The 251,196-nt window shown below is 39.9% G+C and overlaps 5 protein-coding genes across 25 annotated transcripts; 2 read left to right on the top strand and 3 right to left on the bottom strand.

Annotated features, from left to right (window-relative positions):
* Positions 1-48,349: 48,349 nt before the first annotated feature.
* LOC124859538 (protein FAM53B-like) lies at positions 48,350-81,057 on the bottom strand. Its single transcript, XM_047352386.1, has 5 exons — positions 80,902-81,057; positions 65,568-65,839; positions 62,488-62,542; positions 57,714-58,537; positions 48,350-49,477 (listed from the first exon to the last, which is right to left on the bottom strand). The coding sequence occupies exons 2-5, from the start codon at positions 65,646-65,648 to the stop codon at positions 49,139-49,141; spliced, it is 1,299 nt and encodes a 432-aa protein (XP_047208342.1). The 5' UTR covers positions 65,649-65,839; positions 80,902-81,057; the 3' UTR covers positions 48,350-49,138.
* A 7,988-nt stretch (positions 81,058-89,045) lies between these two features.
* Positions 89,046-97,991, bottom strand: eef1akmt2 (EEF1A lysine methyltransferase 2). Of its 3 annotated transcripts, none has more exons than XM_047351191.1 (6): positions 97,780-97,991; positions 97,265-97,355; positions 95,458-95,572; positions 94,559-94,666; positions 91,904-92,120; positions 89,046-89,539 (listed from the first exon to the last, which is right to left on the bottom strand). In XM_047351191.1, the coding sequence occupies exons 1-6, from the start codon at positions 97,988-97,990 to the stop codon at positions 89,442-89,444; spliced, it is 840 nt and encodes a 279-aa protein (XP_047207147.1). In that variant the 5' UTR covers position 97,991; the 3' UTR covers positions 89,046-89,441. The 3 variants fall into 3 exon arrangements, with proteins under 3 accessions (XP_047207147.1, XP_047207145.1, XP_047207146.1); XM_047351189.1 differs by having other exon boundaries at positions 97,265-97,330; positions 97,780-97,953; XM_047351190.1 differs by lacking the exon at positions 97,265-97,355 and having other exon boundaries at positions 97,780-97,914.
* Positions 97,918-115,982, top strand: abraxas2 (abraxas 2, BRISC complex subunit). Of its 2 annotated transcripts, none has more exons than XM_047351186.1 (9): positions 97,918-98,063; positions 104,184-104,274; positions 104,697-104,733; positions 105,077-105,143; positions 105,349-105,539; positions 107,297-107,419; positions 110,606-110,690; positions 110,790-110,907; positions 112,146-115,982. In XM_047351186.1, the coding sequence occupies exons 1-9, from the start codon at positions 97,992-97,994 to the stop codon at positions 112,718-112,720; spliced, it is 1,359 nt and encodes a 452-aa protein (XP_047207142.1). In that variant the 5' UTR covers positions 97,918-97,991; the 3' UTR covers positions 112,721-115,982. The 2 variants fall into 2 exon arrangements, with proteins under 2 accessions (XP_047207142.1, XP_047207144.1); XM_047351188.1 differs by having other exon boundaries at positions 107,300-107,419.
* A 6,036-nt stretch (positions 115,983-122,018) lies between these two features.
* On the top strand, positions 122,019-149,934 carry zranb1b (zinc finger, RAN-binding domain containing 1b). 2 transcript variants are annotated; one of them, XM_047351722.1, is made up of 10 exons: positions 122,020-122,438; positions 126,556-127,614; positions 134,067-134,254; positions 136,360-136,513; positions 137,614-137,685; positions 138,297-138,495; positions 139,989-140,109; positions 140,495-140,624; positions 144,080-144,309; positions 148,178-149,934. In XM_047351722.1, the coding sequence occupies exons 2-10, from the start codon at positions 126,642-126,644 to the stop codon at positions 148,394-148,396; spliced, it is 2,286 nt and encodes a 761-aa protein (XP_047207678.1). In that variant the 5' UTR covers positions 122,020-122,438; positions 126,556-126,641; the 3' UTR covers positions 148,397-149,934. The 2 variants fall into 2 exon arrangements, with proteins under 2 accessions (XP_047207679.1, XP_047207678.1); XM_047351723.1 differs by lacking the exon at positions 144,080-144,309 and having other exon boundaries at positions 122,019-122,438; positions 148,178-148,319.
* Positions 149,935-153,859: 3,925 nt separating this feature from the next.
* On the bottom strand, positions 153,860-241,362 carry LOC124858871 (C-terminal-binding protein 2-like). 17 transcript variants are annotated; one of them, XM_047351167.1, is made up of 11 exons: positions 241,142-241,362; positions 214,421-214,566; positions 176,058-176,138; positions 171,117-171,271; positions 165,760-165,904; positions 164,317-164,523; positions 161,739-161,953; positions 156,756-156,886; positions 156,525-156,652; positions 156,317-156,440; positions 153,860-155,386 (listed from the first exon to the last, which is right to left on the bottom strand). In XM_047351167.1, exons 2-11 carry the CDS (start codon positions 214,476-214,478, stop codon positions 155,203-155,205), a joined length of 1,428 nt encoding a protein of 475 aa, XP_047207123.1. In that variant the 5' UTR covers positions 214,479-214,566; positions 241,142-241,362; the 3' UTR covers positions 153,860-155,202. The 17 variants fall into 17 exon arrangements, with proteins under 17 accessions (XP_047207123.1, XP_047207121.1, XP_047207126.1 ...); XM_047351165.1 differs by having other exon boundaries at positions 176,049-176,138; XM_047351162.1 differs by lacking the exons at positions 214,421-214,566; positions 241,142-241,362 and adding exons at positions 156,027-156,104; positions 198,235-200,894 and having other exon boundaries at positions 155,251-155,386; positions 176,049-176,138.
* Between the last annotated feature and the right edge of the window lie 9,834 nt (positions 241,363-251,196).

Below are 251,196 nucleotides of genomic sequence, written 5' to 3' on the forward strand. Positions count from 1 at the left end.
TTTGAGGTGAGAAAATAAGATCTATTCATCCAGCCTAAATTGTAAAGTTTGTCAGTCAAAAAAATATCCCTTACTGTCACCGATCTTTATTCCTTAATATATTTTGTATTGCCTAGTTTAGGTCACATTCCTAGATGTGTCTTCAAATAATGATTTAATCTAGAGAAGGCTATCCGAACCTTGAAGACAGGTGTTTACATCTCTATGTACTCTCTTCTTTTTTATGATATGGACCAATGCTGTCTAAAATAAAGGTGAATAAACCAATATGGCCCTACGTGATAGAGCCAGAAACATAATAACTGGTTGTCCCAGCTTTGGTAGGAACAACTGTTATCAAGTCCAAGGCTATGGTACTCCAGCGAACCACAGTTGAAAGCCATTATCAGCTAATGGAGAAAATATTAAACTGTGATGAATCATCCTAGGAGTAGCCGTTCGAACTAAAACATAATTTCAGAAAAGGAACATCAGTCTGACAGGTGGTGCTAGTGTGATTGTATGGCGAAGCTTTGTTTCTTCAAGAGATGGACAACAATCTGTAATTGTTGGAGCCATGAAGTTTAAAGGAGAATGTTTGATCATCAGTTCATGATCTGAATGGCTCAATACCTAACATGAAGAGCGAAACGACTTTAAAGACAAGAACTGAGATCCAGTTGTTTATTAACCTCTTTTGGATTTACCATGTCCTTGGTAACTTGAGAATCTTCACCAGCTCTTTGATATTATGGATTGCTTGATAATCTGAAGGCTTTAAGAATGAAATCGAAGAAATCTCTAAAGGGTCAGACCCTTATTCCTAGCACTGTGAGAAAAAAAGGAGGATGGACACCTTCTCAGATTTTAAATATTTTTTTTTTACTAATTTTATTTATTTTTTTACTAATTTTTTACTAATTTAGGGTTATATGAGAGTATGCATAGAAGTATTCTGCTTCATCCGGGACTGGATCATGGGGGCAGCAGACTCAGTTGAGACACCCAGACGTCCCTCTCCCTAGACACCTCCTCCAGCTCCTCCTTGGGGAGCCCAAGGCGTTCCCAGGCCAGCCAAGAGACATAGTCCCTCCAGCGTGTCCTGGGCCATCCCCTGGGCCTCCTCCCTGTGGGACTTGCCTGGAACACCTCCCGAAGAAGGCGTCAAGGAGGCATCTGGTATAGATGCCCGAGCCACACAACTGGCTCCTCTCGATGTGGAGGAGCAGCGGCTCTACTTAGGGCTCCTCCTGGATGGCCAAGCTCCTCACTCTATCTCTAAGGGAGTGCCCGGCCACCTTACGGAGGAAGCTCATCTCAGCCGCTTGTATCCGGGATCTCGTTCTTTCTGTCATGACCCAAAGTTCATGGCCATAGGTGAGGGTAGGAATTTAGACCGACCAGTAAATCGAGAGCTTTGCTTTTCGGCTCAGCTCTCTCTTCACAACGGACCAGCTGAGCGTCCCCAGTACTGCGGCAGCCACACCAATCTGTCTTTCAATCTCCCACTCCATTCTCCACTCACTCGTGAACAAGACCCCAAGATACTTGAACTCCTCCACTAGAGGCAGGAACTCCAACCTAATAGTGGACAAGCCACCCTTTTTGGCCTCAGACTTGGAGGAGCTTATCTTCATCCCAGTCGTTTCACAGTAGGCTGCGAACCGCCCCAGTGCATGCTTTAGGTCTTGGCTAGAGGGTGCCAGCAGGACAACATCATCTGCAAAAAGAAGAGATGAAATCCACTGGTCCCCAGACCCTCTGTGGCCCTTGGCCGCACCTAGAAATCCTCTCCATAAAAGTTATGAACAGGACCGGTGACAAAGGGCAGCCCTGCCGGAGTCCAACATGCACTGGGAACAGGTCCGACTTAGTGCCGGCAATGCAGACCTAACTGCTGCTCTGCTTGCACAGAGACCAGATTGCCTCTAATAAAGGGCCCCCGAATGCCTTCTCCAGGTCCACAAAACACATGTGGACCGGTTGGGAAAACTCCCATAAACTCCCATATAGAGCTGGTCCAGTGTTCCACAGCTGGGTGAAAAACCAGACTACTCCTCCTAAAACCAAGGTTCGACTCGCTACTGGACTCTCCTCTCCAATACCATGGCGTAGGCCTTACCAGGGAGGCTGAGGAGTGTGATCCCCCTGTAGTTGGAACACACCCTCCGGTCACCCTTTTTATGAAGGGGGACCACCACCCCAGCCTGTCAGTCCAGGGGCACTGTCCCCGACCGCTACAAAATGTTGTGAGGCGTGTCAACCATGACAGCCCCACAACATTCAGAGACTTGAAGTACTCAGAGCGGATCTCATCCACCCCCAAAGGCCTGCCACCGTGGAGCTTTTTAACCACCTTGGTGACTTCAGCCTGGCTTATGAAAGAGTCTAACCCCAACTTCCCAGCCTCTGGTTCCACCAGGGAGTGCGTGACGGCAGGATTGAGGAGATCCTCGAAATACTCCTTCCACCGCCTGATAATGTGCCCAGTCGAGGTCAGCAACTCCCCACCACCAGTGTATACAGTGATGGCGAAGCACTGCTTCCCCCTCCTGAGGTGCAAGATGGTTTGCCAGAATCACTTCGAAGTTCTTCTCCATGGCCTCACCGAACTCCTCCCAGGCCCAGGTTTTTGCTTCTACCACAGCCTGGGCCGCGGCATGCGTGGCCTCATGGTACCCATCAGCTGCCTCAAGAGTCCCACAAGCCAACCACAGCCGATAGGACTCCAGCTTGACAGCGTCCCTTACTCCCGTTGTCCACCACCGGCTTCGGGATTGCCGCCGCGTCAGGCACTGCAGACCTTACGGCCAGAGCTACGGGCAGCAGCATCGACAATAGATACAGAGAACATGATCCACTCTGACTCTATGTCACGACCTCCCCCGGAATCTGGTCAAGGCTCTCCTGGAGGTGAGCCCCTGGGCAAGGGCTCCGCCAGATGTTCCGCAGCATATGACCCTCACTATGCGGTTGGGCCTGCCAAGCCTGTTTGGCTTTCTCCTCTTCCAGCGGATCCAATTCACCACCAGATGGTGAACAATGGACAGCCCCTCTCTTCACCTGAAAGTCCAAAACATGCGGCCGAAGGTCTGAAGACACGACAACAAAGTCGATCATCGACCTCCTGCCTAGGGAGTCCTGGTGCTAAGTGCATTGATGGACACCCTTAACAACCTTATTTGAACATGGTGTTTATTATGGACAATCTGTGACAAGCCCAGAGGTCCAATAATGAAGCACCACTCGGATTCAGACTGCACCCTGCTGGCAGTCAGACGCCTCTGAGTCTCTCCAGTCCTTGGTCCCCAGAAGCTATCACATTTTATATAACCCTGACTCTTAAAGAAACGACTCTCAAACTGTTTCTAACTTTTAGCACATTTAATCTAAATTAGCCAGAGGAATGATTACAGAGATCAGCACTGAGGGTCCTGTCTCGGACCGTCGCCGTCTATAGAAGGATGACGAAGAGCCTAGAAAGAATGTCACAAGTGGTTTTATATCTGGCACTCTGCAATGGATGTAGACTGTCACCATTGTGGTGTGTATCTGGTAGGTTGTGTAGTAGCGGGTGTCCATCCTTAATCTAAGTGTTGCTGTAGCCTTCTAAACAAACCATTTACTGTCTGTCCCATATCTAGGCCAAAACGCAGGCGCAGGGATGTGACTCTCTCATCTACTGGGGTAAACCCCAACATGAAACGGCTGAGCTGGGGGGCAACAAGCGAACCCACCCCAGCTCAATGCCTCTCCCCGTGGGCCACTCCAGAGTAGAAGAGAGTCCAGCCTCTCTCAAGGAGATGGGTTCCAGAGCCCATGCTGTGCGTGGAGGTGAGCCCAACTATTTCTAATCGATATCTCTTGACCTCCCGCACAAGCTCAGGCTTCTTCCTCCCCACCTAGGTGACATTCCATGTCCCTAGAGCCAGCCTAGGGATCCAGAGATCGGGTTGCCGAGGTCTCCACCTTCGCCCTATCCTTTTTGCACCGGTCCCTCATGGTTACCCCTGCAGGCGGTGGGCCCACTGGGGGATGGCCTCATGTCTCTCTTTCAGGTTTGGCCTGGCCGGGTCCCACGAGGAGAAATCCGGCCACCAGGCGCTCTCCAATGAGTTCTGACCCCAGGCCTGGCTCCAGGGTGGGTACCGGGCGACGTCACGTGCCTCGATTATGTGGTCCTCCTGAAGGTGTCTTGAACCACTCTTTGTCTGACCCATCACACAGAGCCTGTTTGCCATGGAAGACCCTACCAGGGGCATTTAAGCCTCAGACAACATAGCTTCTAGGACTATTCGAGCACTCAAACCTCTCCACCACGTTCGTTAAGGTGGCGGTTCAAGGAGGGGAGTATGCATAGCATGTTAGAAAAATAATGACATGGTGACTTCTGTGGCATGTGTTGTTTTCAACTATAGGATGCAATTAAATTAACCTGGTTACGAAACAATAGCCCCCCCCAATAACTGATCAAAGTGGATTGTAAATGTTTTAGTTTATCACAACCCCCCTCTTTGCTCTTAAAACAGCTGGGGTCCTCTGCTTCCCCCAGAGGTGGCTTTCGTAAGCCCCTTCACCCCACCCCTTTGTGTCTGCAGGGACCACTGCCCATGTGGAGCATCTAGCCATCAATGGACCAACTCTGGTGCATACTGGAAAAAAGCTATATTTAAAAAAATGTCATACATGAGTCTCTGAGCTGAATTCAGCTCTAACCCAAATTACTCGTGTTTTATGATGATTTCAAGAGCAACGTGAAAGATTCAAATTCAGGTTAAATACAATAAAGGCTGGCCCCTTATTTGACAGATTCAACCTTTTATACTGAAGATTACAGTTAAGGTCAGTTATTAAATGCTCTTAAGAATATATATGATGTGAAAATGTCTAAAAACAAGAAAAGAGCCACCACATGATATCATAATCCTCAATAAAATGACCTTTTTTAAACATTATAGATTAAAATACTTTAAAGTTTTAAATACCTGCAGATGACTGTTTTTTTTTTTCTAAAACAAAAGGCTAATACCGCTGTTACCAATAGATTTAGTGCAGCAGTGTCCCTCTGCCAATAATGAACACATTTTTGATTAATTTCTCCTGTATTAGGATTTATGAAACCTTTAGTGTTGTTGACTTAAAGGGGCTTTATTGAGAAAATTAGATCTATGCTGCCTAACAGCCGTGCTTCTCATCTGCTCAGTAAACTGCTGTAGATTGTGAGTTTTATTGACATATCCCATTTCTGCAGTCTTCACCTTTTATGACCATTTCCATAAATTTTACCTTGCACAATCTCCCCTTCCTGTTTGGCTGATATGAAGATCATCTCTGAATTGCAGTTTAATGCTTCAGCACCCTCTCAGAGCACGTTTACTCACCCACACACATATGTATGTATACTACAGGCCTAGTGTCTCACTCTCCTCCCTTACGATCAGACATGTCCCCCCGTTTGGTGATAGACATGATTCAGACACTCTCAGACGTCAAGAAAGAGGACAGGGAGTGTTGAATGAGTTCACACATGATGAGAGCCTTTCTCCAGGTCGTGTTGTATTTACAGCTCAATCACTTAACAGAGCAGGTCTCTCTATTAGACCTCGATCTATCTAGCTGGGTGACAGTCAGCTGCAAGCAGAATAGGGACAGGAAGGGCGACTGATAAGACCTCTGGGACACAGAAAGCACTCTCAGGGGGACTAACTCAATTTTCCTTCTATCCTCACTCTTTTATTTTTTGCTAAAATTAACATCAAATTACAGGACCATTACAGGTCATCCTCTTGATTAAAAATGAGGGCTAAATTGTTCATTATAAAAAGAGATTTTACCTAGAATTATATTTGTTTGCCAAATAACTGCTTAGTTGTAAAGTGATTTTAAAAATGATTGGTCCCTTACAAATTTATTTGTCTGTAAGGAAGCACTTTTTAAATAATGATTTCATTTGTTAAAGAAAAAAATCCATCCAAGCCGTCCTGGCCCCCTGTGAAAAATTATTACACCTCTTGGTAAATTATTAACTGTGATTTTTGGTTCAATTTCTCTAACCAAATTTTAGTAGGCTAAAACATCTTAAAAAGCAATGAAAAAAAAAAATCAATTACAAAGATATTGACAACCTTCAGTCTGGAAAGGGTTGCAAAGCTAATGGCTTTGGAGCTCCACAGTGAGTCAAGAAAACCTACCAAAAGCCAATGCAGACCGAAAGGAACCCAAAGGTCCATTTCAAATCTGCCAAAAAGAAATTGATGATCACCAAGAGAAAATGTTGTTTGGACTCTGAGTCTTCTGTGGGAGAAAAAATCATCCAACCATCAATGTCCAGAGAATGTCCAGTCCTCTAGATCATAAATGTTTATTTGATTACATGAGTTTATTTCTTATTCTTTTTCCTCAAACTATTTTTAACATCAATAACAATACAAAAACAACACATACATGTTATATAATTTCCTTAAAATTTAATTATAAATCCTCTGAACTGTATTATACTATATGAATAAATTAAAATCCAAAATCAATATTTTTTTTAAATGGCGTGCTAGTACTATTGGTACTGTGCATCTAGTGTCCTGGTTTTCACTAAAGATATAAAAACTTGTAATGAATTGCATTTACCAAAATTATCTATATGGTCTTTGGGTGTAATACATTAACTAGTACAATAGCAGCAATGGTAAATCTTGCAAATTATTGTCTATTTGAGATCTATATTACATTATGTCACAGGATCCCCTTTTGTTTATCTATTCATTTTTGTCTTGCTATTCCTCACTCTCTTATCCACAGCATTTGCCACAATGGCACCTTGTCCCTTATTTCACAATTCAATCCTAAGAAGGAAATGCATTTTTCCCTTTGAGTTACAGTCTTAGAAATAATCTATTCCAGAACTGACTGCATGTTCTTCCTTTACTTTTATCTCTCAACTGCAGTAAATATTTTTTAAGGTGACACAGATTTTTGTCCTAAATATGGTACATTTGTATGATTTATTTTATGTATTGTTCTTCCAGGGGAAGAACAATTCGAAGAGAATAATTTTTGCATTTGTACAGATACATATTTTACCATGGATTGACTTCAAATTTTAAGTAATGGATTTAATTTAAAAGTACTATATATAGAATTTAAAGAAACATAAAATAATCTTAAAAACAATATGTTGGTTCATTTAACATATTTACCTTGTGATGGACTGCTGACGTGTCCAGGGTGTACCCTGCCTCTCGTCCCATGCCCCCAACACCAAATTTTTGTATAGTAAACAACAAGTTATTGAAAGTATGCTTGTAAAATGTGATCTCCTTGGAGTCCTGCATCTGTTCCTGAAGAACAAATATTGCCATCGGTTCAGGCAATATTTGCATGTGTTTTTATGCTTCTCTAAATCTATGCAAATCACTGATATTAGTAACCTTTCAAAACTGCAGAACAAAATATTCATTCTCATCTGGAAAGTATTTAAATTCACAACGATGGTGGGAAATGCTGATTTGAAAAGTCTGCAGAAGGACTACATTTTCAAAAGTGAAATGGCACCATCTACTGGCCGTGTGCTTGTAATGAGACAGAAGGTAAGGCAGACATTCTGGAGGGTTATATTTCGCTCAATTACCAAATTTGTCTGTGTTTCAGTTCTTGAAATACATTTTTAAATGTGCTCTGCTGAAACAGCTGCTGTCCTACATGGAGGCCCGTAGGTGTGGGATATGTTTTGGGGCTGGCTGTGTTTTTAAGTGCAAGCATAGCTGGCAGCACAACCTGTTTCTTGGAGAGCATGTAGGTGTTGTGCAACAATCTGTGAAATGATTAGACTATTAGAAGATGAGCTAGGTCAGAATGAGGTTATCTAAAGATAAAAACACACATATATATTTACATGTGCACACCCTTCACTTGTGTTTGTTAAACATTAGCTGTGTTGTTCTGGGTCATGTCAGTTGGAAATTGCAGGAGGGTTAACTGCTTTATTGTTGCAAACAAACACACAGATACAGCTGGATATACATGTCCAGCGTCATCTATCAGCAACTACAAAGGCTGCGTCAGGTTCAAAGCCAAAGGAACCTTTTTGGCTGCATATCCATGACAGCTGCTTCTTCGTCTGTGTGTTAAATAATCACAACCAGGCTTATTGGGTTGGTTATAGCATCTCAAATTTCCTGTTCTTCTGCCAGATTGGTATCTTAATGACATTTTCCTGGAACATGGTGCAACAGAATGACATTTCAGGGCAGTGGACAGCATTATCTGTAAACACATTATGTTTCAGTGTAAAATTAACCTTGCACCTAAATGCTGGTCGTACATGTGTTTTATTGCTCCTAATACAAGAGCTATAAGCTGATCTAAATTTCCAAAACAGTTAGAGTTGAACGCTGATGCGCAGGCTTGCCGAGAAATAAAGGGGAGTTTTTCAAGCTGTGAAAAAGGACATCCTCCCACAGAGTTCTTCTGTTTTCATTTTTTATCACTTTTAAATGTTTCAGATTATCAAACAAATTAACTATTGATATCAGACAAAGATAAACTGTGTAAATACAAAAAGCTATTTTTAAATGATGATTATGTTTATCAAAGGAAAAAAGCTGTACAAAATAACCAGGCCCTATGTGAAATAAATAATTTTCCTATTAACCTAACAACTGGTTGGTGGAAACAACTGCATCATATCATTTGTCTTAACTAGCAATTAGTCTTTTATATCACTGTGGAGAAAATTGGGCCCACTCTTCTTTGTAGAATTGTTTTAATTCAGGCACACTGGAGAGTTTAAAGTCTGTTTAAAGTCATGCCCCAACATCTCAATCAAAACTAATTCCAGACTTTGAGTAGGCCACTGCGAAACCTGTTTTTGGCTATTTTGTGCCATTCTGAGGTAGATTTGTTGTTGTGCTTTGGATCATTGTCTGTCCAAATAACCCAAGTGTACATAAGTTTAAGGTCATGAAATGATGGTCATCCTGTTCCTGAAGGGATAGCATTTTTCATTTAAGAATTAAATAACTATTGGGAATCTGTTAAAGTGGTTCTCTGGTCACCTTTGTCTGATATTAAATCATGTTTTATAATCTGAACATTTAAGCATGACAAAAAAAGTGAAAACAGAAGAAATCTATATGAGGGCAAATGTGTTTCTACAGCACGCTATATGTTGTATTTATTCCCCTATCTCTCAAGATACAATAACCTGTATTGTAAGACCATATTGTGCTATTGCAAACATACTTCATGAATATTGGAACACGAGGTTTTTACAAAAATTAACCATTCGTGCTGAAAATCTTGCCTGTTCATATATGTTAACTACCTTTATGAAAAAATAAAGCCTTTCTCAGTTTCAATACTTCCTATGGATCTATTGAAATAAAATAAAGACCAGTTATAGTGATAGTAAGTAATCCACACATACAAAAAATGAAATAAGAAAAAAAAATTATGTGCTAAAAGGTACAAAACCTCAAGAAACCATCTGAAATCTGTCAGTATTTAAAAAGCATTCCTGCTGCTATGTGCAAAAACCTGCCAGTTTAGTTAAACTGCTAAGAAATATGCTACTGGCAATGGTTACAGCTGCATTTCTTCTGAATGTTTCAGTGAGCGCCTTTGGACCATAATCCAGAAGTGGAAACCACATAATTTGTCATAAACCAGCCACAGCCTCGTGTTCCTTATGAGGTTTCAGACAGAAGAGTCAAAAGAATAGTCAATACATGTCTAAGAACCAAGGAGCACTCGAAGAGAGAGTCAGAAAGAACGGGAAAGACATGGCAGGTACAGTTTTTCCTATAAAAACAATGATGCAATGGCCTCCATGCACATTCACTGCCAAAGAAAAATCCTGTTGAACCTTGCTTTGCTGCAGAAGATTTGAAAAAGCCAATGTTATACTGGGAGAATGTAGTGTGGTCAGATGATGGTCTTCCCATTTTTTTTACCCATGGTTTTATTTATGGACTTCTTTGCATTGATTTCTTGTATGTGTGATTACTTGCGTTGTTGCCAACATCTGGTGTGAATCTTCAGTACTTATTTTACCTGCTATATGTATCTGATTTTAATATGAAACTTTTATGTAATTAAATATTTATTTTAATAAAATATTTATATTAGTATGTTCATAAAAATTTGAAAATAAAAATATATAGGTTCATTATGTAGATAAACTATTCATATTAGGCCTTGTGCATAAACATATCAACAATAATCTTGTTACCCCTTAAGAAATAATTTATTCATCTTTTATTTTCTTTTTTTAACCGTGTCCTGTCCAGCAGAGAAGCACAGGAAAAAGCCCAACAGATTTACTTTCACTAGTGGAGCATTACAACTAACGCTTTAAAGCTCTGCTTGATATTCATAAAAAGAAACTTTAGTAGAAACTGCTTTGGGATTATTTCAATTGTTACGAACACAGAGACAGAAATGGAAAGGAAAAAAAAGAAGCACGAAAGAGAGAAAGGGGGTCAAAAAGGACAAGGGGAGAAAAGAAGAATAGAATGGAGGAAATAAAGTGATGTGATAGATAAACAAAAAACTATTGCTTAATTGTGAAGTCTAAGTAAAATGATCCATGCATTGCCTATACCTGCACATTGTTGCAGGGTTGCAGGGGGGCTAACTCCTGCGGTCAAATGGAGCTAGAGGCGGAGTACACCCTGAACATGTTGTCAGTCCACCACAGGGCAACGCAGAGACACAACAGGTCAAACAACCATGCACACATTCATACCTTAAGTAAGGGCAGAAAATTAAACATGGTTTTTAAGAACCTTTTGCACAGAAATATTTCTCTTGTGTGCGTTTGCATTTGTCTTTTCTTCGATACCCCTAAATACAGTCAATGCAACCAACTGCCTTCAGAAGTCACCTAATCAATGATCAGAGTCCACCTGCATGTAATTTAACCTCAGTGTAAATACAGCTGTTTTGTGAAGAGTGAAGAAGTCAGACGTTTGTTAGACAACATTTGTGAACAAACAGCATAATGAAGACAAAGAAACACAACAGAGACAGTAGGTAAGGGATACAGTTGTGGAGAAGTTTAAATCAGGGTAAGTCTATAAAACAGTTTACTCACAGAGCATTATTCACTCCATCATTGGAAAGTGTAAAGGGTTTGAAACAACTGCAAGAGCTGCAGAGATCCAGAGCTCAGTTGGGAGAATCTGTCAACAGGACCACACTGCCCAAATATAGCCTTAATAGTGGCACAGAGAAAGCTGTTTTGGAAAGTAAGCTAAATTGAGTCATTTGTAGTTTGCCACAAGCCATGTAGGTGGCACAACAAAAACAGGAAAAAGGTTGCACTAGTCAGATGAGATCAAAACTGAGCTATTTAGTCTGCATGCAAAACGCTGTGTAATGGATAAATACCATTGTTCATCACCCTGAACACACACTCCTCATGGTGGAAAAACATGGATGGCAGCATCATGAGTGGTTATGCTTTTCCTTGGCCTGGGCAGGGAGGCTGGTCAGAGCTGATTGGAAGACAAATGGATGGAGCTAAATACTGGGCAATCCTGGAAGAAAGCCTGTTAGAGTCATCAAAGGACTTGAAACTGAGGCAGAGATTTGTCTTCCAGCAGGATGACCCTAAACATACAGCTAAAGCGGCGACAATGGAATGGTTTTGACCAAACCATATTTATGCATTAGAATAGGTCAGTCAAAATTCAGACCTAAATCCAATTAAAAAATTTACTTAAAATTGCCTATTTCCATTCACCAGACTATATTTTGCTTAAAATGGGCAAACAATTTAGTCTCTAGATGTGCAAAGCTGATAGACATACCTCAAGGACTTGCAGCTATAATTGCAGCAAAAGGCAATTCTACAAAGTATTGACTCAGGGGAGCTCCATACAAATGTACATCACACTTTTCAGATTTTTTTTTGCAAGTAAAAAATTAAAAGAATGTGTCATTCAATCTTTACTTTACAATTGAGGATTACAATTGGTTCAGTGGTTTTTTTAACATTTGAGTGGCACTGTAGGACATAAATAGATGGTTTGCCTGTATTGTCAGTGTAAACCAATTTATAGGCAGGCAGGCAGGCAGGCAGGCAGGCAGGCAGGCAGGCGCGCGCAAATCTTGATTCTATAGCAATGGCTCTTGACAGCAGTTATGGGAGTCTGCCAAAGACGGAGCATGTGTGCACAGACTGCAAGGAAAACAGTTGCACAATCATTTATATTATACAGTACGTGGTACTTCACATACTTCTGCATTCTAGTTCTTGAGATGTTACCTTAGATATTAACTTGCGATGTGCACCTCTGTCAGTGTTTTTTTTTTCTTTGCTCTGAGAGACACCTAGATAACCCTAAAGGGAATTGTGAGCATTTGAGATCAGGATCCGTTCTTGAAAACACTCTAGTGGGGTTAAACAGAGGTGGCACCTATTGTTCCCTGTTCTCTCACAGCGTAACCCACACCTCTGACCCCTGCGACTCCGGGCTATAAACAACAATTTTTCTCCTCCAGTCACCCCTCCTCTTCAAGAGACCTTGACTCATGTACCCCCAGGGCCCACCAAATGTGAAAAGGCAGACACCCCACCCCTACATCGACTTGCCCATGACTGTGAGACCACAACAGGAACCACATTCTTTCCTTTGTAACCACTCTTTCATCCTTCTTCTCCAGCACAGCACCAGAAATAACCTGCAAGGAGTATTTTTTGGCCAAGAGGGGTATTTTGTCCAGGCCATCCCACTGTGCAGGCGAAAGCGTCATCGTTCTGACTCGTTTGAGTTTATGAATTAAATTCAAGAGCACATGATACACTGACATAAACTGAGCAGATGTCAGTTAGTGCATCTTTTTCTGCTGGTAGGAGCTATTTCCACAAAACTAGAAAACTCAGGTTTTGCTGAACACACCAAGGTTCATGTTCTTTTACTAATAACGCATCAGAGGATGCGTCACCATGATGGTGATGATCATTTTTTTGGGGGGTAAAACTTATTCAGACCAACCTGATCATACATGAAAAAGTATGTAAATCTACCCCCTCGGTAAAGTTTCACCTGTGACTAACCGCATTTTGTTTTGGTTTAATTTCACAGACTACACAAAGGTCTGTATACTATACTGCCAGGCCTGTAAGATTGCAAAAAAGCAACATATTATGTTCAAATTGAAAGAAAATCAAGAACAAATGATGTACAAACACTTAGCCTACGAAGGATATGAAAGCCATTGCTTAGGCACTGGAACCCAAGCAAACCACAGTGAGGGCTTCAATTCACAAATGTAGCTGTGAAGAACCATGCCAGGTGTGGAGAGCTACAAAACTCACTCCAAGAGCGTAGCGTAGCGCCAACTTATCCAGGAGGTCACAATAAAACATAACATAAAATCTAAAGCCCTCCAGCCCTTAAGTTCGCTAGATCAATTTACTGTTCATGAATACACAATAAGAAAGAGACTGGGCAAAAGGACATGCATGAGATAGTCCCAACACCAATAACCAAGCACCAAATGAGGACCAAAATGAGCACCAAGGCTCATCTAATTTTAGCAAAAAGCATCTTGATCTTCTTCTGAGGAACCTTTGGAAGATGTGCATCCTGTTACCTCTACTGTAAAAATAGCACAGCATTTCAATACAGAACATCATGTCTATTGTCAAACATGGTGGCAGTAGTGTGATGGTTGCTGCTAATTTATGCAACAATGAATTCTGCTCTCTACCAAATATATCCTTTTTCAACACCGACCTTAAGTTCAATCACACTTGGGTTGTGCAGCAGGACAATGATTTGAAGCACAAGCAAGTCCACTTTTGAATGGCTAAGAAAAGAAAATGGAGGTTTTGAGGTGGCCCAGTCAAAGTCTGACTGGATGTAAGACTCATTGGCAGTTCTCACAAATGCTGAGTTGCTACCATCAGGGAGTTGAATAACCAGTAATTATTTTTAGGGAAAAAAAACCTTTTACATGTGTGTTTCGGCCAGAATGTTTTGTCCTTATTAAATGAAATCATCACTGTTAACCTGTATTTTGTGTATCCTCATGTTAACTCTGGGAGGTGAGGGTACACCCATTTAAAAAGTCAGGAAAACGAAGCTGCTGCTGTTGTTGATATGAAGTCAGCCACAGTCAGGCTGATTCAGTGAGACAGGATCCGACAGGACAAGACAGTACAAGGTGTGGTGTGTTTATCTTTCACTAAGGCTTCCTTCATTATACACGCACTTCCTTCATTATATATAACCCTTTGGACATGCAGTAAACATTGCCCTATTTTTGTATTGTATATTTTTCTGCATGAAGAAGCACACCCTCTTTTATACTCAAGCTTGGCCTTATAGAGCTTTAATCATGGGGATTTGAAAAACTCACTAAGCACAGATTATCTAGCTCTGAAGCTGATCCAGTTATTTATTTTAAAAGTCGCAACTAGCTCCTTTTTATGATGTTAATTTAATAGTTAATTTTATCTTTGATCAGATAAAGTAATTGTGATTCTAAAGGACCCTATTTCTTGAAACGGTAAGTGAACAAATAAAATATGCTAGAAGACAAAGTTTTTATTCACACAAGTTATCAGGATTATTGAACATTTTGTCATGTGAAAACCGTAACCCTTTTTCGTATGTGACAAACCAACACAAAGTAGTGAATAACTGTGACGTTAAAAGAAAAACATGCTTGATTGTTCAAATTCCTTAAAAAATAAAATTTAAAAGTGTGGCGTGTGGTTGTAGTCTCCCCGAATCAGTACTTTGTAGATCCACCTTTCACTGTGGTTACAGCTGCAAGTCTTTTGTGGGGATAGGTTTACCAGCTTTGCATGTCCGGGGATTAAACATTTGCCCATTCTTCTCAGTAAAATAGCTCTAGCTCAGTCAGATTTGGTTGAAGAGCGTCTGTGAACATTATTTTTTCAGGTCCTGCCACAGATTGTCGATTCGGTTTAGGCCTACACTATGAAAAGACCACTCGTTCATAAAGGCCAGGTGTGTCCAGTGCACAACTTATAATTTTCCTGTCAATAGATATCTACAGCTCCTCCAGAGTTCCAACTCGTCTCTTGGCTGCTTCTCGGAATAATGCTCCTTTAATTTAATACTGCTTTAATTTTATCAATGTTTAAAGGAGGTTTGCAGTTTTGCAATGTGCTTCCCATTTTAAGATGATTGATTGAACACTGTTCTGTGAGATGTCCTTTAACCTATTCCTGTTTTAAACTACTTCACAGCTCTATCCCAGACCTGGGAGTTCCTTGACTTTGTAGATACTAGAACCTCTGAGGTCTTCACAGAATAGTTGCATATATTAGGATTATATAATACACAGGTGAAACATGTTCACTACTTTAAAAGCCATGTATCATTTTCCTTCTTCTTCAGCATAATGTGCTGCTTTGTGTTGGTCTATTATACCAAAACAGAGAAAATGGGCGTTTGTGATTGTAGCTCATAATGCTATGGATACCTTTGGTATATGCACTGTACATTATTTACAAAGTTTAAGAAAGAAAATGTTGAAAACCATGAAGAAAAACATTACATTATTTTGTTATTACAGTAAAATTCAGTATATTGGATGGAACAATAGATTTGTTTAAAAAAGTAAATCGATACTAACAAAAATGTATTTTTATGGTTGATCTGGGGTTTCTTTTGTTCTTTATAGAGATGTGGTTGTGAGTTATGTGGCATTTACACTATTTTCCTACTAGATTACTCACCTTCTCTTTACATTTAGTTTACAGACCAGTGCAGGTCATATTTAAGTGTTGGGCACCATTAGAGAGGGCATGCAGTCCTAGACGAGACTGAGGAAAAGAAGCCCAGTACCAGGCTGCATCCCAGATTCAGATCAGTTCAGGTCAGTTTATTTATAAAGTGTCAGCACGCAACAAAAATCATCTCAAGTTCACACAAAGGTCACATTCTGGTCTAGTTATATACAGGTCCTTCTCAAAATATTAGCATATTGTGATAAAGTTCATTATTTTCCATAATGTCATGATGAAAATTTAACATTCATATATTTTAGATTCATTGCACACTAACTGAAATATTTCAGGTCTTTTATTGTCTTAATATGGATGATTTTGGCATACAGCTCATGAAAACCCAAAATTCCTATCTCACAAAATTAGCATATCATTAAAAGGGTCTCTAAACGAGCTATGAACCTAATCATCTGAATCAACGAGTTAACTCTAAACACCTGCAAAAGATTCCTGAGGCCTTTAAAACTCCCAGCCTGGTTCATCACTCAAAACCCCAATCATGGGTAAGACTGCCGACCTGACTGCTGTCCAGAAGGCCACTATTGACACCCTCAAGCAAGAGGGTAAGACACAGAAAGAAATTTCTGAACGAATAGGCTGTTCCCAGAGTGCTGTATCAAGGCACCTCAGTGGGAAGTCTGTGGGAAGGAAAAAGTGTGGCAGAAAACGCTGCACAACGAGAAGAGGTGACCGGACCCTGAGGAAGATTGTGGAGAAGGGCCGATTCCAGACCTTGGGGGACCTGCGGAAGCAGTGGACTGAGTCTGGAGTAGAAACATCCAGAGCCACCGTGCACAGGCGTGTGCAGGAAATGGGCTACAGGTGCCGCATTCCCCAGGTCAAGCCACTTTTGAACCAGAAACGGCGGCAGAAGCGCCTGACCTGGGCTACAGAGAAGCAGCACTGGACTGTTGCTCAGTGGTCCAATGTACTTTTTTTGGATGAAAGCAAATTCTGCATGTCATTCGGAAATCAGGTGCCAGAGTCTGGAGGAAGACTGGGGAGAAGGAAATGCCAAAATGCCAGAAGTCCAGTGTCAAGTACCCACAGTCAGTGATGGTCTGGGGTGCCGTGTTAGCTGCTGGTGTTGGTCCACTGTGTTTTATCAAGGGCAGGGTCAATGCAGCTAGCTATCAGGAGATTTTGGAGCACTTCATGCTTCCATCTGCTGAAAAGCTTTATGGAGATGAAGATTTCATTTTTCAGCACGACCTGGTACCTGCTCACAGTGCCAAAACCACTGGTAAATGGTTTACTGACCATGGTATCACTGTGCTCAATTGGCCTGCCAACTCTCCTGACCTGAACCCCATAGAGAATCTGTGGGATATTGTGAAGAGAACGTTGAGAGACTCAAGACCCAACACTCTGGATGAGCTAAAGGCCGCTATTGAAGCATCCTGGGCCTCCATAAGACCTCAGCAGTGCCACAGGCTGATTGCCTCCATGCCACGCCGCATTGAAGCAGTCATTTCTGCCAAATGATTCCCGACCAAGTATTGAGTGCATAACTGTACATGATTATTTGAAGGTTGACGTTTTTTGTATTAAAAACACTTTTCTTTTATTGGTCGGATGAAATATGCTAATTTTGTGAGATAGGAATTTTGGGTTTTCATGAGCTGTATGCCAAAATCATCTGTATTAAGACAATAAAAGACCTGATATATTTCAGTTAGTGTGCAATGAATCTAAAATATATTAATGTTAAATTTTCATCATGACATTATGGAAAATAATGAACTTTATTACAATATGCTAATATTTTGAGAAGGACCTGTAGGTCCAGTTCAGTTCAAATGAACTCAAATCAATCCACCATATGGTCCAGTTCAGTCCAGTTCTAGTACACTACAGATGAAGTTGATCCAAAAATGTCTAACACTAAACCAGCGGGTTGCATCAAATCTTAACTTTGCAGCAATCCCTTAACCTGAGTAAGGGCAGAAAATAATCGGGCAATGTCCTCGATTTCATAGTTGAGCATACCAATTTCCTATATTTCTGATGACAAATTCCTACATTTTCCAAATTGTTTGCCATGGCGTCATCAGACGAGGAGCTAGAACTAATTTGCAGTGTTGCTTTGGAAAATCCAAAAGAAAAGAAGTTGGTGTTAAAGGCCATTAAACCACACTAAGGATGAAGAAGAGGAATACATCTGTCAGTGCGAGGCATAGAGTGGTTTTGACGTTTCGTGTACTTGTGACTGGCTGCTCGGAGCGGTTGATGTGGACACCTTTTCCCACTGAGCAGTTTGTTGTGTGGCACTGACCAGGATCTGAGGAAAAAAACTATGATGTGGTGGGATACCTTTTTTGCAATGTTGACGTATAGTACAATGTGTGGTATGCAGATCAAAAACATGGCTTAATGATACAGATTTTGTGAAACATCAAGTGCTGCCACATCTTTGAAGTACGTGCGTCGCTTTTTGTGCTCATAGTGTGATTAGTGTGTGTGTTGTGGTGGATAAATGGTGTGGAAATCACATCATGACTGTCAGGATGTGATATGTTACATGTGCCATGAAATCACTGTCTCATGGTGTTTTTCTTTCCATATTAAAGGATAAACTGACCATCTGGAAATCACATTTAAAAAGCTTTAATGGGTCAGACAATTATTAGGCAAAGTAATCAGAATGCCAATGTAATTATTGGGTAATTTGCATGCATGGTACAGTGTGCTGAATGTCACAGAGTTAAATGCATAGGAAGGTGATACTAAAGCACTTTCTACCTAAGACAGTATATCTTCCTACACTATGGAAACACAAAGCATATATGCAACAATGCGACAGGGGTGCAAAATTGGAAATTTAGCAATATTGGAAATTCTTTGTTACTCTGCTGTCTAGTGCTTACTTTTGATCGTCAACCTTTCCAGAGAAAGGGAACAATGGGCTTGAATTTACCCCGATGGGTACACTATCTGTCCATGCATTTGAAGAATAGATGTTGAAGCAGTAGCAGTCTTCTTAACTCTCCCCCCTGGAAAGAAATCTGTGTCTCCTTCAACTGTTTATTTAATGTTTCAAAGCCTTATAAGGAGTGATGGTGACTCATCTCATTGAAAACATGGAGCTCCACCATTCAAACAAATGTAAAGATGATCAGAGGTCACAAAATTACGAACAGGACCTTTCGATAATGCCCTTTTATTCAGAACTCTAAACAAATTATCCGATCGCAATGAAATCCTGGAGAATACATACTGCATGAGAAAATACTGTATCTGAAAACTAAGTTAAAGAGTGAGGATGCCTAATGTTCATAACAATCATAATAGTTTAAGTTAATAACCATCAAACAAAAGCTAACTTCTTAAATGTGTTTCTGATGATCAAGAATCAAATGTTTAACTGGTTTATTCTAACAAAGTTACAAGATTGTTTGTGTCAAATGCTTGTTGGTTTATAATGAACACAACTTTGAGACTCGGAAAAAAAGGAGGAAAAACACGCAGGCAAGCAGATGGAAACCATAAATCTTACACCAGTCTGTTGTTGAGGACAGTAGGACTGACATGTTCAGAAGTAGAAGGACAAGTCTGGTAGAAAGTGATTCAATCTGTTTACATAAATTTCCTCAATGCATAACTTGAGCATTTATCAGAATAGATAGGATATCCTCGAAATGGCTGTTTCACAGATATGTGACAGTTTAAACCAACAAAGCAAAGAAAACGGGTATTTCAGGATTCACCACTATGTTTGACCTGCATGTTTCAATTTTCCCTTTACAACAAACCACAAAAAAGGAATCTGGAACTAGGTGCAGTTGTACGACACCTCCAGAGGCACAAACGTCTTCAGGTATTCTGGCTTAACCTATTAAAATAGATGCTATATGCAGAAGCAACATCTTCTGCCTTTTTATGCTTATTACGTTTTTGCTCCATGTTGCTGATTGACTTGTTTACCTATATGTCATTGAAATGCTGCTTTTCTCTTATTTTGGAAACTGCAAAAAGGCTTTATTAGAGTACCTAAATGCAAATGATTTGGGGAAAATAGTAAAAAAATAAAAAAATAAACAAAAGGGCAAAAGCTCCCCGTTTTATGTAGTACCTTGTGCATATGTATGCCAACTTTGCCTATGCAGTAATCTGTCTATGCAAAAGATTCAGAAATGAAGGATGACTCAAGACGTTTACATAGTATGCACTTCAGAGCAAAGTATAATTAATGCATTTTATGGCTCACATCCCTGCAGGAACAAGAAGCAGTAATGTCAATGTCTGGCCTCTCTCCGAAATATGATGTATGGCAAGGATGTTTTTCATCTCCTGTGCATAAAACTCACTGAATTGGAGGCAACTTTTTCATAAATCGTTTGGCTCGGCTTAAATCGCAGATATAAAATGATCAAAAGGGAAAACAACAAAGTTTACGGGTCAGTCTGTCAAAACAAAAAGTGTTCATGCTTTGGTTGAACATCCGGTCTGATCCACCACTATGAACCACTGTAGCCACAGTTTTTAAAAATTCATGCAAAATAGGAACTTTGACACAGATTTAAAAGCACTTCTAAGTTGTTTTTGGCAGACTCATACAACCAGAATTGTTCTATATTTTACACCAGGTCAGGATATAAAGAAGCATTTTATTTTAAATGAACATCCTCTTTTTTTTTTCTTTTTTTTTTACAAAGATGGTTTCTGTGTGTATTCAGAGCTCTGCATGGCTCCTCTGGGCTTAGATTAGTGAATATGTTCTTTCCAAGAGATGACAATCAGGAAAAAGGGAAAAACAAATCTCAACATTTTACATTTCAAAAATAAGCCAATGTTTATAACTATTCAAAACGGATGTATGATGTTGAAACAGAACTTTCAAAGCATCACAATTCTAACTTATGAGATTTTACTCTGGAAACTGAGGTGTACAACAAGGGAAGATAAAATGGTTGTGGAAAATAGATGAAGCGTAGTAGGGTTGAAAACAGCCTTGAGCTTACTGCTCATAAAACTCCTTCCTTTTTTTCCTGACACCTAATCAATCTGTCCCTGGTATCCTGTTCTCTCTTCAGGTTCACCCACTGACACACACACTTTTTAATATGGTTTTGTTTTGTTCCACACAGGTTACACTTTGTTGTGACAGTGAGCCAAGGTGTTACCATTTGTTGTTGGCTGACAGGAAGTTCCAGTATCAACAGTGTACAGAGCATGTGAACTGTGAGATTGTGATTTCATGGCTGCATCTTTGGGATTGTTTATTCAGACATTTCTTTTTTATATTTTATAAACTAGTCTACAGACTTGAGTCATGTCACAGTGGCTTACAAAAGTCCCTCATACCACATTTTGTTGATATACACAGTTGATGATTTTCTAATTTGACTTCAACTGATTAATTTATAATATTTTTGAGTACGACAAACTTTTATTGTGTGTTTCTCACGGAATTTTCAGGAATTCATTTGGGAAAGAATACAAAAATGAAAAGTAAAGAAAAGTTCATTTTTTTCATTTCTAATTATTTAAATATAAAATTGTCACTTCGGCTGATTTTGACCATAATAATACTGTAATAAAAATAAAAATGAGTTTTTTTTCCTGAGGAAAGTATATTTGACCTACTTGTGTCGCTGTCAGTTCTGCTTCCTTCCTTTGTGCCTTTTCTTGAGGATTACCTGTTAATTTTAATTGTATTAAATATGTTTTTGCATCTGTATCTGAAGTCCAGTGCTTTACCAACAGTTTATATACTCGGACTAACTTTTTGGTTTTGCTCATGTAAAGACCACATGTTTACTGCCAGTTTTTGTGATTCTGTATACGCTTCATTAAAGTGCATTTTCCTTTAAATCTTTGCATTATTAGCTCCTCTGTGTGACATGGAAAATGTTCAAGTAATAATAAATCCTGGCCATAAATATAGCTGTGGGAACGGAGACTGAACATTACTCTGCAATGTAAGAAAAAAGCTTAAGTCATAATTTTATTCTTTTTGAAATGTTAACATGCATCTTCTGTAAATCACTGATGGGGCATAGCAATGTCTGTCTGTGCCAGTATTTGTGAAGGCCAGCTCTCGTTGCCAGTTTGCACTCTCTCCCTCAGTGTCTGGCAGTGGCAGCAGTAAATGAGCTGGTGACTTGTATCTCACGGCTCTTGCCAAGACATGTTTTTCCTCTGAACTGTTTCATCTCTCCTGCTTTATCACCATTAATTTTTTCAAAAAAATGTTTTTCTTTTCTTCACTTTGCCCGTGTTTTTCTCTTTCATGGCTTTGTTTACATTCACAGGGGATGGAAATCACAGACTCAGGAAGATGCAGCCAAGGAACGCCGTTCTTTCTTTTCTTTGTCTTTTCCTTCCCCCCTTCCCCGGCTGCTGTGCTTTGGGTTTCCAAACTAGCGTCTGTGTTGGGGGGGTCCCAGGAGAGTAACCCCACCATAATAGTCGGGTGGAGTGGGCTGGCAGACACAGGAGAGGGAAAATGAATAGTGTGCTGTGGGGCTTTCCAAAGCTTAACTCCTCAAGGCCTTTGTAGACAACATTGTTTCGAATTGTACTTGTTTTTATCTCAGCATGCACATCAAACATGTGATGAGGGACAAAGGTTGATAAATGCTTTGTGGCTGTCTGACACTCATGCATGGTTACAAAAATGTCCGTCTGTTGGTTGTAACATTGGAAGTTTCCAGAGAAGTTGTGTAAACATGGCTGTTTGTAAAGTTGTGGCCAAAGAGTCTAACAGAAATTTTGTGTTTAACAAACATTACTTCTTTAGTGCTCTGAGGTCTTTTTGTGAGATGTTTCTGTGGTATACTTAAGGTCAATAATGAGCATTTCCAAAGTTTCAAACACTCTTATTGAGCAATACATACAGTTTATGCAAAGTGTCGATTCCTTCTTCACACCGGGCCATTGTCCAAGGGGCCCAAGCTCACAATGTGTGTAGAAACACTCACAGTTGCCTGCTGCCATCCTGAGCAAGCTCTGCACTGGTGATAACCTAATCCCTTATTTGAATGTTCTTCTGGAGACAGTCCACAGATTGACAGATTTTCTTTGGTGCTATAAAACTTACTTCACAACGTTATTTGCTAATATTTCAGCTTTTAACTTTAAGTTATCTCTGTTTTTTTTCTTCATAGAAGCTACACCTTCCCTGGCTTTGTGTTTAGCGGTTGCACCTTCCTGGAAGAGGGTATCGGCCAAGCTACTGCTGCCAGCAACTTAGCGTTTTCCATGATACACTTGGCCCTGTCTTTCAGTATTTACCCCTGTTTCTCTTCAAGACGTAGCTATTAGCAGAACTTTCAGTATGACTAACTGTTGGACCACATGTTGTGCTGAATATTGGACCATTTGCACGTTGCTGGACACTACCAGGCCGTTTGGCGTCATCGGCCATTTTAGGATAGCCGCTACTACGAATCCCAGCGGCCACCGCGGCTGACATGACGGGGCGTCCCAAGTCTGATGTCACGGGAAAGCATAAATGAAGGTGGCCCCTTTAAAACCTTTGCTTTTCACGCTGGACCAGTAACTGAAGCGCATCTCTGGAGAAGAAGAGGTCCCACGTGGATTCTTCATTTATTCTCCTTCGTTGGCCAACGAAAAATTCATGAAAGAGGTTTCTGGAATGAGAAGGCCAGAAATTTCACTTTGCCGATCGAAGACGTGAGTTCAACACGTAACCAAAAACCACGGAGTTCAAGGAGACGCAACTTTCCTTCCTTGCTTGGTAGTAGTCGACTGCTGACGGTCAGATCATATTTTTCCAAGGACGCCAAAAGACGGAGATTGACCACTTTCTTGGAGTATCCACGGACGCGTGGAACTCTTCATCCCCCTTTTTTTTTTTCACTCGCTGCCCCAGAAGGAAGACTTCAACAAGTAAAATCCACCTTTTATTTTTATTGCTTTATTAGAAATAACTTGGGCAGGGTAGAGGAGATTTAGTGCGATGTAGAATCGCCACTTAGAGTCTAATGTGTTCTGAATTGTATGTGCATGCCATTGTTCTTTTGAAACGTGATTCCTGTTGTTTTCTGAGACCGCCGAGTCTCGCAAGATTGTGCTTTTACTGTGCGAACACCTGAGAGCAGGTGCGCTGTGAAACTGGACCGCTATAATAACCTTATGGTGAAAATCAACCATTTTCTTTGTCTTCAACTTCATATTTTATGAGTTGTCGCCAAAGGTTTTATAACCCTTTGTGTTCTGGGGGAAGGTTTATGACTGCCTGCATCTCACTGAGCTACACTTTCTGGCGGGCTGTGCTCCCAAAGCTTCGTTCAACACCATATTCCCTTGTCATATTGTCACTTTTGCCATAACTGCTGGTTTGATCTCATACACACCCACTGCTGTTTTGCTTTATTTTGTTTAGTTAGATATTTGACCCTTTTGTGTAGAACTTTGCATGTTTGAGTAGGTGAAGATTATTGGATCGAAGAGTTGATTGTATCAGGCGGTTGATTCAATAAAGGTTCACGTAGATAAAAAGAAGTCGTTTGTGTTATTTTGTGCAAGAGTGATTTGTCAGTCAAAATAAGGTTAAAGTTCACCACGTTTCGGCAGAAATGGTTGATTAAACAGTGACATCTCTGGTAATAGTTATCAATTATTACTGAGTATTTAACAGTTGTAATTATCAAAGGCGTTGAACCTCAATTACAACACCAGAAAACATCTCTGGATGTCAATTCGCATTGCGCATGCGCTGTCACACTTCTCACCGCCAGTAAGCGTAGTGCCGGAATGGGAGGTAATTCAGTCTAAAAGGAATATTAGGAACAGAGGGGAGATATGAGGGAAATTAAGACTATTATAAATAAAGCATTGTTCTTATTTTTATGAAATACAAAACTAAAACATAGAATATAGTGGATGGAGTTATACAATGATGTACAGTAGGTGGCAGTATGCACCTCTGAATTTGTTGCGAACCGCCAGCAGAAGAAGAGAAGAAGAAGAAAATAAATCGTATGCACAAACTGTTATAGCATATTGTATTCATAAAGAATAAACCACAACTGTAAACTTGAACTTTGTGTTTGTAATTTCTTGAAGCTGTAACATTTTATTTTATATTCTTACAGAGAAAATATACAATACCTCTTTTGGATTCTACTTATGCACAACTATTGACTAATATGCACACATTTCCGTCTTTACATATACATTGTTTTTGACAGCGTTCTTACCCCATACTACATGCTCGACCAGGAGGAGTGAATGCTGCAAGTCATTGACTCGATGCAATCTACTAGGTTTCCTTAGATAGAAAACATTTTATCCAATAATGAATAACTGAATAATAAACTGAATTTGACTGCATTGTTTAATAACCAGGATCAATTAGAATGTATTTACTTGACTTGAAATCTGTATGAATCAACTGAACTAAGACGACATGTGTTGTGAATTGGTGCTACATAGATGAACTGAACTGAATTGAATTAAAAGAGTTTCTTCTTTTCTCAGAGAAAATGTGCTCTTGGGCATTCAGCATGTGAAAGTGTGGATGCTTGTGTGCTTCGTTCCTCTTAGCAGCTCATGGATTCTCATGCAAAAGAGTAAGGCCTGCTACAGCTGTAAATCTTAACGGGAAGCTGATAAATTGGAGAAGCAGTGACAGGTCTACTTCCTCCTCTCAGAGTGGACTCTATTGCCTTGGGAAAGATGCGCCCCATGCTCCTCCTTCGAGGTCGGATCAGAGAGTGCACAGGAGACAAAAAAAGATGAAGGAGAGCCCACCCCAAACTCTACTCCCTCTTGACCCACCCCTTCATCTTGCTGATTATGAGGCTATGTCAAAGGAAGGGAGGAGCGAGTCAAAAGAACCAGAACAAGTGGAAACATCTAGATCTCAGACAGGCGTGAAGTGCATCAACTGACTCACTCAGCATGCTACACAAACAGTGAGTGCCTCCTACACAGGCGACTGCATTCTTTAATCGCTCAAAGGCATACGCAGACTATACACAAACAGTACAGGCACAGAGTGCACACTTGCAAAGCGCTCACTGTGCAAACACAGAAGGAGGCCTTTCTATTTTGTCATGGACATGCAAACCTATAGGGTGGCAGGAAAAACACACACCAGGCTCTGTCTGTGCTGTCCTATAGAGCTCCATTGTTCTTACTGTCTTTCTGATTTACTCATGTCTCTATGATGCCACATGTGTATTTTTAAGGCAGCAACTGTTTGCAGTCAATTGCTCTGATCTTTCACACAAAGCCTGACTTAGTTTCTGTTTGTCTGTCTGATACTGAGATTGAAGACGTAAAGTGAAGTGAAACATACAGTCTTAGAAAAGAAAGTTAAGGCCCACAACAGAATACAAAAACAAGGTGCAGACAGAGGAAAGCCTATTGTAAGCCTCCCTTTGTTACTTCCTCCATTAGTTACAGGTGTAACCCTTTCCTTCTTTAAAGCAGAGCTAAATCACTTCAGCCTTGAGGTTTTTGCATCGTAAAAATGTAAAATAAGAGGCACAGTGAGTGTGACACATGATGTACCGCTTCTTTTGAGATAATAGCAAGCTGCAGACTGTTTTACCAAGGATTTTTCTAAGCACTAATTTTCTTTCCCTCGAGCCAGATCAAACAGAACTATCTGTGTACATCCTTGACAGGGACCCACACCAAACAAGCAACATTGGCTCACACAGATTAGTAATCTGTCAGTATTTGGTGGGAATCTGAAGAACTGGAGCCGACCGCATCCAGAATATCCTCTCCCACAGGATTTGATGGCATTCCATAATCCTGTTTGCTCCTCCTCCCTGCAGAGTTTCAAAAACAAAATAACTAAATCCGTCCATCATGCTGATGGGGCTGCTAAAAGGTGTATTGCAGAGATGGATATGGGTATATCAAAACAAATATGGACTTAAAAGAGCAGTCTTTCTGATGAATCATACAAGTCAGTTTTGCAAGATAAACATGTTTCACAAGTTTGTGAATATTTATGTTGGAACACCTTTAAGTTACCCAAAGCCCATAGTTTTCTCATTTAAAAGGTCAATTAAGGTTTGAAAAACATTTTTATTGTCATTTCATAAACATTTAATTGGGTACACCTTGATAGTGCTGTATTGCACCCGCTGGCCTTCAGAGCTGCCTTAATTCTTTGTGGCATAGCTACAACAGGGTTTTGGTAACATTTATCCGAGATTCTGCTCCATATTGTTATAATAGCATTAAGCAGTTGCTGCAAATTTGTTGGTTCCCCATTCATGATGAGAATCTCTTACTCCACCACATCCCAAAGGTGCCCTGTAAGACTGATAATTGGTGACTGTAGAGGTCATTTGTTCACAAAACTAGTTTGAGATCATTTAAGCTTTGTGACATAGTTGTTTATCCTACTAAAGTAACCACAGAAAATCAGTACACTCTGGTCATAAAGGGAAGGACATGGTAAGCAACAATTCTCAGGAAGGCTGCATTTAATCGATTGTAACCTGCTGGGTTTCCTTGGATAGAAAACGTTTTAACCAGTTTGAACAACAAACTCAATTTGCATCCATTACTAATCTGTCAAGTCTCTGGACCATCTTCAGAAGAGCATTCAACTAAGGGATTGGGTGCAGTGCTGTACTGTGCTGTGCTGTGCTGTGCTGTGCTGTGCTGTGCTGTGCTGTGCTGTGCTGTGCTGTGCTGTGCTGTGCTGTGCTGTGCTGTGCTGTGCTGTGCTGTGCTGTGCCTATGCAGGATGGCACCGGCAACAGTGAGTGTTTCTACACACATTGTGAGTTTGGACCCCTTGGACAATGGCCGACATTTCTTGTGAATTAGCAGTATATAAATAAACTGAATTGAATTGACTTATTCCACATACCTTTGCTCTAATAAGAGGTTATTTGAGCTACTTTTGGCTTTCTGTCATGTTGAACCAGTCTGCTCATTCTCCTCTGATCTCTAACATCAACCAGATGTTCTGGCTGACGCCTTGGTCAGCAATGTTTCTCTACCAGCCTGTGCTCAGTCTTCATGGTAACCCACTGCTGTAGGCCTACTGGCTAGTGATAGCACCAAATACTTCCATTACTAATTCTGGTTTCAAATCAAACATTTACAATAGCATCAGGATATAGCATTGTTGTTTAAACAGAAGGATGTTAACTCACAGCACTGCTAGCATGCCTGTACTCAGACCTGTAGTTATAAAGATGTAATATACAAAAACACTGCAGTTTTTTACTTGCAGGTGTAAATGTTGTGTGTGTACTTGCCACAGTAAATAATCCATCATGATATCCAGGGGAAAAACATTAGCAGGAAAAATTTGCGGTGTAGTTGTTTCCTGTAGGTCAGCTCTAAGCTCGGCTAACGGCTCTGCTACTAAGCCTCCATATGCAATCAAACAGCATTCTATGCATCTTCACTCCAACAATCTGGCCAGTTGGGCCACCTGTTAATAGTCGCCAATGCAGCTCCTCCTTCACAACAAGCCTTTCACTATCCTTTATGTCCCACAAAAGAGATCATCCTTATTTCAAAAGAAAATTGAAAAAAAGCTCAATCATGGTTCATGAAGCCATAAAACATTTTCACATTTTTGCACCATCTCTTATGTTCTGGCTCTGTCAAGAGATGCTGCGGAAATCAATAATTCAGCATTTCCTCTTTAGGTGTTGTCTTTTTCATACACATGTGCATTGAAATTATAAGCTTTCCTATTTCACATTTTTCCTATTTGTCTAACATATGCGTAACTGACTTTGTAAACACATGAACATTTGCATTTCACTTTTTGTAATTCCCCTCCCCTCTCTCTTCCTTTTTTTTATAAACTTTGAAATGATTCATAATTGCACCACAGAAAATGCAATATCCTTTCAGATTTATACCAAAAACATTTGCTTACATGTACTACAGTAAAAAAAGAAATCCAACTGTTACAGCAAGGTCACATATCCTGCACAATCTTCACATGTTAGTACTGGTACTACTTTGACTGATGTACTATATACACACAGAACTTTGGTTTTCAAACACACAACATAGAAAAATATATTCTTGGCAACTGAGCTGCTGTTTTAGGTGTTTTAAACTTGCAAAACTACTCAGGGAACTCAGATGGGAGGAGTGTCCTTGAAGGTTTCATGCAGAAACTTCCTGAAATCCAATAAGGTGAATTGGGCAGTGTAACATCAAAGTTTCCTGTAAAAAACAAAACTAATTTGGTCTAGGCTTCACTGCAACGAGAATACAATAAATCAGAAGAAAATTATAAAAATCAAGGAATGATCTCCTTACAGTACATTATGAAAACAATAACAGCAAGAAATATGTTTTGGTTTCTGCAAGACCTCCCTACTGTTGCTGTACACCAGAAGTGGGGAGTTCAGTCTGCAACCTAAGGCCTTTGTAGACAGATTAACTAACCTCTTCACGCCCAGAAACAAAAGCACTAATATGCTGGTATGTATACTGTCAACTCAGAAGAAAAGAAGAACTGATTGGAAATTAAGTGATTTCTCACCATAAAGGCCAGTGAGTTTATTGTGCCCTCAAGATTCCTGGAAGATAAATTATGAAAGCAGATTTCCCTAAACTGTGTTTCTGAAAAACAGAAATTGTTGGCATTTTATTTCTTCTGCTCATAATTTGCTATGTAACTGGAAGATATTTTGAATGAGAGGTTTGTTGTTGGTGTCAGTGAACACAGTCAAATCAGTTATAAATGCTGGCTAGCAAAGGGATGTCCTGCAAGACCCTGTTGGGCAGGAACAGCTATGATAAAATTCACTCAGGTATTGTGCTAGACCGGACCGTAGAGTGTACTGCTGGGCGTCAAGCTTCAGTTGTATTTAAGCTGCAACAACAAACAATTGGGACTTCACTTAGACTTGTCACATTAACAGTATGCAATGTAATGTGTCTCCCCCTCATGCCTGAGAGCCTGCATTGATCATCTGGCTGTGTGAGGTTTCCAAGTGGTTCAAACGCTCCACAACTTTCGCTGTCTCCAAGAAACACACCATCATAGGGTTAAATGACTACAGGCCTCATGTCTGTGGTCATGAAATCCTTTGAGCGACTGGTCTTGAAGTATCTGAAGGACATCACAGGCCCCCAGCTGGACCCCCTGCAGTTTGCTTACTGGTCAAATCTGAATTTTCATCTTGCACAACTTCGAACAGGGATTTACGCCAGGATCCTGTTTGTGGACCTCAGCTTGGCCTTCAACACCATCAACGCAGACATCCTCCACCAGAAGCTCACCCAGTTTACAGTGCCAGCCTCTATGTTTCAGTGGATCACCATCTTCTTAACTGATAGGTAGTAGGAGATGAGACTGGAAAACATCTTCTACCGCACAAGAACCATCAGCACCAGCACCCCCCAGGGGTATGTTACCTCCCTACACCTCCTCTCCCTCTACACAAATGAATGCACCTCAGCGGACCCGTCTGTGAAACTCCTGAAGTTTGCAGATGACACCGATGTTATCGATCTGATCCAGGATAGTGAAGAGTCTGCATACAGACCGGAGGTGGATTGGATCCACTGGTGAAGTCAGAACCACGTGGAACTTAACCCACTCAAGTCGGTGGCGATGATGGTTGACATCCGGACTACATCCCCCACACTGCCTCCCTTCACCATCCTCAACTACACGGTGTCTACTGTGGATAACTTTCAGCTCCTAGGAACCACCTTTTCCTATTTTAATTCAGATTATGATGTTATAAAATGAAAGTAAGCCGATAACTGCAGTAAATGATTATTTTTGTCCTGTTTTAGTTACTGTAGTGTATACAAATTTCTGGTTTCAAAATTAGAGGCACTAGTTGGGTAAGAATTTGCTGTAAGGAAGCTTCAGACCAAATTCTTCTGTTAAAGGATGTGTTTGATTTATTAACCAGGGATGTTCTTGTGGCTACTAATGGGTCATGACTTCCACGATTCAGTGTTGCTGAGGACTCAACCGTAAATATTAGGACTTAAGGTTCTTGATGACAACCTTAATGACAACCTGTTTATGATTGGCTTGGCATTATACTATCTTGATATGCATAGAAATTTAATTATTAAAGCCTTTTAAAACTCAGTGTCTGACAATAAATCAAACTTTCCCATTTTAGGTCAGAGTTGCCTTTAAACTGTTAAACTGTGAACGCTCAGATGATGACGTCATGACTCTTTAAGCTTCTGATAGATCAATACAAAAGTTAAATGGAAGCAAATTTGTGGATCTATTTTAAGACAAAACCTTAAACACACCGTTTCATTGTGTGACATCATGGGAAAAACAAAGAAATGAACCAAGATACCAGGAATAGACTTATAAACCTCAACAAGTCAGGTTCATCATTGGATACAATTTCCAGATGCCTAAAAGTACCACTGTTTAATTGTATACAAATATAAACATCCACCATCAAGCCATCATATATAAGGAGAAGGAGATTCTCTGTCCCAAAGATTAACATGTTTTGGTACATAATGTGTGTGTCAACCTGGATCAAAAAAAAAAAAAAGTATGGGGATGGCGGCATTATGTGTGAATGTGTTGCTGCAGGAAGGAATGGGGTGCTTCCAAACATAGATAGCGTCATAAGGAAAGAGCACTATGTGGAAATACAGTGTTTGAAAATATCTGGTTTCAGCTGAATATGTGAACCATACATGGAGTTCCTAAATGCTAATTACTACAAATATTTCAGATATCAACTACTTGGAATATAAAAGTTTCTGTAACCCTGTCAAGAAAAAAGCTTAATAGAGCATATGTTGTTTCCACACAGGCCTAATCTGCCCCCGCAGTAAACTGTCCAGTAGATGCTTTTCTTGAATAGCCAGAATGACCCCAATTAGTTTATCCTGGGGACTTAATTTGAACCTAATTAGCATTTTCATGTTCATTTGTTATCTGCCCAGCAGCTAATGCCAGGACGATAAGATCATGGACTGCTGCCTACTCGTCTGCCCGTGTTTACAGATGTGAGTGCACGGCAGGCGCCTTTCCTGGACGCACCCATAGGACTCAACTGGAGGGTGGAAGAGCAGGCCTGATGAATATCACACTGATTATTCTCACTATTGCTTTCTTTATCTACACAACACAGTTGTGGAGACCCAAACATTTGGATTTCAAATCAAAGAGCAAATTCAGTCATTTTGTATGAGTGCATTTGGTATAATTAATCTGTGCTGTGGAGAGATTCTACCTTTAGAACATTAATCTGTAATTTAAACTGCAGATTACTAATTAGTAGATTACAATAGTATGCACTACTTCATGCATGCTATTGCATGTATTTGCAATACATCAAGGATTTCTGCAAACATCTATGAAGAGTCATTTAAGATACCCTGCCCTTCATACTACACCCCTGTAAAAGAAGCACAAAAAACCTTTAAATAAGTAAATCTTTCAATAGCTTAATCAACAGCTCAATCTCTATTATTTTTTTTTTATATAACCCTTAATTTAAATGAGAAATATTGGAAACTTAGAAGTCTGACATTTTGCACACACATGCAGACAATAGTCACTTGTTATCTTATTCAGAGCTCAATAAGCTTTTGAAATGAATACGTTATTGCTAGTTTCGTTTGAATTTTTTCCTTGAATTAGACTGTAGCTTTCAGCCACGGGGTGACTCAAATCTGTTTTCCTTAATGGTATCTAAATTGATGTGTCCAATGCTCCATCTTTTGCGTTCTAGTTGATTGTATTTTGGTTCGTCATCAGGACGCTTGGGGATGAGTTCCCAAATGCAATACCACCAGTAATCGTAGTAATCATTCTTGTCCTGTATACATACAAAAATGGAACCAATATTGATTTATTGAAATGGTAAACACTGGATACAGTGCCTTGCAAAAGTACTCGGCCCCCTTGAACTGGTCAACCTCGTGCCACATTTCAGGCTTCAAACATAAAGATAAATTAAAGCTGCAAGCAGCCTTGAAGGCCCTCGCACCTCAGCGCAACTCGGCCTATGCAGCCACCACGGGAGCCTGGCATCGCCGGCTGCATGCCACCAATGAGGACGCTGTTCAATTGCATATGTCGCCACTAAGGGGGACTGTGAGCGACATGTCCATCATTAACTCATGATCATGTATACTACATTTGAAGTGGATCTGATGATGTATGAGGGAGATAGAACAGTTGAAATTTCCTACGTGGCGCTGTTGATCCAAATTTTAATGTAATCCAATAGAACTCTGTGGGGGCTGACAAAGATCAACCATAATCAATTTGGAGTAAATCGGACATTCCTAATGGAAGCTGGACTCACTTGTTTGTTTGTGGGCGGGGCTATAATGATGTCATTAGTTGACTGTGTCAACATGTCCATCATCAACTCATGATCATGTATACTACATTTCAAGTGGATCCGATGATGTATGAGGGAGATATAGCCCTTGAAGAGTCCTATGGAGCGCTGTTGAATGAAATTCCAATGTAATCCAATAGAGGTGTTTGGGGACTGACAAAGATCAGCCATATTTATTTTGGAGTGAATCAGACCATCCATGTGTAATTTAGAGCCAAAACATATGGCCATGGCGTAACATCAGAACATCAGAATTCGCCACGGCATCATATCCACACCCTCCAGCTAAAGTAGTCAGTACTGGTGATTGTCTAAGACTATCATGTTATCTGTTACTTGGGACAGTTTTACATTGATTAGGTGAAGAACATCAAAAATTGACTCTCTAAAGGGAAACATGACACATCCTGTTCTCAGGGGGCGGGGCTTCAATGATGTCAGCATCTGATCAGTGAATATGGTTCAGGGCCAGAGGCAGATCAATCTCAGAAGGTTTCAGGTCTCTGTGACCTTCCTTGTAGGAGCTATGTCAATTGCATGTTTTATGGCGAGAAGTAAGATTTTGAGGCTTAGCCAAGCCCACATACTTTCATGTATCAAAAACGTTTTGATAACTTTTGATCCCCATTGCCTTAAGAGTATACTGAGTGCTTTTCAAGTCTCTAAGTCAAAAGTTGTAGGAGGATTTCGCTCAGATATGCGGGCTAGAAATGCCCAAAACAGGGACAAATGGCAACTTCAATCCAAAATGGCCGACTTCCTGTGGGGTTTGGACCAATGCTCCCAGATACTTTTTTGTAGGTCCTGACAAGTTACATATGTGTACCAAATTTCTGATTCCTCGGTCATAGCATGTCTTGAGGCTGATTTATTTTTATTTTCTAGAGGGCACTGTGGACGAATTAGGCCACGCCCACCAAATATGTCATCAGATCTCTGTTGGGGACTGGACTAGGATCAATCACATTGAATTTGCTGCAGATTGGATGATGTATGTGGAAATTAGAGCCAAACATATAGCCATGGCGTGACGTCCAACATCGCCGCACCACCACGGCCACGCCCTTTTATGAAAAGTTACTGTGCTTCAAACGAAGTTAGACCCACTAGTTATCAGTCACCTGACACACTGTCAAGTTGTTTGGGTCAAGTGGGTCAGAGAGGTATCTTTCCAAGTGAAAAACGATACTTCCTGTTCTCAGGAGGCGTGGCTTTGATGATGTCAGCATATGACCCCATAGGATCATCGGGAATCTGAAGGACCTCCATCATGCTAACTTTGGTGTGATTTGGCATTTCTTTGGGAAAGTTATTGCATTTTTTCACTTTGAGCAGGAACGCCAAGTTTGTGCCAAGGCCACGCCCCCTAAACATTGCCAAAAACTCACGATTTTGATCACTTTTAATCCCCCATGCCTTAACTGCATGTTGACCAAATATGAAGCGGATAGCTCAAAATCCCTAGGAGGATGAGTTAAAGTTTGAGGTGAGTAAAAGTGAAAAACGTCCAAAAATCGTCCTTTGACCCAAAATGGCTGACTTCCTGTGCGTTTTAGGGGATACCCCCAAGAGACTTTTTCCCTTGGTTTGAGGAGCTCTAACAGTGTGCCAAATTTCAGATCTCTATGACACACGGTTCGGCCTATCTCACGTTTTTGGGGGCGTGGCTAATAAGTTTGGTCACGCCCACTGACAATGACATTAAGGAAGAAGAATTTCACACAGGGGACAATTTTGGGTAAAATCTTACGCGTTTTGGTTCATGGCAAAGCCCCCATATTGCCTCGCAAAGAGGCAACGGAAAATACAAAGAATAATAATTCCTACAATTACAGGTCCTTCTCAAAATATTAGCATATTGTGATAAAGTTCATTATTTTCCATAATGTAATGATGAAAATTTAAAATTCATATATTTTAGATTCATTGCACACTAACTGAAATATTTCAGGTCTTTTATTGTCTTAATACGGATGATTTTGGCATACAGCTCATGAAAACCCAAAATTCCTATCTCACAAAATTAGCATATCATTAAAAGGGTCTCTAAACGAGCTATGAACCTAATCATCTGAATCAACGAGTTAACTCTAAACACCTGCAAAAGATTCCTGAGGCCTTTAAAACTCCCAGCCTGGTTCATCACTCAAAACCCCAATCATGGGTAAGACTGCCGACCTGACTGCTGTCCAGAAGGCCACTATTGACACCCTCAAGCAAGAGGGTAAGACACAGAAATAAATTTCTGAACGAATAGGCTGTTCCCAGAGTGCTGTATCAAGGCACCTCAGTGGGAAGTCTGTGGGAAGGAAAAAGTATGGCAGAAAACGCTGCACAACGAGAAGAGGTGACCGGACCCTGAGGAAGATTGTGGAGAAGGGCCGATTCCAGACCTTCGGGGACCAGCGGAAGCAGTGGACTGAGTCTAGAGTAGAAACATCCAGAGCCACCGTGCACAGGCTTGTGCAGGAAATGGGCTACAGGTGCCGCATTCCCCAGGTCAAGCCACTTTTGAACCAGAAACAGCGGCAGAAGCGCCTGACCTGGGCTACAGAGAAGCAGCACTGGACTGTTGCTCAGTGGTCCAAAGTACTTTTTTCGGATGAAAGCAAATTCTGCATGTCATTCGGAAATCAAGGTGCCAGAGTCTGGAGGAAGACTGGGGAGAAGGAAATGCCAAAATGCCAGAAGTCCAGTGTCAAGTACCCACAGTCAGTGATGGTCTGGGGTGCCGTGTCAGCTGCTGGTGTTGGTCCACTGTGTTTTATCAAGGGCAGGGTCAATGCAGCTAGCTATCAGGAGATTTTGGAGCACTTCATGCTTCCATCTGCTGAAAAGCTTTATGGAGATGAAGATTTCATTTTTCAGCACGACCTGGCACCTGCTCACAGTGCCAAAACCACTGGTAAATGGTTTACTGACCATGGTATCACTGTGCTCAATTGGCCTGCCAACTCTCCTGACCTGAACCCCATAGAGAATCTGTGGGATATTGTGAAGAGAACGTTGAGAGACTCAAGACCCAACACTCTGGATGAGCTAAAGGCCGCTATTGAAGCATCCTGGGCCTCCATAAGACCTCAGCAGTGCCACAGGCTGATTGCCTCCATGCCACGCCGCATTGAAGCAGTCATTTCTGCAAAAGGATTCCCGACCAAGTATTGAGTGCATAACTGTACATGATTATTTGAAGGTTGACGTTTTTTGTATTAAAAACACTTTTCTTTTATTGGTCGGATGAAATATGCTAATTTTGTGAGATAGGAATTTTGGGTTTTCATGAGCTGTATGTCAAAATCATCCGTATTAAGACAATAAAAGACCTGAAATATTTCAGTTAGTGTGCAATGAATCTAAAATATATGAATGTTAAATTTTCATCATTACATTATGGAAAATAATGAACTTTATCACAATATGCTAATATTTTGAGAAGGACCTGTACTTTGTAGCGCCACCCTTTGCAGCAATTACAGCTGCTAGTCGCTTGGGGTATGTCTCTATCAGTTTTGCACATCAAGAGACTGAAATTCTTGCCCATTCTTCCTTGCAAAACAGCTCAAGCTCAGTGAGGTTGGATGAAGAGCGTTCGTGAACAGCAGTCTTCAGCTCTTTCCACAGATTCTCGATTGGATTCAGGTCTGGACTTTGACTTGGCCATTCCAACACCTGGATACGTTTATTTGTGAACCATTCCATTGTAGATTGGGCTTTATGTTTTGGATCATTGACCACAGTCTCAGGTCTCTTGCAGACTCCAACAGGTTTTCTTCCAGAATGGTCCTGTATTTGGCCCCATTCATCTTCCCATCAATTGTGACCATCTTCCCTGTCCCTGCTGACGAAAAGCAGACCCAAACCATGATGCTGCCACCACCATGTTTGACAGTGGGGATGGTGTGTTCAGGGTGATGACCAAATGGCAAACAACAAAGGACAGAAATAGACATGTTTTTGCAGAGGCCGGTCTCCATCCAGCCATCTCACTGGAAACACTGGCGTAAACCGACACTACCTTATGGCCTCCCTCCGGAGCTCAAAGTGGCTAAGACGAAACATCAGCCATGTGCAGATTTCAACCCGTTGAACATCTTTAGTAAATAACCAGTGACAGAGAGATAAGAAAAGCAAAGTTCAATAACCAATCTGCTTTTTGAACAATATGGCACGGGTCTATCAACAATAAATAACGTTTTACACTCACACAACACTGTTGTTGCTAGTTGCAACTCAATTAAGCCTATTCCGTCAAAATGTAAAAAGCAGAGTAAGTTAAATCCCTGCATCACACAGGACTAGAGTACATAGACTTCTATCAATGCTGTGTAAAAGTTTAGATTTTTAATGTGGCTTCAGTTCCTCAGAGGCCACTGCCCTGTCAGTGTGACTCTCTGGTGTTTGTTTTTCTGGTTGCAGTTTGATGTATGATTGACCGAAACAGACAGGGTTGGCTCAGGACATCTGAGTCAGAATCAAACCTAAATCAGTGATTACTTAGAAGCAAATACTAAAAACAGCGTCCGGGTGAGAAAACATCCAAAGCATCAGAGGTCTTCCTGCTTACCTTTGACCTTTGCCATGGCAGTAGATACAGTGCCTTGCGAAAGTACTCGGCCCCCTTGAACTGGTCAACCTCTTACCACATTTCAGGCTTCAAACAGAAAGATATAAAATTTGAATTTTTTGTGAAGAATAAGCAACAAGTGGGACACAATCGTGAAGTGGAATGAAATTTATTGGATGTGTCAAACTTTTTTAACAAATAAAAAACTGAAAAGTGGGGTGTGCAATATTATTTGGCCCCTTTGCGTTAATACTTTGTAGCGCCATCGTTTGCTGCAATTACAGCTGCAAGTCGCTTGGGGTATGTTTCTATCAGTTTTGCACATCGAGACACTGAAATTCTTGCCCATTCTTCCTTGCAAAACAGCTGGAGCTCAGTGAGGTTGGATGGAGAGCGTTCGTGAACAGCAGTCTTCAGCTCTTTCCACAGATTCTCGATTGGATTCAGGTCTGGACTTTGACTTGGCCATTCCAACACCTGGATACGTTTATTTGTGAACCATTCCATTGTAGATTTGGCTTTATGTTTTGGATCATAGTCTTGTTGGAAAAATAAATCTCCGTCCCAGTCTCAGGTCTCTTGCAGACTCCAACAGGTTTTCTTCCAGAATGGTCCTGTATTTGGCTCCATCCATCTTCCCTGTCCCCGCTGATGAAAAGCAGGCCCAAACCATGATGCTGCCACCACCATGTTTGACAGTGGGGATGGTGTGTTCAGGGTGATGAGCTGTGTTGCTTTTACGGCAAACATATCGTTTTGCATTGTGGCCAAACAGTTCGAGTTTGGTTTCATCTGACCAGAGCACCTTCTTACACGTGTTTGGTGTGTCTCCCAGGTGGCTTGTGGCAAGCTTTAACCGAGACTTTTTATGGATATCTTTGAGAAATGGCTTTCTTCTTGCCACTCTTCCATAAAGGCCAGATTTGTGCAGCGTACGACTGATTGTTGTCCTATGGGCAGACTCTCCCACCTCAGCTGTAAATTTCTGCAGTTCATCCAGAGTGATCATGGGCCTCTTGGCTACATCTCTGATCAGTCTTCTCCTTGTTCGAGATGAAAGTTTAGAGGGACGGCCGGGTCTTGGTAGATTTGCAGTGGTCTGATACTACTTCCATTTCAATATGATTGCTTGCACAGTGCTCCTTGGGATGTTTAAAGCTCGGAAAATATTTTTGTTTTCTCCACAACAGTATCTCGGACCTGCCTGGTGTGTTCCTTGGTCTTCATGATGCTCTCTGCGCTTTGAACAGAACCCTGAGACTATCACAGAGCAGGTGCATTTATACGGAGACTTGATTACACACAGGTGGATTCTATTTATCATCATCAGTCATTTGGGACAACATTGGATCATTCAGAGATCCTCACTGAACTTCTGGAGTGAGTTTGCTGCACTGAAAGTAAAGGGGCCAAATAATATTGCATGCCCCACTTTTCAGTTTTTTATTTGTTAAAAACGTTTGACACATCCAATAAATTTCATTCCACTTCACAATTGTGTCCCACTTGTTGTTGATTCTTCACAAAAAATTTTAATGTTATATCTTTATGTTTGAAGCCTGAAATGTGGCAAAATGTTGACCAGTTCAAGGGGGCCGAATACTTTGTGTGTTATTGTAGTGGTCTTCCATTTGCAGTTACTGATGGAGGTCGAGCATTTGCTTTTACCACTTGATGTGATAAAATGACATCTGAGTTTCCAACATCATCAAGATAATACTTCTGTTTAAAATTTGGAGCAGCCTAGAATGTAGGTTCAAGTTTAAGTATTTATGTTTAGCCTGTTGGGTGATATTTATATCAATGCAGTAAAAAGTAAATCCACACATTGTTTTGTTCTTGTGAATGTCAAAATTAAATCTACTTGGACTGATATAAAACTGTACCCAACACATTTGAAAAAAAAGTCAACAGTAGAAGATACTTAATGTACTTTGGATTTCATGTGGACCACCCATTTCAGTTCTACATTTTGTTCCACATTTCTTAACTGTTTAGGTAATGTGGTTGCTTGTGCTGGCTAATTGACGTGGAGGTTTATATTCTGAGAACAATTATATAGCCCTTTGCTGTACTGACTGAAATATTAACCTTTGACCGTCTTGCAATGAACATTTGGGAGGTTCTTTCAAGCCTCTTTGGAAAACTATTTCAGGTGACCACCTCATGAAGCTGATGGAGAGAATACCAAGAGATCAAAGCAGTCATCAAAGCAAAGAGTGGCTATTTTGTAATATTCTAAAATATAAAAATGTTTTGTTACTTCACACTTTTTTTTTTACTACATAATAACCCTAACCCAGGTTTGTTGTCTCTGGTGAGAATCTATAAGTTAAATAGTCATGAAAATAAAGAGACCCATTACGTGAGAAAGCCGTTCTAAAACGTTTGACTAGTACTACATTGAAGGCTTTCCAAGAATCGCTGGGTTTATACTAAGATTAAATTACACACATACACAGGACAAGTGGACTTTATCTGCTAATTAGATGACTTCTGAAGGCAATACGTTTTGCTGAATTGCATTTAGGAGTATCAGAGTAAAAGAGGCTGAATACAGATTTTCACCACATTTTTCAAATTTTGGTTTGTAAAGAAATATTGAAAACCTTGAATCATTTCCTTTCACTTCACAGTTATGCTTAACTTGGTGTTTATGAATCACAGAAATCCCAATTAAATACATTGAATTGTGTGGTTGCAATGTGACAAATCTAAATAATATCAAGTTTTTGAATCCACAGAGAACATCAGGACCAGACTGTGGAACCCCTGGCTGAGCAGGACAAGAATATTAAAGAGAGATGTTTGTGTTTTTCAGGGTAAATCTCAGTCACACAATCAGCGAGCATTGTTCAGATAATGCCATGCTCTTTTCTATATCTATTTTACATTCGTATAACTGCCGATAAATATCCGATAGAATTTGGAGTTGAGGTTCATTCCAGAATTGAATTTAGAAAAAATAACAAAGGGTAAAAGATCTATTCAACAGAGATTTACTGGTACACTTTATATGGTTGTCATGCAACAGATCCAGTAATTATAGGTTTACAAGTGTTAAGCTGCACTCTGTTATCCCTGTGAGAAGAACTAGTCAATCAGTGACATGCGATACCATCTGTCCAAAAGGTGTCTGCTGATGCATGTAAGCACTCACTAGCAGCATATGTAGACAAAGACAAACACACCTGTCCAATACAGGACATATCGGTCGCCCTGCCTTAATCACAAAGTGTACTTCTTTCAAATACAAGGCGAGGTTTTCAGTAGTTTTTTTTTTTAAATGGACACAGATAGGCAAAGCAAACATAAGGGCCAATTTTGTATAATTAATACTTTATTAAGTAATCTTATGATCCAGTCACATTAAGCTTTCAACTACTCCAAGGTACTATGACAACGAGTTTTTGTGGAAAGTTCTCCAGCTCAGTGGACACCTTGTTGTGACTGGTCTAAATGCTGTCAGATTGCTGTAGTCACCTGAAGATAGCATGAAAGACAAACTCAAACACTCAACAACTAAAATACCGCTCTTTCAATCAGTACCTGCTAACAAAGGTTAAAAAGGACAACCAACAACTACACCAGAAAATAATTATCAGACCATCCAATCAAAACTAAAAATATAAAATGTGTGACTGATTAAATACAATCATGTCCACTAGTGTTTTATTAAGTCCACACCTATCCATCAATGTAATCTCACCTGTAAATTTTACAATAAAGCAGCCCCATACCATTACACTTCCATCAATGTGCTTCTTTGTTAAAATTTTACTTTACAGTTTCCCACACACACGCAACGATTTGTAAATTAACCTCTTTATTAATGTATTATCCCTCCAGGCTATTACCTGACAAAGGACAACAGAGATCACACTAAGGGAGCTAAAGACTAAGGGAGACGTGGGACTAGAGAAAGAAAAACAAGGAATACATGAAGTAGGAACATGAATATGAAAAAATCTGCAATAAATAAAACAGAAATCAATAATCCATGACCAACCAAATCAATACCCAAATCAATATTAGTTCTGTTGTTATAAATTAATTTTATTACCATGTTTATTTTGTTGGAAATCAAAAGTTTAATGACTGTTGTTTCAGTGATCAGAGGTTTTTTTCACCTCTATTGACTGTCGTGCACTAGAGGCAAAACATTTAAGATTGGGGCACAAAATTCAGCATCTACAGGTCCTTCTCAAAGTATTAGCATATTGTGATAAAGTTCATTATTTTCCATAATGTAATGATGAAAATTTAACATTCATATATTTTAGATTCATTGCACACTAACTGAAATATATCAGGTCTTTTATTGTCTTAATACGGATGATTTTGGCATACAGCTCATGAAAACCCAAAATTCCTATCTCGCAAAATTAGCATATTTCATCCAACCAATAAAAGAAAAGTGTTTTTAATACAAAAAACGTCAACCTTCAAATAATCATGTACAGTTATGCACTCAATACTTGGTCGGGAATCCTTTTGCAGAAATGACTGCTTCAATGCGGCGTGGCATGGAGGCAATCAGCCTGTGGCACTGCTGAGGTCTTATGGAGGCCCAGGATGCTTCAATAGCGGCCTTTAGCTCATCCAGAGTGTTGGGTCTTGAGTCTCTCAACGTTCTCTTCACAATATCCCACAGATTCTCTATGGGGTTCAGGTCAGGAGAGTTGGCAGGCCAATTGAGCACAGTGATACCATGGTCAGTAAACCATTTACCAGTGGTTTTGGCACTGTGAGCAGGTGCCAGGTCGTGCTGAAAAATGAAATCTTCATCTCCATAAAGCTTTTCAGCAGATGGAAGCATGAAGTGCTCCAAAATCTCCTGATAGCTAGCTGCATTGACCCTGCCCTTGATAAAACACAGTGGACCAACACCAGCAGCTGACACGGCACCCCAGACCATCACTGACTGTGGGTACTTGACACTGGACTTCTGGCATTTTGGCATTTCCTTCTCCCCAGTCTTCCTCCAGACTCTGGCACCTTGATTTCCGAATGACATGCAGAATTTGCTTTCATCCGAAAAAAGTACTTTGGACCACTGAGCAACAGTCCAGTGCTGCTTCTCTGTAGCCCAGGTCAGGCGCTTCTGCCGCTGTTTCTGGTTCAAAAGTGGCTTGACCTGGGGAATGCGGCACCTGTAGCCCATTTCCTGCACAAGCCTGTGCACGGTGGCTCTGGATGTTTCTACTCTAGACTCAGTCCACTGCTTCCGCAGGTCCCCCAAGGTCTGGAATCGGCCCTTCTCCACAATCTTCCTCAGGGTCCGGTCACCTCTTCTCGTTGTGCAGCGTTTTCTGCCACACTTTTTCCTTCCCACAGACTTCCCACTGAGGTGCTTTGATACAGCACTCTGGGAACAGCCTATTCGTTCAGAAATTTCTTTCTGTGTCTTACCCTCTTGCTTGAGGGTGTCAATAGTGGCCTTCTGGACAGCAGTCAGGTCGGCAGTCTTACCCATGATTGGGGTTTTGAGTGATGAACCAGGCTGGGAGTTTTAAAGGCCTCAGGAATCTTTTGCAGGTGTTTAGAGTTAACTCGTTGATTCAGATGATTAGGTTCATAGCTCGTTTAGAGACCCTTTTAATGATATGCTAATTTTGTGAGATAGGAATTTTGGGTTTTCATGAGCTGTATGCCAAAATCATCCGTATTAAGACAATAAAAGACCTGAAATATTTCAGTTAGTGTGCAATGAATCTAAAATATATGAATGTTAAATTTTCATCATTACATTATGGAAAATAATGAACTTTATCACAATATGCTAATATTTTGAGAAGGACCTGTAGATGTTCAAAGTTGGTAGAGATATACCACAAAAGATCTTCAGCTGTAATTGCAGCAGAATGTGATTCTGCAAAGTACCGAGCCATGTGAGCAAAGCAAATATGAGACTGAAATTACCCAATGTGTAAACAGTGCTAATAAAATTGTCATCTTGCCTTAAAAGGCTTGTACCCTTGTCTTTAATTTCTACTGCTTTGTTTTGGCCTATCACAATAAATCTCCCAAAAAATACATTGAAGTAAGTGGTTGTAACGTGATAAAAGAAAAAAGGTCCAACAAATTTAGTACTGTTTACACATAGCATATAGTGGTTTGTAAAAGTATTCATACCCCTTGAACCTTTCCACATATTGTCACATTAAAACCACAAACATAAATATATTTTGTTGTAATTTTATGTGAAAGACTAACACTTGTGAAGTGGAATGAAAATTATACATGTTTTTTTTTTTTTTACAAATAAAACACTGAAAAGGGCATTGTGCAAAAGTATTCAGCCCCCCTTTTATTCTGAGTGCAACCAATTGCCTTCAGAAGTTGCCTGATGATTGCTAATGACTGAATAGAGTTCACCTGTGTGAAATCTAATCTCAGTACAAATACAGCTGCTCTGTGATGGCCTCAGAGGTTGGTTAAGAGAATATTGGGGAGCAAACAGCATCAATAAAATATTTTTATGTTTGTGGTTGTAATGTGACAATATGTGGATGCCCGCGACTCTTATAAGCCACTGCAGTTAAATCAAAAGTTTAGGACATTTGGATGCCATGTATCCCAAACAATACAGGCCCAAAATACACACACATATACACATACAAGGTAAATATAGTCAGTGTTTCACTGAGCTTAAAGATTCATACATTATTATAATGTCATCAGTCTAGCTCCCATCAAGTGCTCACAGCAAAAGGTAAAATAAGTTTGCTAAGCCTTTTGCTGAAATAGTGTTTTCCCACATGTAATTGCGGTCGAGCAGTAAATATGTCTAACATAGCTTTTCCTGTCTCCCTCTCTCCATCCACATTTGCCAACTACAACTACAATGCCCCCTATTTATAGTGTTTATAACTCAGATATTAACTCTCTCCCCCAGTTTTTTTTCCTGGCACTTCCCTTGAGAGAGGAAGTGTGTGCATGGAATGTAGATCTAGAGGAGCAATGGGCAAAAACTTGTTTATAGCAACATCATGTTGTTTTTCCAGCACTTTTTCTCAAGTGAAAGAGGGAAGGCCTGAGCTAATGTCTGACCTGACTGACTTGCCAACTAGGAATAAAGTGACTTGCAGGGGGCCAGTTATGCATTTTAATGTTCTAGGTGAGAAGCTTTCTGCATGCAAAGGGTGATCACACTTTGAATTTATTTTCAGGGTCCTTTGAATGAGATTTCGTGGTGTACGTGTTTCGGTATGTCATTGTGTAAGCCAAAAGCCGAGTGCTGAGATCCCGGAGATCAACATAAGGGCCGGTGCTGGAGGAAAAGCTGCAACTAGTTGTAACATCCTGTTTTGAGCATAAACACTGTTCAGCAAGCCTGTGCTTTTATTCCGTGTTGGAAAAACAATCATTCCTCTCACTGTTTCAGTCTGCATCCCTGGTGTCCAATAATGATAATGATAAGAACCCTCACTGCAGCCTGGACACAGACATATGAGTGCGTGTTGTAGAGGCGGCAGGTGCTGTAAGTGTGTCTGGCCTGACATCAGACATGATAGGAAATCCCAGAGAGGAAAATCCTCGCCTGGCTGATGTGTCGGTCTGCCTGCTTTAGAAGTCCTGGGGTATTTTCTCCTGATGTCACCTCCTCTGGTCAATGCTGGGTTGCAAGCCAGGAATATTCCAAGTCTGGGCTTCCTGCCTTTTTCTTTCGGGGTCATGGGTAACCTCATAGGAAAGTCCAGACTCCAGTCACACTCGGATGAGTGAATAAGACAGTAGCTCTGAACAAGTAACTCTGTGTGAAACCGGATAAAAGTGGACAAGGTTTTTTCTCTAACGTTTGTCTATCATGCACCTGTGCACCATATGGTGGCTTGCTAAAGTATTCACACCCCTTTAAGTTTTCACATTTTATCTCATTTCAACCACAATCTGAGTACTTATTGTGCTCAATTGAGATTTCAGTTCGTGGTGCATTATTGTGTAGTAGAAAGAAAATCCTGCAGTTTTACAAATGTTTCGCAAATAAAATCTGGAAAGCGTGGCATGCATTTATATTCAGCCCCACCGAGTCTGTTTTTAGTAGAGCCATCTGTTGCTGTAATTACAGCTGCAAATTATGAATGTCTCTACCAGCTTTGCTTATCTAGATACTTAAAGTTTTTTTGTAAACATGACTGATTAAGTCTAGCCACAAATTCGCAGTTGGATTTACTTAGACTACCTTTTTGGCAGTCTCAAGCTTTTTGAAGCTTCTTAGCTCCATCCATCTTCCAGTCAACTCTGATCAGCATTCTTGCCTTTGCTGAAGTAAAGCATTCCCATGGCATCATGCTGCCACCACCATGCTTGACTGTGGGGATCATGTGTACAGAATCATGTGGAGTGTTAGTTTCCTGCCACACATATTTTGCATGAAGGTAAAAAAGTTTTTTTTCATCTAACCAGGGCACCTTCACCTTCTTTTGTGTCCCCCACACAGTTTATTGACATTTTGAACAAAACCTCTCATGAACTTCTTCTTGCTACACTTTTGTGTCAGTGTAGGTAAACGGTAGATTTATAATATACTTTCGTTTTTGGATCATGGATATTGTTTTTTAATCTAACCTAGCTTAAGTTTACTGAAAGCTTTATCCCTGACCTGTCTGGTGTTTTCCTTGGTCTTTATGAGGATGTACAGGTCCTTCTCAAAATATTAGCATATTGTGATAAAGTTCATTATTTTCCATAATGTAATGATGAAAATTTAACATTCATATATTTTAGATTCATTGCACACTAACTGAAATATTTCAGGTCTTTTATTGTCTTAATACGGATGATTTTGGCATACAGCTCATGAAAACCCAAAATTCCTATCTCACAAAATTAGCATATCATTAAAAGGGTCTCTAAACGAGCTATGAACCTAATCATCTGAATCAACGAGTTAACTCTAAACACCTGCAAAAGATTCCTGAGGCCTTTAAAACTCCCAGCCTGGTTCATCACTCAAAACCCCAATCATGGGTAAGACTGCCGACCTGACTGCTGTCCAGAAGGCCACTATTGACACCCTCAAGCAAGAGGGTAAGACACAGAAATAAATTTCTGAACGAATAGGCTGTTCCCAGAGTGCTGTATCAAGGCACCTCAGTGGGAAGTCTGTGGGAAGGAAAAAGTGTGGCAGAAAACGCTGCACAACGAGAAGAGGTGACCGGACCCTGAGGAAGATTGTGGAGAAGGGCCGATTCCAGACCTTGGGGGATCTGCGGAAGCAGTGGACTGAGTCTGGAGTAGAAACATCCAGAGCCACCGTGCACAGGCGTGTGCAGGAAATGGGCTACAGGTGCCGCATTCCCCAGGTCAAGCCACTTTTGAACCAGAAACAGCGGCAGAAGCGCCTGACCTGGGCTACAGAGAAGCAGCACTGGACTGTTGCTCAGTGGTCCAAAGTACTTTTTTCGGATGAAAGCAAATTCTGCATGTCATTCGGAAATCAAGGTGCCAGAGTCTGGAGGAAGACTGGGGAGAAGGAAATGCCAAAATGCCAGAAGTCCAGTGTCAAGTACCCACAGTCAGTGATGGTCTGGGGTGCCGTGTTAGCTGCTGGTGTTGGTCCACTGTGTTTTATCAAGGGCAGGGTCAATGCAGCTAGCTATCAGGAGATTTTGGAGCACTTCATGCTTCCATCTGCTGAAAAGCTTTATGGAGATGAAGATTTCATTTTTCAGCACAACCTGGCACCTGCTCACAGTGCCAAAACCACTGGTAAATGTTTTACTGACCATGGTATCACTGTGCTCAATTGGCCTGCCAACTCTCCTGACCTGAATCCCATAGAGAATCTGTGGGATATTGTGAAGAGAACGTTGAGAGACTCAAGACCCAACACTCTGGATGAGCTAAAGGCCGCTATTGAAGCATCCTGGGCCTCCATAAGACCTCAGCAGTGCCACAGGCTGATTGCCTCCATGCCACGCCGCATTGAAGCAGTCATTTCTGCAAAAGGATTCCCGAACAAGTATTGAGTGCATAACTGTACATGATTATTTGAAGGTTGAAGTTTTTTGTATTAAAAACACTTTTCTTTTATTGGTCGGATGAAATATGCTAATTTTGTGAGATAGGAATTTTGGGTTTTCATGAGCTGTATGCCAAAATCATCCGTATTAAGACAATAAAAGACCTGAAGTACCTGAAATATTTCAGTTAGTGTGCAATGAATCTAAAATATATGAATGTTAAATTTTCATCATTACATTATGGAAAATAATGAACTTTATCACAATATGCTAATATTTTGAGAAGGACCTGTATGTTTACTAATGTTCTCTAACAAACCCCTGAGACCTTCACACAACCGCTGTATTTACACAAATTAAATTAGACACCGTCTGACTCCATTTACTGATTAGGTCACGTCTAAAGGCGATCGATTTTATTTAGGGGCATCCGTCCCAAAATGCATGCCACACTTCTACAATTTTTTGTTAAACAAATCTGACTGCTATGTTGGTCTATCACATAAAATCCCAGTAAACTACAGTGACATTTGTGGTTGCCTTGTGACAACATTTGAAAAAAAAAAAACTGCAAGAGTTGTTTTACAAAGCACTGTAAATGAAACAAAAATCGAAATGAAATGAAAATGCAGCAGAGTCTTTATAAAGTGAGCTTCAAAAATAGTTCGGGAAAGTGATGCAGGAAGTGACTGTGGGGGAGTGGGTGCAGCTTCTAAAGAGCACCTGGAAACTCTGCTCATTTCCACTTTTGATCTAGAAATCTGTCTTGTGCACAAATGCAAGATACAAATAAATAGAGCAGACGTTATGAGTGCAGGTTGTGAATTTATTTTCATTCAGTTAGAAGAAAGGCCTTGAAATCTTGATCCTTCACAAACACATAACAACAACCCCCAAAAAACGTAGAAAAATACACGCTGCTGTTTGAACCCAAAAGGAGATTCAGTGTTTAATTCAAATATACACTTTGCATATAAACGTCAGAGACAGTGGCTTTAAGGTGAGGCATTTCCCGTTAAAGAGAACTATAAGAACAAGCACTCATAAGAAGGCACTCTTTTGATTTTCTTCAACTTTTCATAAAGCTTATGGAACATTCAAACATTAAAGGTTTATGTGTGCTCAAAAGATGAAGGAGAAAGACGAGACTAAATGTCTGAGAGAAGATGTCTTCCTCTCTTCTGTTTCACCCCCAACTTTCAGATTACTTTGAAAATAGCATATCTGAGCTGAATAAAGGTGAGCCCAGCTACCACTACAGGACTAAAACAACCTAAAGTGAGCCGACTTTGGAAGGAATATCAGGTTGGAAAGAGATTGACGGTTCGGAGATGGTTTTTAAGACAGAAACCCCCAAGTTTCCCTACCTGATGTAAGTCAAACAACCAACTCATAAAATAAATCATCGAAGGGTGCTGCTTTTTGGTTAAAGCAGAAAGAATGTTCGAGGCATATGTGAAATTCAAAAGCCAGCTTTAAGCAAAATACTTAATGTTTTGCTACTGATCTCCTTCTAAGTTCTTTTAACATCGTATCCCTTTCAAAATATCTCATTAGTCTCCTCTCAATACATTAAATGCAACCTTACTGTAAATCAGTTTCTTTCAATCTGCTCAAGATCCAGCTCCCCACCGAGCTGGAAAATGTCCCTCTGTTTTCCATGATCACCCTTCCAGAGGGTGCATTTACTGTCCACAATGCAGCACACAGGGGAACCGGGTCGTGAGTCCACACTGCAAGCAGAATCACTGTCCAGTTCCCCGTAGGATGAATCTTCTTCCTCGTCATCTGCCATCGCATCCGCCCGCAACTCCAGCCCCGGCTCAGACACAGCGGCGAAGCCCGTCTCCAACTGTCCGGCGGACAGGCTAGACTTGAAGCTGTCAGAGGATGAGAATCCAGGCCAGCTTAAGCTTTGAAAGGTTTGAAGTTTCTAGATGGAGTAAAGAATGGAGAAAAAATGTGACTTGACATCAGTGAAACTACAAAAATTAAAGAGTTCTGACAGTTTCAATTTAAAAACAAGTTTTTCCCAGAAAGCTAGGAGCAAATTGGGTTTCTGTTTAGGCAGCCAAAAGTTAGCTTTGCCTTGCATCAACAGCATGTGTACATGTAAACAAAAGCACACACAGAAGCCACTCAGGAACATGCACACGACTCTAACCCATCTGGGTTGACAGTGGGGAAAAAAAGCACGATGAGCTGCAAACCACAAAAAGGTATCTTTTGTTCAAGTGCGGTCTGGGCTTATTCATGGCTTGAGACATATCAAGTACAGTAAAGTATTTTTTTATTTGAGTCAATGTACATCTCAGGAATTTCAGATAAAATATATGCAAACAAAACGCTGAATTTTGCTTCCCAAACTAGGTGTTAAAAGAGACTCAAAGTAGTCTGCTTCTTCTCTGCAGCAAACAAAGGCAGTGGTGCAGTGCAGTGTAGGGGTTAATGATCTCTGGAGTGCCCTCAGGCAGCAGATGTTTGAGGCATGGTGGTGAATAGAAATGTTTGCTCCACAAATCCTAATCTCAAATGACAGACACCTGTAACGTTGTCTAACGTGTTCAGAAGTGGATTTTGCCATTAAGAGCTGGAACTCTGTGTTTTTTAGTGACGTAGCTGGACATAAAAGAAGATCGTAAGGCAGGACTTTTCTGTCTGGGTTTAAAGTTCTGCCTCCTTTTGTTGGATTAGCATACTTAGTCTGCAACCACTTGAGGTGATCATGTTAAAGTGGGAGGCATTTTTGCTCTAGTTACACCAGTGGAGTGGAAAAGGGGATTTCTAAGCTCTGGAGCTCTGCGTTCAGTCCCAGTATTACCCCACTACTAATTATCGCAGAGGAGGAGACGAGGGCAAAGAAAAGCAGAAAAGAGGGGGAGAAGTTTTGGCACAATATGCTTTCTATGAAATCTACTTAGGCAGACTGTGCTTTGAGTAGGTGTGGTGGTTGGATGGAGGAGCACAGTTAGATTACTTCTATAAAACAAGCTTGAAGATCCTATACATATCTTATGTAGAAGAATATGTACAGTGCTGTTGAAAGTCTCCCCCCCCTTAAAGATTTGTTGTCTTTTAGCTTTTTTTTAACCCTCGTAAACACAAAAATGCAGAGAGTAGTGGTAACAACTGCCATCAAGTGTTTGTGTTAACTTGCAATGAGTCTTTTAAAGTGTCGGGGAGCAATTTTGCCCCACTCTTCTTTGCAGAATTGTTTTAATTGAGCAGCAACGGCCTGTTTAGGACATGTCATAGTGGCAAACCCCAGGAACACTTGAGTTTAAGGTCAGAAACTGAAGACCAAGCATACTCCTGCAGGATTTTCGGGTAGCATGCAAAATTCATGGTTCCATCACCTATGGAAAGTCTTTTAGGTGCGCAGAAGAAGTATATAACTTTGAATACTTTATGGAGAACACATTTGCCAGCAGGCAAGGACTCTGTGACTGCTGTGCCTGCGTGGTTTAGCTGTCTTTGTAGGGATCCTTTTACTGATAATATGTATGCTTCCTCCCTCGCGTATAAACTTACCAATATGAGCTGAGGGCACATGCCTTAACCATCGAAATATATGGATTATGCTTAGTTGTTTCTGCACTCCAGTTCTGTTGCTATTGCATGCGAACCTGCTACAGGCAAGGTGGAAAGAAGCTGTGGGTTTGCAGGTACATCAGAAACAAGATTAGGAATAAAGCAGCAACTTAATGTTGTTTTTTTACAGCACAATTTTCATTCCAAAAAATCAGGAACGCATTGCTGAAATAACAGCACAGATGTTAAAGAGGAACAACAAGTTTGTGCTGCATTTAAATGGCCGCAGATAAAACTATATTCTTAAAGAGCTGCTTTTTAGTCAACAATGCAGACTCATTTTCCTTTCTAATAATTAAAGGTTTAAAATATTGAAATAAGACATTGTAACCAGATTAAAATACATTAAGTGATGCTAACTGGCACATGAATTTATTATATTTGTTTAACACTTTTTATCAATAATAACCTGATGCACAAGTTCATGTTCATATACTCGGGTATAGAGGATGACAGGCTTTGCAGTTATCTGTCAGACCTAAACTCAAGCAAAAATGCAATATCATCATATCCTTAGCTAATCTGTCAACAGAGTTTCATAGTCACCAAACACTGAAACATCCTAATCATATCTCATCACACTCTGAGTTAAGATGTTCCTGCTTTACAGACATGTTTGCAGAGAAAGCAGAAACAGACAATTCAGACACCTGCTATGCTGATGGCCTTTGGTGTTTCAGTTAAATTTAGCAACAACTGCACTCTCTGGTACAGAAGCAAGGAGATAGGTGGATAGTTAAGTTTGGTCCAGTCTGAAATTTTTCTGCCACATTACGTTAAATCCTAAAAACAATTACAAACTCGACACTCAAGAGATGTATTCTGTTTGGTATTTGATTTGATGTCTTGGGTAAGTGAGCGTTTCACTGAAAATATGCACATTACTCTATTTTTTTTAGGTTATTTAAATCCTCTGTGGAAAAATTGGTGTTATTTTAGAAATAGTGAAAGTAATCAGTTTCACAATACACATTTCTTCGATGCACAAGCTACTGGAGAACAGCCTTTAAATGTAAACATGCAATCTACAACACAGGATGGAAAGGCAGCTGCAGAAGCACCCGCCAAGACGTTAGGCAAATTTCCTCCTAATAATTCGGGCAAACAACAGCAGGGTAAGAGAAAGGAGAAAAAGTCCAGCATTGTAACTGAGAAGAGTCATGCATATTGAACACAGAAATAATCTAACCACAATTACGTTCAATCTGGAAGAAACTTTGAAGGATCATACTGTTGTTTAATTTAGTTCAGTGGTGAAATTAAATCCCACTCACACGATTTGATGACCCAAAACAGCAAACACCTTATAAAACAAAACTGTATAGATGTGGAAGCAAAGAATAAAACTTATTACTGACTGTTGAATTTATACTTCCACCTCTGCATCAGTTATTTTGGTTGTTGTCTGCGAGTGACTGCTTTTATCTGAGTGCTAATCTGGAATTTATTACAGAGACGCTAAATTACCTATAAGAACCTATAAGAGACAAAACAGATATCTTAAGATGGTAATATGCATGAGCCAGTATGAGGTTCTCACAGGATGATAACTTAGTATGACTGTATCGTGGTATTACGGTATTTACACAATCATCTATAACAAAAATTGCTTTTATATAAAAAAGACAAACAATAATTCCTACTGCTAATAAAATTCTCGTATCTATAAGATTCATTTTATTTTTACTTTGATCCCCTGACTGAATAAAAATCTACTAAATTTAGTAGTAGTTTTTAAGTAAATTTGCTGTTACATAAGATATTATATACTTTTGCTGTTGTGCTTTCAGTAGAGTAACACTAGGAGTATAACAATATATTACAACAGATTTTGGTTGGTTATTTAGCCTGCAGTCTGCTGCTGCTGAACAGAACGCATTGCTCTACAGCCAGAGAAAATTGGTCATTACTGAAACTAACTTCTAAAACCTTGGTGTACCCCATGTTGGTGTTGAAAACAAGTAAATTATATGTATGATATACCATATACAGTATTTCTGTGTGCTTGTATGCACATATATCACAAGCTGAAACATGTTGTTTTCACAGTAATGATGCACCCTGAGACACCTAACTTGGTTTTCCCACAAGCCTCCAGGGCTTATAAGTAAACAATGATCACCATGTCTGCAATCCCAGAAATGGAATGAGATGCAGGGAGAGGAGGGGACGAGAAGAGAGAACTTTGGCCAGCAAGAAGATATAAATAGAACAGTAAGTCTGCTGTCTTCTATGCAGGAATAATATTTTCTCATTTAATTTGGCAGATTTTTTCCCTGAGCAGCTCATAGAAATACAAACACGTGTAAAGTTTGCTCAACACATCCTGTTTTACCTGACCTGCTAAGACAGCAGCACCAAAGATTGCCTGTCATTGTTTGTCAGAGGTTTGCAATAACCCAACTGAAGTTATCAAGTATCCAGACTAACCCTGAAAAAGCTGTTTCCTGAATAGCAAAGTGTAAGCTGCATCAATAATCATTCAGCAACTGACCTACTATCAATAGATAACAATCTCCTTTTGACAGCTTGTAAAGCCCACCATTCTGTGGAAGAAACAGCATCGCGCCAAGGTGGAAGGGCAGCCAGGGATAAAATGACAGTGGATTGAGGGGTGGACTGACAGACGATGTTAGCAAGTGGGATATTCAAGGAATTCTGGTGGTGGCAGCATGCAAATCCCTACAGTGTTCGAGTTATGGCTAATTAGCACGACATGCATCTCCAGAATTCACACCCTCTTTCATTGACGTGTTCTGGGGAAGAGAGGCCAAATTACACCATGTTCAACTGGCAAAACACACAGGAGACTTGACCTGCCACAATCTTTCTCCCCAACCACAAACACACCTTCAAAAAAACATTAATAACCCTTCCAGTATACATGTTTGTTTTTCCTCTTCAGTGCCTCGTTACCCATCTGCACACCTACAAGTCTCCACCAATGTAGTAGGTGAAGCCTGAGAGGAAGTGAAGCCTCTTTATTGACAGCCTGAGACAGCGACTGACAGGGTACCATTTGTGTCTGACAGTTTGGTATCACACTTTTAAGAAGGAAGATAGGGAATGAAGATCTGAGCAACCAGAATGAATAGATGTCAATTCTGCTTTGGGCTTTTGTTTTAAAACAGACCAGGATGCATTAGGCAACTTACAGTATTATGTAATAGACAGGCATGGCTCGGTTACCAGAATCAAGGTATGATGAGGTTTCAAACACATATAGCTTCAAAAATGGGAAGACTCGTTTAATATCATTCTTGTTAGAGCTGGGCAATATTTCAAATTGTAGTCGTAAAAAGAATATTGATGCGTTTGATGTGCTTCGAGGAAAATGTGCCAGTATATTATATTTCAAGTGCCACGCATGCAAATTTTTATGCCAATATTGTATTAGATGTCTTATAAACTTTCACTGTTCACTTACCCACACCTGGTGTATATTTTTAGTGGCCAACATGCTGAAGCTAACAAAGATGGATGTGGACATAATAAGTAGGAAAAGCAAGGAAAGAGTCCAAATATGTTGGGTATTCATAATCATGACACCAATTCTAATGTGATAACACATTAGGACTTCATAAGGCCGCAGCACAACATTAAAAATGAACCCAAACTTTTTCTTTGCAGGGTGTTGCATTGCACACCCAGGTATCATAGTAGCTCATTACAATACAGATTAGTTCCTAAGTTTGACGTGAAGGAACCTGGTAGCAGAAGAGTTAGCGTATCCATAAGGTGTGGCCGGCATGCACGTGCTTGACTTGGTCATAACAGAATTTGTGGCATATAGGAGCTTGCTGGCCTTAAACAACTTCATCACGCCCACACCGGGTTGGCAGTGCTTCAAGTTACTGTAACATTCTTGGCAAGGTGGGTGGGATATGCATTGTATCCCGCCTCTGCCATGGCTGCCACTAACATGATGTCACCAAGCAGCAGAACTCAGTCTTTTTACACATAGACATCGGCATGTATCAGGCTCCACATGAAGCAAGAGTCTGTGCTTGAGAGATACGCAGTCAGTCAGTCAGTCATTTTCTACCGCTTATTCCATAGTGGGTCGCGGGGAGCTGGTGCCTATCTCCAGCAGTCTATGGGCGAGAGGCAGGGTACACCCTGGACAGGTCGCCAGTCCATCGCAGGGCAACACACAAACAACCACACACACACTCATTCATACACCTAAGGGCAATTTAGAGTTACCAATTAACCTAACAGGCATGTCTTTGGACTGTGGGAGGAAGCCGGAGTACCCGGTGAGAACCCACGCATGCACGGGGAGAACATGCAAACTCCATGCAGAAAGACCCCTGGCCGGGAATCGAACCCAGGACCTTCTTGCTGCAAGGCAACAGTGCTACCAATAGTGGCACTGTACATATAGGTTGATAGTTGGGAGACAAAAAACGTAGCAAACTTTCTAGGCTGCACTTGTTAAAGTTGTAAAATTTAAAGAAATTATAAACCTGATTGTTTAGTATACAAGAAACATTACTGATATATAGACACCAATCTCTTAGTAGCACTGGCATTGATTTACAGCTATTAAAATGATTACCCCCATGCTAATTACATTTCTTGTTCCAATTATGCATGTGGGTGAGGAAATTAAATAGATACACCAATCTTGTATCTGTTTATTGAAATGGCCCATCAAACCCTTGCTTCAACGATGCTGGTTTCAGCTACGCAAGTAGATGGATATGAATTGGCAAAACTGTCAAACTCTCAGAACACACAGTTCCTCCACAATAACTTGGAGTCAGCCAAGGTATTTAAAGCAGAGATAAAACCTACTCTGTGTGTGTGTGTGTGTGTGTGTGTGTGTGTGTGTGTGTGTGTGTATGCCTATGATGTGTGTATAGATATGTCATCGGTGTGCTTGTTTTTCCTCTTTTAGCAGCTGGCACGACTGGAGGAAACATGCCTTCTAGGCTCCATTACTGAGGCCTAGTTGATCCAGCTCTGGCTGAGTCCTGAGGGTGACTGGCTGGGAACACGGATGCTCGTGAAAAAGGAAGGGTGGGTAAGCGGATAAAATGATGATAGTTTCTAATCAGGGGACAGGAAAAGGACAAATTCCCCTGACAAGAAGTCTTATGGAAAGACATTTTAGACGATCATATGAAAGTTGTCCTCAAGAAAACTGAGTTAAAACATGTTAAGACATGTTCTGAAATCTAATAACCTAATGGCATTGTGGCATTGTTGCTACAGATTCAGTCCAGAATTTTAGTATTTTATTGAAAATAATAAACTGAATGATAAAGGACTAGTTCCTTAACAACTATCGGAGCAAGATTTAAAACAGTACATGTGATTAAACAACTTGTGCCATTCTATTTTGGGTTTGTCCAGGAGTCATTTAGACTGTTCCACCGCTTCCTCTGACCTTAGAAAAGAACAAACAAACTCGACATGAGGAAGGCAAGATGGAGACCGGCACATCCAGATATCCTAACAATTAATCACCCATTCCTTCTTTCACTGCCTTGACAATAGACAAAATACACTCAGTTTACCATAACAAGTTCACCCACTGGATGGATTATTTCCCTACAGAGTTAATTAAAACACAGCACAACTTGCACACATACAGCTACAACTAAAAAAACCTCAATGTCACTTAAAAGTTCATTTATTTCGGTAATTTGTCTAAATAAGTGGAACTCCTGCATTAGGTAGAGTCACTGTGCAAATTATGACTTTTTCAAGCCGTTTAGATAATATTGATGAATATATCATACAGCAAATGGAAATCCTAAATCCAATTTCTCAAACAAATTTGTATTGCATAAGACCAACAAAAATTTATTTTCATGAACGAAAAGTTATGTCCATGGCCTAAATAATCACAGAGAAGACTGCTGACTTGACAGCTGTTCAGCAGACAGCTACTGACACCATCCACAAGTAGGAAAGTTAAGCGGTAGGAAAACATGGTAGCGAAGTGATTTAATGCCTACCACACACAGATATATCTATGACATGATCTACAACTCTCGCAGTCCTTGTGTTAAACCACTCCTGGACCAAAGATGATGTGAAATGCATTTAACCTGGGCTAAGGAGGAGAAAGACTGGACTGTTGCTCAGAATGCAGATTGTTTGCTGAGAAATGTCCACATTCAATGATTATTTAGGAAGCCATGTCACTGCTGGTTTTGATCCACATCAAGTTCAAGAGAAGCGTAAATAGTTTTCCAGTTGGCCTACAGTGACGGAAATTAATATAAGGGCTTAACTTTTGATATAAATTACTGACAGATATTATATATCATAATTTGTTGAGCTATAGACCTAACCAATGTGACTGACCATAAGAAAATGCCATTTTCTGAAGGAAAACTTCATTTCATATCAGACATATTATTCCCTAATGTTTGATGATCATCTTAACATCCCTTTGATCAAAAACAAGAAAGCATAAAAAGGTATTAGAAGTAAACTAACATCAGTTTATGTTTAATCCCATAATAAAAGGATTGTTACTAAACCCTGAAACTCATCACTACTATGCAAATGAATGTGTGCTTGTGTGTTCTTGTCAGTCGGTATTCTCAATTCCAGCTCACCTGAGTCATCTTTGCCAAATCCAGGGAGGGACGCTGCTCCTGGGCATCCTCAGGTCTCCTGCGCTTCATAGCAATCTTTTTGTCGTTCAGCACACAGGGCTGGGACCTGCTCCGAGACAGACTCCCCTTTCCAGCACCTCTCCTTCCCAGCTCCGGGGTCGACTCTGGAGAGCTGGTCCCGGATGCCTCTTCTCGTTGAATCTCTGTCAGACTGATCTGCTCATGTGAAAGGGACAGAGGCCTGAGGAAGAACTGACTGTGGGAGTGGTGTGAGAAAGCAGAGCTAGGGGACATCGGGGAGGCAGTGAACTGAAGGTGAAGAGGTAATTGCTGGTTGAAGAGTGGCGGTTCCTGGCTCCCATCTGAGGGTGCGCTAGAGCATGAAGGCAAACTAAAACTAGAGCTGCGCTGCATGGGCGGAAAATGGCTTGCTCCTCCTCTGACACTCCCCCCACTGTGGTACCTGCGTTTTTCCACCGACGTCCACACTCGGGAGCCTTGGGGCCTCCAAGACAAGCGGAACCCACTGAATTCATCTGAGAACGACAAGGAGCGACACTGTCGTTTGCTTGGGGGAGCTGCAGGAGCTTGGGTGGCGGTTGTGAAATGTGTCGGGGTGGACGTCCCATGGGTGCTGATTGTGCCACTGTTACCTAGAGTGAGATCTCTTATCAGACTGGTAATAGCCGTGGCGCTGCCTGGTTGTTTGGCCCAGTGCAGGCCTCCAGGTTCTGGCACCACATCCCACAGGCTCTCCAAACTGGAATCTTGAGCTTTCTGCTGAATGGCACAGCTTCGTCCAATGTCCAACCATCTATCTGCCTCTGAAATGAATTAAAACAGACTCAGTCTAACTGGCATAAACAGAGATTTAACACAGAGAAAAAAACAAAGAAAGACTTGCATTACGTTAACAAGAGTATGATGACCTTCAGCTTATAAACAAGTACCGTCCTAAAGGATAGAAAGCCTGAAGCAAGAACAAGCTGTCTGGAGGAATAAGGAGAGAATATTGTCTGGTAACAGCTGTGGGGACTTCAAAGAAAAACACACAGCGAAGCAGAAATTCCAGCGGAAATTCATGAGGCCAACTACAAACTAACACTCATTCGTCTGAAAATTAATGATGGGATTATTGTTAAAGGAAAAACCCAAACAGCTCAACCATTCGGACCATTGTTGCTCATGTGTGAGAGCACTGAAATCTAAAACACAAACAATTCTGAATGCAAGATGAAAAGTGTTGAAAAAAATTACTTATAAAGAACATAATTGGCTAACATTCAGTGAACAATTTCAACAATTATCATGATACAGCTGCAAGTTCAGAAGTTGGTAGCACTGTTGCCTTGCAGCAAGAAGGTCCTGGGTTCAAATCCCGGCCGGGGTTCTTTCTGCATGGAGTTTGCATGTTCTCCCTGTGCATGCGTGGGTTCTCACCGGGTACTCCGGCTTCCTCCCACAGTCTAAAGACATGCCTGTTAGGTTAATTGGTCTCTCTAAATTACCCTTAGGTGTATGAATGAGTGTCCGCATGGTTGTTTGTGTGTTGCCCTGTGATGGACTGGCGACCTGTCCAGGGTGTACCCTGCCTCTCGCCCATAGACTGCTGGAGATAGGCACCAGCTCCCCGCGACCCACTATAGAATAAGCGGTAGAAAATGACTGACTGAGATTTGTTTTCCAAAATCATCATAAACAGAACACCCCCCTTGTAAAACTACATAAATTAACATTGTCTGTCTTATTAAATTTAAAGCCTACTTTTCATCAATTTTGTAATTTCTTTTAGTATTTTTATACCAGTTGGTGGATATGGGTGGAGGTTGCTCCCCCGTTTTATAACTTAAACAGGCGCCCATGCTTAAACATGTTACTGACATCCACTTTTCGTAAACAGGGACAACGCAGGATATATTCATGTGTTAGAATGGGTCAGTCAAAGTCCGGACATGAATCCAATTAGGCAAGATTTGAAAGTTAATGTTTACAGATGCTCTCCATCCAATCTGAATGAGCTTTTTTTATTTGCAAAATAGAAATACAACTTAATGTACTGATTTGGGGTGGAATCACTACAAATGCCCGGCACTCTTTCAGACTTTAATTAGTAAAACATTTTGATAACTATGTCTCCATTTCCTTCCACTTCACAAATGCGCGCTGCTTTGTGTTGGTCTATTACAGTCATGTCAAGCTCAAGGCCCGCGGGCCACATCTGGCTCACAACTGAATTTCATATACCTATTATTGATGGCCTGCCAGTAGGTTACATAGCATTCTTACCATTCACATTACATATTCAATATTGTACAGCTGTAGTTATTTGCAAGTAGAGAGAGGGGTGCACAAGCCGTGCTTGGGAACAGACTCAAAAGTTTCCATTTTACTCAAAAATTGAGCTTGATTAGCAATGACTTTAGAAGCCACTTTTTTTACTTTGACCTCCTACATTCATCCAGATTAATAGCTCCCACACAGCTTTCCCCTTAATCCACAAGACGCTTGATAGTACATATCCATCAAGATGGAATACAAAAGTTGTAGGTTCAATTCCAGCTTCCTCCTGTCACATGTCAATGTGTCCCCAAGGTACCTACCGTACTGTTTACGGGTGTATGAATGTGTGCGTGTTTGTGAATGCGATTGGATGAATGTGGTTCTAGAGTAAAGCGCTTTACAATTGACTTTCCACCACTCAGAATTTAATACCAAACATTAATGAACATCCTGGCCAGATACAATGCTAAGCAAACTCCTCAAACAAAATGGCACAAATACTGTAGTTATTGTTGTGTTACTGCATACAGTTTTAAAGATTTTCAATCTTACATAAACACAGAAGAAGTCTATGTTCCAAGTTTTGGCAGTTTCTTTGATGGGCTTTGACAACCCTGGTCTATCACATAAAAATCCAAACAAAATACATTGAAGCTTGTGGTTTGTAACATGACTAACTCTGAAAAGGTTAAGGGGGTATGACTACTTTTTGCAAGGGACTGTAAAACCTAGCATTTAATGACCAGAGCTTTAAGATTAGTGAGAAGTTTAAAAGGGTGGTCGTTTTAAGGAGGACTTTGGCAAAGAAGTGCTTATTAAAGCATGTCGTAAAGCAACCAATAGTATGACTCAGTGAGATCAGTGTTTATTTTGGATTACTTTACACATGGGCAGCTAGAATACAATCAGAAAACCCTCAGATCAAGTCTTGTCTTTATTCATTTTATGATTACAGATAAACAAATGTTCCCTAGGAAAAACTTCTGATTCACAATTACAGATAAATCTGTCTTCCTCAAAACAGAGCAGGCAGGATGGTGAACCAAATTTTTTAGGACATTTTGAGGAGTCAGAGGAAATCAGCAAATAGCAAACCCAACATTCCTGATTGTAAAATCAGACCACCTCTAATGCAGATTCCAAAGAGCTGGACAGAAATGTGCTTTGAAAGGCAGTAGGATTTGCCAGCTACCTTGTCAGCATGGAGGTCTAGCACACAGCTGCAGGATAATACACAGACAGTAAAGTGCCACAGTTGTTTAAGATCCTAAGCCAAATGAATCAACTGGGGCTTTTGTTAAAGAGATTTCAATCCTATCATCTTGGATACCGTTCTCAAGGATTGGCATACTTTATCACAGATTGAAACAACTGTTTTGGGTGGACTAACAGCGTACGGGGGCGTCAGTGGTAACCTCAAAGGAATGTTAGAAAATAACTCGACAAAGGGATATTTGAACTTAGTCCAAAATGGCACTTGTTGAGGGCAGGATGAAAAGTAGTTGCTGAATCAACTACACATGCTAATGGCACGATTAATAGTGGAAAGGTAGACCGCTCTAATACCTGTGACGTCAACACGTTTGTGCTAAAAAGAAAAGGAGTCATAGTGGAAGCTTGTGTTTACAGCAGTGTGTCTTTTAACACAGGGGGTAATTACTGCAACTCCAATAGAGCCTAAGGGAAATTGTTGATTTCAGAAACAGTGTATACAATTACAGTTCACTCCCATGAGAATGCTGTGCAACGTTGTATGGAGGCAGGTGCACTCTTATCATGAAAAGGGGATGAGTGACAGATGGAGAAAGGGAGAAGTGAGAGACTATGCTAAACAACAAGACATTTATAGTAAGGGTCACTGAACTTGATGGTTTGACGTGTCAAGGCATTAAAGAGGCAATATTTTAGACCAGCGGTTCTCAAGGTTTGTATTAACTGGTACCACCTCACAATATAAGACGTTTTCCAAGTACCACCATTTTGACATTAATTCTGAAACCGGATTGCAACAGGACTTGGATTTGTGTATGTTGTGGTGTCCCATAGAAAATATTTAAGGAAAATACTCTTATCAGAAGTCCAAGTTGAGAAGACAGAGGTTTGTTTTTATTTTACCAATCCCAACCTCAAAAATCTGCCTTGCATATAAATCATACTGTCAGCTATCCTAAAATTTGTTTCCTCATAATTTTAATAATCTTAATTTAATTTAATCTCTCAACTTTGACGTTTCTGAGTTTCAACTTCAATGTTAAATGGATCATTTCCAGTTTCTACCAAGAGATCTCCAAATGTTCCTCACTTACAGCTTGGCTGCTGGTGCTTATCATCTCTTCATTACAGTTGATTCAGTCGTATTTGCATTGCAAATAATTAAAATAGGAAACTAAGCAACACCACTAGTACTTGTACCACAGTTTGTAAACCATGTCATTAAACTATTATGTTTAGAACATATTTTAAACACCAAGAGGAAAAAACAAGAACAACTCACCCACGGTTCCACAGGAGAAGAGGGTGGTCCCTCTGCTCATGATGTGGAGATCACTCTATAGAAAACAAGAAAACAGTCAGCAAGATATAAAACAAACTACAATGCAGGAAAGAAAATCCCAGCAATGTTCCCCCTCAAGCAAATAAAAATATTATCATACATTCTACTCATTTAGTAGAAATAAAAATATAGTCTGTACATACCTCACCTACTTCTTATGTAAACGTCAATCTACCTGATGTTGGTTTATTTTCTGTAAAATTATTGTTTTAGTGCACAAGCCTTGTTCCCATCATTGTTGCATTTTATTTTTCAGAATGGGCAGATATTGTCAAGTTTTAAAAACATGAACTACTCAGATCCAAGCAGAAATGACAGAGGAAAGTAGTAGATGCTCAGATGACTGATCTTTGACCACTGGACCGTTTAGCAATTTAAAGAGACAGGCATTTCACTAAGGAAGGAGGCGAAGAAAGCAAAACTAAAAAAGAATAGATTTCATCAAGACCACTGAAACAAAGAAGCAAATTAAAACTACCCAGGGGTCAACAACCCAACTCAGCCTTTGTACAGTATTATTTAAATATAGTGGCTCGGTTTGAGTGAACTTGGTCTCCAATTTGTCCACACATGGCTCACTGTCAGTCTGGTTGGATGCGGCTGCATGGGTGATTTATAATTTGAAGGTGGGTTAAAGTTACACATCCTTAACAAAGAAAAATATGACTGATGTTAGTCTGCTGACCAAAACTCAAGCAACTTGGAAGTTCTAACTCTAATTCAAATATTACGAAGTATCCTAATCCACGTGTAGTCTCCAACAAATTAGGGCCAGTAGTGATGCTAACCTTAGCTTGCCAGCTAACACAGGAAAAATGATTAATAGATGGACATCAGCAATATGTTATGGCATTTTTTTAAATGATTGTTTGTGTAGAACAATATCCCCTGTGGTCCTCACACTCTCCTTGAGCACCCGGATTTCTGCATGTTACCTTTATTAAAGCTTTCTAGAGTAATACCATCAGAAATCATAGTTGTAAATCTTTGTAAATTACTTAAAAAACATGTTTAAAATGACCTGATATTGGAAGCCTACACTGTAAAAAGTTAATCCTTTGATCTAAATGTTTTTTTTTTTCATAAAAGATATTAGCAATATTGAGTTTGGAACCTTTTCTTGTTCCCTTGTGTATGTGTCTCTTGAGTGGAAAATACTTTGTTTGCAGACAATTCCTGAGGAACACCCAAAAGAAATTACTGGAAAATAGGAGTTTACCGAGATCTTATGTCATCACAGAATGACATATGCCACCTCTAACTGTAAAGTAAAGGTAATTGAAGCATTTTTGCAATTTATCCTTTACTCCAAGTTGATTAGACTGTCTAGGACTTACTAATTACTTATGCATGACTTTTAATTTCTCTGAGGTATAAACATAACTTGACACAGTGGCCAATTTTTTAATGTCAATTTTCAAAGAAAGCAGAACATGAGAAAAAGGCTACTCACTTAAACATGTCCATATCTACAGTCAGAACTATAATTAAAAAAGTGAAACAAAGGCGAACAACGCTGGACGAGGACCCAAGTTTATCTTCCCACCATGCACAGTAAGGAGTACGGTAAAAGAGACAAAAAAGTCTCCAAAGCTTACTGTCTGAAGATTTAAGCCATGATGATAGTAGAGACTGCGGTATATTTCTTAACTTATACATACTCTACAGTCTGCTAAACTATCCTTTAAAAATATGAAAATGTTTGCTGATGGAAAAAAAAAATACAGAAAACATATACCCTCAATTTTCACCACAAATGGTACAGTTTTTTTTTTCCAATAATAAAGAATACTTGGAAAGTATAGCAGCAATATTTTCACACAGTATACAGTATCTACAGTATACTGTATACTTCTACAGTATATTTTCTCAGAATTCACTTTGTGAGGACCAGCTGGTGGTGGCTTCACAAAGGATAAAACTAAAATGCCGCATTATGGTTCATTGCTTTCACTCACCTTGGTGATGTTACCACAACAGAAAGAAAAAAAAAGGTTTTCTAAGATACAAACAAATTTAAAAGAGTGGTTAATGTGTTGCCAAGAATGAATAAAGGGCAGAACGCCAGAGCTTAATAAAAATAGGGGAGTGAAACACTTTGTAATCTAAGCTAAATAGGTCAGATCACCAGCTTTTTTATATTTACAGATTTAGTTTGCGGCAGTAATCTACAGCAGCACAGCCCAGTGGCGCCCTTTTATTATGTCCTAAGGGATGGATATCATAACTAATGCGTCCAGAAGTCATTTTCTGTGTTAAGTACCCATTTGAGTGGTTGGGGAATTTTTGTGAAATAGACACTTTTTTTATTTTAGTTAAAGCTAGTCTCTTGTTCCTTGAGAAACGAGCAGTGTAATAAATAAAATGTAACACAAACGTACACATACCTTCCCACTAACGCACTTATACACAAATAATACAAATGGTTGGAAGTCATACAAACCCAGGTTCCTATTCCAGAAATGTAGCCTGTCTACTTTGAGGATAGATGCAGTCTTGATTAAATAAAGTCAATCGTGCAATTTGGATACCATCTTGAGATATCCTTTTTGTAGAGCAAATCTGCCCTGGCACATCTAGGCAACCAGATTCTCTACATGGTATGCCTCAAATGCCAAGACAGGACATGTTAAACAAACAAAACATTTTTATTTGAATAAAATTAAATGTTCTGTCACTGGCTTTTAGAACTCATACAAAACATCAGTCAGTTGCACACCAACACACAAAATAACACTATCATGTTATTTCAAATCCATGCTTTGTATGTTGGTATATTTAAGGTCTTAAATAAATATTTAAGGTATTTTTTGTGTGTACAATAAAATCTATATGCACATCACCTGACATTGGTAGGTTGCAGGATGTCAGTTTACATTTACTTCAGGTTACAACATTCTGGTCTGGAATACTCATTTTGATTGTGCAAGTATGTATATGCGACTGCCTCTGTGATGACGTCTGTGTCAAATGTGAATGAAGTTTATTTTCTGTGAACCTGAAGGTAAAGTTTCTCTTACCAGCTGTCTGTTGGAGCTCTTGGATGTTACATCATTGGCACCTTTCTTCTTTTCCAGTGTTTTTGAGAAAATGATCACCATGGTAGTGCGCAGCTCTGTTCCGGGGTGTTCAGGTGCAGAAAAAGGCCACGGGCGGCCATCTTTACACAAGGGCGGAATGCAGATAGTGCATTTGGGTGAAGCAGATCAGCAGTTTTTGACCCATCTGAAGAGACCAGTGCTGATGAAGCCAGTCGAGGTAGGAGGGTCTCTGTTAATACTTCAGCTGATCCCTGTGTTAAAAAAAAAAGGGATTTAAAAGGAAGAACATCAATACCGAACACGAAATGGTGTATTTTTTTAAATGTTTAAATAGTTGTGAAGTGGAATAATATATATTGGTAGTAAGTAAAGTTAACCTGTGTGATATTTAATCTCAGTATAAATCGAGCTGTTGTGTGAAGGCCTCAGAGGTTAGTTAGAAAACATTTGTGCATAAACACCATGTTTATGCACAAAACAAGACCAAGGAATATGCTAGAGAGCCCTGTTCTACCCATCATTCGAAAATGTGACACAACTGCAAACTAACCAAGAGGCAAGGAGAGCATTCATCAAAGAAGCAGCCAAGAGGTCTATGGTAGCTCTGGAGGAGCTGCAGAGATCCACAGTTCAAATGGAAGAATCTACACAACAACTATTAGTTGTGCACTCCACAAATCTGGCCTTTATGAAAGAGCAGCAAGAAGAATGTCATTGTTAAAAGAAAGCCATAAGAAATCCCATTTGAAGTCCTCCACAAGCCATATTGGGAAAACGGAAAACACATGGAAGAAGATTCTGCAGTCATATGAGACCAAAATTACACATTTGGCCAACAAGCAAATCGCTATTAGGTGAAAAACTAACTGCAGATTCTCCTGAACAAGCAATCTCCACGGTGACACATGGTGGTGGCGGCATCATGCTGTGGGTATATTTTTTTAGACAGGGACAACTAAGCTGACCACAATTGATGGAAAAATAGATGGAGCTAAATACAGGGACCTCCTAGAAGAAAACCTGTTGGAGCCATGTATCCATCTTCCTTCTGCTCACAATTATGCATATAAAATATATTGAAGTTTGTTTCTGTGACATGAAGAAATGTGAAAAGCTTTAAGAGGTAAGAAGGTTTTTGCAAGGCACCGTAAGAATTGCCGACAACAAAAGTGAATTGTGTAGGGCCCAGAAGCAGGTTGTAGTACATATAAACAGTAGAACATAATAAATAGAAACTCCATAAAGGCATACTATATAAGTCTGCATTTGCAAAAGTTGCATCTGTTAATCTACAGTCTAAAAATATATATTTCTACTCAACATTTAATACCTTAATACTTAAAAATGTTAAACCACCCAGAAGAACTTCCCGCCTATAGCGCTACTGTCCTGCTAAACAAAACAGCCTGCAGTGTGTTGAACTACTTCCTCACAGTTGTAAATACAGGAACATTTTGGACATGTGGAAATCCTAACACGCTGAAACAGAAGGCAGAGTTTAACCAATGCCAGAAAAAAAACAGGATTCGCGTCAAACGACTACAGATGTGGTGAGGATACCCGAGCAAAGGAGGAACATATATGAAGTTGCGGTTGCCTGCACCCACATTTGGCAAAGCTCGACTGCAGCAAACAACACTCTTAAAACCTGTGTAGGGCAGATGGAGAATATGCTCCTCTAATTTACTCAAATGGAAGAAAGCTCATTGATGCTTTTCTGAAGAGAAATGGCTACAGTGACTTGGGGCTTAAACCTAACTCCTTCGTCAACCAGCCACTAAGCGTACTGACAGCATCTAAATAGAGAATACCAACATAGCTCAGGTCAAATGTTGAGTAATGACAGCTTTCTAATGTGGAACAATATATGAAGTTAATGGCTCTTCCAGGCCTGCACTGTTACCCTGCCTGTGTAACATGTGGTTTAACGTTAAGTAAGGGTTGTTGCACTCAACATTCTCTGGTGTGAGGTTGTGCATGCAGTGCTGAATTAGCTTTGAGGGACAGCAAGTCTAGCAGAGAACATCCTAAAAGAAAACATATGAGGGAAATTGTTTACACAGGGACTGGATAAAACATTTTTGGACTGCCATAGTCATGTCGTATTACTTCACAATACCATCTTTGTCCATTGCTTTTTTTCTTAAGCCGCGTGACTACATAAAGGATATAAATGTTTCATGTAAGTTTGCCCCTTGGACCAACTGCTAGCATATGACTCCCATTATCTCCATTTACCCCAGAGAGTCAGTGGAGCACAACCGGCCTCGGAAGACGAGAGGCGCTTGTTCTGGTGGAGAGAGCTGGAGCAGAAGGAAAGGTTTCCTGGCTCAGTTTTTTTGTAGGCTGCTTTACTGATTAAAGTCGACACCAAAGTTTTGGGTGGAGCAGCATAGCAGGGTTTGTGTGTATATGAGCGGTAATCAGAACGAGGGCCGAGGCGCATTGCGGTCATGCATGAAGGTTGTAGCAGTGTGAGGTCAGGGTGCTTTGAGGATGTTTTCATAAAAGCTAAAACTGCAGTTTGTGCGCCTTTACATGCTGTCTGTTTATGCTAACCTGCACTTGTGTAGGGGACTGGCAAGTGGGGTCATGGGAGAGGGCAAGAGCGAGTGTGAATTCAACGCTGGAGCCAAGCTTACTTAATGAACCAACTTCTCAGAATGAGGAAACCAGAGCTTAGTGTAGCCATAGAGCACTTGTGTTGGACCTGAACTGATCAGATCAGGTTTTCACTGCTCTATTTCTTTGTTTTAAAGCCTTTTCTGTATTGCAGTACACCTGAAATTTGATGAATCACTTTTACAGTTATGGTTTCTCTCATGTAGTATGTGAAAAACGGCTTTATAAAGCCAATCTTAATCTTACAAGCTCAGCAGAATATCCCTTCACTAAAAACTGGAAGAGTCAATTATTCGCTCACTTTTTACAATACCACAGAAGGCTACACACATTTTAAATCATGCTTGCTGCTGCACCCCTTCATCTAATTACTGTGGCATTGTTAGGAGACCTACTATGCATTTCCGATTTTGAAACAAACTGCACAGTAACATTTACTTGCCTATGCTAGGCTCCAGATAGCAGATCCAACCCTTATAAACGTGACTCAGGAGGGCACAAGAAAAGGGCAGCTAAGATCACATGGATTTTTGCCCAGACAGTGCTTTGCACAGGCAGATTAATGGAAGCCCAATTGGGCCTCCAATTAAGTTCTGTAATGGGACGTTTGCTGTCTGTCACCCAATTGGCTCTGGCCGCTGCATACTTGTGCGGAGCGTCTGGTGTCAAGTCTTTGATCAGTGGCATTGGTTCAAATAAAAAGAAAATAATTCATTTCCCACCAAACTAGATTACGATAAGCAAACAAAGTGCTGGATGGGTGTCCAACATTATACTTCTCCCTTTTTTTGTTAAGATTGTTATTGTAGGTGCTGACTTTAGCCAGTCTTTTGTGATAGTCTGAATTGAGGATTGTTAATTCTAAGAAAACACAGAGCCACCCCTCTTCAAGATAATGTGCTTGAGGTTGTAAAAACGGTCCTAAGGGGGTCAAGACATACCACTGGCTCCTTTAGTGATCACCTTAGTAACCACTTGCGAAGGAAGACAGGCCAAAAACAGCCCACTATGACTCAGTACATCTTCACAAGTGCAAAAACAAAGCCGTGATCCGTCAATTAAACATTTTGTATTGTCCGTGTTAAAGTTCAGGGGCCAGACGTTTGCCAGTGGTTTTGTTTGTGCTATCTGTGCTTCTAGAAACAAAAACATCTTTTAAAACAGGTTCTTTTCGTCTGTCATGATGGATGGCTCAAACCCTGGCTTTACTACTCTACCTTGTTTTTTTGAACAAATATCTCCAATCATTGGATGCCCATAAACATATTTTTTATGGCTATTTTAAGGTTGGTTAGTCCTTGTTTTTATCTAGCCTAGTAATAAATACTGGACTTTTGTAACCCATTGGTCCTGTCCAAATTTTGCCTAAACAAGAAATTAAAAAAACAGGTTTGGTTAGCCAGTTTAAACCGCCTCAACCACATTTAGACATGAACTGTGCACATCTGTTAGCCTTTATTTTTAAACCTTTGTATTGCCACTAGGCGGTGATAATGTTGACATTAACAACATTCAACATTTTAAAGAAGGGAATCATGACCATGGCTAAAGCCGTGCTAAACTGTAGATACTCTAAAAACATTTGTAGCTCATATTTGTTTGGAACTGTTTAGCCTTTCTTCTCAGTCAATAACCTCTTCACCCTATGTTCAAAGTTGAACAGAATCAGATTAAGGGCACAGCAGGATAGAGGTGGAAAAATGGCCTAAAATCGGCGTCACTATGGTCAAGGTTTCTGGCACAAAAAACAATGGCAGGCATTGGTTCAGTGGGCTACACATCATCATTTTATGTTTTAATAATCTTTGCATATCCTATCCAGAAACAGAATTTCCCTTACCTTGCATGTTCATGTAAACAGAGTTTGCATGTTGAAGGGAAACACAGCAAAAACAAAAAAAAAAAAAACACCACCAGTTTGCAAAATTTCCATGTTAGGCTGGAGAGTGCTTTCAGCTCCATGTGGTAAAACTCCACTTTGTCTTTGTCGTTACTTTCATTCTCATGTTCATTTATTTCTAGTGGAAACTATGTGTCAAGTTTCAGGATGGATCACAACCTTTCATGGGTAATTGTGGAAATTTGTGAATTTGCATACAATTCCCCAATAACAGATTTACAATAAAACAATACATATGAATGGTTTTATTTCACCAAACTAAGAATCCATTCAGACATTTTTGCTGTTTGTGCGAACACAGGCTATAAAACTCAAGAGTTTTACAATCTCCTTTTGCAGATTCTGTTACTACTACTATGACTGTTATATTACTCATCACTCAGTCCAATACATCAAAACTTCTTCTGAACCTTTGCTCTGAAATACAAGCAGTTACGGATCTGCACAGCAAAATCAAAATTAACTTAACACCATTCCTCCTCTAAGATCTGCCATTTCTTAACAGTTATTCTTTGAGTGCAGTTCAGACCGGAATTCATCTTATTACAAAGCTGACACAAAGATACACTAACATAATTTGCAGATGTAAGCACACTGTGCAATGTATGAGCTCTACTTCCCTTGTGGTAAGACGGTGCTGCTGCTGAACTGGGTGTGGGGCACTGACTTTATTACCAAAGACGTGAAAAGAGAAATCCCCAAATGAACTCGACATACACTGCATGATATGTCACTTCTGCTTTGACAAAAAAAAGGACTCAGTGAATTTGGACAGCAAGTCCCAAATCCTGAGCATTACATTGAATTAAGATTTATTACAAATGACACTAATGTAGGAAAATTAGCTTCACTTCCACAGAGAAAGATAACAATACATATCAGTTTATATAAGCTAATGAACAAAAATAAGTAAAATTTAAACCATATGTCATTTCTTTGTACTTTGCTTAATTGATAATTCTCCAAGTTTTTTAAGTCGTTCTTTGAACTTTTGCAGTCTTTTCAGTTATTTCCTGTCAAGTTCTTGTAATTGGATCAGAGAAAAAGTATCAAAAACTTTCTATAACAGAATAATAGTATCTGAAACTCACATCAGGGTACAGGACCAAAAAGATGCATCAACCTTAAGTTGATTATCTAATATAATTTAAGACTATTATTAGTCTATCAAACCGTTTTATCTTTTGTATTTCTCATAGATTGGAAACAAATTGTGTCTTTGCTACATGCTGCTGGTAACAGTCTAAAGATCCCATTTAAAATCTGCTTTTTTTTTTGTTGACACACCACAGGCTCATCCCTTGGAGTTTGAAAGTTTTATAAGCCTGCATGTTTAAAGCATGAGAGCTTGGTGTCTTAACACAAAAATGTAAGTAAACATTCTCTGAAACTAATCAAAGTGAAAACCAGTAAATATCCAAAGAAAACCAGTTGAGAGACCTTAAGAAAGCCTGAAAACATTCCTATGAAATAATTTGAAAAGTTACAAGGTTTGGCACCTTGGGGGCGAAACACACAGAACTGAGGGCAGGTTAGACGGTTTTTGCAGAGTGATATAAGATGACACTTTTTTTCACCAACACTATTGTGTAAGAGTTCATTTTCACCCTAAATTTACAGAGTAATTTCTAGAAATTTTTAAAGATTAAGACTAGAGACAGATGCCGTGGACGTTTTTTGAAATTTTACATAATACTGTGTGGCATTTATTGTGACAACAATACTTCTGACAGTAAAAAGTATGACAAAAACCATTCATTTCGGCTACAAGTCCAACTTGCATTCACTCAGACCCTCACAAACACAAACAAATATTCCTCTAAAAATAAAACCTATAAATTTTCAAAAAGCCTAAATGAATAAACCAGTTACAATACATTCAGTCACATATTGAAACATTTGAGACTTTATGCTCTCATGGTACCAACAGTTGAAAAACAGTCGCAGTAGCAACAGCTAAGATAATATCAGTTTTGGGGTTTGATCATTTCCTTAATTAGAGTTAGCCGTTCTTATCACAGGAAACCTAGTTATTCTTCTCCTAATATCCGATTAAAAAATACAACATAGTTTGTTCCTGACAGATAAAATTATAAGCAAATTTTTTACCGCCCACATACACATTGTTTGTTAGATTTTTTTATTTGTTTAACTTGCTTTGAAATCATCCAACAATTTAAAAACAATTATTCCAAAATACGAACACTAACAACTGTTTTTTGGGATCACTATGTAAGCATTTGGTTGCTGACGCACAATAACAGCAACCAGTTTTCCAGTTCCAGCTACTTACCAAATCAGTTCTTTGTCATTTGGAATATTGTATTTCATATAGTGCCAAATATAGGAATGGGTCAATGATCTTAAATGAAAAAGGCAGGTTAAGAATTTTCTATTTGCAAGTGAATGAAGCATGATTCAAACAAAGGTTTGGAGGAGATAAAGACCAGTATTAGTTCTGCTTTAAGTTCCACTTACTGTCCTATTTAATGCTGTCAAGTTTAAATTAAAGTAATTCACAAGGACTATAAAATATATTGACATTTTTATTGGGTGTTTAACAACCCAATTGGTCACTCTACTATTTAGCTACAAATCACAATCTCATGCTGTTATTTTTACAATAGAACTATGTTATTTTCAGAAATGTATTTCAAAATTTTTTGGTTCTATTATCCTAAACTCCCAACTTGGAAACCGATCGATCAAAATCAGAATGAGCATATATATGTATAAAAACAAAAAACTTTGATCTCTTCACAAATATAAAAGGCAGTTTAAATGGTTTGCCAATCTGCTTCCTGTCTCCTGACATTGTATGCACTTTTAGGAGCATTGTTGCACTATAAAATAGTTGCTAAGTTAAACACTGTTTCGAGGAACTGAATGGGTAGCCATAGCAGCCATTCACAAACAGATGTCAACATTGACAACTGGTGATTTGGAGAAGGCAGACTTCACCAATCTTGTTAAAACTGATGTCTGAGCAGCTCATCAGTTCATTATCAGTGAGTGTGTTTGTTACAGGAAATTGCTCCAATGAGAAACACTAGTTTATTAAGGTAGGTGCAACCTGTTTACTGAAAGCTGTTAATTTTTTTTTTACTAGGGCAAGTCTGAAATGTATTCAGGTTCAACCCTTGTGTCTCAAAGCAGAAATTAGTAAACTGAAATCTTTAGAAGCTTGATAGGCATTGGATCAGGTGTTTCAGTTTAAGTAAAGAAAGGTATGAGGCCTCATGCCCCCTGGAGCAACCCCTGAATCCCTTGGCTACCCATACATCAGGTGGCCCACTAATTACACTGCTCCCTCCTAATCAATCCTTGCCATTCTCCTGGTGTTTTCTTCCATTATCCGCGAGTGCCTGGCTCTGCTCCGTCCTCTGCACACAAACTAAGGCCCTAATCCATCAGGGATACATTATATGGGAGCCTCCAGTGCTCCTGGCAATCCCTTGCAATTGTTCAGCTCAAAAAAGGGGGGACCACTCCTGTGTTGCAAAAGCAACTTATATTACACATCTTGTCACAACTGATCAGCCAATAAAATATATCTTTTGGTGTTACATAACACCATGTTTCCACCATGAAGCTGAGGGTAAGTTTCGGGTTTGTGTACAGACGGGAGTATGTCAGAATGAAAACTATGTAGCATTCCATTGGCCCATTCATTCATTCGTGACGGGACTCAGTTCACCACATGGTCCCCCTGACTGTTCAGCATACTGTGAAACAGGGGTGTTAAAAAAAACAAGATTTAAGAGCAAACTGAAGGTGTGAGACTTGGAATTATTTTTTTTTTTCCAAGAGCCTGTTTATAAAGCTATAAATAGGGGAAAAAGTAAAACAATTTCAGGGCATTTTACATTATGCAAAGCAAAACAGGAAAGATCGTGTCCACGATGTTGAAAATAGTATGAATTGGAATTTATTATTAACTGCAAGCCTGGAATTTACCAATACAGTATTTAGTAGTTTTTCCTTCCTCTTAAGGGCTCTTTTATGCTCATTAGAAAAATGCTACTTATTTAGAAGTGGATCAATCATTAACCAGCTCAAATCAGCTTGGTATACTTATACATCAAAAACAGTTTACTACAAATTTAAGCATATGTCTGCTTTAGTCTAGAACTGAACTAATAGGACCAGTTTTTTCAGACTGGAGGTCTGAAAAAACTGAAAAATTGGTTGAAAATTAATATAGAGGTATATAGGCTAGTGACCCATATCCAGGTAAACCGAGATTTAAAAAAGTTAAAGTTTCTAAATGTTTTAAATTTTTCGTTATATCATTTAAAGTAATTTTAATGAGATGCCAGGGGGAGTACAGAGGAACTCAGCACAAATTAACCAGCTAAACTCTGCTTAATATAGGGGCGTTACTATACAGAAATGTGTAATATTCAACACAATAAGTGCTTCAAAACGTCAAGCAAATTTAACAGGTGTTTGTTCTACATTATACGAAATTCTATATATCAAAGTTAAAATTATAAATGGTATATATATATATATATATTATAACATTATCACATATGTATGCATCAATGCATATGTAGGGCAGGCCCGGTTCTGTCAGTCTGCTCCAGGGCAGCTGTGGCTACATTGTAGCTCTCCACTGCCAGTGTGTGAACGTATGTATGAATGAGTGGATGACTGACTGTAGTGTAAAGCGCTTTGGGGTCATAGGACTAGATAAAGTGCTATCCAAGTGCAGGTCATTTACCATTTACCAAAGTATAAGTAAAAAAGTGTATAAAGTGTATATAAAAAAAAAGGGAATAATTTTTGTTGTTCTATCAGCAATTAAATTATACAGAACATTTGTGTTTAAAATTTTTGAGTCAATACTGTGAAACTGTATTACTTTTACTCAAAGTTAGAATACCATCAGAATCTGATTCTGACACATTAGCTTTGATTAGCTTTGGTCACAAAAACATTTGCGAAATTTCTGTCAAAATTTTATTTATTTCTTACGAGTATCCGACTTGCTGCCAGCTAGCTGATGGGTTGCAAATCAAGTCACTTGTGTTTTGTACTGTTGTTTGGAAAAAACTGCAGGTTCAAGTAAAATGTAATGTAAAACATGCAAACAGACTGAAACACAATATATTACAGAAGCAAAAAGACAGTATTGCACATCTCCATGAAAATTGGTCCTACTTGTAAGAGCAGGACTATCAGGTCACACTGGAGACAGTTTTGAAGGATGTAACACAAAGTGTCATGAACTGGAAAACCTTTAGAATCATACTTGAGGCCTTATTCCTAATGAAGGTTGCATCAAAACCACTGAGCTTTCCATTAGTTACGGAGAAGAAAAAAAAAAAAAAACAATTCAACCTAAATCCACAAAGATATGAAAAAGCTGTTTTGGCAATGAAACTTGTAATTCAGTGGAGATTATTTGCTCACACTCATGTTACTTCATGACCTGATCTCATCGCACAGATAATACAGTTTAAAGAACTAAATGCTTTACAGAGGGTGGTAATGCAAAAAAAGAAAATGTTTTCAAGAAAAACAATACAATCAAAGGCAAGGAATGATGTTTTGTGACATCAGAAAAAACAATGAAACCAATGCCAAAAAACATTTGGGCTGCATCTTCACTGGAAATCTGGTCCAACGTTAAATGTTACAGGTATTTCTTGTCCCTAGCATCAATGAACACTAATGGAAATATGACCCTAAAGCAGACTAAAATGCTGCTTTTGTTAAACATGGCTAAACCATCTTATGTGTCAGTGCTGTGAGACGGATTTGCAGAGTAGGACTTGTTTTAGCAATGTAGTCAAGAATAAGAATCAAGGCTGAAATTCGATTCGAGTACCTCAATTACTTAAATTCCTCAGGGCAAATTATTGCTTCATGGTTTCACAAAATTCTGTTTAACTATTTAGAGCACTGTGTTCTGGCAGGGTGGTTAGTGCTGCACAACGCCCTCGCTTGTGCTAATGATAGCCTATGCTACTGATGCATGGGTGCCAAGTCTGGTTATCAGCTCTCTAGGGAAATGCCGAGGGACAAAAAGAAGTGCAGAGAAAACAACTGATAGTGCCAAAAGTATGGGATCACTTTAACTTAACAGAAAAACAAAAAACAGCAACAAAAAACTGAATTAGCATTCCAAAATAGCACATCCTGAATGCTGCAACCCCCCCCGACTTAGTTGCATGTTTATAATCAACCCGTGGGATCATACCCCCCCCCCGACTTTGCATGTTTATAATCAACCCGTGGGATCATACCCCCCCACGACTTAGTTGCATGTTTATAATCAACCCGTGCTTTGACAGCGTATCAGAAAGGGTTAGGGATCACTCACTTGCGCGAGCGTCTTTTTTATCTGATTACTCGACAAATTGTCAGAATAATCTATAGAATACTCTATTACTCAAATAATTCTTAGCCGCAGCCCTAATAAGAATGTATTCTCTCACAAAATAATTTCAACCAATTTTCAGCCAATTTCTGTTTACAAAAAGCTTATTTATCCCATAATATAAGCAAATATTGTAATAGAACTTTAAAGCACAGGTTTAATCCATCAGATTTAAAAGGTTGTTTTAAGGAAAGGTCTAAATGTTTTGTTAATTCGCCCCAGTCTCATTTGTTTGTATAAGGCAAAGAGTATCCCTTAATCTTTAAAGGTTCCCAAATTAGTTCTTTGGTTCTGTCATAAGAATGGAAAACAGGCTCTGAAAATATACAAATTAAGACTGTGCCAAAAGCTAACTGAATCTTTCAGTTCTCTTTTTTTAAGCAGAGGCAAATTGGAGATGGTATCAGAAAAAGAGGGTTTATACAGAGACACTGGATCATTTAGACAGGACACGATGAGGTGAGCTTTAAAGGAAAACCAAGGGATAGCCAGGAAAATAAAGACAGGAATGTAAAACACTGCAAAACAAGAGTATACAATAACATAAAGAAGCAAAATGCAAAAATATCTGCTCACCTGAGTTTTTTTTTGCTGGGTTCTCCAGCAGAAAACAGTTTAAACACACACAAAGCTTGCAATAGCATCAGACACTGGATATGCAAAGGAACTAACAAACACTAAGCCCAGAGGGGACAGATCCTCATTTGAGAGTCAAAGAACTACGCTCTCTTTTTTTTTCTCAGGACTCAAGATGCTTCCTCTCGGTCACCATCTGTAAACACAGGAGTGAGATGTGTTGATGGGAACATTTATATTGCATCCCACAAAGCTTTTCATCTCAGGAGTCTGGTTTTTAGGGGGCAGGGAGAGTTCTTGTGTATGCAAGTCTGCCTCTTTTCTTTTCTACGCCATTCATTTCTTTTCCTTTCAGATGCAGGTCTTAGGCTCCGTGGGTGACAAGACGCCAGACTCTCAAATCTGTTATGTTAATGAGGAAGGAACGTGTTCAATGAACAATGGCAGAATTCATATAAATACAGAATTTGGAGTCAATATATGTTTCAGTATTTCTGGAGCAGGTCTGGACTGGACCACCGGTCACATAAAAGTAAATCTAACATGGAGGTGCAAACAGTCATGGCAAATAATCCTGTTGTGTTATCTTTGCAGGAATATCACAGTTCACTATAAAACATTAAGGGAAAAGAGAAAAAGCAAAAAAAATAAGCAAAGGGTGGAACTGAAATAATCACAATGGCAAAATAAATGAAAAACAAGAGGGTTGAAAGTGGCAGCATGTGCGTCAGCATGTAGACCAAGTTAGAGCTGTACACACAGACAATGAATGGGCCAGAGGCTTGCTCAACCACAGGCTCACAGCTGCCCACTGGCAGAATGGAGCTCTAATAGGACCTTTTGCCTGCAACACAAAGGCTTTGCAAATGTTAGCATCTTAGGGACACACTGCAGCGCAGAGTGATTCCCATTAAAAACGAAAAGAAAAAAAAAAATCACACCAGCCTTAGATTGCTGCCATAAATTGTCTCCAACACGTCCAAAACAAGCCCGTTGACTAACAGTGCCAGCGCTGTTGTTGAGTACAACTGCTGCAAGCCAAAGCTGCACTTCATTAAAAGCGACTGCTAGAAAACATGCACAATTATGCCAGGGTATCTGGCCACATTGAGTACAGCTCCAAAGCCTTCACAACACACAGCAGAAGAAAAGGAGCTTCTCTTAAACAGTTGATTGAATTTTCTTTACTTGGTAATTAGATACTTCAAGGGCTGAGTAAAATTCTGCTAATTTTAGACTAGAGACGTCACTCAAAATCTTGAATAACTGACTTGAGTTGAACAATAAATTCTCATTCTATTAATTTAATAAAAATGAATTGACCTTTAAAAGTAAACCAATTCTTTCACTTTGCATGTGATCCGAACCTTGCGCAGCATGTAAAAAAACAAAGTGCTGGACTGGGTCAAGGAGGGTAACCATCAGACATGCCACAAAAACAGGTTTATAGATTCACATGACAGGACTTGATAGATCTGGAGTGCTTGTTCTCTCCGAGCTTTGACTGCACATGAAATTCTCCTGGTGTGATGACCTTGATTAAAAATACCACAGTTTCACTGTATTTTGGTATGTAATAAATGTAAACATAAATGTTCAACATGATCTAATTGCCTTTATTTAATACAGAAAGGCAGTAATTTTTTTCTGCAGCTGTTAAAATACCACATTTATTATTATAGTTCTAACAATTTCATCCATACAATATTACTGTATATTATTTATATATTACCCTATTTTATTTTGTTATTCATATTGTTTTCAATACCTATGTACTACTTTTTTGTGTGTCTGCTCTGTTTTCTCAAACCTCAAGTAAGTCGCAACAGATATAAGGTATTGCTGCAAAGTCAACAACTTAATGCAATTGGCTGGGTTTCCTTATAGAAAACTTCTAACTAGTTGACATTATAAACTGGACCAGACTGCACCATATTATAACTAGGATCAGATGGGTATGTATGTAACAGAATTTGAATCCGTCTATACGATTGGATAGCTTCTCAAGTGTAGATTCTAAACAGTGCTACTTAGGGTTGCCTCCCACAGCATTATGCTGCCACTACCATTTTTGTTAAGTGTCCGCATCATGACTGTCCGTGTTTTTTGGAACTGGGAAATATTTTTTTTTTAAAGATTTGCATTTCTTGCAAGCAAGGCAAAAGTGTTAGTTTTCTTCAGCCAGCTGAACGGCAGTACAAAGCAGCAGTTGAAAGGGAGGGACAGTCGAAGACACTTCACTCACTTTTTTAGCTTCCACTTTGAAACGTACAAGGCAGTTTTGAAAGTGTACCTTTTTTGGGCCTTGGTATACCTTGACATAATATGGCTGATACCTAGCTGTGGCATTTCAGAAGCGGTTTATTTTGGAAATCAAAGCAGTGAGCAGCCATCAAAATTCTTTCACAAAGATAAGAAATGCACTGAGCAAGCTTTCTTCAAGGCAAACCAGTTCTTTTTTTTTTGTTTTGTTTTCTGTGAGGCACCCCTATCAATATCTCAAATGTAATTAGACACTAGAGTTGGCATGAGATTAAATCTTTTTCCACACTGTGCTTTGTGTCGACCTTAAACATTCAGCCACATTTTCTATTCATAAGGGCCATTCGCAGACCAGGATTTGCGAAAGAGCCTGTGACATTTCCTGTTTTGCTGACCAAATTTGTCCCTCTTCCTTGCACATTACAGCCAAATGGCTGCCGTGGAGGCATCAAAAGCGATTTTTCTAGGTATTTACGATTACGGTGCAAAAACCAGTTCTCTGTGCTGTTGTGTTTGTGGTGTCCACAAAACATCAACCAATAGTCATTAAAAGTTGAGCAAGTCAAAACATAAGTTAACATGCTTACTTCCTGAACCCAAAAAGAATGAAACTGCATTGACACATGAGCAGTTGAATGCTTTGCTGCCATATTGTGAGTGCCCTCATTTTGATTATGACCCGAGACTGCAATAAAAAGGTTGCAAAATGAGCCTGGTGTAGTCAGCATATTCAGCATAGCTGCAGATGATTTATTGTACTTACTATCTTATCATTTCTTTTTACAGTGGTTTCAGTTTCATATGTAATAACACAAGTTTATAGTATATGACTGTCATATAGTATAATCATAATGGAACAACAGTGTTCAAATAACATTTGTTATTTGACTCCAACTACCCTGCCATATTTACCTACTGATGAAACAGTAAAATCAGTGCAAAAAAAAAAAAAAAAGCAAAACACATTTTTAATGAACTATCCTCAGAAAACCTTTATAATTAGTAACAACAAATGTTTATCTGTAGAGGGGAAAAAACTTGCACCTGTGGTAGCGATTGGGTGAGAGATACGCAGCAAAGCTTCATGAGTCAAAGCACTCATGCCTCTCAATCTTTTCTAACAACTGTGGTGAGGTGCTGTTTGTCAAAACACGCCGCAAAACAACAGCACTGCCTCTCCACACACAGGTACAGTATCTGCAGCTTCAGTTTCATTGCTTTCAAAGTCAGATGAAAGGGTGTTTGCTGCCTAAAGGTGCTTTTGTGCATCAGTCCTACACATTTAAAGCTACATTAAGTTCATTAAGCCACAACTGGTTAAGTTTAAACTAGAGTCATTCACCGCAGCACTCTATATCCAGCAGTTGTGTGTCTCTAGTCTGGTTATGTTATAGCTGAATCAATAAAAAAAAATATACACAGACACACACAAGTTTCCTTTCTATTTCCACTAAGTATCCTGCCTTGTTTTCAGGGGAAACCCATCATGAGTAGTGTAAACTTCACAGACGTAAAGCAGAAACATAAAGATCCAGCTATCAGAACAACCACTGAGCAAATACTACCTGGTCAGCAGAGCCTTTTTTGAGCCTATGTCATCTTCAGTAAAGGTAGAGAAAAGGAGATTTTCTCGCGGTTGCAGCAGTCGGTTCAGCGTCCTCCACGCAGGACTGAGAACAACTGCGATGAACTGGGCTGTAGGCTTCAGACTCCGCTTGATCGTAATAATATCCGCGTCCCAACCAAGCAGGACGACGGAGGGGGAGCCCAGAGGGAACAAGGACAGAGAACAAATCTATATTAAAAACAAAGGGTAGCAGTTGACATATGAAGGGCTGTCTCTATTAATGACTGACCAATAATTACACAATGTTTCACTAAAAGGACAGAAACAGCTAATTTTGTTTGGTTTAAGTCAACGTTTTATATCCCTAGTTCCCCCTTTATGTTAGTATGTTCCATTCCGCTGAGGTTCTCCTCCCACAGGCATTTACTCATGTGTTGCTTTACTACGCAGCTTAGACATGGTAAAGGGAGCAGTAAATGTGACAACATAACAAAGCTTAAAGTACTTCAGGGAAAGTTATCACTTTTTTTAGTTTAGCTGGTGACCTTCAGAAAAACAACCGCACAGGACGAACTAATTGTTTGAAAGTGTTGAAAAGCCTAGTGATTCTCAAAACGTTTAGTGCCACCACACTTAGCACTACCTCTTCAAAGTATTAACATACTGACAGACATTTTTTAACAGAATTGCAACAAGACTTTAACTTTTTTCAGTCTACTGTGTCAAAGTCATAAAAAGAAAGAAAAAAAGTTATTCATTAGCATGGCGTGCTTGGTTGAAGGGTGTAATATAGTTATGTGCTCCATTTTATTTTGAAGTGAAAATTCCCATGTTTTAAGTGGGGAAAGTTTGACTAAAGGTTTTCCTGAAATTCCAATTTGAAATGGTAAAGTATGACATTTCTTACCGACCAGGGCCTCTAAATCCAAAATGGATTCCCACTGGGTTGGACTTTAGCAGGAGCTTACTAGGGCAGCAGTGCAAGGATCTGAAGTTGACCTTTTTTGTTTTGTTTTTTAAATGTATGTTTTGCAAAACAGTTTTTGAATTTTCCAAAGAAAACTCTCCCACCTTATGCCTATAACCCATGACAATTTGCATTCATTATGTCCACGACTTCCGGCCCAGCATTCTGACATGTAAACAAAAGGTCTCTCTGCTGAAAATACATTAATTGTGGACTTGACTGTTTTAAAGTGGTAGTTTTCTGCTCGACTGTCAGAAAAGCAGTCACGAATTGAAAACCCAGGGTATTATGCACTGATGAATTATTTCCGATGATAAACAACTGACATAACTACATTATTCAGTATTTTTTAGACCTAAAAGCAAATCTGATCTGCTCTCAGCAGTGCTGTTTAACTCTTTTCATTGCCCATGTTTGGTTAGAAGTCAGGCTATGACTATGACAATGTCAATCTTCCTCTGTGGGCAAAAAAAAAGCAAACATACTGTACAGGGCTTTTGGGTGGTCACTTCCAATTAAACTTCTTCAGTTACAATCGTTTTGGTTCCTCTACTGTTGGTAACCAATAGAAACTAAACCATCATTTGCAGGAATAGGCTAGTTTCACTTTATGTACATGTTCAACACATACTTGTTGAAGCTACAAGTTAAGTTTGGCCCTATAATTGCTGCAGATGCAAACAAGGACACGTCAGTAACTGTGTGATTATCAGGACAACTAAACACATATAGCTAAATTACAAAACATTTACCTAGAAAAAAATGATTGTTTTTCCATAAACACCTTTAGTGTTGCTTTGTTCTATCTTAGCAGAGGTTGCACCTACAATCAATCCTACATCAACACCACCAGGAATAAGGTGGATTGTAAGGTGTTTTAATTTATTGCATATCCATGTAGATAATCACACACAATGATGTCACATCCCCAGATCAAAAAAAGTCTGACATATAACAGCCCACTTTACAGGCACATGCCCCTCACCTCCAGTGTTTTAGATGTATTTCAGTGGTAGTGTTACACTGCCACATACAGGCCTTGTGGACTTATAGTAACATTTTGGAGTACTTTTTAAATGGATAAAAAGATGTCTGGAAGTAATGCCATTATTATTTTTTTTAAAAGCACATATACAGGTCCTTCTCAAAATATTAGCATATTGTGATAAAGTTCATTATTTTCCATAATGTCATGATGAAAATTTAACATTCATATATTTTAGATTCATTGCACACTAACTGAAATATTTCAGGTCTTTTATTGTCTTAATACAGATGATTTTGGCATACAGCTCATGAAAACTCAAAATTCCTATCTCACAAAATTAGCATATCATTAAAAGTGTCTCTAAACGAGCTATGAACCTAATCATCTGAATCAACGAGTTAACTCTAAACACCTGTAAAAGATTCCTGAGGCCTTTAAAACTCCCAGCCTGGTTCATCACTCAAAACCCCAATCATGGGTAAGATTGCCGACCTGACTGGTGTCCAGAAGGCCACTATTGACACCCTCAAGCAAGAGGGTAAGACACAGAAAGAAATTTCTGAACGAATAGGCTGTTCCCAGAGTGCTGTATCAAGGCACCTCAGTGGGAAGTCTGTGGGAAGGAAAAAGTGTGGCAGAAAACGTTGCACAACGAGAAGAGGTGACCGGACCCTGAGGAAGATTGTGGAGAAGGGCCGATTCCAGACCTTGGGGGACCTGCGGAAGCAGTGGACTGAGTCTGGAGTAGAAACATCCAGAGCCACCGTGCACAGGCGTGTGCAGGAAATGGGCTACAGGTGCTGCATTCCCCAGGTCAAGCCACTTTTGAACCAGAAACAGCGGCAGAAGCGCCTGACCTGGGCTACAGAGAAGCAGCACTGGACTGTTGCTCAGTGGTCCAAAGTACTTTTTTCGGATGACAGCAAATTCTGCATGTCATTCGGAAATCAAGGTGCCGGAGTCTGGAGGAAGACTGGGGAGAAGGAAATGCCAAAATGCCAGAAGTCCAGTGTCAAGTACCCACAGTCAGTGATGGTCTGGGGTGCCGTGTCAGCTGCTGGTGTTGGTCCACTGTGTTTTATCAAGGGCAGGGTCAATGCAGCTAGCTATCAGGAGATTTTGGAGCACTTCATGCTTCCATCTGCTGAAAAGCTTTATGGAGATGAAGATTTCATTTTTCAGCACGACCTGGCACCTGCTCACAGAGCCAAAACCACTGGGAAATGGTTTACTGACCATGGTATCACTGTGCTCAATTGGCCTGCCAACTCTCCTGACCTGAACCCCATAGAAAATCTGTGGGATATTGTGAAGAGAACGTTGATAGACTCAAGACCCAACACTCTGGATGAGCTAAAGGCCGCTATCGAAGAATTCTGGGCCTCCATAAGACCTCAGCAGTGCCACAGACTGATTGCCTCCATGCCACGCCGCATTGAAGCAGTCATTTCTGCAAAAGGATTCCCGACCAAGTATTGAGTGCATAACTGTACATGATTATTTGAAGGTTGACGTTTTTTGTATTAAAAACACTTTTCTTTTATTGGTCGGATGAAATATGCTAATTTTGTGAGATAGGAATTTTGGGTTTTCATGAGCTGTATGCCAAAATCATCCGTATTAAGACAATAAAAGACCTGAAATATTTCAGTTAGTGTGCAATGAATCTAAAATATATGAATGTTAAATTTTCATCATGACATTATGGAAAATAATGAACTTTATCACAATATGCTAATATTTTAAGAAGGACCTGTACAAAGATTAACAAGGAGAACTTGAAACCTTGAGGCCACCAGCAGCACTTCTTCCTACTTCATATCCGTCAGCTTTAAGAGGTTGTTCTTGATAACTCATGTTTCTTGGCTGTTGGAGCTTTTTGGCTCTATATCAGTTTAATTTGTTCACATTTATTGCACAAACAAACAAACAAAAAAAAGCTGTGAGAGAATTCCTTCTAAATAGCATTAAAGGGAACCTGGGTACCACCAGTGGTACCCTCAGTACAGAACCACTGTACTCTGGGTAGTCATTACTCAAAAAGACAGAGTGTGAATGTTTCTCACTGACAGACAGATCTCCACAGCCTGCTATGGAAAAGTTCACCGCTACATGCTGGAGTAATTCACTTCAATCCACAGAAATCCTGTTAGGAGACCTTCAAATGTGTTTCCAGGGAGATGAGGTGAAAAATATAAACATTTGCATGATCACGCTTGAGAAGTCAAAGTGAAAGCACAGAATGTTGGTGGTAAGTCATCCAGTGGGTTGTGGCATCATGTCCCAACGACTTTCTTTTGTAGTTTAATGTCATGAGTGGAATAAAAGTGAAGCTTGAAACCTTTGTCATGAAATTTGTTTAGGGTGCTGAATGTTCTGTAAAGACTGTTTCCCTCTACAAAAACCTTTTAATGTTCAATGCTGGATGGGGAAAATAAACTCATAAAGCAACTGATCCTTTGTCCAATCTGTAAAAACAACATATAAAAACAATGTATAAAAACACAGAAAATATTTTTTCAGATTATCAGTAGGACTGCTTTCAGTTTAAAATGATCTTATATCCACATAACTCATTTAAGATATTGTTTTTCACCTTTAGAACATGTCACATTCAGTTTTTCTAATTGTTTAGCAATATTGTTGTAAATCTTTATTTAATCTAGATAAAATATCCCCACTCAACCAATAAACTTCTACATGCACATGGCTCTGGTGACATCACAGAAGGCATCCTATTCAGGTTCTTTGGATTTTCTTTTTACATTTGTATGTTTCCTGTTTTTATTATTGACTTGTTTTTAGATCAAATTTCTTATTCAGAAGTGTTTACTTGTGTTATATAAGATTACTGTAAAAACATTTTGATTGTGAGAACACAATGGATTTGAGGAAAATTCAGCAATGAAAAAACACATAATAGTCGTTTGCGTTAGGGAAACTTTTCAGGGAGTATTTCAAGAAATAGCGGTCGATGTACTCGTACTCATACTCAATTCAATTCAGTTTCAATTCATTTTATTTATGTAGCGCCAATTCACAACACATGTTGTCTCAAGGCACTTCACAACAGTCAGGTACATACATTCCAATTAATCCTAACCATTGAACAGTACAGTCAGATTCAGTTATTTATTCAAATTGGCTAAAAAGTTTTTCTGTCTAAGGAAACCCAACAGATTGCATCCAGTCAGTGACTTACAGCATTCCCTCCTCCCGGATGAGCATGTAGAGACAGTGGACAGTGACTGGCATTGACTTTGCTGCAATCCCTCATACTGAGCATGCGTGTAGCGACAGTGGAGAGGAAAAACTCCCTTTTAACAGGAAGAAACCTCCAGCAAAACCAGGCTCAGTGTGAGCAGCCATCTGCCATGACCGACTGGGGGTTTGAGAGAACAGAGCAGAGACATAAAGAGAACAAAGAAGCACTGATCCAGGAGTCCTTTCTATGGGAAGGAAAAGTATATGTTAATGGATGCAGCTCCTTTAGTTGTTTCACCTACAAAGAAAGAACAGATAAACTCTGACCCAGTTTTCATGGTTAGAGTCTGAAAGAGAGCACATATAATTAGTTACAGTAAATCTCAGTCAATCGCCATGTCTAGGAGAGAGAAAGGGTTAAACACTGAAAGACAGGGCTATGTGAGTCATCGGTAGAGGGTGAGCATTAAGTTGTTGCCAGCAGAAGCTTGGACGATTCCCCTCTCCAGAAAGGTGTCACAGGTAGACACAGAGTCAGGCCAGGTGTAGCTTCTAGGAAGAGAAAAGAGGGAGAACATAAAGTAAAAAACTGAAATAACAGCAAATAATGCAGAATTAGAGAGTAGTGTGAGAATGTAGCGAAGAGGGTGAAAGTGGTCATTATGTCCTCCAGCAGCCTAAGCCTATAGCAGCATAACTACAGAGATAGCTCAGGATAACCTAAGCCACTCTAACTATAAGCTTTATCTAAAAGGAAAGTTTCAAGCCTAGCCTTAAAAATAGACAGTTTGTCCATCTAGAGCTCACTGATGGCCATTGTCATAATAAAAACCACAACGATTGGGATACCTCTCTCTGTCAGATTGACCATAACCATTGGAAAAGAGAGGGGGTCATACAGGTAGCAGAAATGGAGGGTGTGTTTCCACCTCAATCATAACTCGTTGTCTTCAGCTTATCTGGGACCGGGTCGCGGGGGCAGCAGACTCAGCAGAGACACCCAGACGTCCCTGGGAGCCCGAGGCGTTCCCAGGCCAGCCGAGAGACATAGTCCCTCCAGCGTTTCCTGGGCCTCCTCCCGGTGGGGCGTGCCTGGAACACATCCCGAGGAAGGCATCCAGGAGGCATCCGGTATAGATGCTTGAGCCACCTCAACTGGCTCCTTTCGATGTGGAGGAGCAGCGGCTCTACTCCGAGCCCCTCCAGGCTGAGCTCCTCACCCTATCTCTAAGGGAGTGCCCGGCCACCCTACGGAGGAAGCTCATTTCAGCCGCTTGTATCAGGGATCTCATTCTTTCGGTCATGACTCAAAGTTCGTGGCCATAGATGAGGGTAGGAACGTAGACCGACTGGTAAATCGAGAGCTTCGCTTTTCGGCTCAGCTCTCTCTTCACCACAACGGACCAGCACAGTGCCCCCATTACTGCAGCAGCCGCACCGATCCGTCTGTCGATCTCCCGCTCCATTCTTCCCTCACTCGTGCACAAGACCCCGAGATACTTAAACTCCTCCACTTGAGGCAGGAACTCCCCTCCAACCTGAAGAGGACAAGCCACCCAATGGTCGATGTATTCAATTTTTAAATCCCTGTGATGTTTCCTGTAGAATTTTCTACCATCTGCTACTTCCTCAAAAAATTATTACCAGGTACACAGATTTATAGAGAACAATCCTAAATGTTAGCCCATTGCATACTTGTCCTGCAGTTGCAGTCCAGCCTTAAACCATCACAATTATTCCAGTCAACACTAGAAGGAAGTAACAAAGATATCCTATCACTCAGTCAGAGGTTTTCCAAGGCACTTTAGCTTAGACTGCATGCAGCACCCCTACACTAGAAAATCACACAACTATTGAAGGTGATACAAACAAAATACAAGATTTACAAAGCAACATTTATTCTGCAGACAATTATTGCCACTGTTGCACTTTGCTTCAGCTTTGCCATCCACAGCAGTGCCCATCATAACTTTGGGTTCACCAGAATAAAACTCTGGCTTAAGCATGTAACATTGAACCCTTTTCAACTCAGAAGCAATTTGAATGTTTCGGAATTTATTTTAAAATCTATTAGAAGTTGTTTTACTGTAAAAGTGTTTACTAAAACCTCTTGTGATGTCATGAGTCTACATGGAGACAAATAAGATATTTTTTTTTCTTCTTTAAAGTGCTTTTTAAAATCTTTGTATTCTGTGAACTCCTGCAGTGGAAATCATTAATTTATTTCCCAAAAGTGTGACTTTATTGCAAGTGCCCATTTCTAATAAAAAGAAAATTAGGTCACTTGACAGTATATTTAACAAAAAAAAAACAAAACATAAAAACCATTTTTTACAAAAGATAGAACTGTATCATAGTTTGAGAATCTGGTGGGCTACATTACTTTCAAATATTGGTGGTTTAAGATGTTGTGACACTTTAACACAAATCTGAAACACTACCTGCTGCCTAATATGACACATTTAAGACACTGAGCCTCCATAAGAGGATATTTAATAGAGCAGAAACTCCACTAAGGACATTTCACTTCATGGGAAAATCTCAGTGTTATAAATGTGTGCATAACATGCGTTGTCCCGGCAGGATATCCAGAGTCTTGTAAATTTCCAGGCAGTAATTCTTGTAAATCTCGGATGTGTTTACTCAACAGAGTGCGTCGACGTGGAAGGCTCCCATTGGGCCACTCGCCCGTGCAGCTTGCAATTAACATCCAGAGTTTGGCAGATATTAATGACGCCATTGAGAAAGGAGGAGGGCAGAAAAGCGCCTCTCCCACAGAAGTCACAGGCTTCTGTTTATTCATTATGTCAGAGGTTCTTAATCATCGTCTTTGGGACCCCCAGTGCTGCCGGTTTCCAGTTTGAGCAATTAGATTGAGACTATTCTCTGCACGGTTGGAAAGCAAATTTAATTTACAACCTAGTGAGAGAAACACTGGTTTCCTGTGTGTTGGGACTCTGATAGAAGTCATTACAAAGACACGTTAGGGATTGCATGATGCTTTATTAGAATGAGGAATATTATTCAGCAAAAATGTGAACGGATTGTTGAAAACCCCAGCTTGAAAAACGAAATCTTGTCTTCTCTTGGATCATAAAAAGTCAAGATAACGGAAATTATTTTTTATTACTTAAAACAAAATATTGCATGCTTAAAGTCAAACACTAGTATACAACAATCAAACTAAAAGTTATTAAAAAACACAAGTGCAGTAAATGCAACAGAAACTCTGTGTCCCAGTCAATTACTGTGCAGTTGCTTTAGTGCAACATGTTATAGTCAGGTCTTGTACAAAAGATCAGAATAAAACATCTTGTGTCAAACAGAAAAAAATACATTGTAAATAAAAAAAGAAAAACATTCACTTGTGCAACCTGAATCAATGTACTCTCTTGAAGATGAGTGCTGCCACACTATTTCCAGTTTTTCCTCCAAACTGGAAACTGGGAGTAGGCAACTCCTCCACAAATTGAAATCCTGTAAAAACACAGAATACTGCCAAGTTAAGAAATGCCCATCAAAACAGCAGCAATCACTCATTCCTTTTAGACTACATGTAGCTAACTAAAAAAAACGTCCAGCCGACAGTAAAGTGAGACAACCATCCGTCCACCATCTGTGCAGCCTTCTGGGGTCTAGTAAAGGCAAGCTGTCTGTGTGAAAGATAAGATTTCAAGGCTGCTTGGCCCCCTGCAGGCTCTCCAGAGTGACTGCAGAGAGACGAGTGACAGCTAGTGGAGGCCTGCCTAAATCCTAACTGTACAGGCTGTTGTTCCCTGCAGCTTAACAACCTGTCAAGTAATTATTGTGACGGAGAAACTGTCTGTGTTTTTTTCTGGGCTGATAGTTAGACAATGAAACAGTTTGATATAAACCTGCTGCATGCCAGAAGGACAGCTTTGAAAAAAAGAAAAAAAAACACTGATGTACCCTGAGAAGATCAGCAAAGTTTGTCAAGTGGTGTCGCTTCTTTTCTGCTCAACCAGCATGCACCTAAATGTATACAGTTGAGGTTCTTTATTTAAATGCAATTTTAGCTCTTAAAAAAACACTTTAAGATGAGAAAAAAGCAAAGCTTACGGGTTTCACATCTACACCAGGGTTTCTGCAGGCTACCCAGTGTTAAATGTAAAACCTTTAAGACCATTATGGCTTAAGTTTTAGACTTACATGAATTATATATATTTTTTAAACTCAATAACCTAACTTAACTAAGTTTAAATAACTTCAATCTGGCAGGCAAGTCTATTGCTTTTTCTTTGAACTTACCAACTAATGCCTTTTATGCACACACCTACACAATAACTGTTACTGCCAAAAGAAATGTTTCACCACTTGAAGTGCTTGTTTTGTAAAACAAAACTTTGTGAAACATACCTTCTCCTGAAAGACTTGGTAGTGAATAAGGGAAAAAGATTGTGGTTGAACGTTGTAGGAAAAGTGATAAATTCCTTCCGACAGGCCTATTTCCAGGCCTGAATCATTATTAGTTTTGTCACACTAAAAAATACAAACTAATACTTTAAAAAAAAAACAAAGCTATTTGAACTTAAGACCCAAGTAAACACAAATAAGACATGCAATTGTAATTCAGGGCCTATTTAAGACATTTTAGGGCCTAAAAGTGATGTTTAAATGTTCGATTTGTTTTGCTGTTTTTTTAAAGACCTAAAAGAAACCCTGCACTGTCTATCAAAATACATTCATACTCTTTGACCTTTTTTATATTTTGTTGGCTTCAACCACAAACCTGTTTTACTGGAAAGTAATGCATAAATTATTTACTATTTTGTAAAAATGTCACATTTTAATAAAAATCTGAAAAGTGCATTTGTATTCAGCCTCCCCTAAATAAAATCTAGGTCAACCTACTGTCGTCACCTAGTCAGTAAATGTAGTCCACTTCTGCAATTTAACCTAAATGGACCTTTTCTGTGAAGACCTCAGAGGTTTGTTAGAGAACTATATAGGAGCGTGACAAGAAGAAAGCCATAAAAGCTACGGTTTTTGCAACCAGCCATGCAGGTGACACGGTAAACATAAGGCAGAAGGTGCTCTGCTCAGAAGATGAGGCCAAAATTGAAGTTTATTACCCACATGCAAAATGTGTGAAGCACAATTACCACTACACATCATTATGAACACTCCAATCAGGCTTTAAAACATGGCATTGACATCATTATGCTCTGGGATGCTTTTCTTCAGCCAGGACAGGGAAGATGGATGGAGATAAATACAAGGCAATCATCAACCTTCCAGCTGGACAACGACTGTAAACATATAGTCAGAGCTACAATAGAATAGTTTAGATCAAAGCGTAATTATGTGTTAGAAGGGAACAGGCAATGTTCAGACCTAAATCCAATTGGGAATCTGTGGCGAGACTTGAGATCTCCATTCAATCTGACTGAGCCTAATATATTGTACAAAGTTGAACGGGCGATGATTTCTGTCTCTAGATGTGCGAAGCTGAATCAGAAATACCCCAAAACCCTTCCAGCTGTAACTGGATCGCAATTTCAGCAAAATATTGACTCAGTGAAAGCTGTATACAATTACACGTAACACTTTTCAGATTTGTATTTGTAACAAATCCTAAACAATGTATAATTGTCTTCCTAAAATCACAATTATGCAATACTTTGTGTTGGTCTGTCACATAAAATTCCTTAAAGTTTCTGACTATAATGTGATAACAGGTTCAATGGGTCTGAATACTTTTGAAAAAAAATCTATGGATCATAAAATTTAAGGGTAAATACATTAAAACAAAACCTCCCCTTAAAGAACCAACAACAGATAAACATATCTTCACACTTTAAATAACTGATTTCCTTTTACCTTCACAGAATCTCTCCAGCAGCTGCTCTTTTGTCCAATTACAGGAAGTGATGACAAAGATCCCATTGTCTTTGAGAGCATCTTTTAGCGTATGAACATACAGTTTTTTGCACTCCTTGTTGTTGTCAGGGTTTAAACTAATTGCATCAAAGGTTCCTTTGTCGATGCAGACATCAAAACCTGTGAGTTCTCCTCTGCAGCTCAAGAAATCAGTCTCCTAAAAGACATAAAAGGTTAAAGGTAAAGATTTGTTAGCCAACTTCACAGTGGAAAATGACAGCTCAAAACTGGGAAGCTGCAGAAAGTAAAGTCGCATTTCTGCTACTTTTGCACAAGCTTAAGAATCAACAGTGCCACTCGGGAAAAGGGAAACCCTTTTTTGTGGACAGAGCACAAAGAACCAGACCTCCAGTGTGAATCTACCAGCTACATAATCGTAAACCGTGTGCCACAAAATATGAAATTTGTGAAGGAATGTCAACAGTGGCTGAGTAAGCTTAGAAATCTGTATTTTTGCAGCAGAATGCAAAATATTGAGAAGATCCTCAAACAGAGTGTTAATACTGCAAACTGTCAAAGGACTTGAGATTAATTTACAACTATAACTGACCTATGAAAGGCAAACATACTCAGGTTCTCTTGGCAACCTCCAACACTGCATAAATGATAGAGATGCCAACATTCCTCTCTCCCATGCTAACACCACTGTGCTTCCCCTATCCAGCGGGGATCAATATTGACTTTAAAGCCAGCCCTTCTGCCTAGGCAGAGAGCACACATTCACGTCTGTGTTCATGCAGAACATAGACGTAGCAGGAGTGTGTACATATGAGAGGGATACCTTGCTCATTACACATTATGGACCACCATGCATGTATAAGCGGTTTTTATTTTGGTGAATGTGAACAGTCGTGCCAGTTCATTTTGGTTTGAGGTAGGAAGACCTCAATCACCTTCAAGGCCTTTTCTTGCCATCCAACTGTCCCATATGCCCAATACAGCAAAGGTTTCTCAAACATTACGAGTCCCAGAGTCACTCTATGTTGAAAGCTCTGCAGTTCTACATGAATTATTCTAAATATAGGGCCACAAAAACAGTCATATCCCTTTAAGACTTTCACTACCACAGCTTCAATGTTTTTATGCGATTTTATGTGATGTACAAACACAAATTAGACTTTATATATAAATGAAGTGAAAGGAAAATGAGAGAAAAAAAGTTTTTTTTTAAACAAAAATCTGAAAAGAGTGCAATGTACAGACTCAGGATAGCTAAGTCAGTGCTGTGTAGAACCGCTGTTAACTGCAATTATAGCTGTGGGCCCTTTGGGAAGGCTCTACCAGCTTTACACATCAAGAGAGTGAAACATATGTCCATTCTGCAAAATAGCTCCAGCTCATTCAGACTGGAAAGAGAGCCTCTGTGAACATCAGTTGCCACAGATTCTCAATTGGATTTATGTTTGGACTTTGACTGGGTCATTTTGACATAAGAACAGATTTGTCCTGTGGACAGATCCTCCAACCTGAGCTGCAGATCTCTGCAGCTGCTCCGTTGTTACCACTGGTGAATGAGAGACTACTTCTCTCATTAATGTTTCTCAACCTGCCTTCTTTGTTCTTTGGTCTTCATGAGGCTGTTTGTTTACTGATGTTCTCCAACAAGCCTTTGAGGCCTTCATGGAACAGCAACTGGGTTGTATTTGGAGGGAACAGATTCAACAAAACTAAATACTAATGAGCATCACACTGTTGACTTTTACTTGCAACACTTTGTGAAAAGAAACGTGGATAAGTTCAAGGGTTATGAATGCTTCTTTGAGGCACTGTACATGGATGACGTGCACAAATTTTAGCTGGAAAACAAATGAGATATTTCTTAATTTCACACAGAAAAACTGTTTCACCTAGCCCCACTAATATTCTGGTAAAAAACAGTAAGTTATTTGAAGAAATAAATACCACCGTCATCTGTATACAACTTTGGTGTCCACGCTGGCTGCCACTCCTCTGGGGTGACCTAGGCAGATGATCCGCCTTTTCTTTCAGTTGATGCAGAATCTTTTTTCTTTTACATTTTAAGCTGGTCTTGCTGGGTGGTCCAACCACAGCTCATTTTAAACCATCTGGCAGATGCTTTTGATTTTTATTTTCTATGTGCTGGTATTTTTTGTTATGTTTGTGACACTATGTACCCTAACATGTTCAAGTTCTTTACAGCTAAAAGAAAACGTTGGCTAAGGTTGGCTAACTTTCATGTCTGCTGACACAAAAAGCATTTGAGCTCATCTGACATTATCATCTGTAAAAACAAACATGGTATTTTTGGTGGATTGTGGGTGCTTTTGTTTGCCACTGATTAAAATTTGTCTATGTAAAAAAAAAAAAGAAGAGCTATTTCAATTGTAAAACTTTCTAAGGGTAAAAAACAACCACAGCACAGAATGGAAAAAGTTTACTTTTCATGTCCATGTTTAGTTTTTCTCTTTTCCTTATAAAAATGTATCTTTCTCCCCTGACCAAAAAGGACATTTGCTAAGAGAAGCCACTTCATAATTAGACAGAATTATGAATATTAGAGTTCAATTTCACATCTGTTGAACACAAGTTCCTTCAAGCGCAGGTCTGTGGATTAAAGGACAAATTTGAGCGCACCTTTACAGTGACATCAGTCAAGCCCTGTGCCTGCAGAATGTTTCGGGCCAGTTCTACTGACGCAGGGGAATAATCTATAGCAGTAAGGTTCCTGTACCCATGTTTTGCCTGAAAAAAAAAACAACAAATAAATGAAGATTAATGCTAGCAAGAAATCACAAGCATTTGTTTTCTGCAAGGATATCTTATGAAAACGCTCAGACTACTTAAAGCACTTGGTTTACTTTTAGTGCAATTTCTTTATTAAGTGCATCCATTGTTCAAATTGCTGAGACTTGTTAAGGTTTCGATTTCAGTGGATGTGGAAGGTAGCTGCACTGTGTGCCTCTGCTGAAAACAGCTCAAATAGCACTTTCTAACACAAAGTATACGCTAAGGTAAAATGTTTATGATTTCTTTTTTGCAAAGTGAACCTTTTAAGCCATTTAAAGCCTAATTTAATAGGTAACTGATAGAAAGTTCAGATTTCAGATTTAAATTGTAACATTTTATTGGATACTTTTGGGAAAACAAAAAGTAAAAATAAATGAATGAATAAAATAAACATTGTGTGGTTTTCTCAATTATTTTGTATCATAATGACACGTTTGCTATCATGTAAATATACTAACAAAAAACATGTTTTACATGCAGTATAATAACATATGGTACACTAAGATAACTCTTATAATTTTTTTGTCATTTTAAAACTAACCTTTAACATTTTTTTACATGCATGTTGCATTTTGATGTGGAGAATGTGTATTAGCAACATATTTAATTATTACAGCAGATTTTCAAGGAAACCTTCCAAAAGGTTTATGAGGTTTCTAATCAGAATGACACATTGTGGGGTTAAAGACTTAAATGGCGTTTCTATTCAAATTAAAGAGTAACGTTTATTTTCACTTTGCTCACACCAGTTCAACCAAGAAGGCCCCATTTCCAGTCCCAATGTCAAGAATGCCAGCATCCTCAGGGATCTTAGCTTTGTCCATCCATCGCAGGACACGGCTCATGCTTTCCTCACCAAACCTTAAAAAAAATAAAATAAATATATATGGTAGAAACTGTTGGTAAATCTATCTATGAGCATTGTTGTAGATTTTGAAAACCAAAGATATTTAGGTAAAACTGTCAGAGCGCATGTACGAATAATTGATTCCAAAGCTACTGTGTAAAGGTAAACATGTGAAAGAGTTAAGGGCAGTATACTACATCAATGAAAACGTTTTCCAAGTTCCAATACTTTATTAGTTGAAGGATACGATTTAAGTTAGGGTGCACTGGTATGAAACTTTGGGCAGACATTGATATTTGATATAAATACTACTGTTACGGTCAATAAATGATATAATGTTTCCTTTTCATCACAGTAAAAAAAAACACACCATTGACACGCTTCTCTGCTCCTGCTAAACACCTTAAAATCCTGCACTGCATCACTATTACATGCACAAACAAATACCACATGCCCAGCCCCCTCCCCTCCCCATTCAGAAACACATACTGTACACCAACAGCAACAACATGGAAATAAACGTTTTACTTAAGGGACTGATATGTCTGATACTGATGGTAATGCAGATATATTGTGCATACCTAGATTTACATCAGACAGCACATTCACAAGATCTTTTGCTTTGTTCTGGGATGGACACAAACATGTATGTGAGCCATTTTTTGCTCAAAAGGTTTCAAGTTACAAGTTGGTAAACTCAGTAGATATGTCTTAAGTTGGAATTTGAAAAGCTAAAAACCAATATGGCTGACTTCTATATAAAGACTTTTCCTGAATTTGGATTATCTTAAAGCTATAATAGGGTAAGACGCATCAAATGATGACATGTTAATTGACCTTTCAGAAGGTTAAGAAGACATAACATCATCATCTGGCCTTTCCCAGATTGTTTGAAAGTAACCGTAGTGTAAAGAAACGTCTGATTTTGAAGAAAATTATTTTGAAAATTAACAGAAAAACGTTCTCATTATTCTGACATTAAGCAAATAAAAAAGCAATTCAGTAATCCTTACAGACCTAAAAACAGAGAAAGTTCAGTCCGATGAGGAAAATAAAAGGTTGACTCTTTTTATGCAATGTACGTAAAATTCTGGTTTCAACTGTTCATTATATCAACAATACAACCTTCTTTATTAAACCTGTTCCTTTAGTATAGTACACGTTAATTCAATTGACATTAACTATTTTTGCTCATAGCAGCTTGCCTGGTCACAGAACATGTCAATTAGCAAATCTAACTGGTTTCCAATTCAGAACTGGAATACAGTTATGTTTGCTTTGATCTCATTCCCAGATCCAACCTCAGAGGGAACTGGTACATACCCACTTCAATTCAGACAAGGTAGCTCTTACTTTTTTAACTGCTTTCCACTTTTGAGGAGTTTCTGATGAAGCAAAGATAAATGTGGCTGAGGGACTCATCTATTTAGCTGTTCTTTTTCACAGTTAATCATTTTATATTCACCTTGTACCGCCAATAAGGGATGCCCATGTACGCCCCATTGGTGTCCCTTGAATCACAGTTTAAAAAACATGGGTCTTTTCTTCTATTAAAGATCCAAATTACAAACATGTGTTACTCTATTTAAATACAAGAAAAAACGTTCAAAACATCAAATTTCCTGAGAAGGTCGAAAAAGGCAAACGGCATTTTGCTAGGAAGTAATCATCAACAAGAACAAACAAACAAAAACACTTCTTCCTACCATATTTCGCCAACGTCTCCAATGTCTTTAAACGTCTCTAGTTCTTTTTGGTAGGCTTCCTCCCAACTGCACAATAAGGCAACCATTGAAACTGTGTTGCAAATACAACACGGAAGACAAACTGTTGCATTAGAAAAACTTCACAGAAAAAACGCACACCCTACGCAAGATAATCAATAAGCAGCATATCAGCATATTTATTCACAGTGATATTCAACTAAAACACAGATGCTCTTCCTGCAATGCTCTGCATTAAAAAGGCTTACGTCGAGCCCTCCTGGCCTAAGAACTAAAAACTATATTATGTATTTTCGCTTAATAAGCTATGCTAAAACTATTAAAATAATTAAGAAAAGGTTGCAGAATAGTAGTCACCCAATGAATACAATCTCCAAAACAACTAGGTGACAGACACAGGCAGTTCTCGAAACCAAAAACATGTAGCTATCTGCTAACTGACACATAGAGCCGTCAATATCAAGCTTCGCGCTAACATTACAACAATCGTTACTTACTATTCTTTGGTCCCGAGTTTAGACGATTCAAAATCATTATCGGAGCATTTATCTTCCTCTGAATCCGTGCGGTTTTCACAACCACGTGAGCCCTCTCTGGCATCTGCCATGCTGCTGAGGTTTCAAAGCAGTCACTGCCTACATTTCCCACAAGACAAAGGAGCGTGTCCGCAACCGTAGGGGGCACTGGGATTGATAGGGATGTTTCCATCATGGCGGCATCCATTTCAGGCTACACTTTTAGTTCTGTGTGCTATCACAGCGCCAACAGCAACTCGGATCATGTAAGTAGTCGGAAAATGTTCTCTAAGGACCGCAGTTTAGTGATCACGTAGGTCTGTGTAGTTCGTTGACATTTATTATGGTTTATTGATACCTTTAGTCTGTATTATTTTCCAGTGTCATCCTGGTTCCGTCTATCTACCGGCTTGTATGCTCTGGTTAGACTGTACTTAGGGAAACATGAAGACAGGATAGTCAAAATTCAAACGATCTAATGTACTCCATTAGCGGGAAATAATGTGAATTCATATAATCAAATTTAGGTTATTGTGTGTGTAAACCCTGGTACTTATACTTATATTGGGAAAATTTGATTTCCAGGAAATATCCAGTAGTTAGCTGCTTAGCATGATAGCCAAAGTCAACTCACTTCCGTGTATCGGTATAGATAATATCTGTCTGCACGTCGCTCTTAAATCATTTAAAAACGGAGTGAGTGTTTTGTAAAGGGCAACACAGTTAAATGTTAACCACGGGTGGCGAAAAACTGAAGTAACAAGTCACGTTTTCTTGTATCTTTTTAGCAGAGCTAGATTAGCTTGCTAGCCTGTTCGCTAATGGCTGTTGCACTTGTTTTTTGTTTTTTTTTAAGATGTCGCTCTGTTTTCTGTAATTTATTGATTTAAGTGAGTTGTTATCGAAAGTCAAAGGCTGGGGTACACTGTGTATAAAATAGACGTAAAAGAAACTTTTGACGTTAATGATAATGTTAGCGCGGCTTATGTCAGCTGTTGTGTTTACATCATCGAGACATGTCGGCCAAGGTAGGCGGTTAGTTCCTGCAAGGCAAGGTACAGGTTTAACTACATTCCTGGCTGAACATTTCTGTGCAGATAAAGGAAATTATACAACTGAACTAAAGTTCAAGTAGCATTAATACAGTTTAAAAGAGTAAACAGTACCAGCTTGCAAGCCTCAGAAAATTATTGTTCTCATGTTTTTGAAGGCAAATGTATTCATGCCTCACCAAATGAATTACTGGAACTGTTAGGTCTTAAATTCTATCCTGGCCTCTTATCACTCACAATGCCTTAAAGTATTCATTCCCCTTGGGCTTTATTGCATTAAAACCACAAACTTGTGCTGCAATTACAGCTGCAGGTGTTTTGGGGGTATGTCTCTGATAGTTTTGCATATCTACAGACATAAATGTTTTTCCTATTCTTCTATGGAGAATAGCTCAAACTGTGTCAGATTGGATAGAGTGTTTTGGTGAACATCAGGTCTTGCCAAATATTCTAAATTGGTTTTAGGGCCAAACTTTGACAAGGAAATTCATATGTTTGAATGATTTAGTTTAGATATAAACAATTACATAGTTGTTTTGGCTGTGTGCCTAGGATTGTTCTCATGATGGAAGGTAAACCTCTGCCCTAGTCTAAAGTTGTTGTGTTTTTGCAGCCTCTGAAAAATGTTGTTATATCGTCCTGTATTTAGCTCCACACATCAACACTGATCAGCTTCTCTGTCTCTGCTGTAGAAAAAGCATCCCCACAACATGATGATGTTACCCCCATCTTTCACAGTGGGGTGTGATCAAAGTTGTGTGCTATCTAGGTTTTTACCACATATAGTGTTTTGGATGAAGGCAAAAAAGTTCTATTTCACACATACAAAGATAATTAACCAGAGACCCTTTTCCATTGCAAGGACATTACGTTTTTACCCAGGGTTTTGAAAGCCCTCTGTGTGCTTCAACACAATTTTACCCAAGTAATTAGATCAGGGTGGCTAAAAGCAACAGCATGAAGCTAAAAAAAAAAAAAGACAGCTACTCAGCAGATGATCCGACATTGTTTTCCCACAAAATTGTTTAGTCTTTTACCTTCAGGTCAGCGCTGCAGAGTGACTTTTGCTCAAGCCAGACACCACAGCCTCTTGGTCAGGTAGACATGTTTGGTAGGTCTGCAGTTGTGCCATACTCTTCATTTTCATTTTCATGAAATCCTTTGAGTGGCTGGTGTTGAAGCACCTGAAAGACATCACAGGTCCCCCGGCTGGACCCCCTGCAATTTGCTTACCGAGCAAACAGTTCGGTAGATGATGCTATGAACTTAGGTCTACACTTCATCCTGCAACACCTCGACCACCCAGGGACATACGCCAGGATCCTGTTTGTAGACTTCAGCTCGGCCTTCAACACCATCATACCAGACATCCTCCACCAGAAGCTCACCCATCTCAACGTCCCAGCCTCCACCTGTCAGTGGATCAACAGCTTCCTGATGGACCGAGAGCAGGAGGTGAGACTGGGGAGCATCTTCTCCCGATCCAGATCAATAAGTACTGGTGCCCCCCAGGGGTGTGTTCTATCCCCACTCCTCTTCTCCCTGTACACAAATGACTGCACCTCATCGGACCCGTCTGTGAAACCCCTGAAGTCTGCAGATGACACCATTGTCATTGGACTGATCCAGGACGGTGATGAGTCTGCATACAGACAGCAGGTGGATCGGCTGGTACACTGGTGTTGTCAGAACTACCTGGAACTCAACCCACTCAAGACTGTGGAAATGGTGGTGGACTTTCGGAGAACACCACCCCAATACACCCTCCTCACCATCCTCAACAACACTGTATCGGCCGTGGATCACTTCAGGTTCTTAGGAACCACCATCTCTGAGGACCTGAGATGGTCTTCACACATAGACACTGTTTGAAAGAAGGCCCAGCAGAGACTGTACTTCCTGAAGCAACTCAGGAAGTTCAACCTTCCAGAGGAGCTGCTGGTCATCTTCTACACTGCCATCATTCAGTCTGTCCTGTCTTCATCCATCTCAGTGTGGTTTGGCTCATCCACAAAACAGGACAGGTCCAGACTGCAACGAATAATCAGGTTTGCAGAGAGAATAATCAGGGCTGACCTTCCCTCCATCCAGGACTTATACAGGTCTAGGGTCAGGAAAAAAGCTGCTAAAATCTCTGCAGACCCCACACACCCTGCACATAAACTGTTTAGAGCTTTACCTTCAGGCCACCGCTACAGAGCACTGTTCGCTAAAACCAGCCGCCACAGAGACAGTTTCTTCCCCCAGGCTGTTTCTCTGATGAACATTTAATAGAGTACAAAACAACAGCATACAGATGTTGCAAATGCACCTTTTTATTATATATGTGTATATTGTACATTGTAAATATGTATATTCTGTAATACAAAAACAAACCAAAGAGCAAAGTGTACCGGAGTCAAACTTCTTGTTTGTATGTACGAACTTGGCAATAAAGCTGATTCTGATTCTGAAGTATTAAACAGAGCACTATGAGGTGTTCAAAGCTTGGCATGTAGTCATATCACCTATCCTTGCTTTAAGCAGCTATACCACTGATCTGGTGATTAAACTACGCACAGAGGCACATTCGATATTTAGGGAGAATTATAAAGGAAATTACTTGACCTGTACTTTATTTTGGGGCATCAGACTTAAAAAGGGGGTGAAAACAAATGCACAACACTGCTTTTTTCGTAAAAATAAAATTCAATAGTACAGCAAAATGTGGAAGAGTTTAACTGATAAGAATGCTTTTGCAAGCCTCTGTATGTATTTGTATGCAGAAGAAAGGAAAGAAGACCCTGATGGCTTTATATAAGAAGGAGAAATCTGAATGAGACTTCTGTAGTTACCTGATTGGATTTCCATCATTCATTAGTTGATATATATACTGCAGCTATTTTCAGTTTTGGACATCCAAATAATTGTCATAAATAGTTTATAGTGTTTAAATATAATGTCATGTAGTCAGTATTTCTGCACGCTGTTAAAGTGCAGGCCATATTAGGTAAGCTTTATTGTACTTTTGAATCCTTTTTTGGACATTTAATGTTAGGTCATCATCTCCAAACATTTTGGTCTTCTGTGTATTTAGGTCAAACAAAAGTCTGCCCATGGCTGTGGTTTGACTTTTTGGTTTTGACATAATTTGTTTTTTTGTTTCAAAACAGTCTTAAGGGGAAGTACCCGCTAGAGGGTGACACGGGAGTGGATTTTCTCTCCTCTCCCATCCCGCTCCCACAGAAAAATGTCTTGTCCCATCCCAGTCCCAGGCCAGCATAACGAAAAAAATCCTGTCCCATCCCACTCCTGGTAAATTGACTCCCACTCCCATTTTGAATGACTCCCACTCCTGTGCCACTCCCATTTTTGTTTTCTTCATTTAGTCTTTTGGCAATTTCTTTGTTTGAAGGACCAGTTAGGTCCCTGTTTTTAGTTGTAGTAAAGGCCAGTTAAAGTAAAAAGAAAAATAATGAAGAAATAATAAAATATCAAACAAGGAAACAGACCATGCCTATCTTAGTTGAATAAACAAAATGTACCTAGTTGTATTTTACTAATTTATTAAGTGATTGTTTCCTTTGAACAATGACATCACTTTTATGTTTCAAGTTGCTGAAACAAAAGAAAAATGCACCTAGTCAGAGAACTGTACTTGGTGAACAAAAGGACAAAAAGGCATTACCTTCATAATTTAGAAACTACCTCAATGGTTCACAGCCCTGGTCTTCAGGGACCCCTTCTCTGCAAGTTTTAGATGTTTGTCTGCTCCAGAACACCTGATTTAAATTCTGACATGATCTCCTATACAGGCATCAAGAATGGAGGGTCAAACTGGACAAAATTAATACAATAAAATCATCATTAAATAAATAAATGTTGTGAATGTCCCATAAGTGAAGTAAATGTAACATGAAAGAAATGTAACATTAATTGTTCCATTAAATTAAAGGTACCATTTATTTATTTAATACATTAGAAACAATAAATGTACCATTATATCATGAAATGGACTATTATGCAATTAAATGTGCCACTGAATAATTTAGTAATTAGTAATGGTGTAATTAGTGGTACACTTAATATTTAATGATGTATCAAATAAATTGTACATTTATTGGTACATTCAATTTTTTTCTATTTCACAACATATTTATTTAATATCTTCCCTTGATGAAGCCTTTCTATACGGAGCCCGCGAGGGGACAAGGGGGGATTTTTTCTCTTTTTGCGTTCTCACGCAATAGTCTTTGCGTTATTTCGCAATACTTTGTGGGATAGTTTCCAAACCAGATAACTGCAAAAATGAAACAAACACTACACTCGTTTTGAGATTTATTGAGTTTTATTTTGAAATCGGCCTTAAATAAAATTATCTTCAAATCAGACTAAAAGACAGTTTTTATCCACAAGCTGTCAAACAAACTACTGGACAATAATACTGCACGAAACAACATCTGTGACACTTTGTTTGCCTATTACTGCTGCATGATGTGTACTTTTTTTTGTACGCCATTAGTGCTTTTGTTTTTATCGTGATTTGAACGGTTTTTCTTATCCTAAGTATTTCATCGCATTGTTTACTGCATGTTAACCTGACATATGACAAATAATCCATATCAATGCCATATCAGTGCTGTTTGTTTTATGAGCAGTTTGTCATCTGTGCTGTTGCTCCAAAATGCCGAACGCAAAAGTATTGCGTGGGGACGCAAAAAAAAAAAAAAAAAAAAAGAAATTCCTCCATGTCCCCTCGCGGGCTTCCGTACCTTTCCCCTCTACGGTGGCAAAGGCTCTTAAATCTTTACTGCACATGCAGCAATTTTGTTGGTCAGATGAGACTTGACACATGATGGTACTTTTGGTTTGATGAATGAAGAGATGCAGGGCTGATTTAATCCAGAATCTGCCTTACAAGTGTCCCTTAATCACTGGTGAACAGTTTTACATTTCCAAAGACAATTGATCCTAGTTTATTCTCCCTCCTATTGGTTAGCTCCCGATCCCGTCTGCTCCCGATCATTTTTTATCCTGTACCGTCCCAATCACGTGATCTTTACTGATGCTGTTTCCCGTCCCGCGGGATTCCTGTGGGAATCCCGAAAAAATGTCAGCCTCTAGTACCCGCAGGCAAGCAGCTGGAGGCATTTTCCTCTCTGCTTAAACAATAGACACATGAACGGAGGTGAAAAAGTAAAGATTCCCAAAAATAGTCCAATTTAACAGCAACATGAATCATGGTAATATAGCTTATGTGTTTGTGTTTGCATTGAAAAACCTTGATCAATCACCTTTGTGAACTCAATATTTGTGCGCCCAGTACACGTTCTGAAAATGTATTTTGTTCTCCAGGAAGGCTTCCTATTGGGGGATGTGAGGCAGGAGGAGACCATCAGCATCAGTGATGCACAAATTAGCAGTTTGGAGGTGCTGCAGGTTGTAGGTAAGCACTAGTCAGTTAAAACAGCTTATTAATATGGATGTCAACTGATGTAAGCTAGTCAACATTCCTGAAAACACAGTCACCGGGTCACAAATTAGAATGTTTTTTCATGATGAAATTTCAACATGAACAAGAGCACCAGGGTGCAAGAAATTTTTATTCTTGGCATATTTCCATTTACCCACATTTCAATGTCAAGGTTCTGGTGTTCTGCATCTACTCAGTCAAAGCTATTCCTTACAGAAATGTTGTCTTTTTTATCATTTACGTTTTTGCAAACATGTCCAGTTAAACGGTTGCTTTAAAACGTTTAGTCTGCAGTCGTTGTGGTTCTCCACTCAGTTTTACATTTGCATAATGCTTTAAAAAAGTATATATGTTATTTGTAAGTAAAACACATGTCATTGTTCATTCCCCTCTAGAAATTCATAACCATGACCCTTGTGCACAGTTGTTTAGGTAAGCAATGACCTTTTTTGCCCTCAAACTTCTGTTGTTCATATGCTTCTACTTGTGTAGCTGGCAACGTGCAGATTTTCATGTTAATAATGATCTGCAGCTATTTTGTCTGGGATTATTTAAAGAAAACCTGCTTTTGTGCATGCAAAACTGTCTGATCGTTGGGCGGATATTTCTTGGTAATATTGTGACATTTTATTTGTCTTGGTTACCTTGTGATTTTAATTTGACAATGGACAGTAGGTGACTCCCTCTGACAAGACTAGATGTCATTGGAGGCCTGTGGCAGAAGAAGAGCATGAACCTGATGAATGTATTTGAACTGCCTTTTTTCCCTCATCAGCTTTTATGACTACGCGGGTAAAGTCAGTTGGGAAAATCTCAACAGCATTCTTAAAGATAGGCGAAAAGTAAGTTCTTTCGTTGTTCCATGTTCAGATACTCTTCTCACCTTTATGTGAAAACTATAAATAAGATTTGTTTTCTTTTTATTCTTTTTTTAATATATCATAAAAAAATTATTACAATCTGGGTGTGTGAAATTTTTCTGCACAGTATTTTAAGTCTCTAAATAAAATGTAATTGTTTCTCAAACCTACATCTGCAACTGTGTAGAACGTCATTGGTTGGTACCGGTTTCGGAGGAACACGCAGCAGCAGATGTCGTTCAGAGAACAGATCATCCATAAACAGCTCACCCGGTTGCTCGGTGTGCCCGACCTCGTCTTCCTTCTTTTCAGCTTCATCTCTACTGCCAACAGCTCCACACACGCAATGGAGTATGTGCTCTTCAGACCAAACCAAAGGTGATACAGAACCACATTATCTCTTCCAAATGTTGTCGGATCATCTGATTCTTTAGCCACAGTACATGTCTAGTGAAATGTTTCTGTCTTTTGCCAGATTTCTTCTGTTTAAAGGATTTGTAGTTCTTCAGATTTAAACTATACTTCTTCAAATTTCATCCTCTACTTTTGGAGTGCATGGTGACACAGACAAATATATTGGCCACTCTGGAAATTTAAATAAATAAATTCACCTTGTATTGCAGTAGCATACCTTCACTTGAGTGTATTTATCAAGTGAAGACAGTGTTAGGAAAAAAAAACACGTGTTTTCACTGGTACCCCTAAAAATCTTTTTAATTAAAATGTTTATAAAGGCTTTTTTTATTATATATACTTTCCTCCCTTCCGGTGTTTAGAGTCCCTGGGAATTTCTAATATGTAATCCATAACTTTCTGTTTCTGTGGGATGTATGCTAATATTTCTGGTAGCCTTTGACAGCTAGGCTATGCTCACACTATGCTGTTGGAACCAGAGAGCGAGCGACATATGTGGACAAGCACTTCATGCCCTTCTGTTAAGAACGGTAGAGGATCTGTGATGCTGTGGGTCGGTTTCTTTTCCAAAGGCCCTGAGAACCTTGTTGGGATTCAAGTTGTAAAGAACTGTTTGAAATATCCAGAGATTCTACAAAGAGGAATGGTCAGCAGTCCTGCTGTCTGTATGCTCTAACCTATTAAATGTTATAAGAGTAGAAAAAGTACTGTGCTGTACATACTGTTGAAAGCAGGTTATGTTACTGCATTAAAGAAATGGGATTTACACATCCTTACGAGGGGTGTCAAAAATGTGTTTGCATCTGTCTGCATGCAAATCCTATGTGTTGTTCAGAGCAGATAAACTTCTGCTTGCAACATTATGTGTGCATTCCTGTTTGAAACCATCACTGTGCGCTTAGACAAATTTTTCCATTTCCCTTTCAGCTTTTTGCTCTTTTTGAAAGGCCTTTTTTAACATTCTCTTAACCCACAGAAAAAAGGGAGGCACTGGGTGATAAATCATGATATTTTTCCTGGAGAGCTGATTTTAGTTCCTTTTGGGTTTTCTGTGCTTCATTATGTATCTAGACCTTTAAAATGCATAGGTGTTTGTTTTGTTTAGGTCCGAAATTACACATTTTCTTTAGCTGTTCATATGACATGTTTCTACTCCACATGAAGCTACCCTAGAACATCTATTACCTTTTTTTAATTTCAACCATTTGCAAAAAAATGATTAATATAACGCCGTAAACAATTATTATTATTTATCTATGTCAATATTAGAAACTTTAGCTGTCTCCAGGATAATATGCTACCTGTATTAGTTCTATGCACTGGAAATTTAGGGAAAAGGAATCATTAAATATTCTGAGGAATCTGGTTTAGAGTGTTTGAAAAATAAAAGCTGGAACAGCGTCTCTGTTTGAGGTCTGCTAACGGGAATATTGGCATAGAAGGGCTTAAGGTTAGCGTCAGTTTGGCACCAAACAGGTTAGTGGCTCAATCGACGATCTCCCATTTTTAACCCACTAGGATTCTAAGTTGAGACAGGACACTGATCTTAAGATTCTGAGTTTAATAATCGGCATACCTGAACACAAAACCTGCACCTCAATAGTAAAATATGTGGATTATAGCAACAAAGTTGTTATTTCAGGCTTATAAAAATGTGCTGTTCAGATGTTTTGGTTTGAAAAGGTTTTCTTTTCTGGAACTTACTGGTCATTTCCTCTCAGTAGGTACAATCAGAGGATTACACTCACGATCCCAAATCTTGGCAACACAAGCCAGCAGGAATACAAACTCTCCACAGTACCTAACACCTCACACAGCTATGCCAAGGTCATCAAAGAGCATGGGTAAGTCTATGGCTCCTATTTTAGTGCTATTTCCATGCCACTACTAACAGAGTTCAGTCGGTCACGCTTGTCTCCTGATATACGTCGAAATGCTGCAGCCGTCTGTTTGCAGCTGATAGGGTTCTACAGGTTCACTTTGGGAACAGAATAAGATGCGACTGTCATCTTGGCCGCATCAGTAAAAGCTTCAGAAACACTCCTCTGGTCAACTCGAGGTTCAGATCTGATTTCAACCTGGGTTTCTAAATGAGTTCTATTACCCTGACCAGCAAAACGTTGTTTTGTTTTAATGTTGTCACCTTTGTACAATTCAAACTTAATTTCAGTACTAAAGAAACCAGACCAAAACTGACAAATTATTAGGAATGAAAAAAAAAAACTTTTATACTTATTTATTGCAACAAGACTGAACTAACAAATCATGTTTTTTACAGCATTATTATTCTTATTAGTATATTAGCAATATACACTGCTTAAAAAAATAAAGGCAACACTCAAATAACACGTCCCAGATCTGAATGAATGAAATATTCACATTGAATACTTTGTTCTGTACAAAGTTGAATGAGCTGACAACAAAATCAGACAAAAATCATCAATGGAAATCAAATTTATTAACCAATGGAGGCCTGGATTTGGAGTCACACACAAAATTAAAGTGGAAAAACACACTAGAGGCTGATCCAACTTTGTTGTAATGTCCTTAAAACAAGTCAAAATGAGGCTCAGTATTGTGTGTGACCTCCACGTTCCTGTATGACCTCCCTACAATGCCTGGGCATGCTCCTGATGAGATGGTGGATGGTCTCCTGAGGGATCTCCTCCAAGACCTGGACTACAGCATCCGCCAACTCCTGGACAGTCTGTGGTGCTACGTGACGTTGGTGGATGGAGCGAGACATGATGTCCCAGATGTGCTCAATCGGATTCAGGTCTGGGGAACGGGCGGTCCAGTCCATAGCTTCAATGTCTTCATCTTGCAGGAACTGCTGACACACTCCAGTCACATGAGGTCTAACATTGTCCTGCATTAGGAGGAACCCAGGGCCAACCGAACCAGCATATGGTCTCACAAGGGGTCTGAGGATCTCATCTCGATACCTAATGGCAGTCAGGCTACCTTTGGCGAACACATGGAGGGCCGTGCGCCCCTCCAAAGAAATGCCACCCTACACCATTACTGACCTACTGCCAAACCGGTCATGCTGAAGGATGGTCAGGCAGCAGATCGCTCTCCACGGTGTCTCCAGACTCTGTCACGTCTGTCACATGTGCTCAGTGTTAACCTGCTTTCATGTGAAGAGCACAGGGCGCCAGTGGTGAATTTGCCAATCCTGGTGTTCTCTGGCAAATGCCAAGCGTCCTCCACGTCTCCTGGTGTACTGGCCTGTCTCCTGGTAGCGCCTCCAGGCTCTGGACACTACGCTGACAGACACAGCAAACCTTCTTGCCACAGCTCGCATTGATGTGCCATCCTGGATGAGCTGCACTACCTGAGCCACTTGTGTGGGTTGTAGAGTCCGTCTCATGCTACCACGAGTGTGAAAGCAGCACCAACATTCAAAAGTGTTCAAAACATCAGCCAGAAAGCATAGGTACTGAGAAGTGGTCTGTGGTCCCCACCTGCAGAACCTGCAGAACCACTCCTTTATTGAGTGTTTCTTGCTAATCACCAAAGATTTCCCCCTGTTGTCTATTTCATTTGAACAACAGGATGTGAAACTGATCGTCAATCAGTGTTGCTTCCTAAGTGGACAGTTTGATTTCACAGAAGTTTCATTTACTTGGAGTTATATTGTGTTGTTAAAGTGTTCCCTTTGTTTTTTTTGAGCAGTGTATTTCAAAAAGGCTACAAGAGGAGGCAAATTCAGATTTTATTTGGAAGAAAAATCACACTGTTTTTTTAATGTAAATTAATGCTTCTCTCTATTAATTGACTTCTTTTACATCAAATCAACAGATATGGCAAAGTTTATCACCATTATTAGTAATGCCAAAAATATTGGGATAAATATGAATGTAAGTAGCTGGTGCTTTAATGAGATGCACACGAATGCCTTGTAGCTATTTCATTTGTATTTGAGTCACCAAAATAATTAGGAGGTGTGTTGGCTCCTTCGTTTTGGAGTCAGCGACTTTCTGGTGGTCCAACAACAGAACCAAAGGAATTTGATCTTAGTAGTTATAGTTTATGGAAAAAAAAACTTGTTAATCTTTTAATTTTAGTACGTTTCTTCTGACTGGAAGTAATATGAACTTTTCCGGGTCCGAGTCCTGCTTGACTCTAATAGAGAATCTGTGGAGGGAGCTAAAGATTAGGGTGATGGCAAGAAAGCCTCCAATCTCAGAGATCAAAAATACTAATGGAGACATGCCAAAACTGGTCAGCAATTATAGGAAATATTGTTTTGCTGCTGTGACAATAAATGACTTTCCATTGTAACTTTAAATGTAAACCTGCCAAGGATATTAATAATTTTGGACTTAACTGCATAATGACAAAGAAGGGAATATAAGTGTAACTGCGCCACCTTGGTGCAGTGGTGTGCTCTTCACTCTAAACATGAAGATAAAATGCAGCTGAATGTTCATGCTCTGCAGCAGCCAATAATATTAGCACATTAAACAATATGAAGTTAGTCTGAGCCTGGTAACAGCTGCATCCCAGAGTTAAAGCCATTGTTCATGTGTTCAGCTGAGAGAGATCAGCGCGTGTCAGCCTACAGCCATGCAAAGTTGTGTAACTACTGGAGTGGACACAGGGGCTGACTGGCATCAATATTAATGTAAATTATTATTTGAATTCATATATTTTAGCATTGAGTAATATCAACTTTTTTTGACAACCCTAATGTGAGTGCACGCGTCTGGCTTTCCCAGGGGAAGGCTGGTATGTGACGGCCAGCACATGCGTTGGCTTCTGTCTTTGTGTCTAAATTTAGATCCACTGTCTCTGCTGCAGATGAGCTTCGATCAGACTGTTTGGATTTAGTTAGGCCTTTCTATCCAAATATCACCGCTCAGCTTGCAGCGCAAATCTTTCACAGTTTTGACAGACGTCGTAATGTCTTGGACGTAGCTTTGGTTAAAGTTTTGTTTTTTTAAAGAAGTCATTAAGTTTGTACTTTGTAATCATTTTACCACCAAAGACATTCAAAAGGTTTGATTTTTATTTTATGTCCTCAGGGCTGAGTTCTTTGACAAAGATGGTGTAATGAAGGATATCCGAACAATATTCCAAGTCTACAGTGCACTGCAGGATAAAGTCCAGGTGAGCTGCATGGTCAACATGTTGGATCTTTGCCTACTACAAAAAGTCAAATTGTTTGGTCAGTAAATGGGGTTTTCACGTTGTTTTTCTTATCCTTAGGCTGTTTGTGGAGAGGTAGAGCAAAGCGAACGTGTGAGAGAAAAACATCAAGACGAGGTGAACAAACTTAAACAACAGATTGCTCTCAGGAAGCGCATGACTGCTGAGCTTGAAAGACGTATGTATCTCCTTTGGATTCAACACTTGTTCCAATACATTAGATACGGTGCCTTGTATAAGTTTTCATACCCCTTGAAATTAAATGTTTTTAATACTCTGATACACCGACATAAAGTCCATTGCAACAAATGGCCTCCAGAAGTCAATGAATGATTAAATCTAATCCACTTCTGTGTAGTTTATTTATCTGGTCAAATCCAGCTGTTCTGTGAAGACCTCAGAGGTTTCTTGGAAAGCATTAGTGAACAAACAGCATCATGAACACTGAGGAACACAGCAGACGGGTCACGGAGAAGGTTGTAGGCTACTTACAGGTCAAGCTAGGGAAGCATGTATGCGAGCCGTTTGTACCTCACCGACGAACCTCATTCCCGTTCAAACTATTTTTAGCCCAGCTGAAGAACCACACTATATGTGGCTTTTAATTGGATATACAGTTATATAGTTTTCACTCTAGCCTTGAAGGGGGGGCAATAGGGCTTTGATGTTTTACACTGTCTACTAGGGCTGTGACAATTTATTTTGATAGTTGATTATTTTGTCAAATTTGTTTTAGATTAAAAGGTGCTTAATAAGAGATTTTTTTTTTTACAGGATTTGTACCAGGTGAAGTTAAACGGGATAGACCATATTTAACAACAAAGAACGTTTTTCATCTTAAATACAAAATGTATATATTTTTTTGCACAACTCTACATCACCACGAACATACCATCCCTGTGGTGAAACATGGTGGTGGCAGCATCATACCATGGGAATGCTCTTCCTTACCAGGGACGGGGAGACTGGTCAGAATTGATGAGTAGATGGATAGAGCTAATTATAGGTCAATCCTGGTAGAAAACCTGTTTTAGGCTGTAAAAGACTTAAGACTGATAGTTAAGCTCAAAGCACATTTATGTGTTAAATGACCTAGTCAAAGTTCAGACCTAATCAATTTGTCCATTTGACTTGAAACTTAATCCTCACAGATGCTCTCCATCATATCAGACGGAGCTTTATTTTGCAAAGAAGAATGGGCAAATGCTTTCCTTTCACTTCATTATGAATTATGTGCTCCTTTTTTGTTGGTCAGGGAGTCTGAAAACGTTTGCAAGGCACAATATATGATAACAAAACTTAAATAGTTAAAATGTCTTTAACAATAATTTATATACCTTACCAGTGAATGATTTTATATGCAATATTCCTCACAAAATTAAAAGTGTAATAACTTTGTCTCTGTTTGTTGGAAAGGGCTCCGTGAGGAATCCCATTCCCTATGTGAAGAGAACACAGAACCCTGCCAGGCTTCCCCTCTTTCCAGAATAACGTTTGATGCTCCCTCTGCCCCAGAGCGACCCAGTACCTCACCAAACCCCCCATCCTATACTGACCTCTTATCCCAAGATGACAATCTGCTCTCCTCCTCTTCCCCACCAACCAGTGCTGCTCTGTTGCCTCGGCCCCAAGCTGTGGGCTCACCAGGGCACCCAACACTGGTCCCTGTGCAGACGGACCTGGGACTCGGCCTCAGGCCAAGCATGGGCTTTGGGGCCAGTTTGAGTCCTGTTAGCACTCCCAGTACCCCGTACCTTGGCAACGGTGATGGATCAAGCTCCGATTCTTTAGACAGACAAGCTGCTGGGCAGGAAGACGATGACGATGATGAAGACGATGATGAAGACGATGCCGACGAGGACAGTAGTGAATATGAGAACTTAGTGAGTGAAGGATCTCATTTGCCTCTGGTCTCAGTCCGCGTTTTAGCTCAAGGCCGACCAGCCTCCCTCAGCCCTGAAGGGGACGCCCGTGGCTCACCAATGACATAGAAACGACCATAGGATGTGTGAAGGACACGAATAAGCGACACACCTTTTAAAGGTGGGCATCTGAAGCAATCAAAGATAAGCAAATGTAGACAAAAGAAGTGCCAGTCCTGAAAGAGAAAGACATGCCAGGTGATTTCCCACCCTGTAATTCAACATTTTTGGGGAATCCTTGCAAGGCTTTGCAAATATGTCTCACTTGGGTAAAACTTGTCTGTTTTTATATTTTTGAGGCCGTTTAAGGTACTTAAATGTGGACCTGTCTGAGTTCCGAGTCAGATGTGGATTAAACAAAGCAATTAGCCAGCTGGTTGGCAAACTTGCTTTTGATAAAAGAGCCCTACACTCTGATTATGTTTGTTTTCTGCATCTTTTTGTGTTGCATTTGCATCACCAATTTGAAGCGCTGTTTCTTGCATTACTTCTTGCACAACTTATTTTTTGTTCTTATTTTTTTCCTTTCAAGCTATCCCTTTAAGAAAGTAAAAAGGGACATTTTTTTCTACTGCCCTTAAACAATTTTAAACAAAGGCAATTGATTACTGACTTATTGGACTCTGTCTTCCACAGTGTCTAATGATTTAAATCAAAACAGTTGCCCCTGTTTAAATGAATAGATTACAAGACAAATTTACTCTGCCACTTCCACTATGGGTGCTTTATAACCGTTTTAATTTATTTATATATATATATATATAGATATATATATATAATATGTCACATTAACAGTTGCTCTAATTTGATTGGGATTATTGGTGTCTTGTTTCTAGGATTATTTGTATGTGCTTTGCTGCACTGAAAACTTAAAATTTCTTCTCTGTTTTGCTTTATCAATGCTGACATTTTGTGCCAGTTGTCCCTTTTAAACACCTAGAGCCGATTAAGACTTACCATTCTTTTCTTTTCTTTTGCATTGTACAGGGTTCATGGGGCAAGCACGGTGTACTGTAGCTTTACTAGCTACAGCTTAGCTTTACTCTGCAACACAGAGAGCTACTATTAAAAGTTGCATCTGTCTGTTTTTTGTTTCATATAAAAACCTGGCTGCTACCTTCATTTTTTACCATGCTGGTTGTCTCAATACTACTGACCGGGCTTCTATAACCACTTCCAACACACTTTATCACTGATGTGTCTCTATTAAAGCTGTAATGGAAGGTCTCTGTAGTGTGTGAATCATAACCATGAGTAACGGAGAACAATGTCTTGCCTTCTTGTCTTTGCATAGTTAACAGCAGCGCTAATGTATTCCCACCTGCTTGGGCCGGCGTTTCGTGTGTGGACCTTGATAATGTGATTTGTTTTTGTTTTTTTTAAACCATCAAGACCCTGCTTTAGTATACAGTGCCTTCCACTCAGGACAGCTTTTGTGTCTGCACTTGGAACCAAGATTTCAGCAGAGCAATGAAAGTAGATAAACATCTTATGTCTTTTCCATCAAAGGCTTCCAGTTTTGTTTTTTACTTCAAGGTACTGCATCTATTTTCTTCACTGCCTGAATGTTTTCGATCAAATAGGCATGGGCCAGTATAAGTATACAAATGTAAAGCACGATCTAAATTTATTTATTAAAAAACAAAAAAGCAATGACAATTTGTACTGATACTAAAAAAATCTCAACACGTTGACTGTTCCGTGTACAATAACGTTCCTGATCACCTCTGTTATTTTGATATTTATACATAGACTTAAGCAAAATAAATCATGACTCAACACTCACTTAATATAGTAGCAGTTTTTAAGTAAATGTAGTTATTTCACAGAAAATTGTCCTTTGCAAGGGGAAACCTTCTTTCAGGAAGCTGGCCACCACTGCGCAGCAAGAAGTTGGGGAGAGGCCGACCTGAGCTCTTTTATGCCCTACACTGCGGAACAAAACTTCAGTACGTTGTCAGGCCTCCCCTTAAAAGGACTTTTTGTTTGCTGTTTTTAAACCTTAGTATAAGGTATGAAATTCTCAAGGTACGATAACATTTACAAAAAAATGAAAAAGACAGACCGGGCAAATATTGAGATAGCACTGTTTCCACTCTGAATGTTTATCGCAGCTAGGAATATTTACAGATACTTTGTGTCTTGAAAGTGATTGAAATGTGTTGTTGCCTCTTTTTCAGCCAGCTGACTGGCAGCTAGATGTTGCTCTCATCTCCACTGGGGCACAGAAAACTGCAGCCCAGTCTGGGACATTTTTGAGCATCGTATTAAGAAAGACTAAACTAGGAATGGTATAATGTAAAATATTTGCTTTGGTATACCTCGATACAGGTAACTGGCCCATGCCTATTGTCTACCTGAAACTACTTCCTGAGTTTGGTTTGTTACCTACTTGTTGAAACTGGAAAAGCAGCCAAGTCCAATGAACTGAAAAGCCTGCAAGGAAAAGTTGATGCGTGAAGGACTGACGTGCAGAGGAATGCTTTTGCAGATGACGCCAGCTGGAGTGGTGGTTACCTGGGTTGTGGAGCACCTTCTTTGCATGAACTGGTGAATTCTAGACATTGTTAAATTTAGCATGGACTCATGTTTGCACTGCACCAGATGTATTTTGTGGTGGGGAGAGGCTTTGTCTTGTGAACAAGCTTGGCTTTTCTTAGATAAACTGTTTGTCATTTTTTGCTTTCACTTGCCCTGATGTGTAATACCAGTGCATTACTGACCAGGAACTGGCACTCAAATGTTGCATAATGACCTAGAGTAACAATCGTGCAAAGAAAAATCAAATAACTGAGTTTTTGAGGAGTGTGATTTCCTTGGAATACTGAAATGAGGAAATGAATAATGAATGTATATTAGACAGTAGTGGGTAACATATAAACAGCACTTACTGTACTGTAAAACCTTGTCTCAGATGAGTGATTTGATGGTATAGAGCAACATTTCACAGAGATGGTCCTCTTGTAATCTTTCTTCTCAACACCCGTTGAAAACGTTTGGTGGGGTTTGGCTGGGGTGAAAACTTGCAGGGCTTTAGTACAGAGGATTTAACATATGTGAGAATCTACATTGTTTAGATTAATAGGTTTTCAAGTTGCAGCATTATCCAAATGTATACTCGCGTACTCTCACTGTATGGGGTGACCTTTTGCCTCCATTGAGTAACATAATCACCTCCTTAAAGCACAAAGTCCAGTGCAAACACCTTAGATCTTCTGGAATTTTATCTGGATTTATGTACATGATGAACGTTGACCACAGACGTGTTTGGTTAAGCATAGAGAACAAGGTGGTCAAACTGAGGGACAATAAATAAGACATTCATATGTGATGTGATGTTCCTTTGTTTTCTTATATACAGGTCCTTCTCAAAATATTAGCATATTGTGATAAAGTTCATTATTTTCCATAATGTCATGATGAAAATTTAACATTCATATATTTTAGATTCATTGCACACTAACTGAAATATTTCAGGTCTTTTATTGTCTTAATACGGATGATTTTGGCATACAGCTCATGAAAACCCAAAATTCCCATCTCACAAAATTAGCATATCATTAAAAGGGTCTCTAAACGAGCTATGAACCTAATCATCTGAATCAACGAGTTAACTCTAAACACCTGCAAAAGATTCCTGAGGCCTTTAAAACTCCCAGCCTGGTTCATCACTCAAAACCCCAATCATTGGTAAACTGCCGACCTGACTGCTGTCCAGAAGGCCACTATTGACACCCTCAAGCAAGAGGGTAAGACACAGAAAGAAATTTCTGAACGAATAGGCTGTTCCCAGAGTGCTGTATCAAGGCACCTCAGTGGGAAGTCTGTGGGAAGGAAAAAGTGTGGCAGAAAACGCTGCACAACGAGAAGAGGTGACCGGACCCTGAGGAAGATTGTGGAGAAGGGCCGATTCCAGACCTTGGGGGACCTGCAGAAGCAGTGGACTGAGTCTGGAGTAGAAACATCCAGAGCCACCGTGCACAGGCGTGTGCAGGAAATGGGCTACAGGTGCTGCATTCCCCAGGTCAAGCCACTTTTGAACCAGAAACAGAGGCAGAAGTGCCTGACCTGGGCTACAGAGAAGCAGCACTGGACTGTTGCTCAGTGGTCCAAAGTACTTTTTTTGGATGAAAGCAAATTCTGCATGTCATTCGGAAATCAAGGTGCCAAAGTCTGGAGGAAGACTGGGGAGAAGGAAATGCCAGAAGTCCAGTGTCAAGTACCCACAGTCAGTGATGGTCTGGGGTGCCGTGTCAGCTGCTGGTGTTGGTCCACTGTGTTTTATCAAGGGCAGGGTCAATGCAGCTAGCTATCAGGAGATTTTGGAGCACTTCATGCTTCCATCTGCTGAAAAGCTTTATGGAGATGAAGATTTCATTTTTCAGCACGACCTGGCACCTGCTCACAGTGCCAAAACCACTGGTATATGGTTTACTGACCATGGTATCACTGTGCTCAATTGGCCTGCCAACTCTCCTGACCTGAACCCCATAGAGAATCTGTGGGATATTGTGAAGAGAACGTTGATAGACTCAAGACCCAACACTCTGGATGAGTTAAAGGCCGCTATCGAAGCATCCTGGGCCTCCATAAGACCTCAGCAGTGCCACAGGCTGATTGCCTCCATGCCACGCCGCATTGAAGCAGTCATTTCTGCAAAAGGATTCCCGAACAAGTATTGAGTGCATAACTGTACATGATTATTTGAAGGTTGACGTTTTTTGTATTAAAAGCACTTTTCTTTTATTGGTCGGATGAAATATGCTAATTTTGTGAGATAGGAATTTTGGGTTTTCATGAGCTGTATGCCAAAATCATCCGTATTAAGACAATAAAAGACCTGAAATATTTCAGTTATTGTGCAATGAATCTAAAATATATGAATGTTAAATTTTCATCATGACATTATGGAAAATAATGAACTTTATTACAATATGCTAATATTTTGAGAAGGACCTGTAAGTAGGCTAGTGGTCTACAAACTAATATTTGCGTTGTTTTTTTTTGGGTTTTTTTACATGTTAACATATTTAGTTCCTAAAATAGGTATTACAATTATTTTTATCTTGTCCCCAAAATGCAATAAGTGAAATTAACAAATTAAAAAGACTTGAATTATTTAAATATGTCAGTCAGTCATTTTCTATACCGCTTCTTCCATAGTGGGTCGTGGGGAAGCTGGTGCCTATCTCCAGCAGTCTATGGGCAGGAGGCGGGGTGCACCCTGGACAGGTTGCCAGTCCATCACAGGGCTATTTAAATATGTTTCGTTTCTAATTATAAAAGAATTATTATTTGTTATTGTGGTTCAACTAATAAAGTTTTAACATCTGATTGAATAACCTCCACAATTCAGACTAATTATCTTGACTAGAGATGTGTTAGCTGTACCCAATGACGTTGAGGCCTATTTCATAATGTAGGTTTTGTAAATTAAATATGTATTAAACAGTATAGTTAAATCAGTTTTTTTAGTTAAATATACCTTTTTAGGTATTTTTTTGTTGAATTATGGTATATTTGGACTGTTATACAATTAAAAGATGGGCTGCTTTACATTCGGAAAAACAGAACTCATGAACAATTGACTCAAAAGGTCCAGATGTTGTGCAAATCACAAATGGATTTGTACACTGTGATAACTGTAACTCCACTCAGAGAGCCCTAAACTCGTAACATTGGATTGTAAGAGCTTTTCAGTTCATACAGTTCATAATTATTTTTGACTGAAGCAGTGTTAGCTTCACCCTCTGACTTTGATGGATAAGACTGACAGGTAAAATCATTTCATGATCTGTTGCAGTACACAACCATAAAATAATTGAATACATAGTGAAATAGTTATATATTTAACATTTAAATTTTATCTTTTAACAAATAATGTATTTTCATTTAATTAAGTGTTGAATCCATTATTCTGCTGGGGGACTTCAACACCCACGTGGGAAACGACAGTGACACCTGGAGAGGCGTGATCGGGAGGAATGGCCTCCCCGATCTGAAACCGAGCAGTGTTTTGTTATTGGACTTCTGTGCTAGTCACGGATTGTCCATAATGAACACCATGTTCAAGCATAAGGGTGTCCATCAGTGCACTTGGCACCAGGACACCCTAGGCAGGAGGTCAGTGATCGACTATTGTCGTATCATCAGACCTTCGGCCGCATGTTTTGGACACTCGGGTGAAGAGAGGGGCTGAGCTGTCCACTGATCACCACCTGGCGGTGAGTTGGATTTGCTGGAGGTGGAGAAAGCAGGACAGACTTGGCAGACCCAAGCGCATAGTGAGGGTCTGCTGGGAACGTCTGGCGGAGCCCTTGGCCATGGATGTATTCAACTCTCACCTGAGGGAGATCTTTGACCAGATTCCGAGGGATGTTGGAGACATAGAGTCCGAGTGAACCATGTTCTCTGCATCTATTGTCGATGCTGCCGCCCGTAGCTGCGGCCGTAAGGTCTGCGGTGCATGTCGCGGCGGCAATCCCCGAACCCGGTGGTGGACACCGGCAGTAAGGCACGCTGTCAAGCTGAAGAAGGAGTCCTATCGGCTGTGGTTGGCTTGTGGGACTCCTGAGGGGTACCGTGAGGCCAAGCATGCCGCGGCCCGGGCTGTGGCAGAGGCAAAAACTTGGGCCTGGGAGGAGTTCGGTGAGGCCATGGAGAAGGACTACCGGTTGGCCCCAAAGTGATTCTGGCAAACTGTCCAGCGCCTCAGGAGGGGAAGCAGTGCTTCGCCAAAACTGTTTACAGTGGGGGTGGGAGGCTGCTGACCTCGACTCAGGACATTTTCGGGCGGTGAAAGGAGTTCTTCGAGGATCTCCTCAATCCTGCCATCACGCATTCCCTGGTGGAAACAGAGGCTGGGGACTCGGGGTTGGACTCTTTCATCACCCAGGCTGAAGTCACCGAGTTGGTCAAAAAGCTCCGCGGTGGCAGGGCTTCGAGGGTGGATGACATCTGCCCTGAGTGCCTACGCCAGGTTATCGGAGAGGAGAGTCCGGGCTTCAGGAGGAGCAGTGTGGTTTTTGTCCCGGCCGTGGAACACTGGACCAGCTAAATACCCTCTACAGGGTACTCGAGGGTTCATGGGAGTTTGCCCAACCGGTCCACATGTGTTTTGTGGACCTGGAGAAATCATTTGACTGCGTCCCTTGTGATGCCCTGTGGGGGGTGCTCCAAGAGTCTGGAATTGGGCGCCCTTTACTAGGGGCCATCCAGTCTCTGTACAAGCGGAGCAGGAGTTTGGTCTGCATTGCCGGCACTAAGTCGGACTTGTTCCCGGTGCATGTTGGACTCCAGCAGGGCTGCCCTTTGTCACCGGTCCTGTTCATAACTTTCATGGACAGGATTTCTAGGTGCAGCCAAGGGCCAGAGGGGGTCTAGTTTGGGGACCAGTGGATTTGGTCTCTTCTTTTTGCAGATGACGTGGTCCTGCTGGCCCCCTCTAGCCAAGACCTACAGCATGCGCTGGGGCGGTTCGCAGCCGAGTGTGAACCGGCTGGGTTGAGGATCATCTCCTCTAAGTCCGAGGCCATGGTTCTCGACTGGAAAAGGGTGACTTGTCCTCTTCTGGTTGGAGGGGAGTTCCTGCCTCACGTGGAGGAGTTTAAGTATCTCGGGGTCTTGTTCACGAGTGGGCGAAGAATGGAGCGAGAGATCGACTGACGGATCAGTGCGGCTGCCGCAGTAATGGGGGCGCTGTGCTGGTCCGTTGTGGTGAAGAGAGAGCTGAGCCGAAAAGCGAATCTCTCGATTTACCGGTCGGTCTACGTTCCTACCCTCACCTATGGCCATGAACTTTGGGTCATGACCAAAAGATCGAGATCCCAGATACAAGCGGCTGAAATGAGCTTCCTCCGTAGCGTGGCCGGGCACTCCCTTAGAGATAGGGTGAGGAGCTCTGCCATCCGGGAGGGGCTCGGAGTAGAGCCGCTGCTCCTCCACATCGAGAGGTGCCAGTTGAGGTGGCTTAGGCATCTATACCGGATGCCTCCTGGACGCCTTCCTCGGGAGGTGTTCCAGGCACATCCCACTGGGAGGAGGCCACGCTGGAGGGACTATGTCTCTCGGCTGGCCTGGGAACGCCTTGGGCTCCCCCCGGAGGAGCTGGAGGAGGTGTCTGGGGAGAGGGACGTCTGAGCATCTCTGCTGAGTCTGCTACCCCCTCAACCCGATCCCGGATAAAGCGGAAGACGACGAGTACGAGTACAAGTAAATGTTGACTTATTAAGCCATTTGACAATTTATATTTGATGTTTTTGAATTATGACACTCTTGAGACCTCATACAATTTAACTTCACTTAAAGAGACAAAAGACAAGCTGTTTTTTTTTCTTTTTTTTTTTAAAGAGCCTAGTTATTGATTATAATACAATTAATTGTTGAGTTAGTGCAGCACATGACCATGCAATAATAAAGCACTTGTAAAATGATGTTGAAATATTTAGTTAAATTATTATAAATGACTATAATAAATGTGATATATATTACAATATATATGAGATATATTTTTTAACTGTACATTTGTTTTCATTCTACTTGACTTAGGTGACCATTTATTTGGTTTTATTAAATAGTGGCACTTTTGGACCTCCATTCTTTCTCGCCTAAAGAGAAATTGACTTTTTAAAAGAAAAGCCTCTGATTAACAGTTAATTGCAAATACATATTTTCAATTAGGTAAATATGTAGACTTAAGTAATGTTCTTTTATCGTGGTACTTTGGAATTCTGTACATTTCTGACTCCGCCTTGTTGGGTAAATGTATAGGCTGTTTAAAGAGAATAAACTGGTAATATGATAATACATTTTTTATTTTCATTTGGATAAATATTTGTTCATTTAAATAGTCATTTAGCAAATAGATATTTATGGCACTTTTGGACCTCCATACATACTCTACCTCAAAGGACAAAACAGGACAAGTTGCTTGTTTGTTTTTAAGTAAGAAAAACGAAGGTAAGCCCTTGACAACTAAGGATCCGTGGTACAAGAGAATACTCAGAATTCTACTCGTACAGCGTGACAGTTATCATTTCAGACAGAGAACTGTTGCACAAGCTGTTATGCATTGCTGCAGACTGCTTGCTGCAGTATTTTTACGATGACATCATCCCTTTTGATGAGATACCACGTGGCTGTTTGCCATAAATGCAACACACTGCGATGCACTAAATTAAATATTTAAAATAGTTGAATCTGACACGAGTCTTAAAAAAACAAAAACAAACTAAAGTCTGTATCCTGTTTATATTTCTGTCACATTCGTATCTGTTTTGCATCCTCCGAGCCTTTTAACAGTTGGAATAGGAGACGTAGTAGCTGATTGGTCATTGCCAATGGATACAGAAAACAACAACCAATCAGTGAAGTCGGTAGATTCAGGTGGTAAATCCTGATCCAGCCTCTGACTGTAACACGGCTCCGAGCCCTCTCTGCTCTCCCTTTTAGTGTATTTTTCAACCCTGCTTCGGCTGTTTCCTCCCCCCGTTCCGCCGCCATTAAAGCCCGTCAACCTGGGACTTGATCGGGAAGAGGATTAAAATGATCTGAAGCATCGGACCAGCAAAACGGTGACGGGACTTTGGGGGGTGGGGAGGGGGGGGATCTTGTTCAGTGGACCCTGCACTTACTGCCAGTTAAACGGCAACCTCCCCCAGAAATAAGTAAATATGCGGTTAGTGGCGTGCAAGTGAGAAAAGCCCGAGTTCGGACCGGAGGAGAGGAGTTCTCCATCCGGGAGGGGGAGCAGCAGAAGACCGAGGAGTATGAACACAGCAAAGCAGAGGTGAGGGTTAACATCGCCGTCTTCTTGTACAACTGCCTCGGGCCTGTCAGACGGTTACGGCCAAAACATAATCTCGTAATGTTAGCGGGCTAGCTGGGCTGTAATTTCTGGCTGACAACCGAACCAACGGTTGGTTGTTGTGATGTAAATAAGCCACCAGCTGCTAGCTCGGGATATAGCGTCAGCAGCTATAGCCTGGTAGTTAACTATCGTTTTCAGGAGAAGACTGTAGTGGAACATGCAGTTAAATTGCTTTGTTTATTTAGCGCAAACGTCTCAACAGATCTGAGGTCGTTGGCTAGACAGTAACGTTGTTTTGGTAAGCCTTCTGCCTGAGAGCTAGCAGAGATTTGCAGAATTTCTCACGATGTGTTGGTAAACTCTGAGGCGTGGTGTAAAGAGTAATGTTAACTCCCCTTTGAGCTAGGAGTCAACTTTCTTCCAACAGCTTTCCTGTCTATAGCACTGCATGATGTAACAGTACAGCGTGTGCGAGGTGTGTGTCTTCCAGTTTTATATGATGGTAATAACAGCAAATGGGAGAAAATCAGATTTAGGTTATGGGTGGATTACGGAACAGGTCATCTGACTCTTGTCAGGAGCCTACAAAAAAAAAAAAAGTCTGGGGGACCCATGAGCTTTTCCTGAATGTCACAAAAAATACATACTTGCAACAAAGTGACAGAACAAGACGTTCCAGACTGTAGACTATAGAAATCCGTAAACGACCATATACAAACATAGCTATACAGACATTCAAGACAGCTACATAATTAGCTAAATTATACAGAATGAGGAAAGGTGAAAAGTGATGAAAAGGCGATCTAGAGAGCCTTCCAAAAATATTCGATCTGCAACTTTTCCACAGTTTGTCACACTTCATCCATTTTATTAGGCTAACGTATGGAACTGTATGATATTCTGGTTATATGAAAACCTTGACTAGACCACCTTTTTACAGGATCACGGTATTTACACAAAAAAGTCGTCCAATTGTTTTTATTTAAAAACATAAAATTAACACTTGTTTATAAACTTTCTTATATTAAAAAATTTAATCTGCAAAATGTTAGCTAAGCATTGCCATTCTATTGTTAAATATTGCAGTGTCAATTATGATTAACCCACATCTCTATAGTTTTTTTCTTACCATTTTCTTGACCCCACTGCTCTCCTTGAGTTTCCTAATTTTTGGTCCATCCAAGAGGCCAAATCTATATTGGAAATCTAAATTTTAATGCATTGCACTAAAATACTTCATTACTCTACGGTCCAAAAAATGTGAGTAAACTCCAGTCACTTTGGGACTTTCACTGGCATCTACATAAAAGGACTTTAAACCATGGAAACGTTTTTTTTTTTTCACAAAAACATATCAAAAAGTTTAATTTTTATTCATCCCTCTTTATTTCGATAACCCTAAATAAATTCCAGTGCAACCAACTACGTTCAGAGGTTGTTGGATCATTATGAAGAAAAACAGTCAAGAGGTAACTCTGGAGTAAATGCAGAAATCCATAACTCAGGTAGAGAATATTTCTATGAGACAATTGATTGTGGTGCACTCCACAAAGCAGCCCTTTGTGGAAGAAATGGCAAAGAAGAGAGTTTTTTTTTTTTTTTTTTGGAAAGAAAGTCATAAAAGGCTCCAACTGCAGTTTGGCACAAGCCATTTAGGGACACCGCAAACGTAAAAGAAGGACGTCTGAGGGTCGGATGAGACCAAAATGAAACTCCTTGGCCTACATGCAAAACACTGTGTGGAGGGTTAAAAAACACTGAACACATAATCCTCACTGTGATACATGTTGGTGGAAGCATATTGTTTTAGCAGGGAAGGTGGTCAGATTTAAAGGGAACATGGATGAAGTTAAATATAGGGCAATCCTAGAAGAAAACCTATTAGATGCTGCAAATTACTTGAGACTGAGGCAGAGGCTTTCAGTCCTGCAGGAGAACAACCCTCATACAACCAGGGCTACAATGAAATTGTTTAAATCAAATACGTTTCTGGTGTTTTATTACCCTTGTCGAAGTCCAGACCTAGAGCCAATTGAGAATATGTGCTAATAAGAAAATTATCATTTTTAGATGCTACCCATCCAATCTGACCGAGCTTGAGCTGTTTTGTGAATAAGAACAGGCAAAACGGACAGATTTGCAAAGATTGAAAAGCTTGTATTGGGTGACGTGGGTCTAGAAAATGGGTGGATGGATGTATCCTTTTACTTAAACTTCATAATTATGCACTGATTTGTGTAGGTCCATCACATAAAATTCTAATAATATACACTGCCTGGTCAAAAAAAAAATTCGCCATCTGGATTCAACTAAGCAAATAGGTACGAGCCTCCTATTGGATAATTACTGCATGGACGATTATGTTTCAGCTGGCAACAAGTTGTTTAACCCGAACTGGTGCAATGAGTTGCTTCTCATTTCTTAAACAACCATGTTAAAAATCACATCCCGTGGTCATGGAAAAGATGTCTGGTTCAAAAGTATCAAATGATTGGCATACATCATGCAGAGAAAACATCTAAGGAGATTGCAGGAACTACCAAAATTGGGTGAAGAACTGTCCAACGCATTATTAAAAACTGGAAGGATAGTGGGGACCCATCGTCTTTGAGCAAGAAATGTGGCTGGAAAAAATTCCTGAATGATCATGATTAGCGATCACTTAGACGTTTGGTGAAATCAAATCGAAGAAAAACAACAGTAGAACTCCAGGCTATGTTTAATAGTGAAAGTAAGAGCATTTCCACAAGCACAATGCGAAGGAAACTCAAGGGATTGGGACTGAACAGCTGTGTAGCCTTAAGAAAACCACTAATCAGTGAGGCTAACCAGATAAAAAAGGCTTCAATTTGCTAGGGAGCATAAAGATTGGACTCTAAGGCCATTGAAGAAGGTCATATGGTCTGATGAGTCCAGATTTACCCTGTTCCAGAATGATGGGCATATCAGGGTAAGAAGAGAGGCAGGTGAAGTGATGCACCCATCATGCCTAGTGCCTACTGTACAAGCCTTTGGGGGCAGTGCTATGATCTGGGGTTGCTGCAATTGGTCAGGCCTGGGTTCAGCAACAGTATGTGTTCAAAGAATGAGGTCAGCTGATTTACCTGAATATACTGAATGACCAGATTGTTCCATCCATGAATTTTTTCTTCCCTGATGGCACGGGCATATTCCAAGATAACCATGCCAGGATTCATCGGGCTCGAATTGTGAAAGAGTGGTTCAGGGAGCATGAGACATTATTCTCACACATGGATTGGCCACCGCAGAGTCCAGACCTTAACACCATTGAGAATCTTTGGGATGTGCTGGAGAAAGGCTTTGCACAGCAGTCAGACTCTACTATCATCAATACAAGATCTTGGTGAAAAATTAATGGAACGCTGGGTAGAAAAAAATCTTTTGACATTGCAGAAGCTTATTTAAACAATGCCACAGCGAACGCGTGCCGTAATCAAAGCTAAAGGCAGGCCAACGAAATATTACAGTGTTTGACCTTTTTTTTTTGGTGGCGACTTTTTTTTTTGGCCGGGGCGTGTACATTGCAATTTGTGGTTTAACATGAACAGAAAATATGGAAAAGTTCAAGGGGCATGACTACTTTTTTCAGCCACTGTAATCTTGCTTCAGTGAGACATCAGACAACTTCAAAGAGGTACTTTGCATCTTTTGCAGTCTGATTATCTGGCTCCTCTATAATAAAGGGGTGGGAGCTATTTACATGTATCTGCCTGGGTGCCGCTCTCTCATAATCCCTCCATAGTATCAGTGCTTCTGTAAGTGCCTTAATCATTCACGCGCTTCCCTGCTGAGTGTCGTGTTTCATCCGTCCTTGTCTCTTATTACCCAGCTCAGTTGTAGGGTGCAGTTGTCTGCCGTGTGCATGCAGCGTACAGAGTGCGTGAAAGCAAGTGTCAGAACTTAGGAAAAGCATCAGGAATCAGTGCTGCTCTCTAGGCTTCAGTTTTTAAAGCTAAAAATGTAGGAATTCTAGCTGCTGAACCCTTTATAATGTCGTATTTTTGTTTTATCCACACATTTCGTATTATAATAAATAAGTACTGAAATTTGCTTCCCATTTCTTCTTCTCCCCCAGTGCACTGCTTGCTGTGTGATCTCCTTGAGAGTCGAGCTGCCAGTCCCACTGAACGGCTGGAAGCCTGCTTCAGTGGCAGCGCGACGATGACCGAGCTGGTTGCCAAGTGGGCCTGTGAATACTGCACATACGAGAACTGGCCGTCAGCCATCAAGTGCACCATGTGCCGCGCTCAGAGGCCCAGCGGGGGTGCCATCATTACTGAGGAGCCCTTTAAGAGCAGCCCTGGCCTAGATGCTAGTCTGCATCAGTGGGACCCTGCGGACCTCAGCAACAGTCCGTCTCAGGGGGGATCCAGCTTGCTTATTTGTCCAGACTCCAGCGCGAGACCCCGCGTTCGCATCGCTGATGTTCCCGAGACGAGTAGCAAGTGGTCATGTCACATGTGCACCTACCTGAACTGGCCTCGTGCTATCCGTTGCACCCAGTGCTTGTGTCAGAGGCAACAGGCTAAACAAAAACAACAACAGCAGCAGCATGGGCACCATGCAACTCATCGAGGACATCATACTCATCAGCCACGAAGTCCCACGGAATCACCGCAGACCTCAGGCTCCGGATGCTGCCCTGTTACCCCAATCGCCACTACAGACCCCTGTGAGGAATATAATGACCGCAACCGGCTCAACACCAACACACAGCACTGGACCTGCACTGCATGCACTTATGAGAACTGGGCCCAGGCACTGAAATGTGTTGTGTGTGATCATCCCAGGCCCAATAGTCTGCTTGCTGAACCCATCGAACTGGCATCAGAACCTGAGAGCCACCAGCCCTCCTCAAAGCTTAATGATCAGCACAGGGACAACAGGAGGGGTGTGGTTGGGCAGGGAATGGGGTGTGTGGTAGGGGGACAGGTGGGCTGTAGCAGCAGCCAGAGGAGGTCGCCTCCCTCTGAAAAACAGGAGTCTGAGGTGAACATGGACTTTCAGAGGATTGAACTGGCATCAGGAGCTGGGATTGGCAGCAAAGAGGAGCTTGAAGTGGATTTCAAAAAACTGAAGCAGATTAAGAATAGGATGAGAAGGACGGATTGGCTCTTCCTCAACGCATGTGTTGGTAAGTTTCAAGAATAAGTGATGTTTTCTTAAATTTACCCATATTAGCCCTCTAAAAGAGTTATATGTTTTCTTTTACATCGGGCTAAAACAAATGAACAGAATAGAGTTTATATAGTTGCATCCAGAACACTCAGATTTACATCCTACTGACACTGGAATTCTGTGCATGCTTAAAATTCCTCTGCACAGTGTGAGGAAAAGCTTCCTCACACAAACAGTTTGCCACCTATAATAAACACTGACGGAGGCTGGGATATGTGAGCTTTTAAAAAGAACTAAAAAAATTTTTTTTCTCTAAAGAAACACATTCTTAACCTGTTTCCTCTTTGTGCTAAGGGCGTGTGGAGTTTGACCTGTAGTCCTTATCCCTGTCTGTCGCTTCGTAGGAATAATGTTACACTAACAAGACAAATCTGAAAACCACAAACGGTTTCAGGAATCCCATGAAGATGTTGTAAAACTTGTTTTCATGCTACATTCCTTAAGATGGACCAACAGTACCGCAGCTTGTAAGCGTTAATAGACAGGGCAGAATTAATGAATTGTCTAACTTTCCATGGTAGTCCCAAAACACCATACTTTGACCAATGACTGCCACGGCACAGGCAACTTGTTTTTGGGTGGTTGACTAAACTGACACGCCAAGACCTAGATGTTTTGTAGCCAAATGAGCAACTATTTCAGAGATATGCAATAAGACAAACTATTACATCTTTTTAAAGTTATTCATCTCAGTTACTTAAATGCAGTCAGACTTTCCATACTGGGTCTTAAATTACAGTTGGCTAAGTCCTGATCATTCATAACTTTTTCCATAGATGTTTTTTGTTTGTTTGTTTGTTGTTGTTTTTCTTTTAGAAAGACTATGGCTGCATTAATTTGCTTTGTGTGCTATAATTCTGACTGAGGAATCTGGGTCTTATTGTGGTTTGACCAAACCACAATAATGGTTTTCCGATGGGGAGATAAACTGTCCCATTGTAAGGAATATTTACGCTGAAATTTCAGCCTTCCTGTGAAAATTCTTTGTCTAAAATTGGCTTGTTATAGTTTCTTTAGATAATCAAACCTTCTTGTTAGTTATAGTATTTATGACCAGTTCCTTTTATCAAGAGTAAAGTATGTATTTAACAAGGTTTGACTTGGAAACAGGGATTTCAGTTGTTGCCAGTAACGACTGTTGGGCTTATCATGTACTTTCTGTAGGTGTTGAAGCTAGATAACCTATAAGTGTAAAGAGAATGGAGCCAGAGCCGATACACACGAGCTTAGGTGCTTGAAAGTACATTTCACTCAAGTTATGAAGTAAGATAATTATAAGTCCTTAAGTAAGTTATTGAGTTCACTTAATTATTTTTGTAATTCACATGAGTCTAACTGACAGGAACTTGCAGAAGCTCTGTAAAAAGCCCCCTTCGTCTTTATAAAGTACGACCTTTCATAAATGCTCACAGCATGTGCTACTGTCAGGGGTATGATGGTAAACCTAAAATATAGTTTAGGACATATCTCGATTTTTTTACATAATCGGAAATGCATCTACTAAACGCTCGGATTCTTTTTCCTTTTTTGAAACTCAAAATAATCTTTATTAATACAGAGACAGAACAATAACCATACCTGCCAGTAAGGTGTCTGTAATGTCGCAGGCCATGTGGAACAAACCAGATTTGAGCTAAACAGTGCCCTAATAGGTCAAACAAGTCCAAAACTGACAGGTATCTTTCTTGTTTTTTGTTTTTTTTATTATTATTTTATGAAAATAAAAATATAAAACTAAAATGTGAGTGTTTCTTTCAGTTAATCTGATTTCACCATGATGGTGGTGTAGGGGTTAAGTGCGCGACAATGTGTAGAGGCTATAGTCCTTGACGCAGCCGTCCCGGGTTCGAGTCCATGACCTGGCGACCTTTGCTGAATGTCTGCCCCTCTCTTTGCTCTCTTTCCTGTCTACCTACTGGCGAAAAAATAAAAATAAAGGCCTCTAGCACCGAAAAAAAAATACATATATATTTTTATAGGTTATAAAATGTTAAAGACTCACTTATCTGTTGTGACACTGTGTTAACATTAGGTGGCGTTTGTAAAGTAAAACGATGTCTTTGGGCATATTACCTACTTTTATTTATTGGCATTCATTACAATCAATGTGTTACAAGTTTTATGTACCTGTGCATAACGCAAGCTGGCTGGCAAAAACTTATACAGCATTTCAAGAATATAAAAAAACCGCTTGCCATACATGTGCTATTTTATGATCAGTGGGATTGTTATATATCCACTTTGCTGTCTCTTTTCTTTGCATTGCTGATTAACAACAACAAGCAGGCAAGTGTCCAGCCTCCTACTTGTTATGATTATCTGCCAGCTTTGCATTAGTTTGGTGTGGACTGCTGTGAATAGTAGCATGATCTATCCGTTTCTGTTGTGGCACATTAAACATTAAAGCTCCTGATTGTTTTTATTTTTATTTTTTTTATTTTACTGGCATTCTGTTGTGTATATAACTAATTCAAGAGCCATCAGCTACCAAAACTTATGTTTAAATCACAGAGACTCTGAGCATTTTTATTATTCATTATCCAGGAGTCACATGCAGCTTACAGCCTCCTACTTAAGAATGTGCGAGGAAACCGCTATTGTCAAAGGAAGCTCCTATGAATACAGGGGAAATGTGCAAACGCTCAGCAAACTGTCTCCTGCTCTTTTTGTGATGATAATAATAGCCAGAAGTGAGAGAAATAGTAATAATAAAGCATGTCTTTACTAATGTCTGCTTGTAAAATACACCACATTTAAAACAATTAAAATGGTAATATATCAAGGGAAGTTCAAACCAGTGAAACAGCAGGATGACCACAGCTCTGTTGCTTTACCTCATGATCAGAACAACACTGATGATCATCATTTACAACTCTGCAGAGACACAACACCGATTATTAGCTGATTAGTCAATCAGCTTGTGCGGAAATGTTAGTGTTTTCCTGCCATTAGGAAAATAGATTCAGAGTAAAAAAAGAATGATTTCACCTTACCTGGGAAAAGAAAGACAAGAAGACAACGTTTCTAACTAGCCAATAATCAAAGCAAATGTCTACATCTGTCAATCTGAAGTGATCTAGAAGCTTGAAAATCCGAACCATTAGTCAAAATTGTGCACAATATTAATATTCTAAAGGACCCTTTACAGTGCAATAATTGTTGACTATTATATTATATGAGTGTTATGAACATGCCTCAGACATGCCAATGTAAAATTAATCTTGTTTGACAGACTCTGACAGTATAAGATCCCTTTACCTGACATAAATCACAGTACCAAAGATGCCATGGGTCATAAAGCGCATAAATGTCCAGCGATGGCAATATTTACCATTAGTTCAAATTCAGAAATATTTTATTTATTCCAAAGGGAAATTAAATGTTGTCGTAGTTCATATTATACAGGTTTCTTCAAAGAGCCGTTGTAGATGCTGAAGGCTGTGGGCAGGAAGGATCTCCTGTAGCGCTCCGTCTTACAGCAGATCTGAAGAAGCCTCTGACTGAAGACACTTTGTTGTTGTAGGACAGTCTCATGAAGAAGATGCTCAGGGTTCTCCATAATGTTCTGCATTTTATGAAGAATCCTTCTTTGTACACTCATCTCCAGAGGTTCCAGAGAAGTCCCCAGAACAGAACCAGCCATCTGTATCAGCTTGTTGAGCTTTTTTAAGAAACTGGCTCTGATGCTGCTTCCCCAGCAGATGATGGCAGAAGAGATCACACTCTCCACAACAGACTTATAGAAGATATGCAGCATCTTGCTGCAAACACCAAAGAACCTAAGCTTCCTCAAGAAGTACAGTCTGCTCTGTCCCTTCTTGTTTACGGCGTCACTGTTGCATCTCCACTCCAGTCTGTTGTCCAGGTGAACACCAAGATATTTATACTCCTCCACCACTTGCACTCCTTAATGATAGAAATAGTGTCTGACCTATTCCTTCAAATCTACAATCATCTCCTTTGTTTTATTCACGTTCAAGAAATGATTGTTCCCACACCATGCTACAAAGCAGTCCCCCAGCTCCCTGTCCTCAGCTTCTTGTCCATCTCTGATCCACCCCACGACTGCAGAATCATCCGAGTATTTCTGCAGATGACAGGAGTCTGTCTTGTACTGGAAGTCTGAGGTGTACAGAGTGAAGAGGAATGGTGAGAGTACAGTCCCCTGTGGTGCTCCTGTGCTGCTGACTACCTGGTTAGACTCACAACCCTTCAGTCTCACAAACTGTGGTCTGTTTGTCAGGTAGTCTTTGATCCAGGAGATTGTTGAGGCCTCCACCTGAGTCTTCTGGAGTTTCTGACAAAGCAAATCAGGTTGGATTGTATTAAATGCACTGGAGAAATCAAAGAACATGATCCTCACAGTGCTGCTGGCTTTGTCCAGATGACAGTGGGTTTGTTGAAGCAGGTGTATGATGGCATCTTCAACTCCAACTCCACAGCGATAAGCAAACTGAAGGGGGTCCTGATGGTTTACTGTTTGCTTACTCAGGTGGGCCAACAGGAGTCTCTCTAGGACCTAGAGATCCCTAGTAAAATGCTAATTTTTACAGTGAAATAACAGATATATTTTTGACATATTGTGAGTATGCCAAACTGTTACAAACCTGTCAGCACACCCAGTGTTTATAATTTGATGTAGGAAAAAAATAAAAATGTCTAAAAGCATTAAGAGCCATTGCAGTCCACAGAATTGCTGACAAATGAAATTGGACTGTAGCAAAATGGCAAAAAAAACTTTATTGGCATCGCTTTATTTGTTTTGTGATTTTCTTTTTTTTATTAATGCCATACTATTGTACCTTTTGTTCAAATTGTTTAAAAATGGTGTAAATAAATCAATATTGCTACTTTCTTGTATAGGAAACTCAAGTAAAACATGTACATTTATGTATTTTTTAAAACCACATTTCTATAGTACCAATTCACAACAAATGTCATCTCAATGCACTTCACAAGACACACAGGTCTAATTCATATACCCAAATATACCATAAAATGAATAAAAAAAACCCTCCAAATATATGAATTGGAGGTGTTTTTTTTGGATTGAAACTAGATGTTCCATGTGTAAGAGAAAGACCACAGTCACTTGATCAATTTCCTCTCATCAGTCTGTCGTGGAGTGTACATCTCTCTTTTCTATTTAGTTAGGCGAACAATTAGAAGTACAGTCGTGGCTGCAGGGCTGAAGGCACACCCACACTAATGGAGTATTTCGTAGGAAGTGGTAGTGATCCCTTTCTGCTGTTGTTACAGTTTCTCTCCTCTAGTCTCTCTCTGCGCCAGCCAGCTCCACATGGCACACCCACTTTGTGTCTCTCTAGCTCCCACTCGCTAGAGCTTTGTGTGTGGTCCTTTGACGTGAGAACAAAAGCTCAGCAGTGCTTGATGCTGTCAAATGTACGAGAGGGTGCCGCAGGGGCATTTACTGTATGAGCTGGAAAAGGAAGGACCCTGTTTGTGTAGCTGTGAGTCTTTGAAGCCGGCTCCACCTTTCCTGTGTGATTAGTTTTCGTCATAAAACAAAAATAATATACCTGCACAAATAGTTTGTTTGGGTTAAATGCTGAAAAAAGATTCTTGTTGAGACGATCACACAGTAGTCCACATTTCACTATATGGCTTCTGTTGTTGATGAGTTTCTTGACGTTTCCCTGGAAATAATTCCATCATTTTATAAGTTATTATTATAGGCACTCTTCATGTATCCTGCCAACTTGTTCAAAAACCTTTTTCACATCAGACCATTAACCGACTGAGAATAATTTGCACTGAGCTATTAAGGATGGGAGTTCCTGATAAATAACTTTGCTAAACATCATTGTTTTCCATAGGATTGTTTGGAGGTTGTTCATGTACCATTTTGTAAGAGAAAATTCAATACTAAGTATGTTTTTAGGGCCACCATTTTGTAAAGACAAAATGAATTTTCTGTTCGTGCTTAGAGTACACCATAGAAAGCACCTGCTTCTGTCTGATCTAACACATCTCAACCTCCCTGCTAAGATCTAAAGGAACTGACATTACAGTTTACACCCTTGAATTGTTTTGCTACCTCTAGACTTCAAAACTGTCAGATCTCAGAGCCGTTAGAGCTGCCACAGAAATGAAGCACATTCTCATCTCTGATAGTTTTATACATTTTGCTGGAGTACATGCTGTCTTCTCTGAAAGGTGCTCTGAAGTCTTTTTAGTATCCAATTTGTGATAAAAATTGCTGTGTTCTGTTTCCAAATAAGTGTTACAGGCTTCATAAAAGCTAAAAAAAAAAAAATCAAAATTTGTCTTTAGGTGTAATTTTGTGTGAACCTAGTGTTGCTTTTTGCTTCTGTTGTAAGTTTGTCTAAAGTAACTCCTTATTAATTGCAGAAAATCGATCTCTTCTTCCATTAATTTGTCTGAAAGGTGTTGTAGAAGGCGACCTGGCAGCTGTGGAAGCTTACAAGACGTCTGGAGGGGACATAGCGAGGCAACTGACGTCAGACGAAGTGCGGCTGTTAAACAGACCTTCAGCTTTTGACGACGGTTTCACCCTGGTTCACCTGGCCATCCGTTTCCAGAGACAGGACATGCTGGCGGTGTTGCTCACAGAGGTCAGTCAACAAGCAGGGCGGTTTTACTTTTTACTGTTGTGTCCTGGTGTTTGAGTTGTGTTTACTGTAATCGAGCACCACTTAAAATTCATGGTAGGGCAGGTGTTTGCTGGTCACAGCTGAGACAAAGGCGCATCATTCTGTGGGGTGAAGGTCATTAAAAGTGACTAAAAAGGAATTTCTGATTGGCACATTTGTTTTTTGTCATGTTCTGAAAGGTTAGGGTGCTCCTTATTATTTGCATCTCTGGTAAACATGTAGAAAAGCCTTAAAATAAATGACAACTTGTTTTCTAACCGTGAGCTTTGGAGATTATATTTTTATAATGCATTTTTTTTAATGTAGCACTGCTTTTCAGCTTGTGCATCAACATCTTGTGTGATTCACAAACCGGCAGTAGACGTGCCGCAGTTTGCCGGCCGTCAGCACACTGATTCCAGATTATCTGTATACTCACTTCTCCTCTAACTCAGTCAGTGCCTGTTTTTGTGCCCCGGGGAGGGGCAGTGAGTAACCACTGGATCACTTTACTAAAGTGCTTCAATGCTGACGGCTGCCTGAATGCATACCACAGACACATCTGCCCCAACCATCCACCTCTCCTAGCAGCAGCACAGCTCTGAAATGTTCAAGTAAAATTAGCTCAAACCGCAAAGTCCGGTAAGCTGCTATGTAAACATTCATTCTGCCTCCAACTTGAAAACCAAAACAAATTAAACTATTTGGGCGTGTGTTCTTGGATCGTTCCTCCAAAACTGCTATTTAACATGTTTTCTCCTTAAGAAATATAAGTCCCATTTTGCTTTTTATTTTTCTTATTTGAATCAGTTGAGTAGATAACAGATCTGTGACCTGATATTATTGTCTTTTATGTGTGGAAGCAGCAGCATTACATCATCTCTGCCTCCATGTTTGGACAGTGATCTTTCTTGCTATATTTATCTTAACCAAGCAAGGACCTATTATTAGTATAAAGGTATGGCCAGGTGTTCAATCTTTATGGTTTCATAGCCTTTTAACTATACCATCATATCATGCCGATAGTTAAAAGTCATTTTAATAAGATACCAAAAAAAGTGCCGGAGTGACTGAAGTTTCCTCTGGCTGTTTGAAGCATGGAGTGGCACAGTATAGCCCTTCTCTTGCTGTGTCTTCCTGGTCAGATGGCTGAATGAAGGCTGCAACCTGTTCCCTCACATAAAACAAACTTGAGAAGAAAAAAGGAAATTCATATATATACTTACAGCTGCAAAAAACATGGATATTAATGGTGTTAAAATTGATTAACAGTGTGGTTACAGCCTCATGCTGTGATGATGACACCTGTTATACTTAAAACAGCTTGCATGTTGACATCCTTAGGTAGGGTGTTTGGATTCTGAACAACCCAATCATTGAACGGAATTACAAAGTGACTCATAGGACCTTAACAGCCCGCTTAGTTTGATTGTTCTGGATAAAACATATAAGCCTTACCTGCTGCCCATTTTCAGAACTGTAGAAGCCTTTTGAATAAGAGCGGAAAAATCTTTAGGAAGCAAGCGAAGAAGTCCAGCTGCCTTTTGTTTTAGTACTTAGGATGTTCCAGATGATTGAGAATTTACACCAATCTATGAGAAATGTGTGTTAAGTAACCGACTGTTTTCTTCTATATTTTTGCTTAGTATCAAAATAACAGTAATTAAATGGGAAGGATAACATCTTGGAGCTGCAATAATTAATCTTGTTTTGTCTTAGAAGCAGTAGTTTTAAATAAAAGCAACTACATCATGGTTCATTGACGTTTTTTACGGTAATACTGTGGCATTTTTACTCAAGGTTATCATACCGCGAGAATCTCATACCACCACACCCCTGATGGTTCACACCTGTGATTAGATGTTATATGTTGGCCTTAGTAAAGTCATATGTTCTTTATTCCCAGCAGCAGAAGCTTGCAACTTGTGATTTTGTGTGTTTTTCTAAAATCTCAGTAAATTCAATGATGCATTTGCCAAAGCTCAGCTAAGGAATGTAGAAAGTTGTTGTTACTTGTGAAATATGACCACCAAATGCTCTTGCTCAGTTTTTATGTTGTGTCTCATATGTTCCTGGATATATTGCAGGTGTCCCAGCAGGCAGCCAAGTGTATCCCAGCCATGGTGTGTCCTGAGCTGACGGAGCAGATCCGCCGCGAGGTGGCGGCCTCTCTTCACCAGCGCAAGGGTGACTTCACGTGTTACTTCCTCACTGATCTGGTCACCTTTACCCTGCCTGCAGGTCAGCACCCCATCAGCTAACAAACGAGTCTGAACAAAGCAGTGGTGCAGACACATTCATGAATATCATTACAGGAACTCCAGAGGCTGACAGAGAGGCTGCCAATGCTTGGGGAAACTCTGCAGCTGCAGCAGCTTATTGTCTGGCCTTTCTCTCTGGCCTTCTAAGTGTGCATCAGAATGCGTGTTTTGTTTACCTGACGGGTATGAAACGGCGTGTTGTTCACATGCTGAAGGTGGCATAATGCTTCGGTTGTCTGATCCTAACAACCAGCACATGGAAGCTACCTCTGGCTCACTGTTTCAGTATTGTTCTTGCACAAAGCCCATACCACCGTGCCAGCTGTTTATTTTTTAATCCATAGGAAAACTGTATTTAGTCTTACCAATGTTTGCGTTCATTTATTGTGTGGCTGCTTTTGTTCATTCTGAATTAAAGATTTTTACCATGTGTTCAGGAAAGTGCCAACATTGGCTTCTAGCCACCATAGAAACCCGTCTTGTTCTGTTCCACATAGGTAATGAATTCATTTATATCAGCTAAAGAACAAGCTTCTGTGTTGCGAGCAGCGCAGTGCTTACAGGTTTCTGTACTACAAATTGGCTTTTGTTGAAATAAGCCAGGACTGAAAGATTTGCACATGAGCCAGTCAGACCTGTGCTTATCATCAGGATAAATGTTGTTCATTTTTAGCCTTTCATCATTTTTTAAACAGTTTTAACCAATGTTGGTGAATTTTATGACAGGACCTTGTTAATGGGCATTTAAAGCCCACATGGTTTCTTCACAACTCTATAAAGGATACTTGTGCAAATCTTAATGGGCATGTATAATGTTACCTATAATGTTGTGTATAATTTTTAAACCTGTATGAATTAGAGAAAATTCTGTATTTTGGATTCATTATGTGGTGATAATGATGTTTATTTCAAAATGGAAAACACACATAACAGAACATGCGACAAATAGCCATGAAGACTAGTTTTCATCTGTAGTCTCTTGTGTGTGTGTGTGCAAACATCTGACCGCCGTTGTGGTAGTTAACAAAGGTTAAATTTGATTCAGCTCAGCTAAATGCATTATTTCTGTTTTTGTTTCAGATATTGAGGACTTGCCGCCTGCTGTTCAGGAGAAGCTCTTCGATGAGGTGCTGGACCGAGACGTACAAAAAGGTGAATAATTTACTTTGTCAGCTCTAAGTCTCTTATTGTTGCGGTGTCACCTATCCGACAACAGTCTGGTTGCTAGGCAAACACAGGGCCTCCTTTCACAACCTGTGGACAATAACAAAGAGGCTGCCCCCATGCTGGCAGTGTTATGTTACATGGATATTCCTTCCTGCCAACACTGTCTTAGTGACCAGCTTGTCCCTCAGCCAGGCGGTCTGCCTCCTTCATATGTACCAGTTTCATCTGTGCTAATCAGCCTAATAGAGTTTCAGGATTTCTCTGATCCTCGTTGAATCAACGTTGCAGTGTTCAGCCTGCAGACATGGTGACACATTGGAAAAAGAAGCCTCCACTGTTTTCTTTAGTTTGCTTTTTATTTGTGTGTCTTGTTAAATCGCCCCACTATAGCAGATGTTAGGTCTTGTAGTAAAAACAGATAAAAAAAAAAAATCATCCACAAAAAGAGTGATTGCTGGAGGATTAATAGTAAAATTAAACACTTACTTGTAATGTATCAGTTGAATCTACACAGGTGTTTCATGTGGGTTTGGTTTAGTGGTAAAATAAGTTTGGCATCTATCTTGCAATGTAACCTTTCCCTTCTTCTTGATCAGAACTCGAAGAAGAGTCTCCCATCATCAACTGGTCTCTTGAGCTCGGAACAAGACTAGACAGTCGGCTGTATGCACTCTGGAACCGCACAGCCGGGGACTGCCTCCTCGACTCTGTGCTGCAGGCCACGTGGGGCATCTACGACAAGGACTCTGTGCTCCGCAAGACTCTTCACGACAGCTTGCATGACTGCTCACATTGGTGAGACCCGCAGGCTCGGCACCAGAAGCACAAACAGTATCGATGTGTAGTTTTCTCCTAGAACCACCTATGACCAGTGTGGCTGATTTTCATCCAGTTTTAGGTACAACTGTAAGAGCAGTATTTTAAACGGAGAGTTGAAATAAACAAAAGAACCATTTAGGATCCAAATATTGTAGAGAGATCAAAGAGTTATTCAAATTGAAACTGATGCCATATTGTCTAACACTAAGAAAGTTTCAGGAAACAAATGTAAACTACACACATTTCCCAGCAAACAAAAATAAACCTGGTTGTTTAAACTTTATAATGAGATGTCCTGGTCAAGAGAATCTGCCCGATTTCAATCTGAGTCAATCAAATCAGGCATTTGTTGTCACAAAGTCCCAATATGATCACACATTAAGGTTAAAAGAATTAATTACATGTATCTGTCTTAATTTCCTGCCAACCGAGTTTCTGCAGGACATCCTTAATGTAGTGATCCAGTACAAACCTATCTATGAAACTGTTATAACGTTCTAATAACACATCAACTAAAATGTGCATGTCTTTCAAATTTGTTTCTAAAAGTAGAGTCCGACTTCACACATGCAGCCATGGTCTGCAATACATCCTGCTTCTAGTGAAAATGGTTTATGCGGAGCCGTTTGCGGACGTTCAAAGCTAACCTTACCTCCGTTTTCATCTGACCCATTGATTGTTGTTCTTTCTCCCCCACATAGACGGCCATTTGAGGGCATCTGAGCACAGCGCGCAGAGCAGGTCACATGACACAGACAGACAGACAGAAAACCACAGCAGCCAATACGGTCTATTTCTTTACTGTCCATCATGTAGTTTTTCATGCAGTGCAGTCAAAGAGAGGCTGTGATTATTAGAAATGTGACCACATGGCTCACTGGCTGACATTATAGGTGTCGGACAACATTCACAGACAGAATACCAATAGTGCTCAGAGGTTGAGCATAATCTGGGATTTTAAAAATGCCTTGATCGGGACCCAAGTCGGACATGTGGGATCAGGTAGAATTAACCCCATTTGGGTCTAGAGATCCAAACATGCTTTAATCCATTGAAACTGAGTAAGATGTTTCTATTGAATTTTGCTCTTAAAGTAACTTGTGGGGTTTTAAAGGTAAATGGAATAAAATGAAACATTCTTTATTTTAAAAGCTTAACCAAAAAAGTCAAACCCTCCAGTAGTGTAAGTGGAGTGAAGGCTTTAGAAATCTGTCTTATAACGGAGCCCAAACAAGCAGAAGAAAGTTAAAACCATGTTTTCTGTTCCACTGTCAAAACTCTGCTCAGAACTCATTCCCACAGCAGCCTTTGTTTGTGGGAGCATCAGACATGAATATATAAAAGTGTCGTTTGACTCACCTCTACTAAGATGAAACTGAAACGTTTATTTAACTTAGACCGAGCTAGAACACAGTCCACAACAGCCATTTGAAACAATGCAACGGTCTAAGCAGTTTGTGCATCTGCAGGTTTTACAGCCGCTGGAAGGAGTGGGAGTCGTGGTATTCCCAGAGCTTCGGCTTGCACTTCTCCCTCCGAGAGGAGCAGTGGCAGGAGGACTGGGCTTTCATCCTGTCCCTTGCCAGCCAGGTACATGTGCATGAAAGCAAACACCGATGTTTTAGCATGGAGGACAGGAGCTTGTTGTGCTTAAAATGAGGCCCACTAATGATGCACGAATTATACAGGAAGGTTTCCTGCTTTTTGCCATGGTAAACGTTCTTTGTAATATTCTGGCAGAGTGCATTCTGTCTGTCATCAGCACTCTTCTAAATGACCTCACAGACTAAGCATTTTGGGTGGGTTGCATTATATCTGGGCATGAAGGCTCGGTAATTGCTCGCTTTTATTTTATTTTATTTTTTTTTTAAATGGCAGCATTAGGGTATGCCTGCTTTTAAATTGTTACTAGCTTTCCCCTTAGATTACTTTCTAATATTTTTAATCTTTTGTGTGTTTTGTTTCTGATCCACAGCCAGGATCCAGCTTAGAGCAGACCCACGTTTTTGTTCTTGCACACATACTTCGTAGGCCCATCATCGTTTACGGAGTGAAGTATTACAAAAGTTTCCGTGGCGAAACGCTTGGGTACACACGTTTTCAAGGTGAGCAAACAGTTGTTTCTGACCCGATGTTGATTTGCACTCATATTGATCCGTTTATGTTTTTTCCAGCGATGAGCCATTCCTGTGGGTGTGGAAGAGCTAGACTTGCTTTTTGAAATAACTGCAGCCTACATGCGTCTGCATAGCTCAGATGCTTGACATATTTGAACCTAGTCTAGTGTAATTCGTCTGTTTTTGGTCTGTTTGATTTTAAAACTAGAACTAGTGTCACAGGAGCACAATACAGTAAGGCAAGGAGGATCCCCCAGATGCAAACCATCAGAGAAAGAAGTCAGAGACACATGTGGATCAGTATCTACTTCCACAACCAGCACTAAAAAACAGCCTGGATTCAATTTGCCTCCTTACTGATGCTTTGCTTGACTTGATGAAAGTCCTCGGTGGGTGCCAAATTCTTGTGGTAAAGCCTGCCTGATATAACAGTGATTTACTGTTGCCAGGAGCCAGTGTAAAACACAGGGAGAGGCAGTGCTTATATGGAGGCCTTAAAGGAACACTGATCAAAGGCATGGTTCTGACTTGGATAGTTGCTGAACAACAAATCAAGTTCATTACGAGAGGTTTATGAGGTACAAAAGCAGCTTTATCCAGGAATCTTTTTAAAGTAAGCACTGGCAGCAGGTCTCTATTTTTCCAGCTTATGGGACTTATTCCAGCAAATCTACTCAATTCTGGCATACTTGCATCTCTGTTTTCAGAACACTTTACTAAATAGTGTTGGAAAATCTTGCCAAGCCCATTTATTCATGATTTATCAGTTGTGTACTGCAACTTATTAATCCTCAAGTTTCCAGTCAGAAACTTTTGGACCAAGTCTAAATGGGGTGAAACAATCCAAAGGATTACAAGCATTTCACATCCATGTTCCAAATGTACAACAGAACATCAGAACTATAAATTTGTTTGTGAACTTATGTTTTTTTCTCATCAAATAGTCATGGCATTATGCACATAGAGGAGCCACAGAATGAATAATATATGGCGACACAACATAACCTCGGAGACAAATATAACAAACGACAAATATTTTATGTCCTTGTTTAGCAAAGTATGTACAGTCGTGTGAAAAAGTTTCTTCTTGAACGTCTTCATATGGAGTCTAGTTCCAACCAAACTTCAATGTATTTTACTTGGATTTTAGGTGATAGAGCAACACAATTTGTGTTTCTTTAATTATGAAGTGAGAGGACAATTATACTTGTTTCCGGGTAGCTGCAAAGTGCCGAAGCGCTATGACTACAAAACACACCCAAATCATCACCCCTCCACCTCCATGCTTAATAGTTGTTGTAATTGTAAATGTACTAAATTAGGTATAGTGTTTTTCTAGTCATATTGACCGCTTCAAGCATTTTACACTAGAGGCCCACTCATAAATGCGTACACATTTACACACTAGATGAAGTGCCCAACAGTCGGCCTACAGTGCATCCAGAAAGTATTCTCAGCGCTGCACTTCTTCCACATTTAGTTCTGTTGCAGCCTCATTTCAAATGGTTTTAAATTAATCTCTTTCTCAACATTCCACACACAATACCCCATTATGACAATGTCAGAGATGTCTGTTTGAAATGGTTCCACTTTTATTTTAAATAGAAAACTAACAAATCACATCTACATAAATATTCACAGCCTTTCCCATGAAGCTCAATATTGAGCTGAGGTGCATACCGTTTCAACTGATCATCCTTGAGATGCTTCTAATGTTTCTAAGGAGTCCACCTGTGGTAAATTCAGCTGATTGGACATAATTAGGAGAGGACACACCTGTCTATGTAAGGTCCCACAGTTGACTGCATGCATAGTCTTCAGGCACAAATCTGGTGGAAGAATACAGAAACGTTTCTGCTGCTTTTCAGCAGGACAACCCAAAGCACAAGATTTTAAAGGAGTGACTTCAAACCACTTGGAATGTCCTGGAGTGGCCAAGGCAGAATCCAGACTTGAATCTGATTAAATATCTCTAGAGAGATCTGAAAATAGCCGTGCACAGACGTCTAACGTCCAACCTGATGGAGCCTGAGTGTCCTGCAAAGAAGAATGGTTGAAACTGCCTAAAGACAGATGTGCTAAGCCTGTGGCATTGTAATCAAAAAAACTTGAGGCTGCAATTGCTGCTGAAGGTGGATCATCAAAGTATTAAGCAAAGGCTGTGAACACCTACGTAAATGTGATTTCTTAGTTTAAATAAATTTGCAACAATCTCAAAGTTTTTTCATATCGTCATCATGGGGTAATGTGTTTAGAAATTTGGAGAAGGAGAATAATTTGATACCATTTGGAATAAGGCTGTAAAATAACTAAATGTTGAAAAATGTGGATGCACTGTAGGTACAAAGTATGGATAGGAGAGTCTCTTGTAGGGCTAAAACAATTAATCGGATTCATTGTGATTCATCGATTATTGTTATAATTGTCAGCTAATTTAGTGATTAAATAATCGTTAACTTGATTATACAGACTCTAAAACATGCCATTTGCTGAAACAACACACTCAGCAGTAAGTAGGCCAAAATTGTAAAAAAAAAAAAAAAAAAATATATATATATATATATATATATATATATACATTTTGCATTTAAGATGAAAACCCTTCTTTGTCTTTTAACATACTAACTGATGCCTTTGAAGGGTAACATGGAGCTGTTGGGCTTTGCGCCATTTCTCAGCCTGACCTTGATATGAACGTGCTAAGTCGTCCTATTGAGAGGCAGCTGTCTTAAGTCTTTTCTAGTTGTTGTTAATCTTTCTTACTGGTGCATGATGGACTTCAAATAGTTTGGGAATGACATAGCCCCTTCCTGATTAATAAGTAAAGTTGTTTACTAATCTATCCTCCCTGGCACACTTAATTAGCGCCACCAGTCTTTAACTTTCTCTACTAAAATGTGTGGGAGCACTTGGAGAGGTGCACTTATTTTTTCCATGGCTGTATTGACAGCCAAGTAAGCTTGTTTTATTATATTTAGACAAATTTTGAGGATTTTTGTCATTAGTTTTGCCATATTTAAAATGTGTCTCTGGAACTGTCTGTATTGCAAAATACTGTATGACAAAATACAGTATTTTGTATAAACCACAAAAACCTGATTTATCTGCTATAGTTTTTGTGTATAATGTGTCAGTCAAACAGAGTTTGTGTAAAACTGTGATTCTCCTCAGAACCAATAAAACGTTTTCTGCTGCAGGATTTAATTACCAACACATTATAGACAGTAAATAAACGATGTTGATTATTTAACGAAACGTAGTTTTAATAATTGCTTTATTTTTCTTCATTATTCAGTGAATTCAGTTTGTATTTTGAACTGTTGAAATATCTTCAACCCTCTTTGATTTTAATAGTATATATTTTTATACAGGCAGGAAGTATGTTTTTTTTTGGCAAACCGTTAAAGATAATTCCCTCTGTGTCCCCCCCTCCGTCCTGTTAGGCGTGTATTTGCCCCTTTTGTGGGAGCAGAGTTTCTGCTGGAAGAGCCCCATCGCTCTGGGCTACACGCGAGGTCACTTCTCAGCACTGGTAGCCATGGAGAATGACGGTTTTGACAATCGTGGCGCAGGCGCCAACCTCAACACAGACGATGACGAGACGGTCACATTCCTGCCGCTAGTCGACAGCGAGAGGAAGCTGCTTCACATCCACTTCCTCTCGGCACAAGAAGTAAGGAGTTCCACCACTAAGCCGGTAGTTTTACTGAAGTGGGGCAGGCTTTGGGCGCCTGACATCAGTAACTGGTGCCTTGCAAAAGTATTTGACGCCTTGAACTTTTCTACATTTTGCCGCATTGCAGTTACAACTTCGTGATAAACCGACGCACTTGAGTGAAGAGTTATGAGTTGGAATTAAAGTACTGCATAATTGTCCAAATTTGTTCCAATAAAAATCAGAAAAATGTGGCTTACATTAATATGTATTCAGCGCCCCTTAATATGCTTGCATCTAAATGGATCCATTGTAGCTTTGGCTTAGGGTTTAGGCTTGCTTTCCTCCCTGAAGGGGAACCTCCACTAGTCTCAAGTCTTTCACAGCCTCTATAACAAGATTTCTTCCAGGACTTTGCTGTATTTAGCTGCATTGTTTTCACATCTGTGTCATCACTGTGTCCCTCGTGGTGCCCTGTGGGGGGGGGGGGGGGGGGGGGGGGGGGCTCCAGGAGTATGGAATCAGGGGTCCTTTACTAGGGGCCGGTGCATGTTGGACTCCAGCAGGGCTGCCCTTTGTCACCGGTCCTGTTCATAACTTTTACGGACAGGATTTCTAGACGCAGCCAAGGGCCGGAGGGGGTCTGGTTTGGGGATCAGAGGATTTCGTCTCTTCTTTTTGCAGATGACGTGGTCCTGCTGGCCCCCTCTAGCCAAGACCTACAGCATGCGCTGTGGCGGTTCGCAGCCGAGTGTGAAGCGGCTGGGATGAAGATCAGCTCCTCCAAGTCAGAGGCCATGGTACTCGGGTGGCTTGTCCTCTTCAGGTTGGAGTGAAGTTCCTGCCTCAAGTGGAGGAGTTCAAGTATCTCGGGGTCTTGTTCATGAGTGGGGGAAGAATGGAGCGGGAGATCGACAGACGGATCGGTGCGGCTGCCACAGTAATGGGGACGCTGTGCCGGCCCGTTGTGGTGAAGAGAGAGCTGAGCCGAAAAGCGAAGTTCTCGATTTACCGGTCGGTCTACGTTCCTACCCTCACCTATGGCCATGAACTTTGGGTCATGACCGAAAGAACGAGATCCCGGATACAAGCGGCTGAAATGAGCTTCCTCCGTAGGGTGGCCGGGCACTCCTTTAGAGATAGGGTGAGGAGCTCGGCCATCTGGGAGGGGCTCGGAGTAGAGCCGCTGCTCCTCCACACCGAGAGGAGCCAGTTGAGGTGGCTCAGGCATCTATACTGGATGCCTCCTGGACGCCTTCCTCAGGAGGTGTTCCAGGCACGTCCCACCGGGAGGAGGCCCAGGGGACGACCCAGGACACGCTGGAGGGACTATGTCTCTCGGCTGGCCTGGGAACGCCTTGGGCTCCCCCTGGAGGAGCTGGAGGAGGTGTCTGGGGAGAGGGACGTTTGGGCATCTCTGCTGAGTCTGCTGCCCCTGCGACCCGGTCCCAGGTAAAGCGGAAAACGACGACGTTTTCACATCAACTTTGACCAGATTCCCTGTCCCTGCTGAAGAAAAGTGTTCCCAAAGCATGACGCTGCCACCAAGATGCGTCACCATGGGGATGGTGTGTGCATTGTCATCTTTTCTCCACAGTCTTTTTTGTTTTGTTTTTTGATTTTCTTGCTAATTTTGTATGTAGGTCACAAGTTTGAAATTTGGTCTTTTCTAACCAGAGCACCTTCTTCCACTTGTTTGATGAGTCCTTCTATGGCTTTTAGCAAACTGTAAACTGGTTGTCTCATGGTGTTGTTTTGACAAGATCCACTCTTCCATTAAGGCCCCATTAATGTATTACACGCTTAATAGTTGTCCTGCTGACAGCTTCTGTCCCACATGAGCTGTGGATTTCTGCAGCTCCTCCAGAGTTACCTTGGGCCTCTTGGCTGCTTCCCTGATTATTCCTCTCCTTTTCCAGCTTGTCAGTTTGGTTGGATGACCATGTCTTGGTGGTTTGCAGTGTTTTATACTCTTTACCTTTCAGATGATGTTTTGGACATTGCTTCATGAGATGATCAAAGCTTGGCATAGTGTTTTATAATTAAATCCAGCTCTAAACTTCTCCACAACTTCATCCCTGACCTGTCTGCTGTGTTCCTCGCTCTTCATGATGGTATTTGTTTACTAAAGCAGGGGAGACACTATACAACTTTACCAGTCCTCACAGATTTTGAAAAGACTTGGAGTTCACACTTACAAACTGATTTGTATTTTACTTTTAAATATCCGAGTATGTCTCTTTTAATCAAATGATTGTAATTATGCTTATAATGTTGTGTGGTGACAAGAAACAGCTGCCGGCAACAGGTAACTGCACTTGGGTCTGTGTCCAGATTCAGGTCAGAAATGTTTTGACTGCCACTAAGGTCAGGTCGGCTCCCCTATCCCTCCCCTCTCACACTTGAAGACTCCAGTTCTCATCTCCTCTCACACTAACAGATTTTAATGCCGACTCGCCCTGCTGACTGACCACAACTACTGTAGATTTTCCTCAATTGGGAATTGTAGGTAATGTCGGGCAAAAGAAATCATGTACTGTGTCTCCAGCATAATGCTCTTAGAGAAAACGTTCTGAAAACAGTTGAATTGAATTTAAATGCCACCCTTTTCAAATATTTACATGGGTTGGACAATGAAACTGAAACACCTGGTTTTAGACCACAATAATTTATTAGTATGGTGCAGGGCCTCCTTTTGCGGCCAATACAGCGTCAATTCGTCTTGGGAATGACATATACAAGTCCTGCACAGTGGTCAGAGGGATTTTAAGCCATTCTTCTTGCAGGATAGTGGCCAGGTCACTACGTGATACTGGTGGAGGAAAACGTTTCCTGACTCGCTCCTCCAAAACACCCCAAAGTGGCTCAATAATATTTAGATCTGGTGACTGTGCATGCCATGGGAGATGTTCAACTTCACTTTCATGTTCATCAAACCAATCTTTCACCAGTGTATTGGGCCAAGGGAATGCCATGATATGGCAGCCCAAACCATCACTGATCCACCCCCATGCTTCACTCTGGGCATGCAACAGTCTGGGTGGTACGCTTCTTTGGGGCTTCTCCACACCGTAACTCTCCCGGATGTGGGGAAAACAGTAAAGGTGGACTCATCAGAGAACAATACATGTTTCACATTGTCCACAGCCCAAGATTTGCACTCTTTGCACCATTGAAACCGACGTTTGGCATTGGCATGAGTGACCAAAGGTTTGGCTATAGCAGCCCGGCCGTGTATATTGACCCTGTGGAGCTCCTGACGGACAGTTCTGGTGGAAACAGGAGAGTTGAGGTGCACATTTAATTCTGCCGTGATATGGGCGGCCGTGGTTTTATGTTTTTTGGATACAATCCAGGTTAGCACCCGAACATCCCTTTCAGACAGCTTCCTCTTGCGTCCACAGTTAATCCTGTTGGATGTGGTTCGTCCTTCTTGGTGGTATGCTGACATTACCCTGGATACCGTGGCTCTTGATACGTCACAAAGACTTGCTGTCTTGGTCACAGATGCGCCAGCAAGACGTGCACCAACAATTTGTCCTCTTTTGAACTCTGGTATGTCACCTATAATGTTGTGTGCATTTCAATATTTTGAGCAAAACTGTGCTCTTACCCTGCTAATTGAACCTTCACACTCTGCGCTTACTGGTACATGTGCAATCAATGAAGACTGGCTACCAGGCTGGTCCAATTTAGCCATGAAACCTCCCTCACTAAAATGACAGGTGTTTCAGTTTCATTGTATATCTTTAAAAATATGAAAAGTTATGATCAGTTCTTTTGTGCTACATTGTGGTTGGATTTTACATGGTAGTGACCACAAATTCAAAGGATACATATCCTTTATGAAGCACTGTAGTATGACAGACTTGCTGCTCTCTTTCAGATGGGAAATGAAGAGCAACAGGAAAAGCTCCTTCGAGAGTGGTTGGACTGCTGCGTGACAGAAGGCGGCATTCTGGTGGCCCTGCAGAAAAGCTCCCGCCGTCGCAACCATCCACTCGTCACCCAGATGGTGGAGAAGTGGCTGGATGGCTACAGGCAGATCCGCCCCTGCGCCTCTCTGTCCGACGGCGAGGAGGAGGAGGACGATGACGACGAGTGACTAAAGTGAAGTGGAGGGAGCGGGTCTGCAGGAGGCAGGACTCCTCTCCTCGGTTTTTTTTATTTTCATTTTAACGTTACATTTTCGGGTTTGTTTTATTTTCCTTTTCCTTTCTTGACACGGACAAACTGTGAAAGCCTCCAGCAGAAGACAGGGACCTCACCCCAACCTTCCCCGCCTCCAAAGCTACAGAACACATGGCTGCTCTTCTGGTAAACAGCCACTCGGACTCATCCTGACAAAAGAGTTCAACTCTATCATCAAACCCACTCCAGACTGACAAAGATGTGGAGAATAGAAGTTCAGGAATGCAGAAGACCCTTTGATTTGCCTGTTTCAAATATAAAGGAAAAATAAAACTAATCTTTATCCATAGATGTAAATGCATGTGGTTGTTCAAAAAAGTTAAAGGAAATATACCAGCATTTATTTAAGGTAACACTTTATAACTATTCAGCGTGGGCACTGACAGAAGCACACTTCCAACCTTTTCGATGTGTTTTCCAGTTGTACAGGAGTTTGGCTTATTAAGCATTTTTTTCCATGTGTGTGTGTGTGTGTGTGTGTTGAACAGACAAGGACAAAGCCAATAAATATAATCTTCAGAAAACCAGAGATTATGGCATAATAAATAACTTATTATATCCTTATTATAAGCAATGCACCTTTATGGAAACATTTCTAATTAAACTCCAGCATCTTTGCTTGAAATAAGATCCCTAAACCTTAGGGAGATTTGCTCTCTAAGGTTTAGCACATTAACATACATGTTTGGATATTTGGTTTACTTTTTACAGACTGATTGAACTGAAATGTTGTGTGTGTTTGAATTTATTCTACATATTTATTGTTTGGAAACGTTTTTGACCTAATAAGAGCTTTATGTATATTTTTCTTCTGTTTTGTTTGTGTGGATTTTGTTAATTATTCTCTCAATCGCGATGAAGACACTTTTGCACAGAAACACTGTTGCTGTAAAGGAGAGAACCAATCTTGACAGTGGGAAGTTTACCTACATTGTTGCATGGGATTTAGTACCTCATCTAAATGCCTAAAATCTGGTGCTTTTTGTTGCCGTTTTATTTTTTCTGGCAGATGAGACACGTTCAGTGTAAAACTCACACTTGTCTCTGTTCCCTTCAATGATTGGTTGTCCACTTCACACATGATGGTACACCTTCTCTGTAAAGTCTGTTGTCAACCCATCCTGTCCATACAGGTTGTTGTGAGAGATTGCAACATCTACAACCAAAGCTGACACGAAAAAGAAGAAAAAAAATATGTTAATCCCTTAATTTTTGCTGTGAATGTTTGCATTGTTTTTTGTTTTTTTTCCCTCTTGCCATTGCGTACTGTAACCTTCGTGTCATACATGTTTTAAACAACACCTATTTGTGTTGCTTTCTATTTATACAATAGTTGAAGCTGTAACTATGATGGTTTGTGGATTTAGGCCTGACTTCACTAAGCGAAGTATAATGCAAAGAAAAGGCAAAATATGGAGAAAAAAAAACAAATAAAACCTTTTTGAATGTCGAGACTGAACGGTTCTCTGTTTGAAATTCTACATCTGTTGTAAAGTGCCACAGCTGTATAAAGCGATTGAGAAGCGGTGCACGGATTTCGCAGCCCGCTGCTCTCTTGGTGGGTTTACAGTGTATTCTCCACCTTTCATAGTAAGCCATATCCTAACATTGATTTAATTAATAAAAATAAAAAAATCGAAGCATATGCAAGTGTGGGTTAACCTTGGGTACGATTTACAAATGTCTGAAGCTGCCACATTCATGTCTTCAGACAATTATATGCAAGTATAAACACCATGAGAACCCCCAGCCATCATATCGTTCTGTAGAGGGGTTCTGTGTTTAAGAGATTAATGTGTCTTGATGACAAAAATGCAAATCAACTAGAGAACAAAAGCAAAAGACTTTTTGAAGATAGTAAGAGTGTCATTATCCACAGAGAAACTGTCCCGATGTGGACTTCCAGACCACTCCAAGAGGAAGAAGCTATTACTCCAAAATAAAAGGAAAAAACTGATTACAGTTTCAAATGCACACAGGAACAAAGACCTTAATTAGTGAACACATCCTAGGGTATCATGGAACTAAAATCGAAGTGTTTGACCCTGGTGACCATTGTTACATTCAGAGGAAAAAGGGGAAGTTTGCAAGCCTGAAAACATCGTCCTAATTGTAAAATACAGGGGTAGCAGCATCATGTTGTTTGGGTGTTTTGCTGCAGCAGTGACTAAATATTTGGCATCATTAGGAAAGAAAACCGTGTGGAAATATTGAATCTGCATCTTAGAACATCAGCCAGGAAAATAAAGCTTTGGCACAAATGGCTCTTTCAAATGGATAATGACCCTAACATACAACTAATTTAGTTACACATTGGCTTAAGGTCATTAAGTCAATGTTTTGGAGTGGCCATCGCAGGACCCTGAAAACTTGTGGGCGGATCTGAAAATGTGATAGCGAGGCGGCCTCAAAGCTGATTCGGTTACAACTGTCAGGGGGAATGGGCCAAACTTCTGGCAAAATAATGTGAGAAGCTTGTGGACGGATCCCCAAAACATTTGACCCAAGTCATACAGTTTAAAGGCAATTCTACAAAACATTTGGGAAACGAATGAAAACCATTGACTTGCAAGAAAGTAAAAACAATATCTAAAACGCTCCCTCTCTCACCATTCTGACCACTGGCAAAAATAAATATTATTTTGACAAATTTCACTAAAAAAAGGATAATGTCCAGTTTTATAAAGCATGTGTAAATATCTGCTTTGACACTCAAACCTGAGCTCCACTGATGGTACATAAGGTGTTTTTACAACTTGATTTGAGTCCTTGTATGGTAGATACAGTGGGCCGGACATGAAGTTTAATTGTTTTAGCAGTTTATGCTGACTTGCGGACAACAGCAGTAGGTTCAAAATATGTGGTAGTACAACTCAGAGGATTGAAACTTGTCTTACAATTCTGCTTTTTAGCCTTTCACGCCTTTCAATGTCATTAAGAAAGATATGTGACCTCAGAGCTAATTGTATAGTATATTCTTAAAAATTATACATATACAATTATCTTTGATCTTTTTAGTTTTATGTTTAGGTAAGTTGTTTAACTTAAATCCTTTGACAATTTAAAAATAAAAATTTGTCAAAACTGTAAAAATGTTTTTTTTTAAATCTGTTTTGTCACATTTTTCTGTCGGTTCTTCAGACCCTAAGCCAGCATGTTAAAATTTCTTATTTTCCAGTTCAGTTCGATATGGTTTCTTTGGAAGCTGTCCGATCTACTTTAATTTAACTGGTTGAAATGACTGGTTCATTAAGAGAAAAGAAAGCAAATTACATACTACATCCCTCATAATGAAAGAAGTCTTAGAGTAAGTTCATCGTTTACAGCAGAATCATTCAGAAACAAATTGGAGCCCACCCTAAAATTGCCTATAAAACCAATTTATCTTCATACTTCCAACTCAATTAGTGCTCAAAAACACTGACTTTCTGTTTCCCTGGGGTATAAATATAATGTAACACAGAGACCAATGTCTCATGGAAGGCAGATATTGATCTTCATTAGTCAAGAAACACCAACAAGAACACATTGACTCGCCTTACCTTGCCCACATCTACAGTCAGAGCAATAATTAAACAGTTTAAAACAACTGGGAATGTAAGGCAAAACAGCTAGATGTGTGCCCCTACAAACATAGAAGAGGATGGTATGGGAGGTAAAGAAAAACTCCTCAAAGCCTACTATTTTACTATTTTGTTACAAGACAACAAATTGATTCACTAAATGTATCACACCATTTAACACACATTTGTAGATCGCTTAGCAGCTGTCAGATCCTTTCAATGGAGAGAAAGGAATGTTATAGTGCTAGCATCTACAATACCAGACTACACTAGACTGCCAAAGGTATTCACTCACTCATCCAGATAAATTAATTCATGTGTTCTATTTTCTTTAAAGACCACAGGTGTGTAATATCCAACACCTAGACTGCTCCTACATTTGTGAAAGAATGGGTGGCTCTCAGGAGCTCAATAAATTCCAGCTAGGTACTGTGACGGGATGCCACCCGTGCAGTAAGTTTAGCCATGAAATGCCCTCTAAAGTAAACTGTCAGTGGTATTATAACTAAGTGGAAGTGATTGAGAATGACAGTAACTCAGCACCAAAGTGGTAGGCCTCAAAAAGAACAGTCAGCAGGTGCTGAGGGGGATGGTGTGCAGAGGTTGCCAACTTTCTGCAGAGACAATAGCTACTGACTTCCAACCTGCATGTGGCCTTCAGACTAGCTGAAGAACTGTGAACAGAGCTTCATTGAATGGGTTTCCATGGCTGAGCATCTGCATTCAAGCCTGACATCACTAAGTACATAGCATAGTGTTGTATACTGTATCCAACACTATGCTATGCATTTAGTGATGTCAGTGTGTAAAGCAATGTTTTTCAACGCTGGTCACTTGACAGCGTGCTGAGGCAATCCAATGGATGAGTCTCGACTAGGCACTCGGCTGACCGCTTTGTGTCAAGTGTAAGGCTTGGTGATGAGGGCATTATGGTGTGGGGATGTTTTTCAGGAGTCAGGCTCAGCCCTTAGTTTCAGCGAAAGGAACTCTTAATGCTTCAGCATACAAGACATTTTCAATTATTTCATGATCCCAGGTTTGTGTGAATGCTTTAGGGATGCCCGCTTCCTGTTCCAACATGACTGTCCACAGTGCACACAGCAAGGCCCATAATGGCATGGATAAGCTGGTTTGGTGTGGGCGAACTTTACTGACCAGCTCAGAGTTCTGACCTCAACCCAACAGAAAGCCTTTGGGATAGAACAGAGTTGAGACTCCTCCAACAACAGTGTCTGACCTCACAGTTGTGCTTCTGGAAGACTGGTCAAAAGATTCTCATAAACACATTCCTCAAGGTATCATAGTTGCAAAGAGTGAGCTAAGATGGTATTAAAACAGCATTGACTAAGAATGGGATGTCACTCATGTGTCTAAAAGCAGATGAGCAAATAGTTTGGCAATATAGTGTAATGTATCACTCTGTACTTTAAAGACATAGTAGAAAAATTCATGCATAAACCCCTATGCAATGCCAACTTCACGCCATTAGGGGGACAATAAAAAAATCAGGATTCATGAAAGTACAAAATAATTTTAATAAACCCCACATAAAATGCTCTGATAAATATTGATTTTGGACATATCAATTGCTTTATAGATGCACTAAGGGTTTGAGTCTGCACTTATTTAAACTGGGATCATAACTTCATATCAACTTGTCTGGATATTTTTACATTCAGTTATAAAGTTTTCCTGACACAAGACATGGGAAGAAAAAATATAAACTGCGACAAAGAGATATGTTTTCATCTCATATCAGATAAAAAAGTATCTTTTGAATCATAGCGGCAAGAAAAAATAATGATAACCAATCATGAATCAGAACAGTAAGTTTTATTTATTGGTTCGAGCTGCACTGTATGCTATATGTTCACCTTATACAAGAAACAAATACAAATACTCACACTAAAAACCAAACAATCTGCTAGCAGCCACGTCTTGCTAAAGTCTTGGTGTTGAAGGAATGGACAGATTGGGCCGCTGCTTGTTCACAGAGCTTCCTGGAACCCCATCTGGCTCTCGTCACAGCAGGGAAAACAAAGGAGGAACTATAACAAGAGCGAGCGAGGGTGGGGTCGGCCACATCAGACTACACTTATATGAACATTTAACAAGGAAATACAAATCTAACAGGAGTGAAAACCTTCAAGATCAAAAAAATTTACATTTGATTTATAAAAAATACCACAATGGAGAAAGAAATGCAGTAATCCAGAGTTTCTTCCTGTTCTGTTCAGATTGAATGTTTTTGTTTTTCCTGAGTAAGACATTTCCTGTTTCTATTCCCCTCCCACCCCAAAGCATTCATATCTCCCAAGTGTGTTGCTGCCATGCAAATCAGGTCCTTTGGATGCCAACAGATAATATTGTGTTCATAACCAGCAATTGTCTGAAGTACTTTGAAAGATTTGATCTCAATTTAATACTATTTCCCAATTATCTTATCTTTTCTTTACATTCTGGGGGGTCAACCCTTTACAAACAGAAACAGGCAAAATTAGAGCTCAGATCTAAGAAACTCCTGATTTTTCCTGTCTGCTAAACATGAGTATAAACCCTTTAATTTTCACACACTGAATAACAGAATAAACAGATACTGATTTTCAACAGAAGCACAGAAAACAAACCAAACAGAATGTAGAAAAAAAGAAGTAACACAGGACATATTTGTGCAGAAATGAGGAGAAAAACTAAAGGGAAAAATTAGGGTTGACAAGGTTGTCCTTTAAACCTGGGGGGGATGGGGGTCAGGTTTCCATTCAGCCTTTAGTTCCTGGTAACACGTCCCAGAAGTCAGAAGAAACCTCCCTCATATATACAGAATGGTAAAGATATAAAGCAATACGTCACTTAGTTCAGTGAGGAGCAAAAAAAAAATCTGAAACTGGGAGAGATTTTGGATCTTCTGCGCAGGAGTTTTTCAGTTGCTCAGTCCCATCTTGGTGTGGCAGCTCAGGTGTGCACCATCATTCACTGTCCTCACTTGGGTTTAGTGGTTTCATACAAAAAATGAGTGTGTAACACATTGCCCGGCAGGCAGTTTGCTGGTAGGTCCAGATGGCTGAAGTCAAGCTTACTTTTGGATGGGTTGACTTGGTCTGATCCATAGTTTTTTACACTGATTTCATGACCGTCATCGACTCCGGCACCGGTCCCACTATGGCTCAGTCATATGCTCTCTCATGGGGTCGCCATGTTTGGAGGGCTGATGTGGGGAGGCAGCCTGTGACGGATGGGAGCCAGGGGGCAGAGTGTGGGCGATGGGCATTCCCCCAGGCACCAATCCCTCCATAGGTCCGATTATCCCGCCGGGTGCGACGCCCATCACGCTAGGAGGGAATCTGGAAATGGACATATAGAGTGAACATCGTCCATTGGGAACTAATAATTGAAACTTTTGGGGCTATGAAAATGTTTTTTTTAAGATTTGAAAATTGTTCAGATGTTCATCCAGTCTGACTGATCTGGAGCTATTTTGCAGAAAAAAAAATCGGTATCTGGATGTGCAAAGTTCATCTTACCCCTAAAAACCTGCAGCTGTAAATGCAGAAAAGTGGCTCAATATATTTACAACCTTTACTTTTCAGACTTTTTTTCATAAAAAAAACTTCAACCATGTATCATTTTCCTTCCACTCTCCAGCCCTGCACTACTTTTGTATCACATAAAATCAGAAGAAATCATTTAAGTTTTTGGTTGTAAGCAGGAAAAATGTGAGAAGATGAAATACTTCCAAGGCTCTGTAAGCTAACTGTCTGCAGCCCATATCTTGTTTCCCACACCTCATTCAACCCCTCCAACATTAGATAACTCCATGTACTGTGTTTTGGTTCCTGTTCAGGGTGGGCAAAGAGGAAGCTGGTGAAGCAGGGTGGAGGGTGGTGCAGTTACTGGGCGTGTAGGTTAGAGAGTGAAGGAGAACAAGGTTACAGAACTTTGCTGGGTTTTGTTTTCATTAAGGATCTTTCTGGATTCATTTACCTGGTAGAGAATTAGGTATATAATTTGTCCTGCATTCCCCCCGTTGCTATGGCCTGTACCATGGTTTGGTTCACTCGGCTGTGTGAGAGAAGCAGTTCAGGCTGGTTGAGACAATGTAGAGACTGAGAAACGCAGAGCCTAAGCTTAACATGGGGTATGGTCATTTGGGCCAGAAACACAAAGTATAATTTACAAAAACACATATTAACTCTTCAGACTACCCCAGCCTAACTACTTCATGTGTTGTGATGACACAGGTGCTCAATGCCTGATGTGCAAAAATCACCTACCTGTAGGCAGCACCATTGATCTCAGGGTGAATCTGAGGCTGCTGCTGCTCCATCATTCCCCAGGGCGTCGAGGTAACGAAAAACTCTTTGTTGACGCAGTTTCGCAGGCTGTCAGGAATACGACCTGTTTGTGGGAGGGTTGAGTTTTGTTGAGTCACGAGATCAAAACTTGTACCAGCCTGAGAAAGCTCAAGAAGGGTATCTGTACCAGTGATTGCCCTCCGAATTTCTGTGGCAGCGGCCTCTCTCATCTCCAGCGATGCCTGCTCGCTGTACCAGGCGGTGTGGGGGGTACAGATCAAGTTGGGGGCGTCTTTAAGAGGGCCCTGGGAAAAACTGCTCAACAGCAAACATGGGATGCAAAAGAGAAAGTGAGTAAAATACTAAAATTGACAGAAATGAGCCACAGTTTTATCAGATATTAGAAGATGAGGCGCACTTAAAAGGCTCCGACTCGTGGACATCCATTGCAGCGCCTCGTATCCTGCCTTCCTTTAGGGCCTGAGCCAGAGCTTTCTCATCCACAAGACCTCCCCGTGCCGTGTTGACCAGGAAAGCACCTTGGCGCATCTAAAAACACCGAAAACAAAAAAGAGAGTGCCATCATTGGCTCAACACAGCAGGAAACATTTAAAAGCTTCTTGCCCCATCGGTTTAGTGAGTCAAGGGTTGCCACATGTGATTTTGTCCTGTATTTTCTAGCTTTTTTTAAACACAGTATCATTCTGTCCACATTTTGCATGAAAACACAGTTGGATTGATTTATTGGTGTCCAGTTATCAGATAGAAGAAAAAAGATCTAAACCAGAGGCAGTGGCCTTTTGTAATTCCCTGTATAATTGTCTGAATAATTACATTAGATTTCATATGTTACTGCTTATGTGTCTACACTACAAAACTTGAGATTTGTGTCACTGATTTTCTGTCTAAAGCTGACATTATAATATTATATGTTTATTAATATTTAATTGACATATAAATATTAAATGGGTTTATTGATGTTTAATGTCAGGTACACAAATATTTACTTTAAACATATAAATGCAAATATAGTTCCATGAAGAGAGAATGGAATATATACATTTTTGAATACTAATACATAGCGTTGCAAAGCCTTTTCCTGGCTAATATGAATTTTGGTTTTCCAACCTACCAACTCTGATTTTGTCCAATTCTGACTTTTGTTCTCTGAAACCTAAAGAAGAAAGGTTCTTGGGTAGAGACAGTTGTTCTGAATTCAACACAAAATGAATAAATTACACAGTACATGATGCTGGTTAAAGCATTATTACAAAGAAATGAGCGGAGTTATTAGTTTTGACCCATTCAATGAAGGGAGGGGGACTTGGATTTCTTTTATAGACCCGCTGATCAAAGACGATTAAGAGAAAATTCTGATCTCTGGTCTGTTGAATGGTGAATTTAGACTAATAGATCAACAGAAGGCAACACTATAACATTTAAATGAGTGAATAAATGAATTAATGAATAGCACAATAATTGTTAATTATTGAAATAATTTAGAACTGCATGTAAAATGTTAGTTACAAACAAAAGCACCCTTTTTATGATTGTTCACTTTCATCATCTTTATTATATCCTGATGTTTCATGTAATTTGTTAAAGTATAATGCCCATTTACTGTTGATAGAAACAAACTACGCACCTCCGTCAACTAAATTAATAAAGTTATATGTCTTTTGGAAATGTTCACTAAACAGTATTGTTTAATAACAACAAAACACTTCAAAATGAAATTTTGAAAAGTTGTAGTTCTGCTGCATCTGATTTATTCATTGTTCATTTTGCATGAAATTCCGCAACCTTTTAAGGGTAAAAGAGAACATGAACTTTATTTATTTGCTCACTACTTGTAAACGATCCACACAAATTTATAAAACCACACATTATTCAAAAGGTTTTCCTCTCATTTATCTTTGAAGCCTTCAGGTTGAGGTTATCTCATCTGCATGACAAAAACAACAAACAACAACAAATTATTCTAAATCTCTTACTGCATCTGCACTGAGACTTCTGAATGCTGGTCTTAAATAACGCTGCAACCATTCCTATCTTGCTTCTATTCCTTTTATTGTTATATTTTATTCTAAACTTGTAAAGGCAGAGTTGGTTTCCACTGTGAACCAGTGGCTGTAAAGAAAATAAATACCCTTTCAGGGAATAATAGTTTCCCGACCTCAGCTGCTGCTGTGCGGTTTAAATATCCTCCAGGTGGCAGCAGTAGGCAGCAAGAGGAAACATAATAAGATCTGCACTCATCACAGATAACGCACTAGTAGAAAATATAGCTAAATATGATGGAAACAAGAAAGTGACATAAATAATCCCATTTAACCTCTTAAACCCCAAAGTCCCCCTTTAAGAGGCCCCTTCAGCCTAAATAACACGCTCATAGCTGACTAACTCTGAGACTGACACACACTTATCTTATATCCAGATATTCATCTTCTGAGACTCCTCTACAAAAGTATCTACTTCATTCTTGTATTCATTGACCACAGCTCAAACACCATGCAAAAAAGCGCTCAGGTAGCCAAAATGCAACTTATGACCAAGATTCTGTTTCCGTGGGCCTGGGTTCCACAACACACAGAGCAGAACCGAAAGACGCATTGCTAATGAAAGCCAACAATACACTGAATACATCGAAGTCAAAGTCATTTGCATAAATCTCAAACTTTTCAGCAGGGCACTCAACAAATTCCCCCCAAAACATAAGCAAAACCAAACAGAGCATATAAAATCTCTCCCACCTTTTGCTAATTTTTTCATCAGAAGATATTTTTCTTGAAAAAAAAGTTTGTTTCTTGAATATATCCAAGCGATAACATGTATTCCATGAAAAGATTACTCCTCCTCATACTCATTTGGAGCCACAGGAAGACAGTGCCTGTGCGTCATTCACTGAGACTTGTTACTCTCGCCTGTGATTCGCTGGGGCTTTTGTCTATCTCAAATTGGGGCATATCATTGGTTTCTGTAGAGTCGAACCTTCCCAAAGAGGTATGAAGCTCTCTGATTGGACAAACGGTTGCTGAGAAAAGTCCGTGCGCATCCAAACCAGAGTGATACCGGTATCGTGCGCTCTTACGCATTACGCACACGCAGGAGTGAAAACATACATTTGGGCGGATTGGTTTTCCACTTTTACAAAAAGAATCATGGATTCACGGAAACCAAAAAAGCTTTTTTTTTTTTTTTTTTTTACAGCGGAGGAGGTGTTAGCAAAGCTAATAAAAGATGAAACTGCTGATTTACCCTCGTGATTCTTCATCCTCCGACTCTGATGTAATGCAACCTGGAAGCGACCCAGACTATGAATTTACACCAGATGAGAGGTAATTATTTTTATATTGCATTATAAATATTTTCAGACGTTTGCAATATGAATATATGTGTATTTGTGTGTGTTTTTATCAAAACTACTGCTTGTACAGCTATTATAGTTGCTTATACTAAAGCTGTAAAGCTGTGAAGCACTTTGGTCAACTGAGGTTGTCTCTAAATGCGCTATAAGAATAAAATTTTAATTGAATTGAATTACAGCTTATCTAATCATAGTAAATGTGCATTTCAATGTGATTACAAATTGTTTATAAACAGGTCACTACTGTATGAGAAACATTTACCATCTAACATCCACCCAGTCAAGACAACATTCTGATTACCTACTTTTCTAAGCATAAGTATATTACTGATCCAGGATACTAAAGTCAACTTCTTTTTTTTGTAAAAGCAAAGCAAAAAGAGAGCAGGGTAGTCTTATCTGTTCATTTGTTTGAATATGTAATTTTGTTTATATATGATCTGAGATTTAAATTTTATTCCACAGCAGTGATGACGATGATAAAGACGAGTCTGATGAGAAGGCCATCGCTGTGGTAAATGCCCCTATTCTCCACAAGGAACTTGTGAAAATAACTGCTGATGGGACAAAACCACTCACACAGAAGGAATTCTGTGTGAAAACTGCTACTAGAAATGGTAGAGTCTGCAACTGCTTCTGAAGAGACTTCCACAGAAACCTCATGCATGCAAATACAATCCGAAAGCACTGCAGAAGGTGCTTTGAGGCAGGGGACAAGCGTGTGAAGACTTCAGTGTATTGCAGGAAGTGTCAGGTTCCTCTTTGTCTGAACCCTAAAAAGAACTGTTTTGCATTCTGGCATGATTCCAAGTGAACCGTTTTTCCTTTTCTCTATTCTCCCTTTTTCATCATAGTTTGTTTGTACATATAGTTTGAAATTATTGTGTGAAAATAAAGAGTGCTGAAAAAAAGAAAAATGTGTTTTTTTGGGAGGGAAAACGGTAGTTTTATGACCTAATATATAATAGCATCCCACATTTTTAATGTCAAGAATAAATTCCAAATTTCAATATTTGTGCCTAAATGGCACACTAGGAGTCCGCCTGGATTTCTTTCAGTCAAAACATGTATAGCTTTTTAATTGCTTGTTGTGTGGACACCACACTGGCTACAGATGTCATCAGATGTTGTAGTTACAATTTATTGTGTTTATTTCCTTCTTTACAGCAAGGGTAAGAGGTTTTGTATGTAAACATCCGTTTTTGTTTTAGGCGGAATTTTCTTTTGGACATTTATACCTCATTTACTTAGGCCCAGAATAATTTACTCAAATTTTCACATCCACATCATCCTCCAGGGCCTTTTTGTTAGTTGATACAAAGATGAACAGTTTAGGCATTGTACAAGCTGAGAAATGCCTTATAAAGTATGAGTATGCATGCATTTTCGAAAATAGACCCTGGGGCTTAAGAGGTTAAGGGTTCAAAGGGTATTGCATGTATAACTCATACAGTGTTTCTTTGAAGCTTGGCAGCTGCACCTTAGCTGGACAGAGGCATTCTTGGCTCATAAACTGGCTTATTTGTTGGCAGCTCAGTATAAAAGTAAAAACATGAAACTAAACATACGCTCTGGAACCTGACTAAACAGTATTTAGGGATAATATTTGGAAGTAAATGTTTCTAACTGAAAATAATATTTCTAAACACATAAAAATGTCCGTTGTTCAATTTAAATTATTTCTATCTGACCATCTCTTGGTGCAAATATGTCTAACTCTATTCTTACAACCACACACTTCGGCAGCACCTGGGTCACACTGATCTCAAAGTTTTAAATGAACTGAAGCGATGCATTAAATCAACCCCCACATGTCTCATCAAAGTTTCTTTTCACGTGATTGCTTTTGATATTCTATAAACGCTTATTTAACAGTCTGTAACTGCGAGCTGCCAACAAAGGAAGCAAATATGTGCTGATGGCTGAACACTGAAAGATTCTTGTATTAGTTTCAGGAAATCACCGGCTGTGTTTTTTCCTTTTTTATTTATCACCTGGATCCTGCAGAAGATGTTTCTCAAGTTTCTGCCCCACCTGTTTGATGGTGAAGTCGTTGATGAGGTGGTGGTTGTGTTCATTCAGATTGCAGTGCAGGGACACGCAGTCGCTCTGGTACAGCAGATCCTGTAGTGTGTAGACCCTCTGGACTCCAAGCGAACGCTCCAAGCCATCCTGCAGGTAAGGGTCGTAGAAGATCACGTTGAAGCCGAACACCTTGGCCCGCATTGCCACTGCCTGGCCTGTGCGCCCTAATTTGGGGGAGGAGAGAAGTTACAGAGTGAGCAGTGTGGAAAAGTGCTAAGAATGCAAAATATATGGTGTTAAAATCTCTTCAAATTTTAATATGGTTAAAATATTGTTTGTCTGTGTTTCTTCTGGAACAATCCATTAAGGCATTTAGTATTACCACACAGTAAGTATTTTATCCAATATTATCTGCTAGCAGTATGTTAGCAGTCAACTATATTAGTTGGATTCTATGTTTTATTTAGAAAAGTTTAATGAAAACCACTCAAAAACAATAGTAAATGAAATAAAACATTATGTGGGACTGCTTGTTTAAACCCAGAGTAAGTGCTAAATTTATAACACAGGGTAACAGAAAGTGTGAGAATATAATTAAAAGTACCTGGACACTTGGCTATAGGATTTGTTAGGGTTGCCAGTTAATGTCTGAGGATTTTTACACATAAATGGGTGTAGTACTAAATCTGGATGGCCCTGTATGATTACATTTATCTCTTCAGTTGTAAAAATGTTGCAGGTGGAACAAATTTCTAAACTTTAATCGACTATGTAGCTTCTATGGCTAACTTGATAAACAAACTGCACGTCCATGGTAACCAACTGGAGTTGAAAAGAGGTTTAGAGAATTAGATCATAAAGGTAACAATGTACTTATTTTAATTCGATGATGGGAAAAAGTAACACCAATCGATCAAAACAAATAAATAAGTCACATTGCTTTACAAACTCAAACAAATAAACAGGCTTTTAATTTCTAGCTACATACTGATACTTGTTCTTTTGCACAGAAGGCACTGTAATTTTTTAAAAAGTTATTACAGTAGAAAAAGCTTAATTCCAGACACCAATATTATGATAACATAGTGGTCTTATGAATTTGTAATTGTCGGGCAAAGACTAAACACAACAAATTACTCAGATGAAATGTAAACGAAAATGCAGATCTTTTTTTTTTTCAAAGAAACTTGAATACTTTATTATGGCTGTCGATGACATTGGAGGGCTAGTGTTGAGAAAAACCAGCGGTCTTTCTAAAGCATACACAGTTCAAAGGTCAACAGGGGAACTAGCACTGCAAATTTTGAAGAAAAGTGAAGTGAATTTTCTTCATGGCATCAAAAACACACTAAGAACTTACAGTGCCTTACAAAAGTATACACAAATCAGGGAAGTTTTCCAAATTTGTAGCGTGCATTTATTTTCAGTTGATGCTTTGTAGATACAACTTTTGCTACATCTGCATTTGCGAGTATTTTGGGGGTTGTCTCCATCAGCTTTGCATGTATAAACTGAAGTTTTTCCAAATTCTATTTTGCAAAAGACCCCAAGCTCATCCAGATAGGATGGAGAGCTTCTGTAAATATCAGCTTTCAACATTTACCACAGATTCTCAATAGGATTTAACTGTGGACTTTGACTGGGTTATTTTAACACATGGAAATGCTTTGATCTAAACCAAGGATCGTAACATCATAATGCTGGGGATAGCTTGTTTAGGGTGATGGAAAGTGTTCTATCTACTTCATTTGTGGTCTCATTACACTAGAGCACCTTCTTCTTCATGTTTGTTGTGTCTTCTACATAGCTTGTGGCAAACTGCAAACAGGACTTCTTTTAACTTTCTTTAAAAAATGTCTTTCCACCTGAGCTGTTGATCTCTGGAGCTTCTCTAAAGATCCCATGCACCATTCAGCTTCTTTTTTGAATAATACTTTCCTTTTCTTTTCAGAATAGGTTGGTGTCATGTAAATATAAAAGTTTGAGGTTGTAACGAAGAAATATGAAAGAAATGAAGGGCTAAAAACACTTTTGCATGGCACTTTACAAGTGAATAAAGGATCCTCATCAGAAACATCTGCGTAAAAACTGTTTTAGTTTTTCTGGCTTGTTTTTAAGAGATTTTCAGGCTATGATTTGGTTGTATTACAGCTGCGTAAAACAAGCAATGTGTTCCCCTCAACACACGAATGAGTAGAAGAAATACTTGAAGTGCTTTAAAGCTCTCAAACTTTAAAGCAGTGAAGTATTTCAAGGAGCTAGATCTTTCTGTTTTCATTTACTTGAAAAAAAAAAAAAAAAACATTTACTCCATAAAATTCTGCAGAAATTGCACAAGTTGCTGTATTGAAAATCAGCATGAAAGCAATGAGATTCTTGGCACCAAAGACACAAAGGTGTAGGATTCTATAATTAATTTTGCCCAGATCTACCATTTACTCCACTTTTCAACAAATCTCTGCAGACTTTTTTTGGATGAAAAAAATATTCCTACTCTAAAACATTTCTTCAGTCTCCCTTTATTATACCTAACAGGCTATACCTCATAGTACTCTCCAAATCCTGTCTACGTAAATGAGGTTCTCACCAAATCCAATAAGGCCAAGCGTCTCGCCTCGGATCCTGGCCGCCCCAGACGCCACCTCCCGGATCTGCTCCACGCTCTGGACCCGCGTGCCCTCTCGGAGAGCCTGGTAGAGCCAGGTGTTTCGCCGGTACAGGTTGAGGATGTGACAAAGGGTTGAGTCTGCTGTTTCTTCTACAGCCGCAGAGGGAATGTTACACACTGCAATGCCTGGAGAGATAGGGTAGAGAGATGGATAGATAGGGAAATAAAAAAGATAGTCATAAGACTTGAAATACTACTGCACAAATGACTACTGTAATGACATTACTTACTAGAATAAATATTATCTAATGTTTTGTCAAAAACGCTTTGGCCCCTTGAAGATTTCTGTTTTTTTCTTGTTTTGGTTTTTGTCATACTTATATGAGTCAGGTCATCAAATAAATTTTTTATATCCGAGTAAATACTGTAGAAAGTGCAGTTTTCCAATGAAGATTTTACTTATTTGAGCAAAATAGCAACCTGAAACTACCTGGCCCTATGTGACAAAGTAATTCCTCCCCTTGTTAAATCATGAAATAACTGCTGTTAACCACCTTTTTTTTTAAAGCAAAGGTTAATTTTACATCCCGATGATTACTGCATTACCTGCAGAATCAAAAAATACCTTGAATAGAACTTGTTTGCTAAACTAACTTAAAAAGCAACACATGATGCCCCGACAAATGTTTACAGTTTGGTAGATGTGCCTTTTGTTACATTTGGCATAAATTAACACAGTATTGAAGAAACGGATGGCCGGTTATTGCAAAGGTTTGATGGCAGGGTGAGACGACCAATTCCTAGGGTTGGAGGACCATTACTTTTGTTTGGATAGCTTTTTCCCTTAATAACTAAATATATTTATGTTTATATTTAATAATAAAACTTGTTTGATGATCTGAAACATTTAAATTTGGAGAAACCAGAAGAAATGTGCCAAGATGGCCAAGGTTTTTTCACAATGCATTACTACTACCTGAGGGAAGATCACAGTAATAAATCCATGCTAATGGGATGAAACAGCAACATTAATCAGGATATCAGACTTAGTCCTGCTCTCAAACCAAACATATGCTTGAGGAGTCAAAAGGGAGTAGAGAGAATTTCTTGTGAGTAAAAGCATCTGCTCTGAAGCAGTTCCATCACCTCTCGTGTTTACAAGTAATCAATAATTTCTACAACATATTTTGTTTATGCTAAGGCAATAAAGCCAATGTTTGGTTTGACCCAGAGGAAAAGATGAACTCTATTTATCAACATTGCATCATTTCAGTTTTTGTTCTCATCTTCATGAACAGTTATGCCATGCAGACTTTCTGCAGCTCCTCTTAATCATTATTCTCGGCATATGATTGCTGCTTTCTGCTGAACGGCCTCGATCTGTACGCCAGTAATCGGCCTCATTGTGCTCCGCAGCCTCACCAAGCTCCCCGGCAGCCTTGATGTCGATGTTGTCGTAGCCGCTGCCGATGCGGATGATGATGCGCAGTGCCTTGAACTTCTCCAGGTCCTCTCTGGTCAGGGTGATGGTGTGGTACATCATGGCCCCCACGGCCTCGTTCAGCACCTAAGGGAAATCAGAAAGGAGGTCATCATCATCATCCTTAACATCCATTTAAATCATAGTTCTATTATTACTCCAACTCGATTCAGCAGTGCAAATTGCATGAGTGACTTGTTGCAGCCACTATGACTAAAAGTGATTTCACCACCTTCCATTTTTCTGGACCTGAGTGTATGTTTGCCATCCTTCATCTAAATGCAAATGGATTGTTTATGTGTGCTCTAAAACAGGAGCAGTTGTCTGTGTGTTTACTGTATAATGAGTGCTTGCAAAAGCTGCTTTTTGTCACAATCCATTAACTCAGACTGTATGCAAACAAGGTCAGAGCGGGAGCAGGCCGGACAATAAAGTAGACTGACAGCTGCTGAGAAACCCAGCGAGCGTTAAGAAGTTGCTGCTGTGAGCCAAGGCCGTTAAACAACTGGTTAAAATTCATGACCCACTAACAGAACTGACCTACCTGAGCCAGATTAGCATAGCCATGAATTTCCACCCAACATCTTTTAATGGAGTTAGAAATAACAGGAGGTGGATGCTAAAACTCAAGGTTAAAGCTCTCCTTTTGCATTAATGTCATTACATGAGTGAAACAGGAGGTTTGGATGGAGGACGTTGCATGATTTTAAGCAGGAGGGATATAAACTAAGAGCAAGATTACATTAAGTGGAAAAACTGAGCAAAAGGATTTTGGATTTTATTAATCAGTGTGTTTCTTGAGAATTCCCACCTTATATTAAAGTTGGGGACCAAATATTCACCTTTATATTGTTTATTACAGCCTTTAATTCAAAGAACGCTACAAAAACATAAAACCCTAAAGTTATTAAAGGCCTAGGTGACAGCTACACAGGTTTGTTTAATTTTGTGTATGAAAGGAATCGTTTATTTCTGAAGTTTTTGGGAGAGACAGGACAGTGGAATCTGTGTGCTTTCAGTCTGAATCATAAACTATGTGAAGCTGAAGAAGCTGAGAGACAAAGCATGGCAATTAGTGAGCATCCATAACTACGTTATTAGCTTTAAGTTGAGCCAGAATTTTCCCATGATGCTTTGTTAAATACGTCCTGGCACCAGAGTCATTAATGACATAACAGAAATAAAAATGTTTTCTTTTTTATTGAAGTTTTCACTCAAACACTGAAACAACAAAAAACCCCATCTGTAAATGATTTGGTTGACTTGTTTTTGGTGTTTGGCACCTGTCATGAATGAACGAGGGTGAAGTTTAATGTGAGTCCTGTTTTGAAAGGCAATCTTTTCACAGAAAAGAAAACCTGGCTAAAGATGGCAAAATTCGCCTTTCACTGGACATAAAAGTAGAAATTCAAAAATCATGACTGCAAACAGAATTGTTATTAGTCATGTTGGAGATGAAAAATTGGCGTGACATGAATCAACCAATTCTTAGCTCGATCAGTCCTAATTGGTGACTGGCCAGCTGGAAATTCAAAAATCGAAAATTTGATTGAAGGGGCACCAGGTCACTCTGCCAAAAACATCTTCTGCCGTGGTAAGTTGTTACTGCAGAAAATGTTAGCATCAATGAGCCTTTCAAAAGTCAGAGGAAACACAAAGGCAAGAAGCTATTTGAAAGGAAACCATTTTCTTTGACACGTTGAGACATCTCTGCGGTTCATCCAGGCTTCGTTAGAGCAAGACCTAAAGCAGATAATAGGAAGGCTCAATGCAGTACATGAACGTTACTGTGCTTTATTTAGAGCTGCACAATCAAAACCACAAAAACTGCAGTTTTGTTTCATGTTAGCTGCACTAACCATGCAAACAGCAAATGTTAGATGCTAATATATAATAACCTATAATTATTTTGTCTTTGTTTTAAAAGAGCAAAACCCTTATCTACAGCAACTGCTCTTTCAAACATGCATTAGGACGTTACATCTGCTGGAAGGCTGGAAAAATAATTTTGAAAAATGTTCGTCTTATAATAAAGTTCTTAAAGAGAAATTAGAATCAGCTAAAATTGGTAAGATTTACAAAAAACAGAGATTGGAAATTGACCAAAAGATTCTAATTGTTGCATCTTATTTATTATGACTTAAGCAAATGTCTTTTTTCTTTTTTTTATAACAAACTACTCTTCAATAAAAAAATAACTGGACTTGTACCTGCAGTTAAGTTACTTCTGTTAGCTAAGCAAGACTCAAACATAGTAAATTGATGATAATAATAATAATAATAATAATAATATAATAATAATGCATCTTATTTGTATAGCGCTTTTCACAAAACTCAAAAGCACTTTTCAGGAGTCAAACAAAATGACAAGATCAAAACACTTGAGTACATCAAAGAAAGTCATTAAAGGAACACACTTAAATACATAACACTAGACATTACCAGACACAGTAACATATCTCAATGAAAAATGCTTAAATGGCTTGATTATGACATAACTCTGTTCTGTGCTGTTGTCTTCTATATGCTTCTATATGCTTATGCAGCGGGTAGACATGCTTGAGCATAGTTACAGGCGAAAACTGTTAGAAAGTGGACTGTGTTGTTAAACTAAAAGTAGCATCTTAAATAAACAGTTGACTCAACAACCATGCATTATTAGGGAACATTTAAGTCAGAAAGCCTTAAAACATCAAAAATTGTTTGCTTGACAGACTTTAATTATCCTTATACTCTTCAAAACATTTCCCAGTTCATCCGCAAGCATGTGAAGTGTTGTGATAAACACAAAAACAGCATCAAGCAGCTGCGGTCAAATCGAAGTTGGAGACACTTGAGAAGCGTACCACTTTGATTTCTTTCTGAAATTCTAATGTTGCCTTTGTCTTTTCAAGGACAGGACTGGATTGCCTGTCGAGCGTGAGTGCTCTCTCGCACAATTTTCTTTTTAACTCAGCAGGAACCACAAAACTCTCAAAGGCTTTCAGCTGCACTTTGAGAATATCAATTGATCTTTCTTTGCCACATGAGTGCAGGACCAGGCAGAGGCTATTAGGAAGACAAATCTGCTAAATTAAACACTTTGTAAGAGAAACTTTGTTTAAAAAGTATATATTATTATTGATATTTATTTATTTTACAGAAAAGGGTGGCTTGTCCTCTTCAGGTTGGAGGGGAGTTCCTGCCTCAAGTGGAGGAGTTCAAATATCTCGGGGTCTTGTTCACGAGTGAGGGAAGAATGGAGCAGGAGATCGACAGACGGATCGGTGCGGCTGCCGCAGTAATGGGGAAATGAGCTTTCTCCATAGGGTGGCCGGGCACTCCCTTAGAGATAGTATGATGGAGGGGTCGGAGTAGAGCTGCTGCTCCTCCACATCGAGAGGAGCCAGTTGAGGTGGCTTGGGCATCTATATCGGATGCCTCCTGGATGCCTTCCTCGGGTGGTGTTCCAGGCACGTCCCACCGAGAGGAGGCCCAGGGGACGGCCCAGGACACGCTGGAGGGACTATGTCTCTCGGCTGGCCTGGTAACGTGTTGGGCTCCCCCTGGAGGAGCTGGAGGAGGTGTCTGGGGAGAGGGACGTCTGGGTGTCTCTGCTGAGTCTGCTGCCCCCGCGACCCGGTCCCGGATAAAGCAGATGACGAGTACGATTTATTTTACAAATTGGACTGTAATGACTTGAATATTTGTTTTATTCTGAAATTAAACTAATGTGGAATTAATTGGCTTAAACTGGATGAAACAGTAACCAGACCTGATTTTAGTCAAAAATAACTTAACTAGATTTTGCTGTTACCACTTGAATTTCACTTCATTATGTTCTCTACAATGTGCTCAGAGACTACCTTTAGAGTGAAATGGTTTTACTATTTTCATTTAAAAAACTTAACTGAACTAAAACTAACTGATTTCAACTAGTTGGACATTAGTTAAATTGAGCTAAATCGAATAATCTGCAATAATCTAAACTGAAATCAACTAAACTGAAAGAAATGTAACAGAATATTATTAACATGAATTGAATTGAACTGAACTGAATAGAACAAACTCTTGTTAAATTAAGCTGAACTGAATTAAAAAAGTTTTGAATTCAAATGTATCAAATTTAACTCAATTTAACAAAGCAGAATGAACAGAATGGAATCAAACTGAACTGAACTGAGGTCAACTGATTTGAACTGAATTAAACTAGGATTTAATACATAATTTAATTGAATGCAAGAACATACCTGAATATAACTGAAGTAACTGGCTCCAGGAAGCAAGTACATGAGGTTCAAACCAAAATATAATCCAATTCAGCTTCTTAAATCTAATTTTCAGTTTTAGTCAGTCTGCATCGATTCCTATAAATATCTGATTCCTTCACCCGTTCATCTGATAACTTCTTGTTAGAAAAAACTTAACAGAACAAAGCAGCGCTTTAGTTTTCCCACAGTGAGTTTGCTGATGTTGTTGTGCGTGTGTATGTGTGTGTATGCATATTTCCAGCCACTCTGTATCCTCTGATGTGTAGTTATCATTGTGGGAGTGCAGCCAACACTGATGCTTCCAGATGGGCCCTCTGTTTGTGTAACATAATCACACTGAGAGCATTCCACTGCACACAGATTACTAATGCAAATAAAAAGATTTACTTAGGATTTAGTCTATTCAAACCGTAAAATTAAATAACTGAATGTTCAAGAAAACTATTTAGTTGTAGACAGAACGCGGTAAATGGTTTTATCTTCCTTTTCTCCTCCAGTACCTTAAAAACTCCTCAGTTTGGGCTGTAAACTTAACGTTCATTGGCTCCAGCGTATAGACATTAAAATAAGACAAACGTTTCACCCACTCTGGCTGAGAACAATTACACTGCATTTCTATTACCAGCCTCCTCCTCCCACTCCTCCTTATTTAACAAAGCTGCACTTCAGCCCCCAGTGGGATTAGCATCAGTGATGAAACCATTATGGCTGTACTGGGAGATTGGAACGAGCCAGTGGGCTGAAATATCATTAAAACATTACAGAGGAGGAGGCTTGGAAGGAGGACAAAGATGGTTCTTCTTTGCTGAGCAGAAAGCAAACAGTATTAGAAACAGAAGTTCATACAGACTTAGTGCTCCAGCAGACACTGGTTTGTGCAGCCTTTTTGTTTTCATTGTTGAAACGTTTAGACACTAAAAGATTTTTCAGCACGTCCTAATGTGGAAAATCTCACTCTTGATCACTAAAAGAAGTTCAAAGGAAACGACATCGAAGAGGAATCAGTAATTATTTTTAGCACTGCTGCATTTTCTAAGAATGAGCAATACCTTTTCATGTATCTCCTGTGTGGACTGGGCATCACAGAAAGCCACAGTGGCCAAGTCTTTGAGGATGGGCATCTCCACGGTGCAGTCCCGCCCATCCAACAATGCCACCAGGGGTCGCGGGTGCATAGGCCCATTCATAATCTGGGGCCGGATACCTGCAGAGAGGCAGAAAAAAAAGGTAGTCAGTTATTCATACCTGGCATAAATACAGTCAAGTTACCCACAGAAGAAGCATTAAAACACAGGAAGCGCTTCCAGGAAGTGTTTACAACAGACTCTATTTTTGGCTCCTGATCGATTCCTAAAAAACTTGATCACTGTCATCATCTCCTCTACCAGTCAGAACAGGTCAATATCTCAGACACATGCACACATATTCACACCAATGATATGACCACCCCATGATTCGCTGTTTTCCTCATTGTTACCAGGCAACAGGTTGTTTCACTTCATGAGGTCATCACCTCCATTATCCTATCACTTCACAGGAGCCAGCAGGTGTTTACTGTCTATTTTTAGATCATTTGTAAACTGCAGCTTATTTGCCGTCAATCTAAAGTTGGATCAAAAAAAAGCAGCTCCAGGAGTTTTAACTTTTCTCTCCAAAAAAAAAAACAAAAACAAAAAAACAGATTTTCAATATTATAAACCAATCAAGCATAAAGTCAGTTTCACAAATCACATAGCAGAGGAGATACCAGGAGAATATTATCAGACTGTGTGGACCCAAATACAGATAAAAGAGGGAAAAGAAAAAAAAAAAGAGATGGGAGGTGGGGGGTCCAAATGCATCCACTCTCTGGCTCCCTGCTGCCTGTTGTCATGGTGATTAGAGGATTTGGGCAGGATTATGAAATATTTTATTTAGTGGCATCTGCGCTGCTGGAGAGGACATCCAAGCCTGCTTGCATCGTGACTGCACCTCTAACTCCTCCAGTTTAGGAAAAAAGAGAGAAGCTTTTGTGACCTCTACAGCTAAAATGTCTGAGCATATGTAGAAGAAGCAGAACCAAATCATGCTAAACAAAAAACAGGGTGCATGCATGCTACAGAGGAGTTTTGCACAGCTTTGCTTTTTGTGTAGTTTTTGTGTAGTCTTAGCTGCTTTTATTTTTAGAAATTGTTCTTTTGTCATTTTTTGTGCTTTTTACTTGCTTGTAAATACCAAGTATAACTTATTTAGCAAATGACATTAGCAAATGTCCATTTGCACCAGTCACAATTTAATTAGTTATGTGTTACTGTGAGGAACATTTAAAGATTATTATTTAGTCACAAATGCTTACAAAATGCAAAATATTTAATAAACTATTTTGTCAGTTAATTACATTTCCCATAAAATGAAAAATAAATTTACATTGATACTGACAAAATCTTTTAAATGTGCACATGTTTAGTGTGCATTGCTGTATTTAAAACACATGCATCACATTTTGCTGAATTGATAGAATGCACAAGTCCCACAAAACATAAAAAACCAAAAAAACACTCTTGCATGCAAAATCAGGAACAAAGGTGTTCCCTGTTCCAGAGTGAACTGAAATCAGAGGATCAATTTGTAAAAAAAGAGCTTAGGTTGACATTAATATCATTTCTCTGAAAAATGGCTGGGGTTATTATTAGGGTCGTTCATTTAATTAATGTTTCTGTCTCTGGTTCTGTTCTTCTAAAACAGCTGAGGACGAACTGATCTATATAAGCACGAGTGACAGGGCGAAGAGGAGTTCACTGCTCTGAAACTGATGACAGATTACTAAAGGAGTGAGCACAAGATGACTGATGATGCATTTATATTAATTTATCTCTGTGATAACAAATGGACTGTCAAGCTTGTTGGGACAGATTGTAAAACATTTCTGGTGACAGTGGATTCCTCCTGTTATTTTTACACATCAGTTTTCCCACTGCAAGAAATTACATTCAGCCTGAGAAAACAGTTGCATGGCATGTGGCATCCGTGACAGAAAGGTTTAGCTGTAGAGCTGCTTGAAGTATCTCTGTTGTCTCTATGCCTTTGATTATTTTATAATCTGCCTCTTGTGAGTTTCTTAGCATCAGAGAAAGTGTAGCACAGCTCTTTGATTTTGGAAAATCTTCTTGTAAACTCCGAAACAAGTACATTTAATCTCACAAAGCAACTTAAAACTCTGTGCCACTGGTTGTCTTAGAATACATGGAAAACAATTACCTTTACTAGCTTTGTCCTGTTGATTCACTGAGATTTCACTAGATATAAAATTATATTAGTATCATTTACAAAACACTTTTCAGTGCCATGGAAGGGAGGCAATAATGTTGAAAAATGTGCAAAAACAAGGTTTAGTCTTCATACTAGCATATAGATGGTCAAAACCTCAAGGGGTTTTTGTGAGGTTTGTGCTCGAAATAACACGCCCGAATCTACTTAGATTTTTCCCAGATATTAAAAACTCTATTTAAATAATTATTATGTTAATAATTGTACTTTTCAAATGCAAGTGATAATTCTGGTCTTCTTTTGCTGCTGGTTGAGTAAATCCTGGGTGGACTGTGACAATACTTATTATTTTTCGAATCTGAGAGATCTCTGCCTTTAGCAGACATGCTGGTTGTGTGTGTAGAAGCCGTGTTGTGAACAGCTAAGACCAGAATTTTAAGTGACTCCATTTTGCGGAGTTTGTTAACTCTCTGATTCAAATTGTAGTTTTGCTTGTAGTTTTAACTGTGTTTGGTGTTCGTAGAAATAGTTTATATCCACTTTTAGCCATGATTGTAATGGTTTTGTAGACACCACAGGAACTTACAATAATGAAAGTAGAAAAAAAAGTTAACTATTTCCCCTAGTACCGGGGTTTGGGGCTTTAGAGGTTACGATTTCAACATTGTAAACATAAATCTTTAAATGAATATAAAAAATTGGTAAAATACATACTATTACTGGAAAACTTAGTCAGATGTATGTGCTTAAAAACATATGAATATATATACATTATCTGGATCAAATTCTAATGACCAACATATCACTCAGATCAGCTGGACGCTGGACGAGGATACGATGTCTCACATCTCTGCACAACCACACATTCATGCTGCTCAAACTGCTGCATTTGCTTAGTACTACATCACACTCATTCTGTGTAACCACTTACGATACATAGTGGTTATAGTTTACGACTACGTTCCAAGACTGATGAGGGGCGTATCATTGGTGGGTTGACTTCAACCACCCAGTCTGTGACGGGTTCTTTCAGTTGATCACAAGGCATGATAAACACGTGGAGATCTTGTAATGAAAGGATGATCTCAAACGTGTGCGATTGTAAAGTAGGAAAAATGTTAGCAAAATGTGGGTTAATTGTAGATTACATTAAATATTTAAATTCTAATGAATTGTGCTAGAGACTGAATCAATGAATAGACATATACAGTTTGCATTATGATGATGTGCAGCTATTTCTACCTCGATTTAGAAAAAAAATGGAATGTTGTGGCTTTTACGTAGTGGCTCATCCAGCCATAAAGATTTAGATGGAGCTACATTCAAAACGTCATAGTTTTTCACAAGTTTTACACTTTACACTCTTCTAAATCCTGCAACTATGTTGGAGAAAAAGTTGTATATATCAGAAGAGCATTTATGTCGTTTAGTTCTAACACCTCACCCCCATTCTGAAGCTGCATAATAATCAAAAAGCAATAAAGTAAAAATATAGAAACTTTCTTAATAAAAAGCATGCTTGCATAGCCACAGTGCCAGTTTTTTACTCTCACCTCTTCGGGATGTCCCACAGATATTCTGTGGCTTTGGATTTTAAATGTCAGGGCTAATGTAATAATATTCATCTGTAAAGTTCACTCTGTGTCTGTTCTAAGTAAAATGGCTTTTATGCAAAGCTCTATATAACTAAATGTGCTCTTTGTAATTTAATTAACCAATCTGGAAATGTGTTTGGAAATTTGGAAAAGTTTTGTAGGACCAGCCAATAGATACAGAGGGGATTATATTACAACCAGAACCAAGTATGGTCTGGTAGAGCACAGCAGAGTAGCAGCATCATTGTCAAGATTTCTGCAGTGTGAGGTGTGTGTGAGAACATGAGAGTGACACACAGGCATGTTGTACACATCCGAATATTAAACTATAAGGTAGAAACCATGTTCTGTAACATGTAGGAATATTTCTCTTATTTTCCAAACAAAGTTGGATGATTTAGAATTGCGTTAGGTGTAAAGCTGCTGGTTTGGTTGTGGTAAGTTTGAATGCAACTTTATTTTGACCTATATGGTTGGATGAACCACAGATAAGGAGTTGCAAGGCGGCCTTCCAACCTCAAAGACTTTGAGCTCATCACCAAGAATAAATCTTCAAAATACTAGCGGAAAAATGCAAAAAGCTGGTAAGCAATTATAAAAAATTATTTGATTGCTGAAACAACAATACACATTTTCCACTAATTATTGAAAATAGTATAAATCATTTTCGAATTAGTTTAAATCACATTTTTTTTCAATGAAATCTGGCAAGGGTATGAATAATTTTGAGATGAACTGTACACACATGTACAGCTTATGATTTTAACCTGTAATTAAATACACATGTGCATTAGATGAAGGCCAGAGACAAATGTGATTAAAAAGAAAACGTACATCTCCAAAGTGGTACCCGCACTTTTCACAACCAACTGATCTAACCAGCCACATCTCCTTCAAACACTCAAAACGTTCTGTTAGCAGTTGCTCTGATGAGTTGAGCTAATCTGCTTGTATTTTCTGTATCCAATAGACTGTAATATATAAATAATTTAAAACTTTGCAGGTTGTGTGGAATGGGCCTGCAGGTCATAGTCACCAGTTGCCTAATATTGCTGGTTGGACTCTTATGTTTGTGTATGTGCCTGTTTGAAGTGTGTTTGTATTAGTGAGGCAGGTGTAAGGAGCAGACTGCAGCCTCACCGAACACACCTGTAGCTCCCGAGCTGTTCCCGTGTCTCATCATCACACCCCTGCAGAGTTCATTATCACCCTGGAAAATACCTCCATCTCCTGACAGTTGCACAAAAGAAAAGCTTCTCAGACATTGAAACATTGCAACAAAAAAAAAGACACCCTGAGGTGACAAGACACAATCAGCTGCTTTTAATGTGTAACTGAGTGAAAATAAAGAATTTGATGGTAAAAACCTCTCCTTTAATTGAAGGAAGTGGGTCAAGAAGCTGTTGATTAATTATTTCCTGGTGGCTAATAGGCTCACTGCCAATAAGGCAGAACGTGGCACTGAATTTAAGACACAAATAACCTGCAGGTAATTAACACTTAACAAGGTTGTTAATATGGGGCTAAATGGCTCTGATACCTGACCAGTAATTGGAACAGGCTTACAGGTACTAGACAGAGAGAACTGAGAATTAGTTCTGGTTGTCAGTCGAAGAAAAAACACTGAAGGCAGTTAGTGTCTTATTTACAATCTCTTATAAAAGCTTGATATAAAATACATCAGCACACACTCCTGTGTGAAACGTGTACTCAGAATAAACATATAAAACATGGTAAGTATTGAGGTTTACAGGTGTCAAAGACAAAACTATAACAGTGCACTGCAAAATCTCCCATACCCCAGAAACTTTTTCACATTTTGTCACACTACAACCTCAAACGTCTCTTTATATTATAGGGATTTTATGTGACAGACCAACACATGGTAGAATAAATGTAGCTGGACCAAAGTGCAGACAGGAACTGAATATAAGGATTTAATAATGAAAATTAAAAGAAAAAACTACCTACAACAGGTACGAGGGTAACAGGATAAGAAGCACAGATGGAGAAGTGAGCAGAGTAACTGACCATAAGGCAGTATGATGGAACGGTCCGACGAGGAACAAAGAACTGGTGAGTATATACACTGAGGCAGAGGTAGAGAAATGACAGGCAAACCAGCTGAGGTAATCAGAGGAAACGAGTAGCAGCTGAGGCAGAGAGGAAGGCAGAGCAGCTGAAGGAGGGAGACTAATTAACCAGGAAGGAAATGAACAGAAATACAAAGAAATCCAGTAAAGTGTCTCACAGAAACAGGAAAATAACTCTAGATGTATAAAGAACACTAAAACACAAAGGAATGAACTAATGAAAACACCTAATAATAATGAGCATAAGAAAATAACTTCAGCATGACTGAAAGGACATAATAAACAGCAAAGAAAGAGTCAAAATGCATACAAAAAGCAAAATCAAAACCCAACACCTCAGACTCTTTACAAAATAATTCTGAGGTGGAAGGAAAATGATACATGGTTGTCAAAAGTTTTCACTAATAAAAATATAAAAAGTGTGTCATGAACCTGTATTTGGTTCCTTTTCCTCTGGGACCCCTAAATCTCCAGCACAACCAATTACCTTCAGAAGTCATCAAATCAGTAAATATGGTCCCCCTGTGTGTAATTTAATCTCAATATAAATACAGCTGTTCTGTGAACATCTCAGAGTTCTTTTTCTTTGGAGAACATTAATGAATAAAGTTAATGAAGACAAACAAACAATGCAGTAGTATGAATACGTTTGCAAAGCACTGTATACTGGTTTGTATCCTGGCACTGTATATGTTGCTATTTCATTGATTTTTTGTTGAAAAGTTTGGCATACCCTTAATGATATTACACAGAACTGCTTACAGAGCACTACCATGAAATGCCTCTGTAATATTAGAAAGGCTTTATAAATTCATTGTAGATAAAAGGTTTTACATCAGAACAAAATAATTTCTTGCTTAGACTTTAACTCAAGTTACTATGCTGGCTTTTGATAGTAATCTTGTTTCCGATAGATAGCACTCTCCTCATCTGCATGTCCTTGAATGATCGTCCTCCAGAGAAAAACAGTGAATAATGCCTTATATAACTGGTTCTTAGGTTTTTCTGACCAAAGCAATCCAGCTGGGCCTCTGTCTAAACTGAAAAAAAACGTGTTTTATGCTTTTTAGGTATGCTTTGGAAATTCTTTCTTCTTACAAGTGGAAATGTTCAAAAGGAGATAAAATGTCTGACAGATCAGATGACATATTTGTCTTTAGGGCATCTATGATTTTGTTTTTTATATCTCCTATTGCATAGGATGAGGGGAACTTTCAAGGAAAGTTGTGTTACATGTTCATTCTATTGTATTTACAAGCAGATCACACACTGCAAGTAATGAAGCCTATGTATCCATAATTTTAGAGTGCTTTTTTGATATATTTATATTTATATTACAATTTTAATATCAGATTATTTCCATGCAGTATAACACAGCATTCCTAATAATAATACAGCTGTTGGTTATGTATTTTATTTTCACTTATCTTTTGTATTTTATTTTGTAAAGCCGTATGTAACACCTGTCTGACATTACTCATTTAAAAAAAAATTGGATTAACTACAGTTTTTATTTTGAGATGGAAATGTATAAACAATCTCAAATGAAAATTCTGAATATCATTTGCAAAACAGTAGCTCTGTTTGTTTAGGGATGTTTCCACATTTTTGGACAGCAGACTCACTTAATAATAAATAATAAATTATAGATTCATAAACACAAATTTAATCTGTAAGCCCAACAATGTTCTTAGACAACTTGTCAGCAAAAACATCAGGAGCCCCTGGTCAGTAACATTCAATTAAATTCAGCTTATTTATATAGCACCATTATATAACAAATGACACATCCGGGCAATTTACAAATAGACAAATAGATCCAATTCATATCCAGAAATATAAGTCAGATTATACCAACCCAGTCATGTAGACAGATTTACATTCAGCTGCATGCAATGCAATCTACCTTTCCCTTTTCACAGAGAGTGCCCCCCCAGCAGAGCCAAGGCTCAATTTGAGCGTTCATCTGCTGTGACCGACTGGAGATGCTAAAAATCATCAGTTCTAAAAGCACTGTTTAAAATAACTTTTATTAGTCAGTCAGTGCTTCTGAAAAGTACATAGTAATTACAACAGGGAAATAATAGAGCAATGTTTAAAGAGTCAAGACAGTGATGAAAAGACCAACATTTAGAGGGTGACACCAAACACACAATGAATAAAAGACAAATTACTCGTCAGAACACAAGCAGAAAAATAAAACATGAAGGATGTTGGTTTGAGGAAACATGGTATGAAAAGATTTGTTGTTTCTGACAGTAGTGAATACAGTTTTAAGTAAGCAAGTTTATTTAGATATCACCTTTTACAGGGCAACAAACTACAAATTAAAATAAAATAACACACAAAGAAAAATGTAAAACACATGACCTATAATAAGCTATTTTAGTAAGAAACCAAAACTAGAATGAATACACCTATATGTAAACTGGTGTGATCAAAGGTAAACAAGTTTTCCACACCACCTTTGGGAGTATCTGATACTGTACAATCAGTTATGGGAATTCTAGCATAATCATACTGCCATGTTAAAAAATTTCCTTAATTTTTACATTTGATTCATTCAGCTAATATCTCTATGACTACTTATAGAATTTGAATAAACCATTGTGCTTTAGCTCATGAAGGTCGGGCAGTCACCTGGTACAGAAAAAGATGTGCATCATCTCCTCAAGTCTGAACCCACATAAATAAGATACACCAACATATGTGGTGAGGTAGGAAACAATTTGACAGCAGCTTAATTATTGCAGGCATGTAAACACATTAATTACATTTCATAAGTACAAGTTAACTCTGTCCTCAATCTATTTTGTATCTAGACAGCCAAGAAGAGATAAATATAAATGATTTAATATTCTTTATGTCCACCCAATTCTCTCCTGTTTGATGGGATGAGGACCAAGGTAACAAGACCCTATAGGAAGCAGAACTGTCCCTGCCAAAACATAAACTCCAACATAAACCCAGCTCACCCTCGAGCAGGGAAAAAAGCACTAGAGTCATTATTCAACAGTTATATAAACTTAAGCGAGCAGCAAAAACAACAGAATTAAAGATGGTTTATGTTGGGCTGGAAAATATTTTGGCTGCTCGTCTTTGGCATTAAAATGTAAAATGGCTGTGGCAATGTCCTGTTATTGTAATTAAAGTATTTATTACAGCTCAACAGCCAGCCTCGTCTCTCAGAAAGAAAGAAACCAACAAATAAGCCAACAGGCCAAGTAAGTAAATCTAATTGTGACAGCAGATAGCCAGTGAAGGTCACGTGTCCTTATATCCCTCAAGAAAAGCTTTGCTGGACTAAAGTTGATATTATCCTTAGCCAACACTAATCACAAACTGCACCATTTGTCAGGAAGTATGAAAACCTTTTGGCAGAGCTGGCAACAGAGTGAGCTCAACCACAAATGGATTACAGATGCTCTGAAGTAAAAAGCCTTTTTGCATCCTGACAGCGCAAATACAATTTTTTTAACTTAAAGAAAAGGAAAAGGAGAACTCAGGAAACACGTCACTCTTTTGTGAACACGATTTAATGTCAAATTCTTTCATTTGGCCATGTTGATGTAGGAACATTATCTCAGATAGCTCTGTAGCCAGATACTGTGAGTCAGAGATTTGAGTCAGAGTGAGAGGATCATTTCCTAAACAGAAAGAAAAATGATAAAAGAAAAAAAAAACTCATTCCAACGTGTTTCTTTCTAAGCAACTGGAAAACAGTCTTTAAAATGGCATTCAGAAACATCAAACTACGTCAGTAATCTTTTTTCTCTCAGGCTCTATTTCTGACAAATCGAGCGGCCTGGATTTGCGGTTTCACGGTTCTTCGACACGCTGTGACTGGTTTACAAAGACAATTTTATTTGGAGGTTATAACACTCCCCTCAGATTTATTTGTGGCTTGTTTTTGTGAGGTTGTCAAACACTTTGAAATGTAAATGTTCCACTCTGGGCCCAGAATTGTATCAACTTACTGTTCCTATTATTACTTTATGAATATTTTCACTGTGTGCTTTCTGTCTGCGATCTGTTAACAGCCTTTTGAAACAGTTTATTCTCTTCACCTGCAAGGGAGTCAGACACTCAGACCCTCTTTTACGTCATTTTTAAATTACAGGGCGCCGCTTTGGTCAAACACTCAACACCCACTAACTCATGGATCTCTTTCCCATGTCTGTCCCTAACAGCCATATGAACTGCTCAGTCTGGTGTGATACACGCCATCAGTTGGTGTATTAGTGGAACAATAAAACTGCAAAAACAAAAGGAAGTGAGGATTATTTTCCATGGCACGATGATGTCAGGGACCCAGCAGAGACTGAGTTCACAGTAATCTTGAAAAAAAAAAAGACTTGGCAAGTGATGCCGGACAAAAATGGTCTTGGTGGGCTTCAGACGAACAGCTGGTTCTGGTTACCTAGTAACTCCAAAGCTGGGGGGCCTCAGAGATGAGTGAAATGAGGGTGGGAAGTACTGACCCCCCAGTGGGTTTTCTTTGTGGCAAGTGTAGCAGGAAGAAAAGCACAAGCTTGATCGTAATTATGTCAGACCCTGTCTCTGTAGGCCACCCAACTTCTGAACTCAAATACAGTGCAAGCTCTGAGGAGCAGAAGTGCCAGGACCATTGTTAGTCCAAACAAAAACAAAACTCACCCCTGACTTTTGCCAGGTTTCGCATACTCATCGATGAGGACACGGATCAGTGAGAAAATACAGTTAGAAGGTTTTAATTGCTGCGTTACAGGGCGCGGTGGTGACGCAGGGGTGAAATACGCAACCTATATTCAGGGGTTTCAGTCCTTGATGCAGCTTGTTGTGGGTTCGACCCCTGGCCCAGGCGACCTATGCTGCATGGCTTCCCCCTTTCCTGTCAGCTTACTGTCAAAAAAACGGAGAAACATATAGGCCACTAGTGCCGCAAAAAAGCAATATTTCTTATCAAACTAAAGTTTTGTTTGCGAAGTTCTAAGCTACAGCTGATGTCAGCAAGTGACTTTGTCTTATAAAGCGTAGACCAATAAGTCTAAATCTGAAGGTGAGAGCCTTAAACCTGGCAGATTGTACCTTTTTTGAGGCTCTTATTTTGAAGTAAAAAAAGGAAGTAATTTTTGAGTTCCCCTGTTGTAACAAGAGTCAACTAATGAAGACTGCTTGTCGGGCTAGCCATCATCACTCCATTACAAAACCACTGAGGAAGTCCCCATCACAATAACTGTCCATGTGGGAGCATTTTGGGTACTCAGAGGAAAAAAAAACTGACAGATTGAAGGACAAGATAACAATGATCTGTAAACAATGTGAGAATATTGCAACAACCAGCAGAAACTCGTTCCAATGAACAAGTTCTTGAGTGACATCACAATTTTCTTGGAAACTGAACTTAACCACGTTATTTTTTAAATGATGGACATTAACTTATTTTAGTTCTCCCTGGTGTCATTAAACAATGTTCAATTTGGGAGCGAACACATCTGTGTCCGTGGAGATCTGTTATTGATGTTTCCCTTGCCTTATACTCGCCATCCTACTGCTTCAAGCTTGACAATATTAACTCAAAGCTGTTGTCGAATCCATCTAAACAGCATTTAGTTTCCTTTGTAGTTGTACAGGAATCTGCTGTATATTGCTTGAAAATCATTCTGGAAAGGTTACAATTTATAATAAATAAATTGTATTATTAAATAAGTAAATAGCACTCTTAATTACAATACAACATGTACAGGTAATTTAAGTTAAATAAGGGCCCTAAATCACAGAGCTTGTGAGATAACAAGGCCATATCACTCTCTCATTATAGCCTTCTACTTCACCTATCTCCTTATTCATGCTCCTCAGGTCTGTCCATTTTCACACTATAGTGGCAAAAACAGCATGGTTACACTCTTTAACTGTCCATGCACGTTAATAAAAATCAGGGCCCTGCATTCTTGTGTGTGTTTACAATCCCCAAGGTAGTAGAAAAAGAGGGGAGGTGTAATCTTTTCTTTGGCAGAGTTGCCGTCGCTGGCCCTCAGGCGGACTCTTTCAGCGCCCAGCTACACTGCCGCCAACCGCAGCCTGTCTCTTGTTCCACTTATGTGGACACACAAAGACACTGTTTGTCCTTCCCCTCTGCCTACCCACCCCCTTTTAAAATTATCACCATCCAAATGCTCCACTGGAGGGGTGAGAAAGGGAAAGGGAGAGAAGGGCAGGGTGGGATCACATGTAAAAGTGGAAGAGAGTAAAAGGAAGGAAGGGGGGAAAACATATGCTGACGCAAAGATATCACAGATGGTGTCAGTGCTAACTGAGGAAGAAAGACGGGCATGCATTATCTTTAAAAGGAGTAAGGCCAGGGTTTAGGACAAAGGCAGCTGTCGGTGCTGATGAACAGCAGACGGTCAACATTATTATTACTTCACATGCACTCACAGAAACAATTATGACCAAGAGATTATAGATCTGATACAGCCACAAAGGGACAAAAATACACCCAGCTCTACATATCTGGTTTTATCTAACAGGTTTTACTTTGACTCAGAGAAAATGTTCTGCATTATTTATAGCGACCTAACTTCAGACCAGTGGTTACATTTTTTTTCCCCAGGAGCACATCCCTGCTGTCATGCCATCGAACATGTGTGTTCATTTGTGTAAGTACATATATGTGCAGTGGTTTATTTGTATCCCTATGTGTGCATTCATTCATTCATTTAATAAGAAAACCTCAATAATTTATTTCATTTATTTGTAAAATACTCCAGATATTTTATTTTTAAAAAAGGTAACAGAAAACTTGATCTTTCATCAGAGGTCTAGGGATCAAATATGATGATGTATCAGCTTTTTTTATTGTGCTGAATTCTCTGATGTGCAGTTTATACATAATGTTTGATTCAGGACACTGCATATGCCTCCTGGCTTCAGGGTAAATAGTGATTCAGATCTGCAATGAATGAGGTTTTATTCAGAAATACACTTAAAACAGGTATTACAATGTAGTTATATTTAATGAGTGAATGCTATAATGCATGCACACCACTCAAGTCCTCCTAATATATAAATTTATCCGAGTATAAATTTGGGCCTTTATCCTCCATCAATCTTTGGGTTATTTAAACAACAATTCAACTGTCAAAACATGGAGCTCTTTCAGGACATCGCGGCTATTACTTATGCTATTTATAACTTTTATATTGTTTAAAAGGATTAACTTTTTGTAAACAACATCATGCAAGAGAAGTAAATGGGGAAACTTTCAAACAACTTGTGCACTTTAAAAGAACTATACTTTCTCTTACTTTCAGCTAAACTTAAAATGATTTACAACCATTCTCTTGTACCTTTTTTGAACAGTTTATTATTTTCACATTACTGTAGCTCCACATTCAGACTGTTCCAGAGTTTCATCTCAAACACTGAAATACAGTCTTTTCAGTGGTTCTGATTTTACAGGTTTGAAACTAACATTTACCCCTTAATTTGTAAACTCCTTCTCCTTTCTTAAACGTTCTTTGAATGTGATGTGGCAGGTTGTTATTGTTGGCTTTAAATAAGGGCTGTTTGTAGATTACCAATGTCAGTGAATTTAAACAAAGTAAATTTTATCAATGATAGGTTAGTATGATACAGATGTCAAACTTTGTTAATTATTCTTAATGCTCTTTTTTGCAATTTGCTTACTGGTTGTAGAATTGTTTTGTAATTGTTACCCCAAATTTTGGCACAAAAACTAAAGTTAAGTAGGGTAAAACTAAGGTACGCTCCACTAAAAGAACGTGGAGTGCTCTGTGATATAGAACATGTTTAGCTTTGCTTAGTACTTCACAGTTTATTTTGAAAATGTCTAACATAAGGATTCCAGTTTAGTTTTATGAGTAATGACACCAAGAAATATATTTTCACACTCTTTCAACATTTACCCCATTTACCTTCAGACTGAGTTCCATATTTGATGTACAATACATTTTTATTTTTTTTATTTATTTCTTCAGTCACATAATTTAGCAGTTTACCCATATCACCTCTGGCAAATGATATAATTTTCATTAATTTTGGAATTTGCATAAGTGTTTTACATACAACATGAAGAATTTGGGACCAAGAACCAACCCCTGTGCAACCCCACAAGTTATGTCCAAATATTCTGAACACACATCTCTCAATATCTCTGTTTGTCAAACAACTTTCAACCCAGATGAGAATACCATACAGCTCCAAGTTTTTTTATTTTTTTTATTAGTAAATCATGATTTATTGTATCAAAGGCTTTTCATGGTTAATAATAGTTATTTCCAACAATAGCATCTAGTATGGCCAGTATTCTTAACCATTTTAATCTGAAACCTTATTAAATTAAGTTAAGTTTTTCTAAAAAATATTCTAACCTATTATTAAAGAATTTTTCAAGTATCTTTAAAAAATGTGGCAGCAAACAGGTCTGTAGTTGGTAAATTGGTGCTTATGTCCATTTTTATACAGGGGTATTACCTTAGCTATTTTCATTTTATTGGGAATCGAACCAGTTTGAAGCAAAACATTACAGATTTGTGTTAGTGATTCTTTATATTTTTCAATATCTTTTATTATTTAAAAAAATCCCAGTTTATATTTATATATTTACTAATATGCAAACTTTACCATATTAGCTATATGTCAATATTAGCATAACAGCTGTTCTTAGCACAATATATAATGTAATATCAGCATATTAACTCAATTTAGCAAAATTATCCAGTGTTGGCAGATAAACAAATTAGCTTTATAAGGGATTTACAGTGGGATTTAAAACTGGATTTTATATAAATGTTAAACTTATTTTTTAAAGAACATTTAAGCTTGAACTCTTCCAGTTCTGGTTAAAACTTAATTTTCTGCCTTTAGCTCATTTTGTTCCAAAATATTTGCACTTCTATTATTTCAGCTAATTTTTTGCTCAACAATTGTTCCTGCTTTAGTTCAGCTCCTTCAGTAGAACAGCTTAATCCTATAAAAAAATTATCCAGACATTTATTCATTATTTAGCATTATTATTCTGTAAATGTGCAAAATATACTAATCCCTTTGGCTTTGAAGCCTTGCATTGTCCCTAAGGGGGACAAGACCCCAGGTTCGGAATCACTGCTTTAGACTTTGTGTTACCTGCAATTAAAAGGTCTGCTTTTTCTTCGACACCGGAAGAGACGGAAGAAATGTCCGGAATCTATATTTTCTGTTCTAAAATGTGATTTCTGTGACAGAATCTATTTATTACATTGTTTTTTATTTCAAAAATCACCCCACGCCTTGAAAAATGTTATGAAAAAAATTGCAAACATAAAATTAACTACAGAGGATAGCCTCTCATCCGCCCAATCATATGTGACCTCTGACCGAAATCTTACTCTCATTGCACTGCTATGCAAAGCTCTGCAAAATTCTTGATCTCACATACACACTGATTCTATGACACACAGAATTTATAAAGTATAAGAGGCCCTCGCATTTTGAAGCCAACTTCCGACTCCCTACAGACAACGCAGACCAAAATTATCCCTGATGGGTGCAGCAACACACGTGCACACACACACACACACACACACACACACACACACACACACACACATACACACACACACACACACACAAGCATAGGATCTGAACCATGCTTCTTGCCTGGGAAATGCTGTCGCCACATTCTTCAAATCAGGTAATGCACATGGCAGAAGGAAATGTAGAGGTGAAGGACAGAAAGCAGATTTGGGCGTTGGTGTGTTCTAACACAGTATGTCCTGGGGTTAGACTCCACTTTGCCTCCTTTGCCTTCTTCTGTCCTCCTTTGCTTGTCTTGGTCTCCCGCTGCTTGTTTCCAAATCTGTCCTCCTTCGTCACCTCCTCCCAAGAAGTTCCATTTCTCGGATGACTGGTACTCTTGAGAGAAAGAAAAATGGATGGTGGCACAGGAGGGCAGCGGGTGAGGGGGAGGGACAGAGAAGAGAGGCGATGGCCACTCTCCCCGCTCTTTGCTCGTGATCAAAATGGATCCTTAAACTCTTTTAATCTCCAGAGAGAAGGAGGAAAATTAAAGGATCTCGTTTATTTTGCCTCCAGCCGGCAATCGGCACTTATCTGCGCTGTCTTTTTCCCTTTTCTGCTGGATCACTTGTATCTGTTTCCCCTCAGCCTCCTCTTCGTCAGCTCCGTCTCTCCTTTTTCCCTGCCTTTACAGCAGGTCCGGGGTATTCATTCAGACATCAGGCTCGCTCCGTCAGCCTTTTGTTGGAAGTCACAGCGAGACACAGGGAGAGAGAGGAAGAGGTGGGGGGGTGTAAAAAGAGAAAAAAGGAAAAGCGATAGCAAAAAAACAATCTGGTACCACAGCGATGTGAAAGAAAAGAAAAAATGGAGCAAGAGGTGTAGCGCTCCTGGCACATGTTTCTCTTCTATTCTCTCTGACTTTCCCTTTTCACATTACATACTTTCCTTTTTCCCTCCACTCCCTTGCTCCTTCCCTGCCTCTATGTTTTATTATTTGTGATGTGGGCTTTAAGACTGCCTGCCCTTTCTCCCCCTTCGTCCACCTCACACCCTCAAACTCTCCACCAATTTCTGACGCTGCATTTCCTTTTTTATTCCACCTCACTCTTTGCTGCGTAAAAACAGGCACAACTGGTTTTGCTATGCCTTTTAGAAAGGTCTCGCTTCCATTACATTTTAAAATAAACATGTGCTACAAAAAGGGTGAGCATTGCGGTTTGACAAAAACATTTCACTTTCTGAACAACAACAAACGTCCCTGTGATGTTTTATGGCAGTAAAACATTGACGGGTATCAGAATGAAAATTAAAACCATATTATTTGGAGACACCTTGGTTTTAAAATGTTACACTAAAAAGGTTTACTGTCCTTATAATGAGCTTCCAGAGAAAGCAATCAGATTTTCCCCTCCCCCACCTGATGCTGCACACAGTCACTCAGTTGGCTGAAAGAAGCCTAAACCAGTTTGTTCTCAAATTCAACAGGGATCTATATATCTATGTACACACACAGCATATATATGAGGTAAGATCTTGCATGGAGCCCCAGACTGAGGGAGATTGACCGTCATCTTGAACTTCTTCCATTTTCTTATAATTGCACCAACAGTTGTTGCCTTCTCTCCAAACTGCTTGGCTATATTCCTGTATCCCATCCCAGCCTTGTGCAAGTCTACTATTTTATCCCTGATGTCCTTACACAGCTCTCTGGTCTTGGCCATTGTGGAGAGGTTGGAGTTTGTCTGATTGAGTGTGTGGACAGGTGTCTTTTATACAGATAACGAGTTTAAACAGGTGCATTTAATAAAGGTGATGAGTGGAGAACAGGAGGGCTTCTTAAAGAGAACTAACAGGCCTGTGACAGCCGGGATACTTACTGGTTGTCAGGTGACCAAATACATAAGTCATGCAATAAAATGCTAATTAATGACTTAAAAATCACAAAATGTGACTTTCTGGGTTTTTGTTTTAGATTCTATCACTCACATTTGAAGAGTACCTATGATACAAAATTACAGACTTCTACATGCTATGTAAGTGGAAAAACCTGCAAATTCAGCAGTGTATCAAATACATCTTTTCCACACTTTGTGTGTATACATATATGTGCCAATAAAGAGATTTGGACATGCAATTCTTAATAACTGGTCTAATTTCATGCTTTGACTTAGTGAAATTGCACAAAACTAATAGCACAACTGCTTTAATAATTCATTTAGGCTTTAGATATTGCTGTACATCAACAAGTATAAGTTCAGGTAATAATAAAATAATAATAAGAATAATAATAGGAATACATTTTATTTAAGGTGCCTTTCAGGGCACTCAAGGTCACTTTACAAAGTAAAAACCAATAAAAGCAAAAAATATAAAAACAACAAAAAAATAAGAATAAAGAGGAATCCAAAGAGGATATAAGAAGTAGGTAGAGCATTTCAGCTTCATTGAGGAGATTTATTTAGAGTGTGAAACAGGAGACCAAAATCTCCAGTAAAAAAAAAAAAAAAGTAAGATGAGCCTTCTGTGTAGTCTGAAGATCCAATCAGATTCTTCTGAAAGGGATGCGGCTACACCTTTCACCATGAACATTTATCCTCTCACATTTTTTAAACAACCTTATCACACACAATGTGTCTAAACTAAAAAAGGAAAAATATGGTATATACTGTATAACCTTGCTCATGTGTGCTTGCAAGCTTAGAAAAATGGAGAGTATGATAAAACATTCTCAAACTAAACCTTTATTAATCCATAAGGTAGCTGTCATAATTTTTACTTTGCAGAACAATGCATGTTCAAGCACAATATCTAATACTAGCAATCTAAACTGCATAAAAAACAACACAAATCATCCAGCTTGAGCACCAAATAGTGAGAAAAACAATGCCATTTGCAGCCCCCTGTCTCTCTGAACATGCCTGACATGCCTGCTGAGAAATAGATATTATTTTCTGTGGGTGCAAATGAGATTCATCTAAACCTCTAAATAAATCTCCCCTTCGCTTTTGTTAAAAAACAGGGTCGGGTAAAAGTATCAAGTATCACAGCGCTTAGTTGAACAGACGCGCACAGACATGAGCGTGGTCTGCTCTGCGTCTTCTTCACTTAGGTTTAACAGCCATGAAGATTTTATTTTCACAAAGTGAAAAATTCAGGGGCGCTCCCCTGCTTACTGAAGGTGGAAGAGGATGAAGTGAAAGAGAGAAAGAAGGAAAAAAAGGGAATGAAGAACCAACAAAGATTACTCATGCCTAGTTGTTGCTCCCAGGATTCAATTTGTCTTCTGAGATTCTATTTCCTTTCATATCACATATAGTGTGTATCATATATAGGTTTAATAGATTTGTAAGTATGAAGATGCTAACCAGTTGCCATCTCCTACTTCACTCCCCAACATTCATAGAACAATAAACAGGATCAACATATATCCTCACCTTGTTATGCTGTAAAGTCCTTTCAGTGACAGACCAGACAAAGTGAGGAACTGACTTGAGTTTCCTTAAGCATTGCTGCTCCTCCCCTATCTGTTGCTGTGCATTGCCGGTTTGAAAAGTAACACTGGTGTTATTTTTCTAAAACCACAAACTCCTGGTGTGAAAACTAACAGAGCGCCACTCATGATTCTCACTAAGACAACGTTTTAAACTACAGTTTTCATGTTGTCGTCACTTTGTCTGTTACGATGCCAACTGTAGCTCGTGTAGAGGCTACACTTCTAACAAAACTCAAACACATTAAGGGGAAATCCTAAAATTAAAAAAATGACTAATTACTTCAAAGCCATGTTCTAAACTTTATGGTTGGTTTTAATTTCAAATTTCATTCACAATTTGTCTTTAAAAAATGTACGAAAGAGCTAAACTAAGAAAAAGCCTCAAAATTGATAAAACAATGGGAGACTTTTATTAATTAGCAAACACCTGTTCATTTACATTTATCAACATCAATTAAAAACTGGCCTACTGGGGGTTATTTTACCACAGATTTTATTTAAATTTATGATTCACCAACGTTCTGCTGTATTTTAGGATTTTTTCTTTTTGGTTGTAACCATGCAGACATTTTGTATGGCTGATATGTAGATCGTTGCATTAAATATCCCATGGGACCATCCTTGTTTTTCCCTTGTTTTCCATAACAACAATTTAATAAATACAAAACAACAAATTTAATCTCCACATCCTTTTAATCTCAAGCATCATGCTCAGTGCTGCATGGTTTGCTTGGTTTTAGTTCACTTTCCCTGTACAAATCACTCATCCTATATCTGTCTCCTGCTGACAAGCTCTTTAGGCCACAGCCACAATCAGGAATGAATGTGCTGATCTGACAGAGTTTTTTTGGAAACATTCTTCTCAAATTATCTTTTTCCTCGAAAACAGTAAGAGAAGCTGATCACATTAAACGGGATGGAAGAGACCTTAAAATGTAAATACTTCTTTTCAGTAGCTTTTATTCACTGCGTCCATCATTCCCTCAACAAACTCTTATGCAACCAGGGTGTATTAATTTCATATAAGGTGTAAATAAAAAACATTAAAAATATTTATTCAATATCATATATGGAAAATAATATCAATAATCCAGATAAGGCCCATATACGGCCTGATTGTGGCTAATAGAATTGCAGCAGGAAGGCTGAATGAATATAATGAATATTAATTTTTTGTGAATGTCAGTTACTCAAAATGTATGTAAACATGACAGGAATCAGTATCTCTCTCCCAAAATAGAAGAAGCATCCACTATGTGTATTTGGGAAATGTCAGGGTATACTAAAACATACCATATGTGCACTGAAAAAATTCTAAACAAATCTTTACAAAAAATAAATTGGTTTTAATTTGAAAGAATGATTGAAACTAACTTTCTTCAGCTGAAACATTTTATGTATCCTATCTAAACATCTGAGTGATCCACATTAAGTGTCTGCTAACACATTCAACTGTCTAACTGGTCTAATCGTCAAGTTTCCTAGGCCATAAGACCAAAGGCCTAAACATAAAGATCCAGAACAGCAGGCGGAATCCTATGTTGGAGAAAAATGCAACAGAAACCATTCAGAGGCATTAATAGTTTAGGGCTGCAAAGTTAACAGCAAAGCTGTGAGACATCTAGCTGTCTGACTCTAGCTAACACTCTTATTTTAGCCAAACTAATCTCACTTTAAAGCTCTTCTGCACATTAACAAAGAAAAGTGCAAGAGGGAAAGGCAAGCATCTTCATGAATTAATAGTTGTAGAAAACTGTCAAAGTTATCATTAAGGTTTCTATCTTTTCACTCCGCATTTTGTTCCACATACTTAAATGTTTCTGAAAATACAACATTTCTACAACTGCATGCATATCAGAATGATGCATCTAATCCATACATCTAATCCAACTAAAGGCTGGACTTAAACAGATGTTAGTTAGTCACTCCCAGCTGTTAGCAGAAGTGCTTTCTGGGTTTATAACATCCTTGTACCATTCATAAAGCAGCTTGATCCATATGGATTGGAACTCTGAATGCAGTTTGCAGTTTGTCCAACCTTCCATTTTCTCACCATGACTGAACACTGCTGACATTATGCACAAAATAAATCCAGATGTGACAGGAAATGACAGAGATTAGCCAGCTTTTCTTTGCTGTAACATGCAGTTAAAGCGCTTGAAACAAAGCAGCTGTCATCAGGTTGAGTCCTGAGCAGACCCTAGTTTTTACAGCACCCTCCACTTTTACTGAAGGTGTTTAAAATCTTTAAAATAAATACGGATTTTACAGAAGTTGCATCTCAAGCTAAGACTCTGGCAGTGAGCTTTTGAGGTTGTACTTTCTTTCTGTCATTTTCCTCAATGATGGCCAGATAAACTCGGGTCTTAGTCCAGCCTTCTTTGGGACACTGAGGTGTTCTGCATTTCTTTATTACATGATAAGTTAGTAGATATGGGTGGTTTTAGATGATTTTCTTATTGCATTTTTCTGACTTATGACACTCAACACACATCAGCATTACTTGAATGGCATGTTCTTATGTCTTTCTTATTTTGAAGAGGACCTAAAATTAATTGCCATCTGTCATATTTACATCCCATAAAGAAGATAAGTAACTTATTGTTTACTGACATTCCTTGACTCTCTGATCAATATAAGAAAGTTAAGTATATATTAAATGAAATTACTAAGTCATATGTTTAAATAGTTGTTGTTGTACTACTACTAATGATAATAATAATACTCATAAAATCGAACAATTGTACTTCAATAAAGTTGGGATTTTCTAATGTTATTTAAGGTGAGATTGAACTCATGCAATAAATAAGGAATTCATTTTAAGGGGTCACTGCCAGAGGTGTCCATAAATGGGAAGGCCTATATATTTATTTTACTTAATATTGTTTTGTACATTAATTAGATTTGTTTGAACTGCAAGAAATATGTCAATATGCCTCTTTAAAATGTAAACACTACTTGTCATTTTATGCATAAATAGTGCATATATTAAAAATAATAACCCCCTAAGATGATCAAAAAAAAAAAAAAGGAAATTTATATTCACTCATAAGTCAGACCAACAGATAGATTCAGCATCCTCAATCAAGCTGGAGCAAAACGTTAGACAGATATGCATGCTTCTTTTAGCACAGGTTTGCAACATGATTTGGGAGGAAATTCACACCAAGCCTGCTTCTCAACGGAAGTGTGTTAAAGACATAAAATGCATCCATGATAAAGGTTTTCAGGCAAAAAAAGACATGCTGAAGAAAACAGCTTGTTGTATAAGTCGTGTAAGCTGCAAAATCCTGAAATCTGATCGCTGCATAGAAGTACAACAGAAAAGATGGCTGTTAGCTTTTGAAGAAGTGTTATATTATAAATAAAAACTAAGAATTTTGAAGAATTGTGGTGGGGATCATTGAGAACACGAGTTTAAAGTGAACTGTCGTCACCAAAAGCAAAATATCAAGCATGCAAGTACAACATATGTTTGTTATTTGTAAGTGATGGGAACTGTGGCTCCTTTTATAGAACTGCTCCTATTGGTTCGGCACGTTTGTCTCCAGAATGGCTCTTAAGTCTTTTGTTGCTTAAATTAATTTATTGCCTACAATAATTTTAAATACACCGACAAAATGAAGTATTAATTTAAAAGGCAGCGAGACAAGACGCGACAGAGAATCAAATTTTCAGTGCGAACCCAGTGTTTCAGAAAACATGACACCACCAACTCTCATTTACATTAACACTGAACACTAGCAGCCATGTAAAACAGACCCCATTATTTGTAACCAACCCTCCACCCCTCTGCTAGTACAGACTAAGATGACGACACACATATTGACCAATTATTTGCGGTTTGAAGAGAAAAAAAGTGAGAGAGAGAGAACTGGAGAAAAAAACGTCTGCCAATCAGGAGCTGGCTCCTGTTACTTCAAAGAGCCGGTACTAAGAGCCATTTTGTTTTCAACCAACACTTTACTATTATTTATGCACTAAGTAGTACTGTAAATAAGAACAACTTATTCCTACCCCTCTGTTTGCTCTGAAAAGAAGGTTACTAAAAAACAACAACCACTTTCTGCAAAGTACAGAGGGACCACAATATAACAAAAACAACCTTTTAATGTCAGTCCAAATTAAGGCCAGTGTTTGCCACTTGTCTCACATGTGAGATTTGAGAGCTAACCTCGTTGAGTGAAAACTGACAACTCCCCCCCATATGAGCCAGCAATCATCATCTTTCAGCTGCATGACTGTGTCTCTCTCTCTTTCGCTGGCCCTTCACGCTCCTGTTGCCTTTAGCCCTCCTTCCCTGCATTTGGTTTAACACTGGACCCTGCAAATACATTATCTGCAATATCGAGAATTAATACGTCCCAATCCACGGTCACCATCACACTAAGCCAAAGGAAAGAAGACGGCTAGTGTGTCACGCAGAGCAGAACTGACCTGGGCTTCCCTCGAGCCGTCCAACAAACGGGAGCTGGGCCCTTCTGCAGGGGAGGATGTTAAAAAGGTGAAGCCATAAAGTAGAACAGCACATGAGAGCCTCACTGTTGACACTTGATGTCATGCAGGGAAAGTTAACAAAAGCGGATCATGCTACAACTTTTGTGCCTGATTAATTCTGAGACAAATTATGCTTGGTTTGGACAGGGCAACTGGAAGTTAAAGGAAAGTTTTGTTTGCAAAAAGAAACAGCCAAGATGTGGCAGCACAACCTTAAACAAAACATGCACCTATGTTGTTTGACAAGGTGCTCCAATAATGACAAAAATTATGCTATGAGCCTTAAAATAACCTTATTTCTAAAAAAGTAATAAAGGAACACTCTTGGTGTTTTGCATCTAGTCCTAAAATGCCATTAATGCCATTATGGAGAACCCTGAGCATCCTCTTCATGAGACTGTCCTACAACAACAGTGTCTTCAGTCAGAGGCTTCTTCAGATCTGCTGTAAGACGGAGCACTACAGGAGATCCTTCCTGCCCACAGCCATCAGCATCTACAACATCTTTGAAGAAACCTTCATAATGAGCTACAACAACATTTAATTGTATTTTTGAATTGAATTGAATTAACTATTTTTGCTACCCATGCATTAGGACACCCTTAATAATTCACTGTCATATGGAGCCATTTGCTCTATATGACATATACTAGAGAAAAACAAAATATTGTAATGCTACTTTTGTTCCAATATAATGTTGTCCAGTCCCATGGTTATATTATGCTAAAGTGGGGGAAGGGAAGTCCTGGTTGGAGCAGCTATTCCTTCTCCAGGGTAAATCACTGAGCACAATAAATTTGGGTTGGGCGCATGCAGGCCATCTGTGTTCACACAGACTATTAATTCAAAGGACAGTATACCCATAGATCTGTAGCTGCTCAATTCTCTATAATTAATATGGATATCTCACAAAATTAGTGATGTTTTCTGCCATAAACAGTTAATTTAAAAACACATACTGTATTATAGCTTCTAAATTAATATATATAAAATATGAATTAATTATATTAATCCTTTTAAGTGTAAAAATGGGAACAAAGCTGAAAAACAGGATAAAAATCAAGTGTTTTCTGCATATATGCTTTAACCAGAAGCAAATCTGTCTATAGTTAACACCAAAACCCATGTTTCATGGCGTCACACAATTTAGGAATATGCTTTCAGTTCAGCTTCACACACATTTCCATTAGGAGATGAAATTAATAAAGCAACAAATGTCATCCACATGCAAATAAGGTCTCCCCTTCTAACTGCATGTGTGCTAACAAACAATGTGACGCTCGATGCACACTTGAAGAAACCTGCTTCCAACACATGAGTCCATGAGAGCCAAGAACAGCAGCCTGTTGTGACAGCAAAGCAATGGGGATCCTTTTAAACCTCTGTCTCCTAGGCTTAAGATCTCAGGGGTGTTGACAACCTCAGTCTAATAATTGGTTTCTTGATCTGCTTTTTTTTAGTTCAAGTTTGTCTAAAAGTTGAAGCTGGTCAGGGCTGAATTAGAGTATATATGGATTAGGCCAGCAGTGGAAATTGAGGAACTGAGGGATTAAAGCTCCCTCTCCCATTTCTCATTGCCACCTGCACAGAGAAAATAACACAATCAGAAAGATAATTCGATGTCAGATGTTATCTGTCTGATGATGGTGCTAGTCTCTCTCCCTCTCTCTCACCTTCTCCAGTGAGCTTGTGTTAATTGAAAGATCAATAATTACTGTCCAAAATGTCTAAAATCTATTATTTTAAAATGTCAGACTAAGGAGAACCTTCTGTAAAATAGTATGTGCCCCCTCAGATTTCGTCTGTTTTTACTTTGTTTTCATGGTCAAATGTTTCAGACTATAACATTTTTGTATCAGAGAAGATAACCTGAGGAAACACAAATCACTTTTCAAATAATTTCATTATTTTAATATGAAAATTATTTTAATATGAAAAATTAAACCTATTTTCTGGTGGTCCCCCCTTTGACATCAACCACCACCATTATGCTTTTGTGATAATTGGCAAAGAGTCTTTTACGTTACTATGAAAATGTCTCTTTTTGAGGCATTTTCTCTTTTTGACAGAAATGCTTGAATTCAACCACACTAGAGGATTTATGTGCATGAATAACCTCTTTATGGTCATGCCACAGAACCCCAATCAGATTTTAGTACAGACTTTGACTCACTCCACTACCTTTATTTATTTAATCAGATATTCCTTGCAGAAAGCAGAATTCCTTGTTTTATCAATGATAACAGCTGTCAAGAGAATGTGGTTTTCAAGAGGTTGATTACTTTTTTATATAATGCTATGTCAGTTTGGAGAGCTTTTTCTGTAAATAAATAGCTTTTTTTTTTACTTGTCAATGGAGATTGTGAGGACACTTAAATGTTTTAAATGAGTCTTAAATGTTGCTCTGTCCAATTGGCTTTAAAAGATTTTTGTTATAAGGCATTCTTATTTTCACAGTAAAACAGACAACTGCTTTGAGAAGAACAGGTGCTTGGGTGGGGGGCTCTATGGAGATGGCACAATGCAGAGGACAGAACCTTATTAGTAAAAGCTACAGTTACAGTGCAAAAAACAAGAGCAACGCTGTTAGAGATCCACAGGATAAAATTACTTCCTTGCACTTGTGGTTTGCTCCAACTGCTTTCATAGGCATGAAATACATTACGTCTGTAAAATATGGAGGTGGAAAAAAACAGTTCCTAAACACTGTAATCAAACAGTTTTAACAAATGCACATCATCTGTTCCTAAATGATTAACACATCAGAACATCATATCTGCGTTTCCCAGTCAGAGGGATCTTAATGCGAGCTGTTCACACATGAATGCAGCAACTGACACTGAAACATGAACTGAGGACAGTCGTACATCTAAAATGTACCAGAAAGTACGCTGACAGCTGTGTCCCCCAAATACTTTATGCTGTGTCCTATCAACGCCACTTTTGCTTTTGTTTAATAGACCTGTTTCTCATTCTGATAAAGCATAAGCATTAGATCACTCATTAGACTCTAAATAGCATCTTGCAGACAGTATGAAACAAACTATGGCTCTCAAACAGATAAGATGGTGACAAAGATAGATTTCATTTTAGTATCAACATGTATGCAGAAAACAAAAATAGGACATAAAAGGGATTGTGAAGGTGTGTAAAGATTATTCCAAATCGATATTAATATAAAACCCATTTTGATAAAGTTAAAAAAGACACAACCATTATCTATGATTGATAGAGTGAGCACCGACACAGGACAGCAAGAAAGTGGTTGAACCGTCCAGGAAGATTACACATTACAAGAAAAACCCCTAATTGACATTCACAAAGTGTTTTTTATACCCAAGTGTCACACATACCTTGCCATTTATCACACTCAGCTAAATGGACTTCAGCCCTGATCTGGGATCAAACAAACATTCTTTTTTTTTACATATAAATGATTCATCAAGTCAGCAGATGAAAATAGATTTGGACATGTAATTGCAATCTAACACTCAAGTTGGTGTCTTGAGCATTTTGTGACTGCTTTGTATATTGTTTACCAATACTTCATTACTGGAGCTCTCAAATGCAATAACAGCTCTATGACATGTTGTTAAATACTGATCATTGTAGAAAATAGGGTCTTTAGGAAAAATAAATCTTCTACCTATTAAATCTGTGAATGAACCAAGTAAAAGCTACAGCATATCTATAAAAAAAAACCAAGGTATTTCCATGAAATAGGTATTAAGAAAATATTTACTTGTGTCAGGAGATGCCATGGTGGAAACAATGACAGGAGGACCCGTGCGTCGGCTTAACTTCTGGTTAGCGGTCAGCCCACTTTGGCCTTGAACAGGAGCTCCCACAGGGACCAGGGCATTGTCTGTTGCAGGACCTCCACCCTTACGTGTCAGCTGAGGGCTTGGGTGAGGGCTATGCATGGGGGACAATGGCAGTAAATTCCTGTCCCTTTTCATCAGCTCCATGGGGACTGTGTAATTGGTGGAGTATGCCTTTGGTACTTGCTGGGGAGGCTGCTGTAATGCCGGCAACGATACAGGCATGTGCTGTGGCATACCTGGGATAGAATGAATGGATCCTGGTAGGGCAGGCATTGACCCAGACATCTGCTGTGGTATTATCTGCATACCTGGCATAGGCACCCCAGGCATTGTTACCCCAGCGGAATAGGCAGACATTGGTCTTGAGTGGACAGGCATAAGGGCTCCGGTGTATGCCCCAGGGGAACGAGGTGGTTGGCTTGGGTAGCCCCCTGCGGCTTCAAGGAGGTTTTGAGAGGGTGCACTGCTTGGCCTCCGACTTATTACTTCTCCTATCCTTGGGGAAATGGTTGGCATGACCCCAGGGGTTGGTGGGGGCATTAGTTGAGAATCCACAGCCAAAGCCTGAGAAAAGTTTGGTGGATGGTGGTGATGTTGTTGGTGGTAGATGTCTGAACGATGGCTGAAGCTATTAGAGCGACCTCGCATGGGCGTTTGAGGCCGGGAGGGGGCTGGAGTAGCTTCAATGGGTCGTTTGCAGTTATGAAGCAGACGAGACAGCACACGAGCTTGGCCAAGGTTGGGCGCGACAGTGCGGACATCGTTTTCCTCCATAACAGCTAACAAGCTACTAGAGTCAAAGCCCTGCTGGATGAGTGAAGAAATGGTGCTCTCTGAGAGACCTTCATTTCGCAGCAAGGAAAGGAATTCTGGATCCACTGTCTTCTTGGGGTCCACAGGCAAAGGTGTCTGTGGGACAGATGTGGGAGGCACAGAAGGTGGAGCAGGAAGTGGGGAAGCTGGAGGAGGAGGGGCTGGAGTAGGGGCAGCCTGAACAGGTGCAGGTACAGCTGTGACAACCGCTGCAGTTTGCATTTGAGCAGGTGGAGCTGGAAGTGGAGAAGACAGAACAAGGTTAGGATCAGACATTGGCATGGTGGGTGGAGGTGGAAGCGGCTGTTGCTGTTGCAGATGCTGCTGCAATGGTTCTTGTTGAAGCTGCTGCTGTACAGGCTGGTGTTGAAGCGGCTGGTGCTGTAACTGCTGTTGTTGAATTGGCTGCTGTTGTAGTTGCTGTTGTTGCAATTGTTGATGTTGAAGTTGCTGTTGTTGCAATTGTTGCTGCTGAAGTTGCTGGTGTTGTAATTGATGCTGTTGGAGTTGTTGATGTAGTTGTTGCTGTTGTAATTGTTGTTGTTGCAGCTGTTGCTGCTGAAGTTGTTGCTGTTGCAATTGTTGCTGCTGAAGTTGTTGCTGTTGCAATTGTTGCTGTTGAAACTGCTGCTGTTGTTGGATGGTGTAAGGCGATGCAGACTCTTGCCTCATCATACCTTGAGTAGCTGGATCAACTACGAGACAGGTGGCAACTTGCTGCTGTGAATCCAATGGGCGTCCATCAACATCTGTATAGACCGACTGCGCAGTCATAGGGGGAGGTTCACTGGCATACCGAGGTGATGGATGATCCATACCATAGTGAGCAGGAGGTGGGTCTCTGGAAGGTAAGCGTTGTTGGCCGTCTTGTATAATCTTGGCAACAGTTACAGCCCCAGGTTCTCTGTAAGTCCGACTTAACTCATGGGCTGTTCGAGGTGGTGGCTGAGGCAGAGGTGATGAAGGAGCTTGAGGTCCAGTTCTGCTTGGCTGACCTTGGTCCCACACAGCACGAGCCCCAGGAGCCATTCCAAAATGGGAGCCCGACCTGCTGAGTTGATGAGGGTGAGGAGGCTGGTGCTCTGACCTGTAAAGGCCCTCAGGTGGCCGAGGAGTCATGGCTGGGTCATGAGAGTAGTAATCTTGATGTGGAATGGATCCGCGGTGAGCCATTGGTACCCGTTCGTAGTGGTTTATGTCAGGCACAGAGCTCTTCCTGAGTCCGCGTAGGTCTTGCCGCTCTGTGTAAACCTGTCCGTAGGAAGAGTCTTGGTGGGAATATGAAGCACGTTTCAAATCCAGGTCAGGGGGATGCACCCCCGGTGGAGCCTCGTACCACCCTCCTCCCTCCCCGTAGGACAGGGAGTTCCGTCGGCCTGCTACTCTCGCTTGCTGGTCGTACACACTCTCACACTGCCTCTCCCACTGACCCTCATTCCCCCCTAATGTGTCCCAGCTGTGGGATCGTCCAAGACCCAATTGTTTGTTTGGCACAAGCATTGGCAAAAAGCAAATAACTAAAAAAACAGATAAAACCAAAATGCGATAAAAACCTCTTGGAAGTATTTAAAAGTTCAATTCTTCACATACAGCATCAAAGGTACAACTAAAGCATAAAGCAAGCACAAAAAAAAAAAAAAACACCTAACAAAGTGCACTGTTTCACCTGATACCCGCTTGTTATAAGTCCCAGCTATCAGATGACTCCCCCTTTAGTTGGCAGTCCTTGAATAATTAATCCCTGGTCATGCTGCCTTGTTGTGCAAGAGGAAAGAGGACACCACACACAAAACCACCCATATCACACAAAACCACACAAACATTGTAGAGGTAGCTGAATTATTCCATGGAAGAACCGATCACAGGGTGCAAGCTTGAGATAGCCACTGCATATTTGTTAGTAGGTCAAAAAAAAAAAGAAGGAAACAAAGAGGATAGGCTGAGTTATGGGTTGGGCTGGGCTGGGCTGGGGCTTGTACTAATCCAGTACGGTTTATCTCTTCCCTGAGTGGGACATTTTACTCGCTCTGCCGATTGCTATGGAGGATTACAGCTGAGTAAAGCCTTGTTAATTCCACTTCCTTCTGTGACGTCACCTGAACCAGATAGGAAATCTGGTGATGGTGATGATGATGGCAGTGATTTTGATGCTACTTCTAAAATCCATCATCTCCCTCTTCCTCCTGTCACCTACCTGAAGTTGCTGACGATGTGTTGCTATCAACAGGTATCAGATCCGTCTGATTCCCAGCGCAGGGAGGGGAGGCTGGGCAAGGTGCGTGATTTCATTGAAAACAAATGAAATACAGTCCGCTTAGCCAAGTCCCATGTGCTGTCAGTAAACATCAAATCCAGTCTGATTGGACACTAATCCCTCAGGTCCAATGCTTTCCGCAGAGTCACCACGCAACTGCTGCCCAATGTGCTCTGAAATGTCCCTGATGCCCTCTGTTACTGCTTTGCTGTCCTTGATTTGGGATTACTCAGACCTGCTGTCTATAAAGCGACTGAAGGGCATCAAAAATCCTAAAAATCTGAGAATGGAGAATATTGTAAACAACCAATTTTCCCTCCAACGCTAGAGTTGTCTGCTCTGTTGAGTGGATGAGAAAACATCAAATCCAGAACTTGCAGTTATTTCAACTCTATATGAATATTTATAATTTAACTTTATAAATCCTCATTTTGCTGAAATACCCCGCCCCCACCCCCCAATTTTAAGCAAATCTCTTCTGATCTCGCTCCCTTAAAGAGACTCAGTAATCTGGATTTGTCCCCTTGATATAAAAAGTAAAACACTGGGGGGTGTGTGCATATGTTTGTAAAGTGGGGGATGGGTCTTTATGCAGCAGCATTTAATCCAAACTACCATTGCTTTTTAAAAACCTTTGCTTGCTGACAAGAACAAGAAACAGAAGGCTAACTCTCTCCATATAATGATTTTATTTAAGGTTTTTGATGACCCATAGATTTGCATGTAGCCAACAGGAGGTAAGTTACCTTACATCCTGAATGGAAGCTTATCCTTTTTGGCCTCTTGTGTATTAATGCATGTAAACAAAATATGACGTGTCCATTTCCATCCAAATTTAGTCACATTTCTTGATGTGGCCATATAGATGACTCGTATTTTGACCTGAAAAACGCAATCGCCACATTTCTTTGGAATTAAATAGAATGAAAATCTTAAAAATCCTGCTACAACCCTGTGAAATTTAAAAGCAAGTGTGTTGCTGGCACAAATATCTTGTTTAATCAATGTTACATAATAATTATAGGAAGAGATCAGAGAAGAAGCTGTCTATTCTGTTCTGTCGGGTTCTTTTTCTTGCAAGATCACAGAGAAAAGATGCAGATGATGGATTCTTTTCCGGTTGCGAGGGAGAAACTATTACCCTACTTGATGTGAAAAAAGATATTTAAATATGAAAACAATAAAAGTAAAGCATCACAAAGATCAAAGTAAAACTTGGAAGCACAGTTAAGGCTAAAAGACAATTTTTTTTTATTTGTTTTATTCAGTTAGGCAGGTAGAGTTTTACTGTCGAGCTTAAATTTAGTGATGGCAACACAAAATGTCTGTTCATACTCCTTTGCCGTTTTTTCATTTTGTTACAGTTGTCCTACCAACAGAATCTGCCACCTAAGCTTTGGATCCCCGCAGCTCCTCCAGAGTTACCATGGACCTCCTGGCTGTGTTGAATTTTACTCTTTCCATTTTTGTATGACCAATTCTGATAATACCAGGTCAAAGGTAGCTGAATATAACAGTAAGACACTTTTCAAATTTATTTTGAACCAATCCTGAAAAGCATTTATCTTTTTTCTACCTATTTTACCACATAGCCTAACAAAATACATAGGTTTTTGTGCTTGAATTGTGACAAATGTTCAAGGGTTATAAATACTTTTGTACACTATATGTGCACGCACGTAGATGTGTGCAGATGCTTTCGCTTTTTATAAAGTTCACACTTATTATAACATTATTGACTCCAAGTTGTTATACAAAACAAGCTGATTTAAAAAAAAAATAGTTTCAGCCTCGCAGCCTTTTGACCCTGTTCTGCTCGTCTTCTGGCACGCAAAGACTGCAATGGCTGCGGTCCTTCATTTACATCCCTTTTCATTTGCATTTGTAATCCCTCACTAAAGCCTTGGCCCATACATGAATAAAACTCACACGCTAACTCAAAGCGAACGCTGGCCTTCAGCAGAAATAAAAACAACTGTCTCCTCTAGTGAAACGAGTCACGTAGCAAAGACACGGTTTGAATGGTAAACACACTAACGTATGCATGAGCATGTGGCAGGGGGTGCTAACTGAAAATTAGATCATAATACCTATACGGCTGCAGAGAATGATACATTCAGATAAACTGCAATGCACATTTAACAGTATGCACATAGCTGCTGCTTTTGTGAACCCAGTTAGAATATTTGCCTCTGAAAGCTCCTCTATGGAGACAAAATGGACTCTAAATGCAAGTCATTGACAGTGCAGCTATTATTTTTCTAAATAGTAAACATGTATGTTGGGTTAAACCAAAATTTTTTCTGTAGCTGTTCCTTTGCATCGGCTATGTTGCCATATGCCCTTCTCTCTCTTTCCTGATCCAAGAAGGTCACATGTCATTATAATACTTCATAGCTGATGAGTTCACTCCTAAACCACACTTTTCCAGGAGCTCAATTCTAACTTCAAATAACCTCTGAGCGCCACGCACGTGTGAGCTCAAACAAAGGTGTGACACTGGACACATGCAGAACAAACAGCCACACTTTTACATTTTATTTCTAGCACAATTGTATGTACCAGAATTATTTCAAACACCACCATTTCAACATTTGCAATGGAAACCAAATATTTAAATCCATTGATTAAAATGACACAAAACCTTTTTTTTTAACTGTCTGACATTAAATCAGTCTTAATTTTCCTGTTTTAGGTCAACCCAGATTAACCAACATTTTTTCTAAATCCCTGAAAAAAAAAAAAAAGAGAACAAAATAACTTTCTCCAAAGTCAGACGTTTACTGTATGTGTGCTGAGATACCTTTAAACAATTTGGCCACGTCTAGATGATGATGATGATGTCATAGCACTGCAAGTCTCTTTTAATTCAAGACATCAGAGTTAAATAGAGGTATACCTTTGGATCTGTTAAGCAATATCCTAAACACATTGCTCCCTTGTGTGACATCATGGGAAAAACAAAATAAAGACATCAGGAAGAGAATTGTTGACCTCCACAAGTCTGTTTCATCAATGAGTACAATTTTCAAATGCCTGAACATGTGAAAAGCTTCTGTGACGATACTCAAAACATTTGGCCCAGATAAAAAAAAGTCCACCAAACAAAATGGAAATGTATGTAAATTTCAGATTTCAATAAAAGTATTTAAAAATGTTTCTCTCATTTTGCCATTTTTCAAATAGACATTTTCTTTCTAATTGTGCTTTAAAATAGAAAAAGTCACATAGTCACAAATCAAGGTTACATGTCTTTAATATAGTGTCTGTAAATATCTGGTTTAATTTGTATCTATTTGGGCCGTTCTTCCTTTGTTTCCCTAGCTTTTCAGTTTCCTCACAGCTTTCCCTTAAAGCTTGTATGAGATGTTGTGGGTTTTGAGGGGAGGTTGGAACAGGCCCATAGGTGGGGAGAGTTGTTTCATGGGAAAGGGAATAAACTGTTCCAAATGCTACGCAGATGACTTCATACCAGAGCTAGATGCCAGAACATGAGGCAGAAAACAAGAGATGGAAGCAAATAGGAGAATCAGGAAACGTTTCCCACTTCTATCTCTCTTAATCTATCTCCTGTTTAATATTTGTAAAGATAAATACTTGTCCCCATTGTATTTTAGTGTGACTGCTCACTTCACTTAAAATGGTTCATAAAAAAAATCTTCCTGCAGTTCAAATAACAAAAAAAAACCAATATGCACCATTGAGCATTACCACATCACAACTGAGATCATGACAAATTCCACTACCCCACCTTGTGGTGTTTGCTTTCAATCACAAACCAACAGCTGGGATGCCGGGAGGGAAGCTTTCACCCTGCGACTTACATCACGTCGCAGCACCTCTCACATCCCATCCCTGCCTGGATTAGTCGGTTAGCTCTGGCTAAATGGCAACGACTTTGCACCGCCCAAGCCAAATTGCATGCTGGGTACGCAGATGGAGCAGACAGAAGGAGGAGCAGACAGAGAGTTGGAGGGAAGGGGGAGAGGGGGTATGGGAGTATAAGAACGGAAGCCGGGAGCAGATGTTTGTCATATTCACCTTATTGTTGTTACACTCTTGTTGGTACTTTATCAATCACACAGCAGAAGCAGCAATTCTAATGTTTAAGAAGGGGGTAATAAAACCAAACAATTCTTCTTTGTTAGCTTTGTTAGAGGATTTGCAGGAAATTAATAGAATTTACAGATTGCTACTCATCAGCAGGGTTGAATCACTTTCAGTACATGCTCTCATAAAGTCTTAATTGTTCTGTTTGATTAGAATAGTTTCTCAATCCTGTGTGATTCCATGCAAAAACAAAGACAAATACAAATAAAGGGGAATAAAAAAGGCGCAACAACCATTGCATTGGTCTACACACACTTAAACTAACATTTTGTTGAACCACATTTTGATTCAATTTCAGTGTTCAGTCTTCTTTGGTAGTCTAGAAGCAGTTATTTGCAAAAGTTCTCCAAATCTATGAAATTGTGAAGACATCTCTTGTCCACAGCCTTCTCCTGGTGACCCCACAGGTTTTCTTTCAGACTTAGATTTGGGCTCTAGCGATGCCATTCCAAAACCTGAATGTTCCTCTGCCAAAGTTTTTCTTTTCTTGATTTGTCAGTCAGTCAGTCAGTCATTTTCTACCGCTTATTCCATAGTGGGTCACGGGGGAGCTGGTGCCTATCTCCAGCAGTCTATGGGCGAGAGGCAAGGTACACCCTGGACAGGTCACCAGTCCATCGCAGGGCAACACACAAACAACCATGCACACACTCATTCATACACCTAAGGTCAATTTAGAGAGACCAATTAACCTAACAGGCATGTCTTTGGACTGTGGGAGGAAGCCGGAGTACCCGGTGAGAACCCACGCATGCACAGGGAGAACATGATTGATTTGTAAGTATACCTAAACTCACACTCATGCTAAAAAATAGATTCCCTACTCATCTTCAGTTTTCTGGCAAACACTTGAAGGGTTTGGGTCAAAGTTAAAGTTGCAAAATGTGTCAAATTTTGTCATCACAGAATCAGTGTGTGAAATATTGCATTTGTAAACAACTGCTTGGATGGAATATTTGGTTGGATATTTTAATTTAAATGTTGGGCATTCAAGCTTTGCATATCAGTAATGTAGTTGGCCATTTGGATGGAATCTTAATGTCCACACTGGATGTACAGGGGTTGGACAATGAAACTGAAACACCTGGTTTTAGACCACAATAATTTATTAGTATGGTGTAGGGCCTCCTTTTGCAGCGAATACAGTGTCAATTTGTCTTGACATATACAAGTCCTGCACAGTGGTCAGAGGGATTTTAAGCCATTCTTCTTGCAGGATAGTGGCCAGGTCACTACGTGATACTGGAGGAGGAAAACGTTTCCTGACTCACTCCTCTGTTATGATTTGGGGTTGTTTGGATCTTTGGTTTCTGGGTTTTTGTTGGTCTTATTCACAGTTCAAGTTTTGAACTGTGAATAAGTAACTGCGGCAAGTAAGCCCGCATCTTCGTCTGCCACAGCACTGTCTGCCAGGCTCGCTGCAAATCCGCCCATGCCGTCTTTGGTTGCTCCAGCCCATGGCACTGAGTCTTCGCCTGATGAACTGGAGGAGCGGCTAAGGTTCTACGCATGCCAGATAAAGAGCTTCAGGAAGACCAGCCTCATGTATTCCTCTCCTGAGCTGATGGACAGAATCAGGCAGATGGAGAGGGATTATGAGACTGCAGTAAGGCAGTTTTACTGCCGCCGACCTTTGCCCACACCATGTCTGCAGGACAATGCTGCAGTTCAGTCCACGTCATGTCTCCAGAACGGTGGAGCTGCTGCTGCTGCAGAGCAGCCCACACCAGGACTCCGTGGAGCTGCTGCTGCTGAAGAGCAGCCCACGCCAGGACTCCAGGGAGCTGCTGCTGCTGAAGAGCAGCCCACGCCAGGACTCCAGGTAGCTGCTGCTGCAGAGCAGCCCACGCCAGGTCCACAGCCAGGACCACAGCCTGACTCCAGGACAGACACACCACAGCCTGACTCCAGGCTAGACACACCACAGCCTGAGATGACACCTGTCCCTAAGGCAGAGGACGTCGTAAGAGGGACGCCCCGGCTCAAGTCATCAGGGGCCCCGGCGACGCCTCGGCTCATGCCACTGAGAGTCTCGGCGACGCCTCTGCTCACGCCACTGAGGGTCTCGGCGACACCTCAGCTCCTGCTCACGCCACTGAGGGTCTTTGCGACGCCTCAGCCTCTGCGCATGCCACTGAAGGTCTCGGCGACGCCTCAGCCTCTGCGCACGCCACTGAGGGTGTCTGCGATGCCTCAGCCCCTGCTCACATCACCGAGGGTCCCACTGACGCCTCAGCTCCTGTTCCTAGTCTGCAGGGGTTCAGTGAGGAACTGGTCCTCGTTCTGGCCTCTGAGCCCTGTGACAAGGGGTTCGAGGAGGGAACGCCACCGGGCCCTGTTCCTGAGAGGTTCAAGGAACAGTTTGTCCTCGTTCTGGCCTTTGAACCCAGAGACGAGGGTTCGCCAGGTTCTGCTTCAGCCTCCGAGGGTTCGCCAGGCTCTGCTTCGGCCTCCGAGGGTTCGCCTGGCTCTGCTTCAGCCTCCGAGGGTTCGCCTGGCTCTGCTTCAGCCTCCGAGGGTTCGCCTGGCTCCACGCCTTCGGTGTTCCACAGAGTTTCTAGGGGGTCCTCTGCTCTGCTCGGTCGGCCTCCTGACCAACCTGCATGTTCCCGTCGCAGGCCGCCACGGTCTCTACGCTTCTGTCGGCCTCGCTGCCGACCACCCAGAACTCTGTGGTGCAGGCCCGGTCATCCGCCGGAACTCTGTGCCTGCTGGGGACGACCTCCTGGTCGCCCGCCGGAACTTTGTTTTTGTTTTTGCCATGCCTGTCTCGCCTGCCAGTTTGTTGTTTTGTTCTTGCCTCCTGCTGTGAGTGACTTTTTTTGTTATTAAACCTTTTTGCACTTACCATCCTGCTGCCGGCTCATCTGCATTCTGGGGTCCTATATCTCGCAAGCCTTAACATCCTCCAAAACACCCCAAAGTGGCTCAATAATATTTAGATCTGGTGACTGTGCAGGCCATGGGAGATATTCAACCTCACTTTCATGTTCATCAAACCAATCTTTCACCAGTCTTGCTGTGTGTATTGGTGCATTGTCATCCTGATACACGACACCGCCTTCAGGATACAATGTTTCCACCAACAATTTGTCCTCTTTTGAATCTGGTATGTCACCTATAATGTTGTGTGCATTTCAATATTTTGAGCAAAACTGTGCTCTTACCCTGCTAATTGAACCTTCACACTCTGCTCTTACTGGTGCAATGTGCAATCAATGAAGACTGGCTACCAGGCTGGTCCAATTTAGTCATGAAACCTCCCACACTAAAATGACAGGTGTTTCAGTTTCATTGTCCAACCCCTGTATAGTTTAGTTGCAGAGATGCTGAAGCTCATGAAGAGTGGTGGGACGATTCAAAACTACCTGATATTTAGAAATGTTTAGATTTTAGCCACCTTGACAACATTGTCTACCTCTGTTGCAGAGGTAGACTTTGTTGGTGTTCTTTGGGTGATGTTTTGCTGCAAAATTTATCTTTAGGAATTGAAGTACATACATTCTTTAGCCACCTTTTTGTTATTTGTAGCTTAGTACACGTTTGTTATGGAAGAAAGGGCTTCTGTTATTCAACCCTACTCCTTTGTTCAGACTTATGGAGAAAACAGGAGACTGTTGTCAAATGCAGAACATTAAGCTTATTAACCAGAAATTCCTCAAGCTCCTTCGGGTTTAATGTCAGCCTCCTCGCTCCTTCACAAACAAGTTTCTGTTTTGGAGAATAGTCCAGTTTCAGCAATAAGACCCTTGTTCCATATTTTCTCCAATTAATGATAACTGTTTTTACTGGGCCATGATTTACATATAATACCATAGTGTTTTTATGTACAATTCTCCAGACTGATACCTTTTAACATTTTGATCCTTTGTAACCTCTGTGCAAACTATGACTTTAGCTAAATGATGCAACTGAGCAAATGTCAAAGAAAGGCCTACTTGGAACGGTGAACTTTTATACTTAATCAGATTCTCTATAATTGATGGCAGACATGTACCCAAGATGACTGAATGCTGGAATTTAATTAAAAAATGGTTTAAGGGTGTGCACAATTATGCTACAAGATCAGCACAGCTTTTTATTTTCTACATATCTGACATTAACAAAATTGTTTGGATTTTGTTTGAATCAGACAAATGTCACAGCAAATGTCTACAAATAAAGTCAAATGACTCATCTCAGTCTAATGCTTTTACATCGTTTTTTTTCCAAAGACATTCCAATATTTTTTCCAAAGATATATTACGTAAATTAATTCTTTTAACAGAAAAACTAAATGAATTTTTCATTTAAAGAAACAACTTTCAAAGGAAATGAATTTGGGTCTTGTTATGTGCAGCAAGTCATATTCCCTGAAAGCAAACACTAGGTTGTTGTTTGCTAATTAAATAAATCACCATGCTGTGTCCAACTTGTCCATTTTGCTTGTGACAACCATTTCCCCTGGAAAGACCCAATTTGATTCACTTATCTGATAATAAGATACATCTCAACCCAAACACATGGTTCCAGTGTTGCAGATTTGGCTTTTTTCTTTATTTCTGCCAATTGTAATTTGAGGCCTGTTTTTTGCTCAGAACTAAAGTGAATCCTATCAGATGTACTTTTCAAATTTTCACCAGTGAAATCTACATTGCAGCACCATGACCACACATAATGGGAGTAAACAACCACACTGTCTCAGGCATGTCGAATGCAATCGGGCCCACAGACACGTTCCTGCTGGCCACTCATCACAGAGATGTAATCAATGCACGCCGCTGGGAACCAGCTATTGGATTGACACAGTTCTCCTCAAAAAATAAATGGAAATTAGGGGAAGCTGCTCTCGCCGTCTCATCTCCTTGAAACCATGACTGGTTCAAGCAATCACAATCACTCCATAACGTACTTGTTTTTGTCAATACACATGGTATGAACTTTGATTTGTATTTCACGCCTCGGTCCCAACAGTCTGTTTATAGATAATAGTGGGTGGCTTTGACATTATGGTGCAGAACACCCCATGGCTCTGGTTTTAAAATAACCCTTTTTTATATGGCTGAGTGGATTTAATGCTACTGTGAAAACACTGTGATTCACCACCCTCTGATCTTTAAACTTCACTGGTGTGAATCACCCTCTTCTACACATTTTTAAGACCATCTGTGGTGACTAACTATACCAGAAAACAAAAATCCCATTTCCTCTTTAGAGAAGAGACTCCACTGTTGATATGAGAGATGGACTCTGCAGAAGATGTCAGTGGCAGCAAGGGAAACACTGTTATATGATTTAACATATTGCTTAGACAGCACACAATCTTTCCTATTGCACTTTAAAAAAATGGGAAAACAGAGGAGAAATGTGTTTTCAGGCAGGGAAAGGGCTGGTGGTTTGGGGAGTTTTAAGATGCCACATGTGGCTCTCATTCTGAGGATGGAAACAGCAGCATCACCGCTTCATTTAGGAATCTAGGAAATAATTGCAGGCCCAATACAATGAAGAACATTCATCTTTCTGAGAAAATCCACTTAAGTTGAAACCAGCTCATTGTAAAATCAGAAATGATGAAGAATACAATAAAACATTGCCATGGTAACCAACAGCATGTCACGTGTTTGACATAAAGGCAAAAAAACTGCTTTGGACTATTTATTATAGTTGTCTTTATTATCTTAATTTTGAATGAAGAGTTGATAAGAAAAATAAAGAATCAAATAAATCTTTGCAAATTAGGATGCAATTAGACATAGTTCGGAATGAGATTCTCATGGTGTGATAACCTTCAGACATAATCTATATACATGATCTAGTATATAGATCACTAGTGTTATAATATTATGTCTTTAAAAATGTGAAATAAACACCTGCTAAGTTTATTAGTGGTTTTCAAGTAAGACATTTTATTAGTTTCTAAACATGACTAGCATTACATGGGCTGCTCCCTGGCTTTAATACCGTGACTGTTGGTGTTTTTTCCAAACCAGGTATTTTTACAAACAGTAGACTCTTACTTTCCAGCAATTGAGAGAAAATTCTAAATTTCTTTCAGCCTGCTGACTGACAGTGTGCAGTAATAGGTTAGGGGAGAGGCAGCACGGCAATACTTTGCGTTATACTGTCAAAGAAAATTCACCATTCACTGCACTTTCTCTGGCATCTTTATTAAATGAATCTAAAATGCAGGAACGCATTGGCAACAAATTTCAAAAGCTTTTTGAGACCTTTTAACTTTTTAAAACCTTGGCATACTTTCATACCAGTAATTGGAACCAGCTGTCAAATCTAGGTATATCTCTTAAATGCATTATTTTTTAAATAGCTGGTAATAGTGTTGGGTGGCATTGACCTTCAAAATAGTTATAGCTAGTAATTCTTCAAATTACACATCACATCATAGATCAAAGTGGTACAATAAATCGAATAATGGCTTGAAGAAATGATGCATTTAGTTAACATTCCCCGGTAAAACAAATTTTTTTAGGGTTGGCCTAGCAACACACACAGCAGACCAGGTGCTGTTACATTTCTGTTAACTTTGTGGATCACAGTAAGCTCTGCTTCTCTTAGTTCCTCTATGGATTCTCCCGCTCATCACATAAGTTTTTCTCTGTCAGAGAGCTCCTGATGTTATCTTCTCTCTTCTCAGCGTCTGACAGAGTCTACTCTATTGTAAATGGCTGTGAGGGTAATAAAAGGTCTTATTTTGATAGAATTGTTAGTTGTTTGACAGATTTAATCAGGTAATAATGTGTTAATGCTAAAATGCAGTGAGCAGTGGGAATAAAGCAGGGTAACATAGAGGAATGACTGTCTATACCTTGAAAAGTGCAACATTTACTGCTCACCCGCCTTCCTAAACAGTGTCACTATAGAGAAACTAAAACCGCTACACACCTCAAGTGGCAGTAAAACAAGAATCTAGGAAGTATAGTTTTTATGATGAATGTGGCCCAGTTTCAGTAATAGTATACAGCTGCAGACTCTAGACATGACTGTAAAGCGCAGCCTGACACCTGTTCCAGTTCGTGGATGACGTTACTTCCGGTTGCGCAGGCGAATAGTAAACTTCTTCAACTTCTCTTTCAGTTCACCGTTATGCATAGACTAATAAACCATACATAATCTGACAACATAACAATGTACTTGGTACTTAAATTAGGATTAGGGAAAAAGTTTAGAGTCGAGATTAAGTTTTGGTTGGGTTGAGATTTTCTCACGGTTTGGAATGGAGGCTCGAGGTGTGCACACTCACTCATGTGTGCATGGTGGTCTAGGTGGGGGGGGGGGGTCGGGGGGGTCCCCGTTCAGTGCATTCTACCTGTGTTTTATGCATTGTACTTAGTTGAGAAAGGAAAGAGAAAGAACAGAAGAAGAATGGGAAGGGAAGAGATTAGTCCTGACTCAGTGGGAGCTGAACTAGGTGTTAATCTGGCAGTTGCCAGTATTCCTTACTGCAGTATTTATTCCTGCACTACTTTTAGGAGCTTGTGAATTTAGGGTTAAAGAAGGTTTTGGGGTTTTCTGTTTACGAAAAAGAGCCTGATAATCCTAATGGCATGGCCAGATTACTGTAAAAATAAAGGATTGCATTTTTTAATCTCAGGAAGCCTAGTGGTTGGTTACAAATCCAAATGGCTTAGACCTGTTCATCTTAAATTACCATTTGTGTTGCACAAATATGAAATTTGCCAGTATTAATATTAATAAATATATAAATGCTTGTTGATATTTTTAAGAGACCAGGACCTTTGGGTAAGAATAGGTGGGCTAAGAATTCAAATAAGAAAAAGCTTTTGTTTATAGACCTCTTACAGTCCACTAGTCAACTTTGAAATGGCATTTGACACCAGTGCGCCAAATGTATCAAAGTTAGGGTAGGGTTTAGCACAAACATAAAGATTTTACTGAAAAAGGCCTGGAAGTGGTGGGGGCCTGAGAATATATGGGGCCTTAGAATGTTGCCTGCAGCTGGATACTTCTGGGTGTTCAACATTTCTCCCTTTGCCCCTTTAAGTTTTGGTGTTTTCGTACCCAATAATTAAAATCTACCAAAAGGAGGTCACTTTTTATTAGTTTGGGTTGATCAGTCATGGTAACTTTACCACATTTAATAAGAGTTGACTTTAGTGAACGGGGATCAAAAACACAATCAATGGAAATAGGATGTAATACAAATACCATGCACACCACTCACGTGTAAGGGAACCATGCATATTTTTAGACTGCTGGAGGTAGTTGGAGTACCAGGAGAGAGCCCACGCATGCAAATGGAAAACATGCAACCTCCCTGCAGAATGCCCAATCTTGGATTTGAATCTGGGACCAACAACAAAACTGAGCTACCATGCGGCCTATTACATTTGCTGGAGTTTTTCAAATTTAAATCAGTACTGGTTGAATCTAGATAACAGAGAAAATATGCAGGGATAATTTTGTGCAACACAAAACAGCAACCAAGATCTGACACACTTCCAGCAGTTCCTGTTAACATGTAAGAGAAAAATAGGCAAAGGGAAAATATCTTTCTTGGTGTTCCTATCTATTTAAAACACATAAATATGCAAATTCCCTTGTGCACACATATCAGTCCCACAACCCTTGCTTCACTCTATTACAAACTCCTTTCTTCATCTCTTCAGCAATCTGGTAACATCAAATTCAGGTCTCATTTGACTTTCAACCAGGCATCCTTTACCTCCTACACACACGCACACACACTGCTGCTCTGCTAGACATCCATCCTATTATGTCGGAAGCCTTAGCCAGTCTCAGGGCTTCCTCTGACACCGGCAACGCACCAACAGTCCCATTCTGAAAAGCTTGTTGCAGACTTTTAGCAGTGAAGACAAAACAAATAAATACATTCAATCCCATATGCCATCAAAGTGATCAATTTGCACATTCAGATCGAACACATCCAAGGAGAAAGAAGAGCAACTCACCTTCACAGATCCTGTCCAGCCGTTGCCGTTTCACTTTATGTTTGTCAACCAGGGCCATCCTGTCCTAACTCTGAATGCACTCTCCTCTCTGGATTTTAGGTTTAAAGCTCCAATCCACAATAAGTTATATTCTTGATGTTTTATATCTGAAACATAAGGAAGCAGGTACAAACATAATTCGTTTCAGTTTTTGATTTTTTTGTGAGGGAGCACACATGCCACAACATGTTACAAAAATGGTACCATTTGATGTTTTGTAGTAGAGTTAATATAAAACTAATTTACATACGCTGCGCCCTTGGGATGGCACAATCCAAATAAACTGTGACTTAAAGTGACATATAACGGGGGCTGAAGCATAATTCTAAATTACGCAATGCAAAACATCACTTGCACTGTATGAGAAATGCATGATGCGTAAATTAAAGATGCAGGAATGTGCTTGCAGTGCATAAGCCAATTAAATCCACAGCAGAGTTAGTTAAATTATTAAGCTTACTGAAAATTAATCAATAACTGGAAACCTTGATAGTAATTGAAAGTAATCAAACTGCTTTAATTTTTAAAAAGATCCTGAAATATTCCACAGAGAAGTTCACCACTAGAGGGAGTACCATCTGAAAGATACCCAGTCATTTGGATCCAATTTGGAAATTTCAACCAGTCTCTTATCAAACTGAAAATAACACAAGCAGGAAAAAACCAGAACGAATAAAAAATCTTATAAATCATCATGGATCAGTGGCACTACATAAAACTATTTCCTAATTGGTTCCTGCAAAAGCATGGGAGATGCTGGGATTTATTTCTGTTTTAGTAGAGAAAGATGAGACAGACAAGCACAGACAGAAGTTGGCACAAGGAAGCACACACACCCACACCCACACACACACACGAAGACAAAAACTGGCAAGCAGAAATGTGGGCTCACACACATACACAAACGAAGGGCAACTAGTCACACAGAGGAATGTGGGTCAGTTAGTCAGCAGACAGGAGGAGGTAGTATCAGCAGAATAAAGACATAAAAGAGGGATGGTGGGAGGGAGAGGAAAGTACTAGAAAATCATAATCTAACAGGATGAGTTCAATGCGACCTCCTCCTACATTAAACTGGCTGCTCTGTAAGCGCTTTTGCGTTTTTGACCTCTGTTTCATGATGGGTTCGTCCTGCGGGCCTGGTCCTAAATGCACTTCCACAAATTGACTGTTTACAGAATATGGTTTTAACATGTATTGATATGTGCAATTTGAATACATTTGTTCATCACTGTTACGTCTCACTGGTATGCATGGCAGGCCAAAACACTAAATCTAAGTGATACATTAATGTTTTATTTTAATATTGACAGTAACTAATGTAACTTAAAAACAAGCCGAACTATAAGTGCTAAATTTTCAATATTTTGTTAACCAAACACATTTCAGCTTGAAGCGATGCCTTGGCTTTCCTCCTCCACAGAGTATGCCTCTGCCAAAGACCCACATGTTGGAGTCAGAGGAGAAGTAAATGAGCAAATGAGAAAGCAGGAAACAGTCAGTCAGAGGCAGGGCAGTCGCACCGTCTTGTCTATGAATAGACTGAAGAGAATATGGATAGGCCATCTATGGCCTCTGTGCAATATGAACATCAACTTTACAGGTCAAATCAGGTCAAATTTTACATTTACTTGAAAGTCTCCTGGAAAAAAATTACTTTGCTAAAAGCTGCCTACTTTCACAAAAGCAGTAATGAAAGCTGCCCTAGTGATGCTAAAAACTGCTGGAGTCAGGGGGTAGGCAAATTTCAGGATTCGTTTTTTTGTTAAATCCATCCATCCATCCATCCATCCATCCATCCACATCCATCCATCCATCCATCCATCCAATATCTTCTGCTTATCCGTGATTGAGTGGGGGGGGGGGGGCAACAGGTCCTGGGGAGAATCCCAGACATACATCTCCCCAGCTACAGCTTATTCTGGGTATCCCAATGCGTTTCCAAGTCAGATGGGATATATAATCCCTCCAGCGAGTTTTGGGTCTTACCCAAGGTTACCTCTCAGTGGGAAAACCACAGCACACACAGAGTGTCACTGGAAAACCTCCAAAGGGAGGCGCCCAGGGGTCTTCCTGATCAGATTCCTGAACCACTACAACCGACTACTTTCAATGCAGAGAATAAAACGACTTTACTTTGAGCTCCCCTCGAAAACAGAGCCCCTCACCCTATCTCTACAGGCGAGACCTGCCATGCTCTGGAGAAAGCTAATTTTGGCTGCTTGTATGCAGGTTTTCTTGTTCTTTCAGTCATGATAATATCAAATCATCATAGGTTAGGTTTTGGAACAGGCCAGTTAATCGAGAGCTTTGCTTTCTAGCTCAACTCTTTGTTCACCACAACAAACCGGAGCAGTGCCTGTTTTACTGCAGACTAAGGTCTAATCCGTCTTTCCATCTCACGTTCCATCATATACCATCACTTGTGAACAAGATACCTAAACTCCTCTGTTTGAGGCAGAGACTGAACCCCCACCAAGAGGGGGCAGTTCACCTTTTCCGATCAAAAACGATTGCCCAGATTTAGATTAGCTGACTCTCATCCCGACTGCTTCACACTCAGCAGTGAACCACTTCAATTCATGCTGGAGATCGTGACCTGAAGATAACCTGAGGTTCCCAAACCAGACACCCTCTTCTTCACAACAATGCCTTCAGATCCTGTCCATGAACACCACAAACAGCATTGATTAAATATTCAAATTCTATACAATTGATACAAAATATATGCAATTTGAACCTTTCTAAATTGTTCTGATAATATCTACTAGAAAACTGAAAACAGTGGAGAAGCATGACTGTTAAGTTAATTGGTCTCTCTAAATCTTCCTTTGATACAAGTGTATGTGTACATGGTTGTGTTTCTCTGTGTTGTCCCCCCCCCAATGAACCATTGAAATACCCCAAAAAAGCTTCTTAAACAGGAAAACTATGAACAAATGTCTTGAACAGGTAAAACGAACCACATAAGCTAAGAAAAATGACCAGCTCAACACTGTGCATATATTAATTTCCATAAACAAATTCAAGAGATTTGACTCGTGCAAGGAGGTTCCTTCCTTTTTTTCAAAAGTAAAAAAAAGTTAACTTTACTAAGTGGGTTGAAAAGTCAACAGCAACTTTAAGCAAAGCTCTCAGCCAGAGGAGTGCCACAGAGGAAGTATGGTTATCCTGCAGCCCTTAGCACCGTTGCTGCTCCACTGTCGGTTGACTAAGTGCTCTTATGTAACTTAACAATAAAGGGTTTGACCTGAGAGAAAATATGTGCTTAGAGCTGGAGGAGGGAGAGAGTGAAGTGAGGAGAAAGTCACAAACACATGCATAAATGACAAAACTACACAAGCTCCTGGGACTGCCTGGCTCAGTGTGCAGAGGCCGCACTCACTGCCTAACTCTGTTAGTCATGGTCGGGTACATATGTTCGCAGGTTCCCTGACAAGGCTGTGAATGTCACCAGAGTGTGATCAAACCACAGCTGACTGATCTGAGTGATGCAAAGCTCATGATATTCTTGATAATAGATTTATTCCAGTCTTTGACAGGCAACATTTTCACTATGTGGGCTCAGACATCCCCATAATTGTAAATGCTGTATTTTTGACAGTTGAAAAGAACGTTCATCCACAAATGTTACGTAACTTCAAAACCTTTCCTTTCTTAGTAGCATTTAATCTACATGATGTGCTCTGTACAACCTGCTGTGAACTATAAAGGTGTTAATAAGATGTCTTTTACCTTTTTTGAATTGTCTGTCTAGAGTCATACAACACAAGCATGGTAGATGCTCATGTTTGTTCTGTAGGAAACTGTACTCTTCCTGCACTACAGACTAATTCATAGCTTGAAGCATAAAGTCCAGCAATGTAACAGGTTTATAAAAGGTGGATTCTTGAAGCTTGGTATGTTTCTCCTTCTGAAATGTCGGTTTTTTTTTTTCATTTAGTAACAGTACTATGTTGGATGGGGAGTGTCAGAGCAGTTAGTGGCTCTCTAAGAGCTATGCTGCATGTTGCACCTGTTTAATCCCTCCATAAAGTTTAAAATTCATGAAGTACTTCCCCAATGTGACACATTTCAGAAGCAGAAAAACAATTTCTACTTCACAAACAAGTCACACCTGCGTTTTCCAGTCGTTTTGAAATGAAAGCACAATAAGAAAAGCAGCTCCGGAGATTTTGTTGAGGTTGGTAGCAGCAGGAGGGAGGTGAAGGTGAAATAAAGAGATGTGCTTTTACAACTGAGGCCATGTATAATGGCATCATGCTCCCCAAAAAAAGAAACATGAGTTTTTGTGGAACAGCCTGAGCTTACCCACTGCTACACACACACACATATGTTGACCTTAAAATGAAAATCTAATCAGATTTTAGAGCAGAAACCCTAAAAAATGAAACAACTAGAATTGTGGCTTTAAAAGAACAAACAGCCCAAAGCTTGAAGGCGAGCTTATGCTACAGCTATGCTGACAGATAGCTCTAGCAAAGTCAGCAGCCAGATCACTGAGGCCTGGTGGGTGTTGTTTGTGAGCACAAAGTTTCCCATTGTTTCATCATTGTCTTTACTTTTCATGTGCTTCCTGTCAGTCAAGACATCTGCTGACCTCTGCAGTTCATGTTATATATATAATACAATAACCAACAGTTACCAAGTTAATTGATCAGTAACCAACAGCTGAATTAATTATTGTGGTTCAGCCCACGATTATTAATTGCAGCTGTGACATGTTTTTCTCTGTGACTGAGCCAATTAAACAGCAGATTGTATATCAGCATTTTGACTCTGTTTCCATACATCATATTAGCTTTGTCTTGAAGTGATAGTGATAACTGTGCTAAGTTAGTGGCTTCAATCCAAAGCTCTGTATTACAGAATTTACTGCTTGTATTTTATTTAACCAACTGGGGAACATGTATTTTCTCAGCAACAGCTAGCAGTGATCGGGGAAAGAAAGAAAACACAAACAAAAAGATCTTAAAATATCAAAAGATTTTAGTGCAGCTAGAATCAAGTATTGTCAGGTAGGTGATGACAGAGCAGCAGCTTCACTGTCCGCAAACATTTGTGCTGCCTAAGTTAAAAGGCATAAGTGAGAATGTAGTATTGACACAGAGAAACGTTCAACACTTCTGCATATAAAACCACATGACATAAATCCTGTTCTGTAAAATATACACATATGGAACTTTTTCTGCAACATAGTTGCTTGATTTAAAAGAGTATGAAGTGTAAAGTGTTAACTTCCATTAAGACATTTCAAATGGAACCGCATCTGGATCTATATAGTTGGGTGAACCACAGCATGAAAACAAAGCTTCAACATTCTAGTTTCCACTAAGTCAAGGTCAAAAACAGTACATCATCATAACACAGATCATTTATGTATATTTATTGATTCACTCATTAATCAGTATATACATGAAATTAATAACTTTGCTTATTATGACAAATATTGCTATTTAATAAAAATGTGTTTAGTAATGCTTAATTAAAAATAATGCCTCTAACTGAGTAGTTTATTTTTTTCAATTTGTTTCCTACCTCTAGTGATAAAACTAACTGTAGAGAGACAGATTGTCATGTGTCCACATTGCCACTCTCGGACAACGTTTCTTCTGATTTCTCACTGGAGAAATCTCTGCATAAATCATTAGCTTTTTTCAATAAACATTTCCATCATAAACCCACAAAGATGAGCCACTTCTAAGCTCCTTCTGGCCATTTACAAAACACAAGTGGAGACTGGCGATGACCCCGTGAGCCTTCAGAAAAGAGGGGGATTTAAAGAAGAGTTAATGGGAGGTGTGGTACGACACTGACGACAGCGCTAGGAATAAAATCTCCCCATGCTGTTCTTTTAATTCAATAATGGTGGACAAACTCAGTGTAAAGATACAGTTGTTAGCCAAGCAAATGCTTTACATTTAAATTATATATTTTACCTTCTTACTCTTCTCTTGTGAGTCTTATTTATGCTTGTAAATCCTGCAGCTGGCTGGTCACACAAACCATCACTCCCTTGACCTCCGAACCCAGCTTATCCTCATACAAGTCAGATGATTAGGGCCTGTGACAACATCGCCTAACAAGATAGGGCCATAACACAGAAGGGCTGACCTCCACATCTCATGCTGCATTAGTGCTTTTCCAAAACACATGGAGACCATAATGCCACACTGAAGTGTTTCATTAAGTGGTGACTGCCTTATTAACTGACATTCACCCTGAAGTCTCTTTTATACTTGTTTTTGTCTTTGCTTTGTGTTTGTGTTTTCAATTAATGCCCATATTTGGTATTCTTACCCTAAAGTTATCAATTGTCTTCAATTTTCAGCTACGCTGTCTTGTGCTTGCTTTAATTCATACATGAATTCATACATGGAAATGAATATAAACACATATATATATATATATATATATATATATATATATATATCATGAACTACAAGCCTAACTCAATCTAAAAGAAAAAAGTTTTAAAAAGGAAGATATATGCCCTTTAAATCTATGAAATAGAACTTTCTTTAAAGGGGAGCTCCTAGAAAGAAAGATTACCATTGTGCTGTTGGCCATTGCTGTCGGGGTCTGGGTTCAGTGTGTGTGAGTTTGTGTTTTGTTTGTTGACTTTGCTTTCAGTTTCCAGATGGTGCTGGAGTTTCTCAGGTGTGCTGGGTGACAGGTGCGACTGATCTGCTGATTGCTTGGAGGAGTATTTAAGCAGGAGGCTGCCAGCACTTCGAGGCCAGAGTGCTTGCTTTCAGTGGTAACAAGCTCAGCCACTTCTAAGCTATGCTTCGTTCCTTGTCTCTAAGCTGACTTTGTGTCTCCTTCGCAGGCAGAAACCTGAATCTTTTGATTACCTTCGCTGAACACTGACTTCGGTTCCAGACGTTTCTGGACGATCAAGATTACCTATGTTTGGTGGATTTTGTTTCCAAGGACCAAGCTGGCAGCTTCCTGTTTTCCTCCGTCTCCTGAACCAAGGCATAAGCATACCCTGTCCACCCTCCAACGCAAGTAATTGAACATTGAACTAACTCCTGATCTCCCCAAAGCTCACTCAACAGCACAAGAGAGACCATCGGGATTACTCCGCTTCGTAAACCTGGACCCTGAATCCATAAATTGACTTTCAACCAGGCATCCTTTACCTCCTACACACATGCATACACACTGCTGCCGTTTTCCTGTTTATTGTTACTTTTCGTTAATTCCGCAATATAATAGTTCTTGGTTTCACCAGTTCTCTTCCCCCTCTTTCCATACAGTTGGCGATTCACCCGTTCACGTTCCAGTCTCACTTGTTGTAAATAAAACACCTTTCACTGATTCAGTTGTCCTTCTGAGTGTTCTTCTGTATGTGGGTCAGATCTTTACGAAAATAATAACAGAACACTCTGGCCAACAAGACCCAGCAGAAGCACTCCGAAGAACCTTATCTGAACACGCTAACCAGATCCATCTTCATGACTCCTCTCTTTGTTTCCTTTCAGATCAGCAGCTCCAAACAAATCAACAGTTAGAACAAATTGCCTCCATGCTTCAGCAAACCTTGACTTCTCAATCTTCCGGACATGTAGATGGCGGTGCAGCACCACCGTCATCTCAACAGCTTCCTCATTCCCTCATTCGTCACCTCACCAAACCCTGAAAGGTTTTCTGGCGAGGTTGGAAACTGTAGGGGATTTTTGCTTCAGTGTGCCCTAGTTTTCAACCGTTCTCCACGTTCCTTTCCCCATGATGATGTTAAGATTTCGTATGTCATTGCTTTATTGACATGCAAGGCCTTACAGTGGGCAGTGGCCCGTTAGATCCGCCTGTTTGTGAAAGCCGAAAAGTGTGTTTCACAAGCCTTCCGTCACATTTTTGGGTTACATCCTCGAGGGTGGACAGGTACGTTCTGACCCAGAGAAAATCAAGGCTGTCCTGGAATGGCGTGTGCCAGAATCCCGCAAAGCACATCAGCGTTTTCTCGGATTTGCAAACTTTTACAGACAGTTCATCAAGGATTACAGTTTGCACCCCTTACCGCATTAACATCTTCCAAAGTCACATTCTCCTGGTTGTCTGAAGCTGAAGCAGCTTTTCAAGCTTTTAAAGAAGAGGTTCTCTCAATCCCCCATCTTCATCCCGATCCTTCTAAACAGTTTATCATGGAAGTTGATGCTTCAGACACCGGGGTTGGGGCCGTCTTGTCTCAGAACTCTGAGAATGGGAGACTTCATCCTTGTGCCTTTTTTCCCGCAGGTTCAACAACACCGAGAGAAACTATGATGTGGGCGACAGAGAATTACTGGCCATAAAACTAGCCCTTGAGGAATGGCGCCACTGGCTCAAGGGGGCCGAGCATCCCATTCAAGTCTGGACTGATCATAAGAACTTGGCTGATGTTCAATCAGCCAAAAGACTCAATCCACGCCAGTCTCGGTGGTCTTTATTCTTTTTTCGTTTTGATTTGTGTATTTCTTTCAGACCCGGACCCAAGAACACTAAGCCTGATTCCCTTTCCAGACAGTTTGTCACTGATGATTCGGTGAAGGAACCAGCTCCCGCCCAGTTGGACAGTAGGGGCACTCAGGTGGGAGATAGAGGACATTATTAACAGGGCCCAACAACTGGAACCTGACCCTGGCACAGGACCACCAAACCACATCTATGTTCCGTCTCATGTACGCACTAAGCTTATTGATTGGCTTCACACAGCTACGTTTTCGGCTCATCCAGGAGTGAGTAGAACCATAGCATTGGTTCAGAGAAGGTTTTGGTGGCCATCTTGAGGATGTTAGAGATTTTGTTCAAGCCTGTGCTGCCTGTGCCAGAAACAAGTCCAGTAACCAGCCACCTGCAGGTCTTCTCTAACCCCTCAGCATCCCTAATCGACCATGGTCTCATATTGCCTTAGACTTCGTTACTGGACTGCCTCTCTCGTTAGGTATGACTACTGTTCTCACGATCGTTGATCATTTTTCTAAATCATGCCATCTCATTCTCCTCAGAAAACTTCTGTCAGCTCTACAAACAGCAAAACTCCTCACTAAGCATTATTTCGTCTTCATGGGATTCCACAAGACATTCTGTCCGACCGAGGTCCACAGTTCATCTCTCAGGTTTGGAAGCAGTTTTGTTTAGCTTTAGGAGCTAAGGCTTCACTGACTTCTGGTTATCATCCTCAGTCCAACAGTCAAACAGAAATTAAATCAACAACTGGAATCCACTTTACGCTTCCTCACATCCACAAACCCCACAGATTGGTGCTCGTACCTACCTTGGGTTGACTATGCACTCAACTCACACATCTCTTCAGCTACTGGACGTTCTACCTTTGAAGCATCTATTGGGTATCAGCCACCTCTGTTTTCTGCTGACGAGAAGGATATCACAGTTTCATCAGTTCATCAACATGTCCGCCGCTGCAGAACCATCTGGAACTCAACTTTTCAGGCCGTTCACCTAACTGCTGACCAGAAGAAGCGTTTCGCTGACCGGAAACGCCGATCCGCACCAGAGTATCAGCCTGGACAAAGAGTATGCTTATCGGCACAAGACTTGCCACTTAAGTCCGTGTCTCGGAAGCTTTCGCCCCATACGTGATCGAGACTGTGATCAGCCCCTCTGTGGTTCACCTTCGTTTACCGGCAAGTCTTTGTATACATCCTACGTTCCATGTGTCTCAGATGAAGCCTGTGGTCAATAGTGCTTCTTGTTGTAAATAAAACACCTTTCACTAATTCAGTTGTCCTTCTGAGTGTTCTTCTGTATGTGGGTCAGGTCATTACAAAAATAATGACAATTGCTCTTCAATGATCTTTGTGAACTTTAAGATAAGGCACATTTACACACAAAAAAAGCTGCAAGTTTATAGTCAACAATTCACAGAAGGGAAATCTGACAGCCTTCAGAAAGAAATGAAAGATGATTTCAGTTTAGCATAAAAACATCTATTCTATGATTTTGTATCTCCTTATGTCTTAGACATCTTTGTCTGGACATGGTCCAGCGATATAACTTTTGCTTAAAATACAGGCATATATGTTTTGAATATTTAACTGACTTTTCAGCATAAATGACAGTTTTTCGGAGGCAAGGAAAAATAGCAATGTCATTTCTTGACATCTAATGCTTTTAACTAAAGAATAAAGTGTGATAGAAATAACCTTCAGTCAACATTTTGAGGAACAATGGTTCAGCAAGCACTACAAGTACAAATCTATGATTTATAACCCTAAAGGTGCAAGGCAGCAGGAAAAGGAGAAGCGAAAAGGTTGACAGTGGTGTCAATGTAAAGCTGTCATTCAGATGCTCAATCTATACCTTCTTCTTACTCTCTTTCGAAATATACCAGCCACAAACAATTACTGTATGCCTCTTCTTGCTGTCACCCTCACCATCCATTTGGGCTTCCTCCTTTTACCTTATTTTGCATGTGCTGTTAGCCTCGGGCACACAGTGTCCTTTTCATTTCCAATTTCTCCTTTACATTGCCTTTATAAGATCCACTTTCTCCTTCCCTCCTCTCACATTCTCTCCATCTTCTGCTCCTGTCAGCTCTAAATAAAAACGACACTGCAGCAGTACTAACTGCTGACTTGGGCTATTGCACAATTTTGTATTAATGCCTATTAATTTAAGTCCCCGGGAATAGCATAATGGTGATATTACTGTGCATGATATCCACATTCACTCAAGCTTTTGGCCCACTCACCCAACCATCCCCCACTCCTTCAGCTCCTAACATTCAACAAACTAAAACAAAGTCTGTAATAATGTCTCCACCGTCATTAGAAATGATGCCTGCATAACAGACAAACATTAAATTAAATATGTTTTGCACGCAGGTAATGCAAAAATATGTGCACAAATACAAATATAGACACACACATGTATCAATATCTAAACCTCGACTGCTTAAGCTGACAGGTGAAAGGCTTTGTCCAACGTGCCTTTATTGTGGTAATAAATCTGTCTATTCTATTTTCCTCTTTAGAGACAACATAAAACCGGGACCTCAGGCCTGCACTTCAGTTAAGGAAACAGACAATTCATGGTACAAAACACAAACACACATATGCTGTTCTTAAATGTACAAACCAGACAATATAAGCTTTGGATGAACCTCTCTTTTAGAATAAACTATAAAATAGCACAGAATATCAAACTCCCTGCAGATGTGAGCTAGAAATAAAAGCGAATGTTGTTCATTGCAACTAAGAATAAAAATCAGGTTGCCAGTGAATTTATTTGTCCTTTTTATATAAACTGCATAATGAACAGAGAGATTAACACCTTGTGAGGATCCCCTAAAAAGTTAAGTGTATTTTATTTTTCAGGCAGCATAGAATAACAAAAAATAATGCACTTCATTCGAAAAGTGTAAGCCTCTAGAAGTATTCCGCATGCCGAGGCGAGTCTTCATCAGTGCAGACAAAGTGCTAGCATGGAGTATATTAAGATTGTGTGGCTTTTATTACTTTTATAGCAGTGGTTCATTTGCGAAGGATGTTTCTCAGATCCTATGCTGAAGATGCTGAATTTTTCTAGATGTTCAAAAAAACTGTGGCAGCCGAGTTTAGTTATAGATTACAATAGTTATGTTAGAACATCAGATACATGAGGCAGTGTATCTTCATACACCTTGAAATCACAAAGCAAATACAGAATAGAATCAAACGGGCATCCAAGCATGAACAGTTGTTGCATAGAAGTTGTAGCTTCTAAGGTGAATTATTTCATTAGAAATACATCAATAAATACTGATAACACTTAACTTTAATGAGCTTTGTTTTGGTGTATTATTGTGTAGTTTCACTGAAGAAAAAGTCAAATTTCCTGAATGTATTTATATGCCTTGGAAAAAAGAGGCCAAATAGGTTTTGCCTGAGAGCAGAAGGCTAAACATTTTAGCTCCTTTATCTGAAAATATTTAATACTGGTTATTGTTAACAAGTCTTCTAAATGTAGTAGTAAAAGCATCTAGAAATATGAGAAACCTTACAGAAATGTACATAAATGGTTCACCGAAAAGCAGCCATGACACTAGGCTTTAGAATGAAGTGGCATTAGACAGATTGCCTGTAAGAACTTTCAGCTGAAATTTTGCCGATGTGTTAATCATTCCTTCAGCCAGTTGCAGAAAAATTAAGATAAATGAAGAGTCGCTTTTCCTAACTCAATTAAAGAAGATAATAACAAGTACCTTTTCTCCATTTTCTTCGTGTCAGTATTGGGAATTTTTGATCCCCTTACAATAGTTTTAGTCTAATTAGTTACACTCATACATTTTTGTGTTGAGGTTAGCAAGAACAAGTTTTAATTAGTGAACCTGACAATCCCTCCTTCTCCACCAATTTACTGCAAGGTACCTGATGCATATGCAACAACTGTAAAAGCAATTAAACTCTAAATTAACCGTGGAAATGAAGCCGTAATGAAAGCGTTTCCATTTTCAATTTTTTTAATTTAGAGGAGGAAAAAAAATAGTCATTCAGAAATTTTTTTCCTGAACTCTGGTTTGAGTTAAGCAGGCAAGATCTCTTGGACTCTTGTCCAATTCACATCAATGAAACAAACAAAAGCTGACATAAAAGCTATATTAAACAGTAATTAAACTGTGCAAAGATACTATCATGCTTCATTTTAAAACATTCGGAGCCACATTTCTGACCTTTAGTGTGCATCTGTATGAGTAGAGGCTGGGAAAAGTAATTTAGTAATGTGAAATGTGTCCAACGCTGCACAAAAATGGCTCGTTGGACGCTTTATACCAGTAAGCTACATGTAGACTATAAGACTAAATGAAGAATAAATGGGGTCAAGGAAAGGCCAAGCTTGCCCCAGAGGCCAACTTGCCATGAGCCGAGCCCCGCTGACCTAGATTAATACCAACCACAGCAGCACCAGGACTATTAAACACACCCCCGTTTCCTGTATCCTGCCTCTCTGTCTGTGTGTGAAATGATTCCATCTGTCAGTCTCAGCTGCGCTGTGAGAACACCGCTGAACGCTGCTGCCCACACACACACACACACACACACGCACATCTAAAGATGGACACCAAAAAACACAGACATGTTGGTGTGGAACTGGGGCCAGGGTGGGGTTTCTGCCTGCAACGTGACTCCAGGGTGGACCAGTCTTTCATCATTTCAGCTACGACCACTAACAGTAAAGAACATTCTTTGTCGGACATTTATCTGTTTTCATGGACTGCATTTAGTCTCTTTTCATTTCATCTCTGATGAGTTGTGGTGCTGTATTTTCAGCCTCCTTGTTGAATTAATAGCTTGCCTATAATAAGCCCATTTACCACATCAAGCCTGCTTCTGTCGTCTATGTCAACTCTGCCTCTGTGTAGACTTGTGTATTTTTGCATAATGTTTTATGACTTTATAGACCTGACAGGTTTCATACACTGAGATGCTTTCGACAACACCAAGTTGTATTTAATCATTAGCAGACAGCAGACATAGAGAGAGAGCTGAAAAGAGGCTGCATACACCTCACATTTGAGTTAGCACACAAAAGTGTAACAGAGGAAATATTCAACGTAAAAAAGGACACACATAGATTAAAAGAAATGAATTATATTCAGGGAAAAAAAAAAAAAAAAGGTTAATTGGTAAGATAAGAATCCACACATTTTCTATATATAGAAATTACATACTTCTCCAAACTCAAATTCCAAATATTTCTTCATACTTATTTTCTGTTGCCATACTTATCCAGAGCTGGAAAATACTAATTCCATACTTTTTCACGCTAGCCTGGAAAAAAGGGGTGCACCTGTTCAATTGCTTGTTGACACAAATAGTGATTCGGGTCGTCAAATGGTTGAAGCTCACTGCATTTAGGCAACCAGACATAGTGAAGATCAATCTGGGCATCAGAATGGGGAAAAATTGGATTTAAGTGGCTCTGAACATGGAATGATTATCGTACCAGAAAGGCTGGTCCAGGTGCTTCTTAAAACACTAAACCAAAAATTAAATAAAAGCATAGAAAAAACTGGGCCTATCAATTTCAACTTCAAACTTAGATGTTAGGGTCCAAATTTGATTTAAACAACATAAAAGCAGGGGTCCATCAAGCTTGTATTAACAGACCAGGTTAGTGGTGATGGTGTAATCATAAGAGAGAAATCTTTTAATGGCACATTACTTGAGTATTGTAGCTGACCGTGTTCATCTCTTTATGACCACACTACTTCCAGCAGAACAGTGCACCTTGTGACACAGCTCAATTATGGTTCTTGAACATGACAATGAGTTTAATGTTCTCATATGACCTCCACAGTCACTAAATCTCAATCCTGAAGAGCAGGGGTATCAAAATCCAGTCCCTGAGGGTTTGTTGTCAACTTTTAGATGTATCACTGCACCCAGCACACCTGAATCAAATGGGTTAATTACCTCCTCAGCATGTAATTAAGGTCTACAGAGTCCTAATAGTGACCTAATTATTTGATTTAACTATTACAACAAAATGGTACAAGTGACAATTTAATAAAACTAAAAACTAAAATTTTGATTAAACAAAAAACATATAGCTATATATGCCCTTCAGCATAAACCAAAAATCCCTGACAGGGTTTTATGAATGTGCTCGCCTATCTTCTAATGGCACAAATGTACTCACTGACTCAATGTTGACTCACTGAAAAGATGTTTCTCATAGTAACTTGTTCTTTGTAAATGTCTTCCATAAGCTCAGACTTATGTCTCAGCTATGGCATAACAAATAACAACTTGCTGAAACTTTAAAGCACATTACCTTGAAACAGTATTTGCTAAAATGTGTCTTGAGACCCAGGCAATACCTATTTAAAGCCTCTCCCTTTGTCCCGAGGGGACAGATCTCAGAGAACTGAGGAGGAGCTGATAGGGTGTGGCGTCCTCTGGACTCTTTGAAACATTAACCCCCACTAAATCACGTTTTATTTTCCATCTTGCATCTCCATGCAGGTGAAAATCAAACACAACTTTATGTGAACAAGCTGATGAAGAAAAAAAAAAAACATCCTACAGAGCTTCTAAGCAGCAGAAAATCAAAGAGTTAGCCTCAGGCTCACCAAACACTGGTAATATTCATAAAGGAAATAGCTTAGGCGATAAAACTCAATCACAAAGCACACACACTTACTCTGTCAACACTCCCATTTCTGCAAGAAAGGAATAGATATTAAGAAAATTTTAAAAACAGATGAGCAATGGAGACCAGAAGCACAGGGTTCCCAGTCCGGTTCCCAAAACAGCTCCAGGCAGGTAACTCATATTTGTGACATTTTGTAAGCATCTGCTTGTATTGTACTGATAGGGCGATGCAGTTAGGGCTGCAGTGATGTCCACTGCTCATTCATTTCAAAAAGTAGTGCAGCAACTTACTTTTTAATGCTGTGGTTTAGGTTTCAAGTTATTCCATGGACGTTTGCCAGATTCTCCTGTTTTTGGACTTCTGCCAGTAATTATGTAAGCAAAAATGCTGTTAGATGCATGAAAGTGCGGTATGCGAGTTGTTTTCAGCTGGTCTGGAAGAATGAGCCTGCATCATTAACAAGCCAATGGTTCATATCAACATAATCACACTTATGGCACCAAATGAAGTACTTAAACATTATTTATGTATAGTTCCGTGTTTAAAAGTTTAAGAGATTCAGTCTCCCAATAATGACACTACCTCTTTTTTAGAGCTTCAAGTTTGTTAACATTAGCATGTCAATATGTTTGGACTTCCAGGATAAAACTTTATAAATAGCAAAACTCTATTTCAAAAATTTCAAAAAGAAAAAAAAGGAAAGAAAACTGAATCTGAATGGAATTTGCATTTTGTCCAACATGTTGCTTCTGACATAAACTATATGAACTATATTCATAGAACCAAAGCCCTGATGTAGGTAATAAAGCAAACCACAAACAAATCTCATAAAGTCTTCTGAACTTAAGTCTTGTTTACTGTAAACAGCTAAGGCAAGACTGTCCCAACAATGACCAAATGTGTCCTTTCATCATGCAGAGGTTTAATTCAATTCAGTTTTTTTTATATAGCAGCAATTCACAACACATGTCATCTCAAAGCACTTCACAAAGTCAGTTCAATGCAATCATACAGACTTCAAGTCAGGTACATGCATTCCAATTAATCCTAACTATCGAACAGTGCAGTCAGATTCAGTTATTAATTTATTCAAATCGGTTAAAAGTTTTTCTATCTAAGGAGTTTATAACCTAGAAATCTTTTTCAACAATATACAACTTCAGATGGTTTAGTAAATATACATAGTTTGAAAAGGTTTAATATGCCCTAGTCTTATAAAATGTTTTCATGCCAGAAAAAACAAAACTGTTTTATCCTACCATCACAAAAGTAAACTACCACTGCAACGTTCACTGGAACCATGTTGGTCTGATGAAATAATGCTATAATGCTTATTTTGTATATGAAGATATACACCTTTAAATGAATAAGATTCCAGCACTGTTTTTTATGCATCTGATACCGGAGCATTTCTAACTGGACCTCTAGCTAGGTCTAACTGCAAAAGATTTTTGGATGTATCAATTATGCAAAAAACAATGGTCACAACTGAAGGATGCCACATTTATAGTACTTGTACTCCACTGCAGTACAATCTAAATGTGCTACGCTATTCAAATTTTGTTACAATAACCTGTGTCACATAACCACATGCTACACAATGTAGACGTTCTGTCTAGTCTGATGCATCTTCATTTACCTTTTCACGCCAATGCTTGGAATGGCAGCAACAGCAGGGGAGTTGGCCCATACGTCTGATTAAATAAACTAAAACTTATTTGATTAATCAAGGCACTCATGCACTGTTTGATGATGATTACATTTGAAAAGGCAACAAAATGAGACAATGTCACAGCAAAAAGCAGCTATAACTACTGTGTAGCATACACAATTTGATCACCAGATATAGAAGCGAGGATATTTTTGGACACACAGAGAATATTTTCCCACATGTCTGAGGCAGCTCTCACATTACATGTATACCACGCTAGCACTCCACTGCTACAGAGTCAATAAAAATACAACTCAAATATAACCCAGTAATAACATTACCTAATCTCACTCTATGCTATCCAGTTGCTTCACTGACTGTGGCACGTTGAATACTTGAAACCGAGTGAAACTCATGGCATAACTAACTTTCTGATTAATTCTGTGAATTATAATCAGAACACTTGGAGGCACTCATAAAGCACTGAAATTTCATTCTCAGGCAGTTTGTTGATTTTAAATATGAAAGAAAAAAAGTGAGGGGGTTGTCATAGCAAAGGTAACATACCTGGTTGTGATGCAGCCCAATACTAAATCCCACACCACTGACTCCAGTACACGTGACAAGACTTGATGTTCAACAACACCCCTTTCATTTTTGCTACATTTAGACCCAGGTTAAGAACATTTTTCAATATACCAGTATACATGGCAAGATGGGAAACACTGTCAAAGCTGCTCTACTCTGTGAACTTAATGTGTCACAAATACAGTACAGACCAAAGGTTTGGACACACTTTCTCATTCAAAGAGTTTTCTTTATTTTAATGACTATGAATATTGTAGCTTCACACTGAAGGCATCAAAACTATGAATTAACACATGTGGAATTATATACTGAACAAAAAAGTGTGAAACAACTGAAAATATGTCTTATATTCTAGGTTCTTCAAAGTAGCCACCTTTTGCTTTGATTACTGCTCCGCACACTCTTGGCATTCTGTTGATGAGCTTCAAGAGGTAGTCACCTGAAATGGTTTTAACTTCACAGGTGTGCCCTGTCAGGTTTAATAAGTGGGATTTCAAGCCTTATAAATGGGGTTGGGAGCATCAGTTGTGTTGTGCAGGAGGTGGATACAGTACACAGCTGATAGTCCTACTGAGTAGACTGTTAGAATTTGTTTTATGGCAAGAAAAAAGCAGCTAAGTAAAGAAAAATGAGTGGCCATCATTACTTTAAGAAATTAAGGTCAGTCAGTCCGAACAATTGGGAAAACTTTGAAAGGGTCCCCAAGTGCAGTCGCAAAAACCATCAAGCGCACAAAGAAACTAGCTCACATGAGGACCCCCCCACCAGGAAAGGAAGACCAAGAGTCACCTCTGCTGCGGACGATAGGTTCATCCGAGTCACCAGCCTCAGAAGGTTAACAGCAGCTCAGATTAGAGAACAGGTCAATGCCACACAGAGTTCTAGCAGCAGACACATCTCTAGAACAACTGTTAAGAGGAGACTGTGTGAAGGCATTCATGGTAAAATAGCTGCTAGGAAACCACTGCTGAGGACAGACAACAAACAGAAGAGACTTGTTTGGGCTAAAGAACACAAGGAATGGACATTAGACCAGTGGATATCTGTGCTTTGGTCTGATGAGTCCAAGTTTGAGATCTTTGGTTCCAACCACCGTGTCTTTGTGCAGCGCAGAAGAGGTGAACGGATGGACTCTCCATGCCTGGTTCCCACTGTGAAGCATGGAGGAGGAGGTGTGATGGTGTGGGGTTGCTTTGCTGGTGACACTGTTGGGGATTTATTCAAAATTGAAGGCATACTGAACCAGCATGGCTACCACAGCATCTTGCAGCGGCATGCTATTCCATCCGGTTTGCGTTTAGTTGGACCATAATTTATTTTTCAACAGGACAATGACCCCAAACACACCTCCAGGCTGTGTAAGGGCTATTTGACCAAGAAGGAGAGTGATGGGGTGCTGCGCCAGATGACCTGGCCTCCAGTCACCGGACCTGAACCCAATCGAGATGGTTCGGGGTGAGCTGGACCGCAGAGTGAAGGCAAAAGGGCCAACAAGTGCTAAGCATCTCTGGGAACTCCTTCACGACTGTTGGAAAACCATTTCAGGTGACTACCTCTTGAAGCTCATCAACAGAATGCCAAGAGTGTGCAGAGCAGTAATCAAAGCAAAAGGTGGCTACTTTGAAGAACCTAGAATATAAGACATATTTTCAGTTGTTTCACACTTTTTTGTTCAATATATAATTCCACATGTGTTAATTCATAGTTTTGATGCCTTCAGTGTGAAGCTACACTATTCATAGTCATGAAAACAAAGAAAACTCTTGAATGAGAAGGTGTGTCCAAACATTTGGTCTGTACTGTATGTTTTTTGTTTTTTTTGCTTGGACCCATACCAAAAGTGTTTTTCTTAATAAGGCAACATACAGTTAAACTGAAAGTTTTCATACTCATCCCAGATTTTAATTTAAAATAATCTTTAATTTTTATCAACATGTTTCTTCTGATTGGATGTAATATCAATGTTTTGGAGTGACCCAGCCAATGTTCCAACTTGGATCTTATAGAGAATCTGTAGAGGATTTTCAAGAATGTAGTACATTTTCCAAGGGTCTATGCAATGTTTTTGAGATAATCTATTCCCTGGCAAAGTATAGGAAACATTTTTTTACTTCTCATAACAAGTTAAAATAAGCTTATACATCTTCCTTTGCATTCAGCACACAGAAAGTGTGCATTCATACTAAAAGTGTGCATACTCCACCACACCGGACTGAAACATCCTGTTAGCCAGCTCATTCACAGAGCCATTAGCTTTTAAATATGCAGTAGCTGTGCTCCTTTCAAAATGCCAATTTTACTGTGCTGCAAGCAGAGTTCTTCAGTTGTCATAAACAACTCTTTTTTTATTCAACGACCTTTTCAAATGTCAGGGCCAATCAAAAACAACACGACAGGTCTCTGGACAGAAAAAGGGAACACAGCTCAGAGGGCAGAGAAGAAAAGCAGACTTATTATGCATATTCATGTGCTTGGAAGGTTGTAACCAGTGGCAAAACAGTTTTGTGATAGGAGACCACTAAAAAAACATGCTTTTAACTCTTTTCCACCCCCACCATGTCCAAATGTCAATGTAACAGAACAGCAATGGCTAAAGCTTTGTGTGCCCATGAGTGACTCCCAAATCCCCTATCTCTATCTCTTTTTCTCCCCCACCTTTATCTCCGTCAGCGAAATTGAGCAAAAAAGTTTTCCCAATGATATTGGAGCTCAGCAGAAAGGCAAACAAACAGCAGTCTCTTCACTGGCCTGGGCCAACTTCAGCATTTTAGACGTCTCTTTCAGCTTGCAGCTTCCCTAACATCAGCAGGATGGATTCTCCTGACACAAGTCTATGTCAGCTAGACTGGAACAGAGAGTCTGCTGAGACACAAATGAACCTTTCCTCAATTCATGCTACATCTCTCCTGTTGGTAGAGAGCGTGAGTGGAAGAAGGCAAGTATAAAAAGGAAATAAAAACCAACACAAACATCTTCACTTATAGCCATGTGCATACATGAGTGCATTCATCTTGAGAAACCATCACCAGGTCTATGAAAGTGACATAATAGCAATTCCACTGTTACAGTCTTTTTCACTCCTTCCCTGCCTGCTTCTCTTAATTTGTTTCTGTCTCCTCTCTTTGGCTACAGAAAAGCACAGTCAGCCAGGAGGACATTATTAGCTGTCAGCATTAACAAACCGTGTACCAACAGCAGCAGCAGAGTCAGTTTCATAACAATGCTTTGCCTCTGCTCCAGCGAGTGGAGCGAGCAGTTATAACAGCCTGTTGTGTGGAGATGGTGTGGGTTTCTGCAATAGTGGCAGCCACAAACACAGGCACATGTGTGCTACTACACATAGATGGAAAACATTCATCACTCTTGTCCTTTAGATATTTCTAGTGGTTTAAGTTAAAGGTAAAAGATAGGTCTGATTATCGGAAGTAAAGAGAAGGAGGCAAACATATATCGGTTTGAAGGTATTTTGGCCCACTCTTCTTTGCAGAATTCTTTTAATCCAGCCAAATTAGAGGGTCATGCAACAGCATCAGAATAACATTTTACATCTGGACGTTAACTAGGCCATCTCAGAAATGTAGTTTTGTTTCATTTGAGCCATTCAGAAATTGAGTTGCTGGTGTTCTTTTGATCATTGTCCTGCTGCATAATCAATGTACACTTAAGTTTTAGGTCAGAATCTGATGGGCAGACATTCTTGTTCAGGATTTGCTGGTTCATGGTCCATGACTAAGGCCTTTCCAGGTCCTGAAGCAGCAAAGCCGCCCCAGACCATCACACTACCACTACCATGTTTGACTATACCATAGACATGGTTCTGTATCTGTTTTTTTATGCTTGATGTAACTAGATGCAACCCCCAAAAGTACAACTTTTATTTTGTCGGTCCATAGACTAGCTTCCCAAATTTATTGGGTATCATCAAGATGTTTTAGGTAAATGTGAAACAGGCCGTTGTGTTCTTTTTCGGCAGCAGTCGTTTGACCTTGAACTTCATGGATGCAGTTTTTACAGAGTCTCTTTCTTATAGTTGAATCTTGAACACTGACTTAAACTGAGGTAAGAGAGTCCTGTAGTACTTTAGATATTCTGGGTTCTTTTGTGACCTCCTGGATGAGTCATAAATCTGCTCTTGGAGTAATTTCGGTGATAAATGTCAATGATTTTGTTTTTAATTTGTTTCTTTTTGGTATTTTTTTATCCTACTTCAAGTTGTCCAACAGGTCCTGTATAAATATTTTTTTTTATTCTACAAGTCTGGCATTACCCTTATTTATAAAAATATTTTTTGTATCTGCTCTGGTTGTCTTTGTCTGATATTGACATTTGTTTGGTTATTTGATACAAAAAAATTAAAAACAGTAACAATCTGCATATACTTGATCACCAAACTGTGGCCAATCAGTTAGCTTTCACGAGCTCCCAACATCTGCCTTGCCTGCAGATGAGAGTGATTAGGACTTATTTGGATGGAAATACACAATCATTAGGATAACAGAACAATCAACACACAGTGTGACGCTTCACGTTAGATAGAGGGAGCAAACTCCCTTGATCATAACTACAGACAACACTATGCTGTTGCTCCACTGATGCCACAAGCCTTTCTACAATCATATAATGAGTGTATAATTTAAAAGAAATTCTCATTTATGCACCCATAATGTAGAGTGAACAAGCTGTGTTCTCTTCACTTTGTACACATCTCTCTCTATGGGTCAAAATCTGGATTCAAATAGATAGAGAGAATATTTTAAATTCATTATGTATTCAAATACTTTTATCTTGTAAAAATGTCTTAGGTTATATAAATGAAAATTTAACAAAAGCAACCATGCATCGTGTTCATTTCAACATATTAGATTTACAAAACACTAACTGAAAATGTGTATATATATATATATATAAGGGCTGCACGGTGGCACAGTTGGTATATATATATATATATATATATATATATATTTATTTTTTTTTAAACAATATTGCTATTGCCACCATTATTGGCACCCCTGCTGTTAATACTTTGCACAAACCCCTTTTGTCAGTGCATGCTTCACTGCGATGCACTAAGTGTTCATATATCATTTCTAAAGTTGAAGTGATGTTTTTGAAAGGGTACAGCTCTGGGGAACAATTTTGCTGTTCATCTGACCGTATGCTTCCAGTCGTTAGCCTACTGAAAGACCCACTTATGATCTGGTTTCAGTTTTTTGGTTGAGGATTTTAAAATGTCCAGGTGTTTCAAAGAGTCCTGTATGAAAGTTACCCTGACAAAGCTGCGGCTGGCTTTGCAAGAGAAACAGGCCCACATCATCACAGGTCCTCCACCATATTTTACAGTGGGTATGAAATGCTTTTCTGCATGGTCATCCTCCTTTATTTCATACTAAACCGATCTCGAATGTTTGTTGCAGAAAAAGGCTAAATTTTAGTCTCATCTGACTAAAGCCAAGGAGTCCAATTAAAATCCCTTTAGTAATTAACAAACTGCACGTCTACATTTGCGATGGCGTGTTCCTTGCATGCCTCTTAAAAGCCTGCTGGAATGTAAACAGTATCCCATGGTTGTAATGAAGTCTGTTATTATGACCCCAAGACTCAGCTCTTTGCTGCAGTTCTGTAAGAATAGGCTCTCACCATCCTTCTCACTATGTTTTAGCAAAATAAATTTGGGTTTTAACCTTTTTTAATGTTTTAAACTTTTTAAGTATTGCTGTATGGATATGAGGATATAAGGTTAAGGTTAGTGATAATTTTCATGTACCCATTTCCTAATCAACACACATCTGCCTTACTTGAATGATATGTTTGCATGTCTTTCCCGTTTTACAGTGTATCTAAGAGTAATGTGCTTCTCTCCTACGCTACAGGAACATACAAACTCAAGGATTGCTATATAACAATTCAAAGATACTCTGATCAACATAAAAAATAAATCTAAGAGAAATGTTTCAGTGATTTTTTCATTTCATATTGCTTGAGAAGGCAAGTTAGGCAAATCAAATCAAAACTTTAGGTGGGACTTTTATGTTAAAATGTATGAAAATAAAATTTTAAAATTTTCAACATTTTTGAAACTGAGCTTATGTTATGACAACGAAGGATGAATTCATGTTATTTTTACATATTCCATACCACAAACTGTATAAGGCGCTGTGTGTAACTTATAAGAGTGGATAAAACTCAGCACTCTTATGTTTGATTGCCTCAATTAAAAACCTTTCAAAAACAGTGGAGGGATATGAGTTGCTTGTTTTCCTGCTACTACAGCAGCTCATCTGTAAGTTAAATGCATAATTCAGAATGGGCAACACTTCCAAATAGACTTGTATATGATTGTGATGTGGTAAAACAAAGCTACACAGCTAGAAACAGCCTCCAGAGTATAAAAAAATGACTTGGCTGCACTTAAGAGCAAACAACCGAGGAGTTACTCATTTCTTGCCACAATATATATCATATCAGCTGCGGCACACAAGAGCGAGCGCGCCCACACACACAAGCACACACTGAGAATCTGGTCGACCTGTTTTCTTCAAAGAGCGAAGGGCAAACAGCTCTTATCTGTGAGGAGAATCAGACACCTGCTGCTGCTTTCTGCGGTAGCACACATTTACTCTCAAAACTGTCCTTGACAACCACAAACACAGATACTTGGATGCATCGAAGGCACAACAGGGCAAGTTACAACAAACCAAGAACAGGTGCACAAAAATAGGATGCCAATTACATCGAACACAGAGGACATTTTTTAGAGTATGTTCTCTGAGGCAAAACTATTAGCAGCTGCTCAAAGGTTTGAGGAAGTATGGCTCTGCTATGTAACTCCTCTAAGGCACAGAGCCATCAGTCTGCGAGTATACCACATCATAGAAACATTTTTTTGTATTTTTCAAGCATCAAAGCTGTAAAGCAGAGTGGTATTGCAATAACAATAAATTTGCGGCATATTGTGCACCCCCACAGAGTTTGGGGGTGCACTGTTTTAACTTTAATAAAATCAGATAATGCTTTGTGACACACTTTGATGCATAAGTTGTATTTGCTGCTCAGCTTAAGAATATTATTCCTAGCACAAAATCTGAAGCACGTTTGTTCTTTTTTATGTGTTATGCAGAAATCCTACACCTGGAAGAGCATGGACAAGTATGGAATTTGGCTTACTTATTTTCCAGGACTGGAAAAGAATGGAAAAAGGAGATTAAGCATGAAAAGCTATTTATGATTTACTAATCCATGTGATAGGTGGAAATGCTGTGTTCATCCATTCATAAATCTGCCATAAATTAATGAGGAACTTAAGATTTTAACTATTTTAAAAAAGATCTAAATAGCACTAAAAACTTGAAATGTGGAAAAGTATGGAATTTTGACATGTCATATATTTAGGAACCTTGATAATCATGTTTAGAAATACAAATTGTAATCAGTACGCAAGGCCTGGAGCTGGAAATCGGTATTGGCCAGTAAATACCTGATAGGTGTATCGCTAGAAAGGTTAATCACAGTGAGAATTGTAGAGATTTTTTTTTTTTAAAGCAACAGTTTGCTTAGTTATTGTTACAGTAACTAAACTATCAATGGACAACAATGGACTAACAAAACCCCAAAAAACATTTGCTACCCAGCAAACACACAAAGTCAAAAGACTTATCTTAATTCCCATTAGACATATTTTTTGCCTTGCAGTGTAATTTCACACCCATTGCCTCAGTTCCACAATGCATAGCACAGTCACATCACATGACAGTAACATTCTCTCAAATCAACCTACGGGAACTTTTAGAAGCCTCTACTATTATGGGAATTCTCAAAAGAGCTCACAGGAGCTACATCTCAGCACCGTCCAAATTACTGTGTTAAATGGACTATTGGGCTTCTAGAATATGATTAACCCACTGTAATTGCTTCTATGAATTCAAAACAGGCAGCAAATTCACAACTAAAAGTTTTTTCTCCTTGTTGTTAAGCTGGGAGTTCTTTTCTATCTACATGGCAGTAATTCAAGAGTAATCCTGAGTGAAATCTATCAACTTCTTCCTGCTTTGGTTCAGCAACTGTCCGGCTCGCCTCTCAGCCATCTCGCTTGGTGTTATACAGCAAAGATACGTGGCTAAACAAGCATGCCGAGCAGCAGATCAGCCATGTACAACACTCATCCCTACAAGCACAAATCATGTTCATAATCACAGTACACTGACTCCACCAGTCACCAGGGAATATCTGTTGAGGCAAACGAGGCTCCTGGTTTCCAATACAAACACGAGCACTTATACACATGCTACTGTGATATCTCCCACAAAGCAAAAGTCATCATAAATACTACAGAACTGACTCTGCATTTTATTAATCTATTAAGCCATAAACAAAAAGGCCAAGAAGCTGCACACCGCTCTAGGTGTATTGTTCCGTTTAGAAGCCAGCTTTCATATTTGAATACATGTGGACCACAAAGACAAAATGGAAAGTTCAACCACCCCTCAAGCTGAGGTGTGGGCGCTGGATGAAGGAGAATATGGTGCTGCAGGTTGGGTGAAACAAACGATATTTGTTGCATCTTTCTTTTTGTTTTACTGACACATAATCCCCAATCTACAATTCAAGGCAAACCTCTTGAGATGATAAAATGTCTTAATAATGTAACATTTGAAATGCAAACACTGCAATCTGGAAGGCACTGCAGGCCAAGGCCTGCACATCATTAGCACAAAGGGCCTTTTCTCTGCACACTAAAGTTCCCCTGCCTGTTGTGAATGCCCAGGGGGGTAGAGCAGATGTCCGTTGCCAGCAGCACATCTGCATGCAGCCTCTATCCCCACCCCTTCACTGGTCAGACAATGGAGCCGCCCCCCTTCCTCCTTCACTTAAAGCTTTCTTCCACTACAGACTCCAACTGCAGTAAAAAAAAAAAAAAAAAAAGACGAAATGAGTTAGAGTGGCCCTTTGAGATGTAGTATCCACTCTGCCTGTCAAAAGAAAGGAAGTCCAAAGTGGATTTCAAAATACACAAAAACTTTTAAACTTTAATAGCAGAAATCCATACCAAATCAACGTGCCTTTAATTGTGTCTACATTTTAAAGAATTGATTAAATTATATCCTAATTGAATTTTTAATATGCTCTCAATTAATCCACTCATTTTGGTCCAAATAAAGCCTGTTTCCACCTCACTATGAAGTGCTTGTATCGGCTAATGTCTACTCCCACCCTCCCTCGTCCCTCCTTTGCTGATGGCGCAGGGACACATGGACAGCGATGCGAGGACACGGCTTTCTCAACTAAACACCCCGCTGGAGTAGACACGGAAATGTTTCACACCACCTTTTTCTTTCTTTCTCTACAATAATCCGGAATCCTACCTCGACTGGATGTTCACCGAGAGTTCAAACGTCGGCTTTTAGGGCTTCCCAAAAATAGCATCGTAGGCTACGCATTACAAATTCGCTTGTTATCTCGGATTAAGATAATGATCCACCTTTAGATGGCATGAAAAAACTTAAATCCTGTACGCAACGGGACAATCTCCTGCGCTGCGAAACGGTGCGCGCTGTCGAGGTTTTTTTTTTAACCAAGGCAAGCAGCTCTCGGTGCGCCTGGTTATCCTGCTGTTTACTTATAAGCTTCATAAACACTCCTATTCTTTTCCTGCTGCCAGAATTGAGAGGTGTGTATCAGTTTGCTTTTCCCTTTTTTTCCCTCTCGCTCTTGGAGTGAGGCGGAGCCTTTGCTCACTTCTCCCTCTCACACACACACACACACACACCCACAGCACAGATAAGAGTGTTCTTCCATTTGATGGAGATCGGACAGTGGGAAATTTCTAGAAAAACCGATTTGTCATTGTGATATTAGCTTATTTTAAGAGCTCGCATTTACTCCTTTAATTGGTCAATCAGATGCAATCAAATTATTCTTTATTCATTGGAAATATTAGAATTAATTGTCTTAACTAATACACAGAATCTGTACTCACCTAGATATGTTTTGGTAGATTCTCATAAATGAATGTAACAGTCATTAAATGTTACATTCAGGTGCATCTCGGTAAGTTTGATTAAACAGAAAAGTAAAAAAAAAAAAAGAAACGGAATTGACTACAACTCTTCAACTGCTTGTTAACACAACATCATTAGGCATAGACAGTGGCGGTCTGTGATATTGCTATATTTGCCCAGGCCAACATTCAATAGTGGAGTATCATCTGTGCCCTGAACAAGTTTCTTATTGCTTTGATTCATTTGCAGTCAATGGGGAGTTCCCTGCTGAGAATGCACTGCTTTTTATCAAACCCCAAATTCTACTTTTCTCATTTTAATAGGTTAGAGTTGGTTTAGTGTCACGATGACTTCCCCCTGAATTACTAAAATACAACATAATTTGGTGTAGTGACTTGTGAGAACTGACACTGGGCATATACAGGTCCTTCTCAAAATATTAGCATATTGTGATAAAGTTCATTATTTTCCATAATGTCATGATGAAAATTTAACATTCATATATTTTAGATTCATTGCACACTAACTGAAATATTTCAGATCTTTTATTGTCTTAATACAGATGATTTTGGCATACAGCTCATAAAAACCCAAAATTCCTATCTCACAAAATTAGCATATTTCATCCAACCAATAAAAGAAAAGTGTTTTTAATACAAAAAACGTCAACTTTCAAATAATCATGTACAGTTATGCACTCAATACTTGGTCGGGAATCTTTTTGCAGAAATGACTGCTTCAATGCGGCGTGGCATGGAGGCAATCAGCCTGTGGCACTGCTGAGGTCTTATGGAGGCCCAGGATGCTTCGATAGCGGCCTTTAGCTCATCCAGAGTGTTGGGTCTTGAGTCTCTCAACGTTCTCTTCACAATATCCCACAGATTCTCTATGGGGTTCAGGTCAGGAGAGTTGGCAGGCCAATTGAGCACAGTGATACCATGGTCAGTAAACCATTTACCAGTGGTTTTGGCACTGTGAGCAGGTGCCAGGTCGTGCTAAAAAATGAAATCATCATCTCCATAAAGCTTTTCAGCAGATGGAAGCATGAAGTGCTCCAAAATTTCCTGATAGCTAGCTGCATTGACCCACATTTCTGCCACACTTTTTCCTTCCCACAGACTTCCCACTGAGGTGCCTTGATACAGCACTCTGGGAACAGCCTATTCGTTCAGAAATTTCTTTCTGTGTCTTACCCTCTTGCTTGAGGGTGTCAATAGTGGCCTTCTGGACAGCAGTCAGGTCGGCAGTCTTACCCATGATTGGGGTTTTGAGTGATGAACCAGGCTGGGAGTTTTAAAGGCCTCAGGAATCTTTTGCAGGTGTTTAGAGTTAACTCGTTGATTCAGATGATTAGGTTCATAGCTCGTTTAGAGACCCTTTTAATGATATGCTAATTTTGTGAGATAGGAATTTTGGGTTTTCATGAGCTGTATGCCAAAATCATCCGTATTAAGACAATAAAAGACCTGAAATATTTCAGTTAGTGTACAATGAATCTAAAATATATGAATGTTAAATTTTCATCATGACATTATGGAAAATAATTAACTTTATCACAATATGCTAATATTTTGAGAAGGACCTGTACATGAAGACTTGCTGAAGTTGAAACCGATCATCAGAATGGATGAGAAAGAGGATTTAGGTGACTTTGAAGTTTGTGTGGATGTTGGTGTCCAGTGGTGGTTCTTGCAAAACTCCTCCTTCTACAGCCCGCAAACCAATCAAATGCAAGCTAATTCTGGGAGAATGCAAAAAAGTGCAGTCCTGCAGAAAGCACATAACTTATTCTCCCTATTCTCAGCAGCAAGCAGGGGAGGTCTACTGCAGTGCACATGCATAAAAGCAATAGAAAACATGTTAAGTGTATAACTGACAGATAAGCTATATTTCCTTATCTGGTGCCCATACACTCCCCTTTCTGATACCACCCTGGGCAACTGTCCTAATGGTCCATATCAAAAACTGCCACTATTGGTATAAGACAGGCTGGTTTAAGTATTTCAAATACTACTGATCTTACTGGGATCTTTACGCACATTCGTCTCTCATGTTTAGAGTGAATTGTCTGAAAAAGCAAAGATCCTGTGAGTGGCAGCTTTCAACACTATAGAAAAGGAACAGTAGCCCAAATAACCACTGGTTACAATCAAGGGTATGCAGAATACCATCTTTGAATTCACAACATGTTGGACTTTGAAGTAAATGGGCTAAACAAGCAGAGGAACACATTGGGTATCACTCCTGTCAGTTAAGAACAGGAAACTGAGGCTGCAACTTGATTAGGCTCATCAAAATTAGACAATAACAGATTGGAAAAAGATTATTTGGTCAGATGAGCCTTAATGATTTCCATGATCCATCCTGCCTTGTGTTAACAGTTCGGGATGCTATTGGTGGGGGTGTAACAGTGTGGGAAACATTGCCTTCATACACTTTGGGTGCCTAAGCACAGTATAACTCACACAGCCTACCAGAGTATTATCACTGATGAGGTGAATCCCTTAGTGACCTGAGTGTACCAATCTTCTGATGGCTATTTTAAGCAGGACCAAGCTCCATTTCACAAAGCTCAAATACATTCTAACTAGTTTCAATTTATTTAAACAGATACCTCTACATTTCAAACATGGGACAGCCAAATTAAATTTTTAGGTAAAGGTTGTGAAACCTCTGACTTTGCGTCTTGAAGTTCCAACTTCAGGGGTCCCTTCTGGTTATTTGTCCAACTTGAAATTCAGAATTGTCCATTTTAGAGTAAAAATTAAATGCACTAAAGTACGACAAACTAAAAAAGAAATAGTCCAAGTCTTGTTTTATAACTGTCTATCAGTGTGGTGATATTTGGATGCCTTAGAATTTACTTGTGTTATTTGTTATAAAAGGTTTGAGAACCACCGCTGTAAAGCCTTCAGACGGCCTTCAGGGAATGTAATCTCTGATCTCATATTCAGAGGAATTCCCCAAGGTTCCCTGACGGCTACATTGTTAAAGTTTCAGCTCATCTTCAGGCGACCTGCAAGACATACTCCCCAAAGTAACAATATAAAAACTTCATAGTTTATTGGAATTTATCACTAATAACAATTATTATATAGTTATTTACCTGCTTCTACTGTATTAGTACAATCATTTGTAGTTATTTATTTTGGCAGAAAATAAAAAGCAAACATCAGCCTTTTTCTCACAGCAACCAAATTATTATTGACTTAATAATTTTCACAGCAATGCAAGCCATACACCATGACAAGGATGATAACATGCAACATTTTTCATTTCATTTCTTTCTTTCTTCAGTGTTCCTAACAAACATGAGTTCTTACTGAAATTCAAACCTGAATGCAGAAAGAGTAAAGTGGATTTCTTCTTCTAACTTGAAAAATTATAAGTAAACTCTACTAGATTGTCTTAACTCTCTCTTTTTAATTTTTTTTATCCTTTATTGTGTGTGAGGAAGGTGGCCTACAAACATGAATCAGTTACAGCAGTTATGTCATCAGGAATGTAGAAACATTTTAGCAAACTATTGTGAGCAGCTTGTAAAAGGGCGCCCAAAATGTTTGACCCAAGTCATACGGTTTAACAGGCAATTGTACCAAATACTAAGAATTTGCATGTAAACTTATTAACTTCAAGAAGGTTAAAAAATATCCAAAGAAATGTACCCTTCATTAGCAGACATCCCACCCTCCTTTGACCCACAGTAACACCTTAAATGTTTTATCTTCCACCTCAGCCCTAGACCCTTCTGCTTCTACATGTTTGCCTTCAACCATATCAGAAGATGCTGATGCTCCCTTTGCTTCCCCGTTCCACCTGTGTGTCTCAAGAAGTCAGGTGAAGATGCAACTGGAGAGACTGAATTGGAATAAGGCTGCAGGTCCAGATCATGTCAGCCCTAGAGTCCTCAAGGGCTATGCAGAGCAGCTCTGTGGGATTCTGTAGCACCTCTTCAACCTTAGCCTGGCCCAGAAGAAGGTTCCGGTGTTGTGGAGACCTCCTGTCTTGTTTCGGTACCAAAGAAAACTCACCCATTAGTCCTCAATGACTATAGACCTGCTGCCCTGACATCGCATATCATGAAGGTCATAGAAAGACTCCTGTTGGCTCACCTGGGTAAGCAATCAATAAACTATCAGGACCCTCTTCAGGTTGCTTATCTCTGTGGAGTAGGAGTTGAAGATGCCATCATACACCTGCTTCAACAAACCCACTGTCATCTAGACAAAGCCAGCAGCACTGTGAGGATCATGTTCTTTGATTTCTCCAGTGCATTTAACACAATGAAATCTGATTTGCTTTGTCAGAAACTTCAGAAGACTCAGGTGGAGGCCTCAACAATCTCCTGGATCAAAGTCTACCTGACAAACAGACCACAGTTTGTGAGACTGAGGGGTTGTGAGTCTAACCAGGTAGTCAGCAGCACAGGAGCACCACAGGGGACTGTACTCTCACCATTACTTTTCACTCTGTACACCTCAGACTTCCAGTACAAGACAGACTCCTGTCATCTGCATAAATACTCGGATGATTCTGCAGTTGTGGAGTGGATCAGAGATGGACAAAAAGCTGAGTACAAGAAGGTGGTGGACTGCTTTGTGGCATGATGTGAAAACAATCATCTCATCTTGAACGTGACTAAAACAAAGGAGATTATTGTAGATTTTAAGAGAAACAGGAATAAATCAAACATTATTTCCATCATGGGAGAAGTGGTGGAGGTGGTGGAGGAGTATAAATACCTTGGTGTTCACCTGGACAACAGACTAGAGTGGAGATGCAACTGTGAAGCCATCTACAAGAAGGGACAGAGCAGACTGTACTTCTTGAGGAAGCTTAGGTCCTTTGGTGTTTGCAGCAAGATGCTGCATATCTTCTATAAGTCTGTTGTGGAGAGTGTGATCTCTTCTGCCATCATATGCTGGGGAAGCAGCATCAGAGCCAGGAACTTAAAAAAGCTCAACAAGCTGATAAAGAAGGCTGGCTCTGTTCTGGGGACTCCTCTGGAACCTCTGGAGATCATTGTGCAAAGAAGGATTCTTCATAAAATGAAGAACATTATGGAGAACCCTGAGCATCCTCTTCATCAGACTGTCCTACAACAACAGAGTGTCTTCAGTCAGAGGCTTCTTCAGATCTGCTGTAAGACGGAGCGCTACAGGAGATCCTTCCTGCCCACAGCCATCGGCATCTACAACGGCTCTTTGAAGAAACCTTCATAATGAGCTACAACAACGTTTAATTTCCCGTCGTCGTCGTCTTCCGCTTTATCCGGGACCGGGTCACGGGGGCAGCAGACTCAGCAGAGACGCCCAAACGTCCCTCTCCCAAGACAACTCCTCCAGCTACTCCGGGTGGAGTCCAAGATGGAAGAAACTCATTTCAGCCACTTGTATCCGAGATCTCGTTCTTTCGGTCATGACCCAAAGTTCATGGCCATAGGTGAGGGTAGGAACGTAGACCGACCAGTAAATCGAGAGCTTCACATTTTGGCTCAGCTCTCTCTTCACCACAATGGACCGGCGCAGCGCCCCCATTACTATGGCAGCTGTACCGATCCGTCTGTTGATCTCCCGCTCCATTTTTCCCTCACTCGTGAACAAGACCCCGAGATACTTAAACTCCTCCACTTGAGGCAGGAACTCCCCTCCAACCTGAAGAGGACAAGCCACCCTTTTCCGGTCGAGAACCATGACCTCGGACTTGGAGGAGCTGATTTTCATCCCTGCCGCTTCACACTCGGCTGCGAACCGCCCCAGTGCATGCTGTAGGTCTTGGCTAGAAGGGCCAGCAGGACCACGTCATCTGCAAAAAGAAGAGACGAAATCCTCTGGTCCCCAAACCAGACCACCTCCAGCCCTTGGCTGTGCCTAGAAATCCTGTCCATAAAAGTTATGAACAGGACCGGTGACAAAGGGCAGCCCTGCCGGTGTCCAACATGCACCGGGAACAGGTCCGGCTTAGTGCCGGCAATGCGAACCAAACTCCTGCTCCGCTTGTACAGAGACCGGATGGCCCCTAGTAAAGGGCCCCCAATTCCATACTCCTGGGGCACCCCCCACAGGGCATTACGAGGGACACAGTTGAATGCTTTCTGCAGGTCCACAAAACACATGTGGACCGGATGGGCAAACTCCCATGAACCCTCGAGTACCCTGTAGAGGGTATAGAGCTGGTCCAGTGTTCCACGGCCGGGGCGTAAACCACACTGCTCCTCCTGAAGCCGGGGTTTGACTCTCCTCTCCAATACCCTGGCGTAGGCCTTACCAGGGAGGCGGAGGAGTGTGATCCCCCTGTAGTTGGAACACACCCTCCGGTCACCCTTCTTATGTAGGGGGATCACCACCCCAGTCTGCGAAACCAGAGGCACTGTCCCTGTCCGCCACGCAATGTTGAAGAGGCATGTCAACCATGACAGCCCCACAACATCCAAAGACTTGAGGTACTCAGGGCGGATCTCATCCAACCCCGAAGCCCTGCCATGGCCTCACCAAACTCCTCCCAGGTCCGAGTTTTTGCCTCTGCCACCGCCTGGGCTGCGGCACGCTTGGCCCCACGGTACCCATCAGCCGCCTGAGGAGTCCCACAAGCCAACCGCAGCCGATAGGACTCCTTCTTACGGCCGCAGCTACGGGCGGCAGCATTGACAATAGATGCGGAGAACATGATCCACTCGGACTCTATGTCTCCAAAATCCCTCGGAATCTGGTCAAAACTCTCCCGGAGGTGAGAGTTGAATACATCCCTGGCCAATGGGTCTGTCAGACGTTCCCAGCAGACCCTCACTATGCGCTTGGGCCTGCCAAGTCTGTCCGGCTTTCTCCTCCCCCAGTGGATCCAACTTACCACCAGGTGGTGATCAGTGGACAGCTTAGCCTCTCCCTTCACCCGAGTGTCCAAACATTGCGGCCGAAGGTCTGATGATACGACAAAAAAGTCGATCATTGACCTCCTGCCTAGGGTGTCCTGGTGCCAAGTGCACTGATGGACACCCTTATGTTTGAACATGGTGTTCATTATGGACAATCCGTGACTAGCGCAGAAGTCCAATAACGAAACATCACTCGGATTCAGATCGGGGAGGCCATTCCTCCCAATCACGCCTCTCCAGGTGTCACTGTCGTTTCCCACGTGGGCATTGAAGTCCCCAGCAGAATAATGGAGTCCCCAGGAGGGGCACTATCCAGCACCCCCGACAGGGACGCCAAGAAGGCCGGGTACTCCACACTACCACTTGGCCCACAGGCTGAAATGATAGTCAGAGACCTCTCCCCAACCCGAAGGCGCAGGGATGCGACCCTCTCATCCACTGGGGTAAACCCCAACACCAGACGGCTGAGCTGGGGGGCAACAAGCAAACCCACCCCAGCCCGCCGCCTCTCCCCGTGGGCCACTCCAGAGTAGAAGAGAGTCCAGCCCCTCTCGAGGAGATGGGTTCCAGAGCCCACGCTGTGCGTGGAGGCGAGCCCGACTATTTCTAGTCGATATCTCTTGACCTCCCGCACAAGCTCAGGCTCCTTCCCCCACAGCGAGGTGACATTCCACATTCCTAGAGCCAGCCTAAGCATCCGGGGATCGGGCTGCTGCGGTCTCCACCTTCGTCCGCCACCCAATCCTCTTTGCACCGATCCCTCACGGTTCCCCTGCAGGTGGTGGGCCCACTGGGGGATGGTCTCGCGTCTCTCATTCGGACTTGGCCCGGCCGGGTCCCCCGAGGTGCAACCCAGCCACCAGGCGCTCTCCGACGAGTCCCGACCCCAGGCCCGGCTCCAGGGTGGGACCCCGGCTCCGCCGTACCGGGCGACGTCACGTGCCTCGATTTCATAGTCATCATCAGGTGTTCTTGAACCGCTCTTTGTCTGACCCGGCATTTAAGCCCCAGACAACATAGCCTCTACGATCATTCGAGCACTCAAACCCCTCCACCACGTTAAGGTGGCGGTTCAAGGATCTTTGGGATTAATAAAGTATTTTTGTATTTGAATTGAATTGAATTGAATTAGTCTGGCCTTTAACAAGCAGAAATAATTATGGTAATCTGATCTAAAACAGAAAAAGTATAGTTTTATTTTATTTAAAGTAAGACATTGAGAAAAATGTTTTTTTTTTCCTTTTATAAGGTTTGTAAATAACTTAATTAAATAACAAATTTTGGAGAAACTTTCACAAATTATACCAAGTTTGAAATGTTTTTTGTAAAACTGATCAACTTTGTGTTTTGTGACATTGGAGAGAAACTGATTTTATTAAAACTAATAAATGTGTGACAAAAAAGAATGTAAATTTCAGCTGATTTAGTTATTGAAATAGATTTTCTTCTCTTTAATAACTAACACTCCCTGCCACCAATACAATCTTGACTTCTCACATCCAATATGGGTAAAATGTAGCTTAAGATGTGACACTGGTAGATAGATTCCCAATATTTTACATTTAATTTCTCTTATTTTGTTTATTATAGGCAGTTCTACCTCAGCAGTTTAGTCCTTCACCTTTGTGACATTTTTGTTTATGTGTTCATGGGGAAACACGTCTTCTGAAAACTATTAAATCTAAAATAATATATGGTTTGTTGCGTGAAAGTAGGTGGAAATACTAATAATCTGATATATATATATATATATAAATATATATATATATATATATATATATATATATATATATATATATATATATATATATATATATATATATATATATATATATATAGCCAGGCACCTTTATCACCATCCTCATACTCTGGAGGGTCTCTGACCACTATGCCAGCAAGGACCATTCGGCTGCCAGGGGACCCCAGCCAATTTACTGCCAGAAAAAAACACAGACTATGAGGATTTGGAGTGATTGAAAAAGATTAAAGGGAGTCTCCTAGTTTGAGTTTATAGTACCCATGGGAATCAACTCAAAGATCATTCTGGACCTTGCTATTTGCAGGGGTTGGACAATGAAACTGAAACATCTGGTTTTAGACCACAATAATTTATTAGTATGGTGTAGGGCCTCCTTTTGCGGCCAATGGAGCATCAATTCATTTTGGGAATGACATATACAAGTCCTGCACAGTGGTCAGAGGGATTTTAAGCCCTTCTTCTTGCAGGATAGTGGCCAGGTCACTACGTGATACTGGTGGAGGAAACGTTTCCTGACTCACTCCTCCAAAACACCCCAAAGTGGCTCAATAATATTTAGATCTGGTGACTGTGCAGGCCATGGGAGATGTTCAACTTCACTTTCATGTTCATCAAACTAATCTTTCACCAGTCTTGCTGTGTGTATTGGTGCATTGTCATCCTGATACACGGCGCCGCCTTCAGGATACAATGTTTGAACCATTGGATGCACATGGTCCGCAAGAATGGTTCGGTAGTCCTTGGCGGTGACGCGCCCATCTAGCACAAGTATTGGGCCAAGGGAATACC

This window comes from Girardinichthys multiradiatus, chromosome 22 (genome assembly GCF_021462225.1).
Source record: "Girardinichthys multiradiatus isolate DD_20200921_A chromosome 22, DD_fGirMul_XY1, whole genome shotgun sequence".
In the NCBI taxonomy this organism is placed as follows: Eukaryota; Metazoa; Chordata; class Actinopteri; order Cyprinodontiformes; family Goodeidae; genus Girardinichthys; species Girardinichthys multiradiatus.

Coding starts and splice junctions, on each gene's coding strand:
- LOC124859538 (XM_047352386.1), bottom strand. CDS start 65,648: ATGGTGATCATTTTCTCAAAAACACTGGAAAAGAAGAAAGGTGCCAAT. Junction 62,543..65,567: donor AGAGCTCCAACAGACAGCTG/GTAAGAGAAACT, acceptor TGTTTTCTATAG/AGTGATCTCCACATCATGAG. Junction 58,538..62,487: donor CTTCTCCTGTGGAACCGTGG/GTGAGTTGTTCT, acceptor AATTCATTTCAG/AGGCAGATAGATGGTTGGAC.
- LOC124858871 (XM_047351158.1), bottom strand. CDS start 200,629: ATGCTTGTGCCAAACAAACAATTGGGTCTTGGACGATCCCACAGCTGG. Junction 176,139..198,234: donor CATGGCATCTCCTGACACAA/GTAAATATTTTC, acceptor TGCAACTGTCAG/GAGATGGAGGTATTTTCCAG. Junction 164,524..165,759: donor CAAGGCTGCCGGGGAGCTTG/GTGAGGCTGCGG, acceptor CTATCTCTCCAG/GCATTGCAGTGTGTAACATT.
- eef1akmt2 (XM_047351191.1), bottom strand. CDS start 97,990: ATGGAAACATCCCTATCAATCCCAGTGCCCCCTACGGTTGCGGACACG. Junction 95,573..97,264: donor GGAGACGTTGGCGAAATATG/GTAGGAAGAAGT, acceptor ATTTTTTTTAAG/GTTTGGTGAGGAAAGCATGA. Junction 89,540..91,903: donor GCTGGAGAGATTCTGTGAAG/GTAAAAGGAAAT, acceptor GTGTTTTTACAG/GATTTCAATTTGTGGAGGAG.
- abraxas2 (XM_047351186.1), top strand. CDS start 97,992: ATGGCGGCATCCATTTCAGGCTACACTTTTAGTTCTGTGTGCTATCAC. Junction 105,540..107,296: donor CTCTTCAGACCAAACCAAAG/GTGATACAGAAC, acceptor ATTTCCTCTCAG/TAGGTACAATCAGAGGATTA. Junction 107,420..110,605: donor AAGGTCATCAAAGAGCATGG/GTAAGTCTATGG, acceptor TTATGTCCTCAG/GGCTGAGTTCTTTGACAAAG.
- zranb1b (XM_047351722.1), top strand. CDS start 126,642: ATGACCGAGCTGGTTGCCAAGTGGGCCTGTGAATACTGCACATACGAG. Junction 137,686..138,296: donor GGACCGAGACGTACAAAAAG/GTGAATAATTTA, acceptor CTTCTTGATCAG/AACTCGAAGAAGAGTCTCCC. Junction 138,496..139,988: donor TTGCATGACTGCTCACATTG/GTGAGACCCGCA, acceptor GTGCATCTGCAG/GTTTTACAGCCGCTGGAAGG.